General features: G+C 41.6%; 5 protein-coding genes, 1 long non-coding RNA gene and 1 other non-coding gene across 9 annotated transcripts; 3 read left to right on the top strand and 4 right to left on the bottom strand.

The window, feature by feature from the left end:
* Nucleotides 1–79,609: 79,609 nt before the first annotated feature.
* TRNAD-GUC (transfer RNA aspartic acid (anticodon GUC)) lies at nucleotides 79,610–79,681 on the bottom strand. The gene has a single exon. It is a non-coding gene; the product is annotated as a tRNA-Asp (tRNA).
* A 467-nt stretch (nucleotides 79,682–80,148) lies between these two features.
* LTA4H (leukotriene A4 hydrolase) lies at nucleotides 80,149–109,143 on the top strand. The gene is made up of 19 exons (XM_060025415.1): nucleotides 80,149–80,358; nucleotides 84,741–84,871; nucleotides 86,304–86,424; nucleotides 88,728–88,796; nucleotides 91,318–91,422; nucleotides 93,092–93,144; nucleotides 95,829–95,901; nucleotides 96,172–96,312; nucleotides 97,397–97,420; nucleotides 97,911–97,981; nucleotides 98,433–98,544; nucleotides 99,197–99,341; nucleotides 100,302–100,405; nucleotides 100,835–100,905; nucleotides 102,903–102,957; nucleotides 104,988–105,083; nucleotides 107,319–107,401; nucleotides 108,055–108,159; nucleotides 108,829–109,143. The coding sequence occupies exons 1-19, from the start codon at nucleotides 80,200–80,202 to the stop codon at nucleotides 108,944–108,946; spliced, it is 1,836 nt and encodes a 611-aa protein (XP_059881398.1). The 5' UTR covers nucleotides 80,149–80,199; the 3' UTR covers nucleotides 108,947–109,143.
* Nucleotides 109,144–112,910: 3,767 nt separating this feature from the next.
* On the top strand, nucleotides 112,911–135,794 carry HAL (histidine ammonia-lyase). Its single transcript, XM_060025408.1, has 20 exons — nucleotides 112,911–113,481; nucleotides 114,365–114,425; nucleotides 114,532–114,559; nucleotides 114,901–114,975; nucleotides 115,068–115,140; nucleotides 115,233–115,299; nucleotides 115,592–115,629; nucleotides 116,468–116,593; nucleotides 117,645–117,784; nucleotides 119,681–119,728; nucleotides 120,378–120,525; nucleotides 121,289–121,384; nucleotides 121,482–121,540; nucleotides 122,408–122,488; nucleotides 124,909–124,974; nucleotides 125,051–125,216; nucleotides 127,735–127,869; nucleotides 131,630–131,738; nucleotides 131,839–131,908; nucleotides 134,126–135,794. The coding sequence occupies exons 1-20, from the start codon at nucleotides 113,235–113,237 to the stop codon at nucleotides 134,264–134,266; spliced, it is 1,974 nt and encodes a 657-aa protein (XP_059881391.1). The 5' UTR covers nucleotides 112,911–113,234; the 3' UTR covers nucleotides 134,267–135,794.
* A 4,451-nt stretch (nucleotides 135,795–140,245) lies between these two features.
* On the bottom strand, nucleotides 140,246–157,883 carry AMDHD1 (amidohydrolase domain containing 1). 2 transcript variants are annotated; one of them, XM_060025410.1, is made up of 10 exons: nucleotides 157,456–157,883; nucleotides 155,595–155,701; nucleotides 154,156–154,220; nucleotides 151,895–152,172; nucleotides 150,038–150,118; nucleotides 149,586–149,811; nucleotides 148,479–148,603; nucleotides 143,179–143,272; nucleotides 142,414–142,574; nucleotides 140,246–141,085 (listed from the first exon to the last, which is right to left on the bottom strand). In XM_060025410.1, the coding sequence occupies exons 1-10, from the start codon at nucleotides 157,590–157,592 to the stop codon at nucleotides 140,998–141,000; spliced, it is 1,362 nt and encodes a 453-aa protein (XP_059881393.1). In that variant the 5' UTR covers nucleotides 157,593–157,883; the 3' UTR covers nucleotides 140,246–140,997. The 2 variants fall into 2 exon arrangements, with proteins under 2 accessions (XP_059881393.1, XP_059881394.1); XM_060025411.1 differs by lacking the exon at nucleotides 150,038–150,118 and having other exon boundaries at nucleotides 157,456–157,880.
* Nucleotides 157,884–158,114: 231 nt separating this feature from the next.
* On the top strand, nucleotides 158,115–199,572 carry CCDC38 (coiled-coil domain containing 38). 2 transcript variants are annotated; one of them, XM_060025413.1, is made up of 13 exons: nucleotides 158,115–158,408; nucleotides 164,798–164,962; nucleotides 166,395–166,459; nucleotides 168,808–168,971; nucleotides 169,083–169,163; nucleotides 180,455–180,612; nucleotides 182,706–182,763; nucleotides 185,902–185,971; nucleotides 187,512–187,663; nucleotides 188,957–189,092; nucleotides 193,673–193,878; nucleotides 195,990–196,083; nucleotides 198,409–199,572. In XM_060025413.1, the coding sequence occupies exons 1-13, from the start codon at nucleotides 158,393–158,395 to the stop codon at nucleotides 198,520–198,522; spliced, it is 1,479 nt and encodes a 492-aa protein (XP_059881396.1). In that variant the 5' UTR covers nucleotides 158,115–158,392; the 3' UTR covers nucleotides 198,523–199,572. The 2 variants fall into 2 exon arrangements, with proteins under 2 accessions (XP_059881396.1, XP_059881395.1); XM_060025412.1 differs by lacking the exons at nucleotides 187,512–187,663; nucleotides 188,957–189,092.
* On the bottom strand, nucleotides 164,975–177,343 carry LOC132433964 (uncharacterized). The gene is made up of 3 exons (XR_009521242.1): nucleotides 177,062–177,343; nucleotides 176,364–176,451; nucleotides 164,975–165,249 (listed from the first exon to the last, which is right to left on the bottom strand). It is a non-coding gene; the product is annotated as an uncharacterized lncRNA (long non-coding RNA).
* Nucleotides 199,573–199,587: 15 nt separating the features above from the next.
* SNRPF (small nuclear ribonucleoprotein polypeptide F) lies at nucleotides 199,588–207,908 on the bottom strand. Its single transcript, XM_060025987.2, has 4 exons — nucleotides 207,777–207,908; nucleotides 205,762–205,887; nucleotides 200,331–200,395; nucleotides 199,588–199,718 (listed from the first exon to the last, which is right to left on the bottom strand). Exons 1-4 carry the CDS (start codon nucleotides 207,777–207,779, stop codon nucleotides 199,652–199,654), a joined length of 261 nt encoding a protein of 86 aa, XP_059881970.2. The 5' UTR covers nucleotides 207,780–207,908; the 3' UTR covers nucleotides 199,588–199,651.
* Between the last annotated feature and the right edge of the window lie 44,562 nt (nucleotides 207,909–252,470).

Genomic DNA, 252,470 nt, shown 5'->3' with positions numbered 1-252,470 from the left:
TATAGTGCTTCAGAGTCCACAAGGAAAATATGTCAGAAAATATGTCACATAACTTCAAATCAGGGGTATTAGTCTCAACTTAAAGATGAGAAAATTGAGTCTCAAAAAGGTTAAATGATGTGTTGAGGTGTTGAACCCGGATTTTTGGACTGACTCTAAATCTAGTGCTCATTTTTACTATTCTATTGGTTTCCCTAGTCTGAGGAGCATGGACCTCTCAGAGGCCATTGCATGCTTATAAAAGAATCTAATACCAGCACATGTTCAAATTACTAGGAATGTAAACTCCAGGATGGCAGGGGTTCTCAAAGCAGTTAAGAGCTGGGGATCTGGACCTGGACTGCCGGATTCAAATCCCAGCTCCTCCATTAGCTAGCTGTGTGACTTGGGGCAAGTACCTTAACCTCTCTGTGCCCTCATCTTAAAATTTTTATATTAATATATAATAATTTATAGTAACATTAATAGCATCTACATTATTGTGTTTTAGGAATAAATTAATGAATACACATAACACCTTTAACGTAATGCTTAATACAATGAGTACATAGAAAGTACTCAGTATATACAAACTATAATTATTATTGTTTACCACTGAATTATTCAGCATCTAGATTAATGCCTGACACCTAGTGCATCCTTCAATTACTTGTTGGATGAATTAAGTAAATAAGTACTTTAACAGAGGATTCCAAAGATAATATCGTGAAGAGGGAACCCTTAAAACATTTTTACTTTAAAAAGTAAAAACAAAATATCTCCCTGTGACAGTGACATCTAACCTTGAATTTACAACGTTTCTAGATGATTTCAAATACCCAGAAAAAAATTAATTTCGAATCATTTTGGCTTTTAAAAATAATTTCACACCAGCGGCTAGCACAATTGGATGGCATACAATAGGCAGTCACTACATATTTGTTTTTGACGAGAAGTACATTATTTTGTATCTGTTTGGGGCAGGAACAAAGGAGAGGACAGGATCACAGCTTCTGGAAAATAATTTCTGCTGAAACTTGGCAACAAGAACTCAGACGGCTGGTCTCGACATGACTGATACTGTTTGAATGTTTCTTGTTGAGCGTCAGTCCTTGTATTAGTAGAGGTAAACTCTATCCTGAGAATGGAAATTCAAGAGACTTGTTTTTTCCTCCTTTCCTAGAGGCAGGACTTCTGCTTTTCTGCAGTAATTTGAAAATCAGGAGAGGGAAAGTCGAGGTGGTTTCCACCCAGGCGAGAGGTACAAGGCTGGGCACGCAGGATGTCTGCAAAGCACTGCATGTCGGTTAACCCAAAAAGCTCTTAAGCTGCAGCTTTCGTGATTCAGAAGGCACGATAACTTGGGGCAGCCAGCGATCACGGGTGTAAACTGCCCACCAGCAGGCAGAGAAAATGCGAGCAACTTTTCTAATATCAAGACTTATTGCTGCTCAGGGAGTTTTTGTTCTGTGGAATGCTATTTCTCTCTTTGCACTCGACCCCACGTCTCTTTTCTTATTAGACATTTTTGACTTTTATGCATTTACTTAGAAAATTACGTTCTCAGAGTAATCGGGAGTTCCTCTTTCTAGGATGGATTTGACCCTCCTGCCCTCCCCCACTGGGAATTTTCCCTGAGACAGGTTTGCAAAAAAGCACCCGGAATCTTTTCAACACACCATGACTGTTCACAAGGCACAATTGTTTGTCTTCAACTTGGAATTCATCTCCATTGAGCCAGGAACAAAATAAGGCGACAGAGGTTTTAAAATTCAGACAGGAAGTTCTGCCCTTTTGACCTGGGAAACCAAGAGGAAGGTGAGGAGGAAGACGATAAAGAAGAATACCGGTGGGGCGGGCGGGGCGGGGGGAGTCCTGATATCTGTGCCTCTTATATACCTTCCATGTTTTGCCAACAAAAATTTTTAAGGTAGAAGTGGTCTTTTTAAAAGCTACTGATGAACACCAAGTGAGTCAGAAGACACCCCCAGCCCTGACCCAGGCAAGCTCCTTGTCATAAAATCCTTTTTTGCACAGATACAACTAAGGCAAGTAGCTGGAAGAGAGAGGTGGGCGAAGCAACTTTGAAAAGAGTTGTGTCCTGAACCCTTCCAACAGAGATGTTCTTTCCACACTCACGTCCTCCATTTCCCACCTTTTTGCTCCCCACCAGCCGTATGTTCACATCTTTCCCCTTCCTTCCTGTGTGGTCACTCCTGCCCCTTGTCTATTTCTGGCTCACTTCAACCCGCTCCCTCCTGCAATTCTTGCTGCTTCCTTCCTCCTCCCTCTTCCTCTGCTCTACCCTGGCCATCCCTCCCAAATCAATTTCTCTCTGTTTAAACCACATTTGTCCCACTTCTTTCATTTCTACCATTTGTTCTCAGTAGGATTTTCTAAAAAAAAAAGCAGCTCTTCCCTGTGGGTAGTATCAGAGGCTACTTTACAAACTGTGGTTTAGCTGGCGCGGGGGTTACACTTCTAGGTAAATGTTCCACTGACATCTGAGACTGAAGTAGGCTAAAACTAAATTCATCGCCTCCACCCCCAATTCCTCTCACTCCCACTATGACTCCTCTGGTCCTTCTTTTTCTCATCTGCCTGGATCTCCTCAAACTAGATCCCTCCCTCTCCTGCTTCCCCCAAGGCCTGTTGATATCTCTGCAAGGTCTTTTAAATGTTTTTCTTCCCCTCTGTTCCCATTGCCCTAGTTCAAGACTTCATCCTCTCTCACCTGAACTGTTTTCATCCCTCCTAATCCTGCACCGGTACCTTCGTTCCATTTCCCATCAGACTGGACTCTCTAAAACCCAGACCTGATTGCATCACTTCCCTGACTTAAAAGTTTTCAGTGGCTCCCTGTACCTAAGGGCTAATCCACATCCTACGTCAAGGCATCAAGGCTCTTCACCATCTGGCTCCGACTTATTTTTCCAGCCCCGTCTCCCACCAACCACATGCGGGGTCCTACGTCACCAGGCATTGAATAAAAAAAGCTTTGTCTTAGGATGTTTTCTTCCATGATTATAGCAGCTGTGGTTCATACTCAGGGCTCCAAGCTGAAAATATACTGTCTCCTGACCCAGGGAAATGCTGAGGCATGGCTGCCCTGAGGGGTCCATCTGGGTCCTAGCCAGGACCCTGAAACTAACTAGCTGTGTGACGTCTGACCGGCCCTGGCTTCTTCAGGCCTAGGTATCCTCATTAACACCGCAAGGCCAAGATGACTTCAAAACTACCCTCAGTGTTAAAGATGATGGATAAGATGTGCAGACTCTCTAAGCCAGACTTCATGGGCTGTGGTACTTTGCTGAGTTATCCAGATACTAACCTGGATAACAAAGTATCAGTGCTGCCCATTTGAAGCCACCGTCTCATTCAGGGATGAGATCAGATCCTGAGAGAACTGACTCATACTGCCCAGACTCAGACAAGTTGGATTTGTCCCAGAAAGCTCCTTTACGAATATGCAGTAGCAAGAAGACTCCCATCTGCTACCCAGAACACCTTTTCCCTACCTGAATTGTGTATGTGTATTAATAAACTATCTAGATTTTTTTCTTACTAAGTTAAATTAGTTATCAAAGATTATTTGGGCTTATGGATTCAGAGCAAAAAGGGCTCATGATCCAGAGGCTAGTGTTTCCTGGCTGTAATAGGGTCTGATGAATTCCCTTTGTTTCATGTGTCTGTCAGAAGTGTTTGATTGCAAGCGGTAGAAACTGACCCTGGGTGCACACAGCAAGAAAGGAGGATCCTTGGGAGGATCGTGGGTAGCTCACAGAGGCTTTCCCTGACCATCCTGTCTGAAGTGGCCTATCCAGCAGGTCTCCAACACCCCACCCCACCTCTCTCTTTCACAGGACTTTCCTAGTGTGCAGTGATCTTCTTTACTTGTTTGTCATCAGTCTTCCTTATTAGACTGCTCACTCCATGAAGGCAGGGACGTTGTCATCCTTGTTTGTACTCCAGAACCTAGGACAGTGCCCAGCATACACAGTTTGCTCACCAATATTTGTGGGATGAATCAATGAGTAGAAAGGAGAAGATGAAAAATTAAGCCCTGGGAATGACAGGAAACAGGGATATCCAGTAGCAGGAACTTCTGAACCTTCTTTGTAGGCATTACCATGGGATGACTCAACTCCAGCTGTATTTGTCCCTCTGTGTTTCTGCTCCAGGTTCACATGCCTAGAATGGAGAATTCAATCAGCTCAAATGAGAATCACATGCCCACTGTAGAGTTTGGGGGTTGGTTGCAGAGCCTCACGTGGAAGGTAGGAGGGCAGATCCTCAAAGAAATGGCTACCAGGCAGACGTCCACTGCTTAGTGATTACTTTTCTTAGAGACTTGTCAATTGGATATAGCAATTCTGCTCCCCAGAGATATCTTTAGAAAAGCTTGTTTGCCTACTGTCACTTTTCTTGTCTCCATGGGTTCCACCTAAATCGGTCTCATCCACTCAAAATTCTCACCTGCTCAAAAGAGGTAGATATACTCACTCTGCAGACAAGATCTATTTACTCTCTGCCTGGCATATCCCAGTACATCTTTTTGTACATTTGTTTCTTATTTTCTAGCTCATGAATAAAACATACAGCTACTTTACATTTGAAAAATGTGTGTGCTTTTGCTTAACTCAAATTCCTTATTTTCTGTAAACCCACATTTGGATTACTTTGTTGTGGCTAATACTGTTGTTTACCCAACAGCCGCTTGGGGCTGAAATTCACTCAATCCCAGGGATGAATCACAATGGAAGCCTCTCACTTCTTTGCCTGTGATTGGACTAAAGATGACATATAACCCAAATCTGGGATATGAAAAATAATGCAAAGTCTGCTGGGAATTTCTGGAAAGATTTTCCTCCCTGAGGAGTCACATGAAGAGAAGGGTTTTCTGTACTTTTTCTTCCTTCTTCTTTCCTTCTTGGTGGGAATGCTGTCATATAGGGATATGATATTTGGAGCAATGGCAGCCATCTTGCAAATATGAGGTGATAAATATAAGGGCATCATGCAGAAGATGGTTGGGTAGGAGAATGTATAGGCCTGGTTCCTTGATTGATTTCACTCTTGAAACACAGAAACCAACTCTGGATTTCTTAAGTAAATAATAGGTATCCATATGGCTTAAACTATTCTTTGCTGGGCTTTTCTGTAAATTGCAGTCAAAAGCATTCCTACCTGATAGATCTGTGACAAACAACTCCTTCTTGATCTTAACTCTTACTCCTTGGATTTGCCACGTTAGAGATGCTTCTATTTCCTAGTAATAGGGGTTCTACTGAGCATTAATGAGAGAGTACATCTGAGGAAAAGCCTAAAAATTCACTGTGTTCTGTTATAAACACTCTTCACTATTTATATCTACTTCTTATAAAATAAGCATTGTGAATATTTGCTTAAACAAATACTGTGGCTATTCATACAGATATCTCATACATAAATGTGTATATATATATATATATATATATATATATATACATACATATATAATCTATTTTTGGTTCAATTTCACATTACAAATTAATAGTCTCCAATCTGGTATGATTTTAGAATTTCTATACAGAAGGGCCTTAAAACTGGCAATTAGGGGCTTCCCTGGTGGTGCAGTGGTTGAGAGTCTGCCTGCCGATGCAGGGGACACGGGTTCGTGCCCCGGTCCTGGAGGATCCCACATGCCGCGGAGCGGCTGGGCCCGTGAGCCATGGCCGCTGGGCCTGTGCGTCCGGAGCCTGTGCTCCGCAATGGGAGAGGCCACAACAGTGAGAGGCCAACTGCCTAAGGATTCCAACTTTCCTCCTGGAAGTCAAGGTATAGGTTTTGACGGTTTTACAGCATGGGCCTCCAAGATTTCTCCAAGGTTTCTCCAAGATAGAAACCTTGATGGAATAACACGACTTTCCATCTGCATTATCATCGAAGCTGTCTTAATCACTTTACCTTGCAACGCCGGGTGGATGATACTAGCATCTCACATGAGAAGAGACTCAGGCTCAGAGAGCTTAAGTGGCGGCTCAAAACACACAGTTAACCAGCAGAACCAGTTCTACGACCTTGATCTTCTGATGATTACCCTTCCCACTGCACCTAGTTGTTCTCATGTTAGTGAAGGGGTCTCTAGGATCTAGAATAGTGCGGCTAAAAAGGAATGCTCCTGTCCATTAAGAGGAGCCTTTTGAAGAGCGTACCTTTTACTACCAGAGAAGAGAAACAGAGAACAAGAGGGTCTGGGGAAAGAAATGGGTCATCCAACCACTCAACGGATCTGGAAGGTGGTTGCCCACTAAACACCCGGCTGCACACTGTCGCCATGTATTTCTCCAGAGTATTAACTGCCTTCTGTCCCATATTTGCCAAAATGATACCGTCGGGTCTCAACTAGGACAAGCACATCAGGAGGGACTTCAGATCTATGAAGCAGAAAAGAGGACTGGGCATGCCCTACACCACTCCCTGTATAAGTGGTTTGGAGGAGCGTTTCCGATTCCTCTATAGGAATGTGATCTGAGAGCAGGGGTCTGTGTCCTTAAGAAAGGAAGAGGGTCTTCAGGAGCAGGCTGGTGGACCCAGGGAGCAGAGGGCTTAAGTCAAAGACAGCCTAGGTTTTCCAAGCCCAAAAGGCAATCGAGCTCCTGTAGAGACACGGAAAGTTAGAACAGAGCCAGAATGGAGCAAAGGGAAAAGAAAGCAAAAGGAAAACTCATGTTGACAGACGGACTGACTGAAAAGGGTCATACATAAACGTGAAGAGAAGGAGCTTCTGACTTCTCAGCTCAGGACCAGGGTAATGATGTAATCAGCATAAGTGAGACACAGTGGCCTGGCAAATGTGCCAAGAATGTGGGCTGAAGGGGCCTGGGTTATTCCAGGTTGCCATGAGTTTTAGCCAAAAGTAATAGAGCTAGGCAGGGAAAGCAGGAGGCCTTGTGCCTCAAGGATGTCCGTGCATACTCTGAGGTCCAGGACAAAGGAGTCTTGTTCATTTCCTTACTATATTGGCCAGTGAGTAGAGTTAGCAGTAGAGTGTAGCCCTTAAAGGTATAAAATATGGAATCAGACAGACTGGAGTTCAAATCCTGGCTCCACCATTTACTTGCTGTGTGGCTTTGGCAAAGTGACTTAACCTCTCTGTGCCTCACAGTCTTCATCTGTGGGCTAATCAGAGCGCCTTATTGATAAGGTGGTGTGAGAATTAAATACAACATGTTCTAAAAAGGTGCTTAGTCTAGTGGCTGATACGTAGTAAGAACTCGATCTTAACCTATTCTTTTTTATAATAAAGTATATATTGAGGTAAACAGTGAAGGGATAAAAGCAGGAGAGTGATAAACACAGATTCTACACACATAATAAAAATGCACAGGATGAATGAATGGGAAAGAAGTGAAGACTAAGATTAGGGTCTAGACCATCAGTAACTGAGAAGAAAGCAGCTGGAGACGTCTCAGATACGTTCACCAAGGGAACTTCTGGTTTGTATTAGGTTAGGATCAGGTGAGAAATTTTGAACCCCCCAAATTATCACCTGGAAAAAAAATACTGCGTGACACAGATTTTCAAATAAGTGCTCACATGGGGAGATAATTTCTTTCTTTATAAAAACAACAGTTGGGCTTCCCCGGTTGTGCAGTGGTTGAGAGTCCGCCTGCTGATGCAGGGGACACGGGTTCGTGCTCCGGTCTAGGAAGATCCCACATGCCGCGCAGCGGCTGGGCCCATGAGCCATGGCCGCTGAACCTGTGCGTCCAGAGCCTGTGCTCCGTCCGCAACGGGAGAGGCCACAACAGTGAAAGGCCCGCGTACCGCAAAAAAAAAAACAAAACAGTTGTAACATTTTTTTTTTTACATCTTTATTGGAGTATAACTGCTTTACAATGGTGTGAGTTGTAACATTTTTAATACCACTTCCTAACTGTATGACCAAAGGCAGGTTATTAAATTTCCTCACACCTTCTTTTCCTCCTCAATAATAAAATGGCGGATAATAATAGTACTGACTTCAGAAAGCGGTAGTGAGAATCAAATCCATTAATACGTGTAAAGCTTCTAAAAAGCGGTGGTAGACCCATTTACACTACACCACAAAAGCAATCCCTGTGGATTATGCAAACATTACCACCCACCTACCACCCTGCTATCTAATAGCCACGTTTAATATTTTGTATATATTCTTCCAACCTTTCCTCATGCACATAGTCATCTAAATATGCATTTGTTTCTCGCAAAAGGGATCATTCTGTAATGTTCTCTTAGGCTCTGCTTTTCCACTTAGCCACATATGGCGAAGATCTTTTCATTTGTCAGCCTCCACCCACCTTAGGGCTCACTGTCATCCTCTTTGGCAATTCACCCTGGGTCTCAGCAGGGTCAGTCCCGGTTTCAGCTGTTTCTTCTCATTTCCTGCTTCTTCTCACTCTCCCGGCTGTGCCTGGTACCTCTACCCGCTCACCTGCTGCCTTCCTGGTTCTCCAGGCCCACTGCCCACCGTCCACAATGGAATGTGGCTAAGCTACCCTAAAGGAGGGCAGGGAAGTTTTACTTCTTTTTATTGCTTACCTCTCAATTTTCCAAAACAGCACCAATCAAGGTTGTGTGTATTTAATCGAATTTTCCAAAGGATTAAAAGTAAGAAATAAAATGTCGAGAGAAAAACACTTAAAATTTAGTGTCAACGCTGTTTCTTGAGTCTTAGCGGGGGGAAAAAATTATACCCTTCCTAGGAAATCCCTTCACTGGCACACCCCAGCCCCACTCCTGGTCCCCAACTTCCAGGCTGGGAAACAAGCTTTCTCCTGGCTCCTCTCTGCTGTGGCCACGCTGTTACCAAGGCAAACTGGCAATCCTCGGGTGATATTCAATCACCAGAGATGGTCTGGCCAACAAGTTGCTTAAAATTTTCTTTCGAATGAGTTGTCATCATTTGAAACCAGGAGATGTTATGTACAAACCTACATTCCTGGTTTCTCTTGAATGATGAAAAGCTTTGGCAACGTGGAGCCCGCATTCCTGCATGGCAACAATTTGGGAGCTGAGTGCTCTTCCTCCAAATAGATAGAACATGTGTCCGCCAGGTGACCGTGGGTCCCACCGGTTCCTATCATTAGACACTGGGGCGCATCACTTCTTTATTTACCTGCCTGGCTCCTCTAGGAATTTGATCGAAGTGGAGAAAAACTATTGTATGCTATCAGCTCCCCGCATCCACTGAGAACCTGCCTTAGAATCTTCCCCTCCACCCAGAGGGTAGCTGTCATCTGGGTGAGTTCAGTGTCTAAAAGTCCTGTCCACACCCCACCTGAGGCCAAGGCCAGCTGGGTGAAAGCCATCTGCTCTGGGGTGGCGTCTAAGAAGGAGGGTCCCTGGGGAGAGGGTACACTGAGGGGCTCTGAACACCAGGAGGGAAAGGTGGGGTCATTGTTGGACCAGTCAGAGCCATTACTTAAAAGTGGCGTGAAAAGCATGCACGGGATCTGAGGAGAGAGGCAAAGGCAACGGCGAAGCTGGTGAAGCTGATGGCAGAGAGGGTTAGTGCAGACAGGACGGGACAAGGCATGGCTCGGGGCGGTCAGGACTTAATTCTGGGACAGGGCTCGTGAGGTTTTCCCCATTTTATGGGACGCCGGCAAGGTCATGGGAGCAGAAGGTCCACGCAGTTGTGTGGGGTGCCCTCACCTCTACTGTCCTTGGGCAGCCGCTTATGTTACCACATCCTGGGCCTTGTCATCACCCAGGGGTGTTCTCTGCCAGAAATCTTAAACTCTAACCTCGAGGCTTCAGACCTCCGACATCTCACCTTTCAGCTCTCTTGTTGAGGACTCCATCCAAGACTACTAACCCTCTTTGCTTCCCTTTCTTCCTGCAAGGCCTGGATTCCACCGGTTATCCGTTTGAACGTGTGTGCTCTGTTCCTTCACAACTTTCTCTTCCAGCGCCTGCCCTGCAAACCACCAACCTTCGCTCAACCAATAACCCGCTCTCCACCCTACGCTGGGTCACTGGGTGCTGCTGAGCCGACCAATGCCTCACCCCACACCCAACTCCATGAAGCCTCTACCGCGCTAAGTCTAGGACCTGAAAAGCTCCCTCTACCCCACCTCCAACTTGTCCACATCTGCACCCGTCTGATTTCTGTCCCTCCTACCTCAGAGAGTCCTTGCTCCTATCCTTGGGACCCATCTCCTCTCATCTCCTCTAGGACTCTGTGCTTTCAATAATCCTTTCTGTCCTCTGTCTTTAACTTCTCCCTCCCTCCGGAGTCCTGCTCAGCCCCATCTTTTTTTTTTTTTTTTTTGCAGTACGCGGGCCCCTCACTGTTGTGGCCTCTCCCGTTGCAGAGCACAGGCTCCGGACGCGCAGGCTCAGCGGCCATGGCTCACGGGCCTAGCCTGCTCCACGGCATGTGGGATCTTCCCGGACCGGGGCACGAACCCGTGTCCCCTGCATCGGCAGGCGGACTCTCAACCACTGCGCCCTCAGGGAAGCCCCCAGCCCCATCTTTGAAGAAAAGTGCCCGGGAACTTCGGTGGAAATGACTACAGAATGATAACATTCAGGGTTCTAAGGAAGGAAGGAGAGAAATCAGCGAGATAAAGAAAACAGGCTGCAGGAAGGTGCATTTCTTCAAGCTCAGGGTTTTGGCAAGAAAAGCTAATGGGAACGAAATCTGAGGGACAAAGGGTTTGAGGGAACAGGATGCCCTTTTCACATCATATACTAAATTCGTCATAATGCCCTTCTTGTGTATATTATGTAGCTCACATGCAGCGTTTCATCCAATTTTCACTTCAGTCCAGTGCGATAGGCGTGGGTGAGACCAAGTGGGTGAGGAATGGCTTTGGGCGTCCAGAAGGTACTGGCACTGAGCTGGGGTGAGACCAGATAAGAAGGAGAAGGAAATCCCTAGTGGCTCAAGAAAGAAGGAGAAGGAAATCCCTAGTGGCTCAAGAAAGAAGGAGAAGGAAATCCCTAGTGGCTGCAGCCAACAGGGTAAAGCAGGGAAGTGCTGGTGCTCCTGGCAGGAGAGATCATTCGCATGGAAAGGATGCAGCTGAAACAGATTTCTTAGACCTGGGAGTGCCTGCATGAAGAAAGAAATTCATCTTTAAGGTAGACCTCAGGGGGACAACTGAAGGTGGAAAATGATGCCATTGTTAAAGGTTGATGTGATCACTAAGTTAAAAAACCAGTGCCTCGGTCTATCAGATAAAAAGAGAGGACCCAGGGAACGAGCCCTCGCAGAGAAACATTGAAACAAAGGGCAGCGTGAACAACTACCAAAGCACAGCCTTTGCAAAAAGAGCTCCACCGCCATCTAACCAAACAGGTGTCCCCTCGAATGTGCTCTGGAGGTGAAAGCCAGGAGGCTCAACCCTCCTTACAGGACTTCCCCAGCCATCTACAGCCTCCCTGCACCTCCGTTTTCTTCATCTTGATAATCCCACCGCCCAGGCTCCCTCACAGATGTAGCAGGAATCAAATGTGACAGCACATGGGAAAGCGCTTTGGGAATTACAAAGTCTTAAGCAAATGTAACCCAACCCCACTGACAGTGGAGAAAGCTGGTAAAGGAGACTAAAACAGCCACTGCACAGTTGAAGGGGGCCGAACACGTCTGGATGTGAGGATGGTGTGAGCAGAGACAACAGCAAGGGGAAGTGAAACTCTGAAGACTGGGGGCAGGGGGATGGGGGGGGTGGCGTGGCAGTGGGGAAGGAACAGCTTTTTAAAGACACACAAGGAAACTGCCGTCTCAACTAATGAAGTAAACCCAGATCCTTCAAGGTCGACGTCGGAGGGGATTCTCCACTGGGCTTTCCTTCTCAGCCACCTGAGTGGAACAGTGGGTTTTATTTAAAGAAGACTGCAGAGTTCCTACAAGATGAAATCTGCACCTTATACAAAGGGAAAGCATGACCCCAGAAATGACAAATCGTCCACCATGTAAAGAAGAGGCTTATCAGATGATGGATGATGGAAGGAGCAGAGGCTTTGGATCCTGGCTGATCTGGGTTCAAATATGCCCCTTGGTAGCTGAGTGGTACTTCATTCTTAATTTAACCACTCAGTATCTATAAAATGGAAGTGATAATGTTGATCTAAAAGCATGGGATTAGATAATATGGGAAAAGCACCTCAGCACGTGATGAGTGCTCAGTCCAACAATTCCTGGGATGCTGGGTTAGTAAAGAATGAGGTTCTGGGACTTCCCTTGTGGTGCAGTGGTTAAGAATCCACCTGCCAGTACAGGGGACTCGGGTTCGATCCCTGGTCCAGGAAGATCCCACATGCCGCAGAGAAACTAAGCCCATGCGCCACAACTACTGAGCCTGTGCTCTAGAGCATGCAAGCCACAACTACTGAAGCCCGTGCACCCTAGAGCCCATGCATCACAACTACTGAGCCCATGCACCGCAACTACTGAAGCCCGTGCAATCTAGGGCCTGTGTGCTGCAACTACTGAAGTCCATGCACCTAGAGCCCGTGCTCTGCAACAAGAGAAGCCACCACAATGAGAAGCCCATGCACTGCAACGAAGAGTAGCCCTGGCTCACTGCAACTAGAGAAAGCCTGCACATAGCAACAAAGACCCAGCACAGCCAAAAAAAAAAGAATGAGGTTCTACCATGAGCAAATTTTCTTGAACCAATTTACTTTCTGTCTGGAAAGGGAAGTCATACAAATGGAACAGTGGTTCTCAGCTTGGGGTTGATTTTGCCCCCCGCCCCCAGGGGACATGTGGCAATGTCTGCGGACATTTTTGGTTGTCATAACTGGGTGGAGGATTGCTACTGGATTCCAGTGGGTAGAAGCCAAGGATTCTGCTAAACATCCTACAACACACAGGACAGACTCTTAGAATAAAGAATTCTCTGGCTCCAAATATCAATAGTGCCAAGATCGAGGAATGCTGGCCTCCTGGCCTAAACCTGGGTCTTCATTGTTCCTTCCACAGTGTTTAGTCAATAGGCCAAGTCAACCCAACTGCATCTGTGGAGGTTCGTGCTCTGAAGCAGCCAGTGAGGGGAAATATTCACGTGACACAAATGTGCTAGTTTAGGGCTGTTAACAATCTTTGTTTGAGGCTGGAGTAATTCATTTAGATTGTGTTTATTGGTCACAGAGGACACCAGGTTTGGGGATGTGTTAATATTTTGGAGGAGGGAAATTATGTCCAAAGTCACCTTGACAAACAAGAATAGCAGTTTTCCAAAAGCAGAATGGAATCCTTATTGGGGAAAAATTAGTGAGGCTCACGGGTCATGGAAATGACCTGAAGGTCACAGAGGACGAAAATTTAAACATGGCCTATGGTTGAGACAGACTCCTGCAACGTTTCTGAGACTGAGCAAGGCCATTTTAAACTGCTCAGTGCAGAGCTTTGTATTTTTAAAAGAGATATGGAGAAACCCAAAGAAAAGGAACAATAAGAGCTGGAAAATAAAGAGTTCTAAATACAGGCAAAAGGAGTTTGGGTTTTTTAACACGGAAAGGAGAGGACTGAATGTGCGAGGATTTGAACAAGAAAGGTTATCACAAGGAGAAAAATGGCCAGCTGTTTTCCATCTCCATGGAAGAGCAAATTATAGGAAATGGGCTGAGATTACAGCACAATGGTGGTTATGAATACGAAAGCATTTCCTAATTGGACGCTGGAACAGACTTCAGAGGAAAACAGTTCAATTCCCATTACTCAAGTTCGCTAAAAATAGGTTAAGTATTGACCTGACCACAGACAGGGGACTGGACGTGATGACTTCTTGAGTCCCTTGGTTTAATCATTTTGCCTCTGTCTTCACAAGGCACAGCTAATTTGCTGATGAGTGAAAAATTCAGTTGTTTCACTGGATGGCCTATAGAAGCGGGTTTCCTAAACAACCCATCTATCTGATGGATTTTCATTGATTGTATTATTAAATTGACTGGTGGTTTTAGTCATTTGACAAAACCTTTGTAATTTTATAACTACAGAGCATCTGTAATTTTATAACATTTGTTTTACTCCTTGAACTTGGACATGAACCTATAAATTATATGATGCTTGTGGGTCAACAAGTCAGCCTTGCATTGATCATAATGTTTAGTAGCTCAGATTTATGAGACGCTGGTTTATGCTGATACTGTTACACACTTTGATGTAAACTGAACCAGTCATTCAGAACAGAGTAAACAAGGTAAGGAAATGGTCCCAGGCTTTCGGTTTGTTTCAAGGGTGTGCTCTTTGCGTCCAGAGTGTATTATTGTATTCATGGGGGTTTTTGTTTTTGTCTGGCCCCACCATGTGGCTGGTGGGATCTTAGTTCCCCGACCCGGGATTGAACCCGGGGCCCTCCACATTGAAAGCACAGAGCACTAACCACTGGACCGCCAGGGAATTCCCTATTGTATCTGCATTGAAGCCAATATCTGAGTTTGAATGTGGCAGGTGGGGGGTTGGGAAAAAAAGATGCGATCCTGCTGTTTCTAGCATTGTACAGAAATGAATCCATTCCATTTACTAAATTGCTGATAGAAAAGTACCCAATCTATTGAAGCCTCACATCATGTAACATGAGCGTCAAGCTAGTGTGTTTCCTTGGACTCTCTTGTGCATATACTTTAACTTTTTAGGCTTACACCTTAAGCGGGAGCGGGAACATAGATTGACTTTGTCATCCGCTGAGTTTTTAGCTTCTCTGCTAAAAAATGTTCCTCTGTAAATGTTCACATTAGAGGCACCAGTAATCAGTAGTTCCCTGGTGTTCTTAAAAGGTATAGAAAAGCAGTTAAATCGTTGACGTGAATACAAAATGCTGTGTATTCAATAAGAAATAAGCCTTGTCAAGGCAGAATTCTATACAAGGGTCTATTGACCTGGTTTTATCCCTGGGGCAGGATTGCCGGCTGTTCCCTTCTTCCTTTAATAATACAGCCTCTGAGTTTTAGCCAAACCCATGACTGTTTCACTAAAGACTAAATTTTTTCAGCATTCCTTGCACTTAGGTGAGGTAAGGAGTAAGTTTTGACTGATGAGATGTGGGCAGAAGTGATGTGTGCCATTTCTGGTCCACGACCTTACAGGGGAAGGATAACACCACCCTCCATGTCTTCCTTCTCCCCTACCTATAGGCTGGGAGGTAGACGTGATGGCAGGATCTGGAGCAGCCACCTTCAACCATGAGCTAGAAGTCCTCTGTTGAGGATAACAGAGAATCAAGATGGAAGAAACTTGGGTTTCCATTATCACGGAGCCACTACATTAGCCTTGGACTATTTATGCTTTGACTATTACAGGACAGAAAAATAAACTTCTATTTGTTTAAGCTACTATTATTTTGACTTTTATAACAGTAGTCGAACTGGTATCCTAACTAATATCCTAACTCTCTGGGCTCTAACCAGAACCTTAACTTTCGTAATTCAAGTATTTTTTCATTCAGTAGAAAATACATATATTGCTTGAGATAGGGAGATAGATAGACAATACACACACAGGCACATGCACGCACGCACACAACAATATTTGAGATTTATTATTAACTAGGGACTTCGTGAAGATCACCAGAGAATTGGTTGTAAAGAACTCACCCCACACTCTGTAATGTGAGCTATGTACAAACTTGCTTTATGTTTTTCTGTATAAAGAACTAACAGAGAGAGAATAAACGATAGCGAGCCTTCTAGGGAGGTGGCAAAGAGCACATGCTCAGGGGCCAGGCAGCCCAGCTGACCGACCAGGCTTAACCGCACTGAGTGTCCAGGTTTCCCCATCTGTACAAAAAGGCTAGTAATCGCTGTGAGGATTATACAAGTGGTTAGAACGCTGCCTGGCACACACTAAGCTCTGAATAAATACTCCCTACTATTATAATTATTGGTTCCTCTTCACTAACGGCCAGAGATAATGTTAAAGAAATGTGCCTAAGGGAACAGCTCTACACTGCTCTTGATCTACTTCTATGTTTCGCTCTTGGTCTTCTTCAAGACATCTGATCCAAAATGTTTGCTTCTTACCTCAAGTCCCTTATTCGTGAGTCCCAATCTTTGTTTATGCACACACTTCAGGTACTATCTGAACTACTCTATCATTGTATTTTTGTAAATTGATTTCTAAAAGAAGCTTGAACAGTAGCAATGACATTTTAGACAGAGCTGCAGCCCTCTGTCTTCCTCATTGGATCCCCTCTCCCTCCCTCCCTCCTCTCTCTTTCTCTTTCTTTCTATAAAGCAGCCTTATTAAGATATAACTCACATACATATAACTCACCTATGTAAGTAAACTATGCAACTCAATGGCTTTTAGTGTATTCACAGAGTTGTACAACCAGCACCACAATGTATTTTAGAACATTTTCATCACTCTGTGAAGAAACCATACCGTTAGCAGTCATTCCCCATTTGACCCTAGGCAACCACTAATCTACTTTCTATCTTTATAGATTTGTATATTCTGGACATTTCATATAAATGGTATTATACAGTATCTGGTCTTTTATGTCTGGCTTCTCTCACTAAGCACGATGTTTTCAAGGTTCATTCATGTCGTAGCATATATCAATACTTTACTCCTTTTTACAGCTGAATAGTATTCTATTATATGGATATACCACATTTTCTTTAACCATTCATCAAGTGATGGGCATTTCGGTTGTTTCCACTTTTTGTCCACTGAAGTGCAGAAGTTTTAAATTTTTATGAAGTCCAATTTATCTATTTTTTCTTTTGGTGCTTATGTTTTTGTTGTCATATCTAAAAAGGCTTTGCTAAATGTAACATCATGGAAATAAACTCCTATACTTTCTTCAAAGAGTTTTATAGTTTTGGCTCTTACATTTAGGGCTATGATTTAATTTTTAAATGTAGTATGAATGGGGTCCAGTTTCATTCTTTTGCATGTGGATATCCAGTTGTCCAGCTCCATTTGTTGAAAAGACTCTTCTCTCCCCCATTGAATTGTCTTAGCATCCTTGGCCACATGCCTTTCTACTTCCTCAAACAGACAAGCAGATTCCTGCCTCAGGGCCTTTGCACCATTTGTTTCCTTGGTATGGAACCTTCTTTCCCTGATTTTCACTGGCTGGCTCCTTCTCATGCTGCAGGTCTCAGCTCAGAAAGGCTAACCCTGAACACAGTGCCCAAAGCAGCCCATCCCCCACTCACCCAGCCCCTCACCATCCTTATTTTATTTTATTCTTAGTACTTAACACTGCCTGAACATATCTAACTTTTTAATAAAGTAGAGTTCCTTAAACCCTTTAAGTGGATGGATTTTCAAATCAAGGTAGTCCAGGAGTAGATAGTAGACACTGAATTTAGAAACAAAGGATTCATGTAACTGTTGTGTGTATGTGTTTGGGGGGTGGGGGTGGGTATGACTGAGAGGAAGACCTGTGGATGAGGGTGAGAAATGAGTGGGTGAGTTCCAGGGCAATCTGGGTGAGCATCAGAATCAAGGAGCTATTCCTACACATTAGTCTTGGCAATGATTTCTCAGATTTGACACCAAAAGCACAGGCAACATAAGCACAAATAAACAAGTGGAACTAGATCAAACTATAAAGTTTCTATACAGCAAAGGAAACAATCAAAAAGATGAAAAGGCAATCTATGGAACGGGAGAACATATTTGCACACCATATACCCAATAAAGGGTTAATATACAAAAAATATAAGGAACTCATACAACTCAATAGCAATACAAAACAAAACAAAACAAAAACCCACTGAAAAATGGGCAAAGGGGCCTTCCCTGGGGGCACAGTGGTTAAGAATCTGTCTGCCAATGCAGGGGATACGGGTTTGTGCCCTGGCCCGGGAAGATCCCACATACTGCGGAGCAATTAAGCCTGTGTGCCACAACTACTGAGCCTGTGCTCTAGAGCCCAGGAGCCACAACTACTGAGCCCATGTGCCACAACTACTGAAGCCCACGAGCCTAGAGCCCATGCTTCGTAACAAGAGAAGCCACCGCAATAAGCCCATGCAACGCAACAAATAGTAGTCCCTGCTCGCCACAACTAGAGAAAGCCCGCATGCAACAACAAAGACCAAATGCAGCCAAAAATAAATAAATAAATTTATTTTTTTAAAAAAAAGTTAAAAAAAAAGAAATGGGCAAAGGACCTGAACAGACATTTTCCCAAAGATAGCAAACAAATGGCCAACAGGTATATAAAAAGATGCTCAACATCACTAATCATCAGGGAAGTGCAAATCAAAGCCACAGTGAGATATCACCTCACACCTGTTAGGATGGCTATTATCAAGAAGTCGAAAGATAACAAGTGTTGGTGAGGATGTGGAGAAAAGGGATCCTTTGTACACTGTGGGGATATAAATTGGTATAGCCATTATGGAAAACAGTATGGAGGTTTCTTTAAAAATTAAAAATAGAAATACCATATGACCCAGCAATTCATTTCTACATATATATTTAAAGGAAATAAAATCATCATCTCCAAGGTATACTTGCATTACCATGTTCATTGCAGCTTTATTCACAATAGCCAAGATATGGAAACAAGTGTTTAATGACAAATGAGTGGATAAAGAAAATGTGATATATATATATATCACACATACAATGGAATATTATTCAGCCTTGAAAAAGAAGGAAAGCCTGTCATTTTTGACAACATGAATGACACTGGAGGACATTATTCTAAGTGAAATAAGTCAGTCACAGAAAGACAAATACTGCATGATCTTATTTGTATAAAGAATCTTAAAAAAAAAAAAAAGTTGCATTCACAGCACAGAGAGTAGAGTAATGGTTACCAGGGTCTGGGCAGCAGGGTGGAAGAGGGAAGGAAAGATGTTGATCTAAAGGTACAATTTTCAGCTATAAGATGAGTGAATAAGTTCTGGAGACCTAATGTACAGCATGGTGACTATAGTTCATAATAATGTATTATATTTACTTGAAATTTGCTGAGAGTAGATCTCAAATGCTCTCACCACACACGCAAAAAAAAAAAAAAGGTAAATATGTGAGGTGACAGATATGTTAATTAGCTTGACTGTGGTAATCATTTCACAATGTATATGTATGTCAAAATATCAAGTTGTACACTCTAAATATATATAACTTCTGGTTGTCAATCAAACCTCAATAGAGCTGGGGAAGAAAGGTCATCATGTTATACTTGATTCAGAAAGCATCATCAATTGGATTCTAAAATTAGTAAAAGTTTGAAGAGGAAGTACCTGACACTTATTAATAAGTACCTGCACTTATTAATTACAAAGAGAAAAATAGTTATTTTACAGTAGAGAAACCTGGCAGACACCATCTTCATGATCAAAGTTAGTATCACCAGGAATGGAACAAACAGACATGATGTATCTCATGATACTGAAAAGAAACAGTATCATTTCTGTGGTATTCCTGCCAAAAATACATTGCCTGAATGGGAACCAGCAGAAAAGCTCAGACACACCCAAACTGAGGAACATTTTACAAAGTAACTAGTCAGTACTCTTAAAAAATGTCAAGGTCATGAAACAGAATCTGAGGAACCCTTACAGATGAAAGGAGACTAAAGAGACATGATAACCAAATGCAAATTGTGATCCTAGACTGGATCCTGGACCAGAAAAATAAATTGTTTTTGCTACAAAGGAAATTACTGAGACAGTTGGTGAAATTTGAATACGGACTGTAAATTAAAAGCTAATATTGTATCAATCTCAACGTCCTAATGTGAAAACTATACTGTTATCACACTGTGAGAGAATGTCCACATTCTTGGGAAATACACACTGAAGTATTTAGGAGTGAAGGGGCATCATATCTGAACTTACTCTCAGAAAAAATAATATACACACACACAGTGATACAATGATAAAAACAATTAGGTAATTATTAACAACTGGGGTTTCTGAATGAAGAGCATATAGGAGTTCTTTGTATTTTTGCAACACTGTTATAAGTCCAAAATCATTTCAAAATAAAAAATTTCAAAACTAGAAATGAAAATGGGTATCTCACGTCTCGTTAATCCCATATAGGGATCTCCACGTTGGTGTCTGTCTTCCACAGTTCATGGAAGATTTATGATTACTTGGTAAAAATGGGTTGATGATTGTTGATTGGCAATCAGAGTGCTTTACTCATTCTCTTTCAAGTCTTAAGGGATTTTTTGAAAAGCAGCTACAATTTTTAACATATAAAGTTAGATGCTGGGACAAAGATTGTCCAAGGAACAATAAGTAAGCAAAAATTGGTCAGCTGGAACTGAAAGATCTCCACCAGCAGACCAGCCCTTCCTCTAGTGGAGTTTATTACAACTGGTGTAAAATGAATCACAGCCCAGAGGTTGCAGTAAGGGAGAATGAAAAGACAGCTGAGAATAGAGAACGTCATGAGACCCTGAAATTCAATACTGTTAGTTAGAGACTCTGGGTATGGTTAACACCAAAAATGAATAGGTGCTATTTTGCCTTAAAAAACATTTTTTTAAAGAAAAAAAAAAGATATTTATTTGCAATATAAACAAAGTCCCATTGCTGCTTCAGGATATATATGTATATATTTGTATATTTGTAAGGGTCACACATTTTCCTTCATAAGATCATAAAACAAAACTAGCTACTTGGGCTTCCCGGGTGGCGCCGTGGTAGAGAGTCTGCCTGCCGATGCAGGGAACACGGGTTCGTTCCCTGGTCCTGGAAGATCCCACATGCCGCAGAGCGGCTGGGCCCGTGAGCCATGGCCGCTGAGCCTGCGTGTCCGGAGCCTGTGCTCCGCAACGGGAGAGGCCACAACGGTGAGAGGCCCGCGTACCGCAAAAAAAAAAAAAAAGGAACTAGCTACTCTCTCATCATACCCTCATTTACACAAATCTGATGCACCTTTCTGGGTTTTTTTTTAGCGGTACACGGGCCTCTCACCGTTGTGGCCTCTCCCGTTGCGGGTGCACAGGCTCCGGACACGCAGGCTCAGCGGCCATGGCTCACGGGTCCAGCCGCCCCGCGGTATGTGGGATCTTCCCGGACCGGGGGACGAACCCGTGTCCCCTGCATCGGCAGGCGGACTCTCAACCACTGCGCCACCAGGGAAGCCCTCTGGGTTTTTCTTTTGACAAGTAAAAAAGAAAGAGAAAGAGAATCACATACAGCAGGGAAGCTTTTTGTCAATTTCTTGACCATAGCAAGATTTTAATCCAGTGTGTTAAAAGAATCCCTGAAAACCACCCCTGCGAGGTAAGATGCAGTGCGGCAGAATTTGATTTGCTAATTTTACTTAAAATATTCAAATTATATGAGAAAATTTTAAAGATTATTACATAAACCACGTTTTTTTACATACTTCCAGCTGCCTCCGTTTAAGTTTTTTTTTTCTAAATCAATACTCTCTGATATTAGTTTTGAGTTTAGCTCAGATATATCTAAACATGAACATTGAATTTCTATTTCCTTTTCACATGAAACTTGTTAATTATATATTGTACAAATATTTTTCTCATAGATGGACCCTGAAGGCATGTTGCTAAGTGAATAAGTCAAACAGAGAAACACAAATACTGTCTGATCTCACTTATATGTAGAATCTAAAACAAGCAAACAAACAAACAAAAACCCCACCAAACTCAGAGAAAAAAGAGATCAAACTTGTGGTTACCAGAGGCATGGGGTACCAGAAGTGAGAATTGAATGAAGGCAGCAGAAAGTTATGAACTTCCAGTTATAAGATAAATAAGTACTAGGGATGTAATGTACAACATGGTGATGATAGTTTACACTGCTGTGTAATATATAGGAAAATTGTTAAGAGAGCAGGTCCTAAAAGTTCTCATCCTAAGGAAAAAACTTTGTTTTCTTTTTATTGTATCTATATGAGATGACGGATGAGAACGAAACTTATTGTGGCAACCATTTTATAATATATGTAAATCAATCATGCTGTATACCTTAAACTTATTCAGTGGTGTATGTCAATTATTTCTCAATAAAACTGTAAAAGCTTTTATTTCTATTGTGTCCAAAAAAAGAAAAAAAAAATCAAGGAGCTGTTCTGTTGCCCAAGGCTGGTTTTGTACATTCTCTCCACAATGGATTGAGCGATATAACTACTTCCATTTCCATCTCATATTTGTAATGCTACAATTCTAGCCTCTATTTCCATCAAATTCTAAAATTGCCAGAGGTTCTCCCTGCCCTGACCCAGTGGTGGGGATCTGGACCCCTCAGAAACTCCTATCCCTTGGATCAAACTTTATCTCCCTGTTTAGACCTAAGCATTCTTCACGAGGCCAAAGCTCAAGGGGCCCCTGAGAGCACTAGGAGGCAGCCATTCTCTTTCCCTGAAATGCTGGTGACAGTCATTCTTTCTCACCAGGAAGTTGTGAAATCCTGTTGATCCTGCAGCACCTGGGAGTTGGAGGGAAGTGGATGAGTGAGGGGCAGAGGATGTCTGGCCCACGTTATTCTATCTGCTGAGCTCCTCACCACCAAGACACGAAGGAGCGTGTCCGAGCGCTTTTCTTGGGGGCTGTGGGGGAAGACAGTGATGACAAGCTCTAGGAAAACAATCCAATGGAAATTTTGTTTTTAAGGTTCTTGAGTGAGAGTTTGGCTTTTAGTTCTTGTTTTCATAGAATAACTCCTTGGAGGAAGTTTTAAAAATCATAAGGTCATGGGGCTTCCCTGGTGGCACAGTGGTTAAGAATCCGCCTGCCAATGCAGGGGACACGGGTTCGAGACCTGGTCCGGGAAGATCCCACATGCTGCAGAGCAACTAAGCCCATGCACCACAACTACTGAGCCCATGAGCCACAACTACTGAGCCTGTGTGCCACAACTACTGAGCCCATGTGCCACAGCTACTGAAGCCTGCGCACCTAGAGCCCATGCTCCACAACAAGAGAAGCCACCACAATGAGAAGCTCACGCACCACAACGAAGAGTAGCCCCCAATCGCCGCAACCAGAGAAAGCCCACATGCAGCAACGAAGACCCAACACAGCCAAAAATAAATTAATTAATTAAATTAATTAATTTTAAAAAATCATAGGGTTATGAAATCAATGTAGTGGGCTATAACCATCAATTTTTAAAAAAATTCTAATAGAGGGACTTCCCTGGCGGTCCACTGGTTAAGACTTCGCCTTCCAATGCGGGAGGTGCAGGTTCGATCCCTGGTCAGGGAGCTAAGATCTCACATGCCTCATGGCCAAAAAACCGAAATAAACATAAAACAGAAGCAATATTATAACAAATTCAATAAAGACTATGAAAATCATCCACATCAAAAAAAAAATCTTAAAAAAAATAAAAATGTAATAGATTGTATTAGAATAGACAATATCAAAGTGCAATTAACCACGGACTCTGGAGCCAGACCTGTTGAATGTGAACCTGCACTGTGTGGTCACTTACTAGCTCTGTGGCCTTGAGCAAATTATTTAACTTCCCCAAGCCTCAGTGTCCTCACCTGAAGAGTAATACCTACATACTTCATAGAGTTAGCGTAGGATTAAATGAATTCATATACATAAAGTATTTGCTCGCTCACCTGTGGGTCAGTTGAGGATTGGGTAATTTAGGTTGGGCTCAGCTGGGCAGCTTTGCTTCAAGCTGCAGGTCCTGCCAAGTTTGGCCCCTTACTGCTGCACGCAGGTCTGTTCCACCTGTTGTTCAGTTTGGGGTCCAGGCTAAAGGGGCAGCAGCTGCCTGGGAGTAGTCCTTCTCATCATAATGTTAAAGGCACAAAAGAGTAAGCCTCATCCCATAAACACATCTGAATCCTCTGCTTGCCTCATGTCTCCTAACATTCCACTGAAAGGCAAGATGCAGTGAAATGCACAATCCTATCGACCAAAGCCAGCCACACGACAGAGCCCAACATCAGTTAGGCAGGGAACAATAATCTACTGAACTAAACTGTTGAAAAAAAACCCAATAGTCATAGTGGAAAAAGCTTGAGGAGCACTGCTCTAAAGCAGGCCAAATCTGACCCACCACATGTTTTTTAAATAAAGTTTTATTGGAACACAGTCATGCCCATTTATTTGCATGTGGCAGCTTTTGTGATACAACGGCAGAGCTGAGCAGTTGTGAGAGGCCATATGACTTGCAAAGGTTAAAATATTTACTCTCTGGCCCTTTATCCCAAAAGTTGGCAGATCCCTCTTCTTAAAAATGAAAAGTTTAGGAATTGAGGAGAATTCAGCATCAAATCAAGTTACATAGTCACTGCACTCTTTCTACGCGCCAGACACTGGCAAGTGCTGCCCAATGACTATGCGGTTTGACCTGATGCTTGATTCGTAACCACTGCAAGAAGCGAGTACCTTCCTGGTTTGCAACAACTGTGGTGTGGTAAGAGACAGCCCCGTCCAGCTCTGGGCCTTGGGTCTGTAACAGAGCCTCATAGCTGGAATTTATACACTCACTTTCCTATTCCTGTCCTGTCAGGAATTCAGTATTGTGACTTTGGTTAGAAGACATATTACCTTTGGGGTAACGATCCTCAGGATGCTCCAAAAATTTAAGCCTAAAGAAAATGATGCCATCGTCCAAATAAAACAAGATATTTTAGAACTTCATTGGACCCCAAACCCTCAGACCCTGAAATCGTAGGCAGAAGCCCCCCACGAGTGCATGATCTACATGGAGCTGCTGAGGCTCAGCGTGGATGGGAGGAGGCTGGGCTCCGGGCCAGCCCGCTGAGTGGGCTTCTTCACTCTCTCACACCACAGTCCCCTCAGAAGCCCAGGGGCAAGTAGAAAATGCCAGGGCTCCTTGGAAATTAGTTTTGTCTTTGTGAGTTTTCTAATACACCAGAGGACAACTTTGTTGTACAAAAAAGATTGCTTTGGGGCTACTTTTTTTTTTTTCCTTGTAAGCCATATTTGATTTACTGGAGTAACAAATTTGAATCCTACTCCTTCCTTTAAGCTTTTAAGCCACTTTTATAAATCTCATTGTGTTATTTATCAGGAAAATCACAACTTATTTTATGGGAGGCTTTAATTAGGGGTTGGTCTCAATTAGACTTAGTTAATTAAACTTTAAAGGTGTTTAACTGCATTTGTAAATTTGATATATTTGATTTGCTTTTCAGTGACAGCTAACACAGCCCTTACTATGCTCAGAAACTGTTCTAAACAATTTACATTGTTAACTCGTTTAATTCTCACAGCAGTTCAAGCAGATATCTCATGGTATTATCATCTTTGTTTCAAACACAGGGAAACTGAGGTACAGAGAGTAATTTTCAAAAGGTCATGTAGCTAATAATACCTGAACTACTTTGTGAAACATACAGTTTGGCTTCAGAATCCAGGTTTTGACTCTTATCCTCTATGTTAATTAGCTAACTCTGAATTAACCAACTTTAAAAAAGAAAAACAAAAAGAATCCTGGCTGCTTCAGTCATTCTTGTAAAACAATAAAATTAAACTTATAAATGTAGTGTATGTAACAGGTTCAAAATTCTTTTAAATGTTCCATAGTTGATTATAAACTTACATAATTGATCACTCTTACAAAAGCCTCTTAATATAGCAAATTGTCCTCCAATATACCAAATATACCAAATTCATTTAAATGAATATCTAAAACATATCTAAAACATCAAACACAGATTATTTCCAACTTAACATAAAAAACTTAATGCTACGGATGTGATTTACTTCATCATCTCTGTATTTAATTCCAAACCTTCCCTCGGTTGAAGACATTACACCACCAAGGAAACAACCGTGCTCCCCCGGGCTGTTGGGAGTGTGTCAAGAGGGAAAGAGCCTTGGGATCGATGCTGCCAAACGCCTCAATGAGGACTGAAAATTAACCATTGGATTTGGTCAAGTGAAGATCACCATGACCTTGACAAGAATAGGTTTTGGTGGTTTGATGGGTGAGAGTGTAAATAAAAGGGTTCAGGATAGAGGAGGAGGCGGCAACTCTTTTGCTGTATGGTAACTGGAAACTGGGGCAACAGTTGAAGGGAGATGTAAGGCCAAGGAAGCTTTTCTAAAAAATACCGAATGTGTCGTAAGTAAGTTTGATAGAAATAATCCAGTTGAGGGCTTCCCTGGTGGCGCACTGGTTGAGAGTCCGCCTGCTGATGCAGCGGACGCAGGTTCGTGCTCCGGTCCGGGAGGATCCCACGTGCCGCGGAGCGGCTGGACCCGTGAGCCATGGCCGCTGAGCCTGCGCGTCCGGAGCCCGTGCTCCGCAACGGGAGAGGCCACAGTGGTGAGAGGCCCGCATACCACAGAAAAAAAAAAAAAGAAAGAATCCAGTTGAGGGAGTGAGGGGAGCATGAATCCAGGATAAAGAAGCAACGATGTCCGTGTGCTGGCAGAGGGGGTGGAATCTAAATTTGGACCCGAGTAACTGGAAGGAAAGAAGGGCAAAAGGATACGGATGCTGGTATATGTGATGGAAGCGGTGGAAGTGTCTTCTGATTGCTTGTTTCCTCGGGGAAACAGAAAGTAAGGTCATCAGTCTTGAGTGATGGGGAAGGGGATGTTGGAGATTTGAGGAGAAGGAAGATGTGAAATGATCCTCCAGGGAAGCAGGAGAGTCAAAGGACTGGGGAAATGCACTGGGATTGCCTGTTAGCATGAAGGGCTGCTGGTCTGTGGAGAGGATGAATGCCTCGGGACTGGATGAGAGCACCAGGCAATGAGTGAGGACAGCGGAGAGGACGGGGTGGGCAGAGCTTACTGTGGAGAGAGCCGAGACCATCGGATCTGTGAGCGACATTATTGATCCAGGGAACCACCAGGGTCAGAGTCCCCACTCCTCCAAAGTGAGTTAATAATTAACCACTTTCTAAGAGGATCAGAGTCAGTGTCTAACCACTTGGATAGAAAAATGCTTTAGGTGCTGCATTTCCCCACCAAAATGGATGTCTGGTACCTGCTCCCTTCCAAGACTATTATCTATATTTCCTGAAAGTCAAAGCCACAAGGGGCTTCAAATGCTGTTACTGGCAACACTGCAAAGTCCAACACAGCTGTAGCTACTCTTGCTGGGAGCCTTTCAGAACCAATAAATAAATTTTAATATCTCCACAGAGCTAATTTAAAATAGGCAAATTGCATTTGCTCATGAAAAGCGTTATTTTTAAAATTCTGGTTTTCATTCTGATGCCAAATCCTTCTCAGCACAGTTGCTTCTGGTGGATCTTTGCCTCAGATCAGTCATCCCCTCCATCATGATCCTGTCCACACAGATTCTCACTCCATTCACTTCACTTCACTTTCTCAGTCAGAGGTTCCCATCTACACCAGGATCTCTCAGCCTCAGCACTACTGACATTTGGGGCTGGATATTCTTTGTTATCCGAAGAATTGTGGGCGCTGTCCTGTGCGTTGTAGAATGTTTTGCAACATCTCTGGCCCCCCCCCACTAAAGGCCAGCAGCGCATCACCACCACCCCTCCACACACACACACACGCAGGCTGTGACAACCAAAAATGTCTCCAGACATTGCCAAATGTCCCCTGAGGGTCAAAACGGTCCCTGGTTGAAAATGATTTGTCTATTAGGACTGGGGAGAGTGGGACCCACTGGTAACCCAAATTAGAGTTTCATATGATAACCCTAACAGCATAAATTAAGTCTCTGGTAGAACAGGACAGGATCTGACAACCTCAGAGGTAAGAAATTAGATGCTCTCCCTTCTGTACAGAATGTACAATTAGCTGGTTAATCCTTCTTAAAAAAGAAAAAAAGAACTTGTCACATTTCCAAACTTCTCACCAACTGATGTGAAGATTCCCAGGAGATGGTAATTAGTTACCAACTACATGAAGGATACAATGCATAGAATTTTTGAATTGAGAAAATGCAGGGAGAAAGTAAGAGAGAAGGGAGATGGGGAGGGAGGGAAGGAAGGGGGGGGAGGGAGGGAGGGAGGAAGGAAGGAAGGAAGGAAGGAAGGAAGGAAGGAAGGAAGGAAGGAAGGAAGGAAGGAAGGAAAAAACGCATAGCCCAAAAGCAAAGTAGGAGTTCAAGTTTGTACCAAATTGCACTTTGTACTCTTGTATTCCTACATTTAACTGTAGGAGTTCAGTTAAATACCAAATCTTAATCTATGACAGCAAAATGATGTCAAATCAGCCAACTCCCCATCGCCAACAGGATAAAATTCAAATACCCCAGGCTGGCAAGCAATGGCCCTAAATAATCTGAGAGTCTGTAACCTGCTCCTGCTACTGTGAATGCTTTACTCTATTCCTTCTTGTCCACTCACATTTCTACAGAGACACCTGGCTAATTCCTGCTGCGGGGCCTTTGCACACACACTTGCCCCATCCTCTCCAATATTTAACCTGCGAGGCCCCATCAATCCCTATCTCATTCATTTGCCCGCTCACTTTCACACACCTCAGAGCTGGGCTGGGGGCAAGAATGATAGCTGTTTAATAGTTCTACTGCGGTCACCACGGACCAGATACTGTTCTAAGCCCTCTTTGCTCTGGACGCTGAAGAGGATTTCCTACTTTCCAAGGCCACCCAGTGTACCACCCACTGCTACCCCCACGAAACAGACACAGACCTACTGGGGCCAGTGCACATCTGCCATCCTGATAGTGGCCTTTGGTTCCCTTTGAGAGCAAAAGTGCAAAGACCAGACCCCCCAGCCAGGACAGAGATGGGTCTAAAGACTGGCCCGATTCAGCTGAGAAGGGACAGTGAGGACAGGGGTGGGGCGAGGGGAGCCGGACTCAAGTCACAGGGTGTGGGGGGAGCGCTCGCCAGCCCACAGTGACCTTCAGGGCTGGAGAGAGGAGGGAAGAGGAAGCACATTTTTGCTGCTCCTTGCTCAAGGCTTCCTGAAGGCGGGGCTCCCTGTCCTTTGCCGCAGGTCGAGCTTTCCTCTGGGCACACGGTTCTCACATACCCGCACGTGGGCGAGGTTCAAAGCTTGCAGCACCCAAGACGCCGCTAGTAACTCTGTCCCCAGATTCTTCTGGATGCCGAAAATGAGGCCTTGATTCCTATGTTGAGACGTTGGCTTCATAATAACTTCATTTCCCAGACTTGGAACCAAGCTGTCAGAACTGGCCCCAAACCCCAGCCTGCGTGAATGCCTCTAGAGTTTCTGGCTTCAGTATCAGGATTCACTTGAAATATAAAACGGCTTTGTTGAATACAGAATTGTCTCTCCTCAGCTTCCTTTCCTCTCTCCTCATTTCCTGTTTCTTCTCCTCGTCTCCCTCACATCTGCTCACTTATCAGAAAACTACAGCACTACTTTCAGGACTGTCCTCAGGCCCAGCCAGTGGGATGAGCCCCAGGCCTGAGCGTTTTGGGGTGTCCACAGCCAGGTCGCACCTCTCTCCCCAAACCGAGCATGATAACCTTGACCTTTTAGGGCAATCCTAATCCTCTTATAAAGGAACCTTGTCTGTTTGGGTTGTATGTGACTTTGCCAATCTGGTCCAATTCCCACGCTCCGACGAAACAAGAGTAAGAAATATTAACCCTAAGATTGTGGAGGTGTAAGTCCCTGGAAACTAGCATCTCTGGCAAAATCAATATCCTTTTATGGACCCAGTTTCTGACTCTGTTCACTTTCCCTGCCTGCCCTCCCAACCCCTCTCGTCCCCAGATCCAATTAGAGTGGTACTGCGAAGCAGGATAGAGTGGCTGAGAATGCAGATTTTGGATTCAGACAGTGTTGCTCTTAACTCTTAATGCCATCACTTGGGCTACTCAGTTTCCCCATCTGTAAAATGGGGACAATGATAGCTATGCTGGAGGTTTGCTAGGAGGATGAAATGAGACGATGTATATGTAAAGAGAAGAGCATTTTATTCATCAGAATTCCTCTTAGGAAGGTAGAGCTGTGTTTGTTGAGAAAATACTTTGCTAGAAGTAAAAAGTGAGATCCTTAGGGCCGGAGGTGGGTGGAATGCTCCCAGCAAGACAAAGGGAGGATTTTGTTTGCAGCTCCAGAGAGGAAGTGTGTGTGGGGGGGGGGGAGGGGCGGAAACCCTTTGCTCCAGAAGTGACCCCTCCTCATGACACTCACCTCCATCCACCAAAATCTTAAGTCAGGTTTACCAATCCATGGAATACTTGAAGTAATGAGGAAAACAGAGAAGGGGCTGAGTCTTGTCTCCAGGGAGCTGTGGGGCAAAACTGTGATAGCATTTCAGGATGAGACAGGTGAAGGCAGAGAACACCTGAAGACAGAAGACTCAGGGACCCTCTTGGGAAGGGACCATCAAGGGCCATGAATCTCAGAACCAGACTTCTCAGGGGTAGGGGGTACCCACTGACAATCTGGTTGAGCAGGCAAGAAATTGTAGCTTAGTGTTATTATTCCCTGGGTCTTCCCTTGCTGACCTGCAGTCTCAGTTTAGACATCACTTCCTTCAGGAAGCCCACTCTGATTTCCCAAATGTGGGTTACAGTCTTTAACTCTGAGCCCCTCCTGTGTGTTCTCATCATCGGAGTTTTCACCCTGAGTTATAATTGCTTATTTGGATGTCTGGTCTCCTACAACACTATACACTCTATCTGGTTAAAGCTAAATCTTTTACACCACTGTGTTCCCAGACCTGGCATAGCACCTTACACATTGTACGTTCTCAATCTGTGTGCAGGACATGATGGTATAGTAGAAAAAGCAGAGTCTTTGGTAATCCTTCAAAAACTAGGTTCAGATCCTGACTCTAATACTTAAAAGCTGTGCAACTCTGGGCATGTTACCTAACCTCTCTGAGCCTCACTCACCTCCTCTGTAAATAGGATGGAAGGTCAGCGTCAGCGTGAGGATGGAATGGGAAGAAATGTAAAAAGTGGTGCCTGGCCACACTGGGTGCTTAGCAGATGCTGGTTCCTTGATTCAGTCTCTGACATTTGGCCCGTCTCTTCCATCCAAACATCCCCACCAAGTCAAAGCCCTGAACACCTTACAAACTCCTACTTTGTCCCCCTACTTCATACTGTTTCTCTAGGATTTATTAAGCTCTTTCTCTGTACCAGACAATGTTCCAAACTGGGAGTTAGCAAACTATAGCCTGCAGACCACAGCTAGCCCAGCACCTGTTTTTATACTATCCTTAAACTAAGAAAAGTTTTTACATTTTTAAATGGGGGAAATTTTAAAAAAGGGATATTTCATGACACATGAAAATTATTTAAAATTCAAATTTCAGTGTCCATAAATAAAGTTTGATTGGCACCCAGCCACACTCTTTTTCCTATTGTCTGTGGCTGCTTTTCACAAGAGTGTCAGAGCTGAGTAGTTGTGACAGACTGTATGGCCCACAAAGCCGAAAACATTTACCATCTGGCCCTTTGTAGAAAAAGTTTGCAAACCTGTGTCCTAAGCAGTTCCCACACTAGGTGATTATTAAGCCCTTGTAAGTGCGACATGAAGTCGGTACTATTACTGCTCTGGCTGTGCAGTTGAGGAGCATGAGATGGGGAGAGGTCAAGGGGCGTGTCCAAGGTTACACAGCATGTTATTAGAGTTGGGATCAAACTCCTACTGCCTCTGCAGTGGTCAGGTGACTGGGGACAACTGTAGACAGTCTGTATACCATGCTGAGGAGTCTGGCCTTGAAGGTTCTTGATCAGGGGAGTGACAGGGTCCAGTGAAACCTGAGGCAATCACTCTGGCCAATGAACTGAAGGAGAGGGAGGGATGGGAGAAGTAGCACAGGGTAGGGATTAAGAATTTGAACTCTGGAGCTGAGCCTCCTGGGTTTGACTGCAGCCAACCACTTATCTGCGTGACCTGGGGCAAGTTACTCAAACTCCTTCTGCCTAATTTCCTCATCTCTACAATAGGGGGAATAATAGAATCTAGACTCTCCCCTAAGGAGTTGTTGTGAAGATCGGAAACTGTTTTGTTAATCTGCCTTTGAGGCACAGAGCCGCCCCTCAGTGTTGGCTGTTGTTATGCCTATAATTCATCCCAGCAAGAAGCTGCTGTTCCTACTCTGCTCCAGGCACCATTCCAGGCAATCAGGATACAAAGAGGAAGAAAGACAAAATAATCAGACCAGTCTCCAGCCCATGAGGAGCACCCAGTCCACTGAGGGGGACAGGAAAGTAAATCAATACCTGGGAGGAGGGTCACGGTGGGCTGTTAATGGGAGCAGAGACCAGAAGCGCCTCATTCTGGCTCTCGCCTCCAGGGCTCAGGTTCTCACTCCTTCCTGGACACGTTAGGCATCCTGCTGGGTTTGCCTGTCCCCTTCTCCCCAGGCTCTCGAGCTCGCCTGAACGGGGAATACTATGAGCCCAGGCAGCCATCCAGCGCCCTGGCACGGGGCTGCATCTGGAAGACGGTAACGCACAAATCAGCTCAGGGTACAAGGCCACTGGGAGAACCTGGGCAGAAAAACAACTTGGCCACTTCCACCCACCAAATCACAAAGCAACTAATTCACAGCAAGAGCGATTGATGCTGAAAAGCCTACCAGGTTCCAACCTGGAAACTGTCTCACTGATGTGCCCTGAAGGTACAGTAAGAATCCAGGGTAATTAGGAATTTTATCATATTATGTGCCGGCATCTCTTGCTTGCCCTGGTATTTGTTTTTTACAACCATTTGTTTTTGATTTGTCATTTATAAGTGTGTATTTATGTGTATACATATGCAGCTATGCATAGAAAAAAGATTGGAAAGACACAGTAGTGGCTTTCAGCTGGAATGGAGGTGGAACATTTGGAACATGGAAGGGAAGAGGGGAGGCTGTTTATTTCAGTATCACCTAATTTTTTCCACCAGATCTTCATGCTTGCCCCTCCCCCTTGGGTAGAATACTTCAAGCATATGCGTTTTTTTAAAAGCTCTCCAAATAATTCTGATATATGCCCCTCCCTTCCACCCCACCCTCTGCCTGATTTATAATCATTAATATACACCAAATGTGAAAGTAGTTATATCTGAGTGTTAGGATTATACTTAAACATTTTTTTCACCTTTTTGCTTTGCTGGTGTTATTAAAATTCTACCTCGAACATGTAGACTAGCGTAGTAAAGTGTGTTCGTTCTGAAACAAAACTACCTGAATTTAAACCGAATGGAGGCAGGTCACTGTGCCTCAGTGATGTCATCTGCAAAAGGAGAAAAATAATAGTAGCTACCTAACTGGATTGCTGTGAGAAGTAAATGATTTAATACAGTTCTTAAGAACTACATATAAAGACAGCACCTGGCACATGTGATGTTCAGTATGAGTTACCCATTATTATTAAGACATAAGGAAAGAATAGCAATACAGCTTTTAATTATAGAAAATTTTAAAAATAAAACAATGGAATACTTGAGAGTAAGAAACACTGGCAGAAATAGATACTTGTGATACTTAGGATGAGCGTGTGTGCAGAGGTCTGTACTCCGGGAACCTGGCTGGGGAGCAGCTAACAGGTATCCATTTATCCAGTTTACTGTTACAAATATTTTTAGGGTCTAAGATATGAGGTTTAGTACTTTTGTTTTTATTTGACTGTGACTTTGATACAAAGTATACCTCTAACTAAGTTTCATAAATTTCCCAGGTTCCAGGTCAATGGGGGCATCCACCAAATATGTTTACGTTGACCCTCTGAGAATCAGGGCAGAAAAGCCAGCCCCTAGAGAAATCAGGTAGGTGTGTAGTTTGCAAACCATGCCCTAGGAAACTCTAGGGCAGTAATTAGAAAGAAAAAAAAAATACACACACACACACAATAAAGGGGCCCTGAGACTATATATATGGTATATATATATATACTATACATATATATATGGGGGGGAGAATCCACGATATTTGCATGTTTTAAATATTATTGAAGCTGGAAGGCGAGCCCAAGCCCTGTTCTCCCCATCTGTGAAATGGGAAAACAATAGACTCTACCTGATTCTGTTTTGAGCATCATTTTGGAAGGGCTCTGCAAACTTTAAAGTGAGGAATGTAGTTATGATTAGGAGGAGGATTAACGCAGCATAAAAGAAAAGCCACACAGGCTGCTGGCCGCAAAGTCTATAGCGGCAACAGGAAGGAGGTGGCTGGGCTTCCCCTTCCGTCTTGTTGGTTCCAGCCCAGAAACTCCACCCTGGCTGGAGAGGGAAGATTGAACCTTGTCGAAAGGCATGCCAGCCACTCTCTTTTTTGTCAGACATTCAGCGGTACTCTCTGCTTCCTACATGCATTTCTGTTTCTTCTCTCCCAACTCATTTTGCTTTGGTGTCTCTGCATCATTACTTACTAGCAAGTTACAAGCAACCTAATAGCTATTATTCGTGGATGCCAGGCACTGTTCTAAGACTGCCTGTAATAACTCATTTCTCCTCCAAGTAACTCTAGGAGATATAGTTGGGTTTTTGTTTGTTTGTTTTTTGGGTTTTTTTAGGCCACGCCGTGCAGCATGCGGTATCTTAGCTCCCTGACCAAGGATCGAACCTGTGCCCCCTGCTCTGGGAGCGCAGAGTCTTAACCACTGGACCACCAGGGAAGTCCCAGAGATAGTTTTTTATTATCTCCATTTTACAGAGGAGGAAGCTGAGGCATGGAGAGGTTAAGTAATTTGCAGTCTTTCGCGGTGGATCTAAGATGCAAACTCCAGCAGTCTGGCTAAAGGCTCTTGATGCTTTCGGTCACTGCACTAGAATTCCTTTCAAACTTGATGACGAACAAGACAATTGGGGGGAACAGATTCCAGGAAGCCCACCATACAGCAGTCCTCTGAGATCTCAAGCTAATACCCTGTGCAGAGGATTTACTGAGACTGGAAAGTGGGGCCCCTATCTGCCAGCTGAGCTCAGCCTTGAGACCCCTTTTGGGTTCACCAGCCCTGGGGAAGCAAGGAGGGCAGCCCAGGTAGCCTCACTCCACAGCCTGTCCTGCTCATCGTGAACCTAAACTGTATTGAAAGGAGCACAAATTGGTAAAAGATTTTCAGAAACAAATGTTGAAGCAGGATGTTGGTATTCATGGAGACTCCCCATTCAGAATCAGTTTCCACCCACTGCTTCCGGCAATTGGTGAATATGACCGTAAACACATCACTATCCAGAAGCAAGCTGCCAAAGACCCTCTGTTTCAGGAGGAACGCCCGGCCCCCACCGCTCAGGGAGGAGCTGAGGTCATCGGATGCCAGGTGATGTTGACTGCTCTGACAGTTCCTGGGATCCATTCCTCCAGGATTTTGGACAGCGTATGCTCTGAAGGTGGCCTCTCCTCCTCAGAACATGATGTAACTCTCCAACCCTAAGCCTCAAATGGTTTGCAGATTTTCTGGGGTGACTATTTCCTGTGTTCTGAGATCCCAGGTGGTGAGAGCATTCTGCCTGAGAACTGTGGACAGCGTTTACATGGAAAGCGGCTCGTGTCAGTCAGGAGGTGCTTGGTGGCCCAAAATGATGTACACAAGAAAGGGGAGTTTGTTGGCTTGTGTAACTGAACATCTCTGGAAAGATTTCAGGTGAGGATGGATATAGTGGCTCAAACAAGTAACAGGAAAAAAACCCAGCTTTCTTTTTATCTCTCTTCTCTGCTTTCCATGATGTCAAGTTCATTCTAAGGCTGGTTCCTATCAAAGGAACAAGAGGACTACTGGAAGCCTCAGGGAGCCAAGTTGCTTCCTTGTTCATTTCTAGCAGGAACAGCTGTCCCAAATTATTAAATGAAAGCCCTGGGCCTCTGATTGGATCATCTAAGGTCATATGCCCAACACTGAACCAATCACTGTGGCCATGGGCAAGAAGCAGACCGTGATCTTTTGAAAAATTGTTGCGTGTGTGTGTGTGTGTGTGTGTGTGTGTGTGTGTGCCCGCTTGTGCACCCGTGTGTATTTTAGTTGAAGGTCCCTTGCAGGTCCTGCTTCCAGGAGAGGCTGCAAACATGGGAAAGGGGGAGGGATCATCTCTTCAACCTTCCCTTTATACACAGAACTAAACAGACAAGCACAGCATCACTACTGTGGTTAGAGGTTTGCAGTATGGGAAGGGGGAGGAACAAGTGGGGAGTCGGGGGTGTCGCTGAAAAAATACAGACCCTCCCTGAACTGCAGTGCTGCGGAGGCATTTGGTTTGCTTCAACTCAAGAGGAATCAGAAGATCAGAAGTGGTTTAGGATGGCCAGATCACCAGGGATGGAGGGAGGAGGAAGGTCCATGGGGTGCGGGGCCGTTTGCAGCTGAGTGAAGAGACTGCCCTCCCCCTGCTGGAATCCCCCAAATCCCTCGGGTCAGGAAGGGGGTAGCCTGAAACCCCAGTGGGTAGGTCTGGGGCTGCCAGATGCTCCAGGCAGGGGGCCGGGGTTCTCACAAAGGCTGTCCTCCAGGGAGAAGCAGTACCATCCCTCCACCCCCAACCCCGCTGCTTCTCCGCCAGGGCACAGCGGTCCTTGACTTCCTGCTACCAGTGTGCTTGTATTCATACTCGATACCCTTCAGCTTCTTCTTGATGGGGACCTTGGAGCTGGCATAGCTCATTCTGCTCTTAAGGAGTACAGACTCAGGGGTCCAGAAGATCAGTACCAGGTCCTCCTTTCACTCTCCTCGGTCTCCTAGTTTACGACATAGAGGGCATAGCGGCAGTCCTTCTCCGGTGGTGCCCTGACGAAGTTGGCAAGGGGTCATCGTCAGCCTGGCCCTCCTCCCAGAGGATCTTCCTGTCCTCACTCAGGCAGAAGAGCACCACCTTCTTGCAGTTCTTCACCTTAGCAGCTTGCGCACCTGCATGGCACTGAATCCCTGATGCCACCATCAGAGACAGCCACGTGGGAGGTCATGTTTCCAGAAGGGAGAAGGACGCGGCAAGGTGAGCCAGAGAAGGTGAGAGCCCCTGCACTGCTGCAGACATCAAACTCAGACCATGATTGCTTTCAATCAACCTACCCCTGCATCTGGGAAGCAAGCACCACATCCCACCCCAGGACACTGTTCCTTTAATTTCTGACATGACTTTTTCTGAAGTCATTAAAAATACCAAATATGGTTCATGAGAGCAATAAAGTAAGTGGCAACTGCATTCTTCTATCTGCTCAAGTCAGATAGAATCATTCTTGGAATCATTCTTGACTCCTTCATTTCCCTCACCCAGACCCATTTCCAATCAAATATCAAACCCTATTAGCTCTACTACAAAATATATCTGGAATCTGACCCCTTCTCACTTTATCCACGGTGTTACCCCAGGCTAAGTTATCATCATCTTCCATGAAAATATTGCAATGGCCTCCTACTCGGTTTCCTCTTACTTGCCCCTGCCCCCATCACCTCATCCACAGAGAAGCTACAGCAATCTTTTTTAAATAGTAAGTCATATCATGTCACTCCTCAGCTCAAAACCCTCCACTGGTTCCCATATCACTCCAAAGAGAAGTCAAAAGGCTTAACAATTGCCTGGGTGACCCTACATGTTCCAGCCTGTTACCTCTTCAACCTCATCTCCTACTACTCTCCCTTTGCTCACTCTGCTTCAGCCAGACTGGCTTCTTGCTGCGTCCTCAAAATAACAGGTATGCCCCTGCCTTAAGGCTTTTGTATGTGCTATTCCCAAAGGCTGCGACATCCCTCTTCCCAGTATCTTCTTAGTTCATTCCCTTTGTTCAAAAGTGATATTATCAGAAAGGTGCTATATGACCACCCTGTGTGAAAACATACCTAGCCTCTCTTTAAGCCACTGACCTTGCTTTATTTTTCATAGCACTTACCATTATCTAAAATATTTAAGCATATGTTTACATGTCAATTTTCTCCCCTCCTAGAATAAAAGTTCTATGATAGCAAGGTTATTCACCATGATAGCCCCAATATCTAGAACAGTGAAGGCATTCAATGAATAGTTATTGAAAATGAGTGAAAGATTTTGAACAAATAAGGCAGAAAAGAGGAAACGGCTAACAACAGATGAAAAAATGTTCAACCTTTCCAATAAGCAAAGAAATTGGCCAATTTCTTGTTGGCCAAGATAATATTTTTGCCTATTAAATTGGCAAGAACAATCAAATAATAAATTCACTGCTGTTGATAAAGCAACTGGTATTTTCATGTATTATTAGCAACCAGCCTCTCTGATTTATTTACAAGATTTTTATTGGGTACCTACTATATACCAACCATTGTGCAATTTTCCAATATATACTCTAATCCATAATAAGGTTCAAAGTCTATGTATTGGTCAGGATAAACTAGGTTAGCTGTGGTAACAAATTAACTCTGCAATCCTAGTAGATTACCATAACAAATTTGACATCTTGCCCACTCAACAAACCTACCCCAGATTGGGAGAGAGGTAGTATTTACATGTCACTTCCCTTCACATTTCATTGGCCAAAACTAGTCACACAGCCCTACCCAACAGCAAGGAGGCTAAGAAATGAAGTTTCCCACATGCCCAAAAGGAGAAGAGAAACAGATATTGGTAAATATTATTAATATCTACCATAACTTTTGATCAAGAAATCTTACCACCCTACTGGAATAATCTAAAACAGTTAAAGAGCCACATTAAGAAAAAATGTTCATTGATGTCTTATTTATTATTTTGATAGATTGAAAGAATCTTAAATGTTGAATACTGAGGAAATAGATAATGGAACTATGGTTCATCCATATAATCGATTATTATGCAGTCATAAAAATGATAGTTAATGAAGAATATATATATATTATAAAAAAGTAAAAATTAGGAAGTAAATGAAATGGATAATGTGATTATACCACCATAAAAATATACCGAATAAAGAATATTCTAAACAAATACAGTAAAATGTATTCATTTAACAAATATTCATTCTACAAATACCTCCTAGATGTTAGGTTCTATATATTCAGAGATTAAACATACATACTGTTTGGCCTGGAGATGCTACAGTCTTATAAGAATATTTAGGGTGGACTAAAAGAAACCCCTGCCTAAACTCAGAACAGTTATTCTAATAATGTTATGGTTACACCTAAGGATGAATTTTTATTCCATTTGACTTGACATTTTACACACACACACACAGAATGAAATATTACTCAGACATAAAAAAATCTTGCCATTTGCAATAACATGGATGTAACTAGAGGGTATTACGCTAAGTGAAATAAGGCAGCCAGAAAAAGACAAATACCATATGGTCTCACTTATAAGCAGAATCTAAGAAACTAAACAAAACAAAAACAGACTCATAGATACAGAGAAAAAATTGGTGGTTGCCAGAGGAAAGGAGTGAGAGCTAAATAGGTAAAGGGGATTAAGCGGTACAAACCTCCAGTTATAAAATAAATAAGCCTTGAGAATGTAATATACAGCATAAGGAATATGGTCAATAATATTATAACAGCTTTGTATGGGGTTACTAGACTTCGTATGGTTACTAGACTTATCATAGAGAGCATTTCATAATGTATGCAAATATCTAATCACCAAGTAGTACACCTGAAACTAACATAATATTGTAGGTCAACTATATCTCAATATAAATAAATAAGGTACAAATTAAGAGAAGGTAATCCATAAGAAAATATGTATTTTAACATTCAGGCACAACTACAGTGGAAGTCAAAAACATCTCCATGAATTCCAAAAACCATTCACTATGAGATGGTACCACCCCACTGAAAACCAGTGACCTTCACCATCTGGTCTCTGACCTCAGCACCAACTAGCACGCACTTCACTCGCTCTGCTCCAGCCATGCTTGTTCTCCCTACTGTTTCCAGACCGTGCAAGCCATGTTTCCAACTGAGGTCTTTGCCATTGGACTCTTTCTTCAGGGAGCCTCGTGGCTCACTCCCTCACTCCTTCAGGTCTTTGCTCAAGGGTCTCTCTCTCAATGGAGACCATCCCTGACCACCCTCTTTCAAATACCAACCTCTCTCCCCACACAGCACTCCTGTCTGCCCCCTCCCCGCCACGTAGTTTTCTCCATACCACTTATCATCTGACATACTAGGTATTTTACTTATATGATATTGTCTGTGTCTTCTCCATGACGTCAGAGATTTTTACTCTACTATCTCCCCATTATATAAATGGGTATCTGAAACATCGTGGGTGTTTAATAAATATTTGCTGAAGGCATGAAAACAATGAATGAGGGGTATACATTGAGCAGTTGAATGGATTGCTAGACTCTTAGCAATCACGGCACTGTTCCTGGATGAATGACTGGCCTCCACGCCCCTGTATCTCACCCCTCCCCCAAACTTCTCCTCTCCGACATGCTTTCCACTGGGTACTTTCTCCATCCGTCAGTTTAATGCTTGATCTGGCTTCCTTCAACCTTGGCATCACATCTGGGTTACGGATTTGTCTCACTCCTGGGTATGATCATATTGTGACAGCTTCCTGGCAACGCCCATCTTGTCCTCCTTTCACCTTCTGTCCTGTCTCCCTCCCCTCCACCTTCCCAAACACTCCATAGCTCTGTCCACAAATGTACTTCCCTTAATATGCCCATCCTTCCAGAGTAGGTTCAAATGCCTCCTTCTTCCTCAGGGAAGCTCCACCTTCCTTCCAACTTCCACCATTCAGAAGTTAGTTTCATGTTCCAGAGACCTCATCATTATTTGTAACCCTTCTGCCCCCATTATAGCCTGTGCTGTGTAAAATCTTGGATTCACCTTATCCTTCCTGCCAGAGTTTAAATTAAGGGCAGGGAGTAAGTCTTACTTGCCTCTTGCTTCTCCCATGGAACATGGTAGACGGTCAATGAATATTCAGTGAGATAATTTATGTCAAGCCCTTATTACAGTTCCTGGCACAGGATGAATGTTCAGTCAATGCTGGCTGCTAATACTAGTCTGTACATGAGGAAGGCAGAGTTTGGTCCCACCCAGAGGAGAGATACGATATTTGAGGTCCACTAGGTGGGTTTTGAGAGGCTGTGATATGTCTGGGTCCTTATTTCTCACTCCTTGTGCCTCTTCCCACCTGTAGCAGGTACCCCAGCTTCCCTGGGTCACCCGAGTTCCCCGGCGGCTGTGGACAGCTCCTGGGCCAGCTGACAGCTTCCCATCTCAAGTGCCTACAGATGTCTTCTTCTATGCCTGTCAACAGGAGCTTGCTAGGCTATATGTAAATACAGCCCATAGGTTGGGGAGAGGGTGCTTGATGCTCCTGGGGCCAACCATCAACCAACACAGATGGGGGTTGTTGGGGAGACGCCCCAGCCTCCTTGACTTCCAGAGGGACAGTTCTGAAGCATGTTCCACCTTGTTTCTCAGAAGGTCCCCACTGGGATTAAGCTGCCCCTGACAGGAACCTACTTCTGGGTTTTCTCTCTTCTCTGACCTACCTCCCCTACTTCCTTCAGTGTGCCTCCTGGGTCACTCCCCCAAAGCTACATATGCCCTCAAGTCCTGCTATGGGGGAAACCACCGCCACTCAACGTTTCTGAAGGAATGGCTGCCCAGCCCCTTAGTCTGACAAAGCCGGAAACGCCTCGCATCCTGACACTCCTTCCCTGTGGTCTATCAGCACCAGCTCCCTGGCGCCAGATACACCGATGGGCGGGGGGTGGGAGCAAGGAATCCTTGGGTTATCTGCAGAGACGAAAAGTGGAGGCAGGAGGTACATGTCGAGTTTACCCCAGGTTTGCCTCTATCCTTATAGAAATTGTCCCCAGGAAATGGTTGCAGTGACCTACCATAAAAAAAATAAAATTAAAAAAACCCCAAAAAAACACCTTACTCTCACTCTCAGGTGTGATCAAGCACTTAGACCTCTGTAAGGACACGTCTGTACCTTATGGAGACTATCATGCTATGAAGATGCAAAGGACTTCCTGGTTTGTGGCTCAGTTTTCTTGGTGTTGTATGTGTTCGTCAAAGAGGCGGTCATGTGTTCACCAAAGCCCGGTCCTTCTCACTGAGCCCATGGCTAGATTATATCCCTCAGCCACCTCTGTGTTAGACGTGGACGTGACTGAGCTATGTCCAATGGAATGTGAACAGAAGTGATGAGTGTCACTTCCAGGACTGGCCATTAAAACCCTCCTATCCTCTGTGTCTTTACTGATCTACTGACTGGAAGCAAAGGACTCCATGCCCCCAGGGCATGGCAGGCCTCCAAGTGGCATTAGCCTGAGAGCGTGAAGCATCATGTAGAGGATGCCTACACTGGCTTGACTGTGAGAAGAAATAACTTTCATTGGATTAAGCTACTGAAATTCCAGGGTTTGTTATAGCATCTAGTTACGCCAACCAATGCACAATTGGCACCTATAAGTGGCATACTGCCATAACAAAACCCGAAAATAATACGGCATTGGTGAGGAAAGTGCTAATAAACTGCTGGGAAGAAGGAGACTTGTTTCTATAAAGTGGCAAAACATCTGGTAAAACTGTTGTCTTCAGTGGCAGACAGCATGCCCACTGAGCCTTTAGTTTCAGGGGAGGCTGTTAGGAAGAGTCAGAGCAATAGGGTGTGTCGACCCTTCCCAGGGTGGGGACTGGGGTGAGCTGAGGGAGGCACCTGAGGCCCAAGATGAAGGAGGCAGCTACTTGCACGACTCTGCTCTCAGCAAGGAATGACGGGGAAGAGGTGAGTTCAGAAAATACTGGCTGGTTTTCAAAAGAAGTAAAAGAGGCTCGAGAGTCCAGAAACACAGGATCGCGAGGGTTATAAAAGCCTACGACTACTCCTGGGTCCCACATGGTAAGATTATTTGAGAGGCAAAGGCCCTTTATGACTCAGACCTGCTAACGAAGATCTGAGTAAGAATGTGATTTTCCCATTTGCCTATTATTTCAGATGCTCTCGAGACAGGCAATCACGAGAGAGGCATGCATGAGAAAGCAAATAAACAGACGAAACTTGAAAACTATGTGTAGGAAACAGCTTTGGGGATGAACCTCTGCTCATGGAATTGCTGAGAAGCAAAGAGTAGAGCTTTCTAAGTTTTTAGGGAATTATATTGCCAAAGAAAACATGAGCCTAGATTTAAAGGCCTTTGACAGTTAGAACCTGGAACCAAACCTTGAGTCTCCAGACTTACTCAAGGAGGAAGCGGGCTTCAAAAGCCGTGCAGCCTTCTAAGAGAACGGGCTCCCCAGTGCCCCCACAGGCTCATAGGTGGTCACGGAGGATAACAGTTAAGGAAGAGCCTTCCAGAGTGCAGAGGTGGACCACAGACAGTAAAGGACAGGAAGCTCTTCCTGGAGGGACAAATCAGGGCGCAATAAGAAGGGTGCAGCGGAGGAACTTACTCCTACTCCTAGGACAGGGTCATCACGTAACGTCGTCCCATCAGGACTCCACCATCGGCCAGGTGTGTGTGCTGTGTGTCTCCATTCTTCCCTTTCCGAATGGGCGTGTGAATCACTTTATCCCATCCTCGCCCAATACCTTATATTGGGTATGAATGGAGTAGAGATGGCAGCTTGTCCTTTCAATTCAGAGGTCAGTGGACAATGAGACGAACACCCCAATCTTGATGGAAAAAGCCCCGTATCGCCCAGAAATCCTGGATTTTTAGCTGAATGTGATAACTGTAAAGGACATTGGGTTGTCTCCTTTGGGGAGGGGATGAGTGTTTCATCTTTGCGGGAAGAAGGGTTAGGTGAGTGAGGTTATTTGGTAACCGAAGGGCAAACTGTGGCAGATATACAGTTCACCAAAACTATTTCCTGTTTTACCTGGAAATACAGCCAGACCGTATTTCTTAAACACTTGCAGTTAGATGAGGCCATGTGTCTGAATTCTGCCAAATGTCATGGCAGAAGATGTGCACTGCTTTCCAGCCTCACCAACGGAAAGTGGAAAATCCTTTTTTTGTTTTCCAGTTGCTGGCTGGAAGAGAAGGACTTTGGGGCTCCTAGGGTATCGGAAAGCTGCAAGATGAAAGGAGTTTGGGTCCCTGAACCTCCTACCAAACACCTGCAGAGGAGTTATATGGGAGGAGAAATAACCATCTCTTGGATTAAGCAAGTAACATGTTAGGGTTTCTTTGTTACAGAAACTATCATTGTCCTCATACAACTTACAGATTTGTTATCAGGATTGAGTGAGTTAATATGAAAAATGGTGCCTGGTGCCAAACATATGAAAAAGGGTGCTATATAGGTCTTGGCTACTCTCATTCACTTGAGAACAGGCAAACATTTGTCATGGACTATGGCTTGGCAAACAGCAGCAGCAGCAATGGAAAGCAACCTAATTCAGCATAGTATTCCAGCTTTAAGTGGAAAGTCCTGGAGTCTACGAGAGCCAGACCCTAATCTGGGGGCACATTCGGGTATTTATAATACCTAGTCTAATCCATCTCCTGAGTCAACCCTAATTTCCACTCCTGTAGTGCCATGTAAGTTTGAAAGCCAAAAAACTGTTTACTTTAGAATCCCTCAAACAAACCCAGGACAATGTGTGTTATGCAAATATAGAGGTAAGTTAAAGCACTTAACTTCATAGAACTAAAAGAAGGGTGAACACTTTCAATACTGCCTGCCACTGCAGCAGAAAATGGAAATCCATTTCTACCTGTAGCTGCCGAACTTGCTGAGTTTGGTCCCTTACCAATCTAAGAAAAAAGGTAAGGCGTGCTATAATTATTTTGAACACATTCTAAAAGGAAAGTCAATTATTGACACATTTTGCTTATATTCTGAAACAAGTTTTTAAGGTAAAACTTGCTATTTCATATCAGAATTTGTAGCTTTGTGATATTTTGAGAAGTTTCATTTCATTCAGTTTGACAGATACTTACTTATTAAGGGCCTAGTATGTGCATGGCTGTTCTTATGCATTTCTGCAAAATGTCATGATAATTACAGAATATATTGTTTTTAATATACAATATGCTTACAAGTGCTATAAGGAATGTTGTACCATGTGAATAAGCAGAAAGGGAACCATTACAAAAGAAACTACTGGCATAAGAAACAAGAACAATGTTAAAGTCCTGTGGTCTTATCAACCAATGACAGCTATTTGTGGATCTAAAATTATTTGAATAATCAGACCCCAAGGTATTAACTTAAAGACTCCAGTTCTATGAAAGGACAAGATTATTGTCAGCATCCAAGGCCTTCTGTAGGCCTTTGGACAACCTCTCCCAATTCACCCAGCCATCAGCTCTGATCTGGTTTATTTACTGCCCTTTCCAGTTAGGATTTCAAGGTCAGAGATGAGCACCACTTCAAAACATCATGACCCCTTGACTTCCTACCACACTCCCCTTCCCAATTCAAGTGACAGTCAAAGTCATTCACTGCCCTCTTCTCCTGTTTAGGTTTCAGAAATATAAATGACCTAGTCCTTTGTAACATAATTGAATGACAAAAGATTACTAGCCTTACTAAAGAATTCCTACTAATCAATAAGAAAATGAAAATATTCCTAAAATATGTAAAAGACCCAAACAGCAAATTCACAAAACAATTAACACAATTAGTGAATAAACATTTGAAAAAAATTGCCTTTACTGGTAATCATTAAAGTTAAAATAACAGATATGATCTTTCTCCTCTCAAAAAGAAAAAATTTAGAAGAGGAAAGTATATAGTACTATGAGGGAGTTCAGAAATGGGCACTTCTATAGATTGCAGAAGAAATATAAATCAGCACAAAATTTTTAGAGGTCAGCATGGCTATATAAAGCAAATGAATTTAAATAGCACATGTCTATGACATAACTTTTCTTCACCTAAGAATTTTTTTCTAGGGAAGAGTCATGGCTATGAGAAAACTTTAGTTAGAAAGAGGGTTATTGCAGAGTTGTTTATCTTTGTTAAAAGTTGGAAATATAGGTACACCTCAGAAATACTGCAGGTTCAGTTCCAGACCACCACAATAAAGCAAATATCGCAATAAAGTGAGTCACATGAATTTTTTGGTTTCTCAGTGCATATAAAAGTTATGTTTACACTATATTGTAGTCTATTATGTATGCAACAGCACTGTTTTTAAAAATGTACATACCTTAATTAAAAAATACTTTATTGCTAAAAAATTCTAACCATCATCTGAGCCTTTAGCGAGTTATAATCTTCTTGCAATAGTAATATCAAAGATCACTGATCACAGATGACCATAACAAATACAATAATGAAAAAGTTTGAAATATTGTGAGAATTACCAAAATGTGACACAGAGACGAGACATGAGCAAATGACATTGATAAACTTGTTTGATGCAGGGTTGCCAAAAACTATTAATTTGTAAAAATAAAAAAAGAAGTATCTGTGAAGCTCAATGAAACAAAGCACAATAAAACAAGGTATCCCTCTAAATTAAGTGTCCAACAAGATCAAATAAATAAATGAAGCTACGTCATTTTACAGACTACCATGCAACCACTCAGAATAATGTTGTAGTAGAACACGCAGTGACCAGAAAGGTGTTCATGGTACATTACTAAGAGAGGGAGAAAGCAGAGTAAAAAGAGATGCACATAAGTGTCTGCTTTGTATGTGTGATTGTGTGTGTGTTTCTAGCTATAGGTTAATAATCTTCATATCCATATTTAGAAGGATGTTCCCCAAAAGTTAACTGGTTATCCTTGGGTGTTAGGATAGGCTCATTGATATTACCTTATTTAATTCTCACTACAACTCTATGAGCTAGGTTCTATGTTCTCCTCTTTTGCTGTTAAGGAAACCAAAGAGAGGTTTAGAAACTTCCCCAAGATCACACAGCATGTAAGAGGCAGAGCTAAGCTCAGATTGTTTGACCCTAAAACCTGCATTATTGTTGTATGAAGGAAGATGCAGTGAGATATCTGTGATTACTAAACTTATTCAATATAAATAATAAGTACTATACTATTTGAGATCAGCTCCTTCCTGCCTTTTTGAGATTAAAATAACCATTCTTTAATGAAAAGATGGAGATTATAAATAGTAACTTTCATCTTTTAATAGGACAATTAAAAGTTGATAACCTGATGTCAATTCTTTCCATTCTATTTTTAATTGCACTGGTATTGAAATTCAAAAGTTAGGGAGCCATGGATGAATACAGGGGGTCAGTATCTGTGAACCTCATGAAACTAAATGTAAAATGATGGTTGTGTAGCTACATGCTTTTTTCTGGGGAGAGTCTCCATAGCTTCCTGGCTGATTCTCAGACGCACCCAGATTGAAGAGATTAAGAGCCTCTATTTGATTTTTTCACCTTTCATAATCCAACACACACTTCCACCAGGCCGTGGCATCTCATCCCCTCTCCCTTTTCTGAAACCATCCTTCATGAATTATCTTCTCTCTCTCCTCTCTCTCCCCTTTATACCCTCTTTCTTTCTTCTGGTGCCGTCTCGTTATCCTACAACTATTCTCTAGTGTCCCTAATTCTTCAAAAAATCCCCCTGAGATCCTACCTCTCCCTTAAACTATCCTCCATCTCTTCATACAATAAGAACATACTGAGTATCTACACAGTATTCAACCCCTGGAAACATAATCATGAACAAGACAGACAAGGTCTCTGTCCTTATAGAAAATCATCTTTAGAAGAAGATATGAAAGAATTACCTTATCAGTTAAGAATATTTTGAGCTGCAAGCACTGGAAACCCCACTAGGTATGGCTTAAGCTCTTCTCACATGACAGGAAGTCCAAAGACAGGCAGTTGTTGGCACCAGTTGCCACCAAGGACCCAAGCTCTTTCTGTTTTTCTGCTCTGGCATCTTTAGCATATTGACTTTTTAATACCGTGCTTGTCACTCATAGTCATGAGAGGCCACAGCAGCTCCAGGATTCCACTTTCAAGGTAGAAAGAAGAAGGAAACAATAGAACAACAGTGTCTATCTCTCTTGTGAGGAAAGCAAACGCCTTCCCCCAAACATACCAGACTTCCTTCTGTTTCATTGCTAGGAGGGAGACAGGAAAATAGGCCTCTGACATTCCTGCATCTGCCTGGAAGCAGCAAGTAAGAAAGAGGCTGAGAGTGGCTGTGGGATAGCCCAGAATGGTGTCATCCAAAATGCAAAATTGAATAAATAAATACAACAACTTAAAAAACAACAAGGGCATGACGTCCCACTCCTTAAGTGTGGGCTGTGCACGATGACTTCCTTCCATTCCTATCAAAATGAGGGGAAACGAGTAATTTTACAGAGAACCTGACAAGCACTACCTCAGGCAGGTGATCAAAGTCAACATCAACATTCATAAATCAAATCAGATCATAAGTCATAATGTGATGAAAATGACACTTACCTCCATGGTCTTTCTCCCCAAAATCCAGAACCCCAGAATGATGAGAAAAACACCAGACAAATCTCAATTGAGGAACATTCTGCATAATACCTGATGTGTACTCCTCAAAACTGTCAAGGTAAAAAAACAGAACAAAAAAAAACAACTGTCAAGGTCATCAAAAACATTATCACAGCCAAGAAGAGAACTAAGTGTACTGTGGTATCCTGGACTGAATCCTGGAACAGAAAAAGGACATTAGTTTAAGATGTATCAATACTGGTCCATTTATCATGACAAATGTTCTACATGAAAGATGTTAATAATATGGGAAATTGGGGACAGGAGCAGGAGTAAGGGGAACTCTTTGTACTATCTTTGGAATTTTTCTGTAAATCTAAAACTATCCTAAAAAATAAAGTTTTCTTTTAAAGTAATAAAGGCTATACGTAAATAAAATAAGGTAATGGGAGAGAGGAGGGTAGGAGGGCGACTTTAGAAGGATGGTCCAAGAAAATCTCTAAGGAGGTAACATTTATGCCAAGACCCAAATGCTTCAGATAAGCTGGCTATGTGAAGAGTGGGGCAAAGTGCATTTCGGGCAGAGGGAACGGCAAATCAAAAGCCTGAAGAAGTTTAAGGAAGAAAGAAGACCCAAAGTAAGTGAAAGGAAAAGGTCAGGTGATGAAGTTGGGTGGGCAGACAAGACTGATGGAGTCTGCAACCTCCTCAGGTCGAGTTTTGCAATCGACAGCATACAAATATTAAATAATAATAATAACTGTATTGGTCTCCTATTGCAGCCATAACAAAGTACCATATACGTCAAATTAGTGGTGTAAAACAACCCAGATTTATTCTCTTGCAGTACTGTAGGTCAGAAATCAGACACGAGTCTCACTGGGCTAAAATAAAGGTTTAATGGGGCTCTGTTCCCTCTGGAGGCTCCAGAGGAGAATCTCTTGCCTGTCCTTTTCCAGTGTCTAGAGGTCGCCTGCATTCCCTGGCTCATGGCCCTTTTCTCCACCTTCAAAGCCAGTGATCCCGGTATTCCAACCTCTGTTTCCATCATCACATCTGCCTCTGCCTCTGCTTCCCTCTTTCACTTATATGAACCCTTATGATAACACTGAGCCAAACTGGATAATCCAGGAAAATGTCCTCATTGTAAGACCTTAATCACACCTGCAAAGTCCCTTTTGCCATGTAGTGCTCACATGCTGCAAGAATTCAGATGGCCATATGATCATCTCAGTAGATGCAGAAAAAGCTTTTGACAAAATTCAACACCCATTTATGATAAAAACCCTGCAGAAGGTAGGCATAGAGGGAACTTACCTCAGCATAATAAAGACCATATATGACAAACCCACAGCCAACATCGTTTTCAATGGTGAAAAACTGAAACCATTTCCACTAAGATCAGGAACAAGACAAGGTTGCCCACTCTCACCACTATTATTCAACATAGTTTTGGAAGTTTTAGCCACGGCAATCAGAGAAGAAAAAGAAATAAAAGGAATCCAAATCAGAAAAGAAGAAGTAAAGCAGTCACTGTTTACAAATGACATGATACCATACATAGAGAATAGATGCTACCAGAAAACTACTAGAGCTAATCAATGATTTGGTAGCATAGATGCTACCAGAAAACTACTAGAGCTAATCAATGATTTGGTAGCATAGATGCTACCAGAAAACTACTAGAGCTAATCAATGATTTGGTAAAGTAGCAGGATACAAAATTAATGCACAGAAATCTCTTGCATTCCTATACATTAATGATGAATATCTGAAAGAGAAATTAAGGAAACACTCCCATTTACCACTGCAACAAAAAGAATAAAATACCTAGGAATAAACCTCCGTAAGGAGACAAAAGACCTGTATGCAGAAAGCTATAAGACACTGATGAAAGAAATTAAAGATACAAACAGATGGAGAGATATACTATGTTCTTGGATTGGAAGAATCAACATTGTGAAAATGACTATACTACCCAAAGTAATCTACATATTCAATGCAATCCCTATCAAACTGCCAATGGCATTTTTCACAGAACTACAACAAAAATTTTCACAATTTGTATGGAAACACAAAAGACCCTGAATAGCCAAAGCAATCTTGAGGAAAAAAACAGAGCTGGAGGAATCAGCCACCCTGACTTCAGACTGCACTACAAAGTTATAGTAATCAAGACAGGATGGTACTGGCACAAAAACAGAAATATAGATCAATGGAATAGGATAGAAAGCCCAGAGGTAAACCCACACACATATGGTCACCTTATTTTTGATAAAGGAGGAAAGAATATACAATGGAGAAAAGATACCCTCTTCAGTAAGTGGTGCTGGGAAAACTGGACAGCTACACGTAAAAGAATGAAATTAGAACACTCCCTAACACCATACACAAAAATAAACTCAAAATGGATTAAAGACCTAAAATTAAAGTTTTATAGGCCAGACACTATAAAACTCTTAGAGGAAAACATAGGCAGAACACTCTATGACATACATCACAGAAAGATCCTTTTTGACCCACCTCCTAGAGAAATGGAAATAAAATAAAAAATAAACAAATGGGACCTAACAAAACTTAAAAGCTTTTGCACAGCAAAGGAAACCATAAACAAGATGAAAAGACAATCCTCACAATGGGAGAAAATATTTGCAAATGAAGCAACTGACAAAAGATTAATCTCCAAAATTTATAAGCAGCTCATGCAGCTCAATGTCAAAAAAACAAACAAACAACAAAAAACAAACAACCCAATCCAAAAATGGCCAGAAGACCTAAATAGACATTTCTCCAAAGAAGATATACAGATTGCCAACAAACACATGAAAGGATGCTCAACATCACTAATCATTAGAGAAATACAAATCAGAACTACAATGAGGTATCACCTCACAGCGGTCAGAATGGCCATCATCAAAAAATCTACAAACAATAAATGCTGGAGAAGGTGTGGAGAAAAGGGAACCCTCCTGCACTGCTGGTGGGAATGTAAATTGATACAGCCACTATGGAGAACAGTAGGGAGATTCCTTAAAAAACTAAAAATAGAACTACCATGTGACCCAGCAATCCCACTACTGGGCATATACCCAGAGAAAACCATAATTCAAAAAGAGTCATGTACCACAATGTTCATTGCAGGTCTATTTACAATAGCTAGGACATGGAAGCAACCTAAGTGTCCACTGACAGATGAATGGATAAAGAAGATGTGGCACATATATACAATAGAATATTACTCAGCCATAACAAGAAACAAAACTGAGTTATTTGTAGTGAGGTGGATGGGCCTAGAGTCTGTCATACAAAGTGAAGTAAGTCAGAAAGAGAAAAACAAATACCATATGCTAACACATATATATGGAATCTAAAAAAAAAAAAAAGGTTCTGAAGAACCTAGAGGGAGGACAGGAAAAAGACTCAGACATAGAGAATGGACTTGAGGACATGGGGAGGGGTAAGGGTAAGCTGGGGTTAAGTGAGGGAGTGGCATGGACATATATACACTACCAAATGTAAAACAGAAAGCTAGTGGGAAGCAGCCGCATAGCACAGGGAGATCAGCCCGGTGCTTTGTGACCACCTAGAGGGGTGGGATAGGGAGGGTGAGAGGGAGATGCAAGAGGGAGGAGATATGGGGATATATGTATATGTATAGCTGATTCACTTTGTTATAAAGCAGAAACTAATACACCATTGTAAAGCAATTATACTCCAATAAAGATGTTAAATAAATAAATATCTTAAAAAAAGAATTCAGATGGAACATATTTGGGGGGCCATCGCTCAACCCATAAAAATAACAACAACAACAACACAATTCAACCCATAACATTGCTTTTATGGAGATTATCGCTTAGGCAGGAGCTGTATGGTAAATGTATCATCATACAATTAAGTATGAAAATACCATTTGTGGTAAATATTCTAATGGTAACAAGAAGAATAAGAAATTCTAGGGCTTCCCTGGTGGCGCAGTGGTTAAGAATCCGCCTGCCAATGCAGGGGACACAGGTTCGAGCCCTGGTCCGGGAAGATCCCACATGCCGCGGAGCAACTAAGCCCGTGTGTCACAACTACTGAACCTGCACTCTAGAGCCCGTGAGCCACAACTACTGAGTCCACGTGCCACAACTACTGAAGCCGGCGCGCCTAGAGCCTGTGCTCCACAACAAGAGAAGCCACCACACTGAGAAGCCCCTGCACTGCAACGAAGAGCAGCCCCCGCTCGCCGCAACCAGAGACAGCCTACGTGCAGTAAGGAAGACCCAATGCAGCCGAGAATAAATAAATAATTAATTAATTAATTAATTTTAAAGAAAGAAATCAACTCCTAAGAAAAAAAAAAAGAAATTCTAACAGGAGAAGCTGAGCTAAGGTTGAAGGAGGTGGTCAGCAAAAATTTCTGAGGAAGGAACACTTAAACTGAAGCCTGAAAATCCTCCAGGCTGGAGCCTTCCTGGGCAGGGGAATGACAGATAGGGAGCCCCAGGCTGAGGAGAAACTTGACAAGAGGCACATAAAACACCCTCCACAAAGGCTGGCTAGAGAAAACCTGAGAAGAAATAGTCTCTCTTGTATCACTTCAGAAATCTGAATTGTGTTGAGTAGGAAATTCAGTTAGTCCAGCGGAGCCTCTGAAAGAAGGAAGGTCTGTCTTATCATCAGGTTCTCCTACTATTTAAGGGGTTGTTTTGTGTAGTCGTTTTAAGGACCATGTTGAGTGAGTCAAATTTCACTTACACTCTTCTCCCCTTGGGATCTGGCTGAGGCCGACGGGTGTTGTGTCTGACTGGGCAGATGTGATAGAGTCACTTCCAGTTTGAAACATTTGAGAAAAACATGTTGTATTGAAGAGATTTCTGGCTTAGTGGAAATCGATGCAAGAGTAGGATTTCAGTCGCTGCTGTTGGAATCACTGTGAGTTTTCAGCATAACACCGTTCTGTGAGCAAACCTCTGAAAGTATGCTTTTATACTTCCCACCACCCCCCTCAAAAGTCTCCAAAACTCAGCTATCCTAAAGGGAGTTAAGACTTCCTGAAGCAGGAGACAAAGCATTGAGTGTTAGGAACCGCTAGGCCAGGTTCGGATTACCTACGACGGCGACTGGGTCACAGTCTGTGGCCTGTATTTTCAGAGCTACGTGGAGAGAAGGCATGGCCGTTGGCCCTGGAAATGCTGTGCTGGGCCTGGGTGTGGTGGGAAGTCACCCTCCCTCTTTGGGGACAAAGTGTCCCACCCTAAGCCGGATGGTGGCATATCACAACTCGGCCTCCCAATTTCACCCACTGGCCCCCGTTTTCCATATCATCTGAGGTCAGAGAGACCCCAGCCAACAGACATGACTGCACAGCCTCACAGGAAGCGAAAGCTGTGAGCGTAAGGCTGGGCCGCCCCCGTGCACGGACCGGAGGAGCTGTCTGTGCACCTGGCCGGGGCCGCTTCCGGGCCAGCGTCCAGGTCTGCTCCTGAGGCCCAGGTGGTGTTGGAGTTCGCCCACCACCCCTCCTGCGTCACACTTTCCAGGAAGGGGCGGGTGGGGACGGGTGGTAGGTGGGGACATTGTCGGCAGCGAATGTTGGTGGGTTTTTTTTGAGCCAGGGCCAAAGCATTGTGTGTTTCAGGGGGTCTGGCCAACTGCCTCCATGAGGGAGACATCCATGACAAGACTGCTGCCCCAGGCTGCTGCTTGAACTTCGCAGGGGAGGCTGGGCACGGGTGTGAGCTCCATCATGAGAACCAAACCTTTTTTTTTTTTTTCTCCTTCAATCTTCAAGCAAATGAAGCACCGGGGCTGAATGGTGGACTTGATGAAGTGGGAGGGTGCTGTTTATTACCAGTCTTGCCAGCCATTTGCAGGGGTTAGAAGCCGACAGAGATTTCTTCTCTTGCTAGTGTCTGGTACTGGGGTCTAGGTCTGAGCCGAGGTCACTGGGCCTTCATAATGGCTGTCCGTCCAGCTTGCAGTCAGGGGAGCGTCACCAGGCTGTGCTGAGTTCCTAACTATTTAAAAGAACTTTCCAGCGCGGTTAGACTTCTTCCTGACATCACCTAGCACTCATGGCCTAAGCATAACCAAGGAGGACAAAAGCAGGAGGAGAGTGTCAAAATCCAGGGTGCCCAAGTTGCAGCAACTTTCTGGGAAGTTTTCCACCAGAAACTGGTTGGGCTATAGCACAGAGCTCTTCTTAGGAGATGCGTTGCTGCTTAGAAGTGGGTTGAGCTTGACCCCCTTCACGTCCCACCTGATCACAGCTTATTTCCATTTGGAAGGTTCGTTGCTGCAGGCGGCTTCCACCTGGTGCAAATCGTAGGGGCTATTGCTGCCAGCCATTTGTTACAAATTTGAGGCTTGTGGTACTTGAAGCTGCATAATCACTGGGGAGCCTGAGCTGGCGGGGAGATTGCGTGTCCCTGGAGGAGACTGTCCATTTTCTGAACACACAGCCTGGGTCGTCTGTAATCCCATCAGTTGGATTTAGCAGATTTAGCAAATAAAACTGCAGAACGTCCCATTAAATTTGAAATTCAAATAAATAATGAGCACCTTTTTTTTTTTTTTTAGTATAATTATGTCCCAAATACTGAACTGGAGATACTTACACTTAAAAAGTATTTTTTCTTGACCTGAAATTCAAATTTGACGGACACCCTGCATCTTCTCTGGCAACTTGAACCAGATGCAGGATACCTCCAGAAGCTTCCACGGAAGGCAGAAGTGGAAGGCAATCCTCTGCGAATTCTGCCTTCTTATTTGATAAGCAGCCTTTAAACTCTTCTAGGGGCTGGTTCTCAGACTCCAGAAGTGTTTGTTTATGGGATGAACGATTTAATGCAGGGAACCCTAATGGCTGGTTATCACCAACCCAAAGGGACTCTTCACAAAAAAGAAATGCTGTTGTCATTCTATAATGATGAAACCTTCAGGTAGCATTATCTCAACAGCAAGCTGAGGCCTGAGTGATGAAACACGCAGCCCAGCCCAGTCCTTTCTACACCACGGGGCTGTACGTATGCCTGGCAGGCGGCCGGCTGTGTTTTCTCTGCTTTCCTTGCCCTCTTAGCCTCTGCCTTGGAGCCTGAGAAGGGCAAGCCCCTCTAGCTCCCCGTTCCTCCATTTACAGTATTTCCCTGAACCTGTTTGCCTGAGAATCTGGGCCAATATTTGGTGGGAAAAGCAATTTAATTTTTTACTGAGGTGAAATTCACGTAACATAAAACTAGTCTTTTTAAAGTGTACAACTCAGTGGTATTTAGTATATTCACAATACTCTGCAACCACCACCTCTATCTGGTTCCAAAGCATTTTCATCACCCCCAAAGAAAACCCCAAACCCATTAAACAACCTTGGCAACTTACTTTTGGTCTCTTCAAAAATGGTGCGCTTCCCCCGTGAGGCTTGGGTGAGGGGAAGGAGGGAAATGCGAGAGCCGCGCACAGAACCGGCTTACGAGCCTCCTCGCACGCTTTTAATTGGCTTGCGCAATGGAAGGCTTCACAATTAAAGGGCTCTAGAGAGACAGGTGTGAGGATGAATGTGTCTCCAGGTGATGGAAGAGGCTGCACATTAGGCCAGGGCTCACCAGGTAGCAGGCAGGAGCTGCCAGGCTGTGAATCAATCGGGAAAGGAGTCACCGGGCACCAAAGGGTGTCTTGCGAAAGGTGTAGACGTGCTTCTTGGGGAGAAGGGGAAGGGAAGGCCTCCCAGGAAGGTGCCCACCTTCCGGGTTCAGTGGGAGCAAATAAATCACTCTGGGGAGGTACTGGGCCTCCCCTTGGCCAGTGACTGCTCTGAGATTTCCTGATTTACAGAGGGAGTTAGTTCCTTCTCAAAGGAACCCTTGACTCTCCTCTCTAGAGGGACTGACCCTCTTTATTGTTTAGAAAATCTGGTGCAACTGCATTTTTGGAGACAGCTGCTATTTCCTGCAGTGACTTGCGGCAGTTTTATTTTCCAGCTGGTTCCCGCTTCCTTTATTCTTTTGCTGCCAACAGGGGTCCCCAGCTCACTGCTAAACTAGAAGCTTCCCAGCTTTGAACAGAGGTGGGAGGGTTGGCCCCTTTGTTCAAGATTTGGGGGTCAGGCGTTGAGCTAATGCCCCTTACAGTAAAGGACGCAAGAAAAAGAATGAATAAGGAAGATCCTCCTGAGACTGTTGGAGCTGCCAGGGTGGCACAGAGTTTAACAGTCACTCATTCAGCAAATGTGCATTGAGTGCGTGTTTGCAAGGAGGCACTGCACTAGAATGCAGGTGGTAACCGCTGCGCTTTGGGCATCGCATCCTATGTACCAGGCACTGTTTTAATGGCCTCACTTTTACTAACTCACTGAAGTACAACAGTCCTGAGATTTTATTTGTGTGAAAATGGGCTTGCCTCAGGGTGGACTTGTCTACAGTGTGGTTCATCTGGGTCCAGGTCTAATCCACCACCCCAACTGAAGCCGAGTCCCCCCAGAACCAAGTTCCCTTACTGAGTTTATGATTAATCTCTCTATCCCAAACTTTATTCCCTTTCTTGCCCCACCCCTGTTCCCCTCAGGATTGAGAAGTATCAAAGAAAACGGGGGTTTGAAACCCAACAGGACCCTATGGGGCCTTCCTGGGTACAAAAGCACCTCCGTGTTCCCCATTTCTTGTTTTCAGAAAAAAAAAGGCTTTAGTCTCCTAGGCCTTGCCTGAGTTGCAAAGAGCAGGTTCAAGCAGTTAATGATTAGGACAATAGAGTCACGGGACTCCTAATTCCTCCTGCAGGGATATAGATGACAATTGGACGCACATCTCTGAGTTGTTCTGCAGAAACTAAGACACCCCCCCCCCACCACCGCCCCTCAGGTGGAGGATGGTGATGACATGCTGACCACAAGCCTGTAGACCCCAGACTGGTTGGAACCAGAAGGTTGATGATTGAGATTCCCGGAAACATCACCCTGTTACCTCCCCACCACCCCATCAGAAGAAGGTCCACGAATTGATCACTCATCCTAAAACTGTCTTTAAAAACCCTTGCCTGAAAGCCATCAAGAAGTTCAGGTCTTTTAAGCATGAGCTGCCTGTTCTCCATTTGGTGCCCTGCAAATGAACCTTAACTTTGCTGCAAACACCCGCCGTCAGAGTTTGGCTTTCTGAGCCTCGGCACACGAGCCGCTGCTCTGCTCGGTAACATAACCATCAAGGGGAATTCAACCTCCCTTCACTCTTCCCCATAAACACTAATCATAGAATGCAAAGAAGTTGTGGTCGTGACAGCAGAGAAGTGGTGGAACACAAATACACTCACCGCTCTGTGCACAGAGCCCGCCCCACAGAAACCTTCACCCTCCAAACACCTCTCCATTGCCCACAGGGTCCACGGAGTTGGAGCATCTGTCCACTCGGCCCAGCCTATGCTATGGACATTTTGCTCAGGGTATCAGAGAAGACACAGCATTCAAATGGATATCCTGAACAAATACATCTACTTCAGCCATCAGGCAGATGTAAAGGTGAAAAACCCTAGTACAAATCACAAGGTTGTGTTTCCATAAACAGAACTGGCCCAGCCTGAAGGTAATCATTCATCCTGGGTTTGGGGGATGAAGGATCTCACAATGTAATTATACTCCTTTCTAATAAAATAATTTGTTAAATTAACAATTGGTTAACTTAACAATTTGATTTTATGCTCATGAGATTTCTTTCATCCTAACAAATCCATAAATTATAAAAAAGTCTTTATTGTGTCCTGCAGTGAGGATCAGGAAATATAGGTACTGTGTTTTTCCTTTCACGCTGTACTTAAATAGAATTGTGTTCTCTTTAAATTAGAATCCATCTGAAATTATGTCTCACTTTTAAGTGCATTCTTGAATACTGCATCCTCTCACCTTGTTTCCTCTCTTGGATCAGGTTGTAAATGGGGTGTGTGTGTATGAGTGTGTGTGTGTGTGTGTGTGTGTGTGTGTGTGTGTGTGTGTAATGGAAGTCTTTCAAGGAAGGGTTAAAGAGTCATGTGCAAATTAGTTTCTCCCCCAGGCGGGCACTTAGAATCACAGAGTTTAGAAGAAGTGGGATAATGAGGGGGTCACTGGTTGTGACATTGCTTCCCTGAAAAGTTTCAGGAAGGGTGAGGAGACTAATTGGCTGGTCTGGCAAACAATTCGACATGAGTCCAAAAGGAGGAGCCAGCAGCTGGCAGGAAGTGAATGGAACTTCACCTCCGCACTTGCCCTTCAGTGGTTGGTGCACAGATGGTGAAAAGCAGAACCCCTGGGGAGAGAGCAGAGGCCTTTCTCTAAATCATCTGTCCAGAGGGGAGCAAAGGGATTTGCCTTCCCCTCCAGGGAACAGCCTTTGCTCTCCTTTCAAGATCATCTAAGGAGTTTGCCCACCTCGCAAACCTGTTAGTATAAACTTAATGGCTTCAGGGAGTATCCAGGCAGTGCAAATGAAGGGCTATGGGTGAGGCTTTAGTGGCAGCAAAGTAAATGGAAATAACCAGTTTTAGACGCTGTGTGGGCACCCTCTAATCTGGGATGACCCAAATTCTTGTTATGCCACTTATTACGTATGTAACCCTGGGCAAGTTACTTTCAACCCTCTGAGTTTCGTTTTTCTTATCTATTAAGTGAAGCTATTAATACTATCCACCTCTTAGGGTTATTTTGAGGATTAAATGAGGTATACTCCTTAGCTACGCACCAAACACATAATTGTCTCTAAATAAGTGTTAGCTGTGTTACAGCAAAAAGCGCTGGACAGCGAGTCAGAAGTTTTTCATTCAAGAAACATTCGTTGCGCATATACTATGTGCCAAGCTCAGTTCTAGATACTGGGCATTCTGGAGAGTCAGATAACTAAGACATACACTCTGTCCTTAAAGGGACAAGTTCAAAGGGGTGGCCCTGGGGTGCAGTGGGGGGGAGTGGGAAGATGAATATAACCTGGGTACAAGTCCTGGTTTAAGCCTACAGTTTTCTTTTCAGCTTTTGGATCGATGCCTGGCACATAGTAGATGCTCAATAAAATATTTGTTGAATGAATGTCTCTATATAGTGAGAATAAAAATTTTGACTCACAAAAATGTTTTGAACTACAAAATCCTATGTAAATGTCAGTGAAGTCAGGAACACTGCTAATCATTTGTCATTATCAAAATAATTGCTTTATATGCAAATTAACACTATCAAAGTTTCTTCAAGTGCTTGGATGCCGTTTGACTTCTTAAATAGATTGAAATCTTATTTACATTATTTTCCTACTAAACTCATTCCCCCATGGACTGGAAAAGAAAACTTTGAACCAATTAATATCCAAATCATGGCAGATATAGGTAGGCTCCAAATGAACAGGATTCCACTAGGTAATTTTTCTGTGTTTTAAATTTCTTTAAAGTTATGTTAAATTCATTGATTTCATCTACAAAAACAGAGTCAAATTTGTTAGAACTTGTTTTGGCTGAAAAAGTGGAAGCAGAGTAATAACAAATGACAGTCTAACAAATTCTAAAAATTATTGGTGACAAAATTGAGTCTGTTCTCCCAATTTCCTTGTAATTATGTTATTCTGACTTTTACTATATATTTTTTTTAGAGAATCAAGCTGTTTCCACTTAAGTTACCTCTAAATCTTCAAATGTAGCTGCATTTAATATAAATCAGGGGGCAATTGAAAGTTTGAGAGAAAACAGAGGCCCAAATTAATGTCATGCTGTAGGGGAGGGCTGCAGGGACTATTATCACATGCCTTGTTTCTCTAAAATGTTTAATTTAAATCTGGGAAAATAAAAAAGTAAAGTGTTGTTGAATGCCCAAGGCCAGAAGTGGAAAAAGCAAAGGTAAGCTATACAGAGAACTAAAGTTGGCAGGAAATTGCAAGATGAGATTTGGCTTGAAAATGTAAGTTTATTTACCGAGAAGGAAACTACGAAAAGATCAAAGCACCCATTCCCCCTTGCACATTCTCCCAGTTGATTCTGGGTATGATTTGTGAGATTAGGGTAACACTACTATATTAAAACTAGAGGAACTTTGAATTTTCCCCTTGCTACTTTGCCTGAAATATGGGTCACTGTCCCGAGGTGTACGGCAGTGCTCAGTTTATAGCTTCTGCCAATTAGATGGGTTTTTGCATGCATGGATAACTGCATTTCTTTTTTTGCCCTATGCTCCATTTATATGTTTTTTATTCCATTAAAAAGATCTGTTGAAAGAAGAAGCATAAATCGTAATCACTAAGAGTTTTTTACATATTCAAAACAAAGTAAAAGCTAGATCAAGGGTTAAAGTCACACAAATGAACAAGTCTAATGGAGTTCCTTCCTCATTAAGTCAACTGTTAACATTATCTGGTTGGGCCTCAGAGGATGAGTTAGGAATTCATTGTGAATCTCTGGGACAGAAGTCTTTTATGAGGAATTCTTCACCATCAGAGATTATTATATATAACAGAAACCTTTGGAGGATTTGCCACCCATAGCCCCACCTTTGTGGCCACAGCTTCTGTTGGGCGGCCTCTTTGTGACCCCAGCTCTCAGTGGTCTCCAGTGACACCTTGTCCTTCAGGCCTCACGATGGTACCAGCTTCCTGCTATTATTAATCCCTTAAAGCGTCCTCATCCCTTTTTTGTGCTCTTACCCCTGCCCATACCAACATAAAATATAATCTTTAAACTTTTGTTACTTAAGCCCTATATGTATGCCACTTGTTTCCAGCAGGGACTCTGACAACCACATTCCTTGTAGTATTTCCTACTGCTGTTCTAACAAATTCCCACTCTTTTGGGCTCCTGGACCCAATTTCAATGTGTGTATACCGGAGGGAGGGTCATTCTCCCACACCAACAAGCCATTCTCCAGACACCGGCTGGGTGTCCTACAATTCAACTCAATTCTGACACTATCTACCCAGAAATAGAATCAGGTCCCACAGGTTAAGGGCTCAGTCCCACAATACTGACCACCCCTCTTCAGATACCAGTGGCAAGCTCAGGTTATCACCTGTGCTTCTGACCCACCGGCTACAAATTAGAGATTCCAACGGCTCCCTTCTTGGATTTGATTAATTTGCTAGAGAGGCTCACAGAACTCAGAGAAACATTTTTCTTACTACATCACAGGTTTATTATAAAAAGATATAACATAGGAAAAGCTAGATGGAAGAGATGCATGGGGTCAGGCATGGGGAAAGGGTGTGGAACTTCCATGCCCTCTGCAAGCACACTGCCCTCCCCAGTCTCCCACGTGTTCACCAACCCAGAAGCTCTCTGAATCACACCCTTTTGGATTTTTATTTTTTTGGAGGCTTCATTACATAGTTGTGATTGATTAAACCATTTGCTGTTGGTGATCCATTCACCCTCCAGCTCCTCTCCCCTCCCCAGAGGTAGGGTGGGACTGAAAGTTCTCACCCTCTGATCACAGGATTGGCACCACTGGCTCATCCACAGGTAGAAAGCCGCTCATTAACACAACAAAAGACACCTTTATCGCAACACTTGGGCAATTCCTAGGGTTTGGGGAGCTGTGAGCCAGGAACTGTGGAGGAAGACCACAAGTATGTGAGAAATATATTTTGCTGATCTGAATGACCAAATATACATTTTTCTTGTAAATCTCAATATCACAACCATAAAGGTGGTGGTATTTATTATCTTACAGTTCTGGAGGTCATAAGTCCAAAATGGGTTTGACTGGGTTAAAATCAAGGTGTTTTATTCCTCTGGAGGATCTAAGGGAGAATCTATTTCCTTGCCTTTTCCAGCTTCCAGAGACTGCCCACATCCTCACCTCACGGCCCTTTCCTCCCTTTTCAAACAGCAGTGTAGCATCTTCAAATCTCTCTCCCTCTCTCTCTTGACGTCTGCCTCTGTTGTCATATTGCCTTCCCTGACTCCCATTCTTTTGCTTTCCTCTTTCCCTTATAATGTTATGTAGCTAGTCCGACATGTGCGTGTGCTGCCCGCCCCATCCTGGATGGGGTCATCTTTCCCTCCCCCACCTGGACACTGGTGATCAGAACATGCCCAGAGATCCTCCCTCTCATGGTCAAGGACCACCGCTAGGTTTCCAGCCGTATCAGCACCAAGCAAGATAAAACCGCCAGCACAGGCTGGTGCAGGCGCATCAAGACCTAAAACGTGACTCAGAGTGACCCGGGGTTCATTATGCCATAATTATAATAAATTAGCATTGCAGTTATGTGCCTCCCACCCCCGTGGGTTTCACTTGGATGCTTATGGGTGAGCGCCTGTGCACTAGGAGAAAAGTTACGTAACTTAAAGCTGTCAATCAACTTGTCAGTCAAATGACGCAGGATACAGGGAGGGACCACCACTCTGAAAAACCCACCTCTACCCCATTGCAGGGCTACTTCTGGTTTCCAGACAGCTCACTCTCATCCTTTCTCAGGAGTGTACTTTTGCTCTGCTTAATAAAACTCTTGCTACTTAAAACCGCTCTATGTCTCTCTACTGAATTCTTTCTCTTTGAGAGGACAAGAACCAAGGAATTGCCGTTCTGCTGGTGACAATAAGGCTCACTGAGATTAGGTTGAGTCTGTCCAAATAATCCAGGATAGTCACCCCATCTCAAGATCCTTAATCTGCAAAGTCCCTTTTGTCATGTCAAGTAACATATTCACAGTCTGGGGATTAGGACATTGCCATCTTTGAGGTGGGAGCAGTATGATTCTATCTACCACACCTTCCTTCAAGGCAAAGTTTCTCTCTGTTTTCTTTCCCAGTAATCTGTTCCCCCATACTCTATTTTACCTATCTCCCTCACAGCATTCCACCAAATTTTATCTGTCCCGTGTCTTAGTGCCTCAATGAAGAGAACAATAATGGGGCTTTCAGGTAGTCAGCAAGGAGATGATACAAATGGTGTTTTAGAGCCCACTTGACTGTCCTTCAAAGCCCAACATAGGATGTTGTCTTCCTGGAGATTATGAACTTTTGCAGGAATATGACATTATTGTCCAGTTACTGGTTAGGAGTTTGGGCTCTGGATTCAAATCCTACCTGAGTTTAAATCCTTTTATTGCCACTTACTAGCTGTGTGGTCTTGGGCATGTTTCTTAACCTCTCCATATTAGTAACAATATAGGCTAAGCTGCTGTAACGAAGACACCCCAAATACATTGGTTCAAGTAAGATAGAAGGTTATTTCTCATTCACATAATAATCTAAAGGTAGCTTTAGGGTAGGCATGTGGCTTTGTCCCATAAAGTCACCCAGGGACCAGGTTCCTTTTATGCTCTTCCCAGCCTTGCTATCATGGGCAAAGCTGGCTCACTACTGCCCCATCCTTGTCCAAGCCTGGGAACAAAGAAAAGAGGACGCAGAGAGCAACCAGCTTCTTTGAAGAATGGAACCCTAAACTCGTAAATGTCATTTCTACTCACATCCAATTGGCCAGAATTTAGTCACGTGGCCACATCAAACTGCAAGGGAGGCTGAGAAATGTGACTATTCTTGGGCAGCCCTGAACCTGGTCGAAATTCATGGGCTTCTATTATTTAAAGAAAGGAAGAGAAAATGAAAATTAGGTAACAGTTAGGAGTCTCTCCCACATTCTCTGCAGCTTAGTTTTCTCAACTACAAAATGAGAGCGTGGTTTTAATGAGTAAATGTAATACATAGAGAGGGTCTAGAACTGTGTGCAGCACATAGTAGGTGTTTAGTAAATGCTAGCTTATATCATAATACTATACACCTCCCTTCTCCCCTTCCATGCTTGGGTTCTAATGTCTGCTCCAAGGTAAGTGTAGACCATGAATGATCCAAGGATGTTGGAGGCTCATTCCATTGGGTATCGGTCTCTTGGATGTGGAAGGACTGGCTGGTTTAAAGATGCAAGGATACGGTGCACCCTCTGGCGCTCACACAGAGCCTGGCTCCCCCAAGGTACTGAGCCAACATATGGTGTCATGAATTACATCATCTCTTTATGAACATGGAGCAGGTTCAGCCTGAAGAGGAGAGTAAAGGAGGAGAGAAGCCAAAGAAAGAAAGTGATGGGGAGGAAGGAAAGGAAGACAATGGAGGGAAATGAGGGAGCCCAACACTTTATGTGAATTAGAAAAACACTTCCCGGGCTTCCCTGGTGGCACAGTGGTTGAAAGTCCGCCTGCCGATGCAGGGGACGTGGGTTCGTGCCCCGGTCCGAGAAGATCCTACATGCCGCGGAGCGGCTGCGCCTGTGAGCCATGGCCACTGAGCCTGCGCATCTGGAGCCTGTGTTCCGCAACAGGAGAGGCCACAACAGTGAGAGGCCCGTGTACCGCAAAAAAAAAAAAAGAAAAAGACTTCCCTTCGTCAAGACATGTTACTGCCATTTGTCTCAGCACGGTCATAATATACGAATATATGCTGAGTATGATATGAATGGTGCCCCCCAGAGTTGTTCAGTTTACAACCTGTACAACCAATCCTAGAAAAGCCATACAAAGGTTGAGGGATGGGGATGAGGATAGGAAATAAGAAAGAAAAGTCACATTGGTAAGAAGTACAAAAATAGAGATTAGAAATAAACATGATGTTATGGACTGAACTGTGTCCCCCCCAAAATTCACATGTTGACTGTATTTGGGGACATAAGGAGATATGGCCCTTAGGGAGGTAATTAAAGTTAAATCAGGTCATAAATGTAGGGGCCAAATCTAATATGACTGGTGACTTTATAAGAAGAGGAAAGATACCAAGGATCTCTCCCTGTGTGCATGCACAGAGAAGAGACCATCTACAAGCCAAGAAGGAGGCCCCACTGGAAACCAACCCTGTAGACACCTCGATCTTGAACTTGTATCCTCTAGAACCATGAGAAAATAGACGTCTGTCACTTAAGCTACCTAGTCTTTTGTTATGGTAGCCCGAGCGGAGTAATACAGAAGGAAAAAGAGAAAAGGTTCATCACAGTAGAGACAGAGCAGAGATTAGAGAAAAAGGAGGGGCAGGAGAAAGAAGAAGTTCAGTTCTTTTCTTCATACTGTGCATCTGGGACTTCCGGAGGGAGTTTCAATGAAATCTCTCCAAGCACAGTCCCTGGGTTTTGGTTCAATCCCTATTAGTGAGGTACTACTGCCACCTGGTGGCAACATACTTAATCCAGTCATTCATTCACTCAGCAAATGTCTATTGAACACCTGCTCCGTGCAAGGAAGGGTGATAAGCAAAGGGAATATTAGTAAATACTGATTAACACCTACTATGTGCCAAGCTCTGTCTCATTGCTTTACACAGAAAAATGATTTAAACTTCATTACAACCCTCAGGGTATTGTTATCTCTGTTTCACAGAGGAGGAAACTGAAGTACTGAGAAATTCGGTAACTTGCCCAAGAACCTACAGCTAATAAGTGAGACAGTCATCTTGAACAAGAGAGTCTGGCTCCAGAACTCTTTACAGACATGTTCTCTGCCCGTACAGTTTCTTCTTAGTAAGAGATAAACAACCAGTTTAAAGGAGTTGTGTAATATACTAATAATTTAAAATGTCAGCATATTGTTTTATTACAGATTCTGTTTTTGATTCACCATCAAGAATCCTCTTCACTAAAAGAGGTGACATTTAACTGACTCATTGTACATCCACTGGTTTAGGGCACTGGCCCAGACTGGAAGGGTTTTAAAAAATAGAAAGTCCACATTCCACAGGAGCTATTTTAGCAAGAGGGAGACGGATGGGCCGGAATATAAGTAGAAGGGAGAGAGAGAGAGAGAAAGAAACTAGAGAGCTGAATTATCCAACAGGGCAGCCACTAGTCACTGCTTAAATTTTAACTAATTAAATTAGACTGAATTAAAAATTCAGTTCTTCACCTGCACTAATCACGTCTCAGGTGCTCAGTAGACACATGTGGCTGACGCTGCCATAAAGAACTGCATAAATATAGAGCATTTCCATCATCACAGAAAGTTCCCATTGGACAGTTCTGCTGTAGCTCCCTTGTCCTGGAAAGTGGGGTCTTCCCCATGGCCGATCCATGCATGGGTCACAAAAAGACCTCACAGCTGGGAGTCTGCAGATCAGTGACAAAGTCGGAGAGCAGAAGTGCAATAATCCCAAAGCAAAACAGACAGTGCCTCTGCATCCTGCTGACCTGTCCCAGGGTTGGGCTGAAAGTGAAGATGTTGAGTCTCTATAGGATTCAGCTCCCTTTTTTTTTTCCCCAATATCTTTATTGGAGTATAATTGCTTTTCAATGGTGTATTAGTTTCTGCTGTATAACAAAGTGAATCAGCTATATGTACACATATATCCCCATATCCCCTCCCTCTTGAGCCTCCCTCCCACCTTCCCTATCCCACCCCTCTAGGTGGTCACAAAACACCGAGCTGATCTCCCGGTGCTATGCAGCAGCTTCCCACTAGCCATCCATTTTACATTTGGTAGTGTATATATGTCAATGCTACTCTCTCCCTTCGTCCCAGCTTCCTCTCCCCCCACCCCTGTGTCCTCAAGTCCGTTCTCTATGTCTGCATCTTTATTCCTGCCCTGCCGCTACATTTATCAGTACTGTTTTTTTAGATTCCATATATGTACATTAGCATACGGTATGTTTTTCTCTTTCTGACTTACTTCACTCTGTATGACAGACTCTAGGTCCATCCACCTCATTACAAGTAACTCAGTTTCATTCCTTTTTATGGCTGAGTAATATTCCATTGTATATATGTGCCACATCTTCTTTATCCATTCATCTGTTGATGGACATTTAGGTTGCTTCCATGTCCTGGCTATTGTAAATAGTGCTGCAATGAACATTGCAGTACATGTATCTTTTTGAATTATGGTTTTCTCAGGGTGTATTCAGCTCCTTTTTAAGGAGATGGGATAGAAGAAAGAGGGGCCTTGTTCCTCCTTTCCACTGGATCCTGGAGGTGGTTGGAGGGTGTTGTTATTCATAGCTTTCATGGGTCTCCTTCTTGGCTGGTGGATAGAGAAAGCAAGGGCAACCTCACCCCCCAATCTCCATTTCACTCAGGGCCTTTGCTTGTAGTTGATGCTCCATTAAATTGTCCAGGAGCTGCCTGTCACTGCAAACTGAGTTCTGCAGGCCTCTGAGCTCCTGGCCCTGCCTTTATGAAGACCTGAAGGTGTCTGTTTAGTAAAAGCTCTTTTTTTGTGACCATCAGGCTTATTTGCTCATAAGCGAGCCTCTGATTCTCCAACATTTATTTTTCCACTTGCGATAAACTGGCAGAGATGCGTGCTTTAGACAGGCTAGTAAAACTCAATGTTAATTTAGGCCAGAAAAAAGCTTACTAAAACAACACAGACACAAACACACCAAATGGGGTAGCACCTAAGCTAACTATTGTTCCACTCCACTCTGTATCATTGCCTTGAGAATTCCTTATCTAGTATCTGTCCCTTCCCTTTCAATCCCACTCCAACCTGACTGAGTCCCTTGATCACATCTTGCACCAACTTCCTTATCCTCCCTAAAGACGTCCATGCTCTTGGGCTTCCCTGGTGGCATAGTCGTTAAGAATACGCCTGCCAGTGCAGGGGACACGGGTTAGAGCCCTGAGCTGGGAAGATCCCATATGCCGTGGAGCAACTAAGCCCGCGCTCCACAACAAGAGAAGCCAATGCAATGAGAAGTCCGCACACTGCAGTGAAGAGTAGCCCCCGCTCGCCGCAACTAGAGAAAGCCCGCACGCAGCAACAAAGACCCAATATAGCCAAAAATCGATTAATTAATTATTTTTTTAAAAAACGATGTCCCTGCTCTAGAACTATATTCAATATCTTGTAAGAGCCTATAACGGAAAGGAATCTGAAAAAGAATATATATATTCAGTTATATGTATATAATTGAATCACTTTGCTGTACACCTGAAACATTGTAAATCAACTACACTCCACTTAAAAGAAAAAAAGATGTCCCTGCTCTAGGCTCAGTCCCCTTCAAAACACTCTTCACTAAATTCATTCAACAAATACTCATTGAGCATCTACTGCCCTCAAAGAATTATGGTCAAGTAGGGAGACATATTGATATAATGAAATAGATATGAACATATAGATATATAGTGGAATATATCTGTTGGTTAGTATTCCTTTGGTTGCAAATGACAGAAAACTCCAACTGGCATAAGCTGAAAAGGGGAATTCACTGGCTCAGTAGACTCCCACTCTCTCATTTCTTTCTCGCTGTCTTTATTTTGGTGTCATTCTCAAGCACAGCATGACGACAAGAAGGCGGCCAGCAGCCTCAGGCTTACGGTGGGAATGTGTAATGCAGCACAAATTTGGTTTAAAAAAGATCACAACAAAAGAACGACAAAACTTTAGCTTTCACGTGATCATTTATACAGCTGACATTATATATTGTATATAATCCCATTCCTTCTCATATAAGAATTGGCCTCTATCCAGTCATACTGTTTGTCAAAGCTGTTATCCCACGGTTCCGCATTTTATAGGAAATGTAGTTTCTCTTTCCGGCTTTTGTTTCCTAAGGTCTAATCTTACAGACTTTTTTAAGCAAAATGTTGCTCAGTTGAGCCCACCCAGCCACATGAGACAACAATCTAACCCAAACAACCATGAAGAAAAGGAGTTTAACAGAATGTACACACAACCGACTTTCTGCCTGTATACGTTTTGTAAATGATAGGGTCTGAAATTGGGCCAATGATCTTGTTATTTGTCGTCTGTGTGTTACATCTTCTTAATTAATTAATAAATGTGTACACATTAGTGACTTTGGCCAGATGTTTTCATTATATTTCATTCTTTGGAAACCCTCCAACCTCCACCCTGAAGAAACAATGACTTTCAAAATGGTCTAAGCAAAAGGAAATATACCTTATTCCCAAGGTTTGATGCAGTGGGGGAAAGAAAGGAAGTTAGAAAAAGGCTTGTGGTGAGGCCAGAGTATTGGGTTGTGCTCAAACAAGGATGTGCTCTGGGGTCACACTGCCTGGGTTTGAACCCCAGCTCTGCCTGTTGCAAACTGAGTGACTCGAGCAAATTATTTATCAGAGCCTTGGTTTCCTCCTCCATAAACTGAGGGTGGTAATAATGCCAACCTCATGGTAGTAGCCAGCCCCCAAAAAGGCCCGCAACAATCCCCACCTCCTAGTATTTGTGGCTTTCTGTAGTTCCTTCCTATTGTATCAGGGGTTTTCTATGTGACCAACAGAACATTGCAAAGTGGTGGTATGTCACTTTCAAGGCTCAACGATGCTAGCTTAAAGCGGGAAAGATAGCTTTCCAGTGGCCGCTAACTTCTCCTCTTCTAGGACACAGGAAACCTCAATGAATCCCTGCCCTGATCACCAAGACAGGGTGGAGTGGACAGTCCCAGGGCACATAGTCATCTCGTGTAAAATGCAGTGGAGCTATCCTTTGGAAATACATCTGGAGGTTGAAGAAGTGTGTTATTTTTCTGAATTTGCCTTTGGTATCTGACTTTCCTCTTAATCATCAACCTTACTGGGAGTACTTTCCCTTTCAATTACCCATCCAAACTTTACACATTCATCCAGAAAGGGTTTCCAGAGTGGGCTGAACACATACACACGGCAATCATTTGGGTGTGGGCAGAAAATATTAAATCTCTAATATTATTTATGTCTCTGCTCTGTTTCATAAGCATGACTTCTGAGATGTAATCATATGCAACAACATTCTGTTCTTCTACTGTTTCTTTAACTTCTCTCAGTGGGTAATGTCTCCCCTGCCTCTGGTTAAAACCTCCTGCAGACTCCTGACTCTTCTGGATACTCAGGTCACTCAAAGTTCTAAGGTCACGTTTCACAAATTGCAGACTCAAAGCAGAAGATAGAATGTAGCATAAATGAGCCACAAGAAAATGACAGAACTAAAGATTCTCCTACTCCAAGATGAAGTAGGCACATTGACTTAAGGAACGAAACAAAACAATGATGATCAAAATCAGATCTGACAAGAAGGTATCCAACCCCCCCTGCCAAATCAAGATGGTTATTTAAAATAAATGTTGATATTCATGATCCCTGACAATGAACTTTGCCCTCAGTGTATTTTGTGCCTTAGTCATTAATTATATTAACCCATGTAGAGAAGTTATAAATGAGCAAACATGTATTGAGGGTGTGCCCCAAATTTTTACTGATATTAGTTATCAATTAAAAAATTTAGAGACCCCTGCGTTATGGTTCAATGCAAGCCTCACTGCTTCCAGGAAGATGCCCACTGATCTCTCTGTTGAATTCCTACAGCATTTGCAGACTGGTCCACCTGCATGCCCGTTAATTATTCAGTCTCCCACACTGATCTTTAGCGGTTTCACTTCATGGTCTCCATTTTCCCAATAGGTTTATGAACTTCCCAGGGACAAGCAGGCATCCATGCTGCTTGGTGCCCACGAAAGGTGTCTTATGTTGCTGCCAAGTTGTGGTTATGCCTGCCGTGAATACCTAAGTTTGGAAGTTCTGTGGTTCTCTCTCTCCAAGTGAAGACCAAGGTTGGGGGGCGGCGCGGGGGGGGGGCAGGGAGGTGAGGAGAAGGAAAATAGAAAAACTCAAAAGAATCTGGAAGATTTGCTCTGTTTGATTCCTTCAAGAACAGAAATAAAAGTCAAATCTATCACAAAATATCACTTAATTTCCAATTTTATATTATTCTAGTTTAATGACTCTGCTCAGAAATAAAGAGGAAGCATTTGAGGACTGAGAGGCTGAGAAATTCTGGGGACCCAAAGCGTCTTAGACAAAGCAATAACTTCAGCTTCCTTGATTAGGGCTTTTCTTTCTGTCCTTCTCCTTCCTTTGTTCCTCCCCCCCTCCCCTCCCTTCTGTTTCTCCTTCCACATCCACTGAGGACCCACCACGTTGTTTGTACTGAGCTGGGTGCTGTGAGACAGTTAAGGTAGACTTGGAAGAAGCCTACCAGCTAACCCCTCTGGGAACAGAGGAAGAGAAGTTGAAACAAACAAATGCAAACTAGGGCTTCCCTGGTGGCGCAGTGGTTGAGAGTCAGCCTGCCGATGCGAGGAACACGGGTTCGTGCCCCGGTCCGGGAGGATACCACATGCCGCGGAGCAGCTGGGCCCGTGAGCCATGGCCGCTGAGCCTGCGCGTCTGGAGCCTGTGCTCCGCAACGGGAAAGACCACAGCAGTGAGAGGCCCGCGCACCGCAAAAACAAAACAAAACAAAACAAATACAAACTAACTGAACTACGAGAAGTATATACAGCTGATTGATTCTCCTTATCTGTAGCAATTATGTTTCATAAAGTCACCTTGAACACTGGATTAGTGAATTCTGAACCATGGCTCCCTGGGGAAATACAGCAGGTTCCTGAGAGCCTCTGATCATAACATTTTCATCAGCCAGTGAATATATACCCTTGTTTCATGTGTGTTTCTGTCTAAAGTCACTACTATACAGTTGATTCATTAACATTGAACTCACGGCCAACAGCACTTGAACTCACACCTGAACAAAGTTCATCTATAACACACGTGCGTCCCCCATGGGGCACATCGCAGCCTTCTCGCGCTTAGGAACACGAGACAGCACTCCAGCATTGGCTTGGAGGATATTTTAAAAAGCGAAATCACCCACAATAAGCGCGAAAATGTGAAAAACGTGAGACTAAATAAACCACAAAAATGACAAGTATTCACAGTATAAGAAGCAGAAACAAGAAAGCTGAGCTCAACCTCAGCTGTGCAAGTCGAAATTTTTACAGCTCTGTTTGTGTGCACAGATGACCGCAAGTATTGATTTGGGGGCAGAAAAGAAATTTTAGCAAGTAGGCAAACTCACAAATACGAAGTCTGCGACCAATGAGGGTTGACGTGTGTGTGTGTGTGTGTGTGTGTGTGTGTGTGTGTGTGTGTGTAACATTTGCACTGAGAAAATTTAAGGACCCAAAGGGAAAGGAAAATACATTAGGAAAATATTCATGGAGAAAGGGGGCGGTGAGCAGAGGTGAGAGAAGGGGGTCTTCTAGCAGGGACCTGGACGAGTACAGCTGAGCACGGTGAGGTGTGTCTGTGGGAAAGGAAGTGGGGTTTGACTGGAGAAGTTGGCTGCGCTTGGGAGCCAAGAGGAAGCAGCTTGGAAGGGTGGTGGGAACCAGGTGGAAGAGGAAGAATGTGCCTCAGCTTGAGAAATACCGAGACACGTCTGCGGGAGAAGGTGAAGACTGTCAAAATTGTGAGCTTCTTACACGAGTTGCTCAACTCCAAATACTAAGTAAGAGGGGCCTTTGATAAGAAATGACAGAATAATAGTTAGTTCCTCAAACACGGATTTGTAGATGGGAAGACTGTTTAGGAGGAAAGCCATTGGGGCGGGGGGGTCTTTGCTGAAAACATATTTCACCAGCAAGTAGTAATAACAGGCTCTGTTGGCAAAACAAGAGAAATTGGGCTCAAAGCCATCCAATGTCAGACAGAAATTTTGCTTTTGAAAACGCAACCTTGTAGACACTTGTCAAATCCAACTCATGCTTTAGAACAAAAGGTGAAAGTACCTGTTCTGATGAAGTACCACTGGCCTCTTTGTAGGAAAAATGTAAGTAGAGCTGGAATCTCTGAGTCAGGAAAAAAACCCGGTAGAGCTAAACCTTGAAATCAGTCGCACCTAGAAAAGAAACAAGTGACTGAGGGGGAAATAAAGTATGATCTAAACCAGTACTTGCGAAGAATTCTATTCTTATAACTTGAAAACAACTTCCCTCCCTGCCTGATCCACCTTCACAAGTTGGAGGGTTGTTGGGTTTGCGTCCATGACTAGAGATCCTGTGTTACCCCAGTGACTGATTTTTTGCTTGGTGCAGGGGTCCCACGGGAAATTTCCTGGAAAAACGCTGTCCAAACTTCAAAGCAGCACATCAAAACCTGGCTACAATATGTTCACCAAAGACATGTTCTGGAATGTCCATAGCAGTGTTATTCCCAGAACTGAAAATCACTCTGATGTCCATCCACAGTAGAATGGATAAATAAATTGTGGTCTGTCCACACGTGTCATACTACACAGCAATGAGAATGCACAACCTGGAACTGCACACAACAGTATGGAGGCTCCACAGACGTCACGAGCTAAAGAAGTCAGGCACGAGTGGACCTCCTGCACGTTTCCATTTATATAAAGGAAATATAAAGAGCAGGACAGGTAGAAGTAATAAGTTACTGCAAGTCAGGCAGCAGTTACCCCTAGGGAGTGAGATTTATAGAGACTGGAAGGGAATTTGACGGGGCATCTACTGGGGTGGTGGTCATGTTCTGTGTCTCATCTGGCTACTGCTTGCACCGGTGTGTTCAATTCATAAAGTTCAGAGAGTTATACACTTATGTTAGGTGCAATTTTATGAATGGATAGTTTGCTTCAAGAAAAATGTTTTTAAAGTGTATACCATTAGCAAGAGGGTGGTAAGCGCATTCCCTGTTGCAAGCAAACGTATTGCCTGGTGACATCAGAGGACAAGGAAGTGCTCAGAGGGTAGTTTTCTCTCTGCCCCATAGTCAACACAGAGCAACGCACCAAGTAGAAGGAAGCCTGGAACCTCATATGAAATCTCATTCATTCATTTACACATTTGTTCATTCATACTACAAACATGCTGTGAGAGAGAAAATATACGTCTGGGACTTATATTTACTGACAGTTGTGCACAGTGCGGTGGAGTGCTGTGCTGGGGATGGCATTAAGGTGTTATGGGCGTACTGATTTGAGGGTCCAGGGCTGTGAACTCCAAGAGAAGGAGTCCTGCCAAGTCTGATTAACTCTGGAACTGAATTTCCTCCAACTTCCAAAGTATCCTTTGAGCCTATAAGGCCGTGGTTTAGTTTAATGTGCCCATGAATCACCTGGGGATCTTGTTAGAATGCAGACTGTGATCCCCTAGGTCTGGGATGGGGGCGGGGCTGACAGCTGCTGGTGTTGGAACCACTCTGTGTGGGTTACCAGAGACTGTCACGTGACCAGAGTGATTCTTGGGCTCGAACCCAGGAGAGCTTGACAATCTCTCTTGTTCAGGCTGGTCTCTCCCGAGGGCACAGACAGAGAAACAAGACAGGCCGTGGTGGGAGACCAGGTAACTGATGAGGCTCTCCTGACCCTGCCTGCTTCCAACCGTGTGAGGGACAGAGAGAGAGGCGGTGCAAGGAGAGGGGGCAGGTGGAGGGGCAGGTGTTTTACGAAACTGGAAGGACTTTGTCTCATGTTCCTTTCATTTCTGCCTCCCCAGCTGCCCAAACCTTTTCTTGACAGGAAGAACAGACTGGAGATGTGAATGTAAATCTAAAATTCTTACAGAAGGCTGAGCAAGCAAAACCAGATTTGACAGAAAAATGCAGAAACGAGTCAGGGCTGCCTCAACCCTTTGGGGAGCTAAATATAAAAAGAGGTGGCTGAAACCTTCTGTTTTCTCACCCACTGGAAGGAGGTTGTGAAGGGCATCACATATACCTCATTCCATTAGGGAAAGAGATCCTACTAGACTCCCACCCAGACCCAGGCTGGAGGGAAGGGAGGAATCGTCCTGAGAAGGCAGGGGAGGGCCCTGCTGTGGAGCAGCGGGGTGCCGGGCAGCGTGAAGAGGCTTCCAGATCAAGGGAGAGCAAGGGAGAGCGGAGATCTCGGGCAAGTTGTGTTCAGCACGGCTGAAGCGCGGCAGGTGGAGCTGACTGCAGGGCTCCAGAGCCAGGGAGCTTCACGTAAATAAGAAGTCACAGATGGCTGTTTTGGGTTCTGCTTGCAGGTTTTGGGTCTGGTGACATTATTTTTTTTAAATATCCACAAATCACTTTTTTTGAATAGGTAATATGTTCACATACATCACAATTCAAAAGGCTTAACAGGTTACTTGGTTGAAATATCTCCCACTCACCTCTGCTTCTTAGCCACGTCACTTCCCCTCCCCACAGGCAAACCATACCATGAGTTTTTTGAGTTTCCTTCCAGAATATTTTACATAGGTATGAGCAAACTTTACATATATTCTCCTTCTCCCTTTTATATAAAAATAGGCAGTCATCCATAATCTTATTCTGTCGGACTCCCTGACCACACACAAGCCCTTATCTTTCCAGTTATGGACCCTGATTCCAACCGTCCTCTGGCCCGCCAGGAACTCTAATCCGCTGCCTCTACCTCTTCATGGTCTCTCACACCTCTGGTGTCTGCACCTTGCCACGCTTCACTAAACCACCCCTAGGCAGCCACGTCTACCCAAAAGGTAGAGAATATCTAGTGCAGATTAGATTAGAAAGAATGCTCTAGCAGAAAACACAAGAGAGGGGGAAGAAAGCCAATCTGATAACTTTTTCCAAATTTATGCAATAGTCCACAATAAAGTGGTGACAAATGGATGGACAAAAGTAAGTATCTCAGGCAAAACTGATAAACCCATCCAACAGAGAGACCAGGTGTCCTGGTAAAGACTGAGTTCCCAGGAGATGATAGAAAACCCAAAATAACTGTCTTAAACCGAGTGGAAGTTATTTCTCTCTTAAGGAGAGGAAATCCAGTCCACAGGGGCCTTCCACAATCACCAGAGACCTGGCTACCTCCAGCCCATAGCTCCTTCTATGCTGCTACTTCACCATCCTCGCAATGGTTCCAACCTCATGATACAACGTGATAGTTAGAGCTTTAGCCATCAAGTCCGCATTCCAGATAGCAGAATAGGCAAAGCATTTATTAAAGAAATCCCTGTTAAGGACACTTCCTAAAAGTCATAACTGACAATTCTGCCTACCTTCCATTGGCCAGAACTTAGTTATATGGCCATAACTTCAAAGAAGTCTGGGAAACGTAGTCTTCTGGGAGGCCACGTATCCAGCTAAACATTGAAGGTTTTACTACTAAAAATGAAAAGAAATATATCCATTGGGGAACAGCTAATGGTCTCTATCACGTCAGATGTATTACCTGGATTTTAGATTCTCTACCCCCAGAACTGTTCTTTCCCAAACACATCTCTGCTTTTTGCCCCATGACTTGATTCTTTTTTTAAATTAATTAATTAATTAATTTTTGGCTGCGTTGGGTCTTCGTTGTTGCGTGCGGGCTTTCTCTAGTTGCGGCGAGAGGGGGCTATTCTTCGTTGCGGTGCGCGGGCTTCTCATTGCCGTGTCTCCTCTTGTTGCGGAGCGCGGGCTCTAAGAGTGTGGGCTTCGGTAGTTGAGGCGCGAGGGCCATGCCTTGATTCTTGCTACTATTTCTACCTGGAAAGCTACCCACCTCCCATTCCCCATGCTCAATCCTACAGCCCTTACCACTTTTCCTATTAAAATCCTGCTTGTCCTTCAAGCCTCATCTCAAATGCTACACCATCCATGTTGTTATTCTTGACCTTCCCTAAAGGGAAAGAACCTGTCCCTCTAGAACTTCATTTATAGTTCTCCTTGGGCCTTGGCCTTCATCTCAACATCATGCTATCTTAGGTCATTGGCATAGCTTATAACAGAGTGTAAATTATCCAGCAGGTAGGACAGAAACTCCCCTCACTCTATTCTAGGTAACCCAGTGTAGTAGAACACACTTAATATCTGCAAACTGTACTGACTATTTAAAGAAGGGAAAGGTCTATGTGAAGTAAGGGGGAAAAGAAATGAGAAGTCTTTATACCCTTTTAAGGAACGTGTTAATGCACCAATTGCAATTCCCTGAATTTCCTGAATGCAAATGCATTTCAAAACATATGATCATTGCTAATGTTGCAGACTCTTTTTAGAGGCCTAATTTAGTGTGATTTGCTTCTCATTTCCCAGGTCTTCCTAAAAACTCATGCTAACAAAACAAGGGGAAAATACGTATTAAAATTATCAAAATAGACAAAATAAAAGCCAGCCGAAATAATGGTACTAGCTAACACATAACAAAGGATTATTCTAGGCCAAGCACAGTGCTGAGCATTTCACAGACATGATCTCATTTCATCCTTTCAACAACCCCATAAGGCAGAGGTATCTCAGTTGTCCTGAGGGGACTGAGGCCTAGAGGGATTAAGTAACTTTTCAAGGTAGAGTCGCAGGGCAATAGAGCTGAAATACCTCCTGCTCATATGGATATGGCTCTGTAAATACATGTGCATTTCTTTTCATAAAACTTTATGTAACTCATCTTTTTCATCCTTAATAAAATCTCCTTTTGATGGGAGTTTGGGATTAGCAGAGGCAAACTATTATATACAGGATGGACAAACAACAAAGTCCTACTGTATAGCACAGGGAACTATATTCAGTATCCTGTGACAAACCGTAATGGAAAAGAATATGAAAAAGAATATATATATAAAACTAAGTCACTTTGCTGTACAGAAGAAATTAACACAACATTGTAAATCAACTATACTTCTATAAAGTTAAAATCTCCTTTTGTAAATACACCCTGATATTACCTTTATTTTATAGAAGCATGGAAAGCTTCATTTTAAAAACTCAACCCACCATTGGATATGAATAACCCTCCTGTTGTGTGTGAATTGTCAATTTTGTACCCTCTATATTTGGGAGTCAGTGGCATCTTAGAAAACAATTCCTATTGCATATCTATCTTTTGATTCATCTATTAATCAGTTTGAGGAATTCATTTGTGGTTGTCTGTGGATATCTCTTCTGGAACACAGAGGCGTAAACTCTGTTGGTTACTGGTAATCAATAATGGAAGATGATGATATTGACATTCTTTTATTAAAACAAACAAACTATACTTTCTCCAGTAGGAAGATAATTTGATTGTGTATTCTTCTACTAAATCAATTCTACTGCATATTTGTCACCCTAGATTTGGTGACACCAGGAACACTTTTAGGCCTCAGAAAGTGTTTGCTAACGTCAATCATGCCACGGATTCTTAGGTCCTATGGAATTAGGATTTATGCACGTGTAAGGTATTCCATGTCATAATTTTGGATGTTTTTATTTTGTTTTCCTCTGGCTTACAGGGGCCACCACAAGGATACCCAAATGTATAGCCTCTCTTTCTGTTGCTGAGGTCAAATTTAATTGTTAGATTACTTTTATATAGAATGGAGTGACGCAGCACTTTCCAACTGCTCAATTCATCTTCTCTAGAAATCTTTCACCTCTAAACATGTTCAAGTTTCCCTCTCCCTAAAAACATAAAAAATGCTTTCTCAGCACCATACTCCTCCCTATTCCTCTTTTTTTCTTCCCTTCTCACACTGGCCACACGTCTTGAGAGAACAGCCTCTGCCCTATTTCCTCTCTGCTCTTTTATTGCTCAGTCACTGTTCTGTGGCGCCCACCTTCAACTCAACCACAAAAGTCAACAAAACCACCATCTTCCCACCTCCATCCCACTGCCAAATCCAAGGAAGACTTTTTACTTCTTATTGTAATAGCCCTCTAGGCTGGATTTGACATTGCTGCTTGGTTCTTTCTAGTTTATTTCATGAGTTCCTCTTACTCTAGCACCACCCACCCCCCTTTTAAATAAAATTTCAGCTTTATTGCGGTATAAATGACAAATAAAATGTTAAGATATTTAAAGTGCGCGTTGTGGTGACTTGTTATACGTATACATTGTGAAAGGATTTTTCCCATCCTCTAGCCTTTTTTTCTTAAATTCTGGTGTTCTCCCAGCTTCCCACCTGTTTTCACTGCTCTTTTTACACACTGTCCTTGGGCTGAGTTCACCCACTGTCATAGTTTCACCCACCACATTATGTGATACTCTCATATCTACCTGAAACTTCCCCAGAGCTACTGACTTAAATACCCAAGTGTCTCGAGGACATCTCCACTCTGACTCCCATACATTCTCAAACTCCATTTGTCCCAAATTAAACTTAGAGCTTTCCCACCTAAATCTGTCCTCTTCACGTAGTCTCTTCCTTTGTTTAACGATTATCCAGCCACTGAAGCCAAGAATCTGAGAAATCATCTTAGGCTCCTTCTTAATGTGAAATCACTTATCTCTTAAGTATTCCCTCCATTCCTTCCTCTCTATCTGTACTTATTACATATTACATATTACCTATGTCAGGCCCCCTTCAGCATCTTCTTCCTGGACTATTTTAACAGTGGTTTCCCAACTCTCCTGTCTCTGGTTTTGATACCGCATACCCATTCTCTGAACACTACCACTGTTCCTTTGATAACATGAATCTGACCACGTCACTCCCCTGCTTAAAATTCTTCAATGAGTCCCCCATTCATGCATTCAAGATTAAAGGTCCAGCGGTTTAAGGTCCTTTGACACGCGTGCTTTTCCAATTTTGCCAGTTTCAACTCTGAGGTCCCATGTTTTAGGCAAGTCGTCCTTCAACCCTTCCTCACTTCCAGGATGTCCCAGCTCTGCACTCCCCTTGCGGCCACTGCACACTCATATCATAGAATTCTCTCATTACAGTATGCTGAGGTAATCCTTCTAAGTTTCTAAGGCGGGAATGTGGCTGATTTCCATTTTAGATCTCCAGGGCCTGGAAATGTACATAATGAGCACTAAATAAATACTTGTTGAATGACAGAACTGAGCTCACGTGTACTGGGTTGCCAACATGGAAGCAGTAACAAAACAGCTTTAAAATCTAAATCTTGACGTTGACTCTTTCTTTCACAATTGCTTTTGAAATGTTTGTATGAACATTTTCGTTTTATTAGCGAGGGGGAAAAAGAAAAAACACTCCCGTGCCTCCCCGTCGGGGAATCGAACCCCGGTCTCCCGCGTGACAGGCGGGGATACTCACCACTATACTAACGAGGAACTGCACGAACGCTGGTTTTCTGGGAGGCCTCTTATCTCTTTCCACCCCGCCCCTTCCTTGCCATTTGCAACTACCAGTAGGCCTGATATTCTTCTACTGCTATTGCAATTTCCAGAGAAGTTGAATGGAACTAAAATGGAAGCGTTCAGTTTGATCTCCCCGCCACACTTAATTCCATCGGCTTACCCTTCCTCTAACTTCTACTCCCTTCCTTTTCCTCCCCCACCTCTTCCTCCCCCTTCGGGAGCAATATCAACCCACCTCTGCACCCCTCAACACACACACTCCCAGAGAACAAAGCGCACGCCTTGTCGCGCTGCACCACGGGACTTGTAGTTCCATCCATGCCGTACCGCACTCTCCTCCGACTTTAAGGAACTTCCTTTCCCGGCGGGCGCCGCGAACCCCTCCTCCTCTGCTTTACCTCCCTCCCGCCTTCTCTCGCTCTCAGTCGAGTAGTCAGTCTGGCAGCTGAGTGTTGGGGTGCTGATCGCGTGCAGCGGGACTCCGCACAGCCATGCCCGAGGTAGTGGATACGTGCTCCTTGGCCTCCCCGGCGTCCGTCTGCCGGACCAAGCACCTGCACCTGCGCTGCAGCGTCGATTTTACTCGCCGGGTACTGACCGGGACCGCCGCACTCACCGTCCAGTCCCAGGAGGACAATCTGCGCAGCCTGGTACGGTGGGACAGGCTCCCAGTGCCCGCCTCTCCCCGGCCACCTGCCTCTCGTCTCTCACCCCGCTTCGGCCCCTTCCCGGTCCCACACCCCCGCCTGCTTTGCGCATCCCTCGGTGCTCCTCCGCAGCCCGCAACCCGTGTTCTGCACCTCCTCTTCAGCCCACACTCATTTCTCAGCGTCCCCTTCTTCAGCCCCCACGCACCCCATATCGATCCCTCCCAACCCAACTTGAGTCTCTGCAGTCCTTCCTCACCCACTACGTATACCTGCCTTCTCCTCCACCCCTTCCCCCAAAGCCTCCTTCCCAGTCCCTGGACACATCCCAGGGCCCATTCCACGCCCCGCTTCTCACCCAGCGCTCAAGTTTCATTTTAGCACGAATCCCTCTTCCCCCGCTAATCCTAGTTCCCAGCGCTAATGCCCCCTGTGGTCTCCCCATATCCTCGGCCTGCAGCCCAGAACTCCCTCCTCAGGCCCCAGAATTCTTCCAGTCCCCAGTGCACCTTCCTCAGTCCACAGTCTCAGCTAAGTCTCGGGCCCTATATCCTGCCGATTCTCAGTCCCACCTTTCCCTCCCAGGCCCCTTTATTTCAACCCTCAGGTCTGCCAGATACGACCGATCACCGTCTCCCTGCCAGTTCTCAACCGCCCTAGAGAATTCCCAGCCCTGCTTTGATACTTGCAGTCTCTACTTTCTAACTCCAGATGCACCTCTCTCCGGGTTCATGGTCCTTCCTACCTTTGATTCTTATCACTCTTCTCTTCTAATAATTTAAGCTCTTCAAGCTTCCTAAGGATGTCTCAATACAATTTATTAATAGTTGGTTCCCAGAAGCAAATAATATTGCGCTTCTTAGAAAATGACTTCTACAAGCTCTCTAGCCACTTGAATGACGAAAGACTTGTTTAGATTTGTGGAATGTTATTAAATTATTTTATCTGTACAACATAACCTGTTTTCAGTGTTCTTACTCAAATTGTCTGATAGTATTTGGATTGTACCTATCACCTGAAGAATTTCATAGATAAGTATTTTAGAAATAAGAGGAACAAGAAAAGGCCAGTCACAGTGTATTTTGCATAGAGTAGTATGGCGATAGCTACCAAAGCCCAGCAATAAGCAATCAGATAAGGTATGTTGTAGACTTGATGGAGGGAAATGAATAGAGTCAGTTAATTGGGCGTAATTAGTTTAGATAAGAGTTGGCGGTTTTCATGATTTATTCCTGCTTGAGTAATAGGCCTGTATTTTGAGTTCATTAATATGAACTAATATAGCATGTGAACTTTCTTACTTTGTGATTTAGCAATTTGCTAGACTAATTATGATTTGAAAAATAGGTTGACTCCTCTATGTATTGATTTGCAGTCACCACAAGTACTATAAGGAAAATAAATAATTAAAGCATTATAAGCAAGATGATAACTATTTCCCTATAGGCTGTACTTTGGTCTGCTTCAAGTGCCAGGCTATCGTTTATTGCAGACAGCTTTGCCCAGGCAGGATCAGCTGGACTGAAGTCCTGTTTCAATGCAATATTTCTTTTTATTACAAGAAAGTGAATTTTGATAGCTTATCACTGCTTAATATGACCTTGCACTCTCACTTATTTATAAAAGTAAAACCTTTACCTCTGTTCCATGAGTAAGCAAGAGTCAGGGCACTTAAATTTTGAAAAGAATGTCCCTTCAGTGTCCCAGTCTAAAAACCTGCCTGTTTTTGCATTCCCCAAATCTCAAGAGAAGATTTTTAAATTACTAATTCCAACTTGTCAACTATCCAGTTTCCTTTGTTTTTCTTTCTTATTACTATTATTGATCAATTGCTTAATAACATTTATCAGTGAAATTTGAAGGGAAATTTCTTAAGTAATTTGGGAGTGATAGCTGAGGTCAGGACTTGAGATATACAGCTTAAACATTGCATCTTCTATTTTCTCTGGGTCCAGGACTTGCTTCATGCATTACTTGGCACGTGCTGTTTCTCCGGCACTGTGTTAAACCCTGGGAATGCAAGCCTAAGTAACTTTTTAAGTAACTTTTTAAGAACCCTCAGTCTAATGGAGAAATAAATCATTATAATGTGGTACAGTAAGTGCTACTGGAGAGGGTCGGGCCAACTGCTATAACAAACACAGAGAATATGAAAATGGTTTCACAAAAAATAGGTATAGTAGTCTTCTGATTCAGAACAGATTTTAAAAGTTTAGGAAATACAGAAAATAGGATGTGTTCCACTGGGAAATGACCCAAATAATTCACCCTTATGGTTATGAGTAGTATAAACGTAAGTAGTTTATATACATAAGATACTCCAAGTTTTTACAACAAATCAGATATTCAGAAATAGGTGCCAAAATATAACAAAGGAGTAACTTATTCTTAAGCTATAAAATCTAATATTTCTGAATATGCAAATGCAGGAAGATATATCAGTCTAATGTAGAGTAAGGGCAACAGTTGAGGGACCCCCAAAAAAGAGAGTACCCCAAAAGAAATAATTGCCCATTGGGAGGGAAACAGATGATACTCATAACAAATTTGGCTGCTCTTAAAAAAAAGAAAGGGAAAGAATAATACAAGCAGGATGGAAATTTCTTCCCAACCAAAAATTGTTGCCTCTAGAGAGATAATAAAATTGTTAAAATTTCCTGAGCTTATCGCCACAGTTAACTGATACAAAAGAAAGGTGACTGGAAAGTGGCTGTTTCTTGGCAGTCTAACTCCTCATGCTATTCCAGGCCAGATTTCAAGGGAAAGATGCCAGAGGTAGGAAGGTTAGTGAGCAGTTCTAATAGTCCGGGCCTGACCTGGGGTGGTGATAGAAGAAAAGAAAAAGCATGAGGACAGTGTAAAAAACTTGTTAACTGGCTATGCAAGATTGGGAAGTGGGATCAGTTGTGGATTAGTTGAATGTTTCAAACCTCAGGTAAGTTGAGGAGTTCCATCAACAAAATAGAGAAATCAGCAGAGAGAGCAAACTTAGGGGACACAGTGGTGGCTTTGTTTTTAGAATTTCTAGAAGCCTATTGAATATGAGATGACATTTCCCATGGAAATGTCAAGCAGGCAGTTAGAGATATCTGCTGAAGTCCTGGGCAGGGGATGAAGCTATGAAATAGATGGGTAGTCATCTGCACAGAGGTTCTAGGTGAAGATGTGGGCATGAGTGAGAACTAGGGAATGAAGAATACGGTAAGAAAACCAAAAGGCCAAGGCTAGCGCATAGGGACGTATCCATATTTAGGAGTTAGAAAGGAGGGGGAGGGAAAAAGCATTAGACAAGGAGGAGAACCATTGATGTGTAAAGTCAAAGCAGCCAAGGAGAGTGCTTCAAACAGATGCTGCTGCGGTCCATTAGGGCTATGAGCGGCAGAGGTCAAGGTTACTGAACAGAAAAGACCTGTTGTTCAGGAGGACTTCCCTTTCTGTGGCAGAGGAGCTAGAAGACAGATTGAAGAGGGGGAAGGGAGGAGAGATTGATGAGGAATTGGAAGTAGCAATCATAGATTGCCCTTGAAGATTAAGAAAGGAAGGAGAAAAATAGAATAATTAGAGTGACAGAAGGATTGAGTGAAGTTTTAAAAATAATGTGGAAGGCTGGTTTAGGTTGATTGGAAACAGTCTTGTGGTGTAGGAAGATTGAAGATTCTAGAAAAGTAGTTGAGAGATAATGAAAGGGTATGGTTTCTAGGGCACAGATAGAGGATTATTGGGATGGAAAATCCTCAGACACTTGCTGACCCTCCCTTCCTGCCCAGAGCAGTTGTCTTTAATCGGCCATAGCAAGTAGATATGCTCTCCCACTCCTCTATAGGGTCATTTGGTTAGAGTTGCCATACCAAGTTGGGCTTTTTCTAGATACACAACAGCAGTGAGGTACAGTCTACTTATTTGCCTAACAGGTTCCAACGTTTGTTTTAATTTGGGGATATATGAAAGTAGTACAGAGCAGTAGGACTATATGAATTCCAGGTAGAAATATATGGTAAGGTATATTGAGGAGTCATGATGAAAGAAACAAGTTATAGATGGATTTTTTCCTAGTAGAGAAGTTAAGTTTTAGGAGACAGAAGCAAAGGCGTTTTAATTTAGATCTGACTTTTACTTAAAGCTGGAAATGTGTGACTGTCCCAGAATTACCTAACGATATATATGCAAATCTTAGAGCCTCCCAAAAATTTAAGGAAGTTTAAAGTCCCATGAATTGGGACCTATGCTAACTTTCAACGCCTTTAATTTCCTGTCTTTCACTATCTTACTCTCCCTAAGCAACTAGTTCTACTCTGTAGTCATTGCATTAGCCTATATGCTATATTAGTTTTCTCTGGTGCCTAAAACTATATTCTTATCATATAAAAATATTAATTTAATTCTAGACTCTGGATACAAAGGACCTTACAATAGAAAAAGTGGTCATCAATGGACAAGAAGTCAAATATGCTCTTGGAGAAAGACAAAGTTACAAAGGATCACCAATGGAAATCTCTCTTCCTATTGCTCTGTGCAAGTACGAATGTTCTCATCTTTCTCTTTTATAGCTAAATAAGGGGGATACATATTTTTATTGAATTTAGATGTTTTTTCATTTCCTATTTTCAGTTTGTGTGTATGTAGTAACTGATACACCACTCCTACCAATCTGCTGTTCTGATTGAAGCTTATAGTGAAAATTGTATGTTCTTAAGATATTAAAGAAATTCATCGTATAAGATACTCCAGAATAGGACTTTTGATAACTGTTAACTTCTTTACTCATCATTTTAGTGATACCTAGAGTGATGGTGGGAGCATGCCACCTAAGGAGGCATTTCAGGGTCACCTGGGAAGCTTCACAAGCTGCACGCTTTTCACCTTCTCCCAGAGGCCAGCCACTTTTATTAGTGGAATAACAACAGTGGCAAACATAGAACCATTTCTATGTACTTAAAAAGTGCTGGAAATGTATTCTTTCATCTAATCCTTATAGTAACCCTTTGTGGTATGATCTGCATTTTATAGACGGGGAAAGGGAACCTCAGAGAGAGAAGGTAACTTATTTAAGAAAGTGGTAGCCAGAGCTGTCATATTGGGAGTATATCCCACTCCAAGATATACTGGGGAGGGAGAAAAGGGTGGGAAACCATTGGCCTAGAACAAGGTCAATCTACCCCATCTTTCAGCGGTCAGTGTTTTCATGCATTCTCTTCCCATTTAAGAAAAAGAAAGGAAACTCTCACACATAATTTGTGAGATCTATCATTAACCATATTGTACAGATGAAGCAACTACCGCATAGGGAGGTCAAATAATTTGTCTAAATTCACAGCACCAGTTAGTGGTAGATTCAAGCACAGGCACAGCCCCTCCAGGGCTCTTGCTGTTTCCTCGTTAACAGTGCCGCCCAATCTATCTGGGGTGAAGGACCAGTTTTTGTTAGTTCCAGTCCGCCACAGGCTGATACTTTTGTGAAATGCAATAAGAATGAATTCCTAGGAAGAAGAGATTAAATACAAACACATACATCTTACTATAAGTTCAACAGACATAAGAATTTATTCTCAAGTTCTTGACTTAACTTGTCCAGTAACAGTTTTCAGACTAGCACTGCCCTATGTTATGCTCTGGCACCCACCACGGTGGTAGCTGAAGTTCCAAAATTATTTCTTCTACCTTCCCGCCACTATAAAAGATTACATGATATCACAGAAAAAAAGTTGGGGTATTCAACTAGTATTAGTTCCTGTTACATCTTCATAAGCAGTTACCATGTAGAGAAAAGAACCCACAGGCTGGCATTCAGGTAGGAATATGTGAGGCAAACATTCCTAAAACTTACTCTCAATCAGTGATGAGACCTCATAAAATATTATTTATATTATTTGTGTTATTTATGTACTATGAATTCAAATTTTAGTTAGATTGAATTGTACTCTACTAATGTATTTGTTCCTTTCATACAGAAATCAAGAAATTGTTATAGAAATTTCTTTTGAGACATCTCCAAAATCTTCTGCTCTTCAGTGGCTCACTCCTGAACAAACTTCTGGGAAGGAGCACCCCTATCTCTTTAGTCAGTGCCAGGTAAAAAGGACGTGGAATGATTTATTGTCCCCAGTTCATGCAGTTGAATGAAGCAAAGTAGACAGTGGTCTTATGGATACATGGGTCTTACCTAAGATAGTACTTTATTTTATCTTATATTATTAAAACTACATATATTTTCATTTATACCTGTCATTATTGACACATTCATATATTACTTTTAAAAAGAAACTTCCTTCAAATTTGAAAACATGTCTACCTAGATTGGACCATCTAGGTCATATTTATATTCACATCCTCAGCACCTAGCATAGAACTTGGCATAGAGTGAGAACTCAATAAATGGTCATAAAATGAAAGGAAAACACTGTTAAACAAAGTAGGTACCGGTTATGAAAATTGCTAACAATAAAGAAGGGGAAAGGGAAAGATCAGATTTCCCATTCCTCTCCAATCACCATTGCCCAGAGGTAACCATTGAGTTGGCGTGTAGCCTTTCCAGATTTTTCTTATACATTTACAAGTGTACATATTATGTAAATATATTGAATGTACCTTTAAAATATGATATGATTTAGACTACATCTGTTTTCTGTTTAACAACTAAGAATAAAGAACCACATACAGACAATCTGTCACAAGGATAATAAGTATCAAACTTTCTTCTGAAAAAAAAGACTAATTCTTTTAGTAATCAAATAGTTTACAATTAAAGGAACTCGCTTCATTAAACGTTGACTGTATTTCCAAGCACTGTATAAGGTACTTCACATATTTAATCCTTTTAATATTCCTCTGTGATAGATACTATGGTAGGCTCACATTTGAAAACAAGTCTATCAAAAAGGAAGCAATGTTGACACCTGTATAGACGTGTTTACTTTCTATTGCCAATTGAAATTTTTTTTTTCTAAGAAACTCATAGTTCACTAATCTGGAAGAGATATCATGTTCTAGGCAAGAATGTACCAATTATGTAGTCTCTGTCTCGTACCTGATTTTCATCAGTAATTCGTATGGAATGTCCGTTGGCAAGAAATGCAAGATTTGTGAGTCAGAAGAATGTGAATTTTGAACATACTATTCCATTTCTTGTTGGACACAGTTTTTGAAACAGAGAAAAGAGATTTCAGTTAAATGAAGAAATTACTATAGTTGATAGGAAGCAGGTAGACATGATTTTGTGTGATGAGTTTGCTTACAGCCGTTCTCTATGCATATTTTTCTGGGTTTGGTCTTATCGAGTGAAATACATATAAACCCCACCCCTGGCATTGCTGAGCCACATAACCAGGGACCTTTAAGGAACCCTAAAGGCATATGGTCTTGGAAACTTATTTTGGGAGAGAGAACCAGGTGGTTCTTCTAGTTCTACTTAATCCAGCTAGAGGTCATTTGGGATTTCCTATCTATAAAGAATCTATTAGATTTGAAGTGAAAAGGGCTGGAGTTTGAGGATAGAAGGAAGTTTGCAGAGGCGTGAAGTAGGTCTGGGATTTATAACAACTTCAGAGAGAGATGTTAGTATCAGTGTTCCTTTAAGCTCAGTAGACCATCTCAGTGAGGCTGGGATTCCTTTGCTCACCAGCAATAGATGCAGACTTATCTGTAAACAGGCCAGGGTATAAAATCATAGGTACTCTGGTCATTCTTAATGGAACTGATCTTTATGACAGATTGATACGGAAGCAAAGAAACACTCTACATATTATGTGAATGAATATGTCTAGATGGTATCGAAAGAGACTTTTCTTTCTCCTTCCTTGTCTTCCTAGTGTTTACTTTCAAAGTTTGCTGCAAGATCAAAATGTCAAGACTCTAACCACATTTCCCAAGCAGAGTTCCTTACAACACTGGCGCACCATTAGACGTTAATAATTAACCAGAGGAAAATGGGTTTTGTGTTGAAATAAGTATGAGAATTCGAACAGGTTTCCTTATTATCGGTCTTTTCAGAACCTTCAGGAGGCTAATGTTCCTAGTGACTCTCCCAGGCGTGCAATATGCCATGGTTCTCAAATTTACTTCACCGAAGAGCCCTTTTTTGTCAGGGTTCCTAACAGCTTCTCACTGGGCACTACTATTACTCAGGAATCACTGCCTAACATTGCTTCATGCGTCAGCTGAAACGTGAAGGTTGACCGTTACATTAAAAGGGAAAACCAGATTTTTTTAATCCACAGATCTACTTTTGCTACTTTAAAAGAGCTGAGGAAATGTGAGACATTTTGATCTTTAAAAAGAATGTGTCTAAGAACAATGCTGCAATTGTAATGATTTCTTAATGACTTGATTTATGAGACAGGGAAATAGCTGTTTCTTTTTTTTCCTCCCTCTCCCAGGCAATCCATTGTAGAGCAGTTCTTCCCTGCCAGGACACTCCTTCTGTGAAATTAACCTACAGTTCAGAGGTAAACATCACTGAAATTATTCACTGAATTAAATGATCCATACAATTATTTTTTTTTTTTTTTTTTTTTTTTTTTTGCGGTACGTGGGCCTCTCACTGTTGTGGCCTCTCCAGCTGCGGAGCACAGGCTCCGGACGCGCAGGCTCAGCGGCCATGGCTCACGGGCCCAGCCGCTCCGCGGCATGTGGGATCTTCCTGGACTGGGGCACGAACCCGTGTCCCCTGCATCGGCAGGCGGACTCTCAATCACTGTGCCACCAGGGAAGCCCCCATACAATTATTTTAATAGGGATTACATTAAATCTGTGGATTTCTTTGGGTAGTATGGACATTTTAACAATATTAATTCTTCCAATCCATGAACACGGGATATCTTTCCAAAATGATCCACGTAAGTAAATGTGGTATAAATGATAAGCAGAGATAAGAATTGAATTTTTTTTTTTTTTTTTTTTTTTTTTTTTCTTTTTGCGGTACGCGGGCCTCTCACTGTTGTGGCCTCTCCCGTTGTGGAACACAGGCTTCGGACGCGCAGGCTCGGCGGCCATGGCTCACGGGCCCAGCCGCTCTGCGGCATGGGGGATCTTCCCGGACCAGGGCACGAACCCGTGTCCCCTGCATCGGCAGGCGGACTCTCAACCACTGTGCCACCAGGGAAGCCCAGAATTGAATTTTTATAGCTAGAAATACTTTACTTAATTAAATTCTACCTGAAATATGTTAGAAAAAGGCTATGGATCCCATTTTGAATCTCTGTTTTAAAGGCAGTTGCAAACATAAGTATAAAAAAAAAGGGGTGTCAGGGACTTCCCTGGCGGTCCAATGGTTAGGACTCCACAGCCGGGGGTGCAGGTTTGATCCCTGGTCGGGGAACTGAGATCCCACATGGTGTATAGTGCAGCCAAAAAATGAAATGAAGTAAAATAAATCATTCTGATTTTAAAAGGAATTCAGAATTCTGGACCTAAGAACAAGAATTTGGGAGCAACTCTTTTTAACTTAAAAAAATTGACATTTGTAGGATTAAAGTTTCTATAAATGTACTTTACAGCCTTGTAAATGTCTATCTAGGTATCCTAATGGGCATATATTGCAGACTTATCTGTATACATTTCCAACTTATTCTTGTTGTAGGTACTGCTAATCCTTTTAGGAAAAGGTAGACTATAATTAATAAATAAATACTATCCCAGAGGCTAGACTTACTTAGACCAGGCAAATAGAATTGAGGACCAACCTGTATTTATGGGGCCTTCTTGATTCCCATAATCGTTCCACAACCAAACCACCCCTAGCTGCAGAAAGCTTTACTTGGAGGCCAAGAATCCCTGGACTCTGGTGTTTTGTGACCACCTAGAGGGGTGGGATAGGGAGGGTGGGGGGGAGACGCAAGAGGGAGGGGATATGGGGATATATGTAAATGTATAGCTGATTCACTTTGTTATAGAGCAGAAACTAACACACCATTGTAAAGCAATTATACGCCAATAAAGACGTTAAAAAATTTTTTTTAAAAAAGAATCCCTGGACTCTTCTCAACCACTTAATAACTGCATGACCTTGGGCAAGTCTTAAGACCTCACAACCTCAGTTGTCTCATCTGTGTAACCTATCACTGCCTAAATGAAGGGAGGAAGCAGAACCAAGTTCCTGAATAGTTTTTAGCTCTAGGATCTATGGTTGTTGCAGCACTGATTCTGGAGGTCCTGATTCTGTGCCTGCCTCAGTAATAGCCTTGAGGACTGGGCCATGCAGGAAGAACATGAAAGCCTAGCCTTGTTGGAATGGATGTTTGCTAGATCATTAATACTCAGGTGATGGTCCTTTATTCTGGCATTCATTAGACGTAAGACTTGGAGAATCATGGAGATACGGTACACACTTAAGTGACCATACAGTTTGCCCCGTAAGGACGTTTTCCATACAAACTTCCAGAGAAAATTATTTCTCATTTCTCAGCAATAAGTTTAAAAGCTTCTCACACTCATGACCCTTAAAAAGTAGAATTTGTAACTCCAAGTTTATGTTTTAAATATTAAATTTTTCAGAATTGTATTCTCTGATCTAAAGTGAGTATAGCATCCTTTTGAATCTCTTCTGAGGGTGTGGAGGGGAGCAGGGCCGGTGGCTACCATTGCCAGGCATGGTGCTGAGCTCTTCATTTATATTATTTATTCCTTGCAACAGTCCTATGAAGTATTACTCTCATTTGATGGGGGAAACTGAGGCTCGGGGAAGTTATTTGCCCAAGTGCATGAAGTTAGTAAGTGCAGAGCTGGGATTTTAACCTAGTTTCTACCAAATGCTCTTAATATGGATGGATGAATGGATAGGTAGATATGTCACCAACATTTTTAAAGAAGCCAGTTTTACATATTGCCAATTCTATTTATAAAAGTGTTACAGAGGAATGTATTGGGTTCATAGTCTATGGTATCGATAGTCAAAAAGCGGGGGGAAAGGTTATTTTACATCGAACTTTTCATGTATATCTTTATTTATATCTTTTCCTTCTCAATTAGGTGTCTGTCCCTAAAGAACTGGTTGCACTTATGAGTGCCATTCGTGATGGAGAAGCACCTGACCCAGAAGACGCGAGCAGGAAGATATACAGATTCAGCCAAAAAGTAAGATCTTAGGGTCTAGATTTTGTTTTAGTTGGTGGTGAACTACAAATAGCTTTTACCCATCCAGAGAGCAAAATGGCTTTTGAAATATTTCAGAATTTAGAAAGCAGCTCCTGCTTTTTGTTTTCTTCATTTCTTTTTCTTTTGTGCTTTTAAAATATTTGGTTCTGCTCGCAGCGTTGTACTGAAGTAGGAGGGTGCTGGATAGGCACGGCAGGAGGCGTGCCTGATCCCATTTCCCTACATCCCAGTCAGTAGCAGGTTTCCTGTTTCTAAGTTACACTTTGACCTGCCCTGGTACCAGAGCTCGGGCGTGTGGTGGTGTATTGTTTACAGATGGAAGAGTTGTCTTAGACCAGAGAGCACTCTGTTACAGTACTTTTAAGTTAAAATTTCTAAGTAGCTGGTAGTTTGACTTGTATCTTTGACCTTTAATGAAGTGTGTGTGTGTGTGTGTGTGTGTGTGTGTGTGTGTGTGTGTTTATTGATGCTTTTTATTTTTTTATATATTTTTATTGGAGTGTAATTGCTTTACAATGTTGTGTTAGTTTCTACTGTACAACAAAGTGAATCAGCTATATGTATACATATATCCCCATATCACCTCCCTCTTGAGCGTTCCTCACACCCTCCCTATCCCACCCCTCTAGGTCATCACAAAGCATCGAGCTGATCTCCCTGTGCCATGTAGCTGCTTCCCACTAGCTATTTGACATTTGGTAGTGTTTATATGTCAGTGCTACTCTCTCACTTCGTCCCAGCTTACCCTTCCCCCTCCCCGTGTCCTCAAGTCCATTCTCTAGTAGGTCTGCATCTTTATTCCACTCTTGCCCCTAGGTTCTTCAGGACCTTTTTTTTTTTTTTTTTTTAGATTCCATATATATGTGTTAGCATACCGTATTTGTTTTTCTCTTTCTGACTTACTTCACTCTGTATGACAGACTCTAGGTCCATCCACCTCACTACAAATAACTTAATTTCATTCCGTTCTATGGCTGAGTAATATTCCATTGTATATATGTGCCACATCTTCTTTATCCATTCATCTGTTGATGGACATCTAGGTTGCTTCCATGTCCTGGCTATTGTAAATAGAGCTGCGGTGAACATTGGGGTGCATGACTCTTCTTGAATTATGGTTTTCTTTCGTCTTCCTTAGCAGAACAGGTAACTAAGCCACAGTGGACAATTTTGCCCCTATCCCAGCTTCTGGGATTCCAAAGCCTTCAGCACCCTCTCATTGCTGGATTGCTTTGTATGTCTCTCAAATATACCAGGAGTGGTTTTAAGAAGGAATTTAAAACAAAGTTTTTTAATTCAAGAGAAAATGACAAGAAACTTAAAAGCATAGTTGCCTTTTTATATGTTAATTTTTGTGAAATGCTTAAAATGTACCTTGTAATACTATGTGCAATCATGTTTTTCACATTTCAGAGTCTTCCCTTGCTAATGGGATAAAAGGGAAATAGACGTTTTGAAATGTCTTTACATCGCAGTTTTGAACTATTTGACCCCCTCAAAAATTTGAGAAGTACAAAAGGAAAGTAATCCACACTAATGTTTGGAGATTTGAAAGGAAATTTACTGACTTCTGAATACGAACTGTCTTATTCTGTAATATTTTTAAACACTAATTCGAGCATTTGGTGTGTTTTTTTGCCACCTTTAGGTTCCGATCCCCTGCTACTTGATCGCTTTGGTTGTTGGAGCTTTAGAAAGCAGGTGAGCCTCTGAACACATTTTGAAGTTTATGAAAAGATTAAACCTTAGGTGTCTTGAACCTCTGTCAGGATTAATTGGTAGATCATTTTTGTATTTCTCAAGATATCAAGCCAACAGCTCTAGAAACATTCAAATCTAATCATGAAATGTAAGCAACAAATTAATTTTAAATCAAAAAAATCTTTACCACTCACCCCTTAGATTTTCCAAGTATTATAGAATGAGCATGGTCTTACCTACCTTTATAGATCTGGAATCTAAGTTTGAACAAGTCACTTCTCATAACCTCCATTTCCTCATCCTTAAAATAATAATATCCCCTTTCCTACTTCATTGGGTGGTTATGTGCAACAAATGAGATAAATTATTTTAAAGCACTTGGAAACCTATAAATATCACAGAAATATAAGATATTTTGTTAAAATTTTACCAGCAGCTAGAGTGCCCTTCTTTCTTAATTTCTTGTTTGTTCTTATTTCTAAACAACTGAAAATTAAGAATGGCTATAGTAATCACATTCTTTAAATTGCCAGGGATGTGGACACAGTGGACAAATCAGGCAAATATAGATTCCAGGGCTTCCCTGGTGGCACAGTGGTTGAGAGTCCACCTGCTGATGCAGGGGACACGGGTTCATGCCCCGGTCCGGGAAGATCCTACATGCCACGGAGCGGCTGGGCCCGTGAGCCATGGCCGCTGAGCCTGCGCATCCGGAGCCTGTGCTCCGCAACGGGAGAGGCCACAACAGTGAGAGGCCCGTGTACCGCAAAAAAAAAAAAAAAAAATATATATATATATATATATATATGTAGATAGATAGATAGATAGATATAGATATAGTTTCCAGTTCCAGCTGTAGCAGTTAACTATCTACATCCTTGGGCAACTCACCTCTCTGAGTTTAACCTTCTTCGCCTAAAAACTGGAAATAATCATGTTTACTTCAAGGGATTTTTGTGAGGATTAACAGACCTAACATATGTAAAGGTCCTGGCCTATAGGAGGCACTCAAAAATGATAATTATAATCATTGTCACAGCAGCTGACAGTTATCAGGTCTCATTAGGTACCAACTCCAAGGCATTATGCCCTTGAATTCTCACAACTCTGTAGAATGGATACAATTACTCTTTCTCATTTTACCAATAAAGAAACTGATGTGTGGTGAGTTTAAATAGCTGGCTCAGAGTCAACAGAGCTAGGAAATGTCAGAGCCGGGACCCGTCCTAGACCATCTGACTTTAGAGCCCATGCAGCATAGCACTCTGCTGTCTGGAGTGGCAGCCACTAACCACATGAGGCTTGAGATGTGCTGGAAGTGTGAAATACACACCGGATTTCTAAAGACTTCATATGAAAAAAAAGAATGCAAAATATTGCATTAATAATCTTGCATGCTGATTACATGTCAAAATGATACTATTTTGGATATATTGGTTTAAACAAAATATATTATTAAAATTAATTTCATCTGCTGCACTTTGCCTTTTTTAAAAAATGTGGCTACTGGACAATTTATAATTACACACGTGGCTCACATCTGTGGCTCTCATTCATTTATATTGGCTAGCACTGGCTACCACTGCTACTCACTGTGGTCTACAAACCAATAGCTTTGGCATCACCTGGGAGCTGGTTAGAAATGAAAGTCCTTGGGTCCTACCCCAGACCTACTGAATCACAATTTGTATCTGAACAACCTCCCCAGATAGTTTGTATGCACACTGAAGTCTGAGAGGCCCTGCCCTAGAATCCACTGCCTCTCTGGGCCAGGATATCAAGGCAAAGACTTATTGTTTGGGGTTTGGCACTGCGTAACAGTTTTAAGATGAAATTTACATGAAAAAAATATTTTTGCGTTCTAGTCCTATACAAGTGATATATAGTTCTATTTGTTTCTTCTTTTTTTATTGTGGTTAAAAAAACCCCACAAAATTTACTGTCTCAACCAGTTTTAAATGTATAGTTCAGTAGTCACTAGTGTTAAGTATATTCATGTTGTTGTGAAACAGATCTCCAGAACTTTTTCATCCTGGAAAACTGAAACTCTGTACCCTTTAAACAACAACTCCCATTTCCACCTCCCTCCAGTCCCTGGTAACCATTGTTCTATTTTCTGTCTCTCTGGATTTGACTACTTTATGTACCTCGTAAGTGGAATCGTAGAGTACTTGTTCTTCTGTAACTGCCTTATTTCACTTAGCATAATGTCCTTAAGTTTCTTCCATGTTACAGCATGTGACAGGATTTCCGTCTCTCTCTGTTTGTTTCTTCTTATTTAAAAGTGTTCAACCTTTAAGTGCATAACAGAGTTTACATCCACCCCCTTCTGGAATAATCTCTTACTGAGCCGTGACTGGGTTTCTATAGTTGTAAGATTGAGGGAAGAAACTAGATCCCTACAGGTCTTACCAGAGCCAGTAAGCTAACCTTTGGGGGCGCTTCACGTCAAGTTTTCATGTGGCCCAGACTACACCCCCTTATAGACATGCAGACTTATTACCTCATTTACAACAGGAGGTTTGCACCTCAGAGAAGCCGCTTAGCCTCACCTCCTCCCCATAAGCACGTAGTACATCACACTGCTTCTGTAAGGATTTGTGTACAACAGTTTAAATCGTTCCTAGAACCAGGTGAGTAATTTGCTTTGAATTTCATTTTTATTAAGCTTTTCCATTTTGCAGGCAGATTGGCCCAAGGACATTGGTGTGGTCTGAGAAAGAGCAGGTGGAAAAGTCTGCTTACGAATTTTCTGAGGTTCGTCATAAAGTTACCCTTTTTAATAACTGTGGTAGATGGTAGATTTAAGATTTTGAGTATGAAATGCGGTGCTTTTAAGTAATGTGGTAAAAGAATCAAATAGTATATCTTATTTTAGGTGTTTGCAGTTGATGCATTTTTGGGTATCATTTTCATTTAAAATAAGCATCATTAATTCATAGCCTTCACAGAAAGCAATGTACACTTTAAAGAAATTTATTATGGCAATTTGTAAGACATACAAATATATATACATTAATTTTCCAGACTGAATCTATGCTTAAAATTGCAGAAGATCTGGGAGGCCCATATATTTGGGGGCAGTATGACCTATTGGTCCTGCCGCCATCCTTCCCTTATGGCGGCATGGAACATCCTTGCCTCACTTTTGTAACTCCTACTCTGCTGGTAAGTGTACAGTTTTCTTCATTTGAAGTTGACTTTTCCTCAAACATAAACCTAGATATGAAGAGTCTTAGACTCCTAATAATAAAAAGACTTTTTTAAATAATAAAAGTCTTTTATTTATGTAACCCTTGTTTCTTATTTGACGCTTATTGTGGTTATTATCATCACCTCAACTTTCTAAAGAAAATAATTTGGCCATTTGGGAGAAAACAACATAGTGTTCAAGGTGCTTTAGGATGCTGGGGGAGGAGGGCTATGTAACAACAGTCTATTGATGAATTGTGTGTCCAAAGAAACTATACCATTTACACTTGGCATATAGGTACTGGTTAAAAAACAAAGCAAAACTCAGTTTACCATAACTAGGAAAGAATTAGCCCACAGTATATAGCTATATTTTATATGCCTTTGTTCGCTACTTTAAACCCTTCCTAGAACCAAGTGAGTAATGGATTAGCAACTAAATAAGTAAAACACACTATAGGACACTACAGACTTTTCTTAAATATACTGCAGGTAATAAGGAGTGAATGAAGGTACCTAAGAGTGAATAAGAGCGGATATAAAAAAGTAGAAGAGGAGGGCTTCCCTGGTGGCGCAGTGGTTGAGAGTCCGCCTGCCGATGCAGGTGACACGGGTTCGTGCCCCGCTCCGGGAAGATCCCACATGCCGCAGAGCGGCTGGGCCCCGTGAGCCATGACCGCTGAGCCTGCGCATCTGGAGCTTGTGCTCCGCAACGGGAGAGGCCACAACACTGAGAGGCCCGCGTACCGCAAAAAAAAAAAAAAAAAAAAAAAAAAGAAGAGAAGAAATGTTTCCTGCAAGTTAATTAGAGACAGGTATACTGGCTCCTGTGGTATTGGAAAAATTCCCAAGATTAGGGAGAGAAAGAATAATGCTATGTTTTAATCCTGCATTTTAAAAAATTTCTTCAGTACATGTTGCTTTTGAACTCTTTGGAGTGCCACAGCAGAAGTACAGTGGACCATAAATGCTGGAATACTATGTCTTGACATAGGCAGTCTTTTAGATATAGTCTGTAATTTGATTTCTGAAATATTAAGGTAATCTTCTTCTTTTTTAGGCAGGTGACAAGTCACTCTCCAACGTAAGTTAAAATTTATTATCATGGTCTTATCCTCAAGAAGTATTAAGTCAAGTGATTTTAAAATATCCATTGTGTCATTATATTGAAGACATGATTATAAAAGATAACTTGGGGATTCTAGTTGCAAGACATTACTACATAATCAGTAGGATTTAACAGATTTAAGAACATTTTATGGTTTGATCTCTTCATATGTTTATGAAGTATTTTTTAATGATGTATCCATTTATTATTTTCTAAATAATATTTTGTTTCTAATTTTGTAAACTATACTATACTTTTTTTTTATCTTTGGCTAAATTGTGATTTTTTTTTTTTTTGCTGAACTGAATAATTCCTTGAATATCTCAGCTAATGTTAAAAAAACTTGAACAATGTGGAAAAAAATAAATTGAACAACGTGGAATTGGAAGAACTAGAATGCTTACATAATGAGTTATTTTAGGTTAAGATAATCAATTTCACCATTAATCACTTCTATTTCCTTTAGGTTATTGCACATGAAATATCTCATAGTTGGACAGGAAATCTAGTGACCAACAAAACTTGGGATCACTTTTGGTAAGATTTATTATTATTTCTTTATTGGTTCTTGTTATTGATTTCTTTCCCTGCCTTCCACCACCTTGAATTGTTTTGTTTGTATACCTTTGTTATCATCTCTTTGGTAGACAGGGATTTTTTAAAAATTCTGTAATACTTATCACAATGTCAGGTAGAATAGAGGTTTTCAGTTGATGCTGTTTAGTTCCTGGTATGGTCACATTTTAATACATGGACACATAAAACCAGAGCCCTGGCTTCATTTGCCCTGCTTCCATCTTCTGGGCTGGGCTTCCCATTGTTCTGAACTGAATGCAAGGAAGCCACGCAGAGCAGTCTGCTTAGACTTGAGTATTCATACTTTACAATTGCTTTGCTCTGTAGAAACACCAAAAAGAAAATATCTTGTTGATTGCAGTGCCTTTTTCTCTCAGCTGTGTCAGTGTTTTTATTTTTCAATTATTTTCAGGTTAAATGAAGGACATACTGTATACTTGGAACGCCACATTTGTGGACGGTTGTTTGGTGAAAAGTTCAGACATTTTCATGCTCTGGGAGGATGGGGAGAACTCCAGAATTCGGTAAATGAGTCATACTTTTAAAAGCATTCATCCCAAGTTGTGTAGGTGTTCAAAAATTCAGTTTGTAAAGCAGCTTTACTAAGTAGCAGTAAGAAAGTCATTTTTCCCCGTGTGGGAAATCAAGCAGATACTGGTATGATGTTCTCTTGTTACCTGTTAGTCATTATCCTGTGTAAGGTCATGTTCATGACCAGTAGGACCTCACTGGGGCTTTGCAATAATATAGTTGGTGACTCTGTTTGAATTTTATTTGGTGTATTTACGTCATTTTTAAATGCTCTCTCCTGAGAGCTGAATTTGCTAACCAGGCATTAGAACATTTTTCGAGTCTTTTATTGAGCAAGAAATATCACGGAACCTTGCGCTAGTAGGCATTCCATTAATAGACTTCCAGAAATGTATACTAACATATCCTACATGTATACTACATATGTAGTGTGTAGTATATACATACTACATACTACATGTATACTACATATATAATATGTAGTATACTACATACTAGTTTGTAAATGTATACTACATATCTAGTCTAAGTTCTCAATTCCCCTAAAGTTATGCCATGGAGTGTAGTAACACTTCTTAGTAGCTTGTGTACATGGTGGTAACCAGACTTCATATTTGAACATTCCTCTAATTTTGCGTCTCACAGATAAAGACTTTTGGAGAGACACATCCTTTCACCAAACTTGTGGTTGATCTGACGAACGTAGACCCTGATGTGGCTTATTCTTCAGTTCCCTATGAGAAGGGCTTTGCTTTACTCTTTTACCTTGAACAGCTTCTTGGAGGACCAGGCAAGCAGTTGGCATTTTCTGATTTTTTTGTTTTGAGGGTAACAAAGAATTTAACTGTTGCTTTTGCTCCATTTTATTCTTCCCGTTCATTTTTTATGTAGCTGCTAAAGAAATCTGTATCGTTTTCTAATGTCGCCTCTCTACTTAAAACCTTGACTAACCTCTGCATTCTAAATTATGCTGCTTGACTTATAAAAAGCTCGTCAGTATTTTAAAAATTAGGAAACTAGTATGTGCTCATTGCAAAAAATTTTGTGTGGTACAGAAATTTGTAAGAGTCATAAGTGAGAGTCCTTCAGTTTGGTGTGTATGGCTCCAGATCTTTTTCAAAGTGGAAGTGGACAGACATATATAGATATATATACATATAGTTACTTTAATTACAGAAAATGGATCATACTATATATTTCTTCTACATTTATTTTTTAATTCAACAATATTTTACATACATCCTTCCATGTCAGAACTTACAAATCTATCTTGTGCTTTTTAATGCCATCATAGTATTTCATTATATATGTGTGCTGAGTTTACGTAACCTTCCCCATTGATGGGCATTTAAAAGTACTCTCCTTAGTCAATGGACTTTGAATGCCCTCCCTCGTCTGGATCCATTCTGTCTGTCCAATCTTATTTTCCTCTTTTCAAGTTATGCAAAGATCGTTGGTCTTGGAACTTGTGTTGTGTATTCCTTTTTTGTGTCTTGTGTCATCCCCTTACCTCTAATTAGGATTTCTCTTCTGCCTTCCAACAAATTACGTATGTTCTTCAAGGTACAACTTAAGTCCTACCTCTGTTTTTGAACATTCTTTTACTCTTAAAGTCCTCATTGGTTTCCCTATTTTCTGAATGTTCTCTGTTCTCCGTGGTTTGGTACGATGCAAGGCACCAAAAAATGTGTTAATTACCTTTCTATTAATTGACTTCTTTTTTCTTTTCTTCTTTTTGAAAAACTCTTAGAGGTTTTCCTAGGATTCTTAAAGGCTTATGTTGAGAAATTTTCCTACAAGAGCATAACCACTGATGACTGGAAGGATTTCCTGTATTCCCACTTTAAGGATAAGGTTGGATTCTAAAACCTTTCTTATTGTGCATGTTCAATATATCTTTATTTAATGGCTATTTGTTAGGTTGATTTGAATTACTTAATAGTAGTATTAGTTTAGAATTTAAGATTCAATCTTTCATTCAGTGTTTTCCTGTTTAAATGTGATCTCACCAGTATGAACTAATGTGTAGAATTTTCCTATTTCAGAGCAATCTACAGTGGTATGTTTCAGAAATTTGTGTGTGTACTTAATTTTCCTATTTTATTTAAAAGAACATTACTGATTAACATAAATTTATTTTAGAAAAGAGACTTAGAAATTATCTTGACATGTCAGTGTAGACAAAGTTATAGATTTGAGGTCCTAAAAGTCAGTTTTAGATTTTTTTTTTTTTCAAGAGAAAAGATTGTTCTGTAGCAAACTGGGTGTTCCTTCTGTTCTCAGGTTGATATTCTAAATCAAGTTGATTGGAATGCCTGGCTGTACTCTCCTGGACTGCCCCCTGTGAAGCCCAAGTCAGTACTTACCTACTAATGCTTTTCCTTCTCATTCTCCTAAATCCTAGAGCTCCTCAAAATATCTGAAAGGGTTTTATGCCTTCCTTAAGCTATTACTAGTTTGTGATGAGAGTTGAGTTCATAGGAGTTAGAACCTTAACGCTGAGGTCCAAAAAGTCATTTCCATGATATTATAAATATAAATTAGTTCAGTTCATTGCAGGTAATTATTGAGTGCCTCCTTTCTGCACAAGGATGGTGAGAGATACAGAAAAGAAAAAGATATTGCCCTTTCCTTGAAAACGTTTGCAGTAAGAAAAATAACATAGAAGCATCATGTCCCTCATTACAACAGTGTCATAAGTTACCACCCTCACTTCCAGAGGAGGCACATGAGGCTTAGCTAGGGTAACGTGTCTTGCTGAACGCTGCGCAGCAAGTCATGAGAGTTGAGATTCAAATCCTCGTCATCGTAAGCGCTCCATTACACTGTCTTTTAAACGAAACACCTTCCTCAAATCAGGGACCTGAACCCTGGTCTTCCAAGAATCATATTAGGAGATGCTAACTACTCCATGTTGCAGCCAGGGACTTGCTGTTCCCTCCACCCTGAGTACTCTTTACCCACTTAATTCCAATCACAACTCAAGAACCACTTCCTCACGAAAGCATCCCTTGACCTCTCTAACTAGGCCAAGTCTCCCGTTTCGGGTTTCTCGGTGCTGTGTGTCGCCTCTTCACAGCTCCACAGTCGTAATCTGAGATTTGTGTGAGTGAGTATTAAGTCTTTCTCCTTCACTACATTGAAGCACTATGAGAAACAGGGCTCATACCTGATTCACTCATAACTTTTCTTAGGACCCTGCCCTAAGTAAGGGTTGCTTCCCCTTCCCTGGGCTAATCCTTATTTAATTGTTTTCATTACAATGAGAAGGAAGTTTCAGGCATGAAGAAACAGACCAGCCAAAGGTCTTTTTTTTACTCTCCTGGTGTTCCTTATGAGATCAGTGCTGTCATGTTCTAACTGAAGGTGAGGAACTGCCTGCACAGTCAAGGACCTCTGGTCCCACTTGGTCTTGAGGGCAAACAAAAGGGCTTGCCTACTGTCCACAGCCCACTTCATGAAGATAAACTGGAAGCTGATTCAAAGAAGGTCACTGCTTTGACCCCTTTATTATCTCCTCCAGGGCACAAACTCTCTGAAAGCAAGTTCAGTGGTCACTTCTAATCAAAACTTACCTCATTTAGGCCCTGCAGGGCAGGTACCCCTCTGTTCTCTAACAGTAACGTTTCACAGCAAGTAAGCATGACTTATGGACAAAGAAGGATGTTTTACAAGAATTTTGCACACATTACATGGTCTCCTGCATTGCTGCAAAATGTATGACTTGTTTTCCAAGTTGAGAACACATAAACCTTAGCACAGCTTGCTTTGCTTAATGGTCAGAGTTCGTGAATTCTGCTTTCTTCTGAAAAGAGAGGATCAAAATCACATGATTTCGGAGTCTCCCAAGGGTGTCACCGTTATTTCCCCATTGTCTAGAACAGTGCCTGTCACACAGCAGTTGCTCACAGATCTGTTGGATGTTTAGATGGTTGGAACGACAGAAAGGAAAAGGCACGAGAGCAAGGACTTTGTGGTGTTTACCACGTTGTCCTGAGTGCCTGGAACTGTTCCTACCATCCGGGAAACAATACACTCAACTCAGCCCCAGCCCCTTCAGCATACACTGCAGAAGCATGTGATGGTCTCTGCTGAGATGTTTCGGCATTCTCTCCAAAGAATAATCCAGGGTTTCATTAATTTGATATCCAGTTGGATTTCTGTGTTTTTAGAGGAGACCAGTAATCTTTAAGTCAGGTAGAAGATTTCCTATTTCCATCACTCTGGAGTTGTTGATCTTTATTTTCAAAGAACTTTGAAATTTAAGTATGTTCTGTAAGTTCAAAATGGCATTGATGCAAAAGCATGTGCTTCTATAAAATGTAACCTCTAATATTCTGAATCTTTGCAGTTATGATATGACTCTGACAAATGCTTGTATTGCCTTAAGTCAAAGATGGATTACTGTGAGTAGTAATGTATGATTTTTGACTCCTTTTTGAATTGTACAAATGTGTCTCTACTCAATGAAGTGGGGGAGTGGTGCTTTACTTATGAACTCATGTATTTGGAGTTACTATTCCTAAGTCAAGTTTATCCAAAATGATATTATACCAGCCCTCAACGTGCAAAGTTAAGTTTGAGGGGGAAAACAAATGGATGTTGATGGTATTAGTTCTGATTTTTCTTGCTCTTAAAAGGGAAAGGGGTGGAGGAATATAGGCCTCTTAGAGGAGAGTAAGTGATTCTTAAGAAAGATGAATGGGCTCTTCGAAGAATAGATAGGGAGGTATGATAGTTTGCACCAAAGTTTGTCTGGGTGTGGAGAATAAGAGAGAGGAGTAGAAAGCTCCAGGTATTGGGAGACCCATTAAGGGTCAGAGGAAGGAAGAGAAACCAACTCACGAGTAAGGCAAATTGGGAAAATGGAACAAGAAACCATGGCAAAAAATACCCTAATTTTAAATAAAATATAAACATCTTTTTGGAGATTCTCATAACATCATAACAAAGTTAGAGCATTACTGACTTTTTAGATCTAAGTTCAAGACTTTTTTGTAAGCAAATATAAAATCTAACAACTTCTGGGCTTCCCTGGTGGCGCAGCGGTTGAGAATCTGCCTGCTAATGCAGGGGACACGGGTTCGAACCCTGGTCTGGGAGGATCCCACATGCCGCGGAGCAACTAGGCCCGTGAGTCACAACTACTGAGCCTGCGCGTCTGGAGCCTGTGCTCCGCAACAAGAGAGGCCACGATAGTGAGAGGCCCGCGCACCGCGATGAAGAGCGGCCCCCGCTTGCCACAACTAGAGAAAGCCCTCGCACAGAAACGAAGACCCAACACAGCAAAAATAAATTAATAAATTAATAAACTCCTACCCCCAACATCTAAAAATTCTAACAACTTCTTATCAGAGCAGTAGGCTGGTTGTACACATATGTACCTCCTCTGTCAATACTTTGCCCTCCCCACCTCATCCTCTCTACCCACCTTGCCCTGCCATGTAACCATGACCATGAATTTTGGTTTATCATTCCCCTGCTCTTTGTTTTTACCACTAATAAATATATCCTCAATAGGTAGTTTAAATATGCATGTTTTTGAGCAGAGAATGAGATCTGTAAGTTTTAATATTTAGGTGAGGTTCTTAAGAGGGAGGAAGTTCTGATATTAAGGGTGTTTTGAAGGGGGAGGAAGATGTAAAATAATGATTCTTTACAAGGATGTATATGCATACATTAAATTTTCTGGAAGGATATACATATTAATATAGGTTCCTGAGGAGTGGGACTTGGAGACAGGGAGCAAAAGCAAAGGAATTTTTCATTTGGTCCTATTTGATTTTTTTTTAACCTTTGCATATATTTCTTTTAAAGTTAAAAGAAACCCTAGTTTAAAACTATTTTAAAAGATTTTTAAAATGCTTATTTTGATAAGCTTTTTTTAATGTTCCTCAATCATTTCCTCAAAGATAATTTGCAATGAATCCTAAATTGAAAAGTACAGACCCACTTTTTTTTCCTTAAATGATTTCCAAGATTAAGTGGGGAAAATAGAATGTGTGAAGATGAAGGGAAAGATCTGTTTGTGGCCTTACGAGTTCATTAGTGTGATATTTAAAAGAATATGCAATTTGATTATTTACCCACATTTTCAAATTGGCCTATAAACAGTTGACATGTTTTTTTGTAGCATTTCTTTGCTTTGGAAATCTATATATCGTGAATTGTACAGACGTTGGCTAAAGCTTCCTCCACTGTTACTATTAATCGTCTAATTTGTCTTAAGTAATATAGATTTAGGAGTCATATCAGCTCTTTAAGTTATAGTTATGCCATCTCAGAATGATTAAAATAGCTAATGTTCACATTTATTTTTTATAATCTTATACATCCTTGTATTTCTCTTTCTTAACTTCTACTTTTATGTCAGATAAACCAATACATACTATTGAATCGTACACGAATGGCAGTAATCAGGCAACATTTATTTCAGGGCAAAGAAGATGATTTAAATTCGTTCAGCTCAGCAGACCTAAAAGACTTCTCTTCTCATCAGGTGAATGAATTTTTAGCACAGATGCTCCAGAAAGTAAGTACTAGCTCAAAATATTAGAAATTAAAATGGGCATAAAGGCACAGCATTCATGGTTGAACCACATGGTTCATGGAAAAAATATCCATGTGGAAACTAACAGAAAAAATGGTTTGGTAAAATCCATTCGTTTAAAAACATTTGTTGAATGCCTGCTATGTTTAGCATTGTGCTGAATATAAAAATACGTAAGAAAGAAATATGCCGGGTCCTCAAAAAGTTTATAATCTAGTAGGAAAGGTCTCAAGTGCAAAATTTAGCACTAAAAGGAGGGATTTTAGGTGTCATTTGAGAAAAAAGCGAAGAAGGACTCCCTTGCAACTGGGGTAATCAGGAAGAATTTCGGAGGAGTGGGGCTTGATTTGAGAAGAGCAGAGTCAGCAGGGAGATAGAAGGAGCAGCAAGTGACAGAGCGTGGCAGGAGGAGGAAATCGTGGCCCTGGGAAAGAGGTTAATGAAGAGAACGCTAGAAACACTGCTGGGATCTGATGTGCTGTGTCTTGAATGCCAAGCTAAGAATGTTAGATTTGATTCCAGGCAGTCGCAGAGGATTTAACATTTTTAAAAAGAGAGTCATCTGGGCTTCCCTGGTGGCGCAGTGGTTGAGAGTCCGCCTGCCGATGCATGGGACACGGGTTCGTGCCCCGGTCTGGGAGGATCCCACATGCCCTGGAGCAGCTGGGCCCATGAGCCATGGCCGCTGGGCCTGCACGTCTAGAGCTTGTGCTCCACAATGGGAGAGGCCACAACAGTGAGAGGCCCACATACCGAAAAAAAAAAAAAAAAAAAAGAGAGTCATCTGATGAAATGGTGGATTATGAAGACCATTCCTCTGGTGTTGCGGAGGCTGGATTGACATGAGGAACGCTGGGGGTGAAGTTAGTTGGGAGACTCAGAGGAGTACAGGACAGGCTGGAGGGAGCTGGCGGGAAGGGAAAGAGCAGGACAGTGAGAGGGAGAACACATAGGATGGAGCATGGGGTTTGGGGACTGACTGGGTTGGGGGTTAACAGGAAGGAGTCCAAGCAGATTTGAAGGTTTCAAAGCCAGGTGACTAAAAGAATATGCGAAGCTGAGAGGAGATGCTGTATGTTGAGAGGGAGATAGTGATGGGGTCTTTACTATTACATGACAGGGAGCTCTTAGGTCTAAAGACCTTGAGAGGGATGGAAGAAGACTTTGAACAGAATTTCCTATGGAACTGATGCAAAATGAGAAACAGGAATTTAAAGCAACGGGAGGCTTAGAGAACCCATTAGTGCATGAAGCCATCTCCGCGGTTTCACACATCTCTGTAGCCCCGCCTGCCGTGTGGCCTGGAGCCACGAAGAGAGAAAGCATGATGCGCTGACTGGCGAGCAGGCACAGCAAACAGGGGAAAGTAACGAGGCTGGACTTGGAGATTGGTTGAAACGAAACAATCTGGGAAGGGTCCAAGCAGCCAGTGAGAGCCGAGTGTGGGTGAGCGTCCTGTAAGACGCGGAAGCGGCTGGAGCGGGAGGTTTCCATCTACCGCCGATTCCTCCGCCTGCATCCCGCGGGCACCGCCGACGCTCCGCCTGCCCAAACTGAGCGCTGCTTTCTCTCCTTCACCCAAGCTTGTGCTCCCTTTAGCGCGGGTCAACCTGGGCACGGGAGTTTATGAACCCCCCGAAACTGTACATACAACTTGGTGTTTATACGGTAAATGTATCCCACCCGCCTCAGGAAAGGGTCCGTATTAGTCATCAGATTCTGAAAAGGGTCTGTAATATAAAAGTTTAAAAACTGCTATTTTGTAGGGGTATAGATCATTCAAAAGGGATTTCGGAGGAAACATACAAAGATAAAGCTGGGGGGAATCAGTGAGGGAAAAAATTAACTGTGATTGAATCTGGAGAACAGAATAAATTTAAGATATTTCAGGTATAAGGAAGAACTTGAAAGACTCTGGAGAGGTTCGGAAAGTTAGTGCTTACATATACCAGAAAGTCTGAAGAGAGTACTTCTCATTTACCTCTCCACGTACCTCGCAAATTAAATTATCCCTTGGCTCCTAGTAGAATATCCTTATTCAGAATAAATTTGCACAAAATTTATTTTAGTGTGCATTTGTTTCTTTTATTTTTATCTAACTTATTTCTATTTTATAAAATATTGAGGATTTTAATCTGGCTAAGAATTTCTCTCCAGCTCCTTTCTTCCAAGGAATCCTGTTGAAATGATACGTTATACTTCTTTATTTTGCTCTAGGCACCTCTTCCATTGGGGCACATAAAGCGAATGCAAGAGGTGTACAACTTCAATGCCATTAACAATTCTGAAATACGATTCAGGTACATCATTTTAACTTGTCTCTGTGGAAGAAAGTGGAAAACTAGTTTCAAAAGTGGAGAAAGGGAAAGCAGCGTATGAGACATACATGAGTCTTGAAAAATCCTTTTCAAATTTACTGCATCTATATACATAATTATAATGGTCTTTAAGGAGTAGTTGCAATATCTGTAAGATGATAGTACTAATTTTTTTGTTAGAATTTATTCTAAGCTTCTCTTGCCTTTAAAAAAATTAGAATTAAAGATTCATTGGTAAATAGGCATTCTTCCTCTTGGGCTCTGAAATGGGAATAGTTAGAAATCTTTGATTCTGTTCATCTTTTTTAATTCAAATTTGTAGCGTGAGCTTAAATCAAAGTTTTATTCCTTCCGAAATTGCATATGTAAGGTCTATAGGCACCTACATAATCCAAACCCTTGAAAACGTATGATCTTTTTCAAGAACCAACTATTCTTCTTTCTCTTCTCCAATTATTGAATGGTATGTATAAGGATTTGAGATTCTCAGAATAAAGACATAACATAAAGTGGTGTACAGTGTAAGTATAATGGGATTATTCATCATTACAAAAGTAATTTTCAGATATACCTGTCATATCCTGCTTCTTTCTCCTCATTTCCTACCCCATACCCCCTAAAAACCCTCCTTTTAGATGGTTACGACTCTGCATTCAATCGAAATGGGAGGAAGCAATTCCTTTGGCTCTAAAAATGGCGACTGAACAAGGAAGAATGAAGTTTACACGACCTTTATTCAAGTAAGAACCAAGTCTCACTATGCTTTGACTTTATATAAGGAATGGGGAAGAAAAATCTTAAACAGATGTTTTTGATGTTGCTAAAATACTTTGAAAAAATGCAAACTAAAAATAATATTTTTAAATTTGTTAAGGATTATAGATACAATTTTAGAATAGGAATTAACACTTCTAAATATTTAAAGTTTGAGATGATTTCATTAGTTTTTTAGAAGGATTATATATGGATTACCTATTATGGGCCAAATAGGGTTAGACCCTGGTGAAAAGGAAATAAATCGAAGATAATCTTATATACACAAAAAGATCTTTAAAAGCAAGTAGAAGATGAGTAGGGTAGGATAAGAAAAAAGTGTCTGAAGTTAAATGAAAGAAGGATCAAACAGGTAAAGCCAAACCTTTTTGATTCAAATGTTGCAATAAGGTAGACTAGGTTGCTTGACATATATTAAAGGAATGCTTGATAAAAGTGAAAAAAGTTGTATCTTGGCAACAAGATACAATTTAAGAATATCTCAGTGAAGTTGTTTTGACTATGAATTTGGCAGGAATTCTGAAAAAAATATAACCAAGACATAAATATCTATTATTAATCTGTTTGCAAGTATAATAAAATTTGCCGAAATAAGTCATTATCCATCTTTCTTTTTTTTTTTTTTTTTAATGCAGGGACCTTGCTGCCTTTGACAAATCCCACGATCAAGCCATCTGTACCTACCAAGAGCACAAGGCGTGTATGCACCCCGTGACTGCCATGCTTGTGGGGAAAGATTTAAAAGTGGATTAAGGACCTGTCCATTGCTGATTTCAGACATTTCTCTTTTTAAAATTGAATTCATAAAGAAATACAAAATTTCAGCTCACATTGTAACTAAAAATGTCTTTTTAGTTTTGGCTTTTTATTGTTTGGTCAGTGATTTTTTTTTTTTTTTTCATAAATAAAGCTGATCTATCTCCCCTCCCACCCCTGGTGGCATGTTCTTTGTAAAGAGAATTTTAGCAAACTTTAACCTTTTGATTTATAAATGTTGATTTTTTCATTAATTTCATATTCATTTTCTCCCACTATGGTCACAAGATATGTCAACATATTATTTACCTCTTATTTTAAGCTCTTTAATTTGCATCCGTTGCACACCAAAAATTCAACATAATTAGGATTTTGCTTTTTAAATAACCTTAAAGATAAATACTTGGTTAGATTTGCTCATCACCCAGCCGGTGGACATAGGATGAATTCCCTTACCAAAATGTATAAACTAGTGGGAGTGCTCTGCTTCTCATACCCGGATCCACCTGCTGTCCTGTTTTCCTGACCGTTAGGGTCAGATGGCCAACCTGAATACCACTGCTTCTCCCCTCAGTTATACCTGACAGTCTATTCAACCAGCCTCATCTCCTTAGTGGTCAGCAAACTTTCTCCATCCATAAACAGCATACAGCACAGAGAAAGAAAGAGTTAAAAATAACAACAACTTTATCCAAGTGAGAGAGTAACAAAGAACCCCTATGAGTGTAACGCAGTGCCCCAGCACACAGTTTGGGAACCACTGTTGTATTAGTTAGGATTCTTTGATTGTAAGTGACAGCAACCCCAATGACTAGAAGTCAGAAAGGGAAAAGGAGGATTATACTAAGGATACAGGGGAGGGGGAGGTTACCAGAATCAGGGACAGACAGAAGGGAACTGACACCAGGACAGCAGAGACATCCATACTCTTATCTCCCATTTCTGTCTCTCTGGTCTACATTGTATAGTCTGGCTACCCCAGCTTTACTGCTGCCAATAGTTCTTACCACATGGAGAGACTGTCTCAATTCCAAACTCCCAAAGGTGAGGCTCTGACCTAGCTTTGGTCCACCCCTGGCCAAATAAACTCTAGCAAAGAGAAATAGTGTCTTAGAGCGTAAATGTGGGTGGGGGCATATCATCGCTAAATACCCTCCAGAAGTGCTAATGTAGTATTTAAAAAAAAAAAAAAGTCTTAAATAGGAGGAAACACTCTGGCCTTCCTGTAATCCTGACTTCTCCCCTGTTCTCACTCTCCCATATGCTTCTCTCCTTTTGGACATGTTTCTACACTGCAGTGTGCTTCTATTTCTCAGGCTCTGCTCTCACTTGTCTCCATGCCAGGAATATCAGAGGAGAGAGTGCAGCTCAAATCCCTGGTATATAATCACAGTCGAAGTGACTAGACTTTAGCAAATCCATGGACCCAGATGATGCTTTTGGAGGCTTCCCCCCCCCCCATAAGTGTGCCCCATACTCCAAGCTAATATCATTTTTCAGTTACACTGATTAGTGATACTGAAAGTGAATTGGGGCAAGGGATGCTTGAGGGTGGTCTTGAAGGACGCTATGAAGGAGGAGGAAGGCGCTACAGACAAATGTTTGTAGGAATTCACCTGGGGGCCACTAGAGTCTACACTTACTTCAGCTAAGGAGCATATGTTGAATGTCTTTGTACCAAGCTGGATATACACATAATTTCTGGGTGAACAAAAATAAGTAATTTATACATAATGCTAAAGAAAAAGCACCCCAGAGAAGGGCCACTTACCCCAACTGAAGCATTTAGGGAATGCTTCCTGGAGAAGAGAAGGCCTAAACTGACTCTTAAGGAATAAGAAATATCTAGCCAAGCAAAGAAAGTTGGAAGTGTGTTCCATCTGGATGAAGAAAGAATAACATAAGTAAAGGTATTGACTTATGGGTTTTTTGTGTCATGAATTTGGACAGAGCCAGTGGAAATAGCTTGTCTCTGCTCCACGGTGTCTAGGGCCAGAGCTGGGAATCCTCAAACAGCTGGGCATGACTCAAATTGCTGGGGGCTGGTATGATCAGGTGGCTTCTTCCCTCACATGTCTGATGTCTGGCCTGGGATTACTCAAACTGGGCTCAGCTGGGGCCAGCAACTGGCGTGCCCAAGTAGTTTGGGTTTTCTCATAGCACAGGGGATAGTTGGACTTCTTACTAATCTTTATACATCTGCATTCATCACCAGAGAGTAAGCACCATGAAGGTGGAAGATGTATCTTATTTGTTTCATTCCCGGCACCTAGCATAGTGCTTGGGACGTAACAGGCATTCAAGAATTATGTGTTGGATGAGGTAACGGAGGAGGACAGAAAGTTAAGGTGCTTCACATCTAAGGGCCTCAGTTTTCGGAGACGTAGTTGGTAAGGGCTTCCTCTGAGAATTAGAGGAGGTAGCTATTGAGAAGGTCCTTGAGGAGGGGGATGACTGTTTGGGGAACTCTCTAAGGGGGAGGGGCATTAGGAGGCAGGGCCACCATCTACCCATCACAAGACTTTCTGTAGCAGAGCCTGCCTCTCCGGGTGAACACAGATGGACGTTTGTTGTGATAACCCCGGGGGTGGGGGATGGGTGGCGGTTTATTCAGAGTGTAGGAATAGGGTTAGGGTTATAAAGGAATTTCAAAGTGCTGAAGAAAGTGGTGCAGGTGAGTAACTAGGGGACCAGTTTCCAAGGAAAGTAAGGGAGAAAGCCAGTGGGAAGTGCAGAGAAGAAGGCACTGACCGGAAGCCAGGTTCAAGGTCGGAGATGACTGATGTAAGGGGAGAACGGGAAGGCGAGGAGGCTGTGGTCAGAAGGTGGGGTACCGGAATTTAAGATTTCTTATGTGGATGAAATTCAGGTGGTGACGAATTCCAGAGTGTGGTCAGGGTGTAGGTGGCTGAAGTGCAAGTTTTAATGAAGCTCAAGGAGGGGCAGCTCTTTCTTTGTACACTTACTTCCCCGGGAGGGTTTCAGAGAAGGACGTTCTGGGTGTGGGTGTTTTCTGTGATATCACAACTGTGTCTCTATTCCCAACAGAAGTCTGTTTCAGTGGAAACAGACTTTTCAGGATTTTTCCACTGGAATAATCCAATCTCTAGACACTGGCTTACTGCCAAAATGCTGCCTAGTTAAAACAGTGCCAACACTTCCTTGATTCCCTTTTCATGCTTTTCAGAGTTCCTTAATACTACTATAATGAATCGGGTGCAGGGAGCAGTAATCTGTGTTGAGGAAGCTTACTTGGATTAGGGATATCCATTCGGGATACCGTGATGAAAGAACATTTATAAAGCAATATGGGTATATATTAAAGTCCAAACAACAGTCATCACAAACCCTTCCATAGCATTTCCATTGCACCAGGTGCTGCTCTAAGGGCTTTACATATACGAACTCCTTAATCCTCCCAAAAGCCCTTTGAAATAGGTACTATTATCATCCCCATTTTGTAGGTGAAGAAACAGAGGCCCAGAGAAGTCAAGTAACTTGCCCAAATGTCACACAGCTGGGAAATGGCAGGACCAGGATCTGATCCCAGGTAGATACTGCAAACACTGCAGTGAGGAAATTAGCCCCTTTGCCTTTTGATGAGGAAACAGAGGCTAATCAATAACTTACTGCTCCAGGCTAATAAGCAGTGGAGCTGGCGTCCAAGCGCGGTGGCTCTCACCAAAATGGTGACCTTTAGTTGTGAAAATGATCTCTGGCCTTGCCCTCTCCCTTTGTGGAGGGACAGCTTCAGAAAACCTTCATAGTGGTAAGGGCGGAGTTGCTCAACACGTATTTGGGAATAAACAAATGCATGAAGATTGCCACACTCCCTGGTGTCACAGTTGGCCAGTGAAGAGCATTTTACGGTTGAGTAATTCCAGATAAAGACAGGAACATGGTGTTTATAAGCTGCCCTTAATGGAGGAGAACGCAGACAGAAACCAGGGGAGGGAGGAATCAGGGCCCCTGCGGAGACAGGGCCATCAGCAGGGTCGGCAGGCTCTAGGACCCGAGGGCGGGAGAACCCAGGCCTTGCTGGCAGCAGACCTGGAGGGCAGGTGGAAAAGCGGCCTGCATCCCAATCTCCTGCCCCACGCTCAGCTGCAAAAAAATCAAAGGGACACCATGGGGCGCTCAATAAATATTTGTCCGCGTGAATGAGTAAAGGCAAAGGAGGGGGCGTGTTTTGAAAGCCCATCCCACTTCTCCCTATCAACCACACCTCGGTAGTCATTCCCGGATAAAACTCTCCCCTCCCAGTGACTGTCGCCAGCGGACGACCATGCCCAGGTATACGGTGCACGTGCGCGGAGAGTGGCTGGCGGTGCCCTGCCAGGATGCGCAGCTCACGGTGGGCTGGCTGGGCCGGGAGGCCGTGCGGAGGTACATCAAGAACAAGCCAGACAATGGTGGCTTCGCCTCGGTGGACAATGTGAGCTTCCTCGTGCGCCGCTGCAAGGGCCTGGGCCTGCTGGACCACGAGGACCCGCTGGAGGTGGCCCTGGAGGACAACGAGTTCGTGGAAGTGGGTGAGTGGCCGGAGGGAAGGGGTGCGAATCACTCGGCCGGGAGGGACGGTCCCTTGTCCTCCCCAATTGTTGGGGGGGCGGGGACGGGGAAGGGATTCTCGCACACCCCTGCGAGGAAGGCAGGAGTCTTATCCACCTTTTACAACGAGGCAGCCGACTCGGAAAGGAGGAGACTTCTTACTAGTAGCAAAGACTAGATTTGAACTCAAGACCGCAGGGCTGAAGCCTTTTGCAGTTACCGAATCATTTTGAAAATCCCTTTGCCCTTCAAAAGAACCTCACCAGACTGGAGACCAGTAGCATAGATTTAAAACAAAATTAAATCTATTTTGTTTAATGAAACTATCAAACAAAAGTTTGATAGCTTCCATGGTGGCGCAGTGGTTGAGAGTCCGCCTGCCGATGCAGGGGACACGGCTTCGTGCCCCTGTCCGGGAGGATCCCACATGCCGCGGAGCGGCTGGGCCCGTGAGCCATGGCTGCTGGGCCTGCGCGTCCGGAGCCTGTGCTCCGCAACGGGAGAGGCCACAACACTGAGAGGCCCGCATACCGCAAAACAAAAAACCCCCCATAGATTTAAATATTAAATATATTTTAAATATTAAAACAATAGATTTAAAACAAAATAAAGCCAGTGATGGGGATGGAGGTGGGGCTGGATCTTGAACTTTCATTTTAACCCTTTCATGCATGCCTGGCGCCTACATCTCTGCCTTTTGCTCTCCTCCTTTGTAAATTTTAAAGCATGAGAAGTCGTTTTAAAGCAGCCATTTCTGTAGAATTCCGAAGGCAGTTGAAGAGCCCTTTGCTTGGTTTAGCAGTAACGCCAAAAGTGGCTCTCCACTGTGATCCCTAAGGGGTCTCTCTTGCATTCTTGTTTCAGTTATAGAAGGGGATGCCATGTCTTCCGACTTCATTCCATCGCAACCAGAAGGAGTTTACCTGTATCCTTTCCTGCAGGCTTGTTGGTCTGCTCTGGGGGCTACTGCTACCAATGATGGGGCTGGGGCTTTTCCACACTACCCAGCATTTTCCTTTACCTGGCTACAGATACAGCAAATACCGGGAACCCGAAAAGGTAAGTTTCAAATCACTTCCTTTTTTTTAAGAAAATGAAGTCCCCCCACCCCTCATTTAAGGAGGGGGAGGGCTAGCAAAATTTATGACCAAGCACCATCAGTGAGGACAGGGCTTTATCCAGCTCTGTGTAATAGGGAAAGGCATTACGCTTTTCCACTTCTAATTTTCCCTCCTCAACCTCCTCTTCAGCAAGCTGTCTTTGTAACTAGCACATGAGTGTTTGACAGCAGTGATAAAATCTCTGACGGGTCAGAGCTTAATTCTGCTTCAGGCTTCCCTACTCTTTTGTTTGAGCGACTAAGCTGTTTCCACTCACGGAGATTCCCTTCTTTTGTGCAGTACATTGCCTTAGATGGGGACAGCCTGACCACAGAGGATCTGGTCAACTTGGGCAAGGGACGCTACAAAATCAAGGTATGCTGGAGGGAGGGGAAGGACATCCTCTGACCTTTTCCGCGGCACGTGTAAATCTTTGACATGTTCAGCTCTGACCAATGTTTTCCTAGCTCACCCCCACTGCTGAAAAGAAGGTGCAAAACTCCAGGGAAGTCATAGAAAGCATCGTGAAAGAAAAAACCGGTATCCTTTTCTCTTTGTATTACGCAGTTCTTTTTATAGGCTTAAAAGATGCCGCCTGTGTCTAACTGTATAACGTCTGGTTTTTATTCTAGTTGTTTACGGCATTACTACAGGTTTTGGGAAATTTGCCAGAACTGTAATTCCTGTCAGTAAACTAGAGTAAGTTTGATTCCTCCCCACCAAACACACACACAGTCACATGCCACTTATTCTCATTTTGGAGATTTCTTTCAACAACAGAAATAATTAACATTTGCCCCAATTTACAGATAAGGAGGGTGAGGCTCGGATTAACTCACACATGAGTTGATACAGAAAACACAGACTTGCGGGTTTCTTCCAGTGCCCCATCATGCCTATTCTGTCCCTCCAAAGACTTAACTATGTTCCCAGCTGAGGGAACATTTTCACAGTGAGGTATCTAAGAGGGTTTTTTCTCTTTCTCTTCCAGGGAGCTCCAGGTCAACCTAGTACGTTCACATTCTTCAGGTAACTCACTCCAAACATTCAGTGCCTCCTAGATCTTGTTTGATTTGAATGAAGTGCAGTCGGTCCTCGGTATCTCCAGGTTCTGCATTCCCAGATTCAACCAGCCTGGGATGTTGGCTGAATCCACAGATTAGGAACCCGGAGATCCTGAGGGCCGACTGTACTACATCACTTTATATAAGGGACCTGAACATCCGGGGATTTTGGTATCTGCAGGGGGGTTGGGTTGGGGGCCCTGGAACCAATACCCGGACGACTGCGTAGCGCAGTGCCAGGCATCCTTTAACAGCGTCCAGAAGCTAGCGGATTCCAAGGAGTAGGTGCCAATTCTGCTGCCGGGGTGGGGCAGAGAGAGGGGAAGCAGAAAGCATCACACAAGACCACCTTCCAACTGAATCTCAGAAAAAGCAATGGGCCAGGTGGAAGGATGGGGTTGGCATGGGAGCGTGGATACCATCGTGCCAAGAGAGTGATGCAGTCAGGGGACGAAATTAAGGCTGGAACTCAGGGAGGGGTTGTTCGGGACGAGGTGAGACGGGAAAGTCTGTCAAGAATCCCATCAGACTGCAAGACAGCTTGTGCTGAGGAGTCCAGACGCTATTCTAAGGGTATTGAGGAGGGCGGGGCGTTCACTGCCGCTTCCAAGAAGGGCAAGTGAGAAGGCAAAACTGTATTCTCATATCTGTCTGGAAGATGAGACTTGAAGAAGCAAGAGAATCAGGAGAGAAAGTAGTGCAAGTATCTGAGCCAAGACGTGGCGAGAAATCTGAGATGGAGACAGCTGGGAGAAGGAAAAAATTTCGTTTTTCTTGGAGAAAACGTCAATTCTGTTTTGTAGGTGTTGGGAAGCCACTAATCCCTGAGAGATGTCGGATGCTCTTGGCTTTAAGGATCAATGTCTTAGCCAAAGGATACAGTGGCATTTCCCTGGAGACTCTCAAACAAGTTATCGAAGTATTTAATGGTAAGGCAACAGATACCCAACTGACCCTCCAATGAGGCTGTGTGTGTACCACAGGTAGACTTGATTGATGGGGTGGTGAGAAATTGGTGAGAAAAGAAGACATAAACTGATGCAGATGAGTGGGAAATGAGCTTGGCAAGAAGGAGGTTAGCTAGATGGGGGTGCAAGGTAGGAGTGAGGCAGAGACTCTTTCTCCTGTGGACTTTCGCCCATTCTCTATCAGCCTTCACTTCGCATTTGGCATCTTTAAGACTAGAATAAGCCCCTTAAGTCTGGCCTTAAGTTCAGGGCTGGAGGCTCACGGGCCCAGCCGCTCCGCGGCATGTGGGATCTTCCCAGACCGGGGCACGAACCCGTGTCCCCCGCATCAGCAGGCGGACTCTCAACCACTGCGCCACCAGGGAAGCCCTCCAATAGTTTTTAATGGCTGCATACACCAATCAGTCCTGTGAAAGTCTCTTAATTCCTATTTGGATCATTTTAAACTTTATGTTCTTAGAAAGAAGGCAGCAAAGAATAACAGCTAGCTCCTGATCACATCTTTAAGATACATTGCTAGAATTTCTAGAAATTTCTAGGTCAGATTAGAACATGCACAGTAACAGTAAACAAAGGGGCAGAGGACCAAGGAGAAGGAAGAAGTTAAGGGCAGAGGTAGTCATTATGGGGGTTCGGGCTCCAGATCACCTTTCCTCCATGCAGTCTGATCTTAATTCTTTATGTACAGTGTTCTCCCAACCCCTTCACACAGCATATCCGAGCATGTCCTGGCTAAAACCTGTAACGCTTCCCGCTGTCCTTAGGATAAAGTCTAAACTTAAAGTGGCTTCCGGAGAAAGCTTTGCTCCCGGGAGGGTCCTCCTTCCTTCCCTCCTTTCTTTCTCTCTTCCCTGCCTTTCTTTCTCTCTTTCTCCCCCTCTCCTTTTTCTTTCTATAGCAGTTCAGCCAGGTCCCTTAAGCATTAGTTGCGCTTGAGGAATTGTCTTTCCCTAAAGCGAGGATGGCCAGAATGAAGTACTCTTGAAGTAACCGGTGCCTCTTTCTCTCCCAGCCTCCTGCCTGCCCTATGTTCCAGAGAAAGGAACTGTTGGTGCCAGTGGAGACCTGGCCCCACTCTCTCATCTTGCTCTCGGGCTAATTGGGGAAGGGAAGATGTGGTCTCCGAAGAGTGGCTGGGCTGACGCTAAATACGTAAGATTTTAATAACAGCTTCCACCTGCAGTAATTTCCCGAGGCTGGACACCAGGTGTACTTGCATGCTTTCTAGCACTCCATCCTTACAGCAGCCCGACAAGGGAGCCAGCGTTATCCCTATACTATGGCTGTGACAACCGAAGCTTAGATGTGTGGACAGAGCCAGGAGCCCAGCCTTAGCGCAGTACAGATGTCAAACTAGGCAAGGCTCTTAGCTTCCATGTGCAACTGTCAACCTTCTGGACTTGGTGATCACCTTGGTAAAAAGGTACAGCGGCCAGTGTTAATTGCGGGAATTTATTCTGCATCTAAAACATTTCCAGTGCCTGGCCAGGAGGTCACATGTTGTTGCAGGTTTATTTACTTGCTGGTCTAATAGGTACAGAGCTGCGGATCATAGCACTGACTTATAACCTCTGGAAAGGAGGCTCCACTCCCCCCTCCCCCCCCAAGCGCTCATCTGGTGGCCAATCGGAAAGGCTTGTTTTTGATAAAGCTTTAACGTTTTCTTCATTCATCTCCAAATTCATCAGAGCAGCCCAAAGAATTGTTTGAAGCGTCGTCTCTGATCCCTTGCTGGGAGGTCCCCTAACAGTAACTGAAGGGGCAGAGGACCAAGGAGGAAGAAGTTAAGGGAACAGATAGTCCTTCGGGGGTTTGGGTTCTAGATCACCTTCCTTCTATGCAGACTGGTATTCATTACTTCTCTATGTACAGTGTTCCCACAACCACCTTCACTCAGCAAACCCAAACGTGTCCTGGCCAAAACGTGCAATGCTTCTCACTGCCCTCAGGGTGATGTCTAAAATTAAAGTGGCTTACAAGAGTCTTGCTTGTCATATCCACACGCCCCAGCCAAATCCTTCCCCAGCAACATTGTACATCACAGAAGCGAGAGGTGGCCTGCGGCTGGAGTGCCCTGTGTCCTAGGCAGAGGGACGAGCCATGTCCCTTCGTCTCTTCCTGCTTCTGATAAGTCCTCTGAGAAACTTCCCTCTCTGCTCTTCTGGTTCTTTTCCCTATAGGCCCACCCCGTCAAGTCCCTTTTGCCCCTCCTTTGTGCCCTCCCAGCATCTTATGTGATTATTTTCCACGGAACCCTACCCACTTCCTACCTCCAGTTACACTTAACATACTATGACTGTGTTTGCCCTTGAGCTTGTCTGTCTCCATTTTTCCTACCCTCAGCCCCACTCCTGGGACAGAGTTAGTCATGTGTTAGATATTCTAATAAGCTTGTGAAGTTGACGGAGTCAGTGGTCCTGCCTCTGTGTCTTCCTTCTCCCCTAGAGGGACCTTAACCTAGTGATTGCTTTCACTTCTTTTATTTCAGGGGAAGATCATTCTGCCCATTTCCCCTCAGGATTCTGTGTCCATCTCTTGGGCCCATAAGTCCCTCTTCACTGGTGCTCACACATTTGCCATACAAGTGAGAAGCCCTGCTCTGAGGCTCTGCTAGTGTTCAGACAAGTAGGACGAGGGTGGAGGACTTTTTAGGTCAAGCTCTGGAGGCCAGGGAACGTGGACAGAGTTTGGAGCTCAGCCTCAGCGCACATGCATCTGCTCAGGAAGCAGCAGTAAAAAAAAAAAAGTGAATCACTAAAGTGGAAACTGAATGCAAAGGACCTAGAAACCAACATTCAGGGTTGATTTTGTAGACACTAGCCCCTGATGTAGGTACAAAAATTACTTGAAAGCTAGGTCTGCTTGCAGACTAAAGAACGGAACTAGAGGATAGACCAGCGAAGATAAACAGAACCAATTCACGTAGGTCTAATCTTTTATAAGACAGACCTTTGGGCTTAAAAAGCCTTTTATTGGATTCCACATGAAATTAGAAATATGCTGGCATTTCATTTGATACCCATTTTTACCTTTTAAATCATTCTACAGGTCCTGGCAGCTCATGGATTGAAACCAATTGTTTTGAAGCCAAAAGAGGTAAGGAGACTAAGGAAAATTTGTTCGCTTTAACACATCTTTACTTAATAGCTATTTTCAGTCTTAATATCAGCCTCACTGGTATCTTAAAATAAACATAGCTCCCATGTTTGCTTAAGTTGGGCACTGAAGAAAGGCCTCTGTCATAAGCACTGAAGACTCTTCAGGCCACAGATGCCTGGGGGTTCTTTTACAGAAGAACTTAAACTTCAAATCAGGATCTCTAAGGACCCCTAAGAGATGCTGTAAGCCCACATCCCTTGGGATGCTCTAAGCCAAGAGTCTCGGACCAGAAATTTTTCAAGGTGTCTTGTCTATAATGATGAGAAGTTGAAGAAGAAATGCAGCATAATTAAGAGCTAAAGATTTGATATGCCATCTACATTGGAGCACCACTGCTGCCTTAATGACGGGGACACTTAACAGCTATTCCATTTGCTAGATTTACACTAATGATTTCACATATGTTAGCACTTCATCCTTGCATCCTTCAATAAGCATTACTGCCCTGCACTTTAGAAACCATGGATCAACGTCATTCAACTGACAGGCTAACTTTTCTCTTATGAAAGCAAAAGATAGGAAATCAACTTGCACATACACCTGTTACAACAAACAGCGTCTGGACACTTCTCTCCCCTTCTACAAGGGTCTGGCGCTCATCAACGGGACGCAGATGATCACCTCCCTGGGCTGTGAAGCTGTGGAGAGGGCCAGCGCCATTGCTCGGCAGGCTGACATAGTGGCGTCCTTGACCCTCGAGGTGTTGAAGGGCACCACCAAAGCCTTCGATACTGGTCAGCATGGCTCTTCCGTTGGTTTGCTATTCATTCAGGCAGAGCTCGGGTGCAGGAGGGGAGGGGAGGCTGGTCAAGGTGTTCAGACGCGGGAGTGGTGGGGGTAGGTGGTAGGGAAGAAGAAAATCCAAGTGCCTGTGCCTTCGTAGGACTGCTGCAGCTTCATCTAAGTTACGCCACACTTGACCCTTGAAACGACCGTGTTTCACAGACAAATGCTGACCCAGAGGGTTAAGTGACCTGCCCCAGATCACCAGCTCTGACTCCCATCAAACTACATGTTGTCTTAAGAATCTATGGGCAGGATTTGAGAGCTAGAGTAGGATTAGCACTGATCCCCACTTGAAAATCGGGAGAGAAAAACTGTAGAAGTGGTAGCTTTTCTAGAAAATAATGACTTGGAAAGACTCCCTACTCTTATATGTAGTAGGACCAAAAAAACTATCTAAAAATGACTTAGTTAAATTAGGCCACTATTGAGCTCCCTTCCATTATGAGCCTAAATCCTTTCAGGGTAGGCCCAGTGTCTTGAGTTGAATTCCCAGAGATCTCAACACATAGTTTGCATTCAGATATTTAAAGTAGAAAGAATAAAGTCCATAAGGAAAATCTTGCTTTGGAGTTAAGTTTCTAATCCTGAGTGATGGTTAAGGACCCCTGGACTTTTGAGGGCTGTGTCAGCACAGTGGATGGTTCTGTTCCAGCGATGGTAGTTCATTCAATATAAGAATTGCTCAGACTTTTCCTCTTTCATCAATTCTAGACATTCACGCTGTTCGCCCTCATCGTGGGCAAGTTGAAGTCGCTTTTCGGTTTCGGTCCCTCTTGGACTCAGATCACCACCCATCTGAAATAGCAGGTCTGGGCGTGCCTATGTGAGTGAGCTTATTTGCTTTTGGAAATTATTGGAAAGAACTGCTAACATGCCCCCTGCCATCCCCGTATCTTTTCCACAGAAAGTCACAGGTTCTGTGATCGTGTTCAGGACGCTTACACCTTGCGCTGCTGTCCACAGGTAAACAAAAAAGCTAACAAGTTTCTATTCTTTCCCCCAGTTTGTCGGGGTGGGGAATAGAAAGAGAGGAAGGTGTTAGAAAGTCATGTAATGGTCAATGGTAGTCCAGATTTCATTACTGCCTCTATTAAAAATGATGTCTGTGTAATAATTCGACTTTCCAATTATCGTAAAGTTTCTGTTCTATATGGTAAGCTGCTTGTTTCCCTTTGAATTACTTTGCTCAACCCCCGTGTAGAGAAGTCCGACGGACAGCTTGTTGTTTTGGTTTAGTGCCCTAACTTTAAAAAATTCTTAGTAATAGCATCATCCTAACCAGTTAATGGAGTTTTACTGGCTCTACCTGTTAGACAGAACTAGAACCAGTCTGCCAGGAACGTTCATGGGAAAATCTAACCACAATTCAAGGGCATATCCATGGTTAGATCTTATCTGCATTTAATAGGCAGACATAAACCATTATAAATGAATCTGTGAGTCATAAGTTTAAATATAAAATGCAGATGACCTGGGTTGGCATGAGGCAACCTACACTGCAGATGTTCCAACTCATTTGCAAATGGCAGTTAAGTGACAGACTAACATGCATCTCAAGAGTGAAACAATATTTCAGGTTGTACCAAGTTCCAATCTGTAGGGTACTAAAGAGTCCTCCCTAGCATAAATACCCTCTTTTCCTTGTTCTTAGCAAGTTCTGTTCTAGCTTAGATTTAAAATGTCTATGGGGAAGAATTGCCAAATTAGCTCCACAGTAAGAAGAATTCCCAGTTTAAATGTTCTTGCTATTCTAATAAGAATATCAGACTATGTGACAGGGACCATTATCAGTGTCTTCCATGTATTAGCTCATTTGATCTTGTCTTCTAGATCCACGGTGTGGTGAACGACACAATAGCATTTGTGAAGAACATCATTACCACGGAAATTAACAGTGCAACAGATAATCCTGTATCTTTTGATGGTTTACTAAGCTGTGATTATAGAACTCCAGCTGGTCAGTTTAAGATCTAAGTGATCGTTTTGTGTAGGCTCTCTGTTGCTCCGTTTCATAGACTATGCACTTGGGCTCCGAGGTTAAATGCCTTGCTCTAGAGCCGAGCTGGTAAGTGTCAGAGGCAGATCTGTGAAGCTAGTCTCAGGTTCGGAGTCTAACGTGCTGTGCTTCCAAAACTGACAGATGAAAGATTAAAGGGGGTATTTCCAACATTGGCTGCAGAGTTTCACGAAGACCTCTGCCCTAAAACCCGCTGCTGAGGTTGTTGGTAGAAGGACGAAGATCTACATCACAAGTGTGATTGTAGAGACCCTGGGTAGGATGGCATTTATGTGAGCCTTCCTAGGGCGAGTGATACCATGGTGCACTAAACAGAGGCAACCTTTTAACACTTACCTAAGTATTGATCAAAGAGTTATGGCTTTCCTCATCCTGAGTTTATTTCTGACATGGAGTTTATTCAAATCAGCGTTGTTCCCATATTTGTACAAAGAAGAGTAACAATGCTTCCGTCTCTCAAGGATGGAGCCCTTCTTTCCCTTCACGGTGTGGGTATCTCAGCGTCATCTTGTTTTTGCTATGGAAGGTCCTGTGATGGCTTAGTTCCCCCAGAAGTCAATGTGGTCGGTCAGGAGGCACACAGGCAAAGTCTTCACAGAGACAATACTTCCTTTGAAGACCATCCAACCCCTTAGGAATCTATTTCTCCTACCCCACATCTGCCTCAGTTCTTAACATTGGAGAAAGTAAGCCCTAAAAGCCTTGCACAGCCCGGGCTGGCAGAGAGCAGCTCTATAAGGTTTCTCACTAGACCTTTTCCATGTGGCTTCTCTGACAAGCTTACTTCAGGAGGTGCGTTTTATGTCCTCTCAGGTTGTTTTACGGTTAAGCCAGACCCAAGCTAAATACCCCTCAACTCACTAACCCTCCTCAACTCCATCCACCCCCAAATGGAGAAGTAGTTTTCATGAACTCCGTGCATTCTTCTCTCATCTCTTATTTCTTGCACTGTAGAGCAGAGGTATCCATTCTACACTTACATAATTTAGACTTGAAAGGGTATCTTACAGAGTAATAAAAAGCAAAACAAATAAACAAAAATACCATTAAATTACTGGCCAAGGGAGGGAGGATCATTCCCTGCTAAATTCTTCCCCCACCACTTGCCTCAGCAGAAATTTCAGCCAAAAGTCCTTTACTTTCTCAGTGAAAGATTCTTAATTGTTGATGAATTTCCAGTTGGCTAATATTTGGGAGTTCTCCAGCAATACTGGTGTTACCCAAAAGAATATCTTTCTCAATCTTCTGTTGCATATGTAGACCATCTATTACATAGTTTATAGGAGTTAACTTCTAATTGCTATAACCTAGTAGCCAACAAACAAATTTGGAACAACTAGAGAACAATAGATGTTGCTTAAGTTGTAAATTGGTGCAGAGATCACTTGCTCTGAGGATTCAGAGAAAACCAAGGCCTGTCGTTGGGGGCGGGTCCATGGAAAAGGGCAGGAGCTAGGTCTAAGAGGCTCACAGTCATATGCACAGAAAAGGGTAATTCCAAACTTGTTAAGTTACACATGCACCTCTACCTCTTTGGAAGTCAGAACCTTTCCTACACAGAGTGAGTTCCTAGTTAGTATAGTATAGGTTGTGAATAGTCTTTAGTCCAGTAGGTGAAAATTAGCTCTTTGGAAAGTCTTTTGCTGCCTCTGTCAGGTTCCTGTTGACTTAAGTAAAATACACGATGGAGTGGAATGATCCCTGAGAGTCTTAATGTTCGGTGAGTCCAAAGTTGCCACTGACTTCAGTGGGTTTGCAATGACCTCTTGGCCGCCATTTGCTGTGAACACTGGCACAGGATCAGTGAGTAGAAGGTTTGAAAGTTTTCTCAGAATTGATTGTTCCGACGATTTGGTGGTTGCTCGTCAGCAAAATCTTCCATTCAGCAGGCTCTTCGATGGAGCACAAGCTCGCAGTGCCCATTGAGGAAACAGAATTTGCTTTTAAACTGGGGTCCTGATCCCTGTTCTTAGTTTCAGGTTATAAACTTTTTGAGGGCAAGTACAGACCACCAGATTAGTAATGTTATGGTGTTTGAGGATCTCTCATCCCAAGAGAAAACATCATTTCATGCTTCATGTTTCTTTGACCCCCAGTTGGGTGAACACAATCATCTTTAAGGTTTTTGTTTTGTTCTGTTTACCTTTGTACCCCTTCATGTCAACACCTGCCTGTGGAAAGACTCTCCTCCTTCTCTCCACCCTACCTTTGTACAAGGGCTACCACCTCAATGTTAGAAACGAGCAACTGGGGAAAGAGTTATACTTGAAGTGATCACCAAGTGTTATGTGAAAGCCTTAACCTATTTTGAAAGATGGTCTTTGCCAGCAGGCGAGAGACTGTTTCTGGAGGAAACTTCCATGGTGAATATCCAGCCAAAGTAAGCTATTTAGAATTGCTCCTGACCCTGAAAGCATATTCTAATACAGGCCGACTGAATCGAGACACTCTTTCAGGCCCTGGACTATTTGGCCATTGGCGTCCATGAACTTGCTGCAATTAGTGAAAGAAGAATTGAAAGGCTCTGCAACCCCTCCCTCAGCGAGCTGCCTGCCTTCCTGGTGGCTGAAGGTGGTCTCAACTCTGGATTCATGATAGCCCACTGCACGGCTGCAGCCCTGGGTAAGGACACTGCACTTTGCCCAGAATGCAAGCCTAGTCACCTAAAGGCCTTTCCATTTTACCTAAAGTGTCACATTTTGTCTTTGAGATCTAACGTTTTCACCACCTTCATCACGTGCATCCTCAATACAAATGCAGCAGGTTTAGAGAAAAAAAATTTAAAATAAAACCTAGGCAACATTATACTGAAACATAATAACACACTAATGAGGTTGTAAATAAGGAGGTTTCCACGATTTCTCTGTAGGAAGCAATGTGACTTCACATGTGAACTTCATCTATGTAGTTTTTTCACTAATCTCAATTTGAAGATTATCAGAAGGAAAAAAGCAAAAGATGTTTATAGCTACTGGTGAAACTTGAACTGATCCAAATGATTAAAGTTTGGATACATTCCGTAAGACATACCAACCACTAAAAATGTAAGGATGTGATTACAACATGCAAAAATGCTTATAAGAAGCAAGATGCCCTCTATGAGAATTGAGCTTTAATGTAGCAGATTTCTGACTCGAGACTGTAAGGGACAGAGAAGTAACATCGGAATAGAGACTGGCACAAAGGAAATGCAAAGGGCTTCACTTATATTTACTCAATCGTCAAACAATACCAAGAGGCAGGTACTATGATTTCCTCCACTTCAAAGATGAATACTTGAAGATCCAAGAAGTTAAGTGACCTACTCAATACTGCACAGCTAGTGAGAAGTAAAGCAGAATTCAGACCCAGGCATTTTGGCTTGCAAATCTGTGCTCTCACTTCAATTAATGAGGATTTCTTTTTAATCAATACTTAATCCTAAAATATGGTTGCCAAATTTAACAAATAGAAATGCAGGCTGCCCAGTTAAATTTGAATTATTCAGCATATTATCTGGTACTAAAAAATTATTTGTTTTTTTAATCTGAAATTCGAATTTAACTGGGCATCCGGTATTTTTTCTGGCAAACGTACCCAAGAGGCCGGATAGCATAGTGGCTCATAAGAGCATAGACTCTGGGTCCGAATCCCAGCTCTGCCCATTTACCAGCAGCGTGATATGGAGCAAGTCTTTTAATCCTGTTGACCCTCAGTTTACTCCTGTGTAAAATGGGGGTGATAAGTTTACCCAACGGGGCTGTTTTGAGGATTAAATTAATGAATGTGTGGAATACCTTAGAACTGTGCCTAGAGTGTCATGAGCACTAAATTAATATTAGTTGTTGTTACTATTACTACTCACCCCTTCCTCAGTTAAGTCTCACACTAAGACTCAACACAGCCAACAAAGAGCCACTGAGTTCATTTTCTGTCCAGTATTTTCTCTTTACTCACTTACCTCCTTACTAAAATATCCCTCTAAGGGGCAGCAACTTCTCACATTAACATGGGGGGTGGTAACTGATTTTCAGAGAAGCGTTATGAATTTGGGAAGCCTCCTTTGGATGTGTTTAGCTGCCCTAGCTGTCATCTGAAGTTGGTCGGCTTGCTTTCATTGTAATAAAACTGGTGGTTTTCTTTTACTGGCCACTTGTAAGTTACGTTTCTGAACAAGCCCCACCAAACCAGGTGATCCACATAGCAGGTTCAGGGGCCCAGGACTTGCAGTGCTGAAACCTGAAAGTTCTGGGCAAACCAGGATGAGTGGATCACCATAGTTTATAGTATATTATCTCAGGATCCCCTATAGCATAGAAAAGAACTGCAGCTTCACTCAGAGCTGCTCTCAAAGTTCAAAAAAGAGGAGAAAAGACTCTTTGCGTTTGACCTTTCCCAGCTTCTGAAGCTGGGGAGAAGGAACTCTGTGATCTAGGTTCTTGCTACTTAAGGTGTGGTCCTCTAGCCCAAAATACAGCCATCACCGGCAATCTGTTAGAACAGCAGAATATCAGCCCCCATCTAAAACTCAACATTTGCACTTTTAACAAGACCCAGTGATTCATTTGCATGATAAAGTTTGAGAGACAGCAACCTAGGCCAACTCTAGACTTCCCCCCACCTCCCCAAGACATCCCCGCAGTCATCAAGCCCTTGCTTAAACCCAGTACATCCACTTATGTCATCATTGAACAGTCTCAACTGTAAATCTTCTCGCTCAAGATCTGTGGGTCCAGCCTCAATCCCCAAACGCCACACCTGAATTCTGATCCCACCTCCTCTGTTAACATAATCAGATTGTCCTCCAATACCTGGAAATGACCATCACCTTTTTTATCCCGAGTCTCCCTGTCATGCTAAATGCTTCTAGTGTTTTCAACTTGGCTTTGTAATATGAGGGTTCCCATCCCGGTCTTATCTCAGAACTCACTAGAGTTTTAGAGTCCTTCTCACTTTGGGGAAAAAAAAAAAAAAAACCCAACCTTCTTCCTTTTCCCAAAGTAACTTTGGACCATCTGGTGCTTTGCTAACGACCAAGAGCTCCTGGAGAGGGTATCCCACGCAGAGGAGCACTTTGGGAAGCCATGTGTCATTTTGGCAATTTTTCTATTAGGAACATACGTAAGTATGTCCCTAACTTAACTTCTCTGGCCTCTTGCAGTTTCTGAGAACAAGGCCCTATGCCACCCCTCGTCCGTGGACTCTCTCTCCACCAGTGCCGCCACGGAGGACCATGTCTCCATGGGAGGATGGGCAGCAAGGAAAGCCCTCAGGGTCATTGAGCACGTGGAGCAAGGTAACCCCAGCCAGGCCGGGACGCAGGCCTCCCTCATAAACTATACGCCAGTGGTCCTCAGAGTGGGATCCCCACCGGCAGGATCAGCATCACCTGGGAACTCAGGGCCTGTCCCAGACCTGCTGAATCAGAGACCCTAGGAAAGACAGCAGAACAAGCTGGGTTTAGCAAGCCCTCCAGGTGGTTCTAATGCTCGGTGAAGATTAAGAACCACACCTGCTGGTGAAGCCAGTTCATCAGCTGGCTTCTTTTTTTAATATGAAAATTTTAAAACGTATTCAGAAGTGGAGAGATTAGTACCAGGAACCTTCATATGCCTCACTCTAATTCAACAGTTAACACATTTGCTTCATTTTTTTTTTTTTTTTTACTTTTCCCAAATTATTTTCAAGCAAATCCGTGTTGTCATGTTTTCTTCCTGCATACTTTCTCTCTCAAATACAAACCTCCTTATCCACCATGATGCCATTATCACATCCGACAAAAATCAACAATAAGTCTTGGTATCAAATTTTCCCAAATTACCTCAACGTCTTTACAGTTTGTTCAAATCAGGATTCAAGACCCACCTTTTAAATTTGGTGGCCAAGGTTTTAAGCTTCTTTTCATTTACAACAGTCCCCTCTCCCTTTTTTTAAATTCATGCCATTGAGTAGTTAAAAAACCACGTCAGTTTTCTGACAGAGACTGACATTCTGGATTTACCTGTGAGCTTCCTCGTGGTGGTACTTTTGTTCTCTGTCCCATCATTTCTTGTGTGTTGCAGTTGGTCCTAAAGACTTGACGAGGGCTTCCCTGGTGGCGCAGTGGCTGAGAGTGCGCCTGCCGATACAGGGGACACGGGTTTGTGCCCCAGTCCGGGAAGATCCCACATGCCGCGGAGCGGCTGGGCCCGTGAGCCATGGACGCTGAGCCTTCTCAGCAAAGAGAGTTCACAGGTGGAGCCCTGTTAAGTCAACCCCTTCCAGACTTCTTAATCGCTGCTTGTTTGGTTTCTTAAAGGGAAACTGCCTTCCTTTAGGCATTGTTCTCTAAATTCCTAAATTTTTGCAACTGTATTGGAAGCAATTGGCTGACAAAAGAATACCACTATTTTAAGATAAGTGTGAAAGAGTTGAGTATTCTTTTTTTGGTAACAGCTCTGTTGACATATAATTCATATACCATACAATTCACCCATCTAAATTGTACAATTCAGTGGGTTTTAGTAGCGTTGTGAATATATCAGAGTTGTGAGTCAACACCACAATCAACTCTAGAACATGTTCATCAACCCAGAAAGAAACCTTGTACCCTTTACTATCACTCCCTTCTCCTCCCTGTCTGGCCTGGTTCGGGTGGAAAGGCATGCATCACTGAGCACAGTGGATTAAGTGGTGAATGAGGTATTCTCTGCCCTCTTGGGAATTAGAGTCTACCTAAAGAGGAAGACATTGAACAACAACTTGGCAACTCTTTGTAGCACTTAACAAAATCCTGACTAAAGAATTGAGTTATAGGAGGCTGTAACTGAACCTGACCTAGTTTGAAGGGATGAGAAAAGGCATTTCCAAAGGAGTATTTAAGATGAAGACCTGAAACGAATAGGGCCAGCAAACTGGGAAGAGGGGAGCAGTATTTAATAAGGAAAGGGGATGTGTGTGCACAAAATAAATTGTTCTGGGATGCGTCGCAATGATGTACAGATGCCCACACTCAGGAAAGAACTGGGATGGATGATGAAGGGCAGTTCTCTACGTGGAGGCAGCTGACGGCTGCAGGAGGTCAGGTGAGAAGAATACCAGGAACAGAGAGGCGGTTGCACTCAGGGGAAAAGAAGACCTGAAATGTTACCAGCCCACTGGAGGAAGGAGGGAAAACTTTTCAAAGGGAGGAGCTTAAAAGACCCAGTGTGGGGACTTCCCTGGCGGTCCAGGGGTTAAGACTGGGCGCTTCCACTGCAGGGCGCATGGGCTCATCCCCCTGGCTGGGGAGCTAAGATCCACATGCCCTGCGGCGGTCCAAAAAAGATCAGGAGTGAGAGAGAGTCTGAAGCCCAAGCACGGACATCAGTCAAGGCAAGGGGATGGTGGGGAGGTGGGAAGGAAGGGGATGTAAGGTCAGGAGAAGCAGTGTTTTCTTAGTGAAAGGGACACAGGTATAGATTAGCCTCAGATGTCGATAAAATGAATAGCGTCAGTTTTGAAAACTTTAAGAAAGTCCTTGCAATATATCTAAGTAGAACTACTACTTATTTGCTCAGGATGGTTTTAGTTCATGTGACTCATACTCTGTTAAGGTGAAGAAAATATTCATGGGAAACTAGAAGGTATCTCCAGGATTCTTAGGATATATTAAGTGTATTTAAATTTTTGGAAGGGAAGGGCGAAGGTGGTTATTAGGCCACTGAATATCAGCTTCTTTCAAAATAAACGAGAATCGTATTTTTAAAAATCCAGGTAAATCAAGATACACTGAACCCTTTGCATCTGTATCAATGAAGTGTGTGGTTTTTAAATCCCATCTGATGGCATCAGGGAGAACTTATGGTTGTGAATAGCAACGAAGAGCAGTTCACAGAATGCTGAGAGATGGTTACTCAAGGTTTTCCTGACATGTATCACGTTTATCTTGCAAACCCATCTAAGAAGCTGTCTGTTATATGCACTAGCAAAATCTGCCATTTTCCTACTCACATGTCTCCAACCAAGAGGCCAGGTTTGTGTCAAGTGGGTGAGGGCGAATCAGGAAGGTTAGCCAGTTCTGATCTTGAGCTCCAGCTCCATGAAATAAGCATAAGCACTTATTTAATAAGATGCTTTACTTCGCAAAGTTTCCAGTTCCTTACGTGTAAAGTGAGGGGGCTGGACTAGAAGATGTGAAGTTTCTTCCAGGTCCTAATAGATTCTGTAACTTCATCCTCTCCCATCGTGACCTGTCTGTACTCACCAGAGTTTGGAATGTGCTTTATAAATTTTAAGACAAGAAGTCAAATGTTTTTAATACTCCATTTTGGTTAACCACTTAAGTGGCCTGATCAAGAGACCACTTAAGTGGCCTCTAAGCTTCTAAATTAACTTCTTGGCAAATAACAGAACCCAAAGTGGTTTAATTTTGAATTATATTTCTATAAAAAATTCTTCATTAGACTATATCAAATGTAGAGAGATTTAGATTTCAATATTCAGAGTGGATCTCAAGGTATGGTACATCCCACAAGCGTTCATAGCTAGGAAAAAACAGTGTAGAGACTGTTTTATCAAGAAACTTAAAGTTGGCAAGATGCCAATGGCTAGAATTTCAGTTTTAGTGGATTTGGGAGCCTTTAAGTTTGAAGGTTTGAAACAGACACTGGAGAATTAGTTCCAGGGCAACCAAAGACTCATCTGCTCATTCACTGGCTCCTTCAATCCTTTGATGAAAGTCTATCTGCCAGGTATTTCAGGCCGTAGGGAACAGTAAGACTGAAAACAAATGAAAATTTACACAAAGGTGGAAATAGGAAACAGGCCATCCATCTTGATCAGCTGAGGGGAGAAGGGGAAAGCTGATGTACCTGGATGGTCCTACCTTTCTCACCATTAAAGGTGCAGCCAGGGGGTTAGAAAAGCACATTTAAGATGGTAACCAAATACCAAGGGATCTTCATTCTACCCATAGACTGGGAGAGCCAACCATCTGTTAGCTGGCTGGCGATGGCCGTCAGCTTGCATGGGATTTGTATCCCTCAAGCATGAAGTCAGACTCTAATCAGCCGTCCCCTCGTCCTTCCTTGTTTCAGTGCTGGCCATCGAGCTTCTTGCAGCCTGCCAAGGGATTGAGTTTCTACGTCCTTTGAAAACTACCACTCCACTGGAGAAGGTCTATGACCTGGTGCGCTCAGTTGTAAGGTAAAATCAGAACAGATTCCTGGAAAGTGACACTGTTTTAAAACTTTGAACCCTGGCAGCAGTTAACGTTGGCTCACGGTTTGATGTGCTGTCTCTGCAGGCCCTGGATAAAAGATCGCTTCATGGCCCCAGACATTGAGGCAGCGCACAGACTGCTCGTAGAGCAGAAGGTAAATTGGCTACTTGGCTTAGTTCTTAGTTTGGGGTCGTTATGGGAAAGCAAAGTGGGAGTGGAGAGTGGAAAAACATTCATATTCTTTTGCTTCCTGGCTGTTCCTTGGAAGTGAACCAAAAGTACTCATGCAACTTTCAAGGTCACTAAGAAACTATTCGATACACTCTTAAGTGTCCCATGTTGCACCCAAACATGGACTATCTAAGGATTAGAAGCTGGAATGAATTTTAAATGGAATTTGGGGACAAGTATTTGTGGGGAGAAAATGAGATGAAAGGTTCATGGATTCCTCCCCATCAAGAAGGTTCTCTCTTATTAAAAATACATTCTCTTTCTGTAATGCTATCGCCACCACCACCACCTGGTTCAGTGACTGCATAGACCTGAAGAGAAAACAAATTTCCCGAGTTTTTATTCAAAGGGATCTGGATGTGTCTAGTGCACCGGTGTGTCCTGCCCCATCACACTGGGTGAGATACAGGGTCTCTTTATTGCTTCTTCCCTCTGGCTACATTGACTGCAGACGCATCTGATAGGGACAGATGCATAGAATGCAGACTTATTTTTAAAATGTAGTTTTAAAGTTCTTTAGGCCTTTCATTTGTAGGTATCATGTTGCCTAGAATGGCTTGATTTTCCCCGGGAACCACTGCACTGCTCTTGGGGAACAATTGTTTTCCTTTGACCTTCACCCCTGTCATTTCAAAAAGTGTTCCCTGTACCCTTTGAGGGGAATTCCCTTGCTTGCTGCCAACTTTGGTGCTAGAAGAGAGGTGTGTGAGAGCTCAGCCTTTTTTTTAATTGAAATATGATTGACATATATCATTATATTAGTTTGCAATATAATGATTTGACATTTGCATATATTGCAAAATGGTCACCACAGTACGTCTAGTTACCATGCACTACCACACATAGTTACCATTTTCTTCTCATGGTAAGAACTTTTAAGATCTATTCTCTTAGCAACTTTCAAATATACAGTGCAGTATTATTAACTATAGTCACCAAGCTGTACATGACAACTCCAGTATTTGTTTACTTTATAAGTGGAATTTTGTACCTTTTGACCCCCTCCACCCACTCCCCCAAACCCCCGCCTCTGGCAACCACCGATCTGTTCTCTGCATCTATGAGCTCTTTTTTTTTTTTTTTTTAGATTCCACATATAAGTGAGATCGTACGATATTTGTCTTTCTCTGTCTGACTTATTTCACCTAACATGATGCCCTCAAGATCCATCCATGTTGTTGCAAATGGCAAGAGTTCCTTCTTTTTTTAGGGCTGAATAAAATTCCAGTGTGTATGTGTGTGTGTGTGTGTGTGTGTCTCACAATTTCTGTATCATTCATCCATTGATGGACACTTAGGTTTCTTCCGTGCCTTGGCTGTTGTAAATAGTGCAGTGAACCTGGGGGTGCAGATATCTTTTCAAGGAGGCTAGCTTTTGAAAGAATACATTTTCTAAGGTAATACAAAAGAATAGGAAATGCTCCTTCCCTGTCAGCGGCCAACCAGATAAAAAGCAGCTATAATATAAACGAAAAGCCGGACTTTAGTTTGAGAAGATGTTATGCTTGAAAGGAAATAGGTTCGTGGGTGGAGGTAAACACTAAACAAGGCTGTGAAACTGTGCTTTTCAAACTGTAAAGTGCATGTGAATTTCTAGGGGATCTTGTTAAAGTGCAGGCTCGGACTCAGTAGGTCTGCAGTGGGGCTGACATTCTGACTTGTCCCAAGCGATGCTGACGCTGCTGGTCCAGGGGCCACGTTCTGAGTAGCAAGGGTCCAAAGAACAGAGGGCGTGTGGCATGGAAAGAGAGCAAAGAGAAAATCCACTGCCTCGTATCATTTAAGGCTTGCCTTAGAAAACACACAGTCCCATCCTTGAGCGACTTTCCTTAATTCCATCCACACTGAATTCTCTAGGCTTCGTTTGTTTCCTGGCTTGTTTTGCTTTAGAAGAGTAAAGCAGCTGAAAACCTTCACGGTAACTTTAGAAACATTTTGGACTTTGTATTTTTAAAGCTGTTAAAGCAACCAAAGGCTCATTGACAGATCATGTGTCAAATGGCTTATAATAAAAGCAAGCAAACAGCTGCTGTGTTATCTAGTCAGAGATAATGTTTTGACTTCACATGAAGCTGATGTTTAATGGCATGTGAAAACAATGTTGTCAACACTTTGACTTTGTTTTGTCCTTGCATTTCAGGTTTGGGAAGTAGCTGCACCGTACATCGAAAAATACAGAATGGAGCATATTCCAGAATCAAGACCTGTTTCTCCAACAGCATTTTCATTGGAATTTCTGCACAGGAAATCGACCAAAATCCCAGAGTCTGAGGATGTTTAATGCTTTTTGTCACGAATTAGCAGATCAGATGCTAGTTTAACAGCAAACAGTATTATGCTGAAGGAGAGACCTGAGAACTTTCTCAGGTGGATCAATCAATTATCTAGTTCGGTTCTAATACCTGCTCTGGTTAGGCTGGTGACACTATTGCATTTACTAAATCTAGCACTGGTTACAGATGCAGCTGGTGTTTCCAGATTACAGGAGTTTTCTTGTTTCTTAATGAAATCTACAGGCCGCTCACTCTAAGGGTGAGAAGGCTAACCACAACTGCATGGACCTTTGACTCAATATTAGATGAACTCAAATCTTGAGACAGATTGATGGCATTGTTTTCCAAAAACGTTAGACTTTTGTGAATCTTTTTTTTGTTGTTTTGGGTTTGTTTGGGTTTTTTTTTGTGCTTTGTCAAACTCTCCACTAGTTAAGTTTGGCTGATGGTACTGTGCCATGCTATGATGAATGTTCCCTAATATGTCTTTGTAAACAACACTTTTTAAGTCATAATTAGTTCTTAAGCTGCTTTTTCTTTCATTCATGGAATCATACTGAAGAATAGTCAATAGGTCAACAAGAGATTCTGTGTAAAGGAGTTAAGGAATGAATATAAAGATTGCTGTGGGAGTGGTTCTCAATGAATCGTGCATTTCATATTTATCAGATGTCACCGCACATATCAGAAAAAGGATTCAGATGCTTAAACTGGAGTAGGAGGTTAGTGTTATTGCTACTAAATTTACCACGTGTTAGTACTCTATTCACATTCTTGTAATAACCCAGCTTAAGACGCCTCCTCATTTCACAGCTAAGGAATCTGATGTTCAGAAGTTAACCAACCCCCTCTCTATAAGAGTAATCATTAAAACAAGGCCCCGTTGACAAAGGTCAGATGCGCCCTAGGATGTTACCCAATCTGTTCCCTCCCCTCCCCGCAAAGAAGATAAAGAACCTGCTGGAAAGGCTTAAGTGTGATTGTCCCGATGAAGGATGGGTCACATGACTTCTTGGCTTCCCGAAGCTGTGACTTTGCACCCTTCTGTGCAAACATAAGCAAGGCGCTTTCCAAGTGCAAGAATGTGACCCCACGGCTCTAACAACGGCAGCTGGTCAAGGAAAGGACAGGCACACCTGCCAGCTTGCCTACCCGATTACAGCCTTTTCACGGTAGAGTCTTCTCTTAGGTTGCAGCCTGTCCACAGGAAAGGTAGAGACAGGAGTGCAAACCAAAATTCGGTGAAGCAAAATGTGCTGAGGAACCTGTTCGCCGAAAGGTGGTTCTTCATGCTGTTCTTTGCTGAAATGTAAACACACAAATGAAGTTTATTCATTCTTATCCACGAGCTGCAGTGGAGCCAGTAAACCCAGCGGTTTGATGGCTGTTCGTCACTGGTACGGGGCGGGTTGGTTTCCCACAGGCCCGCGCGGTCCTCCGGGGCCCTCTGTCATTGAGTTTTCTACACAGCTCTGTACTATGCCATCAAGGGAGTTTCCAGGTAAATGTGGAATAAACTAAGTCTCAACTGTCTTATGTCATTGCTGTATTCTTAGATTTTTTTATAACAAAGTGTAACACCTTGTCAGGGAAAGGTTATTCTAACTGCAGTTAATTACATTTCTGAAAGATTTCGTCAGTGAATGTTCACACGGTACAAAGTGTCTTTAGAAAATGTGATTGCTTCGGTATACATTCTCTCTCTTCCCCACTGAGCAGCCCAGAAGAGCTGGAGGCATCACGATTTCTGCCCCCGTGAGCTCACCTGGGCTTCTTCACCTGTTCTCTCGGGGCAGCCACAGAGCAAACCCCAAAGCGCAAGGGATTTTCAAGCTTCTTTTGTGCCACATTTGCTAATGTCCTGTTGCCCAAAGCAAGTCACGCATCAAGCCCAAGTGAGTTTGGGAGAGTAACACACAAGGGCGTGGGCGTGTGGTTTGGGGGCTGTAGCTGTCACAGTCTGCCGCATACATGAAATTCCACACATAACCTGAAAACTTCCCGGGAAGCTACTTCTCATTACTACTTTAAACTTGTGTCTCCTTTCTGAATCTGGTCCCTGGATGATTAGCTTTTTTATTAAACCTTCTAATTATCTCATGAATAGCATGATCATTTTGCATTTGGGGGTTTACTTTGGTTGAAGGTATTAACTTATTAAATGGAAACACTGAAATTATACCAAAAAACAAAACCACAAAAAGAGTTGGAGGAAATTCATTTCAGCTCAGGGCACAGGCCTGGTTCGTCTCAAGGGGGTCCCATTCCCTTTACTGGGTGATTAGTTCAAGAGACAGCAGAGGTTGCAATTTGGGCCAATGAGACAGAAGAATTTTACTGCAGGCTTGAGAAAACGCTTTCTCTCCTGAGAGCCGTGACAGCCAGGCTTTCTCCCTCTTCTGCTTGACCCCAGTGAGAAAGCACAAAGCCCCTCTGGCTGCTGCGAGTCAGCCACACCTGGGGGAACCTGGCCTTGGGGACGCTGCCAACACTGGAGGACAGAACAGAGGGAGGGAAGGGATCTGGGTCTTCAGGGTTACTGAGCGGCTGGGTAAACCACTCCTGAAGCCTGTCCTTCCTGTGAAATTCCGAGGGGGAGCTAATGAGCTTCCTTATTTTTTTTTTAACATCTTTATTGGAGTATAATTGCTTTACAATGGTGTGTTAGTTTCTGCTGTATAACAAAGTGAATCAGCTATACATATACATATATCCTCATATCCCCTCCCTCTTGCATCTCCCTCTCACCCTCCCTATCCCACCCCTCTAGGTGGTCACAAAGCACCAGAGCACCGAGCTGATCTCCCTGTGCTATGCGGCTGCTTCTCACTAGCCATCTAGTTTACATTTGGTAGTGTATATATGTCCATGCCTCTCTCTCACTTCGTCCCATCTTACCTTTCCCCCTCCCCATGTCCTCAAGTCCATTCTCTATGTCTGCATCTTTATTCCTGTCCTGCCCCTAGGTTCTTCAGAACCATCTTCTTTTTTTAGATTCCATATATACGCGTTAGCATACGGTATTTGTTCTTCTCTTTCTGAGAATATTTACTTCACTCTGTATGACAGACTCTAGGTCCATCCACCTCACTACAAATAATTCAGTTTCGTTCCGTTTTATGGCTGAGGAATATTCCATTGTATATATGTGCCACATCTTCTTTATCCATTCATCTGTCAATGGACACTTAGGTTGCTTCCATGTCCTGGCTATTGTAAATAGAGCTGCAATGAACATTGTGGTACATGACTCTTTTTGAATGATGATTTTCTCAGGGTGTAAGCCCAGTAGTGGGATTGCTGGGTCATATGGTAGTTTTATGTTTAGTTTCTTAAGGAGCCTCCATACTGTTCTCCATAGTGGCTGTATCAATTTACATTCCCACCAACAGTGCAAGAGGGTTCCCTTTTCTCCACACCCTCTCCAGCGTTTATTGTTTGTAGAATTTTTGATGATGGCCATTCTGACCGCTGTGAGGTGATACCTCATTGTAGTTTTGATTTGCATTTCTCTAATGATTAGTGATGTTGAGCATCCTTTCATGTGTTTGTTGGCAATCTGTATATCTTCTTTGGAGAAATGTCTATTTAGGTCTTCTGCCCATTTTTGGATTGGGTTGTTTGTTTTTTTGATATTGAGCTGCATGAGCTGCTTGTAAATTCTGGAGACTAATCCTTTGTCACTTGCTTCGTTTGCAAATATTTTCTCGGATTTTGAGGGCTGTCTTTTCATCTTGTTTATGTTTTCCTTTGCTGTGCAAAAGCTTTTACGTTTCATTAGGTCCCATTTGTTTGTCTTTGTTTTTGTTTCCATTTCTCTAGGAGGCTGGTCAAAAAGGGTCTTGCTGTGATGTATGTCATAGAGGAACTTCCTTATTTTTCAAACCAATTTTAGTCAGTGCATTCACATCTCACTGTGCCATTTCCAGAGCTTTCCACCCAGATTTCTAGCACCTGATACCTCCTACTGTCTCCACCAAAGGACTTGGTTAAGGTGTCTTGCCAGAGTCCACTCACACAGCACATACCTGAGTGCGTACTCTGTTCACTAAAACCAGATTAATCTTTCTGCCACAACACTCTTGTACTGGGCCTAACCTGTTCAGAAACTTGCAGTGGCTTCCCCTGACTTTAAGAATGAAGTTCCAGGACTTCCCTGGTGGCACAGTGGTTAAGAATTCGCCTGCCAGCGCGGGGGACACGGGTTCGAGCCCTGGTCTGGGAAGATCCCACATGCCGCAGAGCAACTAAGGCCATGCGCCACAACTACTGAGCCTGTGCTCTGGAGCCCACGAGCCACAACTACTGAAGCCCGCGTGCCTACAGCCCGTGCTCTGAAACAAAAGAAGCCACCGCAATGAGAAGCCCGTGCACCACAACAAAGAGTAGTCCCCGCTCGCCGCAACTAGAGAAAGCCCGCGTGCAGCAACTAAGACCCAACCTGAGTCGATCTGACCTTCCCCGCCCCCACTGAACCCTCCACTCTAGGAAGACTCAGGCATCCCCCCCTTCTGAACACCCCATGATGCTCCATCTCCGGAGCCTTTCCCTCACATCAAAATCTTTCCAATCTCTCAAGCTGAGGATGGCCATGCCCTTTTCCACCCAGCCATGGAATTGTTTCTCGCTGGGTTTCACTTTTCCACTTTACTCCCCCGTAAGCATCATCCATTATATTCCGGAATTCATATGCTTTTTCCAATATACATAACAAGTATTTTCCTTAACACTGCATTCCTGGGTTGGCCTGCTGAGTGTGTTTTAATAAGCAGTTTTCCCTAGGACTGTCTGTATGCTTGTGCAGCCATTCATTAATTCATTCACTGATCGCCTACTATGAACCAGTCACTACACTAGATCCTGGGGACATGACCAGGCCCCTGCCCTCTACTAACACACAATCTAAAGGGAAAGACAGTTTGACTGCAATGCTATAGAGGCTATCATAGAGGGATGGGAGCTTGGTGTGGGGGGCAGTGGCTAGCTCTGACTTCCCACTTAGAGAAGAGAGGGCAAGCACTCCAGCCAGGCAGAGGGAACAGTGCTGCAAGGCCTGGAGCAGCAAAAACAAATGGCGATTTTGAGGCACAGTGTGAAAGTCCACGTGGCTAGGGTCTAGACCACAGCCCTTCTCAGACTTGAACGGGCATACAAATACCTGTGGGCTTGCCAAGACCAGATTCTGTTTCAGCAGGTCTGGAGTAGAACTGAAGTTCTGCATTTCCAGCCAGCTCCTATGAGTTGCAAGAGCTTACAGGACACTGGCCTGGGAGGACTAAAGCAGTTCCAGGTGGGTATCTTCTCCTTTCATTCAAAAAAGACATGAACACTCCTTGTGTAGAGTGAATATCTCCTAGAAAGAAAATGGGAAGTGCTTCACCTTTTTATTCCGTAGTTATAAGGATATACTTCTACGTGGCTTGAGTTCCAGGACAGACCTAATCTTTAGTTTTGGCCTTTATATGTATCTCCTGCATCCCAAACTCCCACCATCGACTAGGAAACCGGTCATAGGGGAGGCGTCTCCCACAGCAACTCGTGCTTCCCACACCCCCTCGCGGCTTCTTCACCAAGCATGTGAGGGGCAGAGCTCCAGGTACCCCACGCTACTAGCCCGTGATAGCGATGTGCACTGTTACCCTTAACCTTCTGACAAGGGGTATCTTGAGTTGATCTATGTTGAATACAGTAAAGCCTCATTGGTTCAGGCTCTATTAACTTGAAATAGGTGACCATTTGGGTACTTAATGTTTACTTCTCTAGTCATTTCTTCATAAATAGGACAAAGTTTTATCATGCAGTTGTGATTGTAAGAATGATCAAAGCGTTTAAAAACATTTCAAGTAAACACATGGCTTTAGAAACACTCGTTTATATAATCATCCACTTTTTCTTTATGTAATCCACTTTCTTCTGTAATTTGTTCATTTCCTAAAAGGTTCTAATAGACACCACTGACTGGCTTCCAGGGCTGTAAACAACAAAAATAATAGTGACAGCAAACATTTATTGAAAGCTATAGATTTTTTTATACATTTGTAATGTGAAGAATCAAAAACTTTAAAACTTTTTAAAAAATTACATTATTGGATTTGGTCAAAATGCATCCATTACAAGAAGGTCCCTATAGTTGTGTACAAAATGACAAGTCCTGAGCTCTGCTGTGAAGCTCTATTGCAAGGGTTGAGAAGAAAACAGAAGAACACTCCTCCTCAGAGGAACCTAATGCATTCGAAGAGCATCTAGAAAGACACACTGTGTGGGGAAAAGAAAAACTATTTGCTTATTATAGATGGCTACATTTTAGCTTAGTTTGTGGCATTTGACTTGGATTTCCCACTCCCCCCCGCAATTTTCAGTAAATATAGTTTAAGAATTGAAATTTGAAAAGTAGAAGCACAATTGGAATTTTAAGCCATGTCTACCTATTTGCCAATCTGCATTTCCCCACAAAGGCATTTCTGTGATACTCCATCATATTAATCTGCAGAATATGTATAGAAAATCTTTGTGAAGTAATTTAATCCTTTGAGATTATCATCACAAATGGTTTACTTGCTTATACGTCCAGGTGCACATGTTAAAATAAGTGAATCCTCTGGGTTTTTCAAGTGGATAAACAAAATACAGAAATAGATTTAAGTGACATCATTCTGGTAAACTACTAAGGTATTTTAACTTTTAATATAACTGTATTGACTTAAACAGTAGAACAGTGTGCTCTTTCCTTACAGATCAATCATTTTTTATAGATGACTTTTCCTTTAGCTATAACATAATCAATTAATTCGTGATGGCCTCCAAACTGGTAAATCAAATGCTCCCATCTAGAAAGAAATCAAACATAAACGGATACAAGTCAAAATTATCACTCTGTCAATAAATGCTAATTTCAAAATACATTCTCTAAAAATTTTTTTACACTTAGTAGTTAATATTTGGGCTTTTTAAAAAATGGTAGAGTACTATGATAATTAGTCTATGATAAATCCAATATTGTTTAATGATATTAAGTATTTGATCTTAAAATATTTGATTCACATTAGAACAATGACTCCAGATCAGTGCTTCTCAAACTTTAGCATGTATCTTTTTCACCTAGAAGACTTTTTAAGACAGAGATGCTAGGCCCACTCCTGGAGTTTCTGGTTTGGTAGACTGTCCAAGAGGCCTGAGAAGTTGCATTTCCAACAAATTCTCAGAGGATGCCCTTGCTGCTGGGACTGCACTTTGAGAACCACTGTTCTGGGCTAGCAGTTGGCAAACTGTGGTCTGTGGGCCAAATCAGGCCTGCTGCTTGCTTTTTATTGTTCTTGAGCTAAGATAGTCTTGTTTGGGGCTTTCTAAATTAGGACTTAAAATGAAAAACAAAGACAATAATATTCTGTGACATAAAAATTATATAAAATTCAAATTTCAATGTCCATAAATAAAGTGTTATTGGAACAGTAAAAAAAAAAAAAAAATTTGCTTCAGTTAAATGATGCATGAGTGGTAACACCAGCATCACTCTCGATAGAGACAATGGCTTATGACCCTTGAGAGTAGAATTATGATGGAGACACTCTCTTCTGTTGAACATGAGGTCCAAGGCCTGGCAGAGGCTTGCTAGGGTCCAGACACCATAGGATTCACAACTTTAAGATTTAGAACAATAAAACTCAACTTGTTACTCTGGAGGCCCAGGAGGCAGCAGGCTGTGAGTGAGTAATACAAAACAAGAGGCAGGAAAACTGAAGCAAGGCTTTTGGGATCCAGCAGGAATGAGAAGTCAGAGAGGTAATGAATCAGAACCAGGATGACAAGCCAGAGCTGGGACCTGTGTGGCCCAACACAAGCAGAAAAGGTCAGAACCCAAGAAGAAAAACAAACACAGGCCAGAGGGCACAAGTCCAAAGTCCAGGTAAACAGAGCAGAAACCTGGAGATCTACGAAAGATATAAGATGGATGAAGAGACCAGAAAAGTTGGTCTACCCTGCAGTTTAGGACCTGGAGGGAGACTTTTTGCTTAGAAAGGGGTGACACTAAGAAGACTGGGTAGCTGCTGAGCTTATACAGAGCCTGACACTAATAATCAGTGGAAAAGGGATTTAAACCAAGTCTCCATATTACAGTGGGCATACAATAAAATGGCTCAGCTGGGAGAACACGCACCTGGATGAATTGATGATAATGAGATCTCCCCGTTTGCCTACTTCCAAAGATCCATGAGTGTGAGATTTTCCCAGCGCATAAGCGGCATTGATGGTGGCAGCGGCCAAGGCCTCGGGCATGGACATTCTCATGTTCACACAGGCCAGATGCATGACCATCGGCTAAGACGGGAAAAGAAAAGCATTGGAGGAAAGCAACAAAACGGCAGCTGCCACCTAGGACATTTCTCAACACAGCACAACAAATAATGATAGTTAAATGTATAAGTGGAGCTGGCTAAATCAGTATGAGAAAAGTGACATTTACATTTACACGTAAAGATCCTTATGCTTTGGGAAAGATTCGTTTATTATAGAGATTACTTACCCACCCACCCCCTATATGTATTTAATATTTTTTATTACTTTTCAAGGCCACTTACTGTGTACGATGAAGCTCATCTCCACATTTACTTACTAAAACTTACTAAACTTCCTTGAGCTTATGCAATTCTGAGAGGGGAAATAGGTTACTGTAAAACCACAAGGCCCAGAGGCTGCATCAAAGCATAGTATCAATAGAACCTTCTCCCTTCTCTCTCAGCCTGGAGGCATTCAAGTGGCACAGAAATACCCAATTACACTGCTGTCCACACTCTTTTCTTGTTTCACAGGAAAATCTTTTCAGATCTTTGAAACATTTTAACAGTTAGTGAAATATTTTTAAATTATTTATATGCTTCGTAGAAGTTTCATAGACTATGAAAGGCATATTAAAAATAATTACCATTGCAAAACAATACGCATTAGGGTTGAAATCGCTGCCCAGAGCGACTATTACCCCTTCATCTAACATTTTCCTGGCTCGAGGTTGCTTCAGTCTAAGGAGAGGGAAAAAAATGATGTCAGTCTCTAGAAGTGGAACTTTTGAAGAACAGATATTCAGAGTTGAAGCAGACTTAAAGATATCCAACCCCTTCGTGTTCTGGAACAAGAAACAGAAACTCAAGCTTAAGCGATCAGTGGTGGCGTCCAGCAGAAGCCCAGGACTCCTGATTTTTATCAGCCTGCTTTTGAAATCACTTGGCTGTGGCTAGCTTTTTAAATTTGGGATTATCATGACAATCTTTATATATATTCAGAGATTGTTGCAAAGGAAGAAAACTTAAAATTGTTTTCAAATGTGATAAACTTTTTTTGACTCCCAAATATAAACAATGAGGTTTAAATAATGCTTTTTAAATTAACATTTTACAATTTTTTGTTCATATCTCTCCCTCTCCTTTTTTTTGGGAGGGAGAGGGGGTCTCAAACATTATTATAGGTCCTTTAAATTTTTGAAGGCCCAAGAAACTAATATGTAACATATTTGTGCTTCTTCCTGGATTGGGTATCTCCCTGACCTCCTTACAAGCTTTTTGTTTGTTTGTTTGTTTTTGTTTTTGCGGTACGTGGGCCTCTCACTGTTGTGGCCTCTCCCGTCGCGGAGCACAGGCTCCGGACGCACAGGCTCAGTGGCCATGGCTCACAGGCCCAGCTTCTCCGCGGCATGTGGCATCTTCGCGGACTGGGGCACGAACCGTGTCCCCTGTATCGGCAGGCGGACTCTCAACCACTGCGCCACCAGGGAAGCCCTTGCGAGCTTTTTAAAGTAACTGCTCTAAGAGGAAGTTCAGAGGCCTGCCTATCACCAGGTTTTACTGGAACAAACAGTTAATTTTCCTGGCAGGTTGGGCTTTCTCAGACAGGTATTCTAAGGGGGCCTGGGCTCATTCTAGGGAGGCATCCTGGAGCTGTTAGAAACTATGCCAGTGTTTGTTCAAGTCTTATAATGTTGGGGAAGGTGGGTGAATAAAATCATTTGTGCTAAGAAACTGTAGGTTTATAGGCAAGATTGAGGCTTAGTGGAGAGAGGGGCTCAGAGGAGCCTGAATAAAGTTTGGTCAAGGAGAGACCTCCGCTGGAAAGCCTTCCCAGTCACCTTGTTGGCCCTCATTTCCTCTGGCTGCCCCAGCACCCCACACCCCTCCATTTTAGAAACAATAGCTATTGTTTCATGACAATGATAGTGGACTGGTACTCAGCCATTATGAACCTGTACTGCCCAGGAGCTGTCTTTAAATAAAGCTGCTGAGGGTAACCCTGACCCCTCCTTTGAGACCCTACTCTAGCCTTAAGTTCAATTTGATTGATCGGTTGGTTGTAAAGTATTAAGACTATTACACCTGCCCCTCTGCTGGCAAGTCCAGCAGGGGCTAAGGATCACTGAAAGGATTATTTCTTTTTCTTATAATTTGTCCCAGCACCCAGTCCTGTCTCTGGCTAATTAATATTTTTGATTGAATGAATGAATGATACTGTTATATTCTAGGAGTGTACTAAATATGGCAAAGAATGGAATAACTTTATTATTAATAATAATTATATTATTAATAATAATTCTGTGCTCAGAGTAGGTTCTCTTTATGTTTTATACAAAGTCCACCGAAGTTTGGCATTCGAGGCTCCCCACAAACTGAGCCCACACTTCTTTAAGGCCCTCTTTCTCATCCCTGCCCTACCCAATACTGCACTCGAACCACTGGGGTTTTCTATTTGTACATTTCTGAGTCTGCCGTTCTCCTTGCCTAGAATATCCACCCCTCCCTGAAATGCATTCATATTCCCAGGCCCAGCTCACCTCTCACCCACCCATGCTCACTTTCCCTGGTCACTCAGCCAGAAGTGATTATCCTTTTCATTACCTCTATAGGTATTACTGTCTATTCATTTATCATGTTTCATATGCTTAGACTGCAAATTCCGTGAAGGACCATGTGTGTCTTATTCACCATTGTGTCTCTAGTACCAGAGTGCCTGGTATTAACAGCTGATTGATTATGTTTTGTTAAAGGAATTCTTTAATTTTTTATTATTGTGTTTTCATTGCACCTCAGTTTTATTTTCTCCCCAAAATACAGGGACTTCTTGGCAGCTTCAATGAAAAGCATATGGTATCTAACACATGGAGATCAGTAACACTTGCCTGGTCGTTAATTCAGCCAGAGTCATTCTAAAACCATCCCATTAGTGAAAACTCTGTGCCAGGTACTAAAGCCTCAGAGTCATCCTTGAGTCATTTCTCACAGTCCACATCCCACCCATCAGAAAATCTTGTTGGCTCCGCCTTAAAACTATATCCAGAATCCAACTCATTTTTATATCCCTCTGCTACCACCTTGGATCCAAGTCACCATCATTGCTTGCTAGGATATTTGTTAAGACCATCCTAACTGGCTTTCCTGCTTCTACCCTCAAGCCCCTTAAAATATATTCTCTTCCTAGCAGCCAGAGGGATGTTTTAGAAAAATAAGTTAGATCGTGTCGCCGTGCTTTGAACCACTCTCAGTGGCTTCCCGTGGGCTTGCTGTCTGCACCATGAACTCAGCCCTTCAAGAACTGCCCCTCTTTCTGGCCTCGTCTCCTAACTCTCTCTGCCTGGCTTGTGCCTCTCTGGCCTCACTCTTGCTGTTCCTCAAATACTCTCAGTGCATTTCTACCACTGCACTCACCATCCATCCACTCAGAACACTCTTCTAGTTATCCCGGCTCCTTCCCCCAGATATGGCTTGCTCCCTCACTTCCTGGAGGTCTCTGCCCAAATGTCCCCTCCTCCAAAAGCCTTCCCTGACCACCCTAAAAACACAGCACCCTCCCCTCAAACACTCTCTATCCTCTCGTCTCACCTGGATTGTTTTCACAGCACCAAGCATCACCTGACATTTTCTATGTTCGTTGGTCGGTTTGCACATTGTCTGTCTCTCCCCATTAGAATGTAAGCTCCTTGAGGACAAGACTCTGTTTTACTTGTGGCTGGATCCACAGTGCCTAGAACAGTGCCTGACAAGTAGTGGGCCCCCAACACGCGTGTTGAATACAGAAATTAATCAAGGATTGGGGTACAGAGGTGACACTTGCCCTTGTAGCATTCCCAGTCTACGACAGGCAGTTTCCAGGACCACTTAAAATAGTGTTTCTCTGCTAGGACAATGCATGAGAGAGGTGGGTGAAGCAGAGGTACAGAGTGAGGAAAGGGTAGATGTTAAAATTTCCCTGCCGGTAACTCTGACGGCCTCCCCTCCCTTTCCCGAACTACTTAAGGAGGAAAAATATATGTATGTACAAGGCAGTAAAATTATAAAGGGGGCTCCAGATAAACTAAGGCGAATGTGTCCTGAATAAATTTAAATATTATACACAAAGATGCATAAAATAATGATTAAAAGAAGCCCTTGAGTGGCATAAGGCAATGGTTATTCTGGAAATGAGAGTCAAGAGAGTTCAGGGCGCAGCGGGGAAACCTGCAGGTTCCTCCTGATGGAGAGATCAGAGAAATACAGAAACAGAGAAGCCAGAGAAGAGCGTGGCTTTCTCTTTGGTTGCCCCTGTCATCCAAACAGGATGTTAAACCCATCTTGTGGTGATGGCACGTGGCAGCAGCCACTGGCATAGGGACAAAGTGCAGACTTTTAATGCTGAACTGCCCTCCAGCACCGCAGGTCTCAGATTTTTGCTCTGTCTTAAGAGATTCAAGGTGAGTTAAAGGAATCCTTTTCTTTTGTAAAAACTTATTCCTTGGGTGGTGGAAAGTTAACCAGATTAAGTCTTGATTGATGACTCTGATGACTACTGAGATTTGCAAGAAAAGCAGCTGATCATACTGAGAATAGTTATTAATGGATATTTCCTGACGGTAACCTACATTATGTCTACTCTTTAAGAGAATAGTAATAAGAGAAATGTATAATATTTTATATATATAGGTGTATAAAATCATAATAAATTTGAAAAAAGCACTGCAATATTCCTTTCTTCTCCCTTATAAAAGTTACTTGAACCTGTTTTTCCAATCCCTCAGGCAGAGTTTCTCAATCGCAGCACAATTAATGTCTTGGACTGGATGATTCTTTGTTGTAGAAGGTTTTTCCGTGCACTGTAGGATATTTAGCAACATCTCTGGCCTCTACCCACTAGATGCCAGTGACACTCCCTAGTTGTGACAACCAAAAATGTCTCCAGGTACTGTCAAATATCCCCTGAGGAGCAAAATCACTCCAACTTTGAGAACCACTGTCCTAAGGCCATAACTGCGGAATCACGCCCCTCCCCACAAAAAACCATGTATCACAACCGCAGAGAAAGCACCCAGTCCTAAGAGGAAATCAACTGCCTCTTGAACGCTGGACCTTCTGACCACAACTTCGGTGGCTGTCATGGAAGTGGTTCAATGAGTCAGGAGACCTCAGGTCTCATATTTGAACTGGAGCAATGGCTGTGATAAAAGATGGACTACACGGACTCAATCCATTGAGGGCACACAGCCAAATCCCTGGGGAGATGCCACAAAATACACTTAGACATCTCCTCTTTCCTCCCACTCCCAGGATTTATGAGGATTATGGTCCCCACTCGTATCCTCTTAGAAAGCAGCTCATTCAGATTCAGAATACTGTGAAATATCCCTAATATCTTATGCATAAGTATAAAGCCTTTAAAGTATAAAGCCTATATCACTATTTTCTAATTATAAAAGTAATACATATTGATTTTTAATTGGAGAATTCCAAAAATGAGGAAGAAAGAAAATGAAAGCGCCACTCTCGCCAGTAATCCCACCACTCAAACACAATTCGGGTCTAAGCTCCCTCCTCAGGGTAATTCATTACAAATATCATACCAGTATTAGCATCTTCCATGAGCTAAGTTTTCCTGATCTGCATTTTTTTTTTTTTTTTTTTTTTGCGGTACGCGGGCCTCTCGCTGCTGTGGCCTCTCCCGTTGCGGAGCACAGGCTCCGGACGCGCAGGCTCAGCGGCCATGGCTCACGGGCCCAGCCACTCCACGGCATGTGGGATCTTCCCGGACCGGGGCACGAACCCGTGTCCCCAGCATCGGCAGGCGGACTCGCAACCGCTGCGCCACCAGGGAAGCCCCTGATCTGCATTTTTAAGGGATTTGTAAGGGTGATGAATATTTGGGCATCTTGGAAGTTTGTGTCTCCACAGCTTATACTTGCAGCTCTCATGCTGGGGGGAGGAACAACCTCACCTCAGCATGTAGGCCGTGGTGGGCAGGAGGACAGCAGAGCACCTGGCCGCTGCCATGGCAGCAATGCCTTCATCACTCACTTCTTCCAGGTGACTGATTGCCTGGGCTCCCAGTTCCACCCCGAGCTAAACAGAATGGGCAGAGAGACAGAGAGAAGTTTCACCAACAGCAACAACAAATCAATAACGTGCCAGCAAATGGTTTTCCTGCAAAAATAAACAGCACTCTATTATTAAGATTTCTTGCCAACTACCTCTCACGAGCACAAGCTCGGTGATCTGAAGTCGGCAGTGTGGTGAAGTGGATCCAGAGATATTTAGGAGGAGAATTGGGAGGACTTGCTGGTTGGCTGAAATGCAGTAGGTGAGGGGGAGGGAGGAGTCAAAATGATATCCAGGGTCTCGACTTAGGCAACAGATGGATAATGACGTCATTCATTGGGGCAGGAAACACGGGACAAGATTTGGACGTGATATTAAGAGATCATATTGAACGCGTGGTGGTCGAGACACATGTAGACTATCTACATCTGTATTTATGCCCCAAGGGCAGTTGTTTATGTAGCTCCAGGGCTTAGAGGAAAGAGCTAGACCCCCAACTGCAGGGATCTGGTGCGTCTTACTGCTGAATTCTCAGTGCCTAGAACAATGCCCGGCACACAGTAGATACTCAACTATTTGTAGAAAGCATGAATAAATTAATCTGGAAAAGACACATAGATGTGAAAATCCTCCTGTGGCTATTAATGGTATGCTCCACTAAAAGCCCTCTGGATGCTGCCACAGAAAGACCCTAGAAGCTACCTGTGAAATTAACAGACTGAGCTAGGGTGGCTTTGCGTGCCAATCAAAATAGGTTGTGAATTTAATGAATGAGATCACAGAGGTACTTCTTTTTTCTACTAGTATCACCAGGAGGAAATAATAAAAGTAAATGATCAGCAAAAAAGTCTGGGATTCCAAGGCTCAACCGCACCAACCTGCACATATCTCAAACAAGTTTCCCCATTCTCTATCTTTTCAGATGTTTACTCCTTCCTTTGAACAAACTCATTAAGTTTTCCACAGCACGAGGGTCGACAAAGGAAAAGCAAAAGGTCACCCATACCTCAGCAGCCTTCATTGGGTGGAGTTCATCCCCATGGAAGTTAATCTGTAACCCTATATCTTTCCCACTTTGAAGAATCCTTCTGGTGGAATCGAGATCAAAGACGCCCTTCTCACAGAACACATCTATATTGTCAACGTGTATTTCCCCATTTCTGCCAAGTTCCTTCAGCTTTGGGAGGTGGTTATTGATGATGTCATCAGCGGCTTCAGTAGCAGTTTTTCCTCTGAGGGAAGAAGAAAGTGAGATTACCGTGGGCAAGTGTTTTTTTTGTTTTTTTTTTTAAATTGGAGAAAGGGTTTTTTTGGCACTTGGAGAATCTGAGAAATTGTAGGTAAATGACCCCAAGCCTCAGAAAGGTAAAGAGAAGATCAAAGCTATAACTCAGGCCTCTTAGCAATCGGATGAGCCTACATAGCAGAGGTATTGATAAGACTTCTGTATACACTGACCCTATAGGCAGAGACTCAGATGGTTCATCCATTCTGGCACATCTGGGTTGCCTTTGGGAATGCCTGGCTGAAAAACTGCATCTTCTTGTCAAGGACACGTAGAGGACATCCTGGATGCTTCCCTGACAACCCAACCGTGAGCCCCTTATCGGGCCAAGCTGTTTCCCTGACTTTTTCTTCCTCCACACTGTTTCTAGGAGCATCTGCCTAAGGCTTTCTGCCTCATCAGACATAGGGGAAGAAGATAGTAGGAGGCCCTGAAATTCCTTCTAAGATTCTGGGGTAGTTATATATGAGAAAGGTCTGGGCTTTTGAAGTCAGACACAGAGCTGCGCCACTTGCTAGCCGTATAACTTTGGACACATGATGTAGACGTCATTTGGCCTCCTCTGGGCCTCAGGCTTTACCTTCGGGGATCAGGATCAGACCTCAGAGGCTCACTGGCAGATGGAGAAATTTTCTGTAAAACTTTAGCCTTGTGTTTGGCACACAGAAGGCTCTCAGCAAAAACCATCTGGGTGGGTAGATAGAGGTGGGCTCTGAGGAGACACGTACTTACATATGCTGTTTCTAATTCTCGAGACAACCATATAGGATAAGCGTGTTATTTAGCTGGTTTAAAGATAAGCTATTCATGTTCAGAAAAGTTAAGTGATCAAAACTTAACTCAAAATCACCCAGCTGGAAGTAGCTAAGCTAGACTCAAACCCAGGTCTGGTGTCCCTCCAAAGCCTGAGACTTTTCTGCCATGTCACATTGTCTTTCCTACTAAAAAAAAAAAACAGACTATAATAGACAGGATATCCCAAAAGTCTTAGTGCAGTTTCAAGCCATAATAACTTCAGAAGTATAAATGCTAAAAACATACAACAAACATCATTGGAAATATTAAGTATTTATATTTCTTTTCTACTTAGTTCTGTAAATTTTTCATAATAATTTCAATGTTAATTTTTTTAGTTCCTTTGATTAAAGATGGTAAATGAAATAGTAACATTAAAATTTTCTTTGTCAAAGTTCACAGAACTAAATAAATGTACACATTTTTTAATGATTAACCTTAAAAGATTTAATTAACTTATTAATATGGCTTAATTAAATGGGCTATTTATGCGATTAAACCATTTTTGTAAGCCTGCAGCATTTATTATCTAAGTTAGTTATCACAACTTAAAACTAAGACTCTGGAGATGCCTGAGAATTTTCAGGTCCTGGGTTTCTTTCGGATCGTTTGGCTCTGGGGCTGCAGCCTTTCTGATCTAGTAATTCCGGGATGGATGAGACGCAGATGTAGAAGGGGAGAGAATTCTCTACAGCAAATCCATACAGGAGGAACTTTCTAGGTAAAGAGGAAAGCTGAAAAAAACATTTACAGCATTAAAACAAGAATGGTTGCTGCTGAACAAGCAAACAGATGAACAAAAATAAAAACCTCCCTACGTCATCTTGACGTCAAGATTTGATCTACCTCCCACGGGGTGTTACTCAATTCCTGAAGTGCCTTTGGGCTCACTGTCATGGGAAACTATTTGAATTAATATCTGTCATTTTAAAGGACCTATCAGGGGAATTTCTTTTTGTTAACCAAGAGTTTTGAACATCTCCTCTTCCTTCACTATTAAGGGACTTGCAAACGAATGGGTCTGGTGGGGCCCGCCTTCCTAAACCCATGTGTGTGAGATGTCTGAAGGTTGGAATCAGAACACCTTTCCAAAGGCTCTACTGGTCCCTCTGCAAGAGCTAATGTGCTGGTGCACCTTCACTCCCTGGAGAACACAGCCCCACTTAGGCACCACATGAGCCCTTCTGCGTTCTCAGTACCCTGAGTTAAACCCCGGTCCCTTCGGCTGAGGTTACTTTGGCACCGAGTGAGCCCCGCAGTAAGTGGCTGAGATGCTGATGTCCAGCTCCCGCCGGGCGCGCTCAATCACGCGTAGCATCTTGAGCTCCGTCTCCAGGCTGAGGCCGTATCCGCTCTTGCACTCCACCAGCGTTGTCCCCGCCCTCATCATGCACCCAAGCCGCTGCTGGAAGGAACTGAACAGCTCCTCCTCCGAGGCCTGGCGCGTGCGCTCCACCGTGAAGTTGATCCCTCCTCCAGCCTGGTGGATATCCATGTATGTGGCTCCTGCCAACTGAACACACGGTTCACCCTTAGGTCTGCAAAATGCAGGGAGGTTGCAGGCAGCTCTACAGAACCTACGTACAGGGGTGATATTCGACATGACTGACAATCGATACGGCACAGGCACCAACCGATCAGGAAGGATGGTGGGGCACCATCCTTCTGGAAGTCCCTACTCTGCCAGGGTGGTGGGGAGTTGCAGGGGTCAGAGGTGTTTCAGGAAGGGACTGGGATGGCAGAAATGGGAGAGGTGGGGAGGACTTGGGGCCTCAGGCTAGCGACAGTTTACCAACAGGTACAAAAGTATTTCGGTATTTTAACAAGCCAGTCAGTCTCGGTGTGTACCAGCTAGTCTCGGTACCTATGAGAAAGCAAAGCTTAGGCGATTAGGGACCTCACTGTGGTTATTCAAGTCCCCACTAAGAGACCCAGAGCATTTCCACCCCTCAGTATCTGGCCACCTAGAGTTTCGGGCCTGACCTCTGTCACTCAAGCAAATAAAGAGGCTCTTTCTGGGATCCCACTGGACCCCTGTTACTCTGGGCAGCAGGGAGTGTGGTGCAAACAAAGTGTGCCCGCCTGCGGGGCTCCCTTAGTCACACCCTTCCCTTCTGTTCTTAATTCTGTCACATTCAAGTTATTGCAAACTTGAGCTTTTAAGGAAAGTTTCAATGGTTTTATAATAAATGATCTTTGTTCATTTCGTGTTAAAAAAAAAAACAACAACACCTGATGGGTTTGGCCCTTTTTGCATCACTTTCTGCATCATCGAATGAGAGAATTGGACCGTAAATCTCTAAGGTTGATTTTTGGCTCTGAAATTCAGTGATTTAAGAAAGTCTTAAAAACAGTTCTAGATTGTTGAAAAAGGCAGACAATTTTTGAAGACATTTTTTCTTTTTCTGAAATAATCCAATTTAGCTGTTAGGCTGCCCTGGTTTTTAAAAAACAGTGTGAAGAAAAGACACGGAGGGAACAACCTGAAAAGGCTACGTACTGTAGGATTCCAAGTCTACGACATTCTGGAAAAGGCAAAACTATGGAGACAGTAGAAAGATCAGTGGTTGCCAGGGACTGGGGCGAGACAGGGATGAATAGGCAGAGCAGAGAAGATTTTTTGGGCAGTAAAATTACTCTGTATGATACTACAATGGTGGGGGCATGTCATTACACATTTGCCCAAACCTAAAGGATGCACAACACCAAGAGTCAACAGTCATGAAAGCTATCAACTCTGGGTGATGATGATGTGTCAATGTAGGTTCATCCACGGTAACAAATGTACCACTCTGGTCAGGGATGTTGAAAATGGAAAAGGCTGTGCTTTGGGCAGGGGCCAGGGAGCAGTGGTATATGGGAAATCTCTGTACCTTTCATTCAATTGTTCTGTGAACCTAAAACTACTCTAAAAAATAAAGTCTACTAAAAACAAGGAAATAAACAATGTGAAAATGGCTCAAACCAGGGATTTGAGGGTTGACTGCAGCCAATTAATGACTGACAAAGACTACAATTTATGTTTCTTAATAAGTTTCATTTTTCTGGAAAAAAAGTGGGAACAATATAAGACATTTTATTTTTGTGATTAATAATATGTTTTTCCAAGTTTGACCCCAATGAATGGTGATTTTCAAACTGTTTCCTGGAGTCCCTTCAAAGGCTACCGAGGGATGGAATGAGGAAAAGAAAAGAGAGGAGAAATTAGTGAGCAAAGCAGGTCAGCTCTATTTTAAAAGGAGGATTCGGCAGCTAAAACAGCTTGAAAACTATTATACTTGAAATGACTGACAGCCCTGGGCACAGTATAAAGATTTGGTACCAAGTTATAAATTGGTTAATTTTGTTGTCATTGATTTCCATAGTCCAAGCCAGTAAAAATATCCGTTAAAAAGACACGTAAACATTTGTTGTAAAGCCTAACAGCCTACAAACTCTAGAAAACCACATCTATATTTGTGCTTTATTTTGATTTGCTATTGTTTATTGCAGTTACCTTCATCGCAAACTCATGAACTCTTTCACCAGCCCATACTGGATGTGTGTGTGCATCCACTAAACCTGTAATCAATAAATCAAATCACGTTTAAAGTTAAGAAACAGAAAGCACTTAGACAGCAGGCAGACTCTACTATACAGTTCTTAGGAAAGCACGATGGTGGTCAGCCATCTTGGAGGAGGGTGGAGAAGGGAGAATTTGTCTGAGTGGTTCCAAGAAGACTCCCTGCATGGTTGGTCTAGAAGGCTCTAATGGAGGAGGGTGACTCAACATGATGAAAATATCCCCTAAAGAAATACAGCTCCTTTTGCCCAATAAATCCATGCTCACCAAGCAACCTTTTAAAACAGGATGTCAAATCTATTAGCTGAGCAAAACCAAGGAAGAATCTGGGTGTGAAAAAGAATAATACTATCCCTACCCTCAACTTTGAGCAGGAAAAGTATAAAATCAGAAAGATGAATCTTTCTTTAAGAAAGAAAAATATTTTAATTAAGGAGAAACTATAAAATGGTCACTTGAAACTTTTGTTTATCCCAGTACAATTTGGTAAAGTCCATCCTTCCAGAACATTCAAAGTGCCTTATAGATTAAATGGCTCATTAGTGGTTCTGATCGGAGTAAAATCAAAAGTCCCTACCATATATTCTCTACCATATTCTGCTCTTTCTCCTGAGGTTTCACCCTGACTTTCTCTCCTGACCCCCAAGGGCCAGATAGTAGAAGCTCTGTCAGATGCGCACAGCACACAAGTATAAATCCTAGCCTCTGTGTTTGCGCAGAACTCAAAATTTGTGAAATTTGTTTCAGAGGATTACATAAAGCCATAAAACATAGAAAATGTAGGAGATAATGGTTAATAAACTGATTCTGTTATCAATCACTGAAGATACAAATGAACTTCAATGAAATCTCTAGGGTTTCTTGGTTTATGTTTTTTCACCTGCAGATGGGTCCTTTGTTTCATACTCTATACAAATTTAGAGTATATTCTGGAATTACAGAGAGCAATTTGCTCTCTTTGCCTCCCCTATGCCATGGATTAATGAAATTCTTCCAACAGCTTTTGAACCCAAGCCCAGCACAGCTGGTTCTCTTCAACATATGAGTGGGAAGAAGTGGAGTGAATGAATGGGTGTGACTCCCAGCTTGCCCTTCACCTGTTTAGACATCTTGGGTAAGATATTTCACCCCTAAACATCAGTGTTCTAATCTGCAATGTGTAGATAATGATACTTACCTTCCAGGGCAGTTCGGTTTCATTCAACATGAAAGTGCGTTTGTAAAGCAGCTAGACATTTACTAGTAGAAATTCAATAAATGGTAGCTATTATATTTTCATATCATTGTGAAACCTTGTTTAAAACAAGCTACTACTCTTCCTCTTTACACTACTAAAACTGCTTTCAGGGCTTTACTGAAAAAGAGGTTAATACCTGGCAAGATGCATTTCCCGGAACAGTCAATTCTTTCTTGAAATGTTTCTTCTGAAAACTGTTTTTGGATAGCATCAGCAGGACCGATGGCTTTTATGAACCCATCTCTGAAAAAAAAATCAAGAAATTATGACTAACTTTGGGGAAAATATTGTGAAAATTTTGACCAATGATCACATTATTGATGCCTTTTGGTGTCAGTCAATATTTATTGTATTTCCTTCTCGAGTGTGTGTCTTTGGAAATTGACTCTAGCCACATGCAAGGCAAAAAGTCAAATCAGGTGTAGCAGAGATTGCTAATTGTTCCCCAAGATCAATGTTCCCTTTTCCCACAGTGCTAGATTCCTAAATTTTAGCTGGAGGCATGACCACCCAGAATAAAGACCACCTTTCCGCATCTCCCATCAGCCAGGTGTGGCCACGTGACTAAGTTCTAGCCAATAGGATCGTTTTCTCTGCCTACTTCCTACTGGCTGGAATGTAGACACCATAATGAGAGATGGCACAGCAATCCTGGATGCTGGAGTGCCTGTGAGCAAGAGGGCAGTGCTCAGCTGAGCAAGACAGTAGGGGTCGGGTCTGGATCCTCCGTGGAGTACGGCCATCAACTAGCTCTAGGCTCCTACATCCATGCAATTCTGTTAACTCATTTTAACAAGTTTTTGACAGTAACACTGGGAATGTTTTTATTTCTTTGTTAATTAAAAACAAACACACACAGAGTCCCTAAAAGCTGGGCTCTTACACAACCCTAAGCAGATTCAGATAAGGGATGAGACTTGTGTAATCGCAGTGCCATGGGCTCTCCAATTCAGATGGGCACCCAACCCCCATTACCACTCCAAGTCCACCCTTCCAAACTTTGGCTGTTCTTTTATTCTCAGAAGTGTAAATCAAAATAACTGAAAATGTCCTCTCTTTCTGGTGGCTGAATCTTAATTATCTATCACCCCAAACCATTGCCATCTGAACGTTTTCTGTGGTTCTCAAGCTTTGGGGTGCAGACAAAGTGGGTGGGAGACGTGCTTTGTAAAAATTCAGATCTCAGAACTCCACCCATAGAGATCCTGATTCAAAAGACCTGGGGATAGGTGGGGACTGGGTGGAGGGGATTGGATGAAGGTAGTCAAAATGCACAAACTTCCAATTATAAGATAAATAAGTACTAGGGATGTAATGTACAGCATGATAAATATAATGAACACTGCTGTATGTTACTTATGAAAGTTGTTCAAAGAATAAGTCCTAGGAGTTCTGGTCACAAGGAAAAAATTTTTTTCTACTTCTTTGAATTTGTATCTATATGAGAGGATGGATGTTCACTATACTTACTGGTAATCATTTCAAGATGTATGTAAGTCAAATCGTGCTGTTCACCTTAAATCTATACAGTGCTGTATGCCAATTATATCTCAAGAAAACTTGAAAAAAGAAAAAAGATCTGGGGATGGGGGGGGCGGCATCAGAAGTCTGTCTTTAAAAAAAAAAAATCTCAGGCCGTCTGAGTCAGGTGGTCCCCCGTCCGCACTTCAAGAAGCATTGGAGAGAACCCCTACGCCTTCAGATTGCTGCAATTATATTTTATCAGCAGAAGCGGGATCTTGACGCTCCCCAGTGGGATGTGCAGCTTGAGAGAGGTTTCTTCAACTGAATGACAACCGGAGGCGGCCAAATACATTAGCAACAGGCGCCTAAAAGGCAGGCGTGCCAATGACTCCCTGGGTGCGAAAAGGCTGTTACCGCGTTCCCCTCCACAGCGCACAAGTTACAGAAAGAGCACCAAACTGGGCCTTGGCTGACCAGTGCCCCACAGCACACGACCCGGGTCGCCCGCAGCTCCAGAGCGCGCGGTCACTTACGTGCCCACCACCAGGCTGGCGCCCTCCAGCACCGCCAGGCTGCGCAGCGCGTCCCGCGCCAGGAAGCGCTCGCCGCGGGCGCACACCAGCACCACTTGCCGCGCGTTCTCCAGCAGGAGGCGGTGGCCGTCCGCCATGTCGCTGCGCACCGCAGGTCTAGCAGAGGCTGTGCGGCTCCTGCCGCTGGCGGCCGGCGGTAGAGGGGACAAGTCCGCAGGCGGCGCCGCCCCGGGGCCAGCAAGGAGGGGTGGGGCGGGGGCGGGCGCTCGTAGCAGCTGCCAGTCCAGACCGCCAGGGATGCGCGCCTCCCCCCACTACGAACCGGCAAGAAGAGTACCAGCAACGAGAATGATGATTAGTAATAAACGTTATAATGGAATCTTCTCTTTCCTGTTCGCTTTGTTCATGCTCTGGGTAAATGTGGTAGAGAGTCCTGTCCCTACTTTACAGGTAAGGAAACTGCGGCTCTGCGGAGGGGAGAGAGAAAGGCGGGCTGCGACGATCACGTGACCTGGCGGAAAGGAGTCACCGAGGGCAAGGGGGCCCGGAGTGGGCAGAATGGGGGAGGAGGGGGACCTGGGTAGGGGCAGGGGCCGGAACCTGAGACAGAGTCCCGGGAGGGGACAGAGTGGGGAGAAACCTCTGACCAGAAACTCGCGGCAGCCTGGGACTCGGGGGGCCGCCCGCAGAGGGAACCCGGGGATGGGGAGGAGAGGGAGGCGGGGGGGTGGGTCGCTCCAGGGTCCGCGCGACCGCGAGTACCGCGCACTTTGCGGTTGGCCCGCTCCGCTCCCGGATCCACTACCACACGGTCCCCGAGATGAAGGAGGAGCAGGGCAGGGGAGGATAGAGCCGAGACTAAAAAATCGATTGGCGCCTTCGCTCATCTTCCCCTATCCTTCCGCCTTCCTGAAGGATAGGTTGGAACGGCTCCTGAATGCAAACTCGTCGAGGTAAGATTGGTTTCAGCTCAGTGTCGCCCACCGCAACTGTATCCGGTGGGGCCTGCCCTCACCGAGATTGGAGACCGAATTAAGTTTGTTTAAAGAAGATGGTCTGTAATTCTTAGCCACATCTCTTCCTGCCTGTCAGTTGCTGCGAATACACTGGCAGGCACTGGGTTTTGAGTTTCTCAAATATTTTATTTTGTTTATACACTTTTATTAGAAGCTCTGTGTTAGGCCTTTCAGGACATTCAAAGATAGGAAGGCCCTTTCCCTGCCCAGCAAAAACTTTACAATCAAAAGGAAGACACTTTATGGACGCAAATAGCATACGACAAAAGAAAGCTGCGGGCAGCAAAACCACAAAACCTAAAAGTCCATTTTTTGTCACTATAAAGCCATTTAAAAACGAAGAACAGAAAGCAAAAACGCCTTTAAATGAACACAATAAATACGAATATACTTAAGCTTCATATTACGGCCATGAAAGAGACAGATCAGACAGGTAGGAAAGAGAGAAAAAGAAGAGGGGGGGAGAATTAAATAGATAATGTGAATAAAAGAGACCCTAAAGGGGAAAAAAATTCATAGATTACTCACAGCTCAGACACACAATCAGAAACAGATGTGTGTCTTTCACAGTTTTAAAAAGAAAGGTATAATATATACAGAGAAATAATACTATAAGAGAAGTATAAAATCCAAACGGAACTTCTTGAACAACCATAGAAACAGTGGAAAATAGAAACACATAAAGTCACTAATTCATAGAGAAATATTAACATTTTGTTTATAAAATTTCTGCTAAAGACTTGAATCTGCTACATTTTGCAATTATAGGCATATTTGCAGATGTTGCAATTAGAGGTATAAACTAAGCACGGGGTGAAATTATAGGCACATAGAAGGCTGTGGGGTTCAGTAAACTTGTCGTAATCCCACTTCTGTAACTTATGGGCTATTTGACCTTGGGCAATTTACTTAATTTCTCTAGCCTCATTTTCCTCATCCATATCATGGGAGTAATTGATTCTACTTTATGGACTTGTTTGAGCTTTAAATAAGATGAAATGTAAATCACTCGGCCCAGTGCCTAGCTCTAAAGAAGTATTATTATTATTACTGTTAGTTTATTTTAATCCTGCTATTTGCCTTGCTGGTCAATTAAGTTAAAGATTTGATTTCAACCAACAGTCCTTCAAAGAATATACCATGTTCTTAAAGCGTACAAGCTCTTGGTAAGTCTAAAAGAAATCATACTTTTTCTTCACGGGAATTTATATCTGTGGGTGAACTGAGTGTATCCAATTACAGTCCAGATAGACAACATTCCCCAAAAAGCTCCTGCAAACAAGAAGTTTGCAGAAGCAAGAAGGTTAAGAGTGGACTTCTCTCCTCCGGTCATTGTTAAATAATTATAGAGGGGTGAGGATAACACATTTTTCCTCAGAAATAACCAGCATCCCTGTAGCACTTTTTGGTTCACAAAGTACTTTTCACATCATGGGACTCAAATTGGCTATTTCTTTCCCCTACTCTTCCTTCCTCTTGAACTCCAGTAATATTTTCAGTTTGCAAAAGGTGCAGTCAGAAATGTCAACAGAAAAGCCCATACCAAATAGCTAGCTTGACGCCAGCAGGTCCTTAAAGGTCAAGCTGAAGGTAATTTCCTCACCGTCACGCTCTGCTTCTGACCTAATGAAAAGAGGCGGGTCCCAGAGTAGGCCAAGGACCTAGAGGCTCCCGGCTTTCCTGTAAATAAAAAATTGCTAGTGCTGGTCTCCACACACTATCCCAGGACACAGTTCACAGCCCTTTCTCCTAGTATTTGTCCAACTGGGCCGGAATGAGGTGGGAAAAACTTGAAAGGCATTGAGTCTGAGAGAATCTGTCTAAATCTTCATTTGCACGTGGGGGACAAACAGAGCTTTCTATCTCCTAATAGGAGAATCTGCAAATCCATTTTCATTGAATTGTAGAGAGAGTTGTCGAGAAAATCAAACACAAACTGCTTCAGATAACATGTGCTAGATATTGCTACTGTGAATTCATTTAGAATTGGTCTAGGACTTTAGGTTTGGACATTATAAAACCCCATTCCTAGGGCTTCCCTGGTGGCGCAGTGGTTGAGAGTCCGCCTGCCGATGCAGGGGACACGGGTTCGTGCCCCGGTCCAGGAAGATCCCACATGCCGCAAAGCGGCTGGGCCTGTGAGCCATGGCCGCTGAGCCTGCGCGTCCGGAGCCTGTGCTCCGCAACGGGAGAGGCCACAGCAGTGAGAGGCCCGTGTACCGCAAAAAAAAAAAAAAAAAAAAAATTCCTCTTTCTCCACTTCCACAAAGATTGGAATAATAAGAATCAGCCCTAAGGTGAGTCAGATTCCCAAATTTGTATGGATATTGGTGGTCAATTCCTCTCAAACGACCGGGTTTCAATAACTTTAATTCAGGGTTCCTTAGGAAAGCTAGTTGTCACTTACCTCTCCTATTCTTTTCAAGTGCTGTGGTTATTCACAAGACAAAGTGGACCAGAAAGAGGACAGATCTGGATATCTACTCTGAAGAAAGTATAAGCAATTATCTCCCTATCAGTCTATCATCAGTAGGCACTTCCCATACATTATCTGTGCTTGGAAATTGCAACAAGGCTGTAAGAAAGGTATGAGTATCCACACTTGATAGAAGCAGCAGCTAAGGTGCACTGAGTTTACTCGGGTAGGCCTAAGAGAAAGAGCTGGGTGGAGTCAGAGGCAGGATTCAAACCTGCCTGTTCCCAAAGGCCAGGGTCTTTCCACAGTGCCATTCGTGCTGCCCCTACGATGACACGCATCAAAGGACCTGACTCAGTCTTTTATATAATGTGGTAACCACGTGTGATTGCATAATGTTAGAATAATGCAAGAATTAAACCAACCTGCATGGTGTTCACTTGGAAGAACAGTATATTTTATACCCACATCCCCTTAGATGTCTAATATTGATTCTGTCTCTGTTGATGGCAACTCCATTCTTTATTTCCTGGGCTCTTTATCTCATACCCCACATCCAAACCACCAGCCAGTCATGTAGTCTCTACTTTCCAGATATATCTAGAATTTGAGCGCCTCTCACCACTTCCACTACTATCCCGAGACCCCATAAGCTCTTGCCTCTCGATGGCTGTAACCTCCCAACAGGCCTCCCGACTTGACCCTCAACCTCTTCTCTAGTCTCTTCTCAGCTCAGCAGTCAGAGTGATTCATTTAATGATCTTTATTCCACTGAGTAAATGACCTACAGGGCCCTTGTTGTCTCTTTGACCTTGGCTGTCACTCCCCTCCGTTCACTGTGCTTAAGCTCCACTGGTTTCCTTGCTGTTTCTCAAACACACCAAGTATCTTCCCTCCTTAGAGCGCTTTCTCCATGAGCTTACACTTACATAACACTTACTGTGCTCCTGATGCTGTCCAAAGGGCGGGACATATGCTAACTAACTCCCCTAACAATTCCACAAGGTAGGTGCTATTCTTACCATCTCTTTTGAAAGAGGGGGAAATTGAGGGGTGAGGATGAAGGAGCATAATGAGAGTCCATGCTCTTAATCACAAGCCTGTAAAACTGATGGCTTGCAATCACACACCACCATTTTCAATCCCTGGTTTTCTGAGCTCTTTATCTTTTTCATCCATCAGAAGTTGGATTTGTACATGTCTTTTACATGTGAATTTGCACGCATTTGCTGTGCAATCCAGCAACATTTTCCCTCTCATTTGGGTACAGAGCCTTTGTTTAGTCATTCTGCTATTTTTATTTTGCACAACGAAGACATTCACCAGCTTCTACTTATTTTTCCTGGTTGGTACACCATATTGGTTTAGTTCGGGAACTTTATAATCCCTTCCTAAGCATAGCTGGTTCTCTTCTTCTCCTTTATGGTCATCACCAGCCCTTCATTAATCAATAGGGGGATTAATACATATGGAAATATAGAAGTATAACAACTTCTAGAGACCACTGATTCTCTTTACGTGTGCTATGAATTACCCAAGAGATGAAGTAAGAGCAGACGTCTGCTATTAGCAGTTGGCTTAGAGGAAAGAGAACTTCCAGTTTTTCTATGAGTGAAAAAGTGCCAGAACCTATGGATAAAGGTGTTTATTGCAGATAGACTTTGAGGATAAAGGGAATGAGAGTAGGGATGAGGAAGGGAGTGAATTTAAATAGAAGAATTGAAGAGGGGGAAATGTGACAAGAAAGAGGTGAGCAGAATCTTAAGGGTGGGGATGAGTGCTGAGCATAAATTTAAGAAAATCTCCTGCAAATCTTTAGTATTAGCCATCCAAATTGCAAATACATCAACCCAACAGATTGTTATCAATTTTTCACCAACCTTGCTTTTCTACCTGTCAGAATGAACCTAATGGCTGTGAAAAAACTTCAGTAATCTGGAAAAGTATAGTATCAATGTTGTAGGTTTTTATTAATATTTTCTCTTTTATACGCTTTAATATATTTTTTTTCTCCTGTTCATCTTTGTGTTTATAGTCACTAGAAGTGAAAACACAGGCTAATGAGTAATGATTAGCACCTGGTAGCTCCCGTTTACTGAATTCATCCCGTATTCTAGGCATCCTGCTTGGTTGTTTATGTACAACCTCATTGAATCCTCATGAAAGCCTTAAGAGGTGGAACTGTTATTCCCATTTTATGGAAGGAAACTGAGGCTCAGAGATGCTAAGGGATTAAAATGTAGGCTCCATGAAAACAATGGTTTTTATCTTTTTTTGTTGTTCTTTTAAAAAAAAATTGCCCTCTCTCCAGCACCCAGAACCGTGCCTGACACACAGTAGGCAGAAATATATTTTGAATGTTAAATGAACTTGCTTACATATCTGTAAGTACCAAATCAAGATTCAAAATCAGATTTGTCCACTCCAAAGTCTGCATTCCTGATCATCTGCTACAGTGCTGCTGGGACATTTGGGTCTTAAATGTGACTCGTTGAGATTACGGAGGCTTATGTCAATATTTAAATGGGCAGGACTTCCCTGGTGCACAGTGGTTGAGAATCCGCCTGCCAATGTCCAAGGGGACACGGGTTCAAGCCCTGGTCCAGGAAGATCCCACATGCCGCGGAGCAATTAAGCCCGTGTGCCACAACTACTGAGCCTGTGCTCTGGAGCCCCGGAGCCACAACTACTGAGCCCATGTGCCACAACTACTGAAGCCCGCTCACCTAGAGCCCATGCCCCACAACAAGAGAAGCCACCGCAACAAGAAGCCCGTGCACCGAAACGAAGAGTAGCCCCCACTCACTGCAATTAGAGAAAGCCCGCGTGCAGCAACGAAGACCCAACACAGCCAAAAATAAATTAATTAAAACAAAAGTATTTAAACGGGCAACCTGAGATAGGATGTTTTGTCCCATTGTTCCTGTTGTGAGCACACCCTTTTATATAAACTCCTGAATACCTTTTTCCCTCAAATGAAAACATCATTGCTATTTTTTTCATTGTAAAAATTACATAAGCTCATTGAGAAATTTGAATGATACAAAAAATATATATAAAAATCTGGACAAGGATTAGCGTGAGGCAAGTGAGGTACTTGCCTTGGGTGCAAAATTTAAGGGGGAGGCAAAAACTCAGCAATCAGAATAAGCAACATTTTAATTCACTATTGTAAGAAATTAAAATTAATGCAAAAAAATCCACGATGAATAAAATATCAAAATTTTAAATAAAGACAAGATCAGTGGGCTGGGACGAAGGTGTGGCAAGTAAGGCACTCACTCTCAGGGTCATACAAGTACAGAAGCAGATCCATGGTTCCGATTTCATGAGGTTTGCTTTGCTTATCACTAGAAGTAAAGGTTAATTACAAAAAATTTTTTAAATCCTAATTAGAATGAGGGGAAAAAAATCTAGAAATGCTTACTAACCAATTCAGCTGTGAGGTCATGGTTTTCTGCATGTGTTCTATAGTTTGAAAGTATCCGATATTGAGAAAAGATTCAAGAAATGGGAAGCCTGATTTTTTTTAATGTCTACTGGGGAGGTCCATTTGCTCTCAAGTTTTCAGTTCCACAGAACCAATCCTTTCAAATCGGTGGAATCTCCAAGAGACCTGCATTTTGAGCAAGACGAGATCGTGAAAATAAAACCAGAACACTTTCCAGTCTCCTGTTTGTGAAGTTTATGTTTAATCAAGGTTGAACGTTCCGATCTTTGTGCTCAGCTTCATATGAGAAGGAATTGAAAACTGGCACAATCCTTCAGACAAAAGAACTTGAAGTTGCTTGTTTAACGAATTAGTAATGAGAAAAGGGCTTGTTGCACATGATAATTTTATATACAATCACTATTTTAACACATTATTTTCGTATATTAGAAATTCTGTTAAACTTTTTCGCTTGGGCAGGAAAAATTTATGAACACAGCATGAAAATCTACCAAAAGTCTACTTTTTCATCCCGAATGAAGAATCGTTCATACCTGGGCCAAATGGGAATCTTCGCTGACACAGGTGGTACCTCAACTGAAAAACCGGGGCTAGATCCCACTCTTAGTCTCAGATTTACAGAAGGTAAGGCTAAATTACTGTTTGATTAAGAATATTGTTTTGAATATTTACTGTTAATGTTAGGTTTGGGGGCTTTTCTGGAGGTGAGAAAAACGAAGTATGCAGTCTCATAATATGGTAGCGGGTCTTTGTAAATGGGGGTTGAGAGTTGGGAGAAAATCTATTTTAAATAAGAAAACATACCTTTTCCAAGAAATAGACTTGGGCTTCCCTGGTGGTCCAGTGGTTAAGACTCCATGCTTCCACTGCAGGGGGCGCGGGTTCCATCCCTGGTCAGGGAAGTTCAGCAGCTGCGAAAAGAAATAGACTATGACTCATTTTCGTGGCTCTAAGGAAGAAGGTCACAGCCAAAATGATACAGTATTAGAGCTATTAGCTCTGCCTTTTACACTCAGTTCTACCTTTTACACTCATCTCATTTCAGATGTAGAAATACAGAAACTTTCTAAAGTGGAGCCTTGACTGTTCAGGCCGTGAAACTCTTACGTCCAGAATTGAGAAGCTCATAGAATTAAGCAAGTTTGCCTGTTGTTGAAAAAATCATAACCTGTTTTAATGTTCTTTGAAGTCAACCTGTTAAAATAGTACAAGCTATTCATTATTGCTCTATGAATGAGGGCAATCTGGTCATCAAAATGTCATGGGCGTTTCTTACTCATCAGATCAAGAAGTGTCTATAAATGAGATTGATAGCAGTTTGAAGCTAATGAGGTTAAAGTGGTTAATGGTACGATGATGGAGTCATAAAATCTTCCCCCAAATGTGTCTTGTCCAAATTTTTAAATTGAAAATTAAAAGGAAGGAAGGATGAACACACATGGAGTGCCCAGCATTTGCTGTGGTAACTAAAAAAAAAAATTTCTTTGGCTCCCAAAATCCATGTACTTTCCCAAATTGTGGAAAACAAAAAAATCTTCAGAGAACAAGAAAATCACTTAGGAAAGGACTTTGAATTCAATAATTAATGTAGAAGAAGGAAGCCATGTTAACTTATTTAGAAGCTCTTGGAGGTGCATATTCTGCACTGTAATTGTATGAAAAATAGGCAAATGCTGGGCAACACGGTGATACCAGGGACTATACCTTTCTGCCACTTGTTAGCTGTGCAGTCTTGGGCGAGCATCTTGACATCTCTGAGCTTCAGGACCTCACATACAGAATGGGGATAGTAATAAGAACCTTACTGGGGTTATTAATAGAATTAAATTATATATTTTAAAAGTCTAGTGAAGTTCCTGGAATATGGGCATAAAATAAATGGTAGCTAATATTATTAAAGTAATTTTTCAGTGGTTACGGAAAGGTTTATCTGAAGGTATTTTTTTTAAGTCAGATACATACTGTATGCAATAATTTAATTACATACCTTTTATTTTATACAACATCTTTGAGGGATAATGAATCAAACCTAAGTCTATTTCAATTTTCTTTAAAGGTGCAGACACAAAAAGGACTGTCCATGAATTTATTAAAGACCACAGAGACAGATTTATGCTCGAGGTAGTTAAAATAATTTCTTTCTCCCATTAGCCAAATAGAAGACTTCCTGCATATACCTGCCAAATTTTCACCTGGACATTTTATTTTTCCATTTCATGCCCCAGATACATTGCCTTTCCTACCTTGAAGATCTAGCCTCTTCTAAACCCACTTCATTCGGGGCTTTTGTTCTCATCATTCCACCAACACCACTTCCATTGCCAAATTCAAATGGTCATTTCACAGTCTTCCCTCTACTCACTTCCAGCAGGTATTGGCCCAGGTGATCACCCTCCCTTGAAACACTTTCTTCAGCTGGTTTCTGGGCCTCTCTATGTCTTGGTTCTTCCATGGCACTGGCAGCTCACTCCTTCATAATTTTCTTGTTCCTCTTCACCCTGATCTCCAAATGCTGGAATGACCAGGGCTCACACCTCACCCCACGCTCTATCTACCCTTCTCCAGGCTGGAGGCTTTAAATTCTACTGCCCTGTTAACAGCTTCCAAGTTTACTTCTCTAGCCTGATCTTCTTTCCTGAACTCCAGACTCACAAACGCAACTCCAGACTCAACAACTGTAATCGTAGTTCTTAACATCTCTACTTAGATGCTCCATAGGCATCTCAAACTTTGCATTGCCAGAGCTGCCCCTGCTATACCCTTCCTGCCCCTGCAGATTGGAATCTCAGGCAGTGCTCCCTATCTCTGTAAACAGCAATTCCATTTTTCCAGTTGTTTATGCCCAAAATATTGGAGTTATCCTCAACTCCTCCTTCTTACAGCCCACACCCAAATATCCTTTGGAATATATTTTTTTCCAACTATATCTGTAATCACACTATTTTTCATGACCTCCTCTGCTGCCACTGTGGTCCGTGTTGCCAGTAGCTCTCGCATGAATTACGTTAGACCTTCTGAACACAGGTCTCGCACGTTTGCTCTCTGAACTCAGCCTGTCCTCCACACCTGCCCCTCCTTTGCTGAAAACCTCTGGTGACTTTTCTGGTCCCCAGCTCACTCGCTCTCTGACCTCATTCCTACCACTCTCTACTCTGTCACTCTGCTCCAGCCACACTGGCCTCCTTGCTGTTCCTGGGACACACCAATCATGCTCTTGCCTCAGGACTTTTGCACAGGAGGCTTTTCCTTCTGGGAGGAACACTTCTCCCTCAGATATCTGCATGCTTTGCGTCCTACTTCCTTCCAGTCTCTGTTTAACGTTCACCATATCAGTGAGGCTTTCCTGGGCTAAACCCCTGCCCTTGCCCACTGGACCACTTGTTCTCCTTTAATCGACACCCTTGCTCTACTAGAATGAATACTTCGTAAAAGCAATGCTGTTTATTTTGGTCACTGCTCTATCAGTACCACTTAAAACAGACCTAGGGGGCTTCCCTGGTGGCGCAGTGGTTGAGAGTCCACCTGCCAATGCAGGGCACACGGGTTCGTGCCCTGGTCCGGGAAGATCCCACATGCCGTGGAGCGGCTGCGCCCATGAGCCATGGCTGCTGAGCCTGTGCTCCAGAACGGGAGAGGCCACAACAGTGAGAGGCCCGCGTACTGCAAAAAAAAAAAACAAAAAAAAACAGACCTGGCACACACCAGGCACTCAGTAACTACTTGGCAAACAAAGTAATAAATGAAATATCTTGGGGTTTTAAACTTGGAGTATCTAACTTTTGGTTGTTGTTTCTTTAAAGTTATCTCATTTCCATATTCTAATCCATTTATATTATAATATATGTGGCTTTGTTTATACTTTATTTTTCATGCATGGCATTAAAAACCCAAGTGGATTCTTATATTATGTACTAAAAAAAAAAAAAGCAGCTAGCTATCAAGGTTGTATTTGGGGATCTAAACAGGATGCTCTGAGGCTGGTTAAACACCCCCCCACCCTCCTACCCCCTTGGAGGAATCACTGGAACCTGACTCTCCCATGGTACTTCCTACAGGAAAGCTTTTGTGGCCACAGACAGCCCAATTTCCCAAGGCCCAGAAAGTATTGGAGGGACACTGAATAATACTAAGTAGACTTGCTCTTTGGAGCGATATGGACCACCACCCCCTTTTTTTAGGATAGAGCCTGAGGGGATACGTAGCTATTTTGATCTGCAGAACCATTTTGGAACAACATTGAACCTCTTTATAAAAGTGAAAGAAAGGCATGAGTCCCCGTTCTAACTATCCTGAAAATAAAATCCCTACATGCAATGAAGGCTGTAGCCCCAAGATTGGGCATACTGTTATTTCTAATACAAGTGATCACAGACCAGGCCAGTTATTTTTCCCTTTGTTGTGAGACCATGGAAATGTGCTAGAAATGTGGAATCATGTTCTTGATGCACTTCTGTTTTCAATATTCCTAGTATGCTCTGTCAACCAAAAGAAACACAATTCAGAAGTTTGAAAAACACACAATAATGAAGGAAAGACAATTCATGAAAGCAGAAAAAAAGCTCGAAGAAGACGCAATGGCCTTTGAAGAGTTCCTTCGAGAAAACGACCAGAGATCTGTAGATGCTCTTAAAATGTTCGTTTTTTCACTCTGGCCAGATCGCCTTTTTCCCTCCTTCTTTCTTCTTTTTAGTTTCTCAGAACACAGCCCAATACAAAGCAAACTAACAAATCTGTTTCTTTTCAGGGCAGCACAAGAAACTATAAACAAACTCCAAATGACAGCAGAGCTGAAGAAGGCGAGTATGGAGGTACAGTTGATGAAAAGGTGAGGCCGGGCACCGCCTTCTCCTCATCAAGTGTCCTTGCCCCACTGAAACCTACTTGTGCCTGGCAAGACCTCAGTGGGACTAATCCTTATCAGTTGATGATTTCATAAGTATTATCACATTTTAAAAATAAGTAATCTGTCGATCAAGGATTATCTCTACCTGGGTGCCAGGACACAGTGACCTCTGGCTGAAACATTTCTCTAACTTGTCATTACAGAAACCAAGAAATTAGTTGAAAAGAAGTAAAGTAATGTTAGGGGTAAACAATAAATTATTTTCTAAGTGTCCTTTTATCTTCATTCTAAGGCACTGTTCTTCCCCCATTTTACCATCTCTGAAATTGGGGTGCTTTTATATTTTTACAGTCATCTTACAATTATAATTGGGAGTATTTTTTATATTTATACTTACACTTGGTTGAAACTAACTTGGTTGATATTAAAAACTGGATTTATGTACCAATTTTTCTTAAGTCAATCTCCCAAGGCAGTAGAAATAAAAGCAAAAAATAAACAAATTGGACATAGGCAAACTTACAAGCTTTTGTAAAGCCAAAGGAAACAATAGACAAGATGAAAAGACAGCCTACAGACTGGGAGAAAATATTTGCAAATGATGCAACGGACAAGGGCTAAATTTCCAAAAAATACAAACAGCTCAAATAAGACAATAACCAAAATACAACCCAATCGAAAAACGGGCAGAAGATCTAAAGAGACATTTCTCCAAAGAAGACATACAGATGGGGACTTCCCTGGCGGTCCAGTGGTTAAGACTCTGCGTTCCCAATGCAGGGGGCATGGGTTCGATCCCTGGTTGGGGAGCTAAGATCCCACATGCTGCCCGGTGCAGCCTAAAAACAAAACAAAACAAAACAACCCACAGATGGCCAACAGGCATATGAAAAGATGCTCAACATCTCTAATTCTTAGAGAAATGCAAATCAAAACTACAGTGAGGTACCATCTCACAATGGTCATAATGGCCATCATTAAAAAGTCTACAAGTAGGGCTTCCCTGGTGGCGCAGTGGTTGAGAGTCCGCCTGCCGATGCAGGGGACACGAGTTCGTGCCCCGGTCCGGGAAGATCCCACATGCCGCGGAGCGGCTGGGCCCGTGAGCCATGGCCGCTAAGCCTGTGCGTCTGGAGCCTGTGCTCCGCAACGGGAGAGGCCACAACAGTGAGAGGCCCGCGTACTGCAAAAAAAAAAAAAAAAAAAAAAGCCTACAAGTAACAAATGCTGACGAGGATGAGGAGAAAAAGGAACCCTCCAACACAGTTGATAGAAAGGTAAATTGGTGTAGCCACAATGGAAAACAGTACAGAGGTTCCTCAAAAAACTAAAAATAGAGTTACCATATGATACAGTAATCCTACTCCTGGGCATAAATCCAGAGAAAACCATAATTCGAAAAGATACACACACCCGATGTTCATTGCAGCACTATTGACAGTAGCCAAGACATGGCAACAACCTAAATGTCCATTGACAGATGACTGGATAAAGAAGCTGTGGTACATATACACAATGGAATACCACTCAGCCATAAAAAGGAATGAAATAATGCCATTTGCAGCAGCATGGATGGACCTAGAGATTATCATACTAAGTGGAGTAAGTCAGAAAGAGAAAGACAAATACCATATGTCACTTATATGTGGAATCTAAAATATGACGTGAATGAACTTATCTACAAAACAGAAACAGACTAACAGACATAGAGAACAGGTTTGTGGTTACCAAGGTGGGGGGAGGGGGGAGGAGGAGGGAAGGATTGGAAGTTTGGGATTAGCAGATGCAAACTATTCTGTATAGAATGGATAAACAACAAGGTCCTACTGTATAGCACAGGGAACTATATTCAATATCCTGTGATAAAACATAATGGAAAAGAATATGAAAAATAATGTATCTGTATATATGTAATCGAATCACTTTGCTGTACAGTAGAAATTAACAAATTGTAAACTATACTTCAATAAAATAAAATTTTTCAAAAAAGAGTAAAAAACTTGGATTTATAATGACAAAAATTACAGGAGCAGGAGTTGGGATAAAATTATTCTAATACCAGCTACTCTTTTTAAACCTTGGATATTTTCTTCTATGGTCAAGTGGATGTCAACTTGATCTAATTTTAAATATCTCAAGAAGCTTCCTTCTGTCACATCCTTAAACAGAAATTTCACGATCCAGGAGACACTTGGTCTTGGTATCGAGTCATGCTAAAACTTGTTTTTTCTTTTTGAGGACTCAGTGTTTCTCTCTTTTCTAAAACTAAGTCCTAGACTTACATCCCAGACTTTTTTGGGAGGAAGACAATAGCTTGTCTGAAACACAGCAAATGAACTGGATGACAGTTTCTTGGAAACTATTGCTACTAACAAAATGTGTGTTTCAAACGCATTCTGGCTTCAGCAGCCTCTTTCGTCAGGAGCCTAAGGTTGAAAGTGCTCCAAGTTGAAGAATCCTGTCCTACCTTCCTTCCCTCCATGATGTAATTAGAAGATTCTCTTTATAGAACTAGAGTACCAGCCTCTATGTTTGCATAAAGTACAGTAACTATACACAATTGCCACCCAGTTAAACCTTCCAAACAGCCTGGCCATAGAGAACTTGCTTGTCGTTTATGTGTCTTGTCACACTAAGAAGGTGCAAAAGGTCATGAAAAACAGGCTGCTAACAGAGCAGAGAGATGCAAGCATCTGCTATATATTTCCTCTTCTCTTTTTGGGCTCAGGATGACCCACAGAGGCCCTCTGCTGAAGGGAGGGCTGGACATCTGTTTACACAGAGAAAGGAAGCTTATTCTGAAGCTTTTGCTTGGAAGCTGTGCAGTTGTAGCCATTTTAATCCTGTTCTTTGTAGAACATCAGAGAGGCTTTCAGTCTAAAAATACTGTGGTGGTAGAATGAGGGGTTCCCAACATCTTTTGACGGCTGATACATGAGCCCGCCATTTATTGACTCTTGAATATCACTCCCAGCAGGACTTAAGGGAGGTTCTGAGCAAAAGAAGTACTGAGGCTGAAGATAGAGGAGTAATATTGATAAGGGTATTGACAAGGGTATGGATAAGGCAGGCTCTGAAGGATAAGAGTGGAGCTCCCTTTCACAAGGACCTTCATTGTTATTTTCAACATTCCTTCTGGGTCCATTTTGTAACATGATTTTATGGGAAAGCAATGCGAGGCTGGGGGAAGGCTTTCTGTCCAAGTCACCGGGTATTGTTGAGAGTGTGAGCATCTGAGTCAGACAGACCCAGGTTTGTGTGCTGACTTTGCTCATTTACCACACAGATGACTTCGCAAGTCATTTATTTCTTTTTCCAAAAGATAGGAATAACAATATGTATTATTATTATTATCATCAGTATTATCCTGTACTGAGGATGAAATCATACATGCAATGTGCCCTGCATATTACCCGGTCCATAGATGCTCGCTGAGTGTTAGTTTCCCTTCTTCTTCTTACATAAGTGCCATCTTTTGCTGTCTTCTAATTTCTCCCTATGTCTGAAATTTAACACAATATTTCCTCAGAAATAAGGAGAGTAAATCTATTGTTACCAAGCAAGGGCTCACTGCCTGATGCACATAGCACCCAATACTATGGCACGGGCTTTTGAGAAATGAAAGAGCTTTACTGCGAGGTTGACTGACAAGGAGGCAGGAGGCAGGGCTAAAATCTGTCTCCCTGATCCAGGGTTTGGGGCGAAATGTGAGGGGTTGGGGGAATAAGCTGATTGGCTAGTCTTAAGTCAGTCCACATAAGCTACTCGAGCTGCTAGAAGCCAGATTTTCCTCATTTAAGGACTCTTCTCTTTGTAAAGGGCTCTGGTGGCAACATTTCTATTCTTTAAGTTCGTAGACTGAAGATTCTTTGTTCTGGGGTCATCCTGGAGACATGGGTTCCTGTCTAGCACATGCACGGTGCCGTCTTTAAAATAACTCAAAGTTTGATGAATCAACAACCTATTTGAGGCAAACCAGTTTAAGCTGGTCAATGTTGTTGTTGTTGTTGTTTTTAATATTTATTTATTTATTTTTGGCTGCGTTGGGTCTTTGCTGCTGTGCGCGTGGCTTTCTCTAGTTGGGTTGAGCGGGGGCTACTCTTCGTTGTGGTGCGCGGGCTTCTCATTGCGGTGGCTTCTCTTGTGGCGGAGCATGGGCTCTAGGTGGGTGGGCTTCAGCAGTTGTGGCACGCGGGCTCAGTAGTTGTGGCTCATGGGCTCTAGAGCGCAGGCTCAGTAGTTGTGGTGCACGGGCTTAGTTGCTCCGCGGCATGTGGGATCTTCCCGGATCAGGGCTCGAACCCATGTCCCCTGCATTGGCAGGCGGATTCTTAACCACTGCGTCACCAGGGAAGCCCCTGGTCAATGTTTTACATGCTGTTTCAGTTTCCTTTGTCTTTGTACACCTCCTCAGTCTTGAGGGAAAGAGGGCAAGACCGCCCTACCTGCTCCCTGCTGATTAAAGGGCTTAGATTTTTATAAGAGGAATGAAATTGTTTTGCACTTAAATGTAACTACTTATGAGTCCCACCTTGAACTCTTACGTCTTGGCAATCATCATGCGAGCTGGGGAGGCCTTTTTAAAATAAAATGCAGACAATAAGTACAAAATTTGATGAGTAAAAGGATTAACTCTAAGATACACAGAACTATAACTCCTAATTTTAACAGTCCTTCAAAAATGGACCTTATTTCTTTGGGAATGCAAGAAAATATGTTATTTTGAGTGATTGAATTTGGATTTATATAGGCCTGATCTGGACTCAGGTTGAAGCTGTCTGCATTTCTCTTCCTGGCCAGGTGGAGCCTTAGCTCTCCTGTTTCTTTTGGAGAAGTAATTTAAGGTCAGTTAAGGGTTCACAAGTGTAATGAGCGTGGGGAAATCAGTAGTGGGTTTCCCTCCCGTGTTAGGACGGTTGGGTCCTCCTGTTTCCTCCAGTCCATGGAGAGTGTGCCCTGTTTGGGAATTGTCCATTCCACTCAGGTTGCAGCTGATTCTCAGGGTGTTGATTTTTCCAAGTTTTAAGGAGGACCCAATCCCCTGAGATTATGCAGTGCAGGGGAATGTCTGTGGGAAACATTTATGGACTAGAAACATATTTAGATATAGCAGATAAAGTAACACCTAGAGACTGTACACATTCTATAGTATCTAATTCTTTTATAGTATGATCATTTTCAAGACTACAATAATACTTAGTCTTCGGGAAGTGTCTCCCATATAACATTTCATAAGGGCTCAACTGGAACTTACTTCTAGGGGCTACCCTTACCCTAAGCAGGGAAACTGGTATAAGACCTTAGCCCAAGTTAAGTGGATTTCCTTACATGTTAATGCAATTGTCTTTAAAGGTACGATTCATCTTTTCAGTCTTTCCCGTAGACTGAGGTCTCCATGAAGCATGTAACTTCCATGGTATTCTGAGGGTTGCAGACACCCCTTGAGTTACCTCTGTTGTCATTTAATTGAATGAAGCAACCCCAAACGAGGGATAATTTCTTTCAGTAAGGCCTCTGTTACCTTGGAAGCTTTGTCTGTCCAACGTGGAAAAGCTTCGACCCATCCTGTGAAGGTGTCCACAAATACCAGCATATATTAAAGTCTATTTGCCAGTCATTTCCTGGTTCTGTCTGTCGGGTTTGCACCCCTTTTATTACTGTGGGTGGCCCGGTTTTAGTATTTTTCTGGCGCAGATCCTGCAATTCTGTATTACCTTTTAAATGGTCCTTTGCATCTGTGGACCAACAATAAACTGTCGTAGACAATGATAGGTTGCCTCCCTCCCATGATGCATTCCTTGATGTAGATGAGTAGTAATTCTTTCCATTAAATGAGCACTAGTCCCTATTCAGTATAAATCCAGCCTTGTTTGGTTGTTTGGTACTGATCACCCTTTAAGTCTTGAGAATCAGCATGAAATCCCCCTTACTCTGTTCTCTCTGAATCCATTTCTAAATACTGAGCTTGAACAGGAGTAAGTGGAATGAGTGCTAGGGCCTTAGGATCTGGGTTTGGGGTTCTCGCTGCCCATTTTGTAGCCTGATCAGCCAGAATATTTCCTTTAGCTCTATTAATATCAGTCTTTAGGTGGCCCGGGCAATGTACTATGGCTACTTCTTCCAGCATTATAATAGAGTCTAATAAGGCCAGTATCTCCTCTTAATTTCTTCCCTTCCTGATGTTAGTAGATGTCTCTCTTTCCACATGGCCCCATGGGCATGCATGACAGAGAAGGCATACTCAGTATAAATGGTTACCTTTTTCTTAGCTCTGAGGCACAGGGCTCTTACGAGGGCTGTGAGCTCTGCCTTCTGGGCAGACGTACCTGGAGGGAGGGCTTCTGCTTCTAAGGTTCCTGAGGAGTTACTACTGTGTACCCCGCCTTCTGGAGTCCCCAGTCCACGAAGCTGCTCCCGATCATAAACATATTCATATCTGCATTTTCTAAAGGCTGATGAGTTAGGTTAGGACAGCTAGAACAGACTTCTTCAGTCATTTGTATGGTATGAGATGCCTTACGGCATTCCACAGTGCACTTAATGGCTCATTGTCATTTCCTTCAAGAGCCTCGTACAGGGGTTTGGCCATGAGTCCAAAGTTAGGAATCCAAATATTACAAAACCCAGCCGTTCCTAAGAATCCTAGCAATCGCCTTCTGGTCGTGGGTACAGCTACCCTAGCTAACGCTTCCCTTCGATCCAGCAATAAGGGATCTTTTCCTTTTGATAACTCAAATCCTAGGTATTTTACAGTCGGTTGAGAAATTTGCGCTTTTCCCCTGGAGACTTTGTCCCCAGTCTGCCAGAAAGTTTAAAGTGAGGGTTGCATTTTGGTCTGAAGTTTCCTTAGTTTTACTAGAAGCAAATATAAGGATTTGGCATCACGGGATGTATATCCCCTACAGTTTGGTTAATGGCTTTCAAATTCTGTACAAAACAATAATCTCTGGCCCTGGGTTTTTGTACCAGCAGGATTGGAGAGTTATATGGGGATTGACGAGGTCCGATTAATTGGCATTTAAGAAAGGTGGTTATCAGAGGGTTTACACCTTTCTTTGAATGCCTGTTTAAAGTGTATTGCTTTAAATTGGGAGCCTTGGTGCCTGGATGGAGTTTTACTACTATTGAGTCAGGCATCTTGACTCTCCCTGGCCTTCCTGCAGCCCAAACATCCGCGCTTACCTTTTGTGGAATTTCCTCAAGGACGGGTCTCCCAGTTGTAATAGTGCAGCTCAGAGGGCACAGGTTTGATCTGGGAGTACTTTAATGTCTGGTGAGAAAATCATTTAATTTTGTTAGTAGATCTTGCCCCAACAAGGGAATGGGGGCATCAGGCATGTACAGAAAGCTGGGCTTTAAATATGGTTTTTTTTCCGGTTACATAGATCAGAGGTAGAAAAGGGGGGAGTGCACAGATACCAACCCCCTGGGTTGACCTTGGTCATCTAGATCGGCAGGAACTTGTCTTAAGGGATATTGCCCTGCCTGAGGCAGAGGACCACGTGGACTCAATTGAATACGCTGGCATGTACGGGGAGGGGAGCCGATCCCTTCTGACTCTCTGGTAAGGAGGGTATGAGGGTAGGGCTGGTTGTGGCTGTAGGAGGATTGCTGGTAGAAGTCTTGGCACGCCACGCAGGACTTCCCCCTTCATATGGCGGGAGGGCCACAGGGCGCCCAAGGCGAAGCCAAATGGAGTAAGTCGAGATCATCATTAGGCTCTGACTGCAGGCAAGACAGGCTTTTCCTGAGGGTCTTGCCTCTGAACCATGATTTTACATCTATTCTGCAAATTCTTATTGTGATATAAAGACCTAATTTGGTTACACTGCTGAAAAAATTGCAAAATAAGTTAGAAAAAACAGTCAAGTGACTTGTACCTGCTACCTCTTGATCTGAGGAAAGTTGATATTCACAGTGCAAGGCAGAGCTGATGGTAGGACAGCCAAGATTTCTCCATGTGGAAGTCCATCCTCTGGAGGAAAAAAAAGCCCCTTCGTGAAGCAGGAGCTCTGTTGTTGGCTGACCGGGCTGCCTCCATCGTTGTGCTCCAAGCACTTTACTTCTTGGCCAGCAAAAACACGGAAGAGCCTGGAACAACTGCCGTTAGCAAATGCCTGCTGCCTCTTCCCAGCCTCCATGGATTGGGCCCGACGTCAGTCTTATCAGAGACTCGACGTCCGTGGGATGCAATGCTGGCTGCACCTGGAAAACCCTTGAGTTCATGGGAGATGAAGGAAAGCACCAGGGTTTGCCAATCTGGGGCTCAGGGCATACTTTGTTCCTTTGTAGGAAGCACCTGGGCACACTCAGGGCTTGCCCCCTCAATGATTCCACCTTAGTGCTGATTCTGAGGGGTTAGCTGGCCCCCCTGAGAATGGACGTTTGGAGAGAGTGTGCAAACAAGCAACTCATAAGTCAACAGTTAGCCAGTACCCCAGGTTTCAAACCCAAGAGCTGAGAACAGTCTACGGATTGCAAACCTCTAGAAAATGGCCTTCCCTCACTCCCGCCGACCCCACCCCACCCAGAACAGCAGACAGCCTCAAGAGGTGTGAGGGAGAAAGCAAGAACCGTACAATTTGGGAACCAATTTCTTCTCCTAGTTGGTTTCTGGAAAGAAGCAAGCAAATGAAGTAGTGACTATTCACAACTTGGCTGTATGAATTCCCCCGAGAATCCAACGAGGAGTCAAAGATGGCCAGCATGGATGTGAGGGTTCACTTAGGGAACACTGGAAACTTTCCATTAGAGGTGATTGCCAAGAACTGTGGCTTGAAAGTCACGCATGCTACCAGCTGCTGAGGAAGCTGCCCGGCAGCTCCAAGACTGTAGTCAATTTGGCCAGAGGCTCCTAATAATTCTCCCCTGTGTGCTAAGGGCAGGCTTGCCTATTGCAGAGGGGCCTGTGAAAGTCCAGACTGTCTCCCTTGCCAGTTCAGAAAACTTACCCGATGAGGAGGAGGGTGAGAGAGGTGACTGGACCACCTTGAAGAAAGTGAAGTGAGGAGGCTGTCTTAGACTCAGTTGGAGCTGAATTTGAGAGAGGAATTCAGGAAGATACAGGCTGAAATACCCAAGCCCTCACTTCCTTTCTGAGCATGTTGGTGTTTAATCTTCCTGGTAGACGACCAAAACATTTTACCTCCCCAGCAGAGATCACAGACGAGCTAATCTAGACGTCTGGGCTATTTCTAGGTGGAATGCATTCAGCCCAAGGCCTCCATGTATGTAGTCCATGGCCTTAAGCACCACCACCAATGTTTGTTCCTCCAAGCAAACTTTCCTTTTACATAGAGAGAGACTTAAAAGCAGTTCAATGCTAACTCCCTGTTAGTTTGGCTCATGCAAAATAGGGTTAAAATTCTCAGTAAGGGAAAACCAAAATGTGTCCAATTATATAGAATTCCTTTAACCCAAGAACAGGGTATGTTCCTCTGGGATGGAGGATTTTCCTGCTTTACACGCCCTCATTTCTCCTTTACCCTCTCACCCCAACAAGGTAATCAGGGCTGGTTCCATTAAGAATACACCCCTGTATCAATACCTTCGGGCAATCATATTAGGGACAAGTGAGAAAAAAAACCCCACACCTCCATAAGGCAAGGTTTCTAGCCAGGGAGCAATGTCTTTGGTCTCCTGAGTCAGAGGGCCCTCATTCATATCTGGTTTAATAAAGTTCTGGTACAGTCATACAAGAGCCAACCGCTGTCAGCCAATCCTAACAAATAAAACAGTCAGACACAGACAAACATAGATAAACAATGAAACCAAAGGCCTGGGACTCTAACCCCATCCTTTGAGTACCTCAGTGGCTAGAACCTTTTATATTGTCTCCCTTAATATGGGACTCTAACCCATGATCTTGGCCTTGGGACTCTAACCCAAGGTTTGGGAATCTAACCCAACAAAAATCTCCCCAGGTTGGAGCTCTAAATTATAATCCCAACAAGGTTATTAGACAGGCACAGGTGCATTTTAATGAGCTTACTCGCCCAAAAGACCTCTGATCCAGGAGTTGCTTCTTTTCTCAAAAGTGAAAGTAGCACCAAGGAAGCTGGAGTGCCGGGCTGGGGAAGCAGGAACCTGATAGGTGACCCTCTAGACAGATTCGGTCTAGGTAGCCACTCTGGATTGGTGGCAAGGCACACACTCCACTAAGGGCCACAGTGCCTCTGGCAGGCACTCAGAAGACCTATGTCCTTTTGTGGTCGCCAAAATTGTTCCAGGCAAGGGCTCGCTGCCCGATGCGCATAGAAGCCAATACTACGGCACCGGCTTTTGAGAAAAGAAAGAGCTTTATTGAGAGGTTGACAGGCAAGGAGACAGATTTGAGAGGCTTGCCTCCTGTCGATTTGCCGCTCAACCTCTCAGTAAAGCTCTTTCTTTTCTCAAAAGCCGGTGCCATAGTACTGGCATCTATGCATACTGGGCAGTGAGGCCTTGCCCAGTAACACGATCATCAGTCTATTCTATGTGTGCATATCCTCGGGCATGTTTTATTCAAATAACATTCCTACAGGTTTCTTTTTATAAATTTATTTATTTATGGCTGCATTGGTTGCTTCTTAGGGGCTTTCTCTAGTTGTGGTGAGCAGGGGCTACTCTTCGTTGCAATATGCAGCCTTCTCATTGCAGTGGCTTCTCTTGTTGCGGAGCATGGGCTCTAGGCACGTGGGCTTCAGTGGTCGTGGCACATGGGCTCAGTAGTTGTGGCTCGCAGGCTCTAGAGTGCGGGCTCAGTAGTTGTGGCGCATGGGCTTAGTTGCTCCGCAGCATGTGGGATCTGCCCGGACCAGGGCTTGAACCCATGTCCCCTGCATTGGCAGGCGGATTCTTAACCACTGTGTAACGAGGGAAGCCGTCCTACAGGTTTCTTGCCTCTTGTCTCATATCTTATTGAAGCCCATTTTTTTTTTTTTTTTGCGGTACGCGGGCCTCTCACTGTTGTGGCCTCTCCCATTGTGGAGCACAGGCTCCGGACGTGCAGGCTCAGCGGCCATGGCTCACGGGCCCAGCCGCTCCGCGGCATGTGGGATCTTCCCAGACCGGGGCACGAACCCGTGTCCCCTGCATCGGCAGGCGGATGCTCAACCACTGCGCCACCAGGGAAGCCCGAAGCCCATATTTTTATGGCCATATTTACAATATTTGTTAAACAAATTATTATCCAAATACATGACCAAGAAAATGACTTTTGTAAAATGTTTTTTAAAAAATGAACATGATTTCACACAGGTATATCTAATCATATCTTTATTTCTTTTGAGTAGTGAAATAGCAAAAACAGAATTCCTCCTTAAAGAGTACATGCACTATGGATTTTTTCTGCTGAAACTGTCTCCAAAACAATGGCAAATCCAGCAAGCAACGAAAAGGGTGTCAAAGAATAAAGAAAATGTGAATGTCAAGCTTCCAAGTATAATGACAAGTAAGTCCCATATTCTTAAATTCAATTAAGTAAATATCCCTAATTCTAAAATATTCTGCCTCAATGTTTGTTTTTTATTAAATAGTCAGAATTTTTATTTTAAGCAGAACCTGAACAATCCCACTATCCCACTATCTCTGGTATTATAAATTATTAATTTGGAAATTCAGGTTAATTTCAGATATGAAGCAATAAAAATCTATACATGGAGGGCTTCCCTGGTGGCGCAGTGGTTGAGAGTCCACCTGCTGATGCAGGGGACATGGGTTCGTGCCCAGGTCCGGGAAGATCCCACATGCCGCGGAGCGGCTGGGCCCGTGAGCCATGGCCGCTGAACCTGCGCGTCCAGAGCCTGTGCTCCGCAACGGGAGAGGCCACAACAGTGAGAGGCCCGTGTACCGCAAAAAAAAAAAGTATTTGTTTATCTTTCTAGATGAACCTCAGAATCATTATGCAAAGTTCTACCTAACCCAACACCCAACTCCCTGACCAATTTTTTGTAACATTTTTATTATAATTCCATAAAACATAATTAATTTCAGAAAAATTGGCAGCTTTACAAAATCAACCTTCCTATCTAAAAACATGACACATTTCTCATTTGTCAAATCTCCTGGTCACACAATTAAGGTTAGAGGATCTGGAGTAGAGTGTAGGGGAGGGGGGTGGAGGAAGTAGGTAGTGGGGTCAATGTCTTCTTCTCTTTAAAATCTTGAATATAGAAGTCACTCAGTTTAAATAACATCCCTTAACAAGACGTTTTAGTAATATGTGTTCCAGTATCAGTCTAAAAGCTTAAGATGGTAATTTATGGCGGTGGTAGAATCCACTGGTTCTTCATCCATTTTCTTTCCTTCCCCCACTCACCATGTATATATTGGAGGCATACAACGTATCGGGTTCTTTTTAAGACTCTGAGTACACAAAGACCAATAGGACATAGTTCTGCACCCTGGACCTATACTATACAATACAATAGGGCAAACGATACAGCAGTGATAGTGAGGGGTCTGGGAGCAAAAGCAAAAAATGTGATCTATGCCTGAGGTATTTAGAACAGTCTTTTTATATATATATATATAAATTTATTTATTTATTTTTGGCTGTGTTGGGTCTTCATTGCTGCACGCGGGCTTTCTCTAGTTGCAGTGAGTGGGGACTTCTCTTGTTGTAGAGCTCGGGCTCTAGGCATGCGGCCTTCAGTAGTTGTGGCGTGCGGGCTCAGTAGTTGTGGTGCGTGGGCTCAGTAGTTGTGGCGCATGGGCTTAGTTGCTCCATGGCGTGTGGCATCTTCCCAGACCAGGGATCGAAACTTTGTCCCCTGCATTGGCAGGCGGATTCTTAACCACTGTGCCACCCGGGAAGTCCCAGAAGAGTCTTTAAGAGGAGGTGATGTTTGAGCTGGATTTTGAAGAATAAGTAGGAACTTCCCAGGTAGAGGGTGGGAGAGTGGGACCTGCTGTGGTTTCAAGACAGAATAGCAGAAAGGGTGACTGGAAGTCACAAGAGCACAGGCATGAGGAAGTGTGGCCTGGCTGTGGGGGGGACCTGGGGGTCAGTGGATGGAGAGACCCAAGACCAGTTTTGCCCACTTCTCAGTTTCAGACCAGGGTCAGGCCCAGACACTGGTGTCAGGGGAATGAGTGCATGGGCGACTTGTATGGGCCTATGGTAGGTCTCTCCACAAGGTGTAATAATTGAAGTCCATCATTTTTATTTTATATATTGATCTTTTAAAATCTCTGATTAGAAATATGTATGATTAGGTAAAAATAGAACCATGGTTTATATTTCACCATCTATGTCCCTGATTTGTGACCTTTAATAGTTGTGCCACGTTTTTGACAAAATGCACCCCCCCACCCCAAACAGTGCCTTTGATTTTATGCTTGGAACCAAAAGTAGTAGAATAAAAGAGCTCTATTTCCTATACGATTATTATTCTAATAATAATTTTTAAAAAGTAATGGGCATATCGGTGCAGAAAAAATGAATATCTTGTACCAAATAACAAGGACTCAGTTCTAATTACGTTATTTTTTTCACTTCCACCATCACCAATGACATGGACTTCGCCTGGACATTTTGAACAGCAAAACCGCGCAAGACGACCACTCCCACCCAGGAGCAAAAGAAATCATCCTTATCAAAGTACAGTACATATTGATTAACTCTCTTGAAAACTGTGAATTTTTTTTTTAAGCAAATATTTCTTTTAGCCTTTCTTTAACATACGTACCATGTATCCACACCCACCGTTAACAGATGCCGGAGGTAGTGGTTCTATGTGCTCCTGAGGTGACCAAGCTCTCATAGGCCTCCCTGCATCCTTTGATGAGGGCCTACAACTGCTATCTGCAGAAACTGCCTGCGCCCTGCATCTTGGGTCTTTGCCTCTCAGAATTCACTGCCCAGTTGTTTGAATCCACTGCTGACTTGTGTGTTTGCAATTTTACCATGTCATTCAAAATTGCTGCAATGAGACTATAAAGCATTTTTTGTTTCTTCCCTTATTTGATTATTGACTCATTTATACTCATTATTTCATAAATTGGTAGTTCTCAACCCTAGCTACCCCAGGGGAGCTTTTAAGAAAATATATTGATGTTTAGGATGGGTACACCAGCCCCAAAGGAAGGATCTGGGCCAGCACTGTATTATCCATGACAAAAGCCAACACAGATACTGTGCTCTGAATTCCAGGGACTCTGGGGTGACTGCACTTCTGTGGCATTTAGGAGTCACTGTTTTGTTGTGTTTTTAATTAAATTTTCATTTTGAGATAATTGTAGATTCACACGCAGTTGTAAGAAAAAAATACAGAGAGGCCCCACTACAGTTCACCCAGTTTCCCCCAATAGTAACATCTTACAAAATTGTAATATGATATCACAACCAGGATATTGACATCAACAGAGTCAAGACACAATCAAATACAGAATATCATAAGGATTCTTCATGTTGATGCACACAGTAATACTCAAACGTCACATTCATTCTCTCAGAAAGCTCACCACTCTCCTAGTTTCTTTCATTTACTCAGCACATATTTATTGAGTGCCCTGCAGGGCCAGCAATAAATAAAAGACAGTCTCTGCCCTCCAGGGGCTTACCATCTAGTGAGGGAGACAGACGAGGAATTTGTCAGTTACACTATAATGTGATAAGGCCATTGGAAGGATAAGCTCAGGGTGCCACAGGCATGCAAAGGAAGGACTCTCAGCCCAGATGAGAGGTGAGAGACTCAGAAAGCAAGGGCGGGATCAGTGAACACCCTCCAGATCAGGTGGCATCTACGCTGCTCCTGGTGAGGAGGAGGGGTCAGTGAGGACACTCTGGAAGAGGGAGGGGCCTTCTGGGACAGGGGTGACGGCGTTTGGCTCTGTTCAGAATGGCTGGGCCGCAGGGTGCAAGTGGGTGAGGCTCGAGGGGTAAATAGGTATTGCATCATGAACAGGGAAGCAGTGGTGCCATCCAAAGGAGTCTATGTTTTGTTCCAGGTGCCCTGGGGAGCCACTGAGGGTTTTAGCAAGTGTGTGACAGAGACCCAATCAGATCTGCATTTTAGAAAATTGGATATGGTGGTATTTTAAAGAATAAAATGGACAGGGATGAAACTAGAAATAAAATGGACAGGGATGAAACTCCTAAATGGACAGGCCAGTTAGGAGCCTGTTGTCACAGTTCATCAGGTGAGAGATAATGGACTGCCTCAACCAGACAGTGGCAGCGGGAACGAAGAGGGAAAGGCTGTGGGACACATCAGGGAAGTGGTATTGACAGGCGTCCCCTATACTTTGGGGGAAGTGTGAGGAAAAGAGAGTGGCCACAGACAACTCCCAAATTTCTAGTGTGGCAACCGGGTGTATGATGTTGTCATTCAATGATATTGGGAACACAGTAAGGGGAGCAAGCCTGGCAGGAGGATAAAGAGTGTGATTTTGGATGTGTCTGTTTGAGCTCCCCAGGGGACACCCAAGTGGATACTGGTGTCCAGTTAGAGGCTGGCCATTGAAGTCCAGAGCTCAAGAGAAAGAGAGAGAGATGTGAGAGTTAGTATATTAGCAGTGGTTGAATCTGTGAGAGAGGATGAGATCAGCCCAAAAGAATGGTTAGAATGAGAGGCAAGAAGGCTGAGGAACCAGAGACCCAAAGAAAAGGAACCCCAAAAGTAAAAGTATCAGAGAGGTGGGAGATTGATTAGAAAGTGCTATCACTGAGTCCAAGAAGAGTGGCATGGACAGCAGTACCAAATGCTTTCTCAGGGGATGTTTCCCAAATATTCATTTACTTCTATGGCCCTTTCTCAGTTTTCCTACAACTTATTTCCAATTGCCTAACGGGCAGCTCCAGGTAGGTTATTTTGTCCCCTCAAACTCAACATGAACAAAGCAGATCTTAATCCTGTTCTTATCCCATCCTTTAACCGTTTTCCTCCCTGTTAGTGCAACCTCCATTATTCCAGGCTCACAAACTACAAGCATTGGAGTCATCTTTGTCTCTTCTGTTTTGGCCCCAGTAGCTCTATTCTTGGTTACCATGAATTCTTTCTTTCATGCATCTCTAGATTCTCCTCCCAAGCCCCACCCATTTACTCACTTTTCCCATCATCACTACCCTCTACTTGAAAGTGTTACTTACCTAGATCACACCAACAGCCGCCTTACTCTCTCCTTAGTCCCTGCCCCTTTTAATATTCCAATCATTTTCAATTTATCCTTCTTAAAGGATTTTTCCAGAGCCACCTTGCAAGCCATATAATTATTCTTTAAGGATGTACCTCATCACCCACCCACCCCCAACCAACATTTCCTCAGCCTGATCAGAAGATATTTTAAAAGGTAAAATCTACTCTTAAAAAGACAAATATTGTGTTACTTGGAACACACGTTTTGTTTTGAGCACTAGAGCACATGTTTAGTTTCTCAAGAATACTGCCTTAAAGAGGACAAAGCAGATGTAGCAATGTAGATTGTCATGTGTTTGTTTTTTCTAAATTTTTTTAAAATTTGAAATTTTATAGATGCACCTCAAATAATTGGTATCATGTGGCATGGCCCTTCCTTGTGGTCTGTTTGCATATGTCACCCTTGTCTGGGACTGAATCTGATTTTCTTTTGCATACTCATGGAATCCATGGATTCCTGCAATCAGCAATTCCCTAAAAGGCTAAACAGGCTATTGAAAAGAACTATGTTACCGTTAGGTTCCAAAGACAATTTAGAAATGAAAGCAAATCTGTTGACAGAAAGTGGCTCAGAAATCAGGCATTTTCTTTTTCTTTTACAGCCGAGCTGAAAGTATCAGTTCAGAAGACAGTTCGGAATTCTTTTTAGATGATGATATGGACTATGATCTGGTAACCAGATTATCTTTCTTGATTTAAAAATTGTGTTTGGTGAAAAGTATAAATGCTCATTTCTTCTTTTGAAATTAAAATGTCCTATTCCAAATATTCCACAACTTTCCAGAAGAAAATATGATTTTGATACTGTTCTCCAGTTATATACAGTTCATCTTTGTCATCAGACATTTAATGAAAAATAAATGTCAGGACTTCCCTGGTGGTCCAGTGGTTAAGACTCCGTGCTTCCACTGCAGGGGGCATGGGTTCCATCCCTGGTCGGGGAACTAAGATCCCGCATGCTACACGGTGTGGCCAAAAGATAAAAAAAAAAAAATTAAAAATAAATAAATAAAGGTCTATAAGAAGGTAACAATTTAGGAGATATACATTATCTACAGTCTTCCTATAAAAATAACCACCTTCTGACTGTTTATCATTTTATTGGGGCTTGAGGTATGCTGGGTAGCTGGACTGTGAGATAAATTGACCTTCAACAAAACAGCCCTGTATGGCTACAACCCTGACTTTGAGCTAATCCCACACTATATACAACCACAGAAACTCAAAACGAATGAAAAACACTTGAAAACACCATCCATGTATTATGTATAACATACCTTATCCAAGTCTTTTTTTCTTAATTGTAGAAAAAACATAATTTACCATCTTAACCATTTTTAAGTGTATGGTACTGTAGTGTTAGCTATAAGCACACTGATGTGTAACAGACCTCTAGAACTTTTTCACCTTGCAAAACTGAAACTATACACCAACTGAACAACTCCCCTATGCCCACTCCCTCTAGCAACCACGTTCTACTTTACATTTCTAAGAGTTTGATTACTTTATATACCTCGTAAAAGTGGAATCATGCAGTATTTGTCTTTTCATGACTGGCTTATTTCGCTTAGTCTCATGTCCTCATGTCTTCCAGGTTTATCCATATTGTAGCAAATGACAGGATTTCCTTTTTTTTTAAGGCTGAATGGATATACCACATTTTCTTTACCCATCCATCCGTCTATGGACATTTAGGTTACTTCCACCTCTTGGCTATAGTAAATATGATGAACATGGGTGTGCAAATATTCAAGTCATCTTGCGAATAATTAAATTTACTTAAAGTAATATAAACTTATACTTAAAATTTTGGAAAATAGAAAATCATTAAAATGTGGGGAGAAAATGACCTCCACTTAGCCTCCTGTCTTTCTCGTTCTTCTGTTCCTCTCCCCTTACCTTTCTGTAGACCTGCCTTTTCCCTTTTTCCTGCCCTTGCCTCCTCCTCTGCTCCATCCCTTCTTCCTTCTCTTTTCCTCACCCTCTTCCTTTTCCCCTTCCCTAACAACCTTGATCTCCCCCCAACACCCAAAGTGCTCTCTTCCTGAAGGCCAGCTCTCATGTGGAAATAGGCTCCTTTGTCAATCTCTGCCCATGTCTCCCTCATAATCAGAATGGTATTCCTTTACCCCCCTGTTTCTTCCCTAGATGTCACATGTACACAGGTAGCATGTTTTTAAGCGAATTATATTCTTCATTATTGATTGATTAGGAGCCAGAACTTTATTTCAAAGAACCCGAAGAGTTACTTCAGGTCCTCACAGAGCTGGAAGAGCAGAATCTTACTTTGGTACAATACTCCCAAGATGTAGATGAAAATCTTAAAGATGTAAATAAAAAAGAAAAACTTATACAGGATAAAATGTAAGTCATTAAAAACAAGTAGACTTATTCTATTAACCGATTTCTAACCAGAGATAAAGTCCAACTCATTTATGTATGGCCCTTCCTTGTGGTCTCTCTGGATTTAGGATGGGATTTTTGTTAATAATAGTTTACACTGAAGAGTGGAAAAGGTAGAAGTTATATTTACACAGAATAGACTGGCTTTAGTTTAATTTTAGTCCCTACTTTTCACTTGTCAAAATATTTTCCTAGCTAGCAATAATAAAAGACAATTTAAAAGATTAAAAAGAATTGAAATGTCACCTACTGCCTTAATTTTTGTTCAATACAGTTTTATGCTAGCATCTGGCTAATCAATTCATGCTTTGGATAATGCTAATAAATGCCTTTTACTTGGCTGTGACTCTCAGCAAAAGTTTTTTTTGTGTGTGACTTAAATATATCATTTTATAATGTACATATTGATATATCAGGGCTACTATAAAAAAGGATTTCTGTTGGGAAGGAGGCTGGATTTGATGACTCACAAAATTCCTTTCTACTCTAAAATTTTATATGATTACAATTTTGGAAAATAGCTTCAAGTTGCAGAGAATAGACCTTTATATCTACTCATTCTAAAAATGTGTAGAACCTTTTTTGGGAAGAGTCTTCTGGATCAGAAGACAGCAATCATTTTAAATAGTTAAGTCAAACTACATTGAACTTTGGAACATATTAACTTGTTCATAAGTTAAGAACCTAAAACCATAATCTCATAATCACCCAGTAGACTACTGTATCCTTTTAATCCTTGTCTCTTCTCTCCCAGTCCTCAGTGTATGGGGCCCCCGCCCTGACAATATGATTTGAGGGGATGGGGTGGGTATGGTTGGGCAGGAAAAGGGGATCTATATCAGAATCTCTAAGTGAGTAGTCAGGAGTCTGTACTTCACCCAGTGGCTCCTCAGATATTCTGATTATCAGCCAGGTTTGAGAACGCTGACATACTAGGTCACACAGCTTGGGCTCCCGATACCTCAGCTCTGCTGCTTTCTATTTGGGGGACTCGGGGGAACCACAGAAGTGGGGGTGGGGTGAGAAAAATGCTTCCTGATGGAAGTTAAAAAGCATCTGTGCATTTATTTTTCTCACTTTAACCTGAAAAGTTGCATGTACTTTGTCAATGTCTTAAAATATAAACTTGTATTTGGCTTGCTAGACATAGGATGTTGACACATGATCTGGAGGGAGTGCTGAAGCTCCTGACTGATGGCTTATTTCACTAAACCACAAATTACAGACAAGGGTCTCTTTCTTCTTTTGCAATAGAAATACCAACATAGAGTTTCTTTTGGAACACAAGGAAATGCTTAAGGTTAACTGTGTAAGAGAAGAGGAAAAAGCAGCAGAACTGGAATTAAGGTCCCGGCTATTTAGTTTTGGAGAATGTAATTCAGATGCTCAGGTAATCATTCTTTGCCTGTAGTAATTTTATTTTGGCTCATGATATTAATAATCTGCATTCCCTGTGTATTAAGCATTGGAATAGGGGAATTAAAGCAAACCACAAGTCCCAGGTTGATGATGGAGCCCAGAAAGCAGCTTGGAAATAATTACCTTGTCAATATGTAATAGCTAATTTCACAGTAGATAGAAAGCATTTAAATTGGCATTGGAGTTCTCTTAAAATGTTACAAAGTATGATGCTGAGATTTCCCCGCCTATAAATACATTTCTTTTAGTCAGTATACATATTACCATACATATGAAGTATTTCACTACCTGTGATCATTTTGGTATTAATTTGAGGGGCAAATAATTAACAGAGGAATCACTGAATCAGCACTGAAAGGAATTATCTTCCCAACAGTGAGCTTGTAATAGATTGTGGCCTCTTTCGGGTCTGCATAGATCCATGTGTGCTTATCTGTTTGCGTGCTGGTTTCTCCCAGCTCCATGCAAACCCCAGGGTAGGGGTTGTCTTACCCTATCTAGTCAGCTAAGTTTAGTGTCCTCATAAAGTAAGTGCTCAATAAATGTTTGTTGAATGAATGATTAGGTTAGTTTTAAGACCCGTAACAAACTCCAGCTAACATTGGTTTTCTTGTAAAAATCTCAAATGAATAAAATTCAAAACTCATATGTGAGACTAATATCACAATTATAGTTATGAACTTGATTTTCAAACACAGGTAGATTTAAGGGGACTCTATCAGAAGATGACTATGCTCCCCTGCCCATAGGTGGGCAGGGTTATAAAAGACAAACCTGTTTATGGCTCCTTCACAGCCCACATTTCCTAGGGTGGCATAACACCCGGAGGTAGGAGGGGATAGGACTGTGCACTGCCAGAGCAGGAAGTGTGATGACAGCCACCTCTCAGTTCTTCAATGCTGGGGGTTTTTTTAAACCTTTTTTTAAATTGTGGTAAAATATACACAACATAAAATTTACAAGTTAACCATTTTAAGCGTACAATTCAGTGGCATTAAGTATATTTGCAATATTGCATAAGCATCACCATTATCTATTTACAGAATTTTTCATCATCCCAAACAGAAACTCTGTACCCATGAAATAATAATTCCCCATTCCCCCACCTTCCAGCTTCTGGTAACCTCTGTTCTACTTTCTGTCTCTATAAAGTTGCCTCATATATATGGAAGCATACAGTATCTGGACTTCTGTTTATGGCTTATTTCACTTAGCATGTTTTCAAGGTTCATCCATGTTGTAGCATGCATCAGAATTTCATTCCTTTTTACAGCCAAATAATATTCTGCTGTATTTTTATACCACAGTTTGTCTATCCATTCATCTGTTGACAGACACTTGGGTTGTTTCCACCCTTCAATTCTGTTTTAAATAATTCTGAAGCTGAGTAACATGAAAAATGTCAGGTAAATATCAGTGGTATCTCCCCGTGCCCTCCACCAAGCCCCTTTCATCCAAGTTTAGGGTGGCTATGAAAAAAAGTGGCATTTCAATACTCAAACTTTGAAGCAACCAGAGCCCTAAATGGAGAAGATAGAATTGATCTGAAAATTACTTTTTTAAAGACTATGACATTTGGGTCACAAGTGTAATTTTGGCATCCGTGTATTATATACTCTGGGAAAATGGAGCTAATAATTCACAGTGTCTCCCAAAAATGTGAAATGTTGGGGCAGAGAAGCAGAGGCAGAGCAGGACAATTGGCAGGGGAAAGTATTCTTTTCTAAGAATTTTCCAGCTTCCCCACTCCCATTCTTTTCATATGTTGAAATGTGCAAAACATAATCCTTTATGAGTGAATAAGCATAGCTGTGTCTAATTTTAATATTCATAAATTATCATAGGTATTTTGGAGCTATGAGTATTTTATTCTTTCAAAATTTCCACACTCTTAACTGTACTTAATCCCCTAAAAACATTTTTCCTTGATTCAATATTTTACTTTTAAAATAAAATTTTAAACTCAACTATAATGTAATACTGAAAAGTGCACAGATCCTAAGTTTATCTCTCAAGGAATTTCCTCAAGGTGAACACACCATTACCACCCCCAGAAGCCTCCCGCATGCCCCGTTCCAGTCTCTGCCATACACCCAAGATGACCACTATCTTTACTTCTCTCACCATCGATTAGCTTTCATGTTTTTGAACTTTATATAAATGGAATCATGTAATATGTCTGGCTTGTCTGGTTTCTTCCTCTCAACATTATGTTTGTGAGATTCATACATGTTGTTTTGTGCAGTTGTTTATCGAACATGAAATGGAATGTAAGCTATTCCGTTGTTCAATTTGCAGAACGTCCTCATCTCTCGTTTTATCGTTCTTGGGCACAGGGAGCTAATCAAGTTCAATTGCAAAAGTTGTTTACAGTCAGCACTCAGCAGAACATAACATGGATTAGAATTACAGAATCCTTGAGTTGGAAAGGACTTTGAAGGTCATCTAGACATCTACCCCCTCGCCTATCCAGTTTTGATACAACTATTTCTCCTAATCATTGCTCTGGTCAGATCACTTCCCATTCACTGCTGAAGGCATCCAGAGTTCGTATCCAGTATTCTGAGCCTTTCACGGTCCTGTCCCGATCCTGTCCCGCTACACAGCAGGAAGCAGCATCTCCTCCCACTTCTTGCAGCCTCTCTTGGCTGCTCCTCCTCTGAGGTGCTCTGGGCTGGGCCCGCCATCTGGTGGCAGCTCCAGGGATGGGACTGATGCTTTACTTCTCTGTCATCTGTAGGCCTGTGCCTTGAGCTCCCTTTTTCCTTGTCCTTCTGCTCTGTTGGGCCAGGCCCTCAATCTCTTTTTCATACATGAGTATTTTCTTTAACCTCATTCCCCAATCCTACTTCTTACACTGTTCTTAACTTGTTATCTTAATAAAATATCTCTACTTGTCTTTTCCTCTTCCTGTTTGACAGGCAGAACTTAAAAAGAAAACAAGACATGCTGAAAGGTCACTGCCCATCCATCTCTAAAGCTCTTTCTAAGTGTTCAAGAGGTTTCCCCACAAAACTTCCATCAACTTACTAATCATTCTCATATTAAAGATGTTTTCTCAGAATATATATTTTTAATGACCCACATTACAGTAATTTTTTCCATATCCAAGTACAATATTTTAGCCCCTTGATGAGTTATACTTTTTTCCTTTTATATTTTTCTATACATCTAAAGTTTCTAAAAGGAATGTGTTAATATAAATAGGAATACAATAAATGTTATTTAGAAAGGGAAAGAAAAAAGCTTTATGGCAAATAGGACTTTTGCTTTTTTTTACTTTTTCCTTTAACATTATTTTGTATTTCTCCAAATTTCCTAGAAGAAGCATATTTTAAATATAAATAGGGAATACAGTGTGTGTTACTTTAGAAGAAAAACGGGGGACTTTATGGCAAACAGGACCATCAGAAAGCTTGTTAAACTAGGTGGGACAGACAAGCTGTTTGAAGTAAACTATTGGTAACAGATCTTGACTTGTAATTAAGTGTTGGTGGCTCTGTAATGAGTCTGTGGTTTCAGGAGGGGTCTCCCATGGCTCCTGGAGCTACATCTGTCTTGAGGATTATTTGTCCTTGGCTTTATGGTGATTCTCATCTTCCTGAGCAGAAGCAGGAATGAGGGCAGGATGCTACCTGGAGAACGATTTACTTTGCTCAGTTTATTGAGATCCTTTTATCTGCGAATGCCGGGTACACACTGGAGAGACAGAAAGTTTCCTTACGGTCCCGAAACATGTTACCTACAAGCTCGAGCATCTCTACCAACAGTTAAAACGGCACAGTGGCCAGGTACAGGGATCAGCAAGGTTTGGCCTAAGCCTCTGCTTAGACTGGAGTACTAGAATGGCTTCCCAGTGGAGAGAATGAAAAAACTCCTCAAAAGATTTTACAGGCCAGCTTAGGAATCTGTTTGCTTGTAACTTTTTTTTTCCTTAGAGAATGCATTCATTTAATCAGCAAACATTTATTAAGTGCACAGTTATGTGCAAGGTGCTGCTTTAGATATAAGTGTAAAAATAAGAAATAGCTCCTGCCTTCCAGGTGCTTACAGTCTAGGAGGGGAGATAAGGCATGTATGCAAATAACTATCATACAGGATTATAGTTTTAGCAAATTAGAATAGTAAGGGCAAAAAAGGGAGCTCACACACTGTGCTGCTAGGAAATGCGCTAGAGTGGGGAAAAAAAGGATTTAAAATGTTTATGTAGTGTCTACTTGAATGAGAATGATACAGAAAACATTCAAGCAAAAAGACAATCTGTCCTATTAAGTTATTTTTATACCTAGACTGAAATATTTTTAAAGAAAATAATCCAAGGTGTTACTATAGTAATGATCTGACTATAAATTATAACATAAATTCAATGCTGCATTTTCTCACTGTTCTATGTTGTACTAAAGTTTTTCTTTTAAAAAAGGAAATACTTAGAAGAACATAAAAGCCTTTTTCATTATAATATAGTAAAAGGGAATTTTACGTTTATTGAATGAACAAGAAAATAGTAATGAAATTTTATGTTTTCTGCTCTCCTTTTCTTCTCAACCTCAGGAAAAACTGATAGACTCTCTTAGTAAAAAAATTAATCAAGTATACAAAGTCTGCATTGGAGATGCTGAGGTTGGCAGCCTCAACCCAGTTCAAAAGCTGGTAAAAGTAGAGTCTCGCCTGGTGGAATTGAGTGATCTCATTGAATCCATTCCCAAAGAAACCGTGGAGGCAATTGAGAGGATGAAACAGAAAGAACGACGGCAAAAGTACAGTCACTGTCTTATGATATAAATGTAGTGAAAGACTTAATGAGAAGCTGTTTTTGCTTGGATTCCACACACATTAAGGAAGTCTATTATACAGCAAGTCTCTATTATACGCAATATAGAGACACAGTGGAATCAAACCCAGCCCTGCCCTCCTCATGGAGCTATTATTTAGTGTGGAGACACATAACATCCATATTCTTACGAAATAAACATCTCGTTATCAATGGTAAAACGAGCACTGTGAAGGAGAGAGTTCATCAGGGGCAAATGACATAGTTTCGGATGGGCAAGGGGTCCTTCTAGCCTGAAAAAGTGAATTTTCAGAGTGAATATTCACTACTTACATGAAAATTTTCAAAGGGCTATAATGTAGAAGGAGAACTATACTTGTGGTGAAGGGCCCAAGACTAGAATTAGGAGCCTTTCATTGGAAAATTACAGGGAGACTCAACCTATGAAGGAATTGTTTGAAAGTTAGAGCCATGTAATGAGGGTTTTCCTCAGTTCCTAACTGCCAACACTTACATACATCACATTTACTCATTAACTCATTTATTCCTCAAGATAATCTCATGAAGATTGCCATCCCTGGAACACATACCACCACCCTCACCTCCACCCCTGCCCAGCCCCCATGTCCCCACATCTTTGCCTAGCTTGGGGCCTTTCCCGGAGAATTCACTGATTTAGAAATTTCCATACCAAGTTAAATAAGGATTTTATGTACATACTACCTTTGAGGCAATGATTATTATAAATATAATATGATCCCTAGTATAATGTAGCATATAGAGAATGCTTATAGGTGGAATAATGTTCTTGTTATAGCAAAAAAACATGTTGGCAGGCATACTAGAACTATGGCTATGAGCATGGGCATTAGAGCTGACCTGCCTGGGTTCAATCCAGGTTCTGCCATTTACAACTTTTGTGACCTTAGGCAGGCCACACAACCTCTCTTAAGTTTCAGTTTCCTTATCTGTAAAATGGCAGTAATAATGGAACTTATCTCACAGGGTTGTTGTGAGGATTAAATTAAATAATCTATGTAAAGCGCTAAAGCATGCTTGGCATATAGTAAGTACTCAAAGAGTAGCCATTAATATTAGATACTTTGTTACTGCTTACATTACTGGGGTGGGGGGGATATGGTTTCCTCCATATAAAAACAAAGTCCAGAATATATTAAGGTGATCCTGATGGGATTTTATTGAATATGAAGCAATTTTTTTAAGAAATCATAAATGAAAATCACTCCTTCCAGAAGATGACCTTTGACTAATTATACTAAGAGCATTTGCATCTTGTAATTACTACTATTTCCAGTAGTGATACATGAACCTAATTCCAATTACTTATCATTCTTATCAAAAGGAGAATTTTACTGGATTTTTCCCATGGTTTGGAGGCACCTAACATAACACCTAATTTTGCATAAAAAATGTTCAGTGAATGTTACATTGATAATTATATACATCCATACAAAAGCTATCACTTGTCCAGTGGTTATTCTGTACCAGGCATTGGACTAGACAGTTTGCATAAGTCAGCTCATTTAATTTTATCCTCATAACAACTCTGAAGAGAACAAACAAATACTATTTCTTGGCCTTAATTTGAGGATAACATTCAAAAAGATTTACTGGAAAGTATGTTTTTGTGGTTATCCATTGAACTATATACACTTGTGATCTGTGTACTTTTCTCCACATTATACTTCAATAAAAAGGTTTAAAAAGAGGGGGAAATAGCTGGAAATTAATTCAAGTGGCTGCCATACGGATTAACTGCGAAGTACCGAACTGTAAATGGAGTGATGAGAAAGCTTTGCTGAGGTGCTTGTTTTAGACCAAGATTTAGATAGATTTTACTTCTTCCAAAATGGTGACATGCATTTTCTTCCCATTTCAACACAAACAGGATTTGTTGTTGAAATTTCACCTGAATATTCAAAACCCATAGATTTGGGTGAAGATGAAGTATTATTTTCATTTAACCTTAAAGGAAACTTTATAATATTTACATAATTCTTTACCAAATAGTAATGATGTAGGTCTTTTTTACTTTCTGTGATTTATAGTTAGAACAATGTCTTCCCCTCTTGACAGGTTGCGTGAAGAGAAAGTGAAAGAAAAACAAAAACACCAGGAGGAAAGGCTAAAAACTGCTCTGGAAAGAGCAGGAGCACAACCAAAGAAAAAGGTTTGTGTTTTGTTATTAATAGGTTCCACTACATCAATGTGTGAGGGCTTCTGTGATGCAAAAACAAAATACCTAACTCATCTAATTTATCCAGGTTAAACTTCAGTAAGATTGCTAACAGCTTAAATTGATCTCTCTCTGGTTCCTTGCTACTTTTAGAATGATTCAAATTACTGGTTCTACAGTTCTCCATTAGACTAACTTTTTGGTAAAAGAAACCTCTCCCCTCTCCTCTTTTTCTTTAGCTCCAGGTGCCATGAAACTAGAGAATTAAAAAAATAATAGTAAGTGAATTACATATTACTGGAAGGGTCTTTTAATCCTCACACTGTAAAAATAATGAGACTTATAGTTGAAGTTAAAATAATTTACCCAGAGTCACTTCAGATTTAGCAGCAGAATCTGACCAGAAGCCAAGGTTCTTCATATTTCAAGATTACCTGTTCAGTAAGTTTAGAATTGGGCAGTCACAGAGTGCACGTGGTCTATGACTCCCCCTAGGTGTGAAGAGCCTTTTGTTTCTATATGCCACTCTCCCTCCTCTGAGCTAGAGTCTGAAGTATGTTCCAGGAAGGCAATCTCATAGTTAACTGCAAAGCTAATATGGACATTGATTCTCACCATAGTCACAGCTAACCTATAGTGAATGCTTCTGTGCCTCACAACCAGCCTTTGAGGTAAGTACTTAAAGTTCTGAAGTATGGTAACTGTTAATATGTACTATGTCAAAAAGTGATGATTAATTTTATTTAAATAAGCATTTCATCTTTAAAAGGGTCTGTACTTATCTAGTTCAACTCTGCTTCTCTTGAGAAGTTCAACTCTAACTTCTCTTCTTCTAAGAGAGAATTAACCATTCATCACCCTGCTACATGTATATACTATTATTTACTAAACTCACCAAATTAAAGTGATTATTTTTTAATATATCCATCTTTCCTTTTAGACCATGAATGAGTTTTATGACCTTTGTATCCCCAATGCCTGGCACATAGTGGACACTCAATAAATGCTTACTGAATTAACAGACTAAAAATGAGAATGAAAACTAAATCTGGAAGAAAATTGGAGAAAGAATGTTGATAAGTCAACAATGTATGAAGACCTCTGAAAGAAGATTTTACTCTTTCAGAGGACATTTAGGACATTTCATCACTGGCAATTTTCCCAGACAGAAATTAATAACAAAGGTTATCAAAGGAGATCATCACCAGTGAGGGAAAAAATATGACATTAGGAAAGGAATTCAAGGATTCCAGTCGTCTAAGGATATTTTTGTTGTTATAATGAGGGGAAGACTGCTAGTGCTATTTAGTTCTCTGGAGTCAGGAATGTCAAACATTCTGCAATGCAGGGGACAGTCACACACAGGGTTGGTGCCCCTTTTGAGGCACAATGGAAATGTCCCATCAAATTTCATGTCTAACAGAACAGTTTTCTTATACATTTAATTTATACAAATTCAGATATAAAGGCAAAACAAAAAATAAATAAATGAATAAGGAGAAGGGGGAGAAAAGACTCAAAGAGAAAGATTAGTATGATATACTTGAGTATATGCTCCAGAGAGAATAAATAGGTATGAACTGGGGTATTCCTAAGCCTCTCCTGGTGGGACCAAGAGCCAACAGGATTTCTCGTGCCTAAGAAAATAGTACATGGTTTTCTCAAGGTTTTGTTTAACAGGATTTTTTTTTTTTTTTTTTTTTTGCGGTACGCGGGCCTCTCACCGCTGCGGCCTCTCCCGCCGGGGAGCACAGGCTCCGGACGCGCAGGCCCAGCGGCCATGGCCCACGGGCCCAGCCGCTCCGCGGCACGCGGGACCCTCCCAGACCGGGGCACGAACCCGCGCTCCCCGCATCGGCAGGCGGACCCTCAACCACTGCGCCACCAGGGAAGCCCTAACAGGATTTTTAAATGCCAGTCAGCTGTTGCTTAGCAGAGGAAAGTGGTCTCTTTGAACCAATGGAGTAGAAATTAGCTATGGCAGTTACTGAGAAATGAAGTGTTGGCCTCAAACATGGAGTTTCTCTAAGCTTAGCATACCTGAAACACAAGCTATCTGATGACTTTATCTAAATCCTCCCACTTGCCCATAAAACCTAACTGCCCTGTCTTCTGCATACCATGGTGCTCCATTCGTTACTTAACTTTGCCTGCATTTGGACATCCATTAGGTTATCAATCCCTTTGTAATTGAGATTATTATTTACTATTTTAAACTATATTATTCTTCAGAAAAATCAAGTTAATATTAGTATTTTAGTTACACTTCAATAGAAAATGGTTATATGAAAATATTAACTACTTTTTCTTTTGTTTCAGCTGGGAAGACAACTTATGTACCGCTCAAAACCTCCATCTGCTAACAAACATGAACTACTTTTAGTCAAGGATACAAGAACAAAATCACTGGAGGAAGAATATTTTTTCACTTGAATAGGAGCAGTAAGACATTTATAACCAGAATGCTTTAGGCATATTTTGCAGATTTTTGCTTTTCAGTAATGGCAATATTCTGCCCCACACACAGGCCTAACCAATTTCAGGAAGACAGGTCCTTACTCTAAAAGGCTCTTAGGATTGGAAATGGGAGTTATTTTCTTTTGTTGAAGACCTTTATTATCCACATCCTAACCATTATTCCATATAGCTAAACATTTATACTTTCTGTTGTCCCAGGTGGGGATACACATCCAAAGTGACCTTACTGATGTAACTGTATGGTGAATGACCATTTAAGTGCAATAATGGCATTCTGACAACCTAAGACTTTAAATAATCTTTTTTTTTTTCAACCAGTCCACAGGAAAGTTCATAGTGTCAATTTTATCACTGTGGAGTATACATTTTAACAATGTGCAACTCTAAAATACTGATTTGAGGAGTTTAAAACTTAAATGAAAACTACTAGATTATGTTCTCATGAGAACATAATGAGACATAACCAACCATGAGACTGATTTTTAATTCACATTAAGGGGTTCTGTTCAGAAAACTTAATTCTCTTAAGTGAACAAACAATATGTCTTCAGCCTACATGTCAGTTCACAATTTCTGTTGTGTTCTATACTCAAAACCATCTTAATTTTCAGGTGACGTTTCAATTTTAGCTGTAATGTGCATATCATTTAGCTCACATTGATATAGAATTAACATGTAATTTATTGACTAGTAAGTAAAAGTCTGTATTAACTCTAATAAAATATTTAACTTTATATGTGTCAAAAGTGGCTCAAAAATAACTCTAAAAGAAACAGTTGCTTTTAAAAGGTCTCAGTTAATATACAATTACAAGGGATAAAATTGACTTTCATAAACATTTATAGAGCATATAAATAAATTTCCCTTATAGAAAAAAAATACAGCATTGGGCTTACATGAAAACCAACTTGAATAAAGTTGGGTGGCTTTTAAAGCATTAGTTCTGTGAATAATTTTTCAACTGTTTCAACATTTGACCTCTGCATGTAAATATCTGAATATGAATAGCTCACAGTCAAGTTGAAAAACAAACAAATCTTTATTGTCTACAAATATATATAAAAAAAATTCCCCCCGAAAGATGCTATTCTCTCATTTCCCCATCTTCTTCTTCTTCTTCAACACCCCTGATATAAAGGACATTATTACACCTGTAAACAGAAAAACAGTCCATTTTGTTGTTCCAACAAGAAACCATATAAGATCTGAATTACGACGTTTATTAGATTTTTTCATTACAAAAATATTAATGCTAAAATTACAATACATCATTTCTTTCTCTTTTAAAAAAAATTTTACCTTTGGTTTGTTAAAGAGCACATGACACTCATTTTTATACCATGCAGTTGTTATAAAATGGTATCTTTATGATCTTCCAAAGGGAATAATGACTAGAATTTGGAGATGTGAAGCTAGTTCTAGAAAATAAGTGTAATACGAATCCCTAATAGCAGCCAGACCCACCTAAAATTCAAAACCAAGCTCTTGCAACTAAAACCACTGAAAAAGGTACAGTTAAGAGCTAGAAAGTTTAATATCAACACTAGAAAAACCTTAAGAATGAACAACTCCCAAATATTTAAATCTGCTTTGACAAGTTTAACAATTTCAAGAATCTTGAAGTCTAGTTGTAGAATGTTATGTTAAAATTAATAGTGATTAAAAAAAAGTAATTCTGAGATTGGGGCACTAATAGTTTATTTAAACAGGTATTTTTACTGCTCACCAGTAACTCCTTATATAAACTACTGATGTTTTGTTACCTTATTAAAACTTCACCCAGATGTCCAGATAATGCTCCATCTATGTATTCTTCTGTGTTTGCAAGCTTTAAATAAAAAGAAAATATATTAGTATAATCACACAAGAGGAAAATAGTATTATACACCTAATATTGGTGAGAGAACTTATTAACAGAGAACTTTCGGTACCAATGACTCACATTTACCTACAATAATTAGAAGATTAGTTTTCTATTACTACTGTAGTACTTTTTGGTTTCATATAAACATTCAGTAAAGTTAACATTGATGGATGTAGAACTGATATATAATAAAGCTCGTTTCAACACAATTTTTTAAATCTCAATAATGTAATATTTCTTTCTATTAAACATTAAAACAACATGTCAAGGAAGACAGTCTCCAATTTATGAATAAGCTGTGAATAATTCAGGTCTAAAGAAACAGACGTTAACTTTTCTCAGAGTAATAGCATTATATCATATTGAGGAACCCAAAGGGTACAAAAGCTATGGCTAAAATACCAAATACTCTTATATTAGTCAACAACCAAACTAAAGAACTGAATAAGAATTTTTAAAAATTATGTGCTAATAAACAGGAAAAAAATAAGTTCTTAAGAGGAGGTTTAATTAAGAGTGACCTTTATAGTTACTTTAGAGAACTCTATTATTTCTAATTTTACATCAAAATGTTTAGCTTTCCTTTTACATGAAGATAATAAACTTTACTTATAATTTAAAAAAATTACAATCAGTGCTACTGGGACTCACAAAAGAAATGAACAAGATAGAAAGGAAACAGGGAAGTTTCCTTCATTAACTAGGCAAGTGGGCAAAGGGAAAGAAAAATAGGTCTTAGAGAGGATATAAGGTAAGGCATTTAAAACATGTTAATGAATTAATAATGCTACTGGATATTATTCCTTCTCCTATAGAGAACAAAAAATAATCTCTTATACTCAGGGGATATGGTTTTGTCTGAAATTGTTGCCAACAATTAGTTTTGTATGCAATAGCTCTCAGAAATAATGTATTAACATCAACTAATTTTTTTTTAAAGTGATTATTTCCGGCAGATGTTCACCACCAACATTTAAACTGGTTTCTAAATTATAATAATGCTCCAAAGGCCTTCTACCACACTTTAAAAAAATTGAACTATAGCTGATTTACAATACTGTGTTAGTTTCAGGTGCTCAGCAAAGTAATTCAGTTATCCCATTTTTCAGATTCTTTTCCATTATAGGTTATTATAAGATATTGAATATAGTTATAGTTCCCTGTTTTATACAGTGGGTCCTTGTTGTTCATCTATTTTATACACAGCAGTGTGTATCTGTTATCTCTCCCCCACTCCTTCCCCTTTGGTAACCATAGGTTTGTTTTCTGTCTCCGAGTCTGTTTCTGTTTTATAAATAAGTTCATTTGTATCATTTTTTAGATTTCACATTTAAGTGATATCATATGATATTTGCCATTTTCTGTCTGACTTCCTTCACTTAGTATGATCATCTTTAGGTCCATCCATGTTGCTGCAAATGGCATTACTGCATTCTTTTTATGGCTGAGTAATATTCCATTGTGTGTGTGTGATACATATGTACCACATCTTCTTTATTCACTCATCTGTCAATGGACACTTAGGTTACTTCCATCCATGTCTTGGTTATTATAAACAGTACTGCTATGAACACTGGGGTGCATGTATCTTTTTGAATTAGTGTTTTCTCCAGATATATGCCCAGGAGTGGGACTGCTGGGTCATATGGTAACTCTATTTTTTGTTTGTTTGTTTGTTTTTGTGGTACGCGGGCCTCTCACTGTTGTGGCCTCTCCCATTGCGGAGCACAGGCTCCAGACGCGCAGGCTCAGCGACCATGGCTCACGGGCCCAGCCACTCTGCGGCATGTGGGATCTTCCAGGACCGGGGCACGAACCCGTGTCCCCTGCATCGGCAGGCGTACTCTCAACCACTGCACCACCAGGGAAGCCCACTCTATTTTTTAGTTTTTTTTTTTTTTTTTTCCGGTACGCGGGCCTCTCACTGTTGTGGCCTCTCGCGTTGCGGAGCACAAGCTCTGGACGCGCAGGCCCAGCGGCCGTGGCTCCGGACGCGCAGGCTCAGCGGCCGTGGCTCCGGACGCGCAGGCTCAGCGGCCATGGCTCACGGGCCCAGCCGCTCCGCGGCATGTGGGATCTTCCCAGACCGGGGCACAAACCCGTGTCCCCTGCATCAGCAGGCGGACTCTCAACCACTGCGCCACCAGGGAAGCCCTATTTTTTAGTTTTTTAAGGAACTCCCCCCATACTGTTCTCCATAGTGGCTCCAGCAATTTACATTCCCACCAACAGTGTAGGAGGGTTCCCTTTTCTCCACACCCTCTCCAGCATTTATTATTTATAGACTTTTTGATGATGGCCATTCTGACCAGTGTGAGGTGATACCTCATTGTAGTTTTGATTTGTATTTTTCTAATAATTAGTGATGTTGAGCATCTTTTCATGTGACTTTTGGCCATCTGTATGTCTTCTTTGGAGAAATGTCTATTTAGGTCTTCTGCCCATTTTTTGATTGGGTTGTTTGGTTTTGTTTTGTTTTTTTGATATTGAGTTGTATGAGCTGTTTGTATATTATCACATTTTAAATAAAATCCAAAATTCTTACAATCCCTTAAAAGGTCTTCCATGACTACCATTCCAATCTTTCTATCATACTTCCTGTAACTCACTCTGCCCTCACCTTCTTGTTGTGCCTTGAAAAGAAAAAGCATGTTTCTGCCGCAAAGCCTTTGCAACTTGCTGTTCCTTCAGATTGGGATGCTCCTTCCCCAAACACTCTCTTTAGTTGCTCACTCAATTCTGGTCTCTGTTTAAATTTACTTCCTCAGAGAGGCTTTCCCTGGCTATCCTATCTAATACTGTACACTCTTGTCACCCTCTTCCATTTCTGCTTTTTCTCCATAGCATCTATCATTACCTGATACCATATCACATTATATTACCATCTCCCATCACTAAAACACAAACTTCTTGAGGATAGGGACTTTTGTTTTTGTTCACTGGTGTATTCACAGTGCCAGGCACATAGGGGCTCTCAGTAAATATTCACTGAGTGAACAAACTCAAAAGCATCACCAATGCGGTTAGTTACTCAGAGATACATTTCATAACTCTGGCAGGTTCACTAGGAAGCCATATTACTTCTAAAACCAAGTATTTGGTGGGTATTCTTTATCCCTTTCTTTTAATGAGATATAGTTCTTTATAAAATTCTCTTTTAAAGTATACAAGTCAGTGGTTTTTAGTATATTCATAAAGTTATGTAATTATCACCACTATCTAAGTCTGGAACATTTTCAGCACAATGGATATAGTCTTCAAATTTCTCTATGGCCTTGGTAAATGATTCCTGCTTAGGGAATTTTCCAGGCCAAAACCATGCTCTATAAGAACTTTGGGGACCTGAGCATTGTCTGTTCAGGTGGTAAACTCTTAAATTAAGGAAAATGTCAGCTTTGGGCCTACAAGTGCTCCTATTAGTACTTTGCCTACTGCACTATCAGTTTGGAATACTTGGGAGTCATGATTGGTTTGACCACCTATCTAGGTACCCTTTAAAGTTCACTCATCAGCCATTAATCAGTCACAAAAATACCTGCGCTTCAGGAAAATATAACCTCAAACTCTTTCTTCAAAAACCTGGCTGAAAACTATTGAATTAAACAACAAAAAAACCAAACACCCCAATTTAAAAATGAACAAAGGACATGAACAGGCATTTCTCCAAAGATATGTAAATGACCAATAAGCACATAAAAAGATCTTAACATCACTAATCATTAAGTAAATGCAAATCGAAACAATGAGATACCACTTCACACTCATTAGGATGACTATTAAAAAAAACAACAGAAAATAACAAGTGTTGGTGAGGATGTTAAGAAACTGGATCCCTTGTACATTGTTGGTGGAATGTAAAATGATGCAGCTGCTGTGGAAAACAGTCTGGCACTTCCTCAAAAAATTAAACAAAGAATTACTGTATGATACAGCAATTCCACTTCTGAATATAGACTCAAAAGAACTGAAAGTAGAGACTCTGATATTTGTACACCTATGTTCACTGAACTATTCACAACAGTCAAAAGGTGGAAACAATTCAAATATTCACCAACAGAAGAACGATTAAAATGAGGTAGAGTTGACCCTTGAACAACACAGGTTTGAGATCGCATGAACAAGCTGATGCAGAACCACGGATACGGAAGGCCAAGTATGGACTCAAGCATCTGTGAATTTCAGTATACCAGGCAGGTCCTGGAACCAATCCCCCAAGGATACTGAGGGACCGCTACACACAATGGAATATTTCAACCATAAAAAGGAATGAAATTCTGATATATGCTACAACATGGATGAACCCTGAAAACACCATGCTGAATGAAATAAGCCAGACACACAAGGACAAATATTGTAGGATTCCACTTATATGAGGTTCCTAGAATAAAGACAAAAAGAACAGTGTTTACCAGGAGGCAAAGGGAATGGGAAGTTATTGTTTAATGGGTACAGAGTTTCCCTTCGGGATGATGAAAAAGTTCTTTAAATGGATAATGGTGATGGATGCACAACCATGTGAATGCGGTTAATGCCACTGAGTTGCACACTTGAAAATGGTTAAAGTGGTAAATTTTGTGCTATATATATTTTACCTTAATTAAAAACAAAAAACAAAACGTGGCTGAAACATTTACAGAAGCTAGTTTAATAGACAAGTAGCCAGTTCATCAATTCTTTTGGTCAGTCTGTCTTCTCCCTCAAGAATTGCTTTTATCGGGCTTCCCTGGTGGCACAGTGGTTGAGAGTCCGCCTGCTGATGCAGGGGACACGGGTTCATGCCCCGGTCCGGGAAGATCCCACATGCTGCGGAGCGGCTGGGCGCATAAGCCATGGCCGCTGAGCCTGCGCGTCGGGAGCCTGTGCTCCGCAACAGGAGAGGCCACAACAGTGAGAGGCCCGCGTACCGCAAAAAAAAAAAAAAAAAAAAAAAATTGCTTTTATCAAATTACTTTGATGTTGTACATTTAGCATTCATCAAAAGACTTAAGAATTTCACTGGAAAAGTTTCTCTCAGAGCTAAGTGCTGGGAAAAGTTTTGCTTTTTCTGCGAACTCTAGTGTATTTGTCTTATGGCATTGTGAATCAAATGTCTGAGCTCTTCTTACTTTTAACCGCTAGGAGTCAAATCCGTGCTTGAATTTTGCTTTAATATGTCTCATACATAGTTATCACAGTTACAACACCCTCCTTGGCCTTGACTTTATTCCTGAATTTTGCTCTGTGTTTGTCAATTAAACTAATTACAACTTTGTAAGTCACACTAAACCTTTGAGGAGTCAGGTGAAGAAAAATAAATACAATTTAATGATCTTTGTAACTCTTCAGCTTACCTGCATGTTCATATAGCCATCTACAGACACCAGGTAGCCTTTGTACTCCATTCCCCACTTAAGCTTCACCATTACTGGCTTTCCTGTTAATCCATTGAGGAAAGGTTTGGGATTGAGGGGCAAACTCTGCACAAAGAACAAAAAAAGAACCCAATTGATTATTTTTCCTTAGTTTGGCTTCCATTACCTACTCTCTTCTCTATCAAATCACCAATATTTTATAGTATCCAAATGAAGCAAAACTCTTGTTTCCCTCTCACATTATTACATAATTTTCACTTTTGTTGAAGAGCATCAGAGAAACTTAAATACCCAGTTAGCCAATTTCACCTTCAATCCATCAAGACTTGTAGAAGTATTCATTGTTCACTTAAGAAACACTGAACACCTAATATGCATCACTCACTGTTCCAAGGCCATAAAGAAACAAAGGTAAAGGCAGAAAAAAGAAGAAAAAAAAGCAGATAACAGTCCCTGTCCTCAGGCCCACAGTGGGAGGGGGGAGGGCCAAAACACATGCAAATAGACAATTATTTTGCAATGTAGTAAGAGGAGATATGCTATGTACAAGGGTACCAAACAATCAAACAATCCAGGTTAAAAGAAAAGGAAGAGTTGCCTGAAATAAGTAATGCCTCTGTTTTAAAGGATGAGAGGTATTTCCAGAGGGAAAAGGGCTGATCTGGTGGGGTGGGGGTGGGGGTACCTATGTAAAAGGAGGGAAGAGTGAATGAACAAGGGATCTCAGGGACACACAAATTAGTTTTGTATGAGGCTACAGGAGGAGGCAGGGACAGATCATGCTCCACGATCTTCAACTGAATTCCAGGAGCTAGGACTGGGTCTTCTTTGACTTTGCAGTGCCTCCTACATATGGGCAATCACTTAATGTTTGTTTATTCAGCTAACCGGTAGTACCCCCAGTGAATTCAGACTTTTCTTCCTTTCCTCATCTGCTCACTCATCGGCCAAAGAAAGAAAACCAATAACCTTGGCTACTAAAGCCTCTAGAATAAGCACATTCACAGTGATCTCAAATGGGTCTCCAGTTTTCACTCATCTTTCTCCAACTTATTAGCCACATGGCAAGTATTATTTTTATCATACCATGTCTCTGCTTAAAATGCTTCGATGGCTTCCAACTGCACTTGGAGTGGAACCCAGACCTCCTAAAACGGCCTAAGAGGTCTTGCCCGACCCCATCTCATGACCACTATCCCTGCAGGCGGCTGTGGCTTTCTCAATTCCTCCAGCTAGTCAGGTGTTCCTTCCGGCCTCACAGCCTGTGCTCCTGTTCCCTGAGCTTGAGGTACACACGCTTCCTCCTGCTCTTCACGGGGCTGCATTCCACATCTCTTAGATTTCAGGTTCAATCCCTCCTCCAACGGATGCCACCTGTAACCACTCTTCTAACGTACCTCGGCGCCCCCATCACAGCACCGTTTGCTCCCTTCTTAGTAGTTAACGTTATTCGAAATTATGTATTTATCGTTGTTTGATTAATGTCTGAGCTAACCTAGAGCAGGGTCCGCATCAGTACTTTTTATCCTATATTCCTAGCACCTAGAACGTTACCTGGCCCTGGCAGGCGGCAGGCGCTCAGTAAAGCTTTGCTAAACGAACAGGAGAATGCTCAAAGCCTGGGCTCTGTATTCCAAAGGGCTGCAGGGCCCCCCAACCTCACGGGACGAAAGCGGATTGTGGAGTGTGATAAGTGGGACGTGAAAAACCGCTGCATTTTTACCCCAGCCCTGTGGCCCCAGGCAGCAAGGACACCTCAGGCTCGGATACAAAACGAAGACGGGGAAGGGGGCAGGGGCACTCCTGGGGAGGGGAGCGCTTCGGAAGGAGGGCGCGCCTCAGACACCCAGAGCAGGGAGAAAGGGGCTGGCCACCCGGCGCGCCGCGCCTCACGCGGATGAATGGGAAACGCGCGAACCAACCACCAGGCCCGGCAAGGCTGGTCACCCGCCCTCTCTCTCTCACGGGACGCTGGCCGCTCTCTTTCTCCTTACCATCGCGACTACTGCTGCAGTAGTGGGCAAATGCTGCAGGCTACTCGCCGCCGACCCAGCTGTCGTCCGACCCTCGTGACTGGAGTAGCCACAGCAGGGTCCCCAGCCGCGTAGCTTCCAGAGAAATGGCCGCCAAATAGCAGCGTGACCTTTCACCTCCGACTACCTCTCTTCTGGCTTCTGTGATTGGACGCAAAGAGGTGCGTGCTGATTGGAGGAGGTGGCTGGGCATGTCTCCTGGCAACCAGCTGCGCCGAGTGGGTGCGCGCCTCCATGGCAGTGCGCGGGCCTCTGGGAAACCGGCTGCTCCAAGCCAACGGGAGGATACCTGCGAGGCTGCAAATGCCGTGAGGCGGCTCTGGTTTCTCGTTTGCTCACCTACCTCAAGGGTGCACTGTGTACCCTGTAGAGTGGACGTGATGTCTTGCCAACTTGGCTAGTGGGGGCTTCCTTTGTCCTCGTACACCTGGGAGAACGAATTTGGGGCTCTCGGGTTTCCTCCTCACTTTCCCACAGAATCTGTGCTGGGAGGTCTCCTCTGACACGGTCCCCTTCTCTCTGTTCTGTAATGCTCAATGCTCATGTCAACCCACTTCAGGGGAAGTGGGAGAAGCAAGACTAGATAGGCTAAGGGACGTGAAACGCACCGAAGTAAGTCAAGTACAGAATATATTTCAGATGAGGTTACATGGAGTCTAGAACATGGTGTGGTGGGCTCCCGCTCCATCTGTTTCTTTTGCGTTGTGAGCAGAGGCCCGCTACAGTCTTTATACTGCACTTATAGCAGAAGGTGGAGGATGTTTACGCTATCACGGATTGATCCTTCCAATATAAGAGTGGAATTGTTGGGTCATACAGTAATTCTGTACTTGACTTTTTGAGGAGCTACCAAACTACTTTCCACAATGCCTGCACCATTTTACATTCCCACTAGCAATGTATGAGATTTCTAATTTCCCCACGTTCTCACCAACACTTATTTACCATTAAAAAATATTATCATAGTCGTCCTAGTAATCCTAATAATAATAAGCCGTCTCATTGTGGGTTTGATTTGTATTTCCCTAATGACTAATGATGTGGAGCAACTTTTCATGTGCTTATTGGCCACTTGTATATCTTTGGAGAAACGTCTGTTCAAGTCCTGTATGCCTTTTTATATGTTCTATTTCTGGAACCCTTGAATGTATTGCCTAATTTGAAAAGTCATGTGACCATTCTGGGTCTCAGTTTCTTCGCTGATAACAATGAAGGGATTGGACTCGATCGGGGTTTTCAACCTCAATACTAGTGACATTTGGGGCCAGACAATTCTTGTTGTGGGGACTGCCCTTTGTATTGTAGAATGGATGTATTGTAGCAGTATCCCCAGCCTCTACCAAGTAGATGCCAGTTGCAACGCCCTCCCTCCAAGTTGTGACAACCAAAATATCTCCAGACATTGCCCAGTGTCTTCTGGAGGGCACAGTCGTCCCCTGTTGAAAACCACTGGATTAGATCCATGATTTGTAAACACAGGCCACAGACTTGGATCACTTTGCAGGTAGTATTGAGGCTTTGCAAACTATTTGTATTATTAAAAAATAAACAAAACAACTAACAAATCGTACATTTATTTAACAGGGACTGTATAAGAATGATGAAAACCTGATGCTTCTCTGCTTTTGATTAGAATGAAATCAACTCAAAATACAAATACTAGTTGATAATCATGGATCAGAAGGTCTGATTGACATTTATAGATGTATCTGATTTATAAAAATGGGAAAGAAAATTGTCAATAAATGATGTTTTTTAGCTTCATAAATCATAGATTCAGTTTGGGGGGAGGGTAGATAATAAAACCCTTTGCGGGTAAAAAGCTGGGAACCCCTCAGCTAGCTGACCAGTGTTAAATACTGACTTTAAACACAGTTCGGTTCTTTGCCGTACTTCCACAAGGTGGCAGTGGTGAGTTTTGAGTAAAATTTCTAATCATACAGGCACTTGGAAGTTAATCTGTTCAAAAGGGGACTTCACTGTTCTCAAAACACAAACGACCCACTACTGGGCATATACCCTGAGAAAACCATAATTCAAAAAGAATCATGTACCAAAATGTTCATTGCAGCTCTATTTACAATAGCCTGGAGATGGAAACAACCTAAGTGTCCATCATTGGATGAATGGATAAAGAAGATGTGTGGCACATATATACAATGGAATATTACTCAGCCATAAAAAGAAACGAAATTGCGCTATTTGTAATAAGGTGGATGGACCTAGAGTCTGTCATACAGAGTGAAGTAAGTCAGAAAGAGAAAGACAAATACCGTATGCTAACACATATATATGGAATTTAAGGGAAAAAAATGTCATGAAGAACCTAGGGGTAAGACAGGAATAAAGACACAGACCTACTAGAGAATGGAGTTGAGGATATGGGGAGGGGGAAGGGTAAGCTGTGACAAAGTGAGAGAGTGGCATGGACATATATACACTACCAAATGTGAAATAGATAGCTAGTGGGAAGCAGCCGCATAGCACAGGGAGATCAGCTTGGTGCTTTGTGGCCACCTAGAGGGGTGGGATAGGGAGGGTGGGAGGGAGGGAGACGCAAGAGGGAAGAGATATGGGAACATATGTATATGTATAACTGATTCACTTTGTTATAAAGCAGAAACTAACACACCATTGTAAAGCAATTATACTCCAATAAAGATGTAAAAAAAAAAAAAACAAACGAAACAGAACAAAACCACATAGAACTTCTCCCACAGTCTCCTGTGCTGTACAGTCCCCATCCCCCTCATCCCTCAAATGTTTCCAGTGAATCAAATTTTTAAAAATAAGCTTGTTATTCTACTTTTCATCTGTTACCCACCTTGTTGCTAGAAGTATCTCTAACCTCCCCTCCTCCAAAATAAAATGAAAATCTGGACATACTACTCTGCTACCTTTTTTTGGTTCCCATTTACCAGCGGCCTAAAACAAGTTCCTTCCCAAAGTTTCTTTCCAGCTTTACGTCTTTCCGTTCTGTCCCACAAACCACAAAGCTGGCCTTTGAATCACAGGCCATGTTTTTTTTTGTTTTTTTACAACTCCATGTACTTACACATGATACTCTCTCCATCTAGAAATCCTTTCTCCTGTTTGCTTTGCCTGGAAAATTCTTATCTCCATGATCCAATTCAAATGGGCACTTTAGGTCTGAAGACTTCTCTTAAACTTCCCCAGGCCATTAGTTATTCTGTCACATGGTTCTACACCATCTATCCTGTTTTAACACCAGCTACCCTCTATTTTAGAGAAAAAAAGATTTTGTTCATTAACTCATTTGTTGCTGTTACATTTCGTTCCCTAATGCAATGCACATCATTTTCCACATTCTGTTGGCTAGAACACAGTCACATGACCTCACCTAAGTCCAAAGGAGGCTGGGAAATGTGCTTTGTCAGTGCACAGGAGGAAAAAGGCAGCGTGAACACAGAGTGGTCTCTGCCACACTCAGAAATTCTACTCTAACAATTAGGTTAGTTTTTACAATTTTACCTAACCTCTTATATGCCATCTGTTTACACTCATTCCATTTTAGGCTGTATATCAATATGTTATCCAGCTTCATTATCACCTTTCATTGTCCTGGGGTATTTATCAACTGTAATTCCAATGCTGAAATAACTACTGTTAAATTTTGTTATCATCTCTTTTCTCTATGTATAAGTGTATGTATTTTGATATAGTTGGAATAATATATAAATTTTTATCCTATTTTACTTAACATTATAGTAAAAATAATTTCTCTTTCTTAGGAATGTTTCAGTGTCAATATTTTTAATGGCTGCATAATATTTATCATATATTTAGATATACCCTAATTGTTGGGATTTAAGAAGTTTCTTGATTTGTTACTATATAAAATATCAATCTAGGAATATTCTATTTATGTATGTATATTTCTTTCCTTTATGTCCATGTATCTCTGTACAAGTCTTTCTGTAACATGGGTGCCTCTGTGCTACTAGAGGTAGTTTAGCGCAAAGTGTGTGGACTCTGGAATAGGCACTGCTTGAGTTCAAGTTCCTTCATGGGCCTTCTGACTTTGAGTTCTTCATTTGTATAGTGGGGCCAACGGTAGTCTCTACCTCCTGAGGTTTGGGATGACTAAATTAGTTAATAATTAAAAGAGATCCTTTCCTTCTTGAAACTTTCATTCATTTATTCAGCAAATATATATTGTGTCACAACGTGCTGATCATTATTCTAGGGGCTGTGGATGCAACTGTTCCAAAAGGAAGGAACAATCTGTGGGAGAAACTCAACCAGAAAGCAAAGAAATAATTACAACTATTATGTGCTGAAAGGAAGTGAACTGGGCGGGGAGATAGAGAAAGGGTATGGTGGAAAGTGAAACCAACTCAGATAAGGAAGTTCTATTTTGCCTAAATTTGTCTAAAGACCAGTCTGCCAAATGACGAATATACCAAAAATTGCTAAATATCTAAAACAGGTTGTTCAGAATGTTCCCTGCAATGGTTTCACTGTCAGTGAGTGGCCAGGGTAGAGGCAAAGCTCCAGTTTAAAAAAATAGAGAAGACAGCAAAACCTTTCTGATGGAAAGTTTACCCTCAAAGAGGGCTAGGCATCCTCAGATGAAATGCATGCAAAACTGATAATCAATTGAGCTGAACCCATAAATCCTTGGAGGAAAACAGCTGTGGCAAAATGACTGCAGTGAATCTTGCATGTAATGAAAATTTCAAAAGCAATCAGTAATTCAGCAAGTGTGCGTTTAGTGAATTGACTTCCTTCTGGAAGTCAGAGAAGGCTTTTCTGAGGAGGTGATATTCAACCTGAGGCCAAAAATATGAGAAGGCATAAAAACTCCTCTATTCGTAATAATTGGACTACTCACATAGTACATGTTATAGATCGTTCTGTATTGTGGTATTCGTGTACATGTATTTGACCTCCTACTATAAGTTCCTTAAGTGCAAGGTAAACAAAAATTCAGTATTTGGTTACTGCTAAATGAGGACTGAGTGTGGTGAGACAAACAAATTGTCTGCTGGGCCATCCCTGTGGCTGTCTGTGGGTTGCTTGGTAGTAAGCTTGCTGGGCTTGGTGGCTCCTTGCCCTCTCTCTGGCAACCAAGCTCGAAGACCAGTTTTCCTCTACATGCAAGGCTGTTCTCACAAGGAGGGGGCAGGCAAGTTTGCTTTTCTGGAGCACAACCCTTGAAGTATCTAGCCATGCCAAGCCCACACATATCTGTCCATGGGATGCCAAACAGGCCGCTGACCCTTCTGCCTGCAGATTCCTGCCTGCAGTGTTTGGCCCTAGCCCTTCACTCAATTGGATAACACCCAAGGCAGTGTTTCACTTTGCCGATATTGAGTGAATGAATGAACACATGGAAGAAAATGATGACCAGACTCAGCTCTGATCTAGATGATCCCACAGGCATACTACAGTATAAGTATAGGTGAGGAAAGCAATAAAGCCTTGAAACTGCAGTCTTAATGCTTGTTTCTCTTCTCCCAAACAGGGAGCTCCGCTGAAGATGCTACATTTGTTAAGCATAAGGTATCGCTGCTCTTTCTAGTCTTAATTTAGGTTGATGCTTTCAGAGAAGGAAAACCTTGCCAATGGTATGTGGCTTTTTTTTCTTTTTTCTTTTGCTTCCACCTATACTAAATTAATTGTGTATGGAACATAAAATAAATATTAAAGAATACATTGATAATCTGTTATGGTCAGTTATTTCCTCTTTTATTCCCATCTTTTCTCTTCCCTCTTCTTCTCTTCCCTTTCGTTCCTTTTCTTCAGTAAGCATCTATTTATCACTGACTCTATTACAGGCTCTGGGGATACAAAGATTAACAAATAGAGGCTTGGTTCCTGCCCGTGTGGAACTAACTGGACCCAGTTAACAAAAGGAAGAAGAAAAAACACTTTCAAGGCAAGGAAAGGAAGGCAGAGTAGAAAAATAGTGAACTACAAGGGACTAAGCAACATCTTTTATTTTTTCCTACCTCGGTCCTACTCAAATCCTTACACAGTTTTTCCTTGCTGTGTGCTGTCTTCTCCCAGCTTCTCATAAATCCCACTTGCAATAATCATCAAAGGGTTCCACTGATATTACAGCAAGTTAACCATTTATTTTATCATATTTTCCAAGATGATCCTCAAAAACTTCTAGGAAAAGAGAAAACAGTACCTTTACAGCAGAGAAACTGGGCAAACACTGCCTTAACTAAGCAATGAAGGTCAAGATGACCAGTGATGTCTGTGGATCTCATTTAATCTGCCAAATGTGTATGCTCTCCTTTGCCGGTTAACGATGAATGAACCATCTTTGAAACTAAAGGAAGTTCTGTGCGCGAAGGGACTTCTGAAAGTTTTGGGGTCCTCGAGTTATTTGCTTTCTCCTTCAACCCTCTCCTCATCCATCCCTGCTCTCTGCTGAGACTGTCTTTTCTACTTTGAGCTTGATTTAGTGCATTTGGCCTACCAGTCAGGGCCACTTCCATTGCCATCATGCTTAACAGAAGTTGCTTTAAAATTGTTTTTATTAAAGTTTCAGACTATGTCAAACATACAGAAAAAGTGCAGAAAATAATGTGGCAACATGAAACACACTCCATCTCTGATTTAGCACATTCTAACATTTTGCCATATTTGTCTCCCACGCCACCCCACACTCTTTAACGTAGAGAAGTTCCATCCCTTCATCTCATTTTACAGCTCCCGACCACAATGCCAGTACTGCCCCTTTGAGAGGGACTGCAGGCTGCGTACCTAGATCTGAAATTGACCACGCCCATCTTTAGCTTTTCTAGAACTTGTTCAACTTCAGCTTTTCCCGAAACTGCCAAACTGTTCTTCAAAGTGAATTTGTATTATTTAGGGTTCTTCAGAGAAACAGGATCAGGAGGTTCTGTGTATATACGCACGGACACATGACACACAAAAACACAGACACACACACACACAGATTATATCATATACGTATAACATGGAGAGAGAGACAGACAGAGACAGACAGATTTTACTGAATGGGCTCACAAGATTGTGAGGGCAGACAAGTCCAAAATTTGTGGGGCAGGCCAGCAGGCTAGAGATTCAGGTAAGAGTTGATGTTACAGGCTTGAGCCTGAAATCTGCAGGGCAGCTCAGCAACTGAAAATTTAGGCAGGGCGGTCTTGGGGCAGAATTGCTTTTTTCAAGAAACCTCAGTCTTTGCTCTTAAGTCCTTTAACTGATTGGATGAAGCCCATCCACATCATGGAGGGCAATCTGCTTTACTCAAGCTCTACTGATTTAAAGGTTAATCACATCTAAAAATATACCTTCATAGCAACATCTGGACTGCTGTCTGACCAAGCAACCAGACACCATAACCTAGCCAAGATGACACATCAAATTAACGATCACAGGGTTGTACCAATTTACACTCCTACCAGCACTGTTTGAGAGTTCTTGTTGCTTCACAGCATTACAAACCCTTGTAATTTTGCCAACCTGCTTAGTGTGAACAGGCATCTCGTATTAATTTGGATTTCCCTGACTACTAGAAAACTGAGCATCTTTTGTACGTTTACTGATCTGAGTTTTCTCTTTCATTATTTGCCTGTTTAAATCCCTTGTCCAATTTTACATTGGTTCTTTGCCTTTTTCTCATTGACGTATAAGATTCTTTTATAATTCTGGTTAAAAATACCTCATAGGTTATATACATTGCAACTTTCTTCATCTTGGCTGTAGATTTTAGTCACCTGGGGAGCTTTTAAAACTCTAGGCACCTCAGCTGTATCTTCATCCACGTAAAATCAGAATCTCTGGGAATGGAACCTATGAATCAGTACTTTTAAAAGCTCCCCAGGTGGTGACTATGTGCTTCTGAGAAACACTGTCCCAGACTGTCGCCTGAACTTTCATTTTGCCTATGGTATCTTCTGCCACACAGAAAATTTTGATTTTAATGTTTTCATTTCACTAATCATTTTCTTTATAGTTTCTGCTTTTCATTTGGTTTACTTTTTTTCTTTACCCAAAGTCACTAAAATATTTCCCTATATTTTCTTCTCCCCATCTCTTTTGTAAATTAAAATTTTGCGACAAGAATTTCTCTACATATATGACTAAAATTCTTATTTTGACAGATTATCAGCATCTTTTTTCTAATGTGCTATTATGGAACTAAGAGTAATTTTAGTAAAAGTTGTGTAAGATATTTATTTTTATGATGTGGCTATGTTATAGGTGAGAAAACTTTTGATTCTAATCGTTGTGTTCCAGTTTTAGAGCTTCATTTTCATTTGTGTTAATATCAAAACTTTTGAAGGGCTATGGCTTTGCTGATATACTCTAATCCAGCTTCAGCAAGAGCTATTAATAATACGTATTGTCCCAATAAGAAATGTTTTAATTACCATTGACTAAATTGGGGAAGACGGGATACTGATAAAATATTTGCAGAGCTGAAATAGTATAAAGTGAAGTGACTAATTACTACTGGGTTCAACTCTGAACACAGGGGAGATATTTAAAGTAGTGGGAAGGTAGATTTGAAGAAGCATAGGTTGAGGCTTCAGTCTACACTTGATAAACTTTCTTAATGGAACACTATTGAGTGGACGCCTGCATTTAGCTTCCTTTGGGACTAACACCAGAAAAAGAAAATAAATCTTCACTTCTATCTTTAGTGTTTTTTGAAGCATGTTGTTTCATATTGTTTTGTTCTTTCTTCTCCATACAGCCCATGTGTCACATTTTCTTATTTTCTGTGTTTCTGTGTCCAAGTTTCTTTGCTGCCCCTTATATTTGTCAAGACTTTTGTTGCATGTAACTGAAACCGAAGTCAAACTAGCCTAAGCAAAAACAAACAAACAAACAAAAACCCTAATTATAGTTTCTGTTTTCATTTTTGTTGCAGCAGTATGCATGTTGGTGAGGAAACTAATTGTTTGGAATCATCCACTAGTGGATGAAAGAAATTTGGAAGCAAGTCAAGAGAGAACAAAATATGATTTAATAGAAGAAAGTAAAGTTGTTTGCTTTATTAATGTCACTTTATCAGATGCAGAGTCTTTTAGCCTTCCTAGAAGTACTGAAATACATTCCTTATAAAAGGACTCTCGGTGATTTAAAGCTCTCAGTCTCAGCACTATTGATTTCTTTTTATTGTGGTAAAATATACACAACATAAAATTTACCATGTTAACTATTTTTAAGTGTATAGTTTATCGGCATTAAATACACTCACATTGTTGTACAACCATCACCACCATTAATCTCCAGAACTTTTTCACTACTGACATTCTGGATCAAATAAGTCTTCGTTGGGGTTGAAGGGGGGTGTCTGTCCTATATATTGCAGGATGTTTAGCAGCATCCCTGGCCTCTACCCATTAGATGCCAGTAGCATCCCTCCTCCCCCTGAGTCTTGACAATCAAAAATGTCCCTAGACATTGCCAAATGTCCCCAGGAGGCAAAGTTGCCCCTAGTTGAGAAACACTGATTTAAAGAGGAAAAATTTTCATTGTAAATTGCGTCATTTTAACTGTGAAGAAATAACTTTGGAAAAATGCATTATGGGCATTCATTAATATCAGACACAGAACTATTTGTAACTTGACTATGTATCGGATCAGTCATGCTTTCAGTAGTAAACAAATAGAGCATTTAATTGCCACAAGAGTGATAACATAATCACTCTGATTGGCATTGCTTCAGAATAGCTAAGACTAATCAGAAATAGTCTAGATTGGAAATGACAGCTTTACATGCATGACTGAACATGCATGAGTGAAAAATTGTTGAAGTGTAAGGTTAAGAAGTCTATTTTAGTTTTTTATGATAATTACTGCCTATTTTATAGAGTGACATCAACTGGCTTACAGGAAAATAGCCATTCTGTGTTATTCTCAAACACAAAGAATATCCTTTGTTAAAAAATTATTTTATTTGACCTTGTTAGCCAATATATAGTAGAGTTACAGTGAACAAGACAATATAGACAAATATTTGAGTGATATATTAATATATACCAAGAACTGTGAAACATCCCAAAGCCAAATATGATTCTATATCCTTTTTTATCCAATGTCTAAAATGATGGACTTTGAGTAGCACTTTAACTTTTGTTTTGTTTTGTTTTTTGCGGTACACAGGCCTCTCACTGCTGTGGCCTCTCCTGTTGCGGAGCACAGGCTCCAGACGGGCAGGCTCAGCGGCCATGGCTCATGGGCCCAGCCGCTCCACGGCATGTTTCCCGAACCGGGGCATGAACCCATGTCCCCTGCAACGGCAGGCGGAGTCTCAACCACTGCGCCACCAGGGAAGCCCTAGCACTTTAACTTCTAAGGCACTGAAGAACATGTCCATGTGTTGTAGAAATGCAGTGGGCTGTTATTCAAGGAGCTGTAGAAATGAAGCACCTAATGTTATTCACAGTGTCCCAAATAGCTGATATTTAACCCCAGGTGTGAGAACCAGTTAAGATTTAAAAAGTCAGATTTATTCCATACCAAGTTAGTTCTATTATTTACTTCTAGCAATTATCAGGTTATATTATTTATAGCTGCTGCAATTCTGAAAACAAAAAAATTTTTAACATTACCCTTGGTCCCACTGATATTTCGTGAAGTCCCTTGACTTCTGTAGGCCTTAGTTTTGCATTAGTCAAATTAAGGGATTGAAATAGATCATCTCAAGGACTTTTCCACCTTTAATATACTATTATTCTCTGATAGTTTAAATTAATAGCTGGAGTGAACTGAAGAGTAAAATAAAGACTATCCCTTGAGTTGTAACTATGGCTTCAATTACAGGAGATTAACCCTTCATCCTCCCAAAGACAGAATAGCTTTTCAGTAAGTGTCTCATAGCTTAAATCTTTCAGTTTTCCATGTATGTTGAGAATGTTAGGCAGTAAAATATAATTCTTTTAAAGCCATACACTGTAAAGTGAGATTTTGCAATGCTGCTGTTAACATCTGTATCTTGATTCTCAACGTATAATGGAGCAATCAGAAATGTAATAATTTAAGAAAGGGAACTGAAACTGATTCTGTTTCTATCCAATCATAGATAACAAATTAGATTTTATTACTGACAGAAGATTAAATTTATCAGCAGAAAATATTTTTATTCATAATATAATTTACTTATCCATAATTATTTAGACAATAAAAATTTTCTTCTCCTTACAGGAACTTATTATGCTTGGAGGAAAGCCTAGACTGTTCTTGGATCTGTATAATAATAATATTTAAGCCAGCAGCAGCATCATTATGACTGCCATTTATTGAGCACTTATGTGCCTACACTTTACATATATTATCTCATTTAATCCTTACAGGAATTCTGTTAAGCAGTTATTATTAGCTAGAATTGCTAAATAATTTGCACAAAGTCCCACAAGGAATAAGCCTCAGAGCCAGGATCTTTCTCCTAACTTTGCTCCTTAGCACTTCTAATCCAAACTGTAAGAAACTCAGGGAAAACAAACACACACAATCAATCTCAATCCTTAATTCCGCATGTAATTAATAGCCTAAGTAAGAGCGAAATTTCTATACTGCAGACTGAGCGTGAATTATTTTGACATATGTGATTGTCCACTTAATTACCCATACACATGACCTTCTGTATAGTATCAGATTCATCTGTCAGTCTCCAAATTAGGTTTTGGTGAGTGGTCAAAATTAAGATCACTCTTATATCCGAATGTCTGCTATTCTTTATTTCATTCTCTGTCCGTAAGCAGATAGAGTGCCCACAGAAAGCTCCTGGGAGTTTAAATTAGAGGAAGACTTTCTTAGCTTCTTACAAACCTACCCTCTCTTTTGAATGGTAGTCCTTCATAGGCTTGCTTAAAGAACAGACATTTTCCCACAGCCCCCTGCTGATTCTGACTGAACAGATTCTCAACCCCCTGCTGACTGGTGAATATATTGCTTATCCTCATCTTTACTCTTTACTGACAGCCTTCATAATAACTTGTTTAGAAGACAAATGGCATGGCAGAATCTCTGACAACTCATTAAGGAAGAATACAGTAGATTTCTGCCAAATATCACTACCATTTTAATGTGAACTAACAGCAGTTTTTGTCATGATGGAAGAAGGAAAAGATGCTGCCGACAACTGCTGCCTTCTGTCAAAAGCAGCATAATGTCTCTTTGCACTGTTTTTAAAGAGAGATTTAATGACACATCAACGTATCGATTATCTATAGCGTTTTGCCTCAGCACATCCCTCTTCATGGAATGCCTTTCTCTCCCTTCTCTGCTGACCTTTCCAGAGCCAGCCCAAATGGTACATTCAGTATGATCCCTTCCCTGTCCCCCACGGCATCACTCCTTCCTCTGGGATCTGGCAATGCTTCTTTTTTCTACCTCTGTTATAGCAATTAACATGTTGCAATATAGTCTGTATAATTCTTTGTCTGTCTTGAGTCAACCAGAAGCTTCTTGAACACAGGGACCATGGCATACTTATTCATCTTTGCATCCCTGGCACCCAGAACAATGCACAGAGAAGGTGCTGGGTTACTGATTGTTAAATAACTTGCCTACCATAGAATGAGTCTTTTCTCATTGGGGTCCAGACCTACTTAGAGTATGGTGATTGCGATCATGGAAACCACTGACAAGTCCCAGCTCTGCTAATTCTTTGACATGTAGCCTCTTCATTCTATAAAATGGGGGTTGTAATGGTACCTACCTCGTGGAAGTATGGTTCTGCAAGTGTTTTCAGTTTTCTTCATAGTTATAGATCTATTCAGGTTTTCTACTATTCTTGAGTCAATTAATGTAATTTATATTTTCCTGAGAATCATTCATATCTTGTTTTTATTTACTTTCATAAAGTAATAAGTAGTCTGTTGATTTCACCTATGCATTTGGTCATAGCCCATTCCTAATTTGTATATATATGTGCTCACCTGTCTTTTCCTCTTTCTAGAGAGAAATATGTCAAAATGTTAATATTTGGCTCTCTCTGGGTGATATTATAGGTTATTTTTATATTTTTCTGTTTTTTCCAAATATTCAGAATCAGTATATATGTTACTTACATATTTGCAAAAAATACTTAAAGAAAAAAACTCTTTCAATTCCTGTATTTCCAAATAAGAAAACTGAGACCAGGAATATCACTTAAGTGGAACATGGTCTTAGATTGCTGCTGGCTCAACTACTTTTTCCTGAGCCATGAGATAAGAGTCATGAAACCACCATGGTTTCTCTAGTTCTCATCTGATATAAAGAAAATGAGCCACGAAACCATCTCACTTCCTCTTGTTCTCATCTTATATAAATGTGAAGTTTGTTAGAGGTGGGTAAAATATCACGAAGAATTATCACTGGGGCCTAACTCACCTTATGTGGTGGATTGAATTTTTTGGTGACTCAGCACATCGTTATCATAGAAGATCATTACTGTAGTGATAAAGGACAACTTAGTTAATATGTGAGGATAATACATGTGGCAATGAGTGAAACATCTGAATGTGTAATTGCAAGGTGGATGCTATTTATTTAATGTTTTAAAATTTCCTGTGATTCTATAGTAAGAGTTTTTGTTTTTGTTTTTGTTTTTTTTTTTGCGGTATGCAGGCCTCTCACTGCTGTGGCTTCTCCCGTTGTGGAGCACAGGCTCCGGATGCGCAGGCTCAGCGGCCATGGCTCAGGGGCCCAGCCGCTCCGTGGCATGTGGGATCTTCCCGGACCGGGGCACGAACCCATGTCCCCTGCATCGGCAGGCGGACTCTCAACCACTGAGCCACCAGGGAAGCCCTATAGTAAGAGTTTTAAAGGAAAACTGGTTTTTAAAAAACTGTCTGGGAGAAGGCCCCATTTGGTTTCCCAACTCACAGCGAACTAAAAAGAAGAGATATGCATTCCAATTTGATTCGACAAATATTTTTGGATTATCTAGTTTGAATCTCTTACTAGACCTCAAATAGAAATGTCTTAATTACCTTGTTAGGGACATAACTACTTTCAAAGAGGCTTTCTACAATTAGATTTTAAATATTAGTTAACTAGGTTACTACACTGTAAATCACTCAAGGAGAGGCAAGTCATCTTAACTCACCTTTTAACTCAAAGTGATTTGCCTGGTGCTGATCACATAGTAAATACAATGATAATTGTGTCCTTTTCTCCTAGGATATATATAAGCGTTATGAGAGCAAAATCTTTTCCTTATTTCATTGTTTTAAGGTCATTACCAAACCTTAGACCTCTGTGTGACACAATGGAGGCATGTAACAGACTTTTTTAAACTAATAGTGATAATAGTGGATAATATTTATCAAATGTGCCAAACATTGTGCTGGTCCCTTAAATGAATTATTACATTGAATCCTCATGATAACTCTGTGAGTTACTGTTAACATCTTCATTTGACTGAGGTTTAGAGAGATTAGGTACCTTATTCAAGGTCACATAGCTTGGAAATAGTTTGGGCAGAATTTGACACAGGTCCATCTGATTCCAGAGTTTTTGCTACTTTGATCACCAAACTCAAGAAATTAGTTAAAAGAGTGAATGAATTTTCATTCACAGAAATTTGTATTTATTTCATCACTTTTCTTAAAAAAGAAAAGGATTTCTGATTTTACGAACACCTTCCTATGGGCAGGAACAACTGCAAGTGCCTATGAGATTTATTTTACTATACTTCAAAGACATACCATTGTTTTATGTACCAGTTATGTTTCAGTTATAATTATAGGTATCATTTATGTATCAATATAGGTGTCAATTATAATTGTAGACCCTATTGAGGGTTGGTAATATCCCAATTTTAGAGATGTTGAAAGATGTGCCTTAGAACAGGTAATTTGTGTGATGCGTACATACATGTGTTTATTGCAATGTGAAGTTTTTTCTGTAAGTTCTGAGGCAATACAGTGTAGTAGTCAAGCATGAAGACTTTGAAGCCAGTCAGATTCTTATTTGCTTGCAGGCCTGGGAAAGTTATTTAATTTCTCTGATTTTAGATACTTCATCGATAAAATAGGGATAATAATATTTCCTCTGGATCATTCAAAGCACACTTCATTAGACCTAGCTAAGCATTTTTAGTTTGATTTCTAAAGCCTTTTGCAAAAGATGGATCTGGTTCTTTGCTTAAAATATCTATCAGCTCTCAGAAGAACTGCACCCATTATTTCCGCCTTAAAATATCTATCAGCTCTCAGAAGAACTGCACCCATTATTTCTGAAAATAAAGTATTTTATTTTCAAATACTATCTTTTAGTTCAAAGACTTGTCATTGTCTTCAGGAGGTCTCCAGTTCTATGATGCCCTAAAAACAGCCGTCCTATCAGGTTATTGACACTAACTGAGCTCATGGTAAATGCATGATTTTGGGACTTCCCTGGCGGTCCAGTGGATAAGGTTCCGCGTTCCCAATGCAGGGGGCCCGGGTTCGATCCCTGGTCGGGGAACTAGATGCTGCATACATGCCACAACTAAGAGTCCGCTTGCCGCAACCAAAAAAAAAAAAAAAAAATCCCACATGCCCCGCAATGAAGATCCCGCGTGTCGCAACTAAAACCCGGCACAGCCAAAATATAATAAAATTAATTAATTTTAAAAAAGAATGTGATGTTAACGAGACACGTTTCCATGCATTCACTTCCCACTGTAAACCAGTTAATTTTGCATAAAGAAAACTTCCAATCCATAACTACAGCCTACACTTCTCATTCCAGCCATCTAGGCAGGTTCTTGTTCCATATCTCTTTGCAACTGAAAGATATATAGTCATTCATATTTTCTTGATCTCTTGCTCTCTCCTCCTCTGTCTCACCAGTTAGTTTTTGTACAAATAAACCTCTTAGCTCTATTCAGGTAGCAACTGAATAGAATTTATTTTTGTCAGATGAGGCCCTCATGGGTCCAGTGGATCTATTTGGAATGTGCCAGGCTATTTGTTAACTAAGGTGAGCTATAATGAATTTTTGGAGACAAAAACATGATGTCTTTTGCTGTAAGACTAGGAAATGTTTTCTGAATTTAAGTTTAGGAACTCTAAGATGTGGGGTTTTTGTTTGATTCTGTTGTATGCAATCCTGATGGCTAAGAAAGAATAAAGATGTTGACACGTGTTAACTTTGGACAGAGGATGTAAGAATGACTATTTTCTTTTCGTTTCTTCCACATTTAAAACACTTCCTCTAGGATAAGAAGCCTACATTTCTGCTCCTCTTTGAAAAGGTCAGAAACTACTTCCCTAAAACATTATTTGATCATTATAAAACAGTGGTCCTCAACCCTGGCTGCTCATCAGGTCATCTGAAAATATTTATTTTAATGACGTGCCTGAGACCAAACACAGGGATTCAAATTTAATTGTTCTGAGGTGGGACCTGGGCATTGTTATTGTTTAAAAGTGCCTCTAGTTGATTCAAATTTACAGGCAGGTGTGACAGTCACTGAGGTAACTGTTGCTTTATGTAAACATCTCCCCAATCTTTTAGTAGCTCCTTGGGAAAGGAACTGTTTGTAATACTTCATTTTATTCCTTATAGAATGTTTGATTAATATTTGTAGTTTGATTGAAGATAAAGAGGAAGAAGGAAAAGATATGATCTGTTATCTGAACTTTATAATACAATGATGTAATTGTGATCAATCAGAGACTCAGTTAGTTGATTTTTGAGTATTTATCTTAGTGCCACACACTTATTTTATTAACAGGCTTAAGCTAAATTTCAATGCCTATTCCTGCTATAGGAACTAGAAATTTTACATCCATGAACTGAATAATAATAGAACATGTTCCAGGACCCTTGTCAACCTGTTCAATGAACAGGTGATTGGCCATATGCCAAAGGAATCTGCTGCCCTCTAGAGGGTATTCTGCTGTGACAGATGAAAACAGAATTTCCCTATCCAAAGTATGGGAAAAGTTATGAAAAAAGAAAACAAAAAGGTTTCATGGTCAAATCATTTGGAAGATACTATACTATCTCTGTATGGGGAAATAACAATGCAAACTAACAAAATAAAGACTGAGAAGTTCTATAATAAAGAAATTTGTTTCCCACACTAATTGGATTATTTTTTTCCCTACCTAACTCCTGTTGATATTTGGGGAACTAATATTTACACAAACAATATTTTTATTAATAATCTACAAATAAGAGTTGGGATTTGGAGAAAGTAAAGGAGAAAATTTAATGAAAGATTACTTAAATAAGCTATAAAAAGGGAACAATTGATAAAGTAGATGCAATAAAATGAAAAGATCCCACATCCATGCAGTGATGTTTTGACTGGAGGGATACAATCTGATGTGGCAGTGTGGTGTGCCATGCTATAATATTCATGTTTCTCTTTATTCTTAGTTTTTATCCTAATGAAACATTTGAGATGTTTGTACTGTTGCAAAACAAATGGAATTGTGACTTTTGCTTTATAATATATGAAGTTGACTTCATACACTGTCAAATGTACCAGGAATAACATTCAACCAAAAAGGTATGAATAGCGAGAGGCTAGGCGTAATGAGGTTCCACCCAGAAGTTCAGTTAGTACAGAGGTGGACCCCATGTATGCAACTACAACTGTGCTTTCCTCAGGCTAGAATGATAGCAAGTTTAGTAGAAATAAAATACTTTTAGTCAAGAGACTTGGGTTTCAATCTTTTGTGTCACTAATTTTGTGATCCTTGCCAATTATATGCAACTCTCCTCGTGTATAAAAGGAAGACATACAGAGCTGTTGTAAGTGTTCAGTGAGATACTATATGTGAAAATGCTTCATACAGCCTCTGATATAGTAGGTGCTCAACAAATATAAGTTCAATGTAAAGATGATTGGTGAGCACAGAGATAACGCCAAATTAAAGAGTCAAGGGGGTCAATATAGGAGGAAGCTGAAACTGGAGGTAAAAACAAAAGTGACCTACTGTCCCATTCCAGTTTGCCAAGAACTGTCCCAGTTTTTGCACTTAAAGTCCTGTTTTGGGAAAACTCTTCAGTCCTGGGCAAACTAGCATGGTTGGTCACCCTAACTCAGAATCCAGAATAGGAGTGCAAATGGCAAGGGTATGGACTGCAAGAAAAGAAACAGTGGTGAGAACACAGACACAGTCTGGGAACATTAGGAAGAATGGTGCTGAGATTGACCAATATTTCTCAGGCAGATGGCAAATCAGGCTCAGCATGTGAGTAGGGAAAAGCCCACAGGTGGAATGTGTCAGTAGATACACTTGACTCAATTGAGGGAAACTCAAGGTCCTATTCAAGTAGCGCCATACAAGAGAAATTTGACACAACTAATTTCTACAGTGAACAATAAAGAAGAGATCGTCTCTTCGATGAATAATGCTGGAACAATTATTATCTATAAGAAAAAAGAAAACAAATTCGCAACCTCACACAATACACAAGAGTTAGCAACATGGAAGCCTAAATACGTAAATCAAAACTTTAAACATTCGAGAAGAAAATAAAGGAGAAAAGCTTGCCAAAGGATTTCTTAAGCTATAAAAAGGAAAGATAGATAAAGTTGATTACATTAAAAAGAAAGGATCCTATGAACATAGTGAAGAGCCGAGCCATAAACTGGGGAACAATATTTGCAGTGCATTAAACCTACAAAGTACTCATATCAAGAGTATGTAAAGAACCCCAAGAATTCGGTAAGGAAAATGCTAGCAATCCAACAGGCCTATGTGAGGTACAGGCAATTCACAGTGGAAACTTGGGTGGTAAAAACATATTTTTTAAGAAGCTCAGTTTTACTACTAATCAGGGAGATGCAAATTGAATATAAAAGTATATACCTGAGGGCTTCCCTGGTGGCGCAGTTGTTGAGAGTCCGCCTGCCGATGCAGGGGACACGGGTTCGTGCCCCGGTCCGGGAGGATCCCACATGCCGCGGAGCGGCTGGGCCCGTGAGCCATGGCCACTGAGCCTGCGCGTCCGGAGCCTGTGCTCCACAATGGGAGAGGCCACAACAGTGAGAGGCCCGCGTACTGCAAAAAAAAAAAAAAAATATATATATATATATATATATATATATATATATATATATATATATCTCTGAGCACTACTTCCTTGGCATTCAGACTACAGAAACTCTCAAACGTGTGCACAAGGGTGCTGTGAGTGAATATGAGTGTTCACTGTAGCATGGTTTAAAAGAGCAAGACACTGGAAACAACCCAAATGTCCATCAATTGTAACATAAATTGTGCTATAATTTAGTCAATGGATTACTACCACACAGCAGTTAAAATAAATGACTAGAGCTAATGATCCATATGAATAAATCTGAAAAGCATAATATTGAAACAGAAAGAGCAAGCTGCAAGGACTTATACAGGATGGTGTTGTTTATATCAAGCATAAAAAGTGCAATATTATAAATTTTACAGGTATATAAATATGTAATAAAAAATATAAAAACAGTCACAGAAATCGTAAACCAGATAGTGGTTACTTCTGAGGAGAAAAAGATGAAAGTGAACCAGGAGAGAGTTCACAGGGCATCAAATGTGTCTATCATGTCTTACTTTTAAGCTATCTGAAGCAAATACAGCAAAATGCCAACACTGGGTGATAGATCCATGAGTGTTATTTTATTCTCTATGCAATACTTCTCTCTGTGCTTTGAGATTTTTTTTATGAAAGTAAAAACAAGGTTATCGACATTTAAATTCAGATTATTTCAAAATTACTCTAAAATGTAAAAAAGAATGAAAACAAACTATGCTTTTAAGGGTTGGTCAAGCCAAGTTTAACATTATTTCCAAAGAATAAGTTAAAGCTACAGTGTCTTTATACATATTTCACTGCCACTTAACCAACGCTAGATGTCACTTTACTTCATTCATTTAGTTTAATGTGAGCGCTTTTAGTTGAAATTAGATGAACTTGAGTATGTCTTATACATTTTTTTCCTCCAGTTGATATAGAGAACAAGGAAAACTGAGAGTGTCTTCTGCTATATATCCATCCTGGAAGGTGAGGGATATGTCTGTTTTGGTTCATCGTTTTTATCCTCAACATCTGCACATAATACATTTGCAAAAATATTGTTAACTGAACAAAGGATATGAGACTTTAACAGAAGAAATGTTTAATATTACCAAAATCTATAACATTACATTTAGAACGGTTTTTCTTGCAAATGGTAGCTAGGTATTTGAAGGGTTTTCCAGGGAAAGTTTGTGGTCAGCGGGGATGGGACATCATTTCAAATCTTTCTCTTTTTTTTTAGCCGTGTCCTGAGGCTTGCAGGATCATAGTTCCCTGACCAGGGATTGAACCTGGGCCCTGGCAGTGAAAGCGCCGAGCCCTAACCACTGGACCACCAGGGAATTCTCATTTCAGATCTTTTAATCCAAAGTTGTATTGTATTTTTGGGTTTTTTTTGTTGTTGTTTGGTTTTTTAAATTAATTTTTATTGGAGTATAATGGCTTTACAATGTTGTGTTAGTTTCTGCTGTACAGCAAAGTGAATCAGTTATACATATACATATATCCCTCTTTTTTAGATTTCCTTCCCATTTAGGTCACCACAGAGCACTGAGTAGAGCTCCCTGTGCTATACAGTAGGTTCTCATTAGTTATCTATTTATACATAGTAATGATTATATGTCAATCCCAATCTTGTATTGCATTTTATTGGAGCACTGGATCTTCCATGAACAAAGACTCCCTAAATCAATAATTGTTACCTTTTTAGGGGGATAATGACCTTTGATAATCATGAAAAACATGGAGGGGCTTCCCTGGTGGCGCAGTGGTTGAGAATCCGCCTGCCGATGCAGGGGACACGGGTTCGTTCCCTGGTCCTGGAAGATCCCACATGCCGCAGAGCGGCTGGGTCCGTGAGCCATGGCCGCTGAGCCTGCGCGTCCGGAGCCTGTGCTCCGCAATGGGAGAGGCCACAACAGTGAGAGGCCCGCGTACCGCAAACAAAACAAAACAATACAAAACAAAACAAAAAAGGCACTCTCTGAAAAATTTCATATAAACACATAAAAATTTTTCATGCAGTTTCTGCAGATTTGAAGACCTCGGCTCATTAAAGCTCATGCAGGGGCCCCAGATTGAGATCCCCTGCTTGAGACAGGCAAAAGCACTTGCCTAGGTGCTTTTCCTGAGCCTCTTAAACGCTGCTTTCACTCTGGCAATAACCAGAATGTGCGTCTGAGGCCTGCACACATGATGGGGGCTTAATGATTTGATCGTGTGAATGAAAGGTATAGAAACAAACCCCGTAAATTCAGGTATTAACCAATCATGGGCAATATCTACTTTGGAAATATCTGGCTTATAGATACGAATCAAAGTATTTACATATATATATATGTTTTTTCCTATCAAAATATTTAAGAAAAGAAAAAAATGTAATAATATATTTATTTGCTAAGCTATTTATTGAAAGGTTATTCTTCCTCGCAGAGCAAACTAAATCCCAGGAATTGCTCCACAAATTAAAAATATTTCCTGTGCCCCCTTGTCCAACTCTTTTCATTTTATGCATTCTAAATGGAATGAACTATTTTAATTTTTTATTATTGATTTTCTTGCATAATAAATAGTTCAAAAGTAACCTTTAGCACCAAACTAGGTGATAGTAGTTGATTTTATGAATTCAAGTTAATGAAATTTCACTATATAGTGTAAAGATACTCAAAATCAAATAAGTCTGAAACCTCTTTATCTTCTTTGTTTCAAATTCTTCCCTTATTCAAAAGGCCTCCCCTCTTTCTAGAAACTCTCAGTTCTGTTAGTCATTCTCAATCTACCAATAGCAGGTGTTGAAAGACAAACAGGATTCTTCTTTAACATGACAATTCTTTTTATTTAAACAACTTAGGCCATAGTTAACAGTAGATATATTGGGCCATTTTTTTTAAATTGTAGTTTTACTCAATAGAGATTATGTTAATGCTGTGAGAATTGCACCAGACTTTATTTTTCTCCTATTATGCAACCCTACTACATGTGTAAGGCCATGGTAAAATAAACTAAGAGTATTTTAGAGTCCTGATTTGGTGCAATGACTCTGTATAGAACTATCCAGTTATAGCACCCATTGTGAAATTACATGTAGAAAATGGAACCTGCTATAAGAGAACAGAATCTGTCTTGGGTTCTCATTATTTGTCCACCAAAAACTTTCACAATCCTAATAGATAGAAAAGAACATATGGCCTTTATCAGAGGTATAAAAGGCTGCATTGCAGCTGTTTTATTTGGGCAATTAAAAATTAAGAGCTCTGTTTCCTTAAAGCAAAGACCTGTATTCTGATCCTTATTTATAATTGACAATGCCCCTAGGATGTTTTCTTAAAGAAAATGATCAATATAAACTTTTTAACTCTATGGAGAAAAACATATTTTCACAGCTAAATATTTAATCATTTACCCAATAAAATCTCTAAATTTTCAGTTATTGATTTAACTATTTCTCTCTGGCCTTAGAATTTAGAAACATTTGATCTTCATTAAAACTATTAGCATAAGTGCTTAATTGAAAGACCAAACTTTTCCTTGGAGGAAATCATCTATATGAGCCATGGCTTAATCAATAGACTCGTATTTCCAGTTCTATAGCCAAAATCTTGGAATAACATTTGATAATTCTGTCAATTTCTGGTTCTGTGATAAAATATTTTGCTTTTATATGATAATACCATATGCTAAAGTTAAGTGTTTACCATCATTATTGACACTTTAAAAATTATTAGCATGTTTTAAGGTTTAGAATTTCTCAGTTTGGGGAGTTCAGTGAGGACTGTTGGGAGATAGCATCAGACCCAGGCGTTCCTAAAAGCTGGCTCCACCTCCTTCCTCATGCTGCTCCTTGGAAAAATAGACTTTCTTTCTGTTTCAAGTTCTGTCTCCTTTTCCTTGCATTGTAAGCGTATCTCAAGGTCTTACAGTCTTTTCTCCTTCTTATTAACATAATAGAAGTAATTGGGGGCAGATGGGAATCCAATAAAGTATACTTTTGGCCAAACAGAAAATATGTTACACTCCTGATTAAATCCCACCTGTATCCCTCACCCCCAAAGAATGTTAAACGTCACAAGAGCAGAAACCTGGTCTGTGTTATTTCCCACAGAATCCCCAGTGCCTGAAAGAATGCCCGGCACATCGAGAGAACTCAGTCAGTATTGACTGAATGAATGAGTGAGCGAATCCAGTGTTTAGGATTGTGTGACTCTGGCTTTGGGAGAAGAAGCCTGTCTCAGTTCTCACAGTCTCCACTCGCCAAGTAACATCATGATTTTTAAAGATTACCAAGAAGCAGTCTTAATTTTAAACATTCTTTAAATTCACAGAGAAAGGGCTTCCCTGGTGGCTCAGTGGTTGGGAGTCCGCCTGCCTCTGCAGGGGACACGGGTTCGTGTCCCGGTCCGGGAAGATCCCACATGCCGCAAAGCGGCTGGGCCTGTGAACCATGGCCGCTGAGCCTGCGTGTCCGGAGCCTGTGCTCCGCAACGGGAGAGGCCACAACAGTGAGAGGCCCGCGTTCTGCAAAAAAATAAAATAAAATAAAAACACCCATTCACAGAGAAAGTTCTACCTCTGAAGTGATCATGATAAAATGGTCTTTATATATTTTCTGGTATCCTGAGTCACTAGGTTGTTTAAAGACTTTCACAAGTTAATAAATCAACTACATTTATTTTTGCATACAGAATCACTAGATTTTGTCAAATTAGATTCATTTTATATATTTTAAGAGAATTTTTTTAAAATCATAGACACCATTGGTTTTGGTATCAAACAAATACTAGGTAACTTTTGTGACCACTTTAACTCACTTATATGGAAGGTCCCCGATTTATGATGGCTGGACCTACGATTTTTTGACTTTACAACAGTGCAAAAGCGATTCACATACAGTAGAAACTGTACTTTGAATTTTGATCTTTTCCTGGGCTAGTGACATGTGGTACAATTTCTCATGATGCTGAGCAGTGGCAGTGAGCTGAAGTTCCCAGTCAGCCACACAATAATGCGGGTAAACAACTGACACACTTACAACCATCCTGTTTTTCACTTTCAGCACACTATTCAGTAAAGTACATGAAATATTCAACACTTTATTATAAAATAGGTTTTGTGTTAGATGATTTTGCCTAACTGTAGGCTAATGGAAGTGTTCTGAGCACTTTTTTTTTTTTGTGGTACACGGGCCTCTCACTGTTGTGACCTCTCCTGTTGCGGAGCACAGGCTCAGAGGCCATGGCTCACGGGCCCAGCTGCTCCGCGGCATGTGGGATCTTCTTGGACCGGGGCATGAACCCATGTCATCGGCAGGCGGACTCTCAACCACTGCGCCACCAGGGAAGTCCTGAGCACATTTAATGTAGGCTGGGCTAAACTATGATGTTCGGTAGGTTAAATGCATTTTCAACTTATGATATCTTCAATTTACAATGGGTTTATAAGATTACAATCCCATCGTAAGTCAAGGAAGACCTGAACTCAAATCCTTAGAGTTCCACAGTGTTCTTTGCTTGAAATCTGAATTTTTATGAGGCGAATCTATATCACAAATAATGCTGAAATATAAGAAAAATTTTAGAAGCTTCTCAACCTCATGTCTAATCATTTGAGCTGGCCAATGGTGGAAGGGCCATCTACCCTGGAAAAGGGTAAACACCTGGCTAGAGTGTGGACTCTGCAGCCAGACCATCTGTATGAGGATCCTGGATCAGCCACTTACCAGCAACGTGACCTGAGGCGAATCACCTATCTTCTCCTTGCCTCACTTCCTTATCTGTAAAGCAGGGATGATGAACATACCTTGGTCAGAGGGCTGTTATGAGACCACTTGAGTTAATGTCTGTGAACTCTTCAGAGCAGTACCTGGAGCATAATTAGTGTTTTGTTAAACAAACAAGAAACGTGTAACAGTAGATGTTAAATGACTATCAGCCAGAGATGTTATAAAAGAGATTTTTGCACGTTCAGAAAGATGACATCTAAGCTCCCTTCCAGGCTAAATTCTATTATTCTACTCACCTCTGTGTACCCTGCTCCTATGACACGCCTACCCAGTGTATCCCAAACATTCCTTATTCACTTTAAACCTTCACTCCTGCCTTTGGAGAATGTTTTCCCTGCCCTTCTTTAGCTTATCCAAATCTTAGCTCTTCTTCTCCTTCTCCTTCTCCTCCTCCTTCTCCTCCTCCTTCTCCTCCTCCTTCTCCTCCTCCTTCTCCTCCTCCTTCTCCTCCTCCTTCTCCTCCTCCTCCTCCTCCTCCTCCTCCTCCTCCTCCTCCTCCTCCTCCTCCCCCTCCCCCTCCCCCTCCCCCTCCCCCTCCCCCTCCCCCTCCCCCTCCTCCTCCTCCTTCTTCTTCTTCTTCTTCTTCTTCTCCATCTCCTTCTCCTTCCTCTTCCTCTTCCTCCTCTTCCCCTTCTCCCTTCTCCCTTCTTCCTTCACCCTTCTCCTTCCTCTTCTTGGCACACCAGTCTCTGGTGTGTTTTATTGCTTTATATCATTCTCTGTTTGTTTTACGTGCAATTATTGTATTCTCAATCAGATGTAAGCCTCTTGAGAACAGTCTTACGCTTCACTTATGTTTCCCAGCACATAAATAAATATGTATTAAATGAATAAATGGTAGGGGGAAAGCAAATCAGAAATCAATTCTTTAGTGATAATTAAATGCAATTAAAATGGATTATATATCCAGTGTTTATATTATATATTATATATATATATAATATATATCCAATAAGCAGTTCTTATTCCTAAAGAAATGTTGGTTCATAACTCCTCCTTCACTTTTTTGTGGTCTGATCTACTGTTGGTGAAACATTTGTAGATTAGCTGGTTTCCCTTCATTCCTTCTCTTCTGAAATGTGTGGTAAAGTAAAAATGCCTAGAGCAATAATTTGTGGATAAAAAACAGCTGCACATGAAAAATAATTGATGTGGTTTTAAAATTACCCTGAGATGGAAATTAAAATGCCTTTTCAACCTATGCTCTAAAAAGAGTGCTGAAACTAATTCCTTGTTAATCATGAAATGGAAGCAGAAGAAGACACAAGTTTTTGAATAGTCAATTGATTTTGGATAAATAGAGGTTTTAAATTCTGTACATTATATTTTAAAATCTTCAGTTCTATGAAAGGACATATCTGTAGTTAAAGAAAGTCTTATCTATACCGTTAGTAATGTGAGTAAATTGTTTTCCATAATTATAAATATGAAAGCCGATCACTCTGACTTCTTTATAAGTTAATTTTCTTTTAATTTTTTTTGTAGTTTTAATTCTTTTTCCTATTATGCCTCTGATATTTTCCGAGGAGTGAACCAAATGGCAAATATTCTTTATTCATTTTTTTCCAAGGGGAGGTTATCAGTGTGTGCTGCCTTCATGCCACCTATACCTGGTATGCAGGTATGTAAATGATGCCAGACATTGGGACAAGACTGGAGAATTCACAAAATAATATTCTATTAACATGACACAGACAACACTTGACTGACTTTTTAAACTCTAGATCTACATAGACCTATCCTTTCTAAACTCATAAAAATACTTTTTCTCTATTCACTTTCTCCTTCATCCGAAATTCTTAGCTCTAGAAGATATGACTGTTAAGAGAATTCTAATTTCCTGGTTTTATTTTTATAGAGAATGCCTGAGAAATATTTAAAAACAATACTTTCCTTTAGAAAGAAATTAAGCAGGAAAGAGAAAAGGTTTTATCATTATTATTTAAATTGCTGTATCTCTTAGCTAATTCACACAGGAAGCCTAAAAATTAAGCAGCATTAAAATGGGATGCGGGGCTTCCCTGGTGGCGCAGTGGTTAAGAATCCACCTGCTAATGCAGGGGACACGGGTTTGAGCCCTGGTCCGGGAAGATCCCACATGCCGCGGAGCAACTAAGCCTGTGCACCACAACTACTGGAGCCCGAGCTCTGCAACAAGAGAAGGGACTGCAATGAGAAGACCACACACCGCAAGGAAGAGTAGCCCTCGCTCTCCCCAACTAGAGAAAGCCCGCACGCAGCAACGAAGACACAATGCAGCCAAAAATAAATAAATAAATTTATTTTTTAATTTTTTTTAAATGTGATGAGTCACTGGCATATTTCTCTTCTTGATTTGAGCCTGTTGTTAATTTCAATACTCATAAACAGTACTTAAGCATAAAATTAAAAAATATGTACAAAAACAGTACATGTATTTTGCTTAATTTTTGAGCTCTAAGACATATGACGTTTAGCAGAGTCTGTGCAAAAAATAAAATATTCTAAGTACTTATCACATTCACTATATCTTAACAGTTTGCTTTGTTAGTAAGGGAAATTGCTATAAAATTATATAAACAAGTTTAATCTCAAATAAACAACCTAAACTTACACCTAAAGCAATTAGAGAAAGAAGAATAAAAAACTCCCAAAGTTAGCAGAAGGAAAGAAATCATAAAGATCAGATCATAAATAAATGAAAAAGAAATAAAGGAAACAATAGCAAAGATCAATAAAATTAAAAGTTGGTTCTTTGAGAAGATAAACGAAATTGATAAACCATTAGCCAGACTCATCAAGAAAAAAAGGGAGAAGAGTCAAATCGATAGAATTAGAAATGAAAAAGGAGAAGTAACAACTGACACTGAAGAAATACAAAGGATCATGAGAGATTACTACAAGCACCTATATGCCAATAAAATGGACAACCTGGAAGAAATGGACAAATTCTTAGAAAAGCACAACCTTCCGAGACAGAACCAGGAAGCAATAGAAAATTTAAACAGACCAATCACAGCACTGAAATTGAAACTGTGATTAAAAATCTTCCAACAAACAAAAGCCCAGGACCAGATGGCTTCACAGCCGAATTCTATCAAACATTTAGAGAAGAGCTAATACCAATTCTTCTCAAACTCTTCCAAAATACAGCAGAGGGAGGAACACTCCCCAACTCATTCTATGAGGCCACCAACACCCCGATACCAAAACCAGACAAAGATGTCACAAAGAAAGAAAACTACAGGCCAATATCACTGATGAACATAGATGTAAAAATCCTCAACAAAATACTAGCAAAGAGAATCCAACAGCACATCAAATGGGGTTTATCCCAGGAAGGCAAGGATTCTTCAATATACGCAAATCAATCAATGTGATAAATAATATTTACAAATTGAAGGATAAAAACCATATAATCATCTCAATAGATGCAGAAAAAGCTTTCGACAAAATTCAACACAGATTTATGATAAAAACCCTCCAGAAAGTAGGCATAGAGGGAACTTACCTCAACATAATAAAGGCCGTATATGACAAACCCAAGGCCAACACCATCCTCAATGGTAAAAAACTGAAATCATTTCCAATAAGATCAGGAACAAGACAATGATGCCCACTCTCACCGCTATTATTCAACATAGTTTTGGAAGTTTTAGCCACAGCAATCAGAGAGGAAAAGGAAATAAAAGGAATCCAAATCAGAAAAGAAGAAGTAAAGTTGTCACTGTTTGCAGATGACATGATACTATACATAGAGAATCCTAAAGATGCTACCAGAAAACTACTAGAGCTAATCAATGAATTTGGTAAAGTAGCAGGATACAAAATTAATGCACAGAAATCTCTTGCATTTCTATACACTGATGATGAAAAATCTGAAAGAGAAACTAAAGAAACACTCACATTTACCATTGCAGCAAAAAGAATAAAACACCTAGCAATAAACCTACCTGAGGAGACAAAAGATCTGTAGGCAGAAAACTATAAGACACTGATGAAAGAAATTAAGATATACAAACAATGGAGAGATATACCATATTCTTGGATTGGAAGAATCAACATTCTGCAAATGACTCTACTACCCAAAGCTATCTACAGATTCAATGCAATACCTATCAAACTACCAATGGCATTTTTCACAGAGCTAGAACAAAAAATTTCACAATTTGTATGGAAACACAAAAGACCCCGAATAGCCAAAGCAATCTTGAGAAAGAAAAACGGAGCTGGAGGAATCAGGCTCCCTGACTTCAGACTATACTACAAAGCTACAGTAATCAAGACAGTATGGTACTGGCACAAAAACAGAAATATAGATCAATGGAACAGGAGAGAAAGCCCAGAGATAAACCCATGTGCATATGGTCCCCTTATTTTTGATAAAGGAGGAAAGAATATACAATGGAGAGAAGACAGCCTCTTCAATAAGTGGTGCTGGGAAAACTGGACAGCTGCATGTAAAAGAATGAAATTAGAATACTCCCTAACACCATACACAAAAATAAACTCAAAATGGATTAAAGACATAAATGTAAGGCCAGACACTATAAAACTCTTAGAGGAAAACATAGGCAGAACACTCTATGACATAAATCACAGCAAGATCCTTTTTGACCCACCTCCTAGTGTAATGGAAATAAAATAAAAAATAAACAAATGGGACCTAATGAAACTTAAAAGCTTTTGCACAGCAAAGGAAACCATAAACAAGGCAAAAAGACAACCCTCAGAATGGGAGAAAATATTTGCAAATGAAGCAACTGACAAAGGATTAATCTCCAAAATTTACAAGTAGCTCATGCAGCTCAGTATCAAAAAAACAAACAACCTGATCCAAAAATGGGCAGAAGACCTAAATAGACATTTCTCCAAAGAAGATATACAGATTGCCAACAAACACATGAAAGGATGCTCAACATCACTAATCATTAGAGAAATGCAAATCAAAACTACAATGAAGTATCACCTCACAGCGGTCAGAATGGCCATCATCAAAAAATCTACAAACGATAAATGCTGGAGAGGGTGTGGAGAAAAGGAACCCTCTTGCACTGTTGGTGGGAATGTAAATTGATACAGCCACTATGGAGAACAGTATGGAGGTTCCTTAAAAAACTAAAAATAGAACTACCATGTGACCCAGCAATCCCACTACTGGGCATATACCCTGAGAAAACCGTAATTCAAAAACAGTCATGTCCACAATGTTCATTGCAGCTCTATTTACAATAGTCAGGACATGGAAGCAACCTAAGTGTCCATCGACAGATGAATGGATAAAGAAGATGTGGTACATATACACAATGGAATATTACTCAGCCATAAAAAGAAATGAAATTGAGTTATGTGTAGTGAGGTGGATTGACCTAGAGTCTGTCATACAGAGTGAAGTAAGTCAGAAAGAGGAAAACAAATACCGTATGCTAACGCGTATATATGGAATCTAAAAAAAAAATGGTTCTGAAGAACATAGGGGCAGGAGAGGAATAAAGATGCAGACGTAGAGAACGGACTTGAGGACACGGGGAGGGGGAAGGGTAAGCTGGGACAAAGTGAGAGAGTGGCATGGACTTACATATACTACCAAATGTAAAACAGATAGCTAGTGAGAAGCAGCCGCATAGCACAGGGAGATCAGCTCAGTGCTTTGTGACCACCTAGAGGGGTGGGATAGGGAGGGTGGGAGGGAGATGCAAGAGGGAGGAGATATGGGGATATATGTATATGTATAGCTGATTCACTTTGTTATAAAGCAGAAACTAACACACCATTGTAAAGCAATTACACTCCAATAAGGATGTTAAAAAAAATTATATAAGCAAGTTTAAACCTAAGCATGGATTTTAGGAAAAGTAACAGGCTGAGACAGTAAAAGGCAACTACTCCGAATTAAGTATCTGTGGATTAAAATAGAATTAAAGCAATAATTACAATATACTAAAATTAGACAGATAGAAAGGCTTGAATTTCAACCACATATTAAATATATTTTAGGCATTTAGAGTAGGGGAATTTGAATGTTTTCCTATGGACATTTTGCTGATAAATTTTTAAAAATCAATTGACAAAATACATTTTTCAACTATATGGAAAAAGTATAAAAGAAATAATAACTCACGTAAGTGCAGACTATGTGCAAGGCATATTCCTAGAACTTTACTTGTAATGACTCATTTAATCCTCATAACAAGTCTATGACGTAGATACTATTACTATCCTAATTTACAGATGAGGAAACTGAGGTATACATAGGGTAGATAATTTGCCCAAAGTCACTCCGCTAATGAGTGGAAGATCTGGGATTCTTCTAGAGTTAGAATGCCAGAGTCTGGTCTCTAAGCAGCTCACTATTCTGCCTTTGCAACATGATCAATAATCTTTTAATTCATTTTTGTTAAAGCAATATGAATTCCTGGTTAAAATAGTAAGTTAAGGTATGTTGTATTACAACATGGAATATCCAAATAAGTTCTATAGGATTTTAAGAAATATGAGTACATGCTAGAAATCACATTCTTGGGCTACAGGAACTGAAAACATGTAGTGATATTGTAATTTTTTTTATTGTAATTTTTTTGTAGAAAAAATAATCCACTGCCCCTGATAGGAAAAAAATAATAGTTAACTCGTATTAAATGCTTCCTCTGTGCCAAGCATTATTCTCAGTGCTTTAATTAACTTATTCAATCCTATGGAAACCTACAAAATACATGTTATTATTACTCCCATTTTATGAATGAGGTTAAGTGGGCAGTAAAATGCTCACTGTCCCCTCCCACCTCTATTCTTTATTCCTGGAGATTTCTGGATCTTTGGTGTTCTCTTGTTTTATATTGTTAGGTAATTAGAAATGTTTAGGTGGCTTTTTCTGGTGAGGAAGGTTGGAATCGTTGATTGAGTTGAAGGATAATGCTGCTTAATGACAGAATAGGGAAAAAATCCATGACAACTTTAAGGCATTTTACTTTCTACCTGCCATGTAACTAGTGCATAATCTAGTTTAGCAGAATGGTAATAGCCACAGGCTCTGGAGTCCAATTTTTCAAATCCTGGCTCTGTCTCTTCTTAGGCTATCTTGGGCAAGTTACTTAACTTCCAAAGATAGTGCTCTTGAGTGGATTACAGGGAAACATCCCTGCCTCATAGTGTGGGGATGGAAGAGGTCAAGGGGAATAGGAGAAGTCAACATGTGAAAGGGAATGAAAGGAAGGAGGTTATAAATTATCTAGAAATGTCTCCTCCCATCATCATTCAACATTTTCCATTACCTATTTGATGTTTCCTATTTATTTAATGATGAAATCTGTTCAATTTCTGTTAGCGTCTTCTTAGTCATATGAGAACTTTCTAGAATGAATGTGCTTGTATGAGAACTGACCTACCAGGCCCACCCATGCTGCTTACAGTGAGATCACTTTTTTACAGCTTTTTCTCAGTCTGTTTGCCATCTTTCCTGATGTGTCACCAATGCTGGCTGAACCACACCTATAAAAACAACTCAGAAACAGATTTTTCTGTAGCCACATGTGACATTTGTGAGTTGGGATATTTTATTTTATTTTATTAATTTATTTATTTTTGGCTGCATTGGGCTTTGTTGCTGGGCGTGGGCTTTCTCTAGTTGTGGCGAGCAGGGGCTGCTCTTTGTTGCGGTGCTCTGGCTTCTCATTACGGTGGCTTCTCTTGTTGTGGAGCACGGGCTCTAGGCGCACAGGCTTTAGTAGTTGTGGTATGCAGGCTCAGTAGTTGTGGCTTGCGAGCTCTAGAGCACAGTCTCGGTAGTTGTGGTGCATGCTCTGCAGCATGTGGGATCTTCCCGGACTAGGGCTTGAACCTGTGTCCCCTGCATTGGCAGGCAGATTCTTAACCACTGCACCACCAGGGAAGTCCCAGAATATTTTAAATTAGGTCACATAGGTATCTAATTGATCATCCTTCTTCCATTTTCAACAAGTATTTATTGAGAACTTATTCTGTGCCTGGCACTGGTAATATAAGGATGAAGTAATACAGTTGATGTCCCTAGCCACCTCATATTAGTGACAAGCCTAATATACCTTACACATTGCCAGGGCAGACTGTTTTTATTTTTTTCATTTAAGTTGCTTCGAACTCTTGACTATTCATAACTTTTTCGTATAACCTGTGGTCTCTATTTTAGCCCTCTGTTTAGCTTCTATGCTAGCATCATTATTTGCAAATGTGCCCAAGCATCCAAACTTTATCCTTTTCTATCAAGGTCATGATTGATCTACACTCTTCTTTTGGCTCCATCCAGTGATTTTTTTCTGATAGCGCAAGCTGGTTGCATGTGCTTACTTTGCACCCAGTACATGTTATTCCCTTTGTGGTATTACCCCCTGTGAGGTCTAAAACTGTGCTATCCAATACTGAATGAATGAGCGAGTGAAATATATATATAACTTAAAACTGCAGATGTACAGCTATAAAGATGAATTGGCTATAATCTTTGCCCTTTTTAGTCTATAACTAAAGACCTGCCTTTCTAAAGAGAACTTGATGGGTTCAGTCAGATAAAATTAACTTTGACATTGCTTGGGCACGAGATGATAGTTCAAACAGTTGAGAATCTGGTATCATTGTATGTTTGGCATACATCATTAACACTGACATTTCTTAGTGAGAAAGTAGCACCTATGCTATATAATCCTCTCTCTTTCTCTGTCTCTCAAGAACTTTTTATGGCAGAAACTAAGCCACAATGCAGTTTAAATTTGGAACTAAGCCAAAGTCTACAAATAACAAATGCTGGAGAGGGTGTGGAGAAAAGGGAACCCTCCTACACTGTTGGTGGGAATGTAAGTCGGTGCAGCCACTATGGAAAACAGTGTGGATGTTCCTCAGAAAACTAAAAATAGAATTACCATATGATCTAGCAATCCCACTCCTAGGCACAGACCAGAAAAAAACTATAATTCAAAAAGATACATGCACCCTTATGTTCATATCAGCACTATTCACAATAGCCACAACATGGAAACAACCTAAATGTCCATCGACAGATAAATGGATAAAGAAGATGTGGTACATATATACAATGGAATACTACTCAGTCATGAAAAAGAACAAAATAATGCCATTTGCAGCAACATGGATGCAACTAGAGATTATCATACTAAGTGAAGTAAGTCAGAAAGAGAAAGACAAATACCATATAATATCACTTATATGTGGAATCTAAAATATGGCACAAATGAACCTACCTACAAAAGAGGAACAGACTCACAGACATAGAGAACAGATGTGTGGTTGCCAAGGAGGCTGGGGGGTGGGGGAGGGAAAGACTGGGAGTTTGGGATTAGCAGATGTAAACTATTATATATAGGATGGGTAAACAACAAGGTCCTACTGTATAGCACAGGGAACTATATTCAATATCCTGTGATCAACCATAATGGTTAAGAATATGAAAAAAAGTATCTGTATGTGCATGACTGAGTCATTTTGCTGTACAGCAGAGATTGGCACAGCATTGTAAGTCAACTGTAACTTCAATAAAAAAAGGGAACTAAGCCAAACAACTACGATTCATTATTATCATTACCACCTTACCATTATCTAATCACAAATATTATTACTACTAGTGAGATTTGTAATTTATTAGTTTTATGTTGACTCTTCCCCCAAGCAATTCATCCAACTTTCCTTGTGTGTTTTTTTTTTTTTTTTTTTTTGCGGTACGCGGGCCTCTCACTGTTGTGGCCTCTCTCGTTGCGGAGCACAGGCTCCGAACGCGCAGGCTCAGCGGCCATGGCTCACGGGCCCAGCTGCTCCGCGGCATGTGGGATCTTCCCGGACCGGGGCACGAACCCGTGTCCCCTGCATCGGCAGGCAGACTCTCAACCACTGCGCCACCAGGGAAGCCCCGACTTTCCATTTTTTTTACCTCATCCTAATTGTGTGTTTATATAAACGGAAGTGACAATTTACTTAATCACATAATACTAAAGTTAAAGAACACTGAATCAATACTGATTTGGGGTGGAAGAAGAGGCTACCCTACTAAAGCTGTATTATAGTAACCCATCTCCTAGACATACTATTTTTCTGCTTGTAGCCAAAGAATCTTTTTGAAACACATTTAGGGTTATTTTTGGAGCCAGACATTTGCAGATTATCACTACTTGCTTGAGAGAGAACCCACAGTCCTAATTAGACAGAAAAATGAAACACACAGGCAAGGCCACTACATCAGCCTTGCAGGTTGTGCACTGAAAATTTCAGGAAACGCCAGTCACAGAGACAGTGATGTGAATGGTGCCTCTGATGTTGTGCAACAAAGCAAGCTGCACATTCGGAAGTACCGGAAATATTGTAGGAAGATATAAAGAATGCTTCATTAATGTGCTAGGTAGACCCATGGTCATCTCATTGTCTTTGAAAGTACTTTCATTTTTTAATTAAGTTTTTCCTGGAAGCCATGAATATTAAGAGGTAATTTGAATGTAAAGAGAAAGATAATTTCTCAATAGGGTATTGATTTCACAATCAATATTCAATTTCAAAAAAAATACACTATTGGAAATGAGAAAAGTGATTTTAAAACATGGACTTAGAAAGTGTATAAAGAGCAATTCACCTAGTAGAAAAAGAAGGTAAGGGTATGGGAAATGATTAAGGTAGGATATGACTCTAGCAATAGGGCAGATTAGACAACTTGATTTCTCTCAGTGCAAAACACCTAGTGCTGGGTTAAAAAAAATCTTTTAAACACATTGCTTACCTCACAAAATAATAAGGGAAATCACCAGTCTTCCAGTATTGTGACTATTCAAAATGTACTAAGTGTTCTAGCCAGCGTAGTTAGCAAAGAAAAACAAAAGTTTTAAGGATTGGAAGTAAACCATGTGTATACACATATGATATGATTGTTTATACAGAAAAATCCAAAAAGTAAAAATATCAGAACTATGAATTTAGTAAGGTTGCTAGATATAAGATCAATACACAAAAAATCAGTTATGTACCATTATACCAACAACGATTTTTAAAATATTATTTTTAAAAAGGTATTTATAAACATAACCAAAAATAGTGTCTAGGAATGTCTGATTAAAGATTGACAAGATTTTTATGAAGAAAAGCATAAAACTCTATTGAAATGCCTTAAAGAGGACTTAAATACATGGAGAGTTATACCATACGCATAAAAATGTAAATTCAATTTCCTAAAAACGTAAATACTCCTAAAATTAACTTTTAATGTAACACAATTCCAATTCAACCCAACTCAACAGATGTGAGTAGTGGAATAGAATTGAGTTGCTGGTATTTGAAGTGATTCTGGAATTCTCTGGGGAGCCTAATATAATTAACGGTACCTCTGATAGAAAAAAAAATCCCTGTAAAGTTTGTTATCAGAAAGATGAATGCTCAGATATATGTACACTGCAAAGAGAAAAGCTGTCTTATATACCAAGAACTGGATCGTAATGTCAACATTAGGAAATTAGGAATGTGATTTCTTGGCAAAGGAAGTGCTATCTCAGTTGCAAGATGGCATTTTTCATCTATGACTCAGAAGGGAAGTCTGGAATACCAGCCCAGTGCCTAAGATACAGACTCTAGGTTTCCAGATCTAGAGAGGAGAATGTTTTAGCAAGTGTACCCTGCCACACATGAGAGCATCCAAAGCATCCAGAGGTATCTGAATGACTATACCTCACCCAAAGGCCACTTGTTAAACTATAACAGACATGCCACCTGTTCCTTCAGAGGCCAATAAGTGATCTTTGAACAGGGTTGGAGTTAAAAAGTAAACCTATGGTTCACGTTTTTGGATTGCTATAACTAAAATGCAACAACTGACTTGATATAAGTATGCAGTCAGTGTTTGCTTCTAAGATTGGCTCAGTGTTTACTTTTTTTTTTGCGGTACGCGGGCCTCTCACTGTTGTGGCCTCTCCCGTTGCGGAGCAGAGGCTCCGGATGCGCAGGCTCAGCGGCCATAGCTCACGGGCCCAGCTGCTCCGCGGCACGTGGGATTTTCCTGGACTGGGGCACGAACCCGTGTCTCCTGCATCAGCAGGTGGACTCTCAACCACTGCGCCACCAGGGAAGCCCAGTGTTTACATTTTAAAGGAAGAACACATATATTATGAAAGAGGTTTTCCAAATAGTCTGATTGCTTTTGAAGGAGCTCTTAAAACTATAACACTATGTAATCAGTCAAACTTTCTGTACTACAGTTACCTTTACGACTCTATAACTGTGATTTTCTGGTATTTTACAGTGAAAACAGGGTCAGTTCAAAATATGGATTATAGATGTTGTTTTTAAGAGTTATTACTTTTTAATTAAAAATTATGAATTCTCAAGAAGACAAAGATAAAATAAGCTTTTTCTTTTTCAATAGGCATGAAACCATCATTTAGAATACGGAAAAATCTCAGACTAGTGACGTGATTGGTGTTTCCTTTCAACATTTTCTTCTGTGTTTCTGACTTACCCTCTCACCCAGCTTTTCCTCTCATACATCCTCTTCATTGTTAGAAAGAGGTAATAGGCAAAAATGAAAAACTTCATGAAAAGCATGCATGGAAATCTGTTTCCTCCATTATAAACTTTAAGTGTAATTAAGTTTTTTAATGTACTTTTCTCTTCTGTTGTTTTGTTCACTAGTTGTATAAAGTGAGTATAGGACTTCCCTGGTGGCGCAGTGGTTAAGAATCCGCCTGCCAATGCAGGGGACATGGATTTGAGCCCTGGTCCGCGAAGATCCCACATGCTGCAGGGCAACTAAGCCCATGTGGCACAACTACTGAGTCTGCACTCTAGAACCCGTGAGCCACAACTGCTGAGCCCATGTGCCACAAGTACTGAAGCCTGTGCGCCTAGAGCCCGTGCTCCGAAACAAGAGAAGCAACTGCAATGAGAAGCCCGCACACCGAAACGAAGAGTAGCCCCTGCTCACTGCAATTAGAGAAGGCCCGTGCACAGCAATGAAGACCCAACGCAGCCAAAAATAAAAAATAAATAAATAAACAAATAAAATTTTTTAAGTGAGTATAATTTGAAAAAGGTGAAAACAGTAAGGGTATATATGACGTGAACAGATCAGTCAATTTGATCGAGTTGACATTTACAGAATACTCCATCCAACAACAGCAGACTCACAATAAGTATACACCAAGATAGACCATATTCTGGACCGTAAGACACACGTTAATAAACTTGAAAGAATAGAAATCAAACATGGTATGTTCTCAGACCACAATGAATTAAAGTAGAAACAAATAACAGAAAGATAACTGGAAAATCCCCAAATATCTGGAAATTAAACAGCATACCTCTAAGTAACTCATGAGCCAAAGAAGAAATCTCAAGAGAAATTTTAAGATATTTTGAATTAAAGAAAAAATAAAAGTACAACTTATCAAAATTTGTGGGACACAACAAAATCAACTTGCTTAGAGGAAAATTTATAGCATTAAATGTGTATATCAGAAAAAGCGAACTAAAAACAATAATCAAAGCTTCCACCCTAGGAATCCAGTGAAAAGGGTAAAATAAAACTGAATAGCAAGCATAGAAAAAAATGTTCAATTTTGCACATAATCCAGTAAAAGAAAAGCAAATAAAAAAATCACTTTTCACATACTGAACTAGGAAATTTGTATTTCTAAAGTATAATACCCAATGCTGGTATGGGTGAGGTGAAATAGGCACCACATTGGTGGTAGTTGTACAGATTGATGTAATCTTTTTGGAAAATAAATTTGGCAATGTGATCTTAAATGTATTTAATGTGGCCTTTAAATGTATGTATTTGACCTGGTGTTTCCATTTTAATGATCATAAACAAATAATCCCAGATTAAGAAAACATTTAATTCACATAAATAGCTATAAAAGTATTATTTATAGCAAAAATTTGAAAATAGCCCAAGTGTCCAAATAAGTGTGGCATTAAGTTGAACAAGGAATATCCAATCACTGGAATAGTTAATGGCCATGAAAATTGATATTTGGAAATAATTTCTAATAAATTAATAATAATAAGTGAAAGAGTATGGAACAAAAATTGTATGGATAGAAATACAATCAGAAAGAAATATACCAAAATGAAAACTGGTTTCTTGGCATGATGGGTTTGCTCTTTTTGCCACTTTTCCATATTTTCCAAAGACCCATGATGGACATAGTGGCTTTGGAGAACAGTGGTTTGGATTACCGTCTCAGCTCTGCTGTGCGAGTCTCAGTTCTCATTTGTAAAGTGAGGATGATGACTGAAGGTCTCTCCCTATTGTGACTGTGAGGACTGAAGATGATAATGTATGTCACCTGTTTAGCACAGGGCTTGCTGTGCTTTAAGTCCCCAGTAAACACTAGCTATTGTTACCGGTTATAATAGTTTAAAAAACAATGTCCCATCGAGAGTAAGCACATTAGGACAGGTTCATCCAAATTTGCATAGGGAATTTTTTTTTTTCTATTTACTGATCCCTTTGGATTACATGCATATTCAAGATATTTGTTTACTGATTGCAGGATATTTTGAGTCCATAGAGGGGCCATTAAATATCCTTTTGTATACAAAAAAAGTACATACTAGAAAACCACAAATGTATTTGACTCTCTTCACGTATTTAAAAGTATGCATATAGCTGATTCACTTTGCTATACAGCAGAAACTAACACAACCTTGTAAAGCAATTATACTCCAATAAAGATGTTAAAAAAATAAATAATAAATAAATAAATAAACAAAAGAAGCATCAAAGAGGCATGGGAAAAAGCAAAAGTACTATATACCCAGGACCACACCAGTGAGACTGAGAAAAGAATTCAAAGCTACTGTTTAGCTACATATTACTTCAAGTCTGCAGGTTTTGATTTTTTTTTTCCCAGAGTAAGAGATAGTAATCTGTACCTCTTTCTTTTCCCCTGTTGGGTCGGTAGGAAGACAGGGGAATATGATAATTTCAGAGCAAACTTCCTATAGGGTCATTAGTAGACTGAGAAATCTCCTACTGCTTCAGGATTCTTTTTAATATAAATTCTAATACTGCTTTAAAAGTGTTCATATAATTCTATATGCTTTCATTACCAAAAGCAGAGTTCTGTCCATAATAGGGATATCATGTATTCTAACAATAATCTATCATTTTAAAAGAGGATTCCTTCTTTTCTGTTTGTAATAAAACCTGCCTTCATTCAAACATTCTTTTTTTTTTTAATAATTTGTTTAATTTATTTATTTTTGGCTGCGTTGGGCCTTCATTGCTGGGCGCAGGCTTTTTTTTCATTGTGGCGAGCAGGGGCTACTCTTGGTTGCGGCGTGCAGGCTTCTCCTTGTAGTGGCTCCTCTTGTTGTGGAGCACAGGCTCTAGGCGCGCCGGCTTCAGTAGTTGCAGTACGCAGGCTCAGTAGTTGTGGCTTACGGGCTCTAGAGAGCAGCCTCCGTAGTTGTGGCGCATGGGCTTAGTTGCTCTGCAGCATGTGGGATCTTCCCAGACCAGGGCTCAAAACCATGTCCCCTGCATTGGCAGGCGGATTCTTAACCACTGCGCCACCAGGGAAGTCCATTCAAACATTCTTGAAGGAAGGAGGAAGGTGGGAAAATGATGTACTATTCCTTTATGATGAAGGAATCTTCTACAGTTATGTTAGAGAGACTAACTGCATACATGAAAAATTGCTTAGACTTCACCAGAGCAATGACTATTTTCATATTAATTTTGTATTAACTTTGGCTTTAAGGCCTTTATTCCTCAAGTTTAATAGGCACTATTTCTGTGAGTAAATAGCATTTATAAGTAGAGAAGGTTTAAAGTAGAACATTGGAGGTGCTATTTTGAATTTTGCAGGAACATAAATGAAATTATTTTTATTGTAACCTTGAGTGGCTATAGCCTTCCAATTTCCTTTACTGCTCAGTTTATAGGCTTTCGAAATGTATTAATACCCTGAAGCTGTTACCTTGAGCTCTGAGGATGGTGTTATGGTTCGACATTATTTAATGAGGTTCTCTGATGTTCCTGGTAACTGAATCTCTCTTCTACAATGAGGTCCATTATACTGAATTTAGGGTTAAGGCAAATTATGTCACCATTTTGCCCTCTAAACTGCATTGTAATCTTGTGAGATTTGAAATAAAAACATGCAGAAAAGTGCTTGTGTTTGAAATCGCAGCCCAAGTTTAGTACTAAAAAATATCCAGGGCTTCCCTGGTGGCGCAGTGGTTGAGAGTCCGCCTGCCGATGCAGGGGACGCGGGTTCATGCCCCGGTCCGGGAGGAACGCACGTGCCGCGGAGCGGCTGGGCCCGTGAGCCATGGCCGCTGAGCCTGCGCGTCCGGAGCCTGTTATCCACAACGGGAGAGGCCACAGCAGTGAGAGGCCCGCGTACCGCAAACAAACAAACAAACAAAAAAAATAAATGTGATCATAACAACTATATGGTATTGCTGAAAGTTTCGAAGCTAGAGAAACATGCATCTCTAGTATTTTTGACACATTCCATGCCTTTTTCATATGTATGTTTCCCATAGTTCTAACTAAAGCATAAATATAATTTTGCTTCCTGTTTTCCCCCACTTAATATATAAGAAAAAAACTATAATTGAGGATAATGAAGTGATCCATGGGATGATAGAGGGGGCAACTAACCCTGCTGGAAGAGGAGAGAGCAAGAGAGAAATGTGTCATAGTAGTTATTGTCTGAACTGAATTTCCGAGGACCTGCCAGAATTAGCCAGGAGAAGAGGAGGCAAAGGAAGGGAGAGAGCATGCAGAAACAAGAGGCATGAAGCCCGTTACCCACTCAGAGACTGCAGGAAGTTCACTCTGGGTGGAGCCAGAGACCCTGTGGCAGGAACTGGTACATCACAGCAGGTTTGGGTGCCAAGCAGCATGAATTCCATCTGTCAAAGGTGTGGAGCCATGAAATATGTTAATAGGTGCTTGGGCCAGATACACTAGTGAAATATTACTAACAATTTGATGACATACACAGTACATCTACTTGACATTCAATCTCCTCTTCCTTCTAATAGAAGCAGTCTGATTTTTTAAGGGTGGCAATGTGCCCAGTTAAAATATTCACCTCTTCAGACTTCCTCAGGGTCTGGAAAGGCCACATAACCCAGTTCAGGAAATTAGATATAAGTAGGTGGGTGGGGCTGCTGGGGAAGCTTTTTAAGACTCAGATGGCGTACATTCTTTTTCCTTTTCTCTGTTCCATTTCTCTTGCCTAGAAGGGGGATACAAGTCCTGGAGGTGGAATAGCCTTCTTGTGACCATGAAGAAGAAAGCCACGCAAGTCCTGATGACTTCCTTGAGCAGCTGCACTTGTTCTGGACTGTCTACCTCCTGACTTCCTGTCATGGGAAGAAAATCAATCTCAATTTGGTTAAGCTAGTGAGTTGAGTCCACGCAACTGAATGTAATCCTATGTAATATAATGTTATGTGCATTTCTTAAAGATTGGCAATGAACTTAGCATAGGAAAGGTGCTAAGTCCTATTTAATTTTGTTTGACCTAATATTGATATCATTTGACAATAGAACTGTTTTTCCTCAGAACACTTAGTATATCTCACCGAGCATGAGTATTCTGCAGAAGTTTGGAAAATACTACTCATTTGTGTTGATCCAGTAGATGGATAGCTGTGACCTTCTACTAAGATAGTAAACACAGGAGGAGTAACCTGCTAGGGGAGAAAGATAGTGAGTTTAGTTTTAAATGTGTTGAATTTGAAATGTCTACGTGGAGGTGTCCATTGACAGCGCTGAGGCCCACGAGTGACGTTAGGGAGTAAACAAGGTAGGTGGTAGTTAAATCCATGGCTCAGTGGGTTCAACGGTAATTGTTAAGGTAGAAAATATTCTATGAGTGTTTTTACCAATGAGGAAATTGGCAATCTAGTCTCACACACTTTCTTTAACTGCCTTGTTATGCCACCTCTCTTGAAAGAGGAAACGGAAAGAATACTGTGCTTAAAGTCAGACACACTGGGGGTTCAAATCCTGCATTGTCAGTATACTTAGCTGTTAGAACTTGGCTCAGATATTTAACGTTTCTGAGCTTCAGTTTTCTCATCAAGTGGTTGACAACCTAACCATATAAAGTTGCTGTGAGAATTACGAAGTATTCAACATTGTGCCTGGTAAATTGCAGCTGCTCCATCAGTGCCAATCCCTCTTTCCCTCTAGTTAAAAAAGATTTGTTGCTTCATACTTTCACCTCCTGTGCAATGCCTTTTACACAGCTAAAACAGCACTTAAAATTAAGCCAGGGCAACGATTTCATTTCTGCCTATTAAATATCCATATATAACTTGAAGATGGAATTCTAGGGCAGGTCAAAAGAGATTGTATGTACTTGATGGATTTGTAGTTTACTATATTATGTATTTAACAAAACTTAAAGTGCTTCCAATGTGTCTTGCTCTTTTCTACCATTTCATAAATATAAACTCATTTAATATTCATAATAACCGTATTAATTAGATACTGTTATTATTTCCATACAGCAAATAAGGAAATGGTTGCACCAAGAGGTTAAATAACTTGCCCACACTCACACAGCTAGCAGGTGGCAGAGCCAGGCTTAAAATGTGGGGAGTCAGACCCCATTGTCCATGCTCCTAATTACTATACTGCTATATAAAAGATATAAATAAGAGAAATTACCCATATTGCTTACTGTTCTTTCATCCTCATGAGGCCTTTGGTAGCTGTTTCTTTATCTATTTCCCTACGTTTAAAAAAGTAGTTATTTGTCTCTGAGCATCTTTTCATTAATGTCAGAAATAGAAATATGTATAGAAAGTTTTAGCTAAGAGCTATTTTGAAGAGAAAATGTTTAAAATTCGTGCCAATACAGTGTTGTCCAGAGTAGCTATCTCTGTAACAACAACAGAACTGTTCTTGTTTATTTGAACTTTCTAGACTCCATATAATTAATCTGAACATGAGAGAACATGTGTGCATTTTTTTTTTTTTTTTTTAAGGAAAGTACTGCTTACCTTCCTGGAAGAGCACATGTGTTTTCAAAGGCTCTTACTCCCTTCCTAGGAATGAGCAGCTGTAGCCAGGAAGCAGATGAAATAAGAAACACAGTGCCAGTGGCAGGAGGCTTAGATTAAAGCTTAAGGAAATTCCCAGGATGGTGTTTTTAAAGGGCATTTGAAGGGCATAGACCAGGTAGAAAACAAAATATAGGATTATTTCAATGGAAACAATTCTCCATTTCATTGTCTCCTAAAAGTCTTCTAGTTCAAAAAGAGAAGATTGTATTCATGGAAAATTGATGGATAAGCAATGATTAAAACAAACAAACAAATCTGGAAACCCATGTCCTACCTCTGGTGTATATTTATTAGATGATCTTAATTTGGCATTTATATCTTTCACATCATTTTCTCTCTCTGAAAATGTGCAAAATTATACCTGTTCCTTCCCACACATTGATGCTTCCAGGATAAATGAGATACTGTTTATAGTTCCATGGAGGAAAGATAGTAGGTATACTAAAAATATCATTATTTCAAAGTCCCTCCTTTCCTTGGAAATGTATAGTAATACCAATGTATACTGTGTTATTGAATCAAATTTTCCATAGAAGTGATGATTTTTTCAGAAAATAGATACTTATCCCATTCAGGATTAACAGTTTCCTTTTAAGAATTTAACCATTTTTCAAATTTAGCAATTTGAATTTGTTGCTTTTTTTCCTTAATATTTATTGAATGCTTGCTATCTGCAGTGTATTTTAGTGGAACTCTTTCCTTCTGGTTAAACAAAACATGTTTTATGTTTTATTAATGACTCTTTAAGACAGCAGTATATAAAAAGGGGATTTTAGTTTGCTTCAAGCATAATATCAGCTGACATCATAAAGCTTCTAATACATTTTTAGGCTAATGAAATATAAGCCCTAGACCTAAGTTAAAGGAACTACTAGTTCAGTTTTATTCTA

The sequence above is a fragment of the Delphinus delphis genome, chromosome 11 (assembly GCF_949987515.2).
Source record: "Delphinus delphis chromosome 11, mDelDel1.2, whole genome shotgun sequence".
NCBI classification, from domain to species: Eukaryota; Metazoa; Chordata; class Mammalia; order Artiodactyla; family Delphinidae; genus Delphinus; species Delphinus delphis.
This window is presented reverse-complemented; position numbering and strand designations above follow the sequence as displayed.

What these genes read in the sequence shown, in the direction of transcription:
- LTA4H (XM_060025415.1), top strand. Translation starts at nt 80,200, where the DNA reads ATGCCCGAGGTAGTGGATACGTGCTCCTTGGCCTCCCCGGCGTCCGTC. An exon ending in ATCTCTTTAGTCAGTGCCAG is followed by an intron (nt 86,425 to 88,727) that starts GTAAAAAGGACG and finishes TCCCTCTCCCAG; the next exon opens with GCAATCCATTGTAGAGCAGT. An exon ending in GTTGGAGCTTTAGAAAGCAG is followed by an intron (nt 93,145 to 95,828) that starts GTGAGCCTCTGA and finishes TCCATTTTGCAG; the next exon opens with GCAGATTGGCCCAAGGACAT.
- HAL (XM_060025408.1), top strand. Translation starts at nt 113,235, where the DNA reads ATGCCCAGGTATACGGTGCACGTGCGCGGAGAGTGGCTGGCGGTGCCC. An exon ending in AGTTATCGAAGTATTTAATG is followed by an intron (nt 116,594 to 117,644) that starts GTAAGGCAACAG and finishes TTTCTCTCCCAG; the next exon opens with CCTCCTGCCTGCCCTATGTT. An exon ending in CATTGAGCACGTGGAGCAAG is followed by an intron (nt 127,870 to 131,629) that starts GTAACCCCAGCC and finishes TCCTTGTTTCAG; the next exon opens with TGCTGGCCATCGAGCTTCTT.
- AMDHD1 (XM_060025410.1), bottom strand. Translation starts at nt 157,592, where the DNA reads ATGGCGGACGGCCACCGCCTCCTGCTGGAGAACGCGCGGCAAGTGGTG. An exon ending in TTCATGAGTTTGCGATGAAG is followed by an intron (nt 152,173 to 154,155) that starts GTAACTGCAATA and finishes CCGTGTGTTCAG; the next exon opens with TTGGCAGGAGCCACATACAT. An exon ending in GGGGCTCACTCGGTGCCAAA is followed by an intron (nt 150,119 to 151,894) that starts GTAACCTCAGCC and finishes CTTGACAAGAAG; the next exon opens with ATGCAGTTTTTCAGCCAGGC.
- CCDC38 (XM_060025413.1), top strand. An exon ending in AATGTAATTCAGATGCTCAG is followed by an intron (nt 189,093 to 193,672) that starts GTAATCATTCTT and finishes TCTCAACCTCAG; the next exon opens with GAAAAACTGATAGACTCTCT. An exon ending in GAGCACAACCAAAGAAAAAG is followed by an intron (nt 196,084 to 198,408) that starts GTTTGTGTTTTG and finishes CTTTTGTTTCAG; the next exon opens with CTGGGAAGACAACTTATGTA.
- SNRPF (XM_060025987.2), bottom strand. An exon ending in ATGGCTATATGAACATGCAG is followed by an intron (nt 200,396 to 205,761) that starts GTAAGCTGAAGA and finishes TTTTATTTAAAG; the next exon opens with CTTGCAAACACAGAAGAATA. An exon ending in CTGGGTGAAGTTTTAATAAG is followed by an intron (nt 199,719 to 200,330) that starts GTAACAAAACAT and finishes TTCTGTTTACAG; the next exon opens with GTGTAATAATGTCCTTTATA.